The sequence below is a fragment of the Aptenodytes patagonicus genome, chromosome 2 (assembly GCF_965638725.1).
Source record: "Aptenodytes patagonicus chromosome 2, bAptPat1.pri.cur, whole genome shotgun sequence".
NCBI classification, from domain to species: Eukaryota; Metazoa; Chordata; class Aves; order Sphenisciformes; family Spheniscidae; genus Aptenodytes; species Aptenodytes patagonicus.
The window spans coordinates 37,368,895-37,657,252 of NC_134950.1; the positions used below are offsets into that span (position 1 = coordinate 37,368,895).

A 288,358-nucleotide genomic window follows, 5' to 3' on the forward strand; every position below is an offset into this window, starting at 1 on the left:
TCAGCTTTAATGCCATGTTGTCCTATATAGTGAGTGAATTATGGTTATTAGTAATAGAAAAATCCTTTAAAAAATCCTGAAGGCCTGACTTATTTTTATATCAAAAAAGCTTCTGTAATTTCTTGGCGGTCTTGTAGCTTCAGAGAAAATTCAGAGTACCAGCAGAGTAAGTGTAGTGTGGGAGGGGTTCAGCTGAAACATAAATTAACTGTATTTCATTTCCCCTTAATAAAGAATTTCAGTTTTTCCACAGCTAACTGTATAATCAATTTGCTCCCCTGCTGGCTTGCTAACTTGCTGTTGGCTTTGCTTCAATAATATCAAGCCTGTAATGAGGGAAATGGGAGGCTCTAATCACACAGAGGAGAAATAAGCAGCTGCGATTGAACGTGTAGTTTAGCTGTGCAGAATTTTGCTGTGGCTTTTATCACTGAAAAGCTCAAATACGTTTCCCCTCATGCCCGCCTTGCTTTGGAGACTAAAAAGCAGCATACTCCTCCAGACTCATTAATCATATTTCACTGATTGGGTGACACTAAATACTTAAATCCTATTCAGTTTTCGGCAGCCTTGAGCTTGCTCCTTCTTCTCCGTAAAGTTTTATCTTTAAGCTGTACTTGCGCAGCCAGGGTGCATCACAGCTCTGCTTTTCTGTATTAGCAATGTGACATAATTTTGTTTCATTCTGCTGTAAAATTGTTAGTCAAAGTATACTTTAATTGTAACATTAGTGTACCACAAGTCTGGGAGAGATTATAAAGAAAAAAAAAAAAGGTATAATAATGGCTGAGTTTGTTTTTCCTGCCTTCACCATGCCTAGAAATTATACCCTGTGTTATGGGTTTGTTCGGTTACTCACTTGTAATTCCACATTTTTTTCCAACACTTTGGATATACAAGACACAATTTAAACATACAAGATAAACAAAGATTATCTTTAGTCACAGTATCGCCAGACAAAAGGCTCTTCTGAGCTAGCAGTCCCCACCCCTACATTTCTATTTCTGCTCTTCATTCTAAATGCTCTACTTCTAGTTGCAGATAATCTGCCTGGCAGAACTCTGCAAAAAGAAAAGTCTTTGTGTCAAATTAAATGTACTTTTTTTTGTTTGGTTTTTTTTGTTTGACTTCAGCATTTGTGGGGGAATGACTTTTGCTTCATATTTGGATTTTTTAAAATTTTTTTTTCCTGCTGGTGCGGGGGGGGAATAACTAGGGGGAGGAGGTGAGGTTAAAGTTCAGTTTTAGTTTTCTGCGTCATTTGGTCTCATTTTGACTTGTGGCCATGTGATCAGGCAGCATTCAGTGCAAGGAGAGGCAGAGTGGGGGAGGCTGAGCCAGTGTCAGAAAAGCTTAGAAGAAAAGTAAAGATCATTAAAAATGGATTTTATTTACTTTTCTTCCTTTTTTCTCTGATTATGAATATACAATTATAGTTCGTAAACAATTTCTTGTTGCTTCCCATGGTATTTTGGAGTCTCCTATGTTCCCAGTCCTGATGAAAAAAGGTTTTTTTCCTTGCACACCAGCAACAAAAGTCAATATTGCTGCAAAGATATCTGCTTATTTTCTATGTCATCAGAGAGTCCTTGTTGTCATTCCAGAATATGTGCCCTGTTTGTGATGAAAATTTAAAAAACAAAGTGATGTAAATGTAATTAGGAAAACAATCTCTTTTTTTATTTATAAACAGGATGAAGCTTACCATTGATTCTATTGCCGTAGTACATATAACAGTGCACAAAATGGTCCTTTTTTTGAGAGGAAAGCGATCAGAACCTACAAAACTCATCTGACACCTTTTTTTTGTGGCTTTGAACGGCTATCCTACTGTGTGTGCATGCATGCGGGTATGTGAACGCACGGGTGCGTGCTCAGATATCAGGAAGTCGACCAAAGGTGGGATGGCTCGTTGCCTTCTCGCTCTTTCAGACTCAGAGGACCGTGCCGTTGCCCGCGGTGCCAGAGCTGGTTATTCTACTGCTGTATTTGGGCTGTACCCATTAGACACAGTCCAAAAACACAGCACAGAACAAATCCTGCAGGCTACAACCTGGCAGGGTGGAGTCCTGGAAGTGCTACTCAGCGCTGAGCAGAAGCTGGAGGTGCCATGCAGGAGGCAGCCTGGTTGCAATGCAGGGATGAGCCAAGTTAATGTGCTTATTTCAAATATCATGGGTAACTGCCAGAGGAAGAGGCTTTAAGGAGTGGGGGATCCTGAATATGTGATGGTGAACCTTCTCTGATACTGTTTTGTGAGCTGGCTGGATTGAGCAGACCCAGTCCCACCTTCACTTTGTTTTCTAGCTGGATCCCAAGATTTATGGAGCATACAAGGCTTTCTGTCTTGGCTCAAAAGACAGAGTTGCATTGCCTTTTAATTCCTGTGATTCACCATTTTCAAATCTGAGTGCATAAAATTAAGGATGAGAACCATGTTGGTTTGGTTTCAGCACTTCAGAAAGGAAAAAAAAAATCAGTTATTGATGAAGTTTTATACTTCTCTCTCTGCATAAAGCAGAGTGGTTCACATTACAAAATGACTACTCCAAAGTTTCAGAGAGTAAGAGCAGCAGCGAGGAGAAAGTGCACACAGGCCCTACTGGGACTATAGTAGTTGTTACATTCACTAGAAACTAGGCCAGAAATTGTCAGCGATCAAGGCAGTTGTCAGTAGAAGCCGTTACCTTAAGTGCTGGTTGAGAGAGAAGAGCCGGAAAGCCTTGAAATAGAGACAGGGACAACGCGATTTAAAGGAAGCTTTGGTGGGATGAGGAAGTACCAAAGCCTAATGGTAGCAGTGCTCTCTGCTAAACAGTGAAGTTTGTGGCTTTCCACTTCAGATGATTTAACGTGATTTGAGCGTCAGCTTTCAGACTGACACATTTTTAAAACGTTGGTCAGAATTCTTGTGAAAAATGCAGATAATGAGCCCCCGGTCCTTGTGATGAATACCGTTCATGAAATAATTTGAAAATTATTGAGAGCACATACTTCTGAAAGGAAGCTGCCTGTCTTCTCCTTTCAGACCTTGACTCTTTTGTTGTGACTGATGGAGATACCATTTGGCAGGAGGCCTTTGCAAAAGGAAGCCCTTCTCCCTGGGACTAGCCAAGAGAACCACAACTCATTTCTAATTTGCCACCATTCTTCTGCAAGAGACTTTGAATGGTTTCTGGACGGAATGAATTGACTCAATCAAGAAATATACCCATTGCTAAACCTTCCTTCATTTTTCTCCGTCACGTTTTATTTAATGTTTCCAAACTTTTGCCATCATAATATTTGTGAAAGGGAAAATTCAAAACCTCTTAATAGTTTAATGTTTTCCTTGCAACCTTTAAGACCTTTTCTCTCTTTCTACCCTTCATTTCAGTTCATTCCAATCTATGCCAGTGTGCTGCTCTCTTCTGGGAGTGAAAACTGAACCAGATTTAGCTAGCGAAAGTGGCTTTCTCTGCTCTATTAGAAGAGAAACGCCACAGTAGCAGCCTGAATTTTACATACTTTTTGTGCTACTACATCAGGTTGTGAAACCTCCTCCAAATTGCTGTCTAGTGTCACCTGCAGGGCTGCTCTGGCACGCCTGCTTTCACCAGCCCTTAGCCTTCCCTTCACAGGCTTTGCCTGTGCTCTCCCTGTAATAATTTTCAAAGCTTGCTGTTGTATTTTCTTACACTGTTTTCATCCTCTCTGGTTTTTGTATTATCTCCAGTCTCACTAATACCGTCAGAACCTCTTATTTTACCATTACGTGATGATTAGCATGTTATTTACAACATGCTCTGCCATTTTATTAATGAAGATGCTAAACGAGATGAAACCAATTTATAAACCTCCTTAAGCTCATAGAGAGCTAAACAAACTCAAATACTCACTGCTCACCTTTCTGGTTTTTAAAGATGGCTTTAAATGGCTTTCAAGCCATATGAGCCAGCTTGAAGTCACTGTTTATGCAAGATTAACAAGACACATCACTGACCCTCACGCAAACCTGTGAAACAGGCCCTGCCATTTCATTAGGACAACCTGGCTGGGGACTACAGGTGTTAGTTCCATTTTTAAAGCATTTTAAATGAGATTGTATCATCAATTTTCTTTAAGCAGTTGATTTTTTTTTTTCAGGTGTATCAGGCTCCTTGCTCCACCATATTCGGAACAAGCATTTTCTCTTCTGATCTGCTGCCTTGCAAGAAAAATCAAAGGACCCGAGCATTTCCTTCGTGAGGTTATTTGTGACGAGTATCGAAAAGGTACGTTGAGGGGTAAATGTTCTCCAGAATACTCTTCAGTAATTCCTGACTTTTAATTTAGAAAATAGGCACCCATGTGGCTACAGGTCCACACTGCTGGCTGTAAAATCACTTGATGCAAGGATAAGGGAAAAGGAAGATTTTAAGCAGACCCAAATATATGGCCTTATATATTTTTTGTCTGACCTTAACTTTCTCCAGTACGTATTTAAATAGCTTTGAACAATTGTATCTTACTTTTTCTGGACAACAGTCTTGAAATGCATTAGTATTTTTTGTTGTATCATCGTGCTTGGACTATTTTCTTATTGTGCATATCCTATACACTCAAGTATGTTAAAATCTTCTCAAAGACTTACCTACAGTTTTCTGGCTGAAAAACAAAGAGTGTTGTAATAGTAGTAATAAAAACATAACATGTACCACTTTATAGTTTTATAGTATTCTACAGAAATTAAAGCACCACTGTACCCTGTGCTATTAGTATTAATTGCACCACCTTATTGTGATAATGTGGTAAGAGAGAACTTCCTCAGCGTCGCACAGCGGTGTGGTTAGGTTGTCAGACTGAGAGGTATTGGGCATTCCTGCCTTTTAGCTTGGTACTTTTCCAAAACATTTAATACGTCTGATAATGGTTTGCTTGTTAGTGATTATTCTGCCAGCTGATGCACTGGGGAGGTTGTTTCTCCTTCTCGTAAATAAGTTGGACTTCTTTTCTTCATAACTTTATCAGATAGGATGCTGCATCTTATTTTTTCTTTTGAGGAGGTGTGACTTATGTGTTAATACTCATTTTTGGACATTCCACTACGTTCTGTTTGCCAAAAGTTTGCTCTGGAGTCAGTCAGAATATTTATCAAACTTTGTGAGGTTATCTATTTCCTGAAGGTACTTTCAGGCCACAGTTTTAACAAATTGCTAGTTATTTTGTGTGCCCCAGTTTTTGTGGAAACATCAGAGGGGACCTGATTTTCAGAAAGCATTGAGGACAGGAGAACAGACCACATTAAAGTTTCGAGTACCCTGAAATTACCAACTGTTAAATCTTGGCCATTACTGCATTCATTTCCCCAGATTGTACTCTGTACTTTGCATGTCATCTGGCATAAAAATGAGCATTTTGTCTCGCTATATATGTGCTGTAGAAAGCATCTAATTTAATTTTCAACTGATGTATAATTCCTGTGCTTTACTGGATTTATAATAACAATTTCAACTGTGTTAAAAATATGTAAATACCAATTTTAAATCCCCCCTCAATTGATTTTATCTTGCCTATTTCTCATATAATCAAGTGTTTTTCACTTTGTTTTCATAATTTGCTTGGTATTCCTGTGGAGAAACTGGAGTTATGATGGTCCCCCTATGTTTCCCCTTACGTGCATTTGTTCATATCAACATTTTTTTTCCTTAGGAAATCAAAGTACTTTCACTGACCTCTTGAAGATACCTTGTTCTCCTCCTATAAACTCTGCTTTCTGCACAGTGACTATTTGTTTGGGTTTTTTTTTTTCTTCCTTTTGAAATTTGTTTAATGCAGGTATAATTCTTTCTTTGACTTTCATCCTTGGAGAGGTGGCTTCTTGTTTACTTTCTAATGAAATTAAACATTCATGTCACAAAACTTGCGCTCAGTAAAAAACAAAGATCTGGTTTGTGTCTCAAGTTATATTGTAGTATTTCAGTGAAGGGCTTGGAGAACTGTTCTTCATTTCTTAATGGCAATGTAAGCAAAGCCATATTACACAGGGGTTTTTTTTACTGTCCATTATTTTGTTCATTTTGAAAGATGATATCTCAGTTTTCCATGTGAAATTTCTATGTTCCTTCTCCAGCTAACCTAAGAAAAATATGTTGTTTACTTTAAAAGATTTCAAAGTCTGGGCAAGCTAAGATAGGGAGACACAAATCTGTTTGCATGACAATATTATACTATAGGGCTGTATATTCTTTTCTTCATCAGAAATGGGATTATGGGACAAGTATAGAGGATTTCTTATCCATATAATTTGATGGCAGGAAATATTAAAATAAACTATAAACTCAATTTGCAGCTTGTCTTAGGGAGGAAATTGGGATATGACTGGGTAAAATACAGATTGCAGACTAGCAGCTAAAAAACATGGATTTGCAGAAATAGAATGATTACACAACGTTCACCGTCATTTTCTTTCAGTAACATTGAATATAATTACCTTACCATTTAGCTTAGTAAATGTTAGGTTCCCGAGCAAAGCTACATAAACACAAATTTTGGTATCCCTTAAAAAAAACTGAAGAGACTTCAACTAACTATAATCCTGGTGAAGCTTCTACGCCTTAATTCATGCAATCAGATTAACTAAGGAATTGAAGTCTGGAGAAAACAGTTATTACTTTGTGGAAAATTCACTTCTACAAACAGAATTAGTATTTTGTTAATTTTTTAGAACAATGAGGGCCTAATTTTTAAAGGTGCTGAATCTCTTCTAATTAGTTTGTGAGTGACTTAATTGCTTACAGAAGCTATTCTATTGAGATACAAGGAAATTACAAAATGGGCTTTGCTGCTGCGAGCCCCATCCCTGTGCCTCAGGCCCGTCGGCAGCAGACCCATTTTTCTTATGCTCATTTTAGGCCTGTTCTCTTTCTGTATGAAAAGTCAAAGCGGGGACCTGTTGGTACTGACTCCTGAGGCTGCTCTTCCCAGGCATGCTGCCTGGTACCTGAAGCCATGTGGCTTCTGATGAGATGCACTGCCTATGGGAAGCACGGGGGGATTGTCCTTTTGTTACCATCATGACAGGCTTTTCTGTTATTTTTATGTTATGTTATTTTATTTTATTTTGCCCTCATCTGCTTGATGCCCAAGTTTCAAGAAAAGAAGTTCCACAGAAAAGCAAGATCTGTTGGGTTTTTTTAAAAAGCAGAAACAAACAAACCTCAGAATTTTTATTATTTTTGTATTGTTTCTTCACCCAGCTATTGCTTTGAATTGCCAGTAGTGTAATGATTTCTTTTCTGGTGCCTGTGAGGAACTGTTGAGGTTGAGCGCTGGCTTTGGAGGGCTGGGGGACCACACTGCACTTGCCAGCGCTCAGCAGGGCAGGAACCCCCAGCCCTAGCCACCTCTGGCACCAGTTCCTTTCCCCCCAACGCCTCCCCTCTGGCCACACTTGCTCAAGGTGGGAGAGAAAGCAACTATGGGTAAGGATGAGGGGGAAGGCCAACGAGGCAGATATCCTGCTGGGAGTCTGTTATAGACCACCCAACCAGGATGAAGAGGCGGATGAAGCATTCTACAAGCGGCTGGCAGAAGTCTCACAATCGCTAGCCCTTGTTCTCATGGGGGACTTCAACTTCCCAGACATCTGCTGGAAATACAACACGGCAGAGAGGAAACAGTCTAGGAGGTTCCTGGAGTGTGGAAGACAACTTCCTGACACAGCTGGTAAGTGAGCCTACCAGGGGAGGTGCCTCGCTCAACTTGCTGTTTACAAACAGAGAAGGACTGGTGGGAGATGTGGTGGTCGGAGGCCGTCTTGGGCTTAGCGACCATGAAATGATAGAATTCTCTATTCTTGGTGAAGTAAGGAGGGGGGGCAGCAAAACCACAACCATGGACTTCCGGAGGGCGGACTTTGGCCTGTTCAGGACATTGGCTGAGAGAGTCCCTTGGGAGACAGTCCTGAAGGGCAAAGGGGTCCAGGAAGGCTGGATGATCTTCAAGAAGGAAGTCTTAAAGGCGCAGGAGCAGGCTGTCCCTGTACGCCATAAAAAGAATGGGCGGGGAAGACGACCGGCCTGGCTGAACGGGGAGCTCTTGCTGGGACTCAGGAAAAAAAGGAGAGTTTACCGCTTGTGGAAGAAGGGGCAGGCGACTCAAGAAGAGTACAGGGATCTCGTTAGGTCGTGCAGAGAGGAAATGAGAAAGGCAAAAGCCCAGCTAGAACGCAATCTGGCCGCTGTCGTTAGAGACAACAAAAAAAGTTTTTACAAATATATTAATGACAAGAAGAGAGCCAAGGAGAATCTCCATCCTTTATTGGATGCAAGGGGGAACATTGTCACTGAGGATGAGGAAAAGGCTGAGGTACTCAATGCCTTCTTTGCCTCAGTCTTTAATGGTCAGAGCAGTTATCCTCAGGGTATTCAGCCCCCTGAGCTGGAAGACAGGGACGGCGAGCAGGATAAACCCCACCATAATCCAAGAGGAAGCAGTTAACGACCTGCTACGCCCCCTGGACGCTCACAAGTCTATGGGGCCGGATGGGATCCACCCAAGAGTGCTGAGGGAGCTGGCGGAGGAGCTCGCCAAGCCACTCTCCATCATTTATCAGCAGTCCTGGTTAACAGGGGAGGTCCCGGACGACTGGAGGCTTGCCAATGTGACGCCCATCCACAAGAAGGGCCAGAAGGAGGATCCGGGGAACTACAGGCCTCTCAGCCTGACCTCGGTGCCGGGGAAGATTATGGAGCGGTTCATCTTGAGGGCGCTTGCAAGGCACATGCGGGACAACCAGGGGATCAGGCCCAGCCAGCACGGGTTCATGAGAGGCAGGTCCTGCTTGACCAACCTGATCTCCTTCTATGACCAGGTGACCCGCCTAGTGGATGAGGGAATGGCTCATCTCTGTGGATGAGATGGCTGTGGATGTCGTCTACCTGGACTTCAGTAAAGCCTTTGACACTGTCTCCCACAGCATTCTCCTAGAAAAGCTGGCGGCTCACGGCTTAGACAGGTGTACTCTGCGCTGGGTAAAAAACTGGCTGGACGGCCGGGCCCAGAGAGTTGTGGTGAATGGAGTTAAATCCAGTTGGCGGCCGGTCACGAGCGGTGTTCCCCAGGGCTCAGTTTTGGGGCCGGTCTTGTTCAATATCTTTATCAATGATCTGGATGAGGGGATCGAGTGCACCCTCAGTAAGTTTGCAGACGACACCAAGTTGGGCGGAAGTGTTGATCTGCTCGAGGGTAGGAAGGCTCTGCAGAGGGACCTGGACAGGCTGGATCGATGGGCCCAGGCCAACTGTATGAGGTTCAACAAGGCCAAGTGTGAGGTCCTGCACTTCGACCACAACAACCCCATGCAGCGCTACAGGCTTGGGGAAGAGTGGCTGGAAAGCTGCCTGTCGGAAAAGGACCTGGGGGTGCTGGTCGACAGCCGGCTGAACATGAGCCGGCAGTGTGCCCAGGCGGCCAAGAAGGCCAATGGCATCCTGGCCTGTATCAGCAATAGTGTGGCCAGCAGGAGTAGGGAAGTGATCGTGCCCCTGTACTCGGCACTGGTGAGGCCGCACCTCGAATACTGCGTTCAGTTTTGGGCCCCTCACTACAAGAAGGACGTCGAGGTGCTGGAGCGTGTCCAGAGAAGGGCAACGAAGCTGGTGAAGGGTCTGGAGAACAAGCCTTATGAGGAGCGGCTGAGGGAACTGGCGTTGTTTAGCCTGGACAAAAGGAGGCTCAGGGGAGACCTTATCACTCTCTACAACTCCCTGAAAGGAGGTTGTAGCGAGGTGGTGTCGGTCTCTTCTCCCAAGTAACAAGCGATAGGACGAGAGGAAATGGCCTCAAGTTGCACCAGGGGAGGTTTAGATTGGACATGAGGAAAAATTTCTTTACTGAAAGAGTGGTTAAACATTGGGACAGGCTGCCCAGGGAGGTGGTTGAGTCCCCATCTCTGGAAGTATTTAAAAGATGTGTAGATGAGGCGCTTAGGGACATGGTTTAGTGGGCATGGTGGTGTTGGGTTGACGGTTGGACTCGGTGATCTTAGAGGTCTTTTCCAACCTTAATGATTCTATGATTCTATGATTCTCTGTGGAAAAGGGAGCCTGGGGATTTTTTACCACTCTCGGTGAAAGAGGAAGTAAAGACCAAGGGAAGATAAGATAGAGGCAAGGATTGTTTTAAAGGAGTGCAGCTGGGGCAAAAGGAGCACACCACTAGGAACTGTACAGGTGCAAATCCAAGAGGTGTAAATTTGTGCATCTGTCCTGGCTTGTACCAAAATGGGCCCCTTCACCTGAGTGGTAAATAATATCTCATTATTCTGGCTGAGAAGTTCAAAGTAGTTGATTTGTTTTCTAAAAGTCAAATGCTTGCATTGCTTTTTTTCACCATTAAAACAATGCTGGGATAGCTAGTTTATGCCAACTTTGAAAGTTTGGCTTCCACAGTGGTTTTGTTCAGAAGTTTTACAAGTACATTCTTCAATGCCTAAAGATTTGCCTGACTTACGATGCCTGAGCACCTCCTGCGTCTGGAATCCCCAAACGCGCAGGGGTTTGGATGTGAGGGTAGGGCTTAATTTCTGATGTATAAAACACACTATGCAATCGGCTGTGAAATAGTACAGATGTACCGTGCTTTTTGATAGAGTTAAAAACATAGGATGTTTAGGGAATTTTAAGCCTTCAGTTTGGAGCTGATACACTGCAAGCTGTTTGGCTTCCATTGCCCTGCTCGTAGGAGCGTTTTCTCCAGAGTATTATTTTTACTTAAAACAGGCAATAAGTAGCAGTATCGGTAGGAAGAGCTTGCAATGCAGAGAGAGGACTGCTACTGGCTGGAAAAAAACATAGGGTATAGCCGGAGAGAGGTTTTCTGTGGTCTGGTTTTAATGCTGTACAACTTATTTTGCTTGATGTAAGTGATGCCAGTGCTGCAGCTCCATCCCAATGCATGGGGCAAGGTAAGGGTAACACAAGGCATTCATATGAGAAAGAGCTGACGCAGGGTTTTGATGCTGATTTCTACCTACCTGCGTGTGAACCAGTTACACAAGAACTACAAAACGCTTTTTTTTTTATTATTATTATTTTTTTTAGTAAGTGGTAGTTGCAGAGACTATGATTTGAGGTAGGGTGAGGTTCCTTGCTGCTTGTATTTAGAATAATACTTGCATTTACAAAACACAGTATTGGGTTGAATTGTCGCATTGTTTCTCTTGGCAGCTTTTTTTCAGTAAAATCATGCTGTATTTCAATGTAGACTCTATCCTTATTGCAATCTGTACAGTATTTTCTTATGTTTTTCCTATGTGGATTATAGGTAGGTAGGTCTTAAAGGAACATAGGAAGTTTGAGATCCCATTGCTGCAGGTATAAGTGAAGAGACATCTCCATACCTTGACTATTCAGGAACTTTTTTTTTTTTTTTTTTTGCAATAAACCTTTTCACTTGCTCTGGAGTAGTAATTCAGGCACGATTTGGTTATGGATTATGGGATATCTAATATGTATGTACATTTCCTTCTTTAAGAAACAACTTGATTTTCATTTGCATTTAATTTCCAGAATTTCTTACTCTGGTCACCAAACTGGCATTTTGCATGTAAAGAGGAGAAATTATCTCTTGAAAGTATTCTTGTTTATTAGAATTTTATCTGCTCAGAAATATGCGTAGTTTTATCTTTTCCTCTTTTAGTTTCTATTACTTTGTCTCTTTGCTTTGACTTCAGCATGTTTAATTACAATGAGTATGAATAATTACAGCCGGTGATTTTATAGATGGCTTTTGTGCCTATAATGTATATATAGGCACATTTCGAGATATATAATGCATTATATTACAAATGATAAATATAGGTTTTAAACCCAACATATTCTGAATGGTGGTGTTCAGATGAAATTCTAAATGTTTAAATACTCTGCTGCTACAAAACAAACAGCATTAATTAGGAATTACTCTTGCATTATTTCTTCATTCCATTGTTTGGGGTTTGCCAGCTCACTTGATTTTCTTGTTAGAGTTATGTGAATTAGGAAGGCTTACTCAATGTAGGCAAGCCTACTACTCCTTGCTCGTGCTCTCCCTAGTATCCATGGTTATCATTTACTTTTTCTACTTTTTGACAGAAGAGTGAGAAAGTACTTGGGAAATAAGCTCACACAGTAAGTAAATTGCAATTTATTACTACATAGTTGCATAGGCCATCTGATGGTTAAATAGAAATACAATACATGACTTCTGTAACCAACATATCTTCTTACTCCACCAAAATTTGCAAGTATTCACAAACAATGTGTCAGTGAAGAAGATGCTAAGAAATAGGCACTGAGGAATTTAACACACTTTAAAGTAATGAATCAAACAGTATTCCTGAAAAATAGTGAGCAGCTCCTCCAGAGAAAATGGATATAATCCATTTAATAGGAATATATAATATTTTACTTGGTTCTTATGGGTAGATTATAAACTAAAATGCATTTTGTCATAAAATTGCAAGTAAGAAAAACAGTCAGTATGGAAAACCAAACCATGTGTTATACAACAAAACAAAATGTGTTATAATTATGAATATTGACACATTCAGAATTATACACAAGTTATACACAATTGTACATCGCTTTCCTTGAATAGTACCCATTCTACATGTCATAATCCAGAGTTCCTTCTTTATCATTGTTATTGAAAGAAAATGAAAGATTTTATCGAAGCAATAAGGGATGAGATTTTAGTAATTTCTAAAAAAGCTTCTTCTGTTTGCAAACATGCTTTGCCTCAAAATTATAAGTATTTTATGAATACTGAAGTGTTGGATTGATTCATTTCTTTCATTTATTTCATTTTAACAGAAAAAAAGGAATACATGGATCTACAATAATGAGTATGAAAAAATTATCTTAAAAAAATACATAGGTAGCAAATAAATTCAACTAAAGGCATGTTTGGAAGGCATAATGTATTATGCATGATTCTGTCTTGCAAGAACTAGCTGAAACCAGGCCCACCAGCTTCACACAAACAAAGACATTTCAATTTCTGACTCCAAATAGCTTAAATAGCCTCCTGATTAGCAAGGTACTTAGGCATGCAAGTAGTCTCAGTGAGTATCCCCAGCAAAGCTAAATATATTTGCCGAATCACTTACCTAAGGGTGTCTCCTGAATTTTTTGAATTGTTGCATTGTTTACCCTGCTCTAGTTTCTACCAAGAGTGACTCAACAACAGCTAAGCAGCTGCTCGAGTAGGACAGCTCTCTATCATACCAGACCCTGTACTTGGCCAATTTTTCATTGTTCCTTTTAACTCCAGTCTCTAGGTGCGGGATGGGGGTTGTAGGCTGGGTTTTGTTTGGGGTTTTTTGGTTGCGGGTTTGTTTTTTTTTCAAACCACCCATTCCTTGTCTGGTATTTAGCTTGTAATGTTTGGCCAGGGAAAATCTTTTTGCAATAAACTTGTACAGTCCTTAGCAAAATGGGATCCTGTTCAACAACTAATCACTGCAACAGCAGGAGTGTAGTTCCCTGTTTGAACCTGTAGTTATATGACCTGTTTCAAAAAATATATAGGTATGAATAGAAAACCTGAGCAAATGTGACCATCTCAGTTTCATAGACATAAATAGTATCTTTCTGCATCCTTGGAGGTTTTTTTCTACAAATCAGACTGTTTGGCTTAAGACTATAATGAGATGTTAAGACTTTTCAGTAGTTAAAAGAGTGGTTCTCTGATATTCCTGATCCTAATTTGTAGAAATACTACCAGTACAGAAAATAACGTATGTGCCATTGTCTTTGAAAAAATTCAGGCAGATCTATACACAAGCAGTAGCAGTATTCTTTGTTTATTACGCTTGGATTTAGAGTTTTGATTTTGGCAAAACGTACGAACATTAGTGCTCTAAACACCTCTACTAGATTTCTTTCTTTAAGTGAGCAATTCCATGTTGTTGGAGGGGTGGGGGAGGAAGAAAATGCTTATTGGGATGTGGAAAAGGACATACAGCCTGCGGGGCAAATGAAGTAATGCTTTCAGCATCAGTAAGGCTTCAAACTAAGCAGTGTGCTCAGTATCCAAAATGCACCCTTTTCTCTGCACCAACTGGAGAAAGTCCATAGCAGCTTGAATGAGCAGGGACAGGCATAACGTGCCCTAAAAGGAGAGCTGGAAGGAATTGGGATTGCTCAGGGTAGAAAAAGACCGAGGAGAAACACTGCAGTAGCTCTGCATAAGGGTAAGAACTGGCAAAGAGAGAGGGGAAAAAAAAAATCTCCCTATCTATGGTAGATTTGAGGAGAAGAGGAAGGCCTTAAAGGGAGCGAAAGAAACCGTGTTTAAGCATTAGAAAAACTAATGGTGAGGAGAGCAGAGCAATGCAGTAGCCTGGGAGGCTGAGATGTCTTCATCACAGGTCATTAAGAACAGGTTAGACCAATGCATTAGGAGTGAGATAGGTGTTGATCATCCTGCCTTAAAGGAGGGGGGTGGACACAGATGGCCTCTTGACCTCTTTCAGCCTCGTGATCTTGTTGTTTCTTTTTTTCTGGATTCAGGGTATATATTTAACCAACCCAGCTGTACTTAAACTACGAGGGAATGTGATAGTTTTCTATATAGAAATTAAATTCCTCCTCATACTTTGGCACTCTCTGATGTAAAAAATGGACACCTTTGTCTCAGCTCAGTCTGTCCTTCATAGGACTATTTTTCCCTTTGGTAAGCATAAGGCTGAGACTGTGGATAGAGGAATATACAAAGGACAATTGGTTTTGGAAGCCCGCATCCCAGCAAGCACAGTATCTGTAACCATCTCATCAAATATACTTGAATTGCCTAACCCAGGATCTTTCTTAATTATAAGAGTCAAAATGGGGAGGGGAAAGCTTAGGCTGCAGCTTGTCTTCTGAGAGGGACAGCATAGAAAGGACTGCAAAGGGGGGGGGGGAGGGATAGCTTTATGCCACTTGTCTTCCAAACATCAGGGCTACAGTGGCTCTTGCAAAACACTTGTTGATTCAAACAGTGCAAGCAGAACTGTTGACAGAGCCCACTACCTTAGCTGTCAGGTTGGAGTCACCAGACAATGGTAAGGTTGAGTTGGTTAAGTTATGTGTAAGTACACACATGGTTACAGATTGTGCGTTTCCAAACCATTCAGTGCATTTGCATCATCTTTCAAGCACATATTCAAGCATGTATTATCTTACTGCAAATACAAGCCCTAAGTTAGTTTATCCATTTCTGTCTTAGTTCCTTTTCTCTTTTTATTTTTTTTGTTTTTATGGAACAGCTTTACTGTTTAATATTTGGTTTTGCAATCATTATGATAATTATTACAAATGTATTTGAGAACTTAAAAGTGGAATGGCTGGAGTGGGATGGTATAAGAAAAAAATATCAAAATGTAATACAATTGTAGCCTCTTCCACCTTCAGCCTTTGCTAACCTTACTATTTCCCGATGAGTCATATTTAAAGGATATAGATAACAGGCACATGTAGTAAAAACAAAAGCAAAATTCTGTCTGCAAAAACCAGAGATGTGAGAATGTGCTATGGTAGTATCACAACTTCAGAAACCTGAACTATCTTTTACTGATATAGAGCTGTCTACTTGAGTATGAGAGGGGGCTGGAGCTAAGACTCATTTTGGTGAGATGGTAATTCTGATGCCCAGTGATTATTTAAAAGTCAACTCCATTACCTTTCCTTCCTGATAAAAGAAAGGAGAAGGAAAACCACAGAATTGCTTGCTATATTGTAAGCAATGTGTCATCTTGATCCTACTACACATGGAGGAATCTTGTGGTAATAGTATCTACTACTGAAGCCGAAAAGTGGGGGAAGCCAGTTCAAGGAGACCGCCAGAGCCTGCAAATCCAAGGGGCTGCTTGGGGAAGGAAGGGACAGATCTCCAAACTGATCAGGGAAATCATCAACTCTTCTGGTTGCTCTGCACTCTCTGGCTCAGTCTTTAAGAATGACTGTTCCCCATCCCTGATGCCTTCGTCTGGTGAGTCAGATGAAGCTGATGCTAAGGTGCTTTCGGAGGGCATGCCATTAGGGTGAAATGGAGGTTGTCTCAGGGAATGGAAAACCTCTGTCTTACTACATAGTCCAAAAAGCTCAGGACAATAATTTTTTCTAATATTTGTTAGATTAAAATAATTCCATACAAAAATTTGGTTATTCAGAAGTTTAGGGTTGGAAGTTGAACCAAAAACATGAAAATGTAATTGTTTTAATAAGAAAAGTAAATTAAATAAAAATAATAATTTAAAAAAGCCAGCAAGCAGCTGAATGTCTGAATTTACAGAACTTGAACTTAAAACTCTTAACTCTATCCTGAAGTGAAGCCAGTCTCCTTGTATTTTCTTCTTCATACTTTCTGGACTTTATTTACCTCAGTTAAAGGTTTGTAAGATCAAGCTTCTGTGGTATCTGTAAATCAAAAAGCTATCTATGGCCTCAAGTTTGGAAAGCCATTTAACTGGTTCTGTGACTAAATCACTGTCATCCTTCCATCTTGATTTCATCTCTTTCATAATGGCATTAAGAACTTCAACACAGAGAGGCAGATCTTAAGTCTGCTGCATGAAATGTGCTACTTGTACAGACATGCTAAGTTTTTGCCGGTTAAAAACATGCTTCACCACCACTCTGATTTTTTTTTTTATATTTTCTGTGCTCTAATTACACGAGCTAGTAAATTTACATGTGTACATAACTCTAGATTTACATAGTAAGTGGCCAATAGAGAACATAGATTGATCATCCTCAAGGTGTAATCAGCTTAATAGTGAATTTAGAAAGTACATTCAACATAAAAGATATAGGGCCACTTAGGCTGAGGGTTGCACAATCATTATGATTTAGGAGGAAGGCATACTAATGTATGTGGTCAGTGATGAGAAGCAATTGTTAAATATCAATTAGTAAAGCTGCCTTAGAATAATTTTTCAGAGGACATCCCAAAGAGAGCAGCACAAAGGGTGTGTCTAGGGGGCTTGTTAAAGTGTACATCTCCACTTGCTAATGGTGGGATGGCTTTTAATTCTGCCCTTCCTCAGCAATGCTTTTTATTATCAAATCCTTGTGAAGGTACAAAAGTTTATGTATTCAAGCGCAGGAAATCAGGGGAAGAAGACAGTGTTGCACAATTCTCAACAAAAGTTAACATATTCAACAGCGTAACTACAAGGGGAAGAGGACATCGCTCTTTAAACAGCAAAACCATAATGAAACACTTCTAGCTCTATTTCTTATATGTAGCTTAGTTATACCCCTTAATGTGTATGCTTGAGGGATGTTTACATTTTTGGTTAAAGTCGGAATATAGGGATGAGCTGGGCTTTTTTCATCCTCAGTAGGAGGAATGGCAATGTCTTTTTGAATAGACTCATGAATATACACAGTATGTCATAGCGTAACTATTGTTGAGCACATGCTGCAGGATGAGAATATGGGAGAGCCTGAGAATAAAAGACTAGCAAAAATAAAGGTAAAAGGGAAAATTAGGGAAGGAAAAAAAAAAAGATGGTTAAAGAGAAGAATGATGGGAGAAGTTGGGAGAGCAGTGTGAAATAAAGCAAAGTAGCAGAAAGAATTTTGTTTTCCACAAAAAGTATCACAGAGCCACAGAACTCCTGAGGTGGGAAGGGACCTCTGGAGGTCATCTGGTCCAAACCCCCTGCTCAAGCAGGGTCAAATCCAGCAGGCTGCCCAGGAGGGCCCAGCAGGCACTACCCCTTTTCTCATGGTTGGAATTTGGTGCCACCTGCTCAGCAGTCCCATCACAGCATGTGGGAAGAACTATAGGGGCAGATTTTGTTTCTCTGATCCAGCACTTCATGTGGTCACAACTGCTATACATAGCTGAAGGAAAGTGGCAGAAGCAAAGTGGGCTGGGTGAATGGAGGTGCAGGTCCAGCAAGGTAAAAATGCAAGGGTTTTGGTATGATATTACAATACAAGAAAAATATATACACTTCCGGTACTAGTATAGCAGTTGTGCTTTAGCTCTACAGGTGTATTTCCCTCAGTTGAACATTATTTTGTCTTAGCATGAACTGCTACCAAAGTAGCACGAGTAAAACAAGTCATTTATTCTAGTATATTTGCACAAATATTGATTAAAATTCTAATTCTTGCCCTACACATTCATAACTTTCTTCAAAACATTTTATAAATTGATCTTGCTTGATTTCTTGTATTAAAAAGTATGGAGCTTTTCAAGGTTATCTGATTTAAAAAAAAATATGCAGCAAATTGTTCACTTAATAAGACATCAACATATGACAAGATGTTTCATTAGCCACTTTTTAATTTACAATTTCATTATTCAAGGTGAAAAAATATTTTTTTATGTCTGAAGTTTTTCTAGGACAAAAAAAAATCTTTTTAGTTTTAGCACATAAGCACTGTACGCCTAGGATATATTCTTCACTGCAAGCTCTTAATGAGTCTGGTATATCACTGTATCAAATGAAAATAAAGCCAAAGTGCCATTGAAGGATCTGAGCCAGATCTAGATGCTTTAAAAGAATATAGTGCTATGTAAGTCAATGTGTTATTTTGAGAGGGCAGAACTTGGTAAAGGGCTAATGGAAGGAGGATAATCAGCGATAGTTTGGAGATGCAATGCAAGGTCACGGGGCACAGTAATTGTAGAAACAATAGGGTATATGTATCATGACAGGTTTGTGTGTGTGTTGTGTAAAGGTGGTGGTGACTGGGGGAAGCCCTTGGTGGCTGGAAAAAGACAAATGTGTCCACCTTCAAGGAGGGAGATCCAGGGAACTACAGTCCAACCAGCCTGATCTCAGTCTGTGGGAGAACTAAGAAGTAAATCCTTCTGGATACCATGTCCAGGCATTTGAAAGACAAGAAGGTGACTGGGGACAGGCGGTAAGGGTTTACAAAGGGCAAATTCTGCCTGACAAACCTGACTGCTTTTTATAACAAGATAACTGAGTCTGTGGAGAAGCGGAGAGCAGTGGATGTCATTTACCTCGACTTTAGCAAAGCTTTTGACACAATCACCCGTAGACCTCCTTTAACCATATCGGGGAGGTATGAAATAGGTAAGTGGAAGATAAGTTGAGTGGCAAATTGGCTGGACCGTTGGGCTCAAGGGCTGTGATCAGCAGCAGCAGGCCCAGCTGGTGGCCAGTATGCTTCAAGGGTGGATATTGAGGCTGATACTGTGCAACATCTTTGTCAGAGACCTCAGTGATGAGATGAAGTGCAGATGACAGCAAATTGGGAAGGAGTGGTCAGTGCACTGAAGGGACCTCAGCAGGCTAGAGAAATGGGCTGGCAGGAATCTCATGAAGTTCAACAAATGCTGGTGCAGCATCCTGCATCTGGGACAGAATAGCAATCCACTTTACGAGCTGGGGGCCAAGTGGATAGAAAACAGCTTTGCAAAAAAGGATTTGGGGGTCCTGGTGAGCAGCAAGTAATCAGCAGTGTGCCAAGGCCAAGGGCATCCTGGGCCGTAATAGCAAGGGAATAGCCAGCAGGTTGAGAAAAGCAGTTATTCCCATCTATGGAGTACTTGTGAGACTGCATCTGGACTACTGTGTGCAGTTTTGAGCTACCCAGTACATGAAAAACATGGACATAAAAAAGCAAAACCAGAGGAGGGCTGCCATGATGGTGCGGCGGCTGGAGTACATGACGTACGAGAAGAGGCTGAGAAGGTCAGGCTGTTCAGTCTTAAAAAGAGAAGGCCGATGGGAATGTTATCATTCTTTTCAGCTAGGGTAGGTACAGAGAAGATGGAGCCTTCTTGGAGGTCCACAGTGGCCTTTTCACTGTGAGAGGCAACAGGCACAAGCTAGAACAGACCTATTAGATATCGGGGGACGGGAGAGAATCACAAATGCGGTCAAACACTGGAACGGGTTGCCCAGAGAGGCTGTGGAATCTCCAGCCTTGGAGACAGTAAGAGCTTAGCTGAATATGACCGTGGGAAATCTGGCGTAACTTCAAAATTGGCCTTACTTGGAGCTGAGGGTTCAACCAGAAGACCTTGACAGGTCCCCCCCACCCTGAAGAGGATGAAGATGATATAGTAGGTTTAAATGGTTTTAACTTTCATTTTGTTTTCTTTGTGGGTTTGAGTTAGGTATATTCTGTGTCAACAAAAATCTTACTGGTTTCATTAAGACCATATTTAAATCCACTTGGGAAGGTTAATGAGTAAGTGGGGACTCAATTCCCCATAAAGGTGGGCAGAGTGATTCTACAGGGTAAATGCAGCTGCTCATGAAAAAGGCTTTGTGCACCAACAGCTGCATTACATATAGCCCTGGTGTCAGCAGGTGCACATAAACCCTTCTTCACTACGTGTTAAAGCTGCAGATAGAGCTTTATGAGACAGCAGCCATACCTGAGTGGCCCACCAAGTTCATAAGCATTCAGCAATTTGTTCATAACCTTTCACCTTATGGAAGAATAACTTTAACTTACTTGAAAATCAGTTAGAAACACACCTGCAAATGCTAGTTTTACTCACAGTACCCCATGTACCAATTTTTTAAGAAATATGTTACGTAGAAAAAGTAAGTAAGAAAAAAGAACATTGACAATATATGGTTATACTGATCAGGAAAACATGGTTGCGTTCAGATTCTGATTCTTTTTTCTTTAGAAAAAGAAATGTTGTGAGAGGAAATTTAATCAAACTTCACTGAAAATTCAAAATAATTAAAAACTTCTCTCTGTGTTAAATTTCACACCAGGAAGGGTTTGCAGATCACAGTGGAGGAGGATGAATATGAGAGGATGACAGAAAGTTTGTATTACTCTTGTTCAGAACAGATGAAGCTTCTGTTGAAAAACTAAGCCCAGCTCTAGTCAGCACAGTGCAGCAATGGTGACACTGGAGAAGGTTCAGAGAACAGCTGTAATGCTGAATAAAGTCCAGCACTGAAATGTGTTTATCAAATCTGTTTTCCATCTGGAAGATGGTGCTTTCCCTTTAAAGAATAGCAGTTAGGAATAACATAATTACTGGTCTTTGCACACAGTGATATTTGTAACCAGGGTTTTGGGTTTTGGCCTTAGATGACAAAATGTATTTGCTCATGAGTTAGAAGCCTGCAACAAATTTCAGTGGATCTGAGCATATGTGCGTAGTTAAACCCCTCTCTCACCCAGTTTGACAAGGACACTCAGCCGCATCAGACTCAGGGGGGGTTTGTCAATGTTGAGACCATAAACTTTGTGTTACATTGGCTATCTTTAATGTTTGTACTGCAGCAAGTTAAAAGGCCTTCCTTGCTCTTCCTGGTGGATTTAGGTACTAGTTTAATAAAGACTTTTGGTTATGTTAAAGGAAGTGTGAAGTTGGAAAAAATCAAGCTTTCATAAATAAGAAATGCTGGAATTAAAATTACCTGTGCAATTATAAATTGGTCTGCTCATGGTCATAAAATTAAAGACATACCCCCCCCCCCCCAGTGGACCACTGTTTCACTTAGCATAGGAGAACGAATGAATCACGACTGTGAGGTAAATGACATTATTGCCTGTATGACTGTTAGCTTATTTGCTACAGAGATTTGCACAGATATAACAAATGAGGCCAGAGGAAAAGCTCTGTCTCTCCATAACTCTTTGCCCCAAGTTTTTTTTCACATACAAGCTACTTTCATTTGCCATGTTATTTCAAGGGAATATTCTGATTTCTCTGCACTCCAGACAGAATTAACCTTCAATCTCTTTGCTGCCTGCTTGTGAACAGGCAGGGTGGAAGAGCTTCCTGAAGACAGTAGTTTCTCTGCCGAGTACAACTGATGGGGAGGGACATTGAGAAAGGTTGTCCTCTCCAGCTGCTGCAGCCCAACACTGGAGCACGCTCACTTGTCTTCTGGAGATGATGCCCAAAGTAGTCCCCCTAAAACAGTGGCATTTAATGTAGGTAGGATCTCTGGTTAATTTAGCAGCAAAGCTCTAATTGAGCATATACAAACTACAATCCTTCCACCCCCATTTCCTAATGGGACTAAATTCAAATAGATTTCTGATGGCCATCCCTCCCATACCTGAGTTCTTTCTCCTGAAGAGGAAAATATTGCAAGTTTTCAGTGGCTTGGTTGCAAAGACTTTTTTTAACATGGGGGAGGAGAGTGGGAAAGACAGTTTTCCTTTAATTTGTTTGGAGAAACAATTGAACTATTTTTGCCCAATGAAAGAAAAAAAAGCTTAAAAAAAAATTGAGTCAGACACAAGTATGGGAAATTGGGCACAGCCCAGTAGGGCAAAATGTAACCATCTGAAAAATAAGAGTTATGATCAAAAAAGTATTGGACAAGGCTAACTGCAAGCAGAGCTAGGCATACCACCAGTAACAATGTATAATCTGTGGATAGCTGCAGAAAAACTTGGGGCTGCACACCCATGTGAGAGAATGTCAAAAATAACAATAGTTACAGTGTGTAGAGTATAGCTCGCCATTATCGACACGTGAAAATGTAAAGCCTTTCTTTTAAGATAGAATTTCTGCGTCGTGGATTGCTTCTTGAACTAAAGGGCAATGTTTAACAATCATCCTCCAGCCCTTAACAATTTTTAACTCACGTATTCGCTCCTCCAATCTAGGAGGAACCTGCATCTTCATCCCTTCATTCCTGTGAGCGCGATACAGTTGATGCAGTGTATTTCTGACACAATTTTCAGCGTGTTTTCCTTTTTCTTTTTTTTTTTTCGGGCGCAAAGAAAGGAAATAAGGCTGTTCCCCCCGTCCCCCTGTTTTGTGAATACGGGCCACTGAACGCCTTGTCAGGGCTGATCGCTCCGGTCCGCTTGAGAGCGAGGTTCCTCCGAGGGCGGACCGCAAAGGGCCACATTTAAAGTCTCGCCCTCCGAGGGCGAAGGACTTTTTTCCTCCCTTCCCCTTTCTCCCCCGTTCGGGCACCGAGGGGGAGGCTCCCGGGAGCGCTGCGCAGGGCTGCGAGCGAGCGGGGCGGCTGCCATTGTCCCTGCGGGCGGGGAGCGGGGCAGCCCCGCGCTCCGGCGGGCGGCATCAGCGAGGGGCGGCGGCGCCCCGGGCCGCGCCGCGGTGCCGCCCGCCCGCCTCGGCCCGGCCTCCCCCAGCGCGGGGCCCGGCCGCTGCCGCCGTGCCCGGGGGCAGGGGGGAGTGACTTGTGCCTCCCCCCGCCTCCTCCCCGTCCAGCCCTCCTCTGGGTAGAAGGGGAGGAGGAGGAGGGTGAGTGGTGGGAGGGTCTCCATTGAAATAAACAAGCAGGCAGTTATTAAAACGGGAACATGGCGGCCGCAGCCCCAGCTTCAGCCTCATCTTACAAAGCGAAGGTCAGCGCCGGCGGCAGCCGCGGCGGCAGCGGCGGGAGACGGCACTGACCCCGGTAACGGCTCCCGCACGCCCCCTCGGCCCCGGCGCGGCGGGGGGGTGTGCCCGAGCCCCCCGCGCCTCCCCGGCCGCCTTGTGTAATGCCGGAGGGACGCCCGGGGCCGCGCCGGTGCGCGGAGGGGCGGCGTTGGCGGGCGGCACCGCGGCCGAGGCGAGGCGGCTTCCCCCGCGCCGGCGGCGGTGGGGAGCGGGGCGGGGACCGCGGCCCCCTCCGTGGGGAACTCGAGGGGAGCCGGGGGCAGGGGACCGCGGGGCCGCCCCTCTCCGAGGCATCGTGCTCGCACCCTCGGGGCCCGGCGGGGGGGGGGGGGGGGGCGCGGGTTTACTTCCCCGGGACGTCCCCTGGAGCTGGGGGGGGGGGGGATACGGCACCCCACCCTGCCGGGCCGAGGGGGCTTGTTTCCTGCCCCCAGGCCAGGCGGTGGTCGGGTGCCGCCTCTCCGCGCCCCTGGCTGGGGACGGCAGGGGGAGAAAGTGCGAGGAGCCGGGGAGGAGAGGGGTGCTGCGGCTGATCCGGGAGGCGGGGGGCTGCCCTGCCCCTGCTGGGGGAGGATGGGGCAGCTGGGGTGCGGAGGGCAATTTTCAAGGGATCGTTTAGAATGTTCCCCCCCTACCCCCAAGCACGCACCGACATGGAAACTTGGAGGGAGGGTCTCTCCCCGGTGACAAAAGGGGTGATTTGGGGAGCAGGGCGGTGTTCACCCCCTCCCCTTCCCCGGCTGACAACGACTCGGTGCGCGGGGGTGCGGGCCGCCCCGTTTTCCCTCCGCGGGGCCGAGCCGGCCGCCCCCTTCCCCGCGCCGGGCAGGGGCCGCGGCGCCCAGTGCCCTTTCCCCTTCCCCCTGCGCCGGGGCGCTCCGCCGCCGCTCCGCGCCCGCAGGAGGCGGGCGGGGAAGGAGGGGGCAAAGCGGGCAACTTCTCTAACTTTCTGCGCGGGGGTTGCGCCTGCGTGTGCGCGCCGCGCAGCGCCGGGCCGGGCCGAGCCGAGCCGCGGGGGCGGGGCGCCGCAGCCGCGCAGCCAGGCCGCGGTGGCACAGCTGCGTGCGAGCGCAGCCCGGGGCGCCCGGCCGCCGCCTCCCCGCGGCCCGGGGAGGGGTGGGGGCCCGGCCGCCGCAGTGCCGTGTGTCTGCGTGTGTGTGTGCGCGGGGCGGGGAGCGGCGGCAGCAGGAGGAGGAGGAGGAGGAGGGGATGGCAGCCGGCTGGGCGCGGGGCCGGGGTCCCTGGGCGGGTGCCGCTGGCGGGGCGGGCGGCGCCGCTCGCTCCTGCTTCCCTGCCGCGGGCGGCGGCCGCGGGGCTGCGCGCAAGGCGGCGGCGGCGGCGGCCGCAGGCGGGCAGCCGCGCGGCCGCCTCCGCCGGGAGCGGGCCCCCACGCGCGTGGGGAGCGGGGGAGGGGTGGGGAGACGTCCGCCGCCTCCGCGGAGGGCGGGTGCTCATCCCCTCCCCGCCTCCGCGGGGGGCGGTGTGTGCGCCGCCGCCTCCGCGGGGACCGCGCTGCCGCCGCGCTCGTCGGAGGCTCCCGGGCGAGGTGTAACTGGAGCCTCGTCCCTCTCCCTCGCTGCCCCGGCTCCTTCGCCTCCGCTTGGGCCTGAGCGTTCCCCCCCCCCCCCCAGCCCGGGAATCGCACGCTTCTCCTTCCCGAGAGGGGCATTCGGGCCGTGTAGTTTGTCTGCAGGAAACCTGCCCGAGAGCCTGGCAAAAAAAGATTGGGCGGGTGGAAAGGCAAGGAGGTTGCTGGTAGTCACCGGGAAATAACGATATCTGAATCTTAGTTTGTGTTAGCCTGTATACTTCTGTCTGAAGTGTGCGTATGTGGGAGCCCACTGTCTAAATACACTTGTAATTTAGCCAGGAAAGAGTCTCCTTGTAAAAGGAGAACAGCCTGCTGCTTCAGTAATAATCAATTGTTTTTGTATTTCTCTTTTTTTTTTTCTTTCAGAGTAGTAGGAAGCAGATGAATAGGCTTTAGAATTGAACCGATAATATTTTTATGGTATTTAAGTATAGTTTGAGCTAAGCATATAGTGTCTGGCTATGACAGTTACAGCAGAGCTCTATTGCCGCTGTAAATAAGTAAGCAGTTTAAGACTGTCAGTCTTTTTACTTAAAGCATTTTTTTGTTCTTAGTTTGCTGCCATTGTGGCTGAAGGCAGTCATTTGTTTTTTATCCCTTTGGGTTTTTATGTACTGAACTATAAAATCAACTCTAGCCAGTTAATTTCCTGCCTCTTTACAACCCGATAGCGGCGTTGGGCCACCTGGTGGGCTCCTCTCATGGGGGAATCCTCTGCGAGTGCCTAAAGGGAGGGAGCTGCTGGTCCGCTGCGTTGGATGCTCTCAGAGAAATGACGTTGCGCACCGTTGTTAGTGTCATACCGAAACTATTATTCCCCAAAGCAGGGCTCTTGTTTGCTTACATGCAGCTTAAGACCACTGTGAGTGGAAAACGGTTGTTTTATCGCAATTGGTGTAGGTACTGCACCTCCTACGTAGTTTTCAGGACATTTGCTTGTTTATGTCAGCGGTGGTGTCACAAATAGGATATAGCAGGCTTGTGCATATTTGCACGTACAGACGGGCGCGTGTGGATGCTCATGCATTTGCGTCCCTTATTTTGGCATTTGTGATACAGCTAGTTGGGGACTGGAAGAGAGAAGTCAGCTCCGCTGTGTCACATGAGATAAAGAAAGATGTAAATTGCCCCCGAATGGTTAATCCCTAAGTTTATGAGAAGTGCTGCGATAAGCTACGTGTTCGTAGCCAGTCTTGGTCATCTACGGTCTTGAACAAAATACTTTGTCATGGACTCATCCTTCAGAAATACTGCGAGCAACTTTAGAAAGAAAGGTTGATCTATTTAACGTCATGCGAATATCTGAAGAATCACATAATTTTTAATATGTTTGTATCTCGTTTTGGTGAGCATTATGCAATAAATGCCTGACAAAGGTGGTGTAATCATCTCATTTCTTTCAGCCACCATACTCTTATTTCTCATAAAAACTGAAGATTTCTCAACTTTGTATTTTCTCAAGCTTGTCGTCTTTACTAGGGAGAGGATCCACGTATGACAGGCTTCATCAGTATCTCTGCAATGCCTGAAGACACTTCTTTACTAAATGTGTAAATCTCCTTGTGTTCCTTGTTGTGCGTCCTGGTGGTGTCAGTGCTAAATTTGAAACTCGAGACATTTGAGGAAGGAATACTTTATTGCTATCAAGAATGATACTTTTGGAATAAGACAGTTCAATTGAAGTTTTTAAACTGAACTATGTTATTTGAGAGAGAAAATAGTCAAAGATAATTCCTGGTGGAAAAATGAGAAAATACTAGGGATTTACTCACATATAGTGTAGTGTATTGCATTAAACTGAAGCTCTGAAGTCAAAAATCAGTTATTTAAGAATAATGTTTATGTTTTTATAGTCATTTAGGATGTAGCTTGCTCACTATAAGGCTGAAAGGCTCTGTCAGAAGAGGCATGTAAGCGGTCTGTAGTGTTGACGTTCCCAACTTTTCCCTCCATCCTCAGAAAAACCCAGTAAGAGCTAGTCCATCTGCAGGGAGCCCGGGTTTTGCAGCAGGGAGAACAAAGTCGGTGAGCGAGCCAGCTGCTGCTACGGTGCCCACTGTCTTCTGCTCCTTGCCTTTGTTGCTGATGTCAGTTATCTCATTGGCAAAATCTGGGCTTCTGCGCTCAGCCGGAGTTTCTCTAGCACCTTACACCAGAATTGCAGAAACTGCGGAGGCTTATGAGGTCTAAGCCTTGAGGATGCCGTCAGTTCATTTAAAAGAAAAAGCCGAACTAAAGACTGGTACCAAATTCAAGTATAAACGTAACTCTCTTTGTCTGCCGAGTGCTAATAGATTGTGCACTGGAGAAAGGGAACACTGAACTAAAACTGTTCTTGCCACGTTCGTTTTTTTGTATGTTTGCTATGGTTGGCCTCTCTAAACAATGCAGTTTGTATGCAAGTAGGTATAAGATATTTAACAAATTCCACACATTTCTTCAGTATTCTTATAGACATTAAAATGCTCAGTATTTGTTTATTTCTGTGTTTGGCTTTGGAGGTCAAGGGTTAGATGTGTGGTTACAGTATATACCAGTTCTGTGTGACACAACATTTTAAGCGAAGAACAGAGTAACATTGCTATTTACTTCACAGAAGGTATATTGCAGCATCCATTCATCCACCCGTTTTCTACTATTAGTTAATTTAGTTACAGATGGCTACTCTGGCAGGATCCCTTCTTTTTATTTTTAAATGAGATGAAGTTCACTGCACTACTTTATTTTTGTTAGTTGTTAAAACATTCTCATACTCCTGGCAGCAGATAATGACAAATCCTTCAATGTAATGCTGGGAGCGAGGGAGGCGGGGAGGGAGAAGGGGGGGGGGGAACCTTCCTGAGCATATGGAGACATCCAGAAAAAGATGTGCATCGTCAGCTGTGATTCCATTGTGTGCTTGCAGACGGGATCTGAGCTCTTCTTCTCTTGGGAATTTAAACCTTACAGAAGTATTCTTTGGCTTTTACCCATCAGGATAATTGAGCTTAGATAAAATATTATCAAAATATTATCTATAATAAATATGTGAAATATATGTTAAGATTTCAGGGAATAAATACAGTTGCCAGGACTCCTGCTCTGTGTTGGAATAACATTTTGAACAGGCATACATATTGGTGAAATGGCAACTTTGAGTAGTAAGAATAATCTGTAATATTACATCAGTGGTTACATATTACTAAGGCATCTTAACAGTTCTAGGGTTAGTAGTTTGTCAGCAGTATTTACGTTATGCAAACACTCCCTATTTTTAATGATTCAGTAGCTTAGCCTTTTCAAAACATACCAAGTAGAAATGTGACATGAAAAATGACAGCTTGTATAGTTTAATCAATTTAGGATACAGAATTAAAAAAAAAAAAAACCCACAATTTTTTAAACAGGGTTTTAAAACAAAACTATTTTGTCTATCTTGTGAGTATTCAGAAATAGTATTTACGTGATGAAAAAACTGAGTGGAAGAAATTAATTTTCTTTTATTCAGTCCCGCATTTACCTATTACAGTGTTTCCTCTCCTGAGCATTTGGAATACTTCTGCTGATTTTATACAATTATTTTGAGTTGATGAATAGTTTGAAAAATAGATCTTGAACATGGTGGATTTACTGCATTGCGTTTTGTTACTGTTTATGATTTTTCAATCTTGTTCTATGGAAATTGCACGTTATTCAAGTTAAAGACTAATGGAAATTTTACTTAAGAGTTTTATGGAAATAAAATAGGCACAATTCCTATGGAAAGCTTATGGTCACTGGGGTGCTTGGCATTTTGAAGTTTGAAATGAGTTCATTAATTTAAATGTCTGAAGCTATACAACAACATATCAACAATACACACATTTTTTTTTTTCTTCTGCAGCTGCATCATTATACCATTCCAAGTCTTGCATTTCCTTAAATGGCTTCCATAACAATCTCCCATTAATACAGTTACTGGCAGATATTATTCTTGCTTTGCTCTCATTTTAGCAGTTATAACTGATAGTAAATCTCACTCTTTCTGTGAACGTGCTCCCATTACCTAGATATTCAGAAGCCTCTCTGTAAAGTGCATTTGCTTTTTGCAGCTAAGATGCAATGCTCCCTGTAAAACCTAATTACAGTTTTCTGTTTTTAAACTTCAAGAAGTTACTTGCTGTTTGGAAAGGATAACTTGTATTTTTCTAAAATAGTCCATGTTATATGGAAACCATTAATGTATTAATGAAAGGGCGGAGAGTATAGGTGACAAATTAATTAAAATATCTACTGAATGTGTTGATTTATCCATATATCTTAGGTAGTATGGATCACATGAGCTTCGGGGGGGGCGGGGGAGGGGCGGAGATCCTGGGACAATGTGAGAACATATATCTGATGTAGTGATGACTGAGAGTTGCTATTCTGATGCTTTTTTAGTGAGCTATGTAAGACATATTGTTGCTCTTTGGTAGGATTTATAGTGGGCATATCACAACTGGCTGCTTTATTGGCTGCCTCAGTGGAAAAGTCTGGGATTGAAGAATGGGCATGGAAAGTGAAATAACATTTTACTTGTTAGGTCAGAATTATTATGGAATTTTACTCTTACTCTGCCCATGCTGTAATTCATCTGTGTGTGAACGGATTTAGTTTTTCATTGCTGTCAGTATTGATCTCTAATGAGCCTTGCCCATGGATTTTGAAGAAAATCACTCCAATTAAAAACAATGCAGTATGTCACCTATTTGTACCTCACAGATTATGTAGGAGGTACTAAATCACATTTAAAAAGAAAACTTTATGAGGATGGAGGAAAGTCTGCCTATGAATGAATTTGATAGTATATACTGGCACTTTTATTACAGGTATTTTTATGAACTTACAAGTTCATCATATGCCTGTGTGATGGAATCAAATTTAAAAACAAAAAACCCAACCCAAAGCCCAAGGTCATATGTTTTAATACTTGTCGAAGTGAGAGTTCAGATATCACCTGGTCTACAGTAGAGACTACTTTTCTTCATACTTCTTCTACCATGCTTTGAGTTCACAAGGTAGCTCTTCAGTCCTTGTTCTTTACTGTTTCAAAATTAATGTCAGGACTTGCTGACCGACCACTTATGTTATTCCCAGAAATAAATGTGATTATTGTCAACTAATTTCACTTGCTATGCTTACACAGATTTGTACCTTGGTCTCCAGAGATACGAGCAATGTCCTCCACCTTTTCTATCAGTTTCCTAAAATAGATTCTTTGTGGAGGAAGATTATGAGTGTATACAGATAAATACAATATTTATTTTAGCAGATTTCAAATATATCCTCAAGGAGAAAAGCTCTTCTTGAAGTCTAAATATTTGTATTTTTTCCAAAATAAAAATTTGCAACCAGAAATATACTGTTTTGTTTCAATGTGGCCAGAATACTTGTTGCCTTTATCTTAAAAGAAAAAGTCAACCTCTCGATGCTTTATTGGCTATAAAATGTAGCTCTAATAACATAGTTTAAAGCTTGTTTTTAGTTGCTTGCCGATTTGTGTTGGCATTTGCAGTGCAAACATACTTCTACTTGTTTTGCTGTTTTTTTCAAGAATCATGGCTTACTTTGATACAAAGATACTGAATTTTTAATGAGGCCTCAAACTATTTTCTTGCTACAGTTCTGTGTGAAATTAATGTTAACTGCACAATGGTGACATCATTTGTGGCACCTTTTCTTCTTAGTATAAGGATGAGGGAACCTGAAGGCTGTATGTAGATGAAAAAAATACATTCACTAAGCTTGCACACTGTAGATGATGGTGTCTTCTAAGTATGTCTGAAAGTGGTAGTCGTTCACTCCCTTTTAGCTAAACTGCAGTTTGTACAGTTGATATTGTGTGTTTTGTTCACAACTCATAGTTTTTATGGGGCGAGGAGGTAACACATCTTATGTACCTGGAATACAGATGTCCCTTTGCGCTGGAAATGACTGTGCGTGAATGGAATATAAAGATGTAAAGTGGTCTGAAGTCAGAGGACGGCATGTTATTCTGGGCTGTATCAGTTGCGTTTAACTATTATATTGACCTTTAAAAAGTTTTCTTTTACCCTTTGGGGGATGGAGGATTGAATGGTGATGTTGGAAAATGGCGAGTGTGGAGAATGATGGCTGTGGTGTATTCTGTTTTTATATCGTAGCTAATGCTGATAATTGTGTACTGTTTGAGGCAGAGACCTGTTCTTCATGTAGGCCTTTGTGTGAGGCCTACCTACAGGCCTTTGAGCACCACCAATAACTGTGAAAGCTGGCTTTATGCAAGAGTGGTTTCTCATGAGTTTTGAGGGGCATCTCAGGAACCTCCTGATTCTTGTGGAAATTTGCATGGGAATAAGTACTAGCATTGCCTTTTGCTGTAGTGTTGGTTTTCCTTTATTTCAAGCTTCAGAAAGGGTTTGAGAAGGGAAGGCAAGGACTAACAGGTAATTTCATTGTCCATCACATCATGTTCATCACTTTTCTTCACTGAGTCTAGTTTAGTTAGAGGAATATACCAGAATATGCTGGTTTTGGCTGGGGTGGAGTTAATTTTCTTCACAGTAGCTAGTAGTGGGCTGTTTTGGATTTGTGCTAGAAACAGTGTTGATAACACAGGGATGTTTTAGTTACTGCTGAGCAGTGCTGACACAGAGTCAAGGCCTTTTCTGCTTCTCACCCCACCCCACCAGGGATATTCCATACCATGTGACATCATGCTCAGTATATAAAGCTGGGGGAAGAAGAAGGAAGGGCGGGACGTTTGGAGTGATGGCGTTTGTCTTCCCAAGTAACCGTTACGTGTGATGGAGCCCTGCTTTCCTGGAGATGGCTGAACACCTGCCTGCCGATGGGAAGGAGTGAAGGAATTCCTTGTTTTGCTTTGCTTGTGTATGCAGCTTTTGCTTTACCTATTAAACACTCTTTATCTCCACCCTTGAGTTTTCTCACTTCTAGTCTTCCAATTCTCTCCCCCTTCCCACTGTGGGGGGAGTGAGCGAGCAGCTGTGTGGTGCTTAGTTGCCGGCTGGGGTTAAACCGTGACACCAGATTATACATCTGTTGGGTACGTAAGATTGTCACTAGTTGCTGTATAATTCAAGGCTTTTACTTTGGAAGAAAGATCTCATTAGTAGTATTTCAAAGGTAGTGCTTCTACTGTGAAGCTATCATGTATTGTCTTGGTTTTCAGACAGTATTATTATTAAACATTTTATGAATAGAACAAATGAAAATCAGCAAAACTTGTAATTTCCGTTGTCGCTATGTGGAGCCCCGTGGGCTGCAGCGTAATGGTCAGGAGCCATGTTACTTGTGTGCAGACTTTTTGAGGTGCAGTACTGGAGGCCACATAGATCAGGAGGTGAAACCCAAAAATAAATCAGCAGTAGGAAAATACCAGTGAGCAGCCATGCTAGTTGTCAAGAAACAAAATGGCAGTAGAGTAGTCATTCTCATTTCACTGGTGTGCAGCAGCTGAAAGACAGGAGGTGAGTGGGAAGCACTTCTGTCTACACAGGCACTCTCATCATTATTGCTTCTCTGTGGAAAAGCTCTCCCCACCGTGGGCTGGGGCTGCAGCCTGCATCTGCGGGTGAGACGGCGGCTTCCTTTTGGTGTGTCTCTCTGAACTGCAGGTGTCTAACACACACTGAAAATCTTGCTAGATCACCAAAAGGTCTAGTAGTGTTTTACTTAAAATTTTATTCTAAGACAAGATGATGTTTTCTCTCAATGAGGACCCACTCAAAGCTCCATGTTTGTGATCTGTAGAGCTTGTGTGCTTTTTGGTCATTCCTGAGGAAATAATGTATTCATATCTTCTGTGTATATATTTTATATAAGAATACTTCTTTGTTAGTGGCGCCCCTGAATAGCCTGTTACTGTAGTGGTATCCTGCCTGTGACTGAAAGGACTTAAGCAGAGTTTGTTTGAAGAAGGTTTCTGTGAGATGGCAGAAATGACAGAAAGAATGTTGTTGTTTCTAAATTCCATTTCTCTTGAGGCATAATTAGTGTGCTTTTTTTTTTTTCCTGTTGATGACTCTTGCAGTGTATCTTTCATTCTCTTTATGTTCTGCCTTTTTGTTTGTCAGAATATGAAGGTAAGAAAACTCTTCTTTGGTATCTTGCTTGGATACATTTGACATAAAGTACTGTTTGACCTACAAACAGAAATGCAGATATAGTATTTATGTGGGTAGTGGCATGCTCCTCTTCCCTGAAGAAATGTGTGTTGCTGTGCAATGTATGTTGTCTGCTTTACTGGACTCTTAAGCTCTATACTAACGAAGAGCTTTCTGTTTATTTGTCCACTGATACTCATCACTCAGATCAGGAGTATTGTAAGTGGAGATTCAGAGAAGAAACATGCTTCTGTATGTACAACTTTTAATAATGGTTGAAAGACATTTTATAAGAACACCAGTTTCTCCTTTTTAGAGATTTGAAACTGATGTGTTATAAAGTCAACCAGCCAAGCAGTCAACCAAAAAAGGAACCAACCACTTTCACAGAGAGTTCCCACAGATTCTTTTGTGAAAATAAAGGCTGCGTACTGTGTAAGTTAATGTAAACATCTTAGTTGCTATCACTGTGAATTTGCAGTAGGCAGCAGGTAGAGAGGAAGTTGTGTGCCTGGAGTGATTGTGCAACTGGAAGGGCGTTCTAGTTATGTCTGGAAAAGCAGATAATGCTCTGCAAAGTTTTTCCCTCATTGTGTTATGCTTAAAACTGCAGTGTGTGAAGCATCATATTTTTGTTTTTCTATGCCTGTCTCCAAAAAAAGACTAATATTTTTCTCTCAATTTTGTTCCTAGCATGCTTGAGATGTATCTGAGTAGTGAGGCCCCCCCCACACACAGCCCCTAGAAATCGTTTCCTGCCTCGCTGAGTCTTGGTGAGTTATCTATATCCTATTGCATTTAATTGGACTGTGTTACAGTTTTATCTTCTTCACTGGGGAATTTGATGCAAGATGCCTTAAATTGGTTGTGTGGATACAGCAGAACAAGCCTTGGTTTTAAGTAATGTATGGTATTATACAGTGAGTCGATATACAAACATTTTGGAGACTTTCAAAAATAATGCCCAGACTGGTTATGGAAGCAGGGACCTTGCTTTAGTGCCAGGACCAGGAATGGGACTCTCTGCTGAGAAGGGCTGAAGGGATCAGCATGTGATGTTCTTTCACATTAAGCTTGTTTGATATTTCATACTGTAACTAAGGAATTGACATCTTTCAAATGTGCTGATTATGGTCTGTCTTATGGCAAAGGTTGAGTATGAAATAATACAAGCTTTTCCATCCAACTATCTGCACTAATAAATTACTTAAATTGAGGGTTGAAATCGGTATAATGGCACTGATGTCTTAAAATGCTTGTTGCTCAAGAATTACTGTCTGATGACTCCATCAGGCAGTGCTGTGCCTGTTTAACTCCACTCACAAGAAGGGATAATACCGCTGAGAATCAGAAAAAGGGACCCCTGCGGATTGTTTAAATGCAGACTAATAATAGTTTGGTAGTGCAGTGAAAGAAAGTAGAAAATAAATGCCGTGTTTTTATTTTAGGTATGTTTAATATATCAATATACTCACTTGGTATAAATCTTTTACAAATATGCATTTGAGATGTTATGTGAGAACCTTTTCAGGGTACTCATGAATAAATGTTGTCTTCTAACACGTAGAGTGACTTATTAAGGTCAGAAATATGTATTTTTGAGGCTTGGACACTAAATATAGAAGTGGGAAATGAGCCTGCTGAAAAGGTTTTTAGTTGTTTGGGGGATAACTGTTTATAAAATGCCAACCGTTTATGGGTAAAACTATGTATGCCCACATCAAGTATCATTTCGTCTTTTGTTAATTATGTTAAGCAATTTTTGCAAACTAACAATGTTTTTCTTTAAACTTACTGAATTTTCTAGCATCAGTGAATGAAAACAGATTAAGAAGCTTTCCAGTGCTTCTGTTTTTTCTGCCTTTTCCCTTGGCTGTTCTGATAAAACAATTTTTAGTTCATTTCGTTCAATGAAGTTTACAATACTGGTTAATAGTTTGTTTATGTATTGTATTAACTTGAAAATTCTCAACCACATAGATGTTATTACTTATTTGCAGTTACTTACACTATATTACTTATTATTTATTTACACTATTTATCTGGGCTGCATAATGATCATAATGTGCATGTCTTCTCAATCTGCTTTTGTGATCATTTAAGCAAAAAAAGGAAATAGTAAGAATCTAAAATATTTTTTTTTTCTAGTGGATAGGACTCAGAATGAGTTAGGTATGTGTAATAAAGAAAGAGAAAAATGTCACTGCCAAAATTCTCCAAAGAGAACATGAAATTTTGTTGTCAAGTTGATAGAATGTTTGTTTTCAGTTGTCTCAATTGTAATTTTCCATTAAAAAAGGAATGCATTAGGTAAAGACTGAAAAAGGTAAATATTAAAATAAAAAGCAATTTCATATAATTGCTTTTTTTCCTAATTAATGTATGTGGGCAAAAAAACCCCTCTCTTTTGCTTAGTGTTGCTACATTCTGCACCAAAATTAAAAATTTGATTGTTAGCATATCAGAAAGTAATCTGGTACCTTTACAGATACTGACTAAAACATAGTTGCCGTGTTTGAAAAGTTCAAAGCCTTTAATAAGAGCAAATAAGAGGTAAATATTTGTATATGAAGTTTATGGTGATGACAGTGAGGAAGATACCACTGTAAAAAATGGATGTCATGAAAGAATTCAGAGGGCAAGGATGAAGTAGAGAGGTAGTTCTCCACTCAAAATACCCTTTTGCTCTAAAGTGAGTAGTTATCCATGTGTTCACGTGATAGTTCAGCAAAAGTAAGTTGGATGAGACAAGGAATAGTTTCAAATTTTGGTTCCTTTGAATCCTTGGAAATTCTTCCATTGATTTCTGAATGTCCAGGATTTCAGTCCTATCTTCGACATACTCAGATGTTCATCTATCCATCACAAGATCAGAGAGCTGTTTATTTTAACCAGTACACCCATCTGAAATTATACTAGTCTCTGAAGGATATATCAGTTGGAATTTCATTTAAGAAATCCTGACTGTGGCATTTGACTGGAGTTGCTTGTGGAATAGGTGTTCGGTTTGACTGTGTGTTGTGAGACTGTACCACCACTGTGACTGAAACTGTGTGCGTTCAGCCTGTCTACCGCTCTATTAAGTTTTTTGGAAAGTGAAACTACTGCTTAATACTTACTGGATCTATTTTTATATGATACAACAGATAAGAGTGTGAATCTTGGACTTGTTAAATGGCTTTAGAATATGTGTATATGAACTGATAAGAAATAAAGTAAATGACAGAATTTGTGGCTGCTCCCTTGGAACGTTGTTAGTTGGGGCGGTGGGAAGTAGCTGCTGTGTGCTACCAAAAAGCCATGCAATTAGGACGGTGAGAAATTTAGACTTTAAAAAAACCTAAACAGATAAAAATACTAACTTTAGTTCCTAGTCTAAAAGTTTTCAGTCAGAAAACTCTTCTCTCCCCCCCCCCCCCCCCCCCCTTTTTGCATGAAATGGTTTGCTTTGTAAGGAACATTTCTCAGCAAAAAAACGTAGATCAGTGAAATCTCAGTTTTCTGTCACTCTCAATCTGGAGAGTCTGTTTCAATTGAACTTTGTAGTGATTTAATTGGCGTTTGTGTTGTAGTTAGTGTCAAGTGTGATAGAAAATACTTGTGTGTCTGTTTGTTCTGAGTTATAGTACTCCTTATTGTTGTTTACAGCAGTAGTAGATAAAGAAAATTCTGACAGATGTCTCATTTTTGACTGTGTCTTCCTAATACATGTGTGTGTAAAGGGAATGCTGTCAGAAGATAAAGAGTTCATTATATTGAAACAAGTTTTAAGAGCCTTCAGTATTAGTTTAAGGATGCAAGTGAGGAACCTACGGTAGGTTCCAAGTATCCAATCTGAATAAGAGAGAGCTTATTTCTATCAGCATGCAAAGCTGGGCTGGGATGGTGCCTGCCTAGAGCTCTGGAGTGAGTTCAGAACACCTTAGTTCAGAGCACCTTAATTCCCACAGGAGCTGTGTTTCTGAAATACCTGAAATAAAATAGAGGTATTGATCACAGGTATGGATAGTCTTTACTGAATCAAGTCTTCTCATTTGCAGAGGGATCTGTGAGGGATATTTAATCTATGTTGAATTGGTTTGTGATAATAAAGGGAATGCGTTCCCATTCCTAGACCTTGAAATTGGGGAGTTGTGTTTTGCATGAAATATGATCAGGTTTTTCTGTTTTCAGTCACTCCTGTTCAGTAGTGACATTAGTTAACATGAATTGCCTATAAAGATGCCTGTAAAAGTGGATGCTTGATTATAGTAAATTTAATGCAATCAGCGTTAGAATGATACTCCTAATCTGAGCATGAAGTTCTGTGTGGGTGGTGCAATGAGAACAGAAGTATTGAGAAGTGAGCATCTATTAAGATTTATACAGTTGCACCCTACAGATTTTCTCCCCCTCCCCGCCCCCCCCCCCCCAAATTGGACATGGGAGCTTATGGAAACCTTTGGTTTTTATTTTGTGGAAAAGCTGAAATTTACACAAATGTAGTATATTGCATTTCCCTTAAAATTGATGAAAACTGAGAGTATTGTAGAGAGAAATCTCATCATGCTTGTAACTAGCAGAATGAGGTTTGTTAATAATGAAAGCAGTTTTAAAGTACTTTCATAGTTTTGAGGCCACAGCGTTCAAATTTATTATAAATCTGGAGTAAACCATTCTTAAATATGTAAAACTTATTAATTACTGTGAATGGATTTAAATGGAGTGCTCTGTCAGTGAACTTCTTACTGAATTGATGGAACCAAACTTCATATTTATGCAGGACTGTTGAAAACACTGTCATTCAACTGATTGAAGCTTGCCTTTTGTATGTAGCTATATCCTGGAAGATTATTTTTAACGTTTCAGTGAGATAAATAAAAAAATATTTAGGAAATGAGATTGCTAACTTGATTTTACTCACTTCTTAAATATTGGTTTTGACTTAGTAATGGGCTTTGCTAAGATTTTTTCATTTCTTACCTTGATAGGGACCTTTTTATGTGGGCAAAGGTATAGTATATATGCATTTGCAGAAGAAATAGCTGTCATTATCATCTGTGGAAAATCAATATATATTTTAAATATAGATTGATGACATTGTACCACCAGTATTGGAGCCTGGGAATTCTAGAGGGGTCAAGAACAGGACAACTGAGCACTTGCATCATCAAAGAAGATGAGATGCATTTACTTGGCCAGATTTTCCTCTGGGCCTGCCTTTAGCCCCTGAATTGGGAAGAGTGAAATATTCACCCGGCTCAGCTCTTGACAGTAAATAGTATTAATTAAATACAGGGCTTGAAAATGACACTGGTATTTCAGATTAAGGCCAGTAGATTTTGCCTTGGCTTTCTGGAAATTGAATTCCAGTAGTCTGTTTATTTGACAGCATTATGGTACAATAATTTGAGGTTCACGGATATTTCTGTACATTAAAGTGGGTGAATTTTTATAATGTCACAACGCTGGGATGTTAGGCTCAGAAGACTTATGTGACTAGAATAGTAAGTGAATTTGCAGCTGGTTAATATAAAGTGTGGCACAGTGTGTTTCCCATCTGATTAATTTACCTTTATATTAACTGGACTGGCAAGAAATTACAGGTTTTCTTTTTAAAACAAACTTTGGATGTTGAAAAATTCAGGTGAATGGTCTTAGATAAGTTACAGATGTTAAGAAATTAAGTATTATTAAAATGATTTAGAAATATTGGTGAGTTTTACAGTATCATTGTGAAGGGCTCTAACTATTCAAAATGTTTTACAAAATCCTCCTCTAGCCATCTCACCACAAGCAAAAAGGGGTACTGACACTCCTACGTACGCAATATCTGTCAGTGTGTAAATGCATTGGTAAAACTCTATTCACAGCTGTGGCTATAATAAATGAAGAATATGCTCTGTTCTCCTGTTCCGACATCTCTGTTTCTACGGTCCAGATTCTTTCCTTCTTTCATTATGAGTACTTCTGTTCCTTCAGTAATCCCAGTTCAATAAACTACAGTGTTCTGTATACACCAAACTCTGTAGCTTTCAAAATGATGGTGGTAGGCAATCTAGGAATATTTAAAATTAGAACTGAGAAAAGAATTAGTTTTATAGTAGGTATTGCAAATAAGTTAATCCTTGAGGGGAAACTGTAGTAGTGTCAGAGGGAGTTAAAATGTTTCCATTCATGTTTTTTCAGTGTGTTTTTCTTTTGCTTATATTTGGATATTCTCACTTAAACTTTGAATCATCATCCTTACAAGTAAGCAATGGAACTGAAGATTCCTTTTTGTGTTGGATTCCTTTGTCCTTCAATCTCTAGATACCTGTTCAGCAGGAATAAAAGAGTGAGATGTCTCCTACATTTCTTTGTTCAGGTTGTAAGCTTGAAACTCTACTGTGTGGTGCCACAGTTTAGTAGTATTTTAAAATGGGATAAACACATCTACATTTGTCTAAAAGTAGGTGGCCAACACATATGAAATTTCACTTGGGTTAATTTCTATGGCCTTTCATTTTTCAGTTGTGGTTTTTTTGCTTGGCTTCTCTTCACAAATCCGGGTTAACTATGTTTTTATTGCTCAGTCCTGCTGAACAGACTCATGTAAAACTTTTTCTGTCTGGAATTATAGTATGTAACTTCCAGAATGTATCCTGCAGTGGAATAGGGTTTATGTGTGGCTAATGGTACATGAAACTTGATGCGTGACTACTGATGTTTAAAATATTCTTTGTCCCTGACTGTGATTTTAGTCTTTCCTTCCTCATGAGCTCACTCTTTTGTTATTATCCGAGTTCTAGGCTCTTGATCAACACTGAAATATTTGAAGAATCAATACATATGAGTCTATTGTATAACACTGTTTGCCACATGTAAAACATACTTGACACAAATCCACAGAAGCAAAAAAAACCCAAAACACCCCAAATTAGGCCATTTTATATGAAATATCACATACTATTCTACCGCTATCACACCCCAAGCACACTACCGCTGCTGCCGTACACCACAGGCTATGTGCCACAACCTAAAGGCTTAAATGGATTTGTTCTGTTAATTTTCTGCTTTTGTTCGTTAGTGTCAAATATACTGTGTGTATAGCAGATCTGATTCACAGTAGTATGTATTTATTTTTGAATATTAGCATGCAACCATGCATATGGTGCTCTGGTCCTGTTGTAGGTACTGTGGGTACCTCTTAAAAGAAAAAAAAAAGTATCAGCCTGCTGATGATGAACTTGATTCCAGTAACAGTAGTTATCAAAGCTGCCTCCTACTTAGTCTTCCTCTTATTTGCTTCATCACTCCATTTCTGAGCTATTTCCTTCCGCCCCCAGCTTCCAGGAGAAGTGTTTTGTGTGTTGTGGTCTTCTGATACAATCTGATAAAGCTTTGGGATAGTCCGTTCTCCTCCACCTTTGCCATCAGTCAAAGCCCCCAGGCAGCAATGTAGGAGGAGCGATGTTTTGGGTGAGGACAGCTTGATCCATGGTTGTGGGACTCTCTAATAGGAGTTGGACGTATTTGTGTGTATGTGTGTATTTTGACAGGGAATTACTTACTGAAAATGTATTTTTGGCTAGCTTGAAGCTATTAATGAGTTGGCTTGAATTTCATAAGTAGCTTCATTAAGGAAGGGAGAAAATTCCCTACTAATCAGAAATGCTCTAATGGCTCACTTAGGAAATTCTGAAATTAAAAGTTCTGAATTTCGAGGCTAGATTCGCAGGAGGACTTAACAGTGAATAAGCCACGGGGAAATGGCCCGGCTATGGGGTACAGCTCTGAGGGAGGAGCCGCTGCGGGTGTGCGAGGTGAGGGCTCTTGCTGGGCTACAATTTCAGTGGTACAGCCTGTGCCCCGGGTATCACGACAGGTCAGATAACTTGTCTGCTTGTCTGCTTCCCGGTGTCTGTTCTCGTTCCCCAGGAGCTGCAGTTTACCCTGCTGCTCCCGAGTCCAGGGCGGCCCTGCCTCCCCCCCCATTGCACTGGACTGGGGACGGGCAGGTTGCCAGTGTTCTACAGCTGTGGCAGAGAGCGGCTCCCAACATCACCCGCTTCACCTGGGATGATTGCAGGGGCTGGGGAAACCTTTCCTGTACCCACATGGGCACCAGCACGCAGGGAAATGGGGATACACCTGTTTTCAGGGAGAGGCAGGAAGGCAGATAGCTGCATGCCGCCTCCTGAACATCAGACACGGGTGCAACAAGATGGAGGAGGGAGTCACGATCCTCCTGATTCGGAGCAGAGGTTTGCATTTGGGTCTCCTGCCTCTTAGGAGTTTGCTGCCGTCTCTGGGCTGCTGAATGTTTTTGAGCAGAGCTTGCGGCCTCTGAAACAGCTTTGCTTTTTATTGGTGTGTAAATACTTTGTCAGAGAACTGAATTTCCTACATTGGCAGTGAGCGCCCTATCAGTTGTGTGTTGCCCTACAGTGAAGGACAGTAGTTTCTTCACTTGCCTACTTTTATAGATTTAATTTATTTATCTGCTACTCATAGGGTTGTCTTCTCAGACAAGGTACTGCAAAGGAAACTAAGGTATACATTCACAGATATATTTAGCAATTAAATCCCATTGTGGGTGCTCTTAATGCTTACCCTACTTTGACATGAAGTAAGCTATCTGAAACAAGGGCATTTTTCCTGGTGAATTGAGTATTTGCGCAATTTGAAACAGTTTTAAAATACTTTTTTTTTTCTTCCCCCCGTTCAGTGGCTGAAATGAAAAATCCATTTATAGGCACAGCTCTGTTCCTCGTATCAGAGGTATCGTTGTCCATAATTAAATTGATACATTTGACTAGAAAGATATAATACAAATTAAAGTTTCTCATGGTTGCCACTGCATATGCCATCTTTCTTTCCAAATCCTTTGATAAGGTCAGTATTTTACCATGTAAAACTGATGAATGTAAAACTGATGAATTCTTGAAAACCTGAAAAGATCAAAATGAGACATACTTAGATTTCAGAGCAATGAGAAGTAAAAATGTGAATAGTATATAACGTGTTTGGCAAAGGTAGAAATAAATCCTTAAAAATTTAAAACCGCTAATTAGTGGTATTTTGTGTTATGGTGGGAAGGGCCATATGCCATAACTTTTCTTGCTGTTGACATGATTTGTCAACAATTCTTACTGTTCTGATTTTATGGAAATACTATTGTATAAGCATAGCAGTAACTTTTTCCTAATGAGCTATACTCTGTTTTGTTACGTTTGTGTAAATAATTTTTACTCAAGTTGTATTGCAGAAGCTGAGAAAGGAAGACGGCAAGCCTGCCCTTAGAATTTCCTCGGGGGAGGAGGGACTTTTTTATAAAGACGAGATTCTGAGAAGGGAAATAAGAGGGTTTCTTGCAGAAAGGTTGAGCTAACTAGCAATACAGGAAAGGTGAAAATGTAAAATCCAATACTGGTTCAAACCTTCTTCTGCTAATTGAAAATATTTCTCACTTGCATTAGCTGAATGTAAAGACGACACTGTGTTTTACTGTTTTTTAACTGATTTTGCTTACCACTGGCAGGGAAGGAAGTCAGTAAGAGGGAACTGGTATTTGCTTACACAGACAATGCCTTGAGAAGCAGAATAAATTAATGCAACATGGTTTTCTTTGAGGATGCATACTGGCAACAACATGAGAATTTTTTATTTAATAATAATTGAAAATGTGTGGGTATGTCTGTTTCTGTGTTGTAATTTGTACTGATTATATTATCAGTTTTTAGATCTGTCCTGTTGCTTTGTTCAAGATATTGGGTAATATCAGCCACTCTTATGCCATGCCGGTGATAGGCTCTGTGGCTCTTACTGTGCCAAGCTTCTGCTGTTCTTGTGTTGTGTTGAACAGGCAGTTAAAACGATTTATTCAGGCTGGCTTAGGTTCAGCTACAAAAATTTAACATACTGTTAGCTTGGACAACTTTCTTTTTTTGTTGTTTAATCAACAAATAATTTAGATAAGGTGGCAGGAACCATTTGTAGAATTTGGGGACTTACAATGTTAGCCCCTGCACGTGATGGAAATTTCCCTATGATTATGCCCACGGGAATGATGGTACATGGGTAACGACAGGGATGGAGCAAGTCCTTGTGCTAGAGACCCGGGAGCTTACTCTTCAGTGCCAGGTTTGCCAGACGTGTACTAAACGAGTCACTTGAGGTGTAAGTCCCTCACTTTCTTAGCTGTAAAGTGGGGTCAACCCTCATTATTTCTCCATATGCAGAATTCAGGTTCATTGGTGTTTGTGGTTTGCGTAGGGAGAATAAATAAAAACATATTTATGTATTTCATTTCCTCAAATGTAAACAAAATGCCTGCTAGAGAGAACTCACCTATTAAAATGTTGAAGCAATGGCCTTTTGCTATTTTATTAAACAAGAATCAACCTAGATTGTTTTGAGTTAGCAGTATTTTTGTCTGCTTATGTTATGAGATAAAACATCGAGTATTGACTTAACTTCACATTTCACAGGGGAAGAATTAAAAATTATCTCTGTGAAGGGTGACTGTGGAGTTACTCTTTGAAATTCTAATTTAACACTTCAGTAATGGGTCGAGCCTTCTCTGAATCCTCTGTGGGATTATTTGATTTGCTGTCTGGTTAACCTCAAGGAAAATGGGATGTCTTTAAATTACTAGAGGTGCTAGCTATCACCTTACAATGGAGCCACACGGGAGAATTTGTTGTTTTAAATTGGGATTGTCACCTGATGACTAAGGGTTATATGGATGGGGTTTATTTTTAAGATCTATTTTGAGGTTGAAAGTTGCAATTTTTTTTCTAATTTTATTTACCATCAACTGTATAATTGGAGATTGATATAATTGAGGGATATGGGGAAAATGTTGTCTTTACCTGCGGGGGTATGGGGTTAGGGTTTTAGTATTTGTTTTGTCTTCAGTGTTATTTATGCATGGAGAAGTTTTTCTTTTGTGTTTCTTTTATTTGCATAAATGTTTTGTGCCCCAACAAGAAGAATCTGTATTTTTTTATGATAAAATGGATTATTAAATGACATTCATGCGACTGTGGAACTGAAGGGAGAAGTTCTGCTTTTTATAAGTAGACAAAGGAGCAGCTTGAATATTTTGCAAGTTTATGCATGTAACGTTTATCCTGCCAAAACCTTTAAAATTAATTTGCAAAGTATTGAAATACAAGTACTCAAATGTTTTATGCTGTGTCATACATAAAGGGAGTATTTGGTGGTTAATTAGTAACTTGAATTTGGGGGGGTGAAGGCAGGATTTCAGTTACAATGAATTCACTCCAACATTTTACTTTTCACCCTATTTTATGTTGGATATTCTGTGCATATTGCTGTTACAATTTTTTTCAGCTGCAGTTCGCCTTTAAAAGCCATATAACATACCTAGTCATATTTTAGCAGGTCACATATTTCTTTATCTTACAAATTAAATTGAATTTTTAAACATCTATAGTTTGTGATGTCATAGGTTATAAATTAATACAATGAAAAGCTTAGCATAATACATCATTTTAATGGTACTTAGTGTCTCTTCAGGAGTATTGAATGGAGACAAGCTGTGCAGTGTGCATTGCATATACTGAGAAATTTCACAAGACTTTTTGACATCAGTTTTGAAATGAGTCGTGGGCTCAGCTCCAGCGCTGCTCTGAGCGTAGCCTGTCCTGCAGAACTTTCCATTGCCAGTCTGTCACATACCACGTGCCTGTATTTCACCTAAGATTTCTGATTTGAATAACTGTGGCTATACATCGTTTGAGTTGCATACTTAACAGAATTTACTTACTGTTGCTTCTGAGAATTTTGTTTTGTTTTTTTTTTTTTAAGAACACAAGTATATTTGTTCTTGTACAGTTCCACATATGTCAATTTGTAATCAATTTTTAATTTGTATATCAACATGTTGCAGCATGTTTTTGAAGTTGGTAATAGCTACGGAAATGTAAGTCTTGACCAGGTCTGAGGACTTCCGATTTTGGGAGGAAATACTGGGTAAAACAACATAGTCATCAGTTTTGTACACATGTAGGGGAGGGAAATTTTTTAGGATATGAAAGTTTTTGTGTGCTTTCTAGGAGCTGACAGAGATGTAAATAACAGTGCAATAAGGATAATAAAGATAGAAAATACGCAGATTTATTTTACAGGATTTCCATCAGAGGTTTGTTTACAAAGGCAAAAAAGCTCCTCTTCTGTCTACTGCATTAAAGTGCATATAACAAAGTGCTAGTTGTAGCAGAAGCAAGCAGGGCTGGGCTCGCAAGCCTCTATCTGAAGAATTGCTAGCATGCACGAGTTGGGCTGCTTTGCCACTTCAAGCTGGATAGCTTTCTGGTGATAGGAGAGGTCCTACAGCTACCCATTTGTTGGTTACTAAAAATAGTGGTGCTGGAGTAAGGAGAGTACAGCAGCACAGCACCAAAAAACCTCCCTAACCCTCCAAACCCTAAGATTTTAACAAGTAAATGCTTAAACAAAACACACCGTCTCCCCATGATAGACAGAGTTGCAGGCCAACTCATCCCCTGAGTCTGGCCCAACTGGCCAGCTTCTGCAGCATGACCTGAAGGTCATTCATTTGAGCTATTTGGAAAGAGGATGGATTCAAGATGCAGAGGTAAAAAAGCTTTTGTAGGGAATGCTTGATTTGCTTCTCTTCTTTTTCCTAGAGGGGAAATATAAACTGAAGTGTCTTCTGACTCCAGCTGTAGTAGGGGAGTATGGGAGTTCACACAGACAACTTCCAGACAGAAACCTCAAATACAAAATATTATTGTGAAATAATTAGAAGTCTTTAGATCGGGGCTGCTATCAAGTGTGAAGAAGAGTGATTTTATTATTGGTAGATGAAGTGCATCTTGATTTGTCTTTTCCTTAACCCTGAGATGACCCTTCAAAAGGTGAAAGGTGGTTCAAACTCTTATTAGCTGAGATCTAGAGATTTCCTGAATATAAACTTAGGTGTTTTGCCAAGTTGTACGGCCACAAATCATCAGGCTTTCTCTAGACTTTCAACTTGGCCCAAAGCTGGGGTTCGAATAAGAAAAAAAGAATAGCACTTAGTAACATAATTTACACAGACTGTTTCATGTGACAACATTTTGCTTTTATTAGCTACTGTTTTCTCTCTTTTTTTTAATAGTAGATTGGTGGTTTAGGCTGTATTTCAGATATGTCTTCTCTTCTGTATTTATGTACAAAATACCACTGAGAATAAAGGAAGAGATACAGATTTTTTTTCAAGCTTGCTTATAGCATGCATAGAGAAGCGATAAATGTGTTCATAGTCCTAATGGAAAACTTTTTCAGTATTGCAGGGGATTTTTTCTGAGTCGTGGTTTTTGAGGGATCATTTGCCGTGAAAGAACTAGTCACTCGGCAAATCTTCTGCTAGTAGTTTGGGTTGTATTTTGGTAGGTAATTCATAAGACATCTTCTCTTTGTGATCACATCATTTTCCCCCAGTGGCAACAACAACTGCTTTCATGGGAAACCAGTAGTAAGAACATGGATTGATGTATTTTTAGTTTTCTTTAATGCTGTTAAACATCTGGAAGTAAGCAGAGCCATCATCATGTGAGCAGCCAGCTTTCTACCGAATCTCAGGAAATACTCTTGACTGCTTTTTGCAAATGGCTGCTACAGTTATCTGGTGTCTATTTTTTGTTCAAGATACTCAATTTAGTGGCCTGTACACATTGTTAGCGTCAGTTTGACATCTGGCCAATATTCCTTCCCACTTACTACTAAGTAGTTATTATTGTGCTTGTTACTCTGTGTGAAATTTGTATTAAGCTTCATGATGGTCTTGTGAGGTAGGGGTTGTACAGGAAAGTCGGTGGCAGAAATTAAGGTAAGAACCTAAACGGTGTGTCTTCTAGATATTAATGAGAAAATCAATAGGGTGATGGCTAGTTGCAAATAAGATGGTCTAATTTGTAAGCATTGGTAATAGCTCGGTCAACTGAGTTTCATTTGTAGAAGTACACTGTATCGCAGAGTGAGAAGTTGGTAACCAAGTAATATCTGTGTAAATAAGCTCTATCCTAGTGAACTTTTTGCCTTCAGACCTGTGCTATGTTTGTATTAGCCGGGGCTTTAAGTACAGAATAAATGAACAAGAAAAATAACTCTCTGGCAACAACTAAGACGAACACTTCATAAGGTGTTTAAGAAAAACAATCTTGATTTCCCTCTCTCCCCCTGCTTCCCTCTGCCTTCACAGTCTCTGCTTTCTGCTCATGTCCGGCTAAGATAATACAGTAAATGTCTGAGCTCTCGCAAGTAAGGCTGTCACATTGATGTTTAACTGACTTTGAAGCAGTGCAGCTGTAAAGGGGAAATGAATTCTGTTCTCTGTCAAAGCTTGTAAAAGAGTGTTTGTTTTAGCGGCTACTGAAGATGGAAGTGTTTATTCCATGACTGCATTGGTTGTCAAAGCTGGACATATTTTCCTGTATTAATAATATTTGGAATTTTTCATTAGTTATCATTTCCTGTTGGTTCTTGAAAGGAGTATTGAGATGCTGATCGCTGTCCCAATCTTTTTAGCTCTTCTTTCTGCATTTGAATGGAAATTTTGGAATTCCTTTGGGGGGGTGGGGGTGTGTGTGTGTGCGCGTGCATGTGTAATTATGTATTATATAAAACTTTAAAAGCAGTTGCAAATGTCTGCTACTTTTTGATCCAAAAAGGCAATAGGTTTTTGTACAAGAGACAGAGGGGCAGCTCTTCCAGTTTGTCAGGTGATGGAAGACTGTACCTAATATGCATGAAATGCAACTGATTAATCGTCTTCCTCCCCACCCCCCCCACCCCCGACTTCTGTCACAGACTTTTGCTCCTGATATATAGAATTATCTCTTGATGTGAAAAGACTGACCAGGATCTGGATACTTACTGTTACTGAAACGTATGTTATTCTGTGTAATTTATTTCAAAAGTAGCTTATCACATGCACTTACCAAATCTTAGCCATTCAACACAAACAAAATCCTCCTGAAGTGTTTCCGATGCATTGTTGCTATAGTGAGGGGAAAAAAAGGTGAAGTAATGGGGTTGGAGTATTTTTGGTTTGTTTGGCTGTTTAAGATAGATCATCTAGAGCTGAAACTTAATTAAGTATAAGGGTTTGAAATTGGAAACAAAAACCATGCTAAGTAAGCCTGTCACGATCTTGGCATCATTAGAAGAGAGAGCAAGTAGTGAGGGAAGCTGGATTTGTGCTGGTGTTGCTTACAATGATTACAATGGTATGTAACTTACTAATTACCTTTGCTGTAAAATGGTTGGTAAAAAGCCAAAATACTGCTTCCCTAGTTCCCTAGGATCCTTGTTTTGAGAGGATTACACTTCCTGGTGTTTTTACAAGAATTACATGGATGCCAAAATGTTTCCGAAGCTTCTCTTTGATGATCGGTACAATGTAACAGGGAAGGCTGACCAAAAATTACTGTGGAAGTGAGTAGGAGAGAGATAAAAAGGTGTGAGAATAAATGAATGCGGTAACTACGTATTTATTCATCTTCCCTACCCTCCTCATCTCTAGTCTAGTTTCTAAAGGAAATGAAACTCATGTGATCATGACTGAGACAAAACATGTTTATGTGCATTTGTGGGTTAGTGTGTGTCGTTTCCTTCCTCTGCTGCAAAGACACTGCACTTCTACAGGTTGCGAGAAAATACGTGGTCAGGTAGATGACTGCCATCCTGTTAGTGAAAGAAGGACCTTACCTGTTGACAACGCTAATTCGGCATCAGAAAATCATTATGGGAGAGCAAAATTATGGATGGCTGAGGGCACAAAGTCGGTCAAGTGCAGAGGTGTTGGCGTGTTTGTGAAACTAAATTTCCGTGCGCCTTACTCTCTGCTTGTCAGCTGGAGATTGAAACATCTTTTGATGCAGAGGAATTGTGAGGTTTAAGACTTTTATATTAAAAATCAGAAGATGTGTTATATCAAGACACTGTCTCATGTGCTTCAAAATCTATTGATAGAAGGCACATACAATATTAATATAATCTTCTGAGATACATGTAGGTAATTAAAATTTAGAACTCCCTTTCTTTAAAGAAAAGTGAAAATCTTTACATACACTGAGAAATTCAGGTTGAATATGCAGATTACAGATCCTTTCATTGTACTAAAGTAAAGTTATTGCTGATAGTTGTAGTCTTATTTTTTCGTCTGTGGGCTAGCCATAATGCCCTGTCTTAACATCCTTTTTTTTTTTTTTTTAACAAGCCTCCATTGATTTTTTTCAAGGTAGAGGCATGAGGAAAATATACAGTGTTTTCTGGCAGTGGGGCAGCACAGGCCTTCATTTGTCCTTCCCCACGTCTAACATAATGATTTTGGCTGTCAGTGCTGCAAGTTGTTTGTTTCAGCCTCAGATAATCAATCTGATTAAGTATCTTGGCAGTGTTTGATATTATACAGAAAGCATTTGAAATGGCAGTGATATTTCACTGAGCTACTGCTCATGTGGAAAGCTTCATTTTAATAGTCTTGGTGATAACAAAAACTTGCTGAAAAGAGTGAGGTAGATATATATATGTGTATATATCTTTTAGCGCGAGTGAGTGTAGACATAAACCACTGAGAACTTTTTCTTATGTGCTTAGTTCCTATTGGATGAGTGAAAGTGAGATTTATGTAGTTAGTCTATTTTAAGCGTTACTCAATAAAAAGGTGAAGAAAAAGTTCTCTGAATGGTAACATGGTATAGACAAGTGTCATGAACTCAAGCTGTTACTGGCCAGCTTTGTGTTCATCAGAGATATCTGTGAGGTAGAAGATGCCCTGGGTCAGGTCTGATGCCGCTGGTGAGGCCAGCTGTACTTCAGGAAGACTGGAAAATGCAATGTCTTCTTACTTGCCCCGAACAGAGGTTCTTCAGCATGATTGCAAGCTAGCTTTAACCTAGGCTTCATTAATTCCTAAATGCAGTGGTTGGATGGCTTTGCTTTGGTTTATCTTGCAAAATGACACCTAATAAAATTTTTGTACTGGGGTTTCTCCAGAAAAGCCCATCACTTGCCAGCTCCCACTGGGACTCACCAAGTCCAGTGCCAGCTGCAGTGTCTCTGCTAGCTAGGAGTCTTAGTTTCATCCCTTTGTCTCACCTGTCTTCCTTCCCTTTCTCACTGCAGAGTCAGTGTAAGAAAGGCTAAAACTTTTCTACTTCATAACATCAAGGCAGAAATTAACTTTACAAAGAAAAAAAAACCCAATCAAACTGTAAATAAACTTACTTTCTAGTGAAAACTCTCTTCATTCACCTTCTGCAGCATTAAAACTGAAATGGCACAGTGTGCCTGGCATGTGAATAAATGCAAGCCTGATTTAGCTTCCTGACTACAGCAGAAAAAAATTCAGGCATGCTTTTTAAGGAATGGTTATTTAAAAATAATGTGTTTTTGTTGCAGCATGATTATATATTTAACAGGAAACTAGGTTGCAGTCTTTATGACTAACTCTTATTACTACTGCCCCCTTGGTTTCCAGGAGATTATGACTATAATGCTATGTAAAATCTTCAGGTATGTAGCATCATCTCAGACAATTTTCTTTTTTGTCCTGTGGTATTATTGCTCAATCATTATTTTGTAAAGAAATATATTAAATTCAAAACCTGTATTAATATAATGTTTTCATTTTCCTTCTACTCCTTGTTGTTGGTCTGTGTGGACCATAGGAGGACCATAATGGGACCACATCCTGAGGTTTTTTTGGTTTTTAGTGCTTCATATGCACAAGTACAAAGTGTATCTGGAACTTGTGTTTTACATGGAGGAAAACCACTGGCTTTTTAAATCAGTAAAGCATACCAATTCACTTTTTGAGATGAAATCAAATAGGGAATTATTGGAAAGATTTTTTTTTTTTTTTCCCCTCTCCCTCTTACATATATTTTTAAAAGGCTTTTTTTATTGACAAAGGTAAGTATATAATGAATAGCATTTCTCAACCTTATGTTATTTGATGTGTAGGAACAGTATTTACCTACAATAACTCTATAAAGGATTGCATGTGTAATTTGCTCAGAACTCCAGGTAGCTTTTCCAAAAAGGTTTGTGTGGGAAAGAAATAATTTGGGACCTGTCCTGCACAGACTTCCATTTGAGAGTCAGAAGCATTAAGCATTAGTATTTTTCGAAAGACCACCAGCCCTGTTTGATTACTTTGGTAGCAATGCAGGTATTTTCTTATAGCTGCATGTATTTTATGATTGTTCTTTAAAATACCAGGAATGTTGCTGTCAGCATGCCTTTTAGCATTGTATATTACTGTGACTTGACAGCTGACAAAACAAGCATGTGAAGGCTGACATTTGTGCCAGATGTCTTTCATTATATATTTTTATAGGCTTAATTTTTCATGTATGCACTTTATATTGGCAGCTTTAATATTTTTTTGCAGATGAAGCTTAATTGTCTGTCTTTTATGCACATTTATATTTTAGTAGATTAAAATTTTACCACAAAATGTACTTGTAATTTAAATTGCTGTGCAGAGAGTAAAAGCTTACTGAAAAGATGACCTAAAAAGGTTTGACCATTCTTTAGGCTTTGGAAAAAGGAGTTGAAAGCATCTTATTCTGATAGAGAAGCTTTTGACCACCTGAGGAGCTTAACGCTGTATTTTTCCTTTCATCGCCTTATGGTGGCCCTTGAGAAACTCTTGTGATGCTGCTTTAAGGAGCAGAGTCCTGTTGTCTGTAATCAAGTGTATAATTTAAATTTTTGCACGGACTTAGCTAGATTCTGATGATACACATTATTTTATGGCAGTCTCTGAATCCTTGACAAACAAGTGAAGTACTACTGAAGCTTGAGTTGTCTCTTGGGTTTGGCCCTTCTGCCACTTGGTTTCCTAATGCATCTGGGAAGCGTCTCCCAAGGAGGAACTAAACATAACAAAGTCCTTTGATGGTCCCATAGCTCCTGCTATACATTCATAGCAGCTGTCAGCCCCTTTTCACGAGAGTATCTTAGGAAATGGGAGGGAAGGGTAAGAAACATGGTTTAAGGCTTTAACAAGTGTCAGAAGTTAAGCAGGGTAGGGCTAAGCGAGATTTTTATTTTCCTTTTCTCTAAAATGGTGAGCTATCTGATAAATGCTTGTGGTATATGAGGATAAGATTATGGTTTCAGAGATTTTTCACAGTGTGGATGAAAGAGAGATTCTGAAATAACGAATAGCCAGTGCTCTGGCATTTTCCTGTGGTGACAGGGACTCGAGTTGTAAAATTGCCAACTTGTCTGATTCAAGTTAGGGTTTTAAACATCTGTAGTAAGCACCAGGACTGTTCAGTGGGTTGTTGTCTTGGGGTGGTATGCTCATCCTCACTCAAAGGTTCATCCTGCATCTTATTATAACAGGACTCTCTTAAAACTGGAATGTTCTTGCAAAGGAGCTGGTTTTGGTAAGTTAGTGTTTTTTGATGAACGCTGTCTTTTAGAAAATCTGAGTGCTGCTAATTTGAAATTCAGCAGTCTGCAGTTGCAGCAGTGCCCCATTCTCCCTGCTCCCTTGCGGTGGGAAGATGGATGGAAAGGAAAAGAAACAGGGTGCCATCGCTTTTCCCCTAACAGGTTTATGATCTTCCAAATGAGATTTGATTCTGGAGAAAACAAAACAGTGGGAAAAAGACCTGTGGTTACAGCAATGAGATGGTGAGGGAATCCAGTAAAGTCTGCTGAACATGATGGAACAAAATTTCATGGGTATTTTTAAAACAATAAATATAATTGTTGACTCATTCATGTATTTCCTTTTACATAATGTCACACACACATAGTTGTTTTGCTCCTCTGTACTTTACAAGACTCTCTGTGTTTGTGTGTAATATCGTTGCTGTAATCCTGTCCTTCCCTCTCTCAACTTCTCCCTTAAGAGCTTTCAGATAATGGTTTGAAATGTTAACACTTCTCTTTTTCAAAAATATTTTTCCTCAGCTTTCAAATGAGCACCAGTTTGAATTGTCCTTCTGATACTTTTCATTCTTCCACATTTAAGAAAACGAATGGAGCGCTCTGTTTTCGCTTCAGTAACAGAAATCATAAAAATGAATAGGACCTAATTTGTGCTGGCATTACAAAACCAGTAACGTTATGTGCATACATTTGAACAGCATTCAGAATTTTAGTTTTATGAAAAATCTTGTCTCATCTCCCTTTACCAAATGCAGAATTTATGTGCTTTTTAATATAACATAGTCATGGAGATAAGAGAAGCATGTGGATGTGGAAGGGCAATAAAATGAGAAATGTGAACTGCAAAAGGCTTAAAAAACTTAAGATACTTGTTTATTCTACTCAAGTGACAAATGTTTTTGGCAAAGAAACTGTTATGGCATGTTAGTTCAGTTGTAAATATATTAATTTGTATATTTGACTACAAATACTATGGTGGATAGTTTTATAACCATCCTTTAAGAACATATTTTATTTTAAAACATTACAATCTCAAAAAAGTACATAAATTTCTGTTGCACTGTTTATGTCAGTAATAGCCAGGAAATTCTAAATTAAGACATACTCTTATTTTTCACGTGTGAGTATATTCTAAGGTTTCTGGTCCCAAATCTCCTAAATCAAGAGCTAAAATGGTGACTTCAATAGTCACGAATTTCTGTGTGTGTTTTACTATGGACAACATGTATGGCATTGTTTCAACATAATTATGTGAATTAAGTGTTTATATACTTTCTGTATATCTCGGGATTTGGTCAATGGAAGAAGTTAAAAGTCCAGCCTCTTGTGATTCAAATAACCAAGTAAATAAATAAATTGTCATAAACTCTGGCAGAAGCGGAAAGATTGGGCTATTGCACCCAGCACTGTTCTACAAATTAAATGAGTGTTTAGCCATCTCCCAAGTGTAATACACAAATGGATGTTACTAAAATATGCACTGTTATTATCAGGCGAAAGAGTTATGAGAAAAAACCTTTAGAGTAACAATTTTACTTTTCACATAAGTGCGTTTTATTCCTTTCTACATGTTGTTTTCCTGTCCTTTTTCTATCTGCTGGTGTTACATCACTTGCACACTTGGTTTTTAAAATGCTCTTGTGAAAGTATCACTCTGTTACTTCCAGCTGAGTAAGTACTCAGTTGCACCTCATAAGCTTTCCAAGTCATGTCTCCTAACCCTGTTAGGAAAACAACTGAGTTTTTAAAGTCCCATTCTTGTTCTCATGCACCACGTTAGCGATGCTTGGAGCTGATTGCGGGCCTATTGATGAATGACAGTGCAGTAATTTCAATCATTCCATTCAATGGTTGTGTAGATGTTGATTGGTTTTCAGATACTAATCCTGTTCCTTAATATAGCAGTTGACCACATGTGCGAGCTCGTCCCGTTAAGGAACAGCCTTCGGGGAAAATGAGTCCTGAAACATTTGGGCCTGGAGTTTATACATTTCCTAGGAACTGGCAAGTAAAGAAGAAATGGGTGGACAATTTCAAAGGCAATGACAAAGTACCACTGACCTATGCCAATGGAAAGCAAGTAAAACATCAGCCTTTTGTAAGGCAGAGTATGACTTACTTCCTTGATTGCGTTTTATGAAATTTGTCTTGCACTTAAACTTTTAAACAAAGTTCTTGGGCCATTCAAGTGCTGTCAGTAGCGAAGAAATGTTGGAAGGATATGCAAGACGGTTTGTAGTCTAGCGCCAGTTCTACTATTCAACCTTAATGTCAACAACTTTTGTCACCAGGAATGTAATATAATCAATAGCAGAGTAAAATCTCGGCCCAGCTGTCCGGGGATGATTCCTCTGCTGTTGTAAATTAGTGGCAATTCTTGTGAAAGAAGCTTTCCACATGAGGAGTGCTTTGGAGACTATCAGTGCAGGCTTCAGCTGCCCTTCATTTGCCTGCCTTAACTGTATGTTATGTCCATCTTTGCTCCTAAAAGTTGTGCGTAAATAATTACCTGTCATCCTACAAATAGCCCGACAGAGGTGTGATTGCAAAGCCAGCTTTGAATAGGCTGTACACAAAGGACAAGTAGTTTTTCTGTGCATTTGGTTGAATTTGAAATTACTTTTTGCTGGAATTTTTCATTGTGCTGTCATTCTTTGGCTCTGTAATTTCAGAAGACTACCATACATAAAGTTCAAATCCTTATAGTAAAGTATTAGTACTCTTAAGTCCATTTATTTTCTATCATTTTAACGTTTTCTGCTGCATTATGGATGTTTGGTTTACTTACCTTGCTCTAGCCAAACATTTTTGTCTGATACTGCCAATTTCGTGACCTGTGGGGAAGGTGTGTTTAATTTAAGATCCAAGGACACTTGTGAAGGGCTTGTGTGTGTATGTGTGTTCAAAGACAGAATTAAGAATAAATCCTCTGGGTTTTTTCTTTTTGACCTTTTTAAACTACAAAAATGTGTTTCAGTGGGTTTTTCCTCAATACCGTGATGTGTGGAAGCTTTGTACAGTTTTTGTTCTACCTTGTTCTTAACCTGCTTTTCATTGCTTTTTTCTTTTAGTTTGGCTCCTATGAAATATGAGAGTCAGATTTCTAACATACAGCATGTTGGAACAGGTTTTACTGCATCTCCTTTCTTTCCATTTGTGTGTTTGGGTACATGCAGGTTTGAGAATTATCTACCTTCCCTTGCTGATTAGAACATTTAATTTCTTTGGAGGGTTAAAAGGAAGACCTACTTCTGTAAATCAATACAAATTTACCTGGCTTAAGCTGTAGTTGTTACGTGTTTTTGTACTTCTGATAGATATGACCTGCTTATTTTAGTTAACTCTTGGGCAGAAGTCAAACAATACTGAGAGGGAAAGACCTCAGCCAAACCAGGTGTATGTTCCAACTGATGGGGTGGCTAACATTTTCTGCTTACTGTCAGAAGTGCTTCAGAACTATATTACCTTGTTTTCACATTAAAGCTAGGTTCAAGGCTACAGCCTTGAATACTTGCCCACCCCCCCCCTTTTTTTTTTTAATTTCCTTTCCTTCCCTCTCCCCCCCTTTTTTTTCTTAAATTACTATTATTTTTGTATGTTCATGTAGAAAACCTGAATGAATGAGGCTTCTAGAGTTGAGAGGTCAGGGTACTCCTCAACTTTGCAGCAGAACTATATATTTTAACAGTTTTATGTGAATTAGATATGAAGAGTATTTTCTTTACTTATAAATTGTGGGTGTGATAATGTTTGTTTCTGGTGGCATTTTGAGCAGGTCTACTGACATAAGGATATGCTTGAGGTTTTTTTTAAAGCATTAGTGGAAACTTTTGTGACACTAAAATATTGTAGTATGGCTAGAAAACAAAAAATAAAACTTGTCAGCCAATCAAGATTTTTTTTCAATCCTGTTGAAATTAATGAGGAAATCAGAAGAAATAATGAATTCCAAGGGCACCTCTAGTATTTATGCAAGACCTTTTTAGGCCTGATTTAGTAAAGTAATCTCTGATTTTTTGTGTTCTGAATGACTACAAGGAGAAATGTTCTTAATTTGTTCGTATAGTTCTTCTCTCATGATGTTTGTACATGGTGTTTCCTAAAGCCTCTCATTTGCTGTTTTAAGATAAGCCAGAGGAAAAAAAATCTCATAATGGTCTGTAACTCCTTAAATTTTGCTGTATGGAGTTAGCTGTTTAGAGGACTCAAGTATGTGTTTTATATTGTTGTTTCACAAAGCAAAACAAAATCATGCCATCTTTTTAATAAGAGTGGTAAGTTCGACAGTTGGAGCAGTTGCTCCAATTGTCCAGGTTTCTAATGCCCCTATCGTGCTATCTGGTTTTGTGTGAGCTTTTTATTTATTTTGGCTTACTCATTTATGAATTTTTTTTTCTTTGAAGAATTTCCCATTTGAGATGTGTTCTTTTTGCTGAGCTAATAGAAACACTAGAGAAATGCTTTCTTTTTTGAAAGAGATACAGTGTCACATTTTAATTCTTTTTTATTTTTTCACTGCCAAGGTTCCTAAAAATGGAGGCAGTAATGGTTTGTTACTTGAGAAACTTTCGTGCACTACTGGGACATATATATGTCTTCAGAGAACTTTACAACACTTCTGTAACTGTAACTGTGCATCACTAAGTACCATCAGTTTTTCATTTAGGAAACCAGGAAGATGCATGTTTGTTTCTGCACCAGCATTAAACTGAAGAGTTGCTGGATACCGGTTCCATGCTTAGTTCCCTAGGTCGTGCTGCTTGTGCAAAGGTATTGATCTTTAGGGTGTTGAGCAATCTTTGCGAGTTGCTAGTGTACGTTGCAGAATTTGTCAGACATGGGATATGTTGCCCTGGAAGAGGGCTCATTTATCAGGAGGCTGCGTGTTCTCCTATTTGGGGCTTTTCCAAATGTTATGAAGCACAATTTAAGTTTTGCAGGAATGCCTAGCCAGTAATCTCAGTCGTCTAAGTTTTAACATATGTCGTATTAGCTTTTTAACACATAAGACGAACCTGAATGTTTCCAGCTGTTACTTGAAATCCTAGTTCACAAGGGCACTTGTTTCAAGAACTGAAATTTGTTGCGTTTGTGTGACAAGGAATAGAAATAAATACACTACTGTATGTACTTGTTTACTAATAGCATAAATTGATGAAAGTGCAATGTTTATGTAGAACAATACTACTTGAAAGAACATTGGGGGAAACAAAATCTTTTATGATTTTTTACAAAAAATTATGAATACTAAAACCGAGGGTTTGCTGACATGCCTTTTCATCATATCACAGAGTAGGGAAACCCTGTTCTGTTTTTTTTATTACATTCTGCACAAATCCTGTGATTTCTTGACTTCCCGGATTATCTTTGAAACCTTTTTGGCTGCACGGAAAGGACGCACGGACTTGGCACTTGCTGTGGTCACAGGAAACCCAGAAGAAGATGCTTTGCACGGTAAAGTGGAACCTGCTGTATGTTCTGTTATTAAGAAAACTTAAAAGCATAGATGTCTAACTCTCCAGTTGTAGCTGGTGTTTGTATGGTGTATGTGTTACCTAGGGAAGTTGTGCTGGTGCTGAGAGAGTACACAAAGCAGAATTCCAAAGGACTTGTGACTTTGTACCCTGCAAGTGTTTAGCAACCTGTAGAGATTATAACAGCAAACACTTTAACCAACTTTGAAAAAGTTGCTATTACAGGAAGAAAATAATCATTTAACCTTAAATAAACACTTTCTGAAACTTGTTAGGAAAAAAAAATACAGTTTTGTTCTTATTTTGTGCTTTTGTTTCTCGGTAGACTGTGCACATGTGCAAACGTTTTTGCCTCCTTTTTAGTATAATACTTCATTATGTTGGCCATACAGGGCAGTTGGTAGCAGCATTTTATATGTAGTGTAACTACATAAATGTCAATCAAACTATAAACAGCAAAAAAGGTTAGCTTAAAATACAACTGAGTTAGGAAGAAAAATCAGATTTTGACAGTACAATGTAAATCTGACTATTCTGTACAAAATACAGTCTGGAACGTACATACCTGCTTACTGCCAATCTTACGTGTGTGTCTTGGCAAAGTGCATTGGCTTTTTATCAGGTAGACAAAGTAAAAAGTAAACTTAGTAGGTATCAGGAAGACTAGAAACTCAATTCTGGAGCAATATATTATTGCCAGGATGTAGTTATTATGAGGCCATAGTAAGATTAATAGCAATAATAATAGTGAAATTGTTAGCAATTTGAAATCCCTTAAGCCCAGCTGGAGGTGGGTGAGACTATACAAATAGTATCCTTTTCTCCCCTTATGGCTCTGAGAGTATCTTTGCAACAAGCTTGCCTTGTGTGTGACTCAGTTGGCTTTAGCTGTTGATAGGTTTTGAATGTGAAATACTAGTGGACCATGTTGTATTTTGGGTATTTTCATTTTACTGCTTCTGAAGATGGACCCTTTAACATGGGTTTACTTGTCAGCCATGCATAAAATTGTGGTCTGCTACACACTTTAGAGTATATATAGATCCATGCCACATTCAAATGAGCATTGTGTCTACCTGAAAGGCTGGCATGCCAGGTTAGCTCAAAAATACACATTATGATACAGATTTAGGTGTTTCCTCAATTTCTGCAGTGGGCAGAAATTGCCCCTGTGCTTGGGCTTGGCTCAAGCTAAGGGATAACTTCCTGCTTGGTTCCTGCCCTTGCGTCTCATGTTTGACTTTCAGTAAATACAAGCCAGTCCACTTCTGACAAATCTCTTACTTTACATTCTCACTTTGGTGTAGAGTTTAAATGTGACTTAAGGAGCAAAATGACGTTTCTGATTTGTTTGCCAAGGATAGTAAATTCTGCTGTGGAATTCCAGTGAGTTGTTGAAACTATAAATTTAAGTATTTAATAGAATGGTGTTTCTTAACCAGTTATTACAAACAAAACATTTTCTGAGTGATATTCAAAAAACATTTTTTAATTGGCTTGGAAAGCTAATTAATGAGAGGGCCTTCAGGTCTTGAAAAGCCCTGAGAGTTTATATTTGCTTTTCAGATGTGAAAAAGGGTTATATAATTGATTACTATGAGCAGCCTCAGCCTTTCAGACTATAAATAAGGAACATAGCTCCAAAGACACCAATTTGCCAAAATAGCTTGGGTATGTTTGAAAACACTGTTAAATAATTACTAGTTTTGACTTGGGTACTGTTTCTATAGAACCTTTAATGGGTATTGAATAGGTATGAAAGGAAAGGTTAACTGTTTGGCTTCCTAAACATACTTTTTTCTTTTTTTTAACTTAAACTGAGCCAGGGTTTTCCAGAATTTTTTAGCAATGGAACAGCTCTCCTTCTTCAATATATTCAAGACCACCGTGCACTTCTAATAGAGACTCACAGGGAAAATACTCTAAATAGGACCATGTGCCAACCATGGCCTTTTGGACCACCATTTGGAAACTGCTGCTTTTTAATATTTATTTGTAAGCCTATAGTATAACTTTTGGCCACAGCATGAACATATGTTTTATTAGTGTTAGTACTGTAAAAATCATAACACTGACTGTCATGATTTTCTTCTTAGATAAATCTTCCACTGTTACTGCATTTTTCCAGCTTTTTCATATTTGATCTGCTGTATTGGAAAATGTAAGTTTTTACACTTGAGTAACTGTACATGTGGAATCATTTAAAAATAACAATAAATACATTTCCACATATGGACTTTTCAAGGGCCCTGATTTTCAGAACAGAGATTAAATACATGCTCTTTTTTTAAGAAAACATTTACATAACATTTAACTGAGTAACATATGCTTTGTTAAATAGGGGTATCTCCTGAGCTGGAAATTAAACTTGCTAAAATCTTATTCTTTGATTCAGTCTTTATGAAATGTGAGCAAGCCCAGCTTTTGTAACTGATTATTATGGACATATCAACTTGGATATTATCAAAGTAAAATTGCAGAATTGCAAACAGTAACTGAAAAAAGTTAATATGATTAAATTTGTTCTCATGTTCAGGCTGAAAAGGGCTTGAATGAAATCTGAGTTGCTTTTATACTAAAAGCTTTCAGGTTTTGGTTGATGGTTTCTTACACATATTTCATTGAGAAGACTATAAATACCTGAAAATAGCAGCAATGAATTAAAGAGGGTTTTTTCAGTCTAACTATAGTGCTGTTTCTGTGACATTAGCAGACCTTTTGAATCTAGTGGCTTTTGGCTTTGATTTTTAAAGGCGATTTCTTGTTATGTAATTTTTTTCATTGTGTTCATGTTGAGTTGAGACCTGGCATACAAGGTGCGTGCCCAGATTGCCCACGGTACCCGTGTGTCCAGAATACCAGATGTGTGCTGCTGCCCAGTGCTGGTGCATGTGCTTTGCCTTCCAATGAAGATATAGCAGATGAAGCAGCATCAGCTGTCTCTGTCACAGATAGCTGCGCTCTCTTCTTTACCTGAAGGTAATTAGGAGTTACTTTTGCTAGGGAGGTTCTAGTTAAGCTCTTTGGTTTTTACCACGATGTAAGGCATAAATCATTGGGTTTTACTTTTGTTTCTTGGTGCCAAGGTCTGTTTGATGGCAATCAGTAGGTGCTTAGCCTGAGAATGTCGATACGTACAATTTGCCCTGCAGACTCCCCTTTTCTAGCCCACCGCTGTCTTGTGAGCTGCCCAGGTCATATGTCTTGCTGTGCCAATCAAGTGCTAGACTGCCAAGGTGCTTGAGGTTGTGTGTGTGCTGGAGGGTGCTCTCTGACTGCACTTGATTTTTGTATCTCATTATCAGCAGGTCCGGTCTTGTTGGTGGCCTTGGGGCAGCCCTAAAGAAACAGGGTAGTTAAAGCAAAGTATTTGGTCTTTGAAATGCCTCTTGCTGTATGACAGTCGTTCGGAGGGCCTGTTTTCTAGCATTCCACCCCTCCTCTTTTCTAAACTCTCAGTGGAGACTTTGTGGGAAGTCTGTGAGGCTTTCTGAGAAGTCTATGATACCCGTCTAAAGCAATTCTTAATGGAAAAGCTTGTGAAGGTCTGGTGTGATTCTGAGATGCTGTCTCAGTAGCAGACTGCTGGTTTGAAGTTGGCTCTGTCACATGTTCTGGCTGCAAGAGCCAGCTCCAGGAGACAGGAGATCTGTTGATTGAAAGAAACTTCATACCATGAAGAAATGCTCTGACCCACTTCATCCGTCTGGGCTGGTGGTTACTCCTTCTCGCTGAAGCAGGAGAGATCAAAGATTCCCAGGTGTGGCCCAGCATTATTTGCTTTCACAGAGCTGAGTAAACAGGGGGATAAGAGATTTCATGAGGGTTTCTCTAAGCAGGGACACCTCCTGTGTCAAAACTACGTCAGTTCTGTGAGGTTGTTAAGGCTGGAGGATTACATACCTTGAAGTCAGTACTGCATCCTTCATCTTCGAGTGACTCGAAGTATGACTGTTTCTGTGATGTTAATGTTGACATACTGGTACTTCTTGGTAAAGATGATGTTTTCTTCTACCAAGACTGCTTGGTGTCTGATGCAGGCCTGAAATCTTACATGGAGAATAAAGGTACCTTGGTGAATCTCAAGTCTCTGTAATAATAAAAAAGCACTGCTTTTTCCTCTTAGTGGATTTCTTCCTTCACTTAGGCATACCTTGAAGAAATCTCCTTGTTAAAGATTCTTTACTTTGAGAAGTCTTCCCGCTTTCCTCTCTTACTGCATACAAAGCGCTGATGGAACACAGGACTGAATTTGTTTGCCTTGCAAAATGATTAGCCTTTCTCCTTGGCTTCTTGGTCAGTTCCATCCAAAGCAAAATCAGTCATCTTTGAAAGGTCTAGGAAGATTCCAGCATCTTGTTTGCTGAGTCTATGTCTCTGATTGCTGTAGCTAGGACTTCCTCAAGCTTTCTGGAAATTCTTGTTGAGATATCATGGATATCATGTGGGAAGATCTCAGTTTTCTTTGATATTCCAGAAGAGCTACTGAGCTACTCGAGTCTTGTTCAGCTATTCTCATTAATGTGCATACTATGAACTGTAGCAGGTCTCTGTCTCTCTTCTAGAATTGCATAGAAGGGCAGATAGCAGTTATCAGTTGTTCTTTAAAAGGTGTAAACACTTCTTTGAACAATTTAATCAAATCGTACAGAGCCACTGAGCTCTAGCCTGTAGGTGGATTATGTGAATATAAATAGAGTTGGGAAGAAGTTTTGCTTGGAGAGTCTGGTGACTGTGCTCAGGAAAGCCTGTTTCTTTCAAGTGGCTTTGAGGCACGTATAATCCCAAAGTTGGATGAATCTTTTGTGTTCTAAAGTGCAGCAGGGCAGGAATGCGCAAATATAGCGTTTGGATGGGCTCATCATAAATGAAAAACTACATAGACTTGGGTCGTTGCCTTGAGAGGTTGCCCAGAGAGGTTGTGGAGTTTCCATCCTTGGATATATTCAGGACCCATTTGGACATGGTTCTGTGCAGCCTGCTGTAGCTGAGCCTGCTTTGGGTAGGGGGTTGGACTAGATGATCTCCAGAGGTCCCTTCCAACCTCAACCATTATGTGATAGTGTCATGGTGATTCCAGTGTAAATTTCCCCAGTTTGGGGATGAGGGTAGGATGACAGGGGTAACTCCATGCAATTCAAAGCAACAAGAAGAAAATTTGGGGCAGTATCTCTCTTTGAGATGATATCTCTGGTTGGGTAACATCTGCAGCTCTGAGCCTTCTTGAGGTAGCATCTGTTGAAACCTGTAGCTGCGGATGAGGGCTGTGGTGAATTCCCACCGTATACCCCTCTTATTTCACTCAGTGTGATCAGCTGTTCTTTTGGGTCTGAAAACAGACCTCTTCTGTCTGGAGAAGTAGTTGTCTGTCCTATGGCCGGAAAGGATAGGATAGAGGTTGATCAGATCATGGATGACGTGGAGAGATTAAAAGGGGAACAATTGTCAGCTGATCCCCCCCCAGTCCAAGAACTAGGGGCAGTAAATAAAATTAGCAATGGTTCTTAATTCAAAGTGTGGTGAAGCTATGTAAGTCCTTCCTTTTGAGGTGGAGGGATGTAGTTTGCATTCTGCTCTGGTGGTACCATCACTTGTGAACTCTCTTGTAGTGTAAACCTTTGTTCTGCGCTTCTCTATTCTGAAGTGGGAGGGGAAAAAACAAAGCAAAAGGCAATTCAGAGTTCAGGGTTCCCTAGACCAAAGCTGCTTTTTCTCATTAATACTGAAAAAATATTTGGCATCTTGAGGAAGAATAACGTATTATCAGAAGAAATCTTCCTGTGGCAATGAATTGAGAGTATGTGAATGAGAGTATGGTCTTCATCTGGAAGTTGCTACAATGGGAGGGTCTTGGTCTACTTGTATTTGGTTGCTGTACTCATTTGCCTTTTTCAGACACTTGTATATTGTTGGGTTTTGTGGTGGTTTTTTTTTTTTTTTACAGTAAAGAAGATAAAGTTAGTGAAAGAATGGTATTACATAAGTAAAAACCTCAATCATAATGCATTTGCATGACATGGTAGAATATCCAAAGCAGCAGTGATGACTGTCAAGCTACCATTTCCCATGTTTCAAAGTCTTGAGTGTGTAACCTAAATTACATTCTCTAATAATTTGTGCAGGAACATTCCTGTGTTTAATTAGTGGGAAACAAAAAGGTTGTAATTTTGAACTGCAGCACTGATGACTGAACTACAAAATTGTCTGCCATCAGTCTTCAGTAGGATGGATAGTTCGATTTAGGTTTTAAGTTATTTGGATGGGCAAGAAAAATTCTGGTCGTGACTGGTCATGCAGTCTTTTCCCTTGTCCAAGACTTAAGAAAATACTTCTCTTTGTTATCCCCTTGTGGAATATCGGCCACTGTAGCTGCGTGCTGAATCTGTTTTTTTAGGATCACTGTGTCGTGGTTGGAGGTAAGGGATCTTCTGACCTGCGTGGTGACTTTTGGAAGGTAAATTGAGAGGACACAGGAGGAAAAGAGTTTTCTGCTGACCAGTTAAAGTGATTCTGGCAATTCCGTTGCTGCTTTGGTGGTGAAGTGAGCCCAGCTTTATAACCGCTGGTTATGACTGTGGTATGCTGCTAAAAATTTTGCAGGAATGCAAGAGAGGAGAAAAATTTGGACTTTAACAGCTTATACATCATCCAAAAGCGAATGGAATTTCATGGGACAAAATGAAAACAGTTATATAGCCCATGGGGATTTCCTCTGCTGAATATCAAAGGTAGACTGTAAACCATTGAGGTGTAGGCACTTCTGCTTGAAAAGGTTTCAAGATCCTTTATGATGAAAGGAGTTAAGCAGTTGAAGTATAAGTACAATCACATTAGAAAGTACATAGCAGTGTTATTTGAAATGTCCGATTGGCCTCAATAGGTCTTTTTTTTTTTACTTCTTTTTTTCATTGTTGCTGTTTGACATTGAAACAGTGTTGAAAAGATACTGCAGTTTGATGTTTTTGGGTATGCCTGGCATTTTCACCTCCGTGGCCTGGCTCTCACACTGGGCCAAATTCAACTTTGGCAAACATGTCCTGAAATTACTAGAAATTTTATTCTTTTAAAAGCAAGTCTTAATATTCCCGGAGTCTGCATATCACGGTTTCTGAAGTTTTTAGGCATAATGCATTTGTTAGTAGGTAGATGTATTCATTCTAGTGCGTATGTATTATGTACTTAACTGTTGGACAAAGAAGTATTATGATGTGTACTAGAAGATTATAGTATTTTCCAAATCTACAGAAATTACAACCAGATTCTTACTACCCTGCGAACAGCAGTCTTGAGAATAATAGGAAACCCCTGCAGGGTGCCATTAACTTTCCTAGTAAACCTTGCAAGACAGAGGCTGTCACCTTGTTTGTGTGGCTCGCAGAACAGTGAGGCTTTAATTCTAAATAGGGTCTTTGAGAACAAACGAAATACTTGCTTAAAAAAAAAAAAAAGAGGGAGTTTGAGGATGTCTGAGTCGCCAGCTCCTGATTTTCATTAAACTTCTCAAATATCTGGGATGCTCTTCTCCCTTTTTCAGCCTTGATGGACACTGGCCAATTGGGTCAAAATTTGTTAGGGATAACTGGCAGGCATGTTGCAATTTTGAATGTGTTGCTTCCCTAGGTATCCATACTGAAAACCAAAAAGTTTGTTGTAAAAGGAAAATACAGTTGATAACTTTGTAATGAAAATTAATGTTTGGTGTATGTAGATTTAATCAGGATATGACTGGAACTGTCCTAATCTCATCTAGCAAACACCTTCAGTGACTAATTGTAGCTTGACTTCTGGAGCTGCTGTTCAGGGATCTAAGAATCAAACAGTTAATGAAAAGCAAAATGATGAGAAGAGTGCTGTTGAAGACTGAGGAGTTCTCCAGTTCTCATTTAAAAGTATACTTTTTAAAAAATCAGGATTTCTGAAAATGATAGTTCAGATAAATTATCCTTCAGGTAATTTTTTTTCTTTTATATTTCTCTGAAGTTAAATAAGCAGAGATATAAATGTTTGTAATCAATCTTAACTACTTAAACAAAAGCTTTTCAGAAAGTAATATTCCTAAAGACTGTGGATTGCACGGATGTAGCCATTCATATCAACGCCACTGGTAAACACAGAACAGAAGGAATTGCAGGTAAAGAAAATGGAGTTCTTTGCCAGCAATACCACCTTCATTGCTTTTTTTTAGGTGAACTGCACACAAGGCTCCGCAGTCACGCAGTGGAATAGCAAGTGGTTTTATTCCACCACCCTGGCCAATATAATCAATATTTATTTGAACAAATTACAGATAACTGCAACAGGATTATCTCTAATATTTAACCTGTGATCTCTAGAAGCTCAGTGCACATGTGTTGTCAAGAAATCAATGGCAGTACCACAGCCAGCTCGGGTATGTAACGAGAACTGTTAGTTGTCTGAGCAGAGTTGGAAGTGGAGGTTTGTTCCAGGCAAGTTGACTGCGGAGTTGCTGGAAGACATTTCTTTAATTCCCCAGCTTAATGTTGCATCCAGTCACGTGAAGCAGGAATGATATTCTTCAGCAGCTGCATGTTGTTGTCCCGTCCCCCATCCCCCCCATGATTTTTTTTAAAATACTGTAGTTTTTGTGTGTTTTACATGAGAAGCTTAAAGGACTTTATTTGTTTATATCGATGTGTTCCTCACCTGTGTACATTGTTCTAGGTATATACCTTATGGAAAAGTGAATATAAGGACAAGCTAAAGTAAAAATATAAGCAGTAGTATTGTTTTAGTAGAACATATTAAGATGGCAAAGGATGTAACAATAAGAGGCATAGTCAGAGGGTCTGTATATAGAGGTCTTGGCTCCCATTGCAGCTAGACTGGCTGTAGCATAGCAAAATTGCATACAAGAATGTAAGGAATTACAAGTCATAAGATTACCAGGAGTTATGAAACTCAACTGAGTCTAAGTATAGAAGAACATTTTAATGCTTTATTAAAATCAACAGTTAAACACAACTTGCAGAAAAAAATAAGACCTAGAAAAGTCATAACCCCAACCCAATAGCACAATTTTTTGAGCAGCAGCATATTAGTAAAATAAATTTTGAATCCGTGTTCTTAATAAGAATCCAGTGGTAGAGTTGTGTAGCAAGGAAAACCTCCTTTCAGACTTTAGTTTAGCAGCTAAATATTATAAAATTATGCATTACTTGATATATGAATCAAATGAAAACAAAAGGAAGTAGAGAATTAGAATAAGCAGACTAAACTGAAGTCAAGAATTGGAATAAGCAGACTAAACTGAACATTTAATACTTGTATTAACTTGAGTTCAGCACAGGTTCTGTACGTGTAAGACTGTGTGCTTACTAGTTGAGCTGTCTTGTTTGAAGCTAGTGGTTAATAGCTTAAAAGTTGATTAACTTGTCATACCAGTCTCACCATACTTTTGTTTTTCTCAAACTAGATGAAAGGTTCCTTTAAGTATGGTTACGGTAGTACTGCATTCCTGATGATGCTGGTAGCTAATGACACTCTTTGTTGTAGAAATCAGGAAATGTGGGTTGAGCCTCTGGGATCTGTGTGGCTGGAGTATGAAAATATTATGTCCTAAATGGCAAGGTCTTGCTGGAACAACTTGGTATGTAACATAGCTAATAATACATCTGTAGTTTTTGCTTTTCAGATTAATTTACTCACTTGCTGTAGTGCTACTTCACTTCCACCCTTGCCAAAATACTACTTCTAAAATGAAAAAATATCTTTATAATAGGACTTCTCCATATTTCTTAGGGTGTTTGGTGTGGGCATCTGGCTTCTGTCACTAGTACTGTCTGATGGCATTTTTATTCAAAATCTATTGGACACACAGGTTCTGGTTGGTTAAATGGGCTGATATTTAACATTAATTAATTTCATTGTATTAATTAAAACAATCCTTGTGGTATGCAGCCTTATATTTCCATGTGAATTTTTAATTTAAATACAAAGAAATTATTCATAAATGTTTACATAATAGAATGTTTGCCATAAAGTGCAGTTAATGTATGCCAAGCTCAAATGTTCTTGCTGTGAGACTTTCTTGCCCGTTTGGCTTGTTTTTCTAAGTTTTCAATGAAGTGTGGGTGGGGCAGAACTGGCATTGGAGACTAGAGAAAGATTTCTGGATTTGCGATTAATTTAACTGAAATATTAGGATCCTTCTGTTTCTTAGACATTTCGTTTTGACTATGTTTAATGAAAAGCAAGGTGATTTTACTGAAGTGATGTTGACATGTCTTCCTGAATTAAATACCTGGGTAGTATGTGGGATGTTTATGAAAGATTTATCCTAGATTACTCATTCTCTGTCCAAAGGAAAAAGTTGTCTGTGGAAATACAACCTCCGCCGAAGTACATGTTGGGGCTGCTGCTTGGGTTGAGAGCGTAACTTAGTCTCCTTTTCAACATGTGGTCTCTCTACGAAGCATTGCATCCCTTGGAAACTTTATTACATACTGACCTGTTGTATCTAGCTGTATTAAGGACCAGCTCCTCAACCATGATCACAGAGGATAACGTGGATAGTTCAGTTCTGCAGAAACAAATTTCATCTGATTGAGGACACAGAAGCTGTTCGCATGAGAGATGTTGCAGTTTTACTCCTGCTTCCCCATGTTAACTCTTAAGTAGTTGTTGTGCACTTCCATGTTGTAAGCCATGTCCTTTGGTGCCAAAAATGTAAAACGGAAAGATCAAAACCTATAGGTTTTCAGGCATGCCTGAACAGATTATCGTTGCTATGGTGTGTGTACAGTCAATTCCGTGGGATGCCTCTTGTGCATTTCTCCTTTCTTCACAAGAAAATGTCATCTAGTTTTAGCAGGATTAACTTACTGAGAAAGCCTGGTGATTTTAGTTTTCCTGAAGACTGAAATATAAAGAGAATGTGCTAAGGAATAGCGATGAGCAATGGCATCCCCTTACAACGTGCCTATCCTCTCTGGCGTTCCTGGAGTTAAGGAATCATCCTGCAAAGAACTGAGAACAGACCAGAAATGTGTACTTGTTGTCTGCTTTTGGGATACATGGCAAAATTTCATCATTTTCTGACAGTAGTGAGGTTTGAGGAATTATATAGTGGTTCTAAAATAACCTTTCAAATAAACTTTTAATATGAAATGGAATCTGGAATTTCTTTAGTATCTCTTTCCCCCTGCCCCATGATCCTGCAGAATGATGCAAAAATCCTAGGATTTATAGCGCTCCCAGTTACATTCATCTGTGGAGGAAGTGAAACTCCCAGTATCCTAACTAAAACTTTTTCTTCTATAAAATACATAACATCATTCAGTAGTTAAGTAGACTTATTATTTGGTCAGAAGGCTACAAATGTTGAAAGGGTGAATTCATCACAGATAAGAACTGGAAAAGTGGGTGAGTTAGAAAATGACAGTTGGCTTTTTGGAAGTAGATTTGAAAATTAATATTCCTGATTGTTCTACAAAATGGCAAGATGCCTATCCTCCTAGTCTTGTCTGTATTTGTTTATTCAGGTTTTAAGTCTTCTGGTTATCTTTGATACGATCTTTAGGAGGTGCTCACTAATGTAATTGTGATTCAGTAGAGTAATGCTTTCTTCATTTTACTGCCTTAAAAACAATTTTTTGCCTTCTATTGAATACCGTGTTGGTTTCCCATCTGCTTTAAACAGTTGACTCGTAAAGGTTGCAAGCACCGTTTGGCCATAAAGATATGGCCAAATTAAAAATACAGCAGAATGCTTCTTTTGTTTTTAGCTGACTAAAGCATTTTTTAGCTACAACCACAATTTCTGTATGTTGAAGAGAAGGAGGGTATAAGGGTAGGCTATTTTGGCTGTAGGCAGGGATGGCAAATGGTTACTGTTTCAGGATCTTGTTTTGAGTTTGGTTTTTTGGGGTTGGGGGGTGGTGTTTTGGTTTGTTTTTTACTTTGTAGACCAATATATTAAAAAAGAAACCAAACCAAAATACCAACACCCCCTTCCCCCAACCCCAAAACTCTGCTAGGCTTCAGATTATACCTTGGAGTTACAAATAGGTGCCTCCTGCTAATAGAATGAGATATGCATATCTAGCATATCTGTAAGTTGTCTAGAATGATATTAAATCTGTGAAGAAATAACGAGGTGGTGAATACAGTGCCTTTTAAAGGTTTTGTTTTCCACTTTTTATCTTACTTTATTTTTTGCTTCATGAATAAGAATTGTGAAGTTATAGCCAACATTGGAAAATCTGGTGATTTTCAAATATTATCAAATCAAATCTAGGCATTCATGAGGTTGGAGCCAAAGTTTCATGACTTGCCAAGGCAAGAAAGATTCAGTAGTAAGAAAAACGGAGTACATTGTCTTCAGGAAAGCATTCAAGTCTCTGATAAGACTGGAATTCTGCTGTTGGTTACATCATCCGTGAGGAGCTACATGCATACGATGAGTATCTTGCCTTAACTCTCCTAAGAGAAGGCCAGTCTGTAGAAATAATCTTTTTTTGGCTAGAATACGGCTATGTCTTTTCTGTCTAATGTGTGCAATGCTGAAGCAAATTTGAAGGAAAATTATTATATACTGATTGTTCTAAAATGTAGTTTAGAACTATCAGGACAGAATTTTACCATAGTCCATTGAAAATTCTCCTTCTATAAAATCTGTAGTGTATTTGGACTACCTGTTGGATGAGGAGAAAAAATAGAAAACTATTAAAGTATGCATTTGTTAAGCTCTGTGTAGTGTGGTTTTTGCATTTAGTCCTGAGTTCAAACTCTGAAAGGTGGTAGTGCTGGTTGAAAGAGACTGAAATTGGGGTATTGCCTTTTTTTTAAATAATCTACATTATTTTTGAAAAGTTAAGGGGAAATAATAATTGTTCAATAATTTAATTAGGAATTTAGCATGACATTTTAAATATATAATCAGTGCTTTGGATTGGTTAAAACTTGGAAAACTTTTGCCCTTGTAAGGGAGATGGATGGAAGATGAGCATAAAATAGGAGACTTGGCACATGCTTAACATCTTCAGAGGGGTATGAATGTAAGGACTGTTTCTAGCAAGATAGCTCTAGGAAAATCACAGCATTTTAATCTGCTCAAAGTTTCGGGCAGCAAGATTTCCCAGTTGTGTGATAACCTCAAATAAAACTGCTCAATTTCAAAAGGCTGGAGAACTCCTGGTGCAGAAAGTGATCTGGAATTGTTCTACCTAGCTTTTTTAAAAAACAGAAATATGAAGTTAATACATCCCTCTTGTAATAATCTGGATGCTCTTATAACTTGCTGTTCCTGGGATATTTGCACCTGAAACAGTAGTAAAAAGAAAATACAGGTTATGCCTGCATGGCACCTACTCTTCCCCGCTCCAGAACTACTCACTCACGTTGCTAAAATGTCCAAGGAGTAATGAACTGCCCTTTTTTCTCAGTTAGAGTTAGTTTTAAAGTCTTGCTTAGTCTGAAGTAAGGGAACTCGCATTGGTACTGTGTGAGCAAGTTACTGTTTGTCAGTTACACCTCAGTTTTCTGTGCATACTCTTACCCTGTTATATGTATTCTCCTTTGCCAGTATTTGTGGTAACTGTACAGCATAGATTATCCCTCAGTAAAAAGCTAGACTATCTTACAGTGAATGCAAGGTGCTGTGGGTGTAATACTGTACACCAGGACTGCGTTTGTGCTGGCCGCAGGGACCTTATATCCACTACAGAATTGTCATCGTGAGCTCGGAACCAAACCCAGTTACAGATAATATCTTGCTGAAGGTTTCATCTAGAGATATTAGAGCTAGACCTTTATCGTTTAAATAACGCTGGAAGATGGTAGCCTATATCCACTTAAAGGAAAAGTGTATGTTGACTTTAACTGGCATATATTCACTTAGCCCAATGTAAGTATCACCACTTTTCTTTCTTACAAGAGACCTTTAATCTGTTTATATTATTGCACCTTATACGCGTTGATGCTTACAAGCTTAGTGGGATATTTGCAAGGCAGTTATGCTAATAAGCATGCTAATAAATCTATCCACTCAATATATATTAGGGTTAGGCCTTGTCTAGTCTAGGCTTTAAAGGTGTGATCCTGATTGATTTACCTAGCTCGATCTAATTAACACCTCTGGTTAATGGAATTAAAGCCTAGGGGGAAGCTTAAGCATTAACTTGTGAGGTTTAGCACTTTTTGAAGAACAATTGCTTTGTCTTTGCTAGAGTTTTAGTAAGGACTTAATTAGGTCAAAACAGGTAAGAGGTCCAACATCACTCTTAACTTCCAGGCAAGGTAGCGCCTTAACTGTGCGCTTCCAGAATTTCAGGCTTTCTGTGATTCAGTGCAGTTTCTCTATTCTCATCAGCTTTTGAGAGTTGTGGGTAGCACAACACAAATGTGATGAAAGGTGCTATGCTTTGCCTATATACCAAGATAGGTATATCTTGGTCTTAGATACCCTTGTCTTAGATACCTTTGTCTTAGAAAGGATTTAGTGACCACTTAAAACTCAGAAGTTCAGTGTTTAAGCTTGTCTTGCATTAAAAGCAATGATTATGATTAGGCTGTCTGCCTGTCTTAGGGTTTCATCATTTGTTAGTTTTGAATTATTAGCCCTTTTCAATAAATATTGGCAAATATCTCAAAGGGAGGAGGAATAAATGTCTCAAAGACATTTATGACAACAGAAAGTTGAGTAAGGGAGAGAGACTTTATTAGTACCTGAACTGAGGAAGAAAAGGCGTTAGACCCAAAGGAGTTGGCATAGTTAGGGTGATTTCATAAATGTCTCGGGCATGGGAAGAGCTTTACAAAGTCAATCAACCACACTGCACAAACCTGTAGGAAAGTAAGCTTTGTTAGTCACACTGCTTGTTGAATAACTATGTTTAGCAAGCACATACTATTTTACAAATGGCTTTACCTTAAGCAATCTGCATTAAACAAGGTGGATATTGGAAGTCAGCAATTTGTTGTGTGCGTGTTGAATTAACTGATAAATTAATTTTACTTTAGATTTCAAAGGTGCATTCAAGAAACATTACATTGTCATTAGTAAAGTCAAAGCTTAGTCTGAGATGATGGACTAAAGTTGATTCAGAACAGGCTTGCAAATTCATTTATTTGTTAATGTTATTTTGTAGACTCTTTAACAGCCATTCTGTAGGATGATTGAAACATCTCTTATTTGGGTGTAATCCTCCATATAAATGGTCTTATTTTTTTGCTAATAAGACTTTTCAAGTAACTTGTGTGAAGCTGTCAGATCAGAGAGGTTTTCTTTCCATATACAATAGTGGAAAAAATATTTAGGTGCAATTGTAGGGGAAAGATGCTTCAGCTTTCTGGGAAGCATCAGTCTGTCATCACAGTTTGAGATGGTATATGAAGCTAGGCTAATCTAAATCTTTCATATCCCTGTTGTTTTGCAGAGTGACTTGATGTCTTGATTTTCTCTCTTTGGGAACACGTGTAAGACTTTTGAGTCTTGACACCAATTAGATCATTGATTATATCTTACCACTCTTCGCTGCATATGAAAATCAACATGTATATGTACATAAGGGTTGCATAATGGCATCAGTAGGCTGGTCACTTTTCCAATGTGTATAGAAGTGCTTAGCAAAGGGCATTTTTTAATGAGGAGTTTGTTTTCTTTTTCCCATAAGACTACTGCTTCATATTTGTAATGTTATCTCTTTGTTTAGATAATCATGAAGAAGTGGAATTTTCTTTGCCTGCAAATGTGTTGTCTTTTCTGTTAATTCAAAAACTAATTTATTGTGTGATGGGATGAAGCCTCTTTGGCAAATCTCAGAACTATCTGATATCTGTTTCTAACATTGTCACTGCCTTGGAAAGGTTTTAATTTAAAGCATTTCTTATGTCAGTCAGAAATGCGAAAGTGATAAACTGATGTTTATTGCTTTTAGTTACAATTTTGTTAAAATTTTAATAAAATTAAAAGTGTATAAAATGTCTTAGACTGCTATAATAAAACATCTTTTTTAAATTAGTTTTTTTCTGCTTTGAGAGCACAGCTTCATTTTTACTTGTTACTCTTCTCTGCTCAATTAATGAAAGGGATCAGTATGGCTCCTGTTTTTTATATCTCTGTGGACTGAGATTATTTCATTGTCCTGCTTTGCTGTTTTATTCACTTTATTAATAAGGAAAATAAAGTTGGTTTTTTTGGGGGTGGGGGGTTTTGGGTTTTTTTTTGGTTTTTTTTTTTAAGTTAGGTGGGTCAGAGACAGATTATGATACTAATTTAATAATGCCCTTTTTATGCATGGCAGATCTTTATGCACATGAGGAGTAATGATGGAAACAGGCTGGGGTGGGTAAGATACACTGCAGTCAGTGAGCAGAGATGATGCAGGGTGCCAGCCATTCCAAGCCAAAGTGCTTTTGTTCCTGATGCCATCAGCAAACCAAACCAGCCACATTTTTATGGAATGATGACCACATTCCACAGGGAATGTTGACAAAATTTAAGGATTTAATGTATCTTCGAAAACAAAGTAAAATTATTTTAAAGAGCTTTAGCGATGCTGGCCTTAAATTTGAGCAAAGTGATAGAGTTCTTGTGCCCTGTGTGCTGGTATGCAGATGGCAGTTCTGTAGCAGCGCTAATTTGAGTACAGCTGTGATTAACTTGTGCTGCAAAAAACTGAAGTGGTCCCCAGTTTTGCCACTTTCTGCTTCTCATTTGAAGAAGATTTTTTTTCTTTGTGTTGTGGTTGGAATCTTCCTGTTTCCATTTGGTTCACTTTCCATTCCAATAAAATGAAGATGGTGGTGAATGAAGTGAATTTTCTTCCCCAAAAGGCAGCTAGGTGGAAGTGAGCCAAGGATCAAGTTAAGGCATCTCTTGGGAAATGATTGTGGACTTTGAGTGCTGTTTCCAGTATATGGACATCTGATCCAGGTTATAAATATATAGCAAAGAAGAAAAAAAAGTATGTATACAAACACTGATTAGGTTTTTTCCTGTGTTAGAAAAGTGAACAATTTATATAACACAAAAAAATCCAAAGATCAAAAAGCACTTGATGAAATTGTTTCCGGAGGGGTTTCTTTTTTTCCCTTTTTTTTCTTTTTTCTTCTTTTTTCTTTCTTCTTTTTTTTCTTCCTCCTTCCTCCTTCCTCCTTCCTCCTTCCTCCTTCCTCCTTCCTCCTTCCTCCTTCCTCCTTCCTCCTTCCTCCTTCCTCCTTCCTCCTTCCTCCTTCCTCCTTCCTCCTTCCTCCTTCCTCCTTCCTCCTTCCTCCTTCCTCCTTCCTCCTTCCTCCTTCCTCCTTTTTTTTCCTTTTTTTTTTTCTTTTTTAGATTATTGACTGATACTCTTTTAGGTGGGGAAGCTATGGTAGTTAGAAAAAACATGACCATTAGAGATTTTGTCTCATTCTTTTCAGTTCCTTCGTGAAAGGAGACTTTTAAGGTTCACCTCTTGGTGTAAGGAAGTTGGAAGGTAGTGTGCTAAGGAACTGTGCTAAGCAGTACTGCAAATGCAGTGAATATTTTTGTGTGAAAAATGTGGGCGAAAATATAATAATGTTTGACTCAAAAATCTACTCTGAAGAACATTTGCTTCCATAAGAAAATCTTTGAAAAACAAATAAAACAACAAAAACCCCGAAACACCACCACCAACAAAAAACCACCCCATCTCACATGCAGATTTATGATTGGAAAACTGAAACAGACCTAAGCGTATTGAGGACATCTGACTTTGTCAGAAATGGTGTCATTAATTATCCGTGATTTTTCAGACAACCCTGAGGGAAATGATTTTAAATGTTTATGACAGAGCGTAAGGTGAAGATCTGCTAAAGTCACGCTACAGATGAGAACGTTTGACCCTCCAAGAGATAAGGAAGAGGAGAAGAGAGGAGGATGTCGTGGGAGATTTCAAGCTGAGGAGTACATACTAAGTCTCCCTCTGGTAGTGCCATAACTTTGGGCATTCTAAATATAGAGATGGCAACTTCCTTACGGAAGACTTTTGCACCCTACTCTGGAAAAAAGGCATTACATCCCATTGTGTGAAATAAAGAAAGATTGAACACACAACTTAAAAAAAAAAAAAAAAAAAAAAAAAAAAAAGTGCTGCAAGTTTCAAGGCATGATCAAGTCTGAAACAGTTAGGAGGGAAAAAAGTACATGTCTAAAGCTAGGTGCACATAAATTTGTGTACATTTGTGTATTTTACACTGCAGAAAAGTGTGAAATACACACATGACTTGAAAAAGAATTGCTTTAAAAAAACCACAACAACAAACCAATACTCTGCAGATGAAAAATGATGGTTTAAAAACCTTCAATATTACGAAGATAATTAAGGCAGTTTGGGAATGGTGTGTAACAAATCAAAGGGGGAGGGGGGGGAAAAGATTAATCTGAATCAGAAGTTTGTGTTTGTAGAAAGTAAAAGGAAAGCAACCCAAGGAGAAACCTGTAACTTAGCAATTAACAATACAGAAAATGAAGAATGTATTTCTCTTGTATTGTGGTTTAAAAAAAAAAAAAAAAAATACTATGTTTTGATATCACGAGCTGATGATGAAACATTTGCCTTTCCTCTTCTGGCTCAGCAGGCTGTGAAACAGCAGAGTAGTTAGGCGTACTGGGTTAGTTTGCCAACTTCTGTCCATAACTTTATGGGATTATCTGCAGAGCTATCTGTACTGATAATGTTGATTTTTCTTTCTTATTCCACCCCCCTTCCTCCCCCCACCCCCCCGAACTTGTCACGTGGAAAATTTAGATATACTTGGAAGAAGTTTAATGTTGTCTTGGGTGGGATGAGCTGCTTATTCTAGACTTAACAGCCTGACTCCAACCTTAGATAAAATCTCGAAAAGGCTGACCAAGGACTTGATTAACCAGGAATTAAAACAGAGCAATATAATTAATGCTAGCCAATATAGTTTATTTGACAAGATCATCTCTGATTTTATCTGGAGGAACAATTAGTAGTTTTCATGTAATATGCTAAGATACAATATGTTCCAGAAACAGAGCTCAGATAAACTTTAGGTGACTAAGTGCAGAGGTTGCTGTCAAGCTCCTTCCTCTCCCCAGCAGTAGCTATGCAAGGACAGTAGACTGTACAATGTTTCCTTATGCATTTTTAAAAATATTTTTTGTTTTGTTCTTTTAATCCAGAGCCATTGAAAAACAAAACAGAAACAGACCTGGGAACAGAGTAGGAATCAGGACTTTATTCTCCCTAAAAGAGCTCCCTTACTCTAGTCTTTTTAGGGGGGGAAAAAAAAAAAAAAAAAAAATCACATTTGCTCTCACATTTTGCCCATGTTTCTTCCAGTCATTCTGTACAGTGAAATACATATACAGAGAGACCAAATTATGAGGATTTAGATACTGCAGGGATTCAAGGTATAATTAGAACCATGACTGCCATTCATTCTGGATAAATTTTTAGATGGCCCTGTGGATCATACAGTTGGAGTTGGTGTTGCAGAGAATTTTAAGAAATTAGAACAAGGCAAACTCAGTGATACATACCTGCTACATTAACACTGGCTAATTAATACGTTCTAAATGGGGAATCATTGAGCAACTAGTTTAGCAGAAAACAGGGCATATGACCAAATAAGTCACTCTTTGATATTTGTGATACGAAATAGAATGTTGTATATGAAAAAAAGCCTGCAAATCATACAGAAGTGTTTGAAATGATGAGCAGTGAAGAGAACGAGCAACTACTACAGAGCCATATGGATCACTTGATAAGTGGTAGCAAGCTAACAAAATGTGCATTTGAATACAGTCAAATATGGAATCCTACATCCAGAAACAAAATAACAAAGGTGGCTGTTGGAAGTGTGATGGTGAATAATCGGCTGAATCCAGGAGTTCCCAAATAATCCTGCTGAAAAGGACTAATACAAATGTGGTTGTGTAAACAGAAAGCATAGAACAGAGGAAAGATGTATTGCAGCAGTCAGGATGTTGTATAATTTCTGTATTAAGCTACGGTAATTATTTAGTTTGCTGGCACCCACACGTTGGATTCATAAATTGGAACTGCTCCAAGTCAGATCTTTTGATTAAAGAATCAGAAGAGCTGAAAGAGCAGAGAACCTGGGTGTGCTTCCCTTCGAAAAGACAAGGCTGAACTTGGAAGAGATGACCTTCGCCTGCCTCTGTGTTCCTACACAATGAACAGTTCTGCAATAGCAGGCCCGTAAGTTAAGCAAACAAATCTGTAAGCAGATCCAGAGGCAGGAAGGCTAGGTAAATTTAATTCAAAACTAAAGGTGCAAGTTTTTATAGGAAGGATAACAACAGTAGAACATTACTTTGCCATATATGGGAGTGGATTTCACAGCAATTTTTAATCAAGATCAGATGTCTTTCTATGGAGAGAAGCACTACTTCAAAGATTCATTCAAAAATTAATTTAGTTTTATTGCCTGTAGTAAGATTGTCAGATCACAACAGATCTGGTTTACTAATCTGTGCTCTGTAATGTGATCAGGTGTTTGCTTACTACATGCGTTAATAGCATGAGTCTCCTTCTAAGGGAACCCAAAAGGGAAGGTGGAAAATGTCATCATGTGAAATCCCCAGTTCCCCAGCATGATAAGCATCTGGCTCTTCATGTGAGACTTGAATTAGTTTATTATTTTTAGTTCACAGACATCTTGAATTGGGGCTGTGTAATTTACACATTACATTTGTATTCAAACTTGTGCTAGTAGTTCATAAATGAACAGTTCAGCAACAAATATGATGCCAAAGAACCGGAGTTGCCTCTTCAGTATATTTTGAATGTATTTCACATTTAGTTGAGAATTTTTTCGTCAAATGCCCATTTTTCCAAAATGGATGCTTTATTCTTTCACAGTTCTTTTACTTAAATTATAAAACATTGTCTTCCCTATCCCCCCTCCCTAAAGTCTGACTGATTAATATTTAAATAAAATTTTGGCTGTAGTCTTTTATATATAAAAAACCATAGAAACCTATTTATATGTAAGATACATAAACATGTAGAAACATATACTAATACATATGTATAAAAATAAAACTCAGTGCATGAAAAATTGTGGCCTGTAAAGCTGACAACCCACATAAAAGGGGCAAAGAGTTGGAGAAGGTAATATTTTAAGCTGAACTGTTAGTATAATATCTATAACTTATGCTGACAGATCTCAGTATGAAATCCGATTTTCAGTTGTTTCCACCTTTACCAAGTTTTTGTGGTAGGTGTCTACCTAAAGCTGAATTAATAAATACTTGTTCTGTATTTTTCAGTGGAAAATTTCTAGCTCTTTTTGTGAATGAGACTGGTTAAAACTGTATTGTGTCCTTTTTTAACAGTTCTGTAGACTGTATGCTTTGGAGTGAAGATTTTTTTGGGGTTTTTTTGAGGGGAAAAAAACATTTTGTAATGAGGTTTTTTTCTGTCCCAATGAAAAAACAAGAAAACTTGGCCAGTGTGTAAGCTTTAAGATACTTTGATGTCAGTAGATGAAACATCAGAAGATGTTGTCCTTAACAAGTATACTTAGCGCTTTGCTCAGCTTCTTTTGCGAAATAAAGGCATTATCTGCATGGACTAGCTCTGCCCTCTTTTCTTTACATTACTTACTCCAGATGGGGATGTGGTGCTTGGCCAGGAGGCTGGCGGGTGGGGCTGGGGCTGGGGCTGGGAAGGGAGGGAGAACCACGTTGGGTCGAGCAGCTGGAGAGGCCTTATGCCCAGCAGACCATGCTGGTACTGCATGCTGTGCTGAAGAGGAGGCAGGGGGCATATAGTTTCAGAAAATAGTCTTATTTAGGAACGAAAACAAAGATTAGAGGCTTACCATCTTTCTGCTCTTCATAATATCTGTGAAATGAACCCATATTAGAAGGTGGCTGTCTTGCTTGCTTTTGCTTGCCCTGCGAGCTTGAGGTGCTGGAGATCTGTTCTGGGACTGAGAGATATTTGCTCGCCCTGTCTTCATCATGCTTGCAGTCATGATGCCAAGTGATGATTTGTTACTGTTGCTGTTGCTTTTTCCAAAACACAATTAATGACATACCAAAAATAGTGAAAGAAAACTAAAGGTGCAAAAGCTATGGCACAGAAGTTAGAAGTGCCAAAATTCAAGTTATTTGTGCAAGCATAGCTCAGTTCCCTGGCTGCGTATGCATCATGCCACAGGCTTTGGCTTTGCCATTGCATACAATTTTACTACCGGACCCCTGTTTTAGTTAGCACATACGATGGACCCATTCTTCATAGGGGTGCTGTTGGATTGATGTCTTACTGGTAGGAGAAAATGAATGGTGAGAATGGAACAGGACAAGGTTCGCGGTCAGAAAGTAGTCTCCTGACCAAGGCAGCTGTAAAGAACTGAATTCTGCCCTGGGCTCTGCCACCCGCTTCCCATGTGATGCTCACATGTCACTCAGCTTTTTAGGAGGTCGGCACTAAATGTGCGTCTTGCTTGCATGTGCTCAGCTTTGGGCTGATTTGCAAAATTGCTGAGCACTCAGTCTTCTGAAGGAGAAGCTGTACTTTGAGTCAGGAGATGATGTGCTTTGCATATTTAAATAAATATATTTCCTAAGTACTTTGGAAAATAAGGGCCTAAGTTTCCATAATAACCACCTACATTTATATACTGCCTGTTGCTCATGCTGGAAGCAGGCATAATGCTGGTCCTAAACGCAAATGATGCTGTAAGTGAAGCAGGTCAACTTACTGATGAACTTCATGGAAAGTTCTCTTATAAACATAATACTCGACACCGAGCACTTCTGAATACTGCAGTGAATGGTGTGTGCAGTCATGCAATGGGCAATGAAAGTAAGACAAAACATTGAATGTAGTGAATATTGTAGTGAAGTACAGTGGGCAGCACAGTTGGAAAAGGGCACGTGTGTGGTTAAATGCATTATAATTCATCCATGTAAGGAGACTGATTTGCTCAGGCAAGGTAAGTTAGGTCCTAACTCAAGAGCTTGATTTTCTATTCCCGTGCTCTATTTGTTTGGGGTTTTTTTTGGTACATTAAGATGGAAACGAAGTGAATGAGATGATAACCCTTATTGTCATGTGAAACCTGTTTTTGATGGTGCTAAGGGATTTTGTGAGGGTTTTTTCATGCTTTTTCCTCTTGTGGTTTTATAACTTAACTCTGTTGAACACTGAAAAGTTTTAATACGGATGGAAAGGAAGCAGTGTCTCTACAAGATACAAAGGTAATAGCAGAAAGAAGTAGCCCTAGGATCACTTACTTCCACTTGCTCTCTGCAGATGGTTTTAACGGCTTTAGCCTCCTGCAGATACTCAGTTGCACTCACGCCAAATTAACTATTATCTTGTAACTGGCTATAAATACCGAGGGATAAAAGAACTCTGAAGAAAGCTCTAATTTATAGTTGGAACTCCAAATCTTCTCTCGTAAATATTAAATGTTTCATTTCATTCCCCTGTCAGTCTCAGTTCATTGCGTTCAGCCTTTTGGCAGCTCTTTGGGGTAAGGGAACCCAAAATGCATTGCCTGAGATGAAGGGTTCTGGGACACAGCTAGGACCTGTAGTGGTAGTGCAAATATGAGTAAGTGCAGAACTTGCTGATACTCAAAAGTGTATGTAATAGAGGGGTTTATTCTGTCTCTGCGGATGATTAGTGCACACATGGTACATGTGGTGTGAATGCTTATGCTCTTTTTTGGGTTGGTTTGTTTGTTTGGTTTTTAATTTTGTTTTTAAAGTTGTATACTTTGAGAGAAATCCTGTAAGCTCAGAAAGAAAATTGCTGCTTTGGAACTGAAATGAACATTTAAGAACAACCACTGTAGGAAAGATTCATGCAGCTTCACAGAGTTTGGTTAAAAGTCAACGTACCTCTTCCTTCCCCCTCTAATAAACAACGAAAAACTTCATTAGCTGTGGTACTTGTGCACAACCAGACGTGAGTTATCAGATCATCTCAAATATATGGTGTGTATGTAACAGCAAGGAAACCAGTCTAGGACAGATAGCGCAGAATATTTTTTGTGCTCTGCCATGTGAAGGGAAGCTCTGCAGTTCCAGAAATCCAGATGTATACATGGTAAATTAAAATGTATTGAATATCCAAACATTAGAATGAGTAAACCTGTAAGTATTAACCAGTATCGCTTGGGGTTAGATCTTTCTGGTGTTCTTCTGTTGATGGGTTTGGGGAAAGGGGGAGTTGGTTTGGGTTTTATTTTTTTAGGGGGTTATTACTCGAAAGAAGGCTTAGTATCTCTGTGTTTTCCACTCTGAGACCATGAAAGGTAATGTGCACACTGGAAGAAGTGCTGTTCTTTCAATGGCTAATACTGTCATATATTGAGATCATATAATGTAATTTTAATATTTAAATTTTGCTGTTCCATTGTCAAATTTTACTGTTTCATTGTCAAAACACTCTTAAAAAGACAGTTTTGTTTAACAAATAAAATAATTTTGCTCAGAAGAACGTCAGCAAATGGATAATTAACCAGCACTATGGCAGAGCTATGCAAATTTTTGCATGCATTATTGATAGTGACAGCCAAAAAAATCCCAAGTAAACAGAAAGGGACAGTTGGTTTGAGATTAATTGATGTACAGATACTTTGCTCTATAAACAAAAATATGGTTCTTATATACTGAAGACATGTTTTCAAGCAGTTGCTTGCTTTGTAATTTTAGGTAGTGTTATGGAATTTGATTCTAAATATATTAACCGGTACTGCTGGAAGAATACAGTTGTTAGATTCCCAGCAGTCAAACAGTATCAGTATTCCCAAAATGTGCCATTAGATGTAAGTGTTTTCTTTCAGGGTCTCAGCCTTTTCTCTTTATAATACTTGACGCTTGCGACCGTGTGTTCTCTGAGCATCCCACTGCATCTTTTGAGATGATTTACATAGACCTAGGGGTGTTTATGTCTATATTTTGAAACAGAAGTAGATAAAGACTTATAAGTGCCTTTTTGGCATTAGCGCAGATGCTTCTTGCAGGGAAAGTAGTATTGAGAAAACTCAGGGTCAAACCTCCTGACCTTATTTGTTGATGTTGCTGCTGTTAACTGAACTCTGTACAGCCACATACTCCTCTTGTGCACGTATTACTGTTGCCTTTCCTACTTGAGCTTTCTCTTCTAGCTCTGAGTGACTTTAGCACATCTCTGAATAAGGACTCAAACCCAAATCGCTGCTTTTCCAAGTGAGAGATTTTGAGCAAGCTTTTTTTTCCCCCTCTTCTGAACTGTTTTAAAGACTGGTTTTAGAAACTCCACGCTGCTGCATCTCGGACAGAATATAACCTTTTTTTGGTCCAGGTTCATTGCCAACTTTAAAATTAAAATGCAAGTGAACGTTTCTAGTCAGTTTAAATATCTTGTGGGTTTTTTAATGTTATATTTAAACATATATGTAATGACTGTTTAGTTTTGCCTCCCCTTTTTTCCTATTCCAAGGAAGCTCGTATGGTCAGGTGTTTAAAAATAACCCTCTGAGAAAAACTCATGGAGTCGTATTTACTCGCGCAAAGCCCAAGCTAAGATTGGCCTAATGTTAGGCCATGGAGGGCGTTGGGTTGCTGCTTCTGCCTCTCCGGGGCCAGGCCTGTGATGCTGCGTTGGTGATGCTCCGTGCTCATGCCCGTCCGTCAGCCAGCCTCTGGCTCATCGCGACAGCCACGTTTTCCTGTGACAAGCACGATCGGTCGACGTTCTTTGTGTGTTTGTAACACCGTAGCTTTCAAATGACTTGTCTTCCCAGCTGGGTAATAGCTCTGCAGCAGCCTTCCCTATAGCCCAATAGCCTCCCCTTGTAGCTTCCCCTGTAGCCTTCCCCGCCAGGTGCCTGTCTACTCCTTCCCTGAAAAAAAATGAACAGAATCTTCTTAAGACTTTTAACACGTATGGGCTATATTTCTGACACATTTGTTATTTAGAATACTTAAGTTAGTGCTTTAATGATGATGATAGTATAATTTGTCTTCTTCAGGGCAGCAGCTACTAAAGTTGCTGTTAATTGCTGTGGAGCTGGGATGAGTGGAAGGCATTGCAGGGAGCCTTGTAGGACAGTATTTGGAGGTACTCGAGCAGGATTCATTCTTGGGTTTAGTTATGTGGTAGGCTTGTATTTGCATACAGATTTCCTTTGTTTTTCCATGAATCTGCTCTGACTAATCCTTTGGCCTGTATTTCATTAAAAGTGTTGACTGCAGAATGATGGTTTTGGTAACAGATGAAACAAAACTTTTCCTTTTTTCCTTTGCATGTGCATGTACAAAATAAAAAGTACAGGATGACCTTTTTTATTTGATAATTGAGAATGTGCCTGACTTTGTTAGGAAAGCCATAGTCTAAGAATACGATTCACTGGTCTTTTTATAAATTAATGCCAGTATGGTGTATCAGTTCTCACTCCCACTTATCCTCTTATTCTCTCCTCTTCCCATCCCCCACTACTCCCTCCCTATTTTTAGAGGCAACAGAAAGCTGTTTTGCTTCAAGCGAGGGACAAAGATTAGGAGAGTTTTAATGTTTTGCAGCAGATTTCTAAAAAGCAGATGAGCCACGTTTGTACATTGTACTCCTAAAGTGGTGCTAAATTGTTTCTATGTTGTATTCATGAATGCTGGGTTTGTTTACTTCTAAAATTTTTACTCCTTACCCTCAAGCTATCGGCAAATTATGGCTGAAGTTTGAATTGTGGCAAATCTGTGTGTGAGGAGTACAGATTCGCTGCTTCTCCATATGAGAAATGGTGCTGTGTAATATTCCCTGCGCTCTTGTGCAAATAAAACTAAGTTCAGAGTCTCTGCGCTCCTGTGATCTGCAGACTGCATAGTGAGGAGTATTAAAGAGGACTGTTTATGTGGTGGTGATAAAAATCACACATACTTTCAGGAGACCTAAAGACCCTGCAGATTTTATTAAACTTTGAAGAAAATCATGTGCATGTTTGCATGTTTATCTGTATTGATAAATATATGTAACTTGCATGGAAGGGTATTGTTAAGACTGCTAATGTTCACGTTTGCGTCAGATGCAAGTTTGCAGCATTGCAAACCTAGTACTGAATGAGGACACTAGACTTTTAGCTTATGTGAAGCATACTGAATGTTTCACAAGAATTACTTGTTTAACGGTAAAATAATTATTTACAGTACTTAATGTGGGAAACATTTGTGAGTTAGTTTGCAGTTCTTTTTATCTTAAAGAATGCAATAGAATCCATTGCTAAAAAAATGGGACAATTCAAGCAAATGCTGTCAGTATAGACAGATACAGAGCAGTCTTAGCATAGCAAGAATATTTCAGTTGAATAAAATGATTAATTAGTTCTTTCAGTTTTAAAGTCTGAGATTAAAAAGTGTTGTGGGTGCTGTTATTCATAAACTGCTGCTATAGAAAATGTAAGAATGTGATGTTGGGTGTGTTTACTGAAAATTGAAGTTTAATATTTTTCCCTGGATGTAATATAGTGTGCACCTGATTCGATGTGAGAATCGAATGCCTTTTTAACAAGGCAGCACATTTTAATCGGTTCATCAAAGCCATCTAGGAATCTATCCTTGTTGTAGTTAAAAGCAAGTCAATCACTTCACCCTGGTAGTTTTCTTCCTTCCTGAAAGCCCCATCCTTCTAAAGAAAAGTTCATTTTTCTGTCTCAGGTTGCCATCAGCACCCTTTCAGCTTAAGGCCTTGCCCTGTCTGTGCCCATGACGAGTTCTGGCTACCCTGCAATCACGAGTGAGGTGATGAAACTAGCACTTTAAGTAGCATAGGTGCACGCGGTGGGGCTTGGAACAGTCAGAGTTATTAAAATTTAAATAGTTATCCAGCTTGCTTATCCACCATTGTAGGAGATCTTGTTTTATATCTTTATGCAAAGCTCATCTACAAAAAAAAAAAAAAAATCTTAGATTTTAATAAGAATTTAATTTGGCACTGCCATTAGGGTCTTTTTTCTTTCTGTGTTGAACTGTCTGTTCAGGTTTTTGCTCCCTTTTATAAAGGGTTGCAGTAACACTTGTTGGAAGACACCAAAGGTTCGACTTTTGTGAATTTGATACTGATAACAGGTTGTAAAGAATTATGGAATCAACACGTGGCTGAATGGATCTGGACTTTTACAAAGCAGGTTTGACACCCGGCCAGTTTTGGTCTCTGTAGACCTAATAAATAAAAGAGATTTTTCTACTGCCCTGTCACAGAAAACAAAAATGCAGCTTACTGAATTGGCTGTTCACTGCCAGTTGAGCAAAAAAATTGTTATTTTCTTGCCCTGTATAATAAAAGCAGTACTAATTAGTAGAAGGCACTAAAACAGTCTCATACGCTTTTTGTCTAGTATTTGAAGCTTTGAAAAAAATTCTCTTTTTTATGTATGATTGCGATAAGAACTTTTGAGAACTTTAAGTGTTGTTAAACTTCAATCAAATTGCATATTTTCAGACAGCTCTTAAGCAGACAGGACCTGTTACAAGAGTCTCTTTCAGAGTTAAACTGTTGGTTTGCAAACTCTTTCTGACATCTCCTCCTATGAAAGCAAAATAGCCCTTTTCTTCTTTTTAAATTCAAAATAAACCTATAATTGGTTTATAGGGCCTTGCACTCAAGTTGATGGCATTTCTGTCCGTCTGGGATGCAGAAGGAAGAAATGGGGAAAGAGGGAGCCCCTTGCATCTGGTTAGCAGGCCCAGCTCCGTAATTGTCTGGAGATCAAAGAACCATTTGATGGTGGCCGTTAACACCTTCCAACATAATATCCCCAGCTCCCTCTCTGCCCATCCTCCTAGCGCAGCTCAGAAAGTTGGCACTCTGAAAGACCTACCTCCTGAACAGAAGGAAGATAGGTGGGAATGAGGATTTGGGGTGCATGGGAGGTGGGGTGAAAGAGGAGGTAGAAGAAATGTGAGGTGGGAAGCCCTGGTGTTACCAAAGGACGATTTACAAAACTGTTTGCAGCCTATTGATAGGAATGGGAGGCTGACCGTCCTGCTGACATGTGCGAGGAGGAAAATAGAGAGTTAGGCATGCCAGCTGGCCAGTTATTAAAAAAGAAAATGCATCTAAAGATGATTGGTTTGCATGCTCAGATGCCCCGCGCGCGTGCAGTGGTACCAGCCACGCCAAGGGTACAGCACAGATGCGGTGCAAGAGCTGGGAGTCTGCAGGGCCATGGCCAGGCATGTGCATCGGCGTTTCTACACATCCCCTGCTAGAGTGGCTACTCAAAAAACTGGAAAACTCAGTCGTCTCATTTGCAGTCATTAAAACAGCAGTAAAACTGGCCTGCCTGGTTAGAAACCAGTCAGGCAGCAATCATATAAAAGGCCCTTAGCTTCCCAAAAATTGGCTGAAGGGAGTAGTGCTCATGTGACTCAAGGAGCGGGTGAGGTGGGTCAATAGTCTGTGAAATAGAGGAGGATGGAACCGTGGCATGGAGGTGTTCAGGGCACTCCGCAGAGGTGCGATGAGCGTGACCGACAGTCGTAGCAAAGCGTGAAGCTCTCTTTACCTCCTTTAATTTATATGTAGTCAGAATTTCTTTGCACCCTACCTTGAATGAGAGCATTACTTTAACTTGGTGAAAGCTGTGGACTGCAGTTGCACTGAGCTGTAGGTACGGCAGCTTTTGCATTTGCTTCCACTTGCACTTCAGGAACACTTGAAACAATTAAAATATTTTCTCCCTTGTGAGAGATGCAACTTATTCCATTTGTGTTCAGCAGGAACAAAAGCAGTTTCCTCATTTTTGGGGGTGTCTGCAGAAAGATCCTGGAACCAAAAAAGAAAATGAGTCATCAAATTTAGTCATAAAATTGGAGCTGGTTTGATTTTTAGAAGAACTGAGTAGCATTTTTGGGGCAGGTTTTTTTAGCCAGCATTAGAAATCATATATATTATATTTTTATACATATATATAAAATATTATATATAATTTTATAGTTTTATATATATACACATGTGTATATCTATTTAAATACATAGGCATAGTATGTGCTACCTGATTTTTTAGTAAATTGAGTAGCATTATCTCATTTTAAACTTGTATTTAAATGCTGTACATTCTTTCTGACTCAGAAATTCATGGGATTAATATAAAATAATTCTTTGTTTCTGTGTTGTAACTGCCACTGGAGGTAAGAATTAAAACCATTTCACATTTGGGGAGATTATGTGATAGAGAAACTGTTTCTTCATCTGGGTTCTATAGTGAGTTGCTGGTGAGTTGGCTTAAAGGAAAAAAAAAAAGGACGCTTGGCAAGAAATCCAAAAATAATAGAAACCAGGCAGCTCAATTTGAACCAAAATACTGAAGTTACTGTTGTTGTTTTTTCCTCTTTGCTGAAAGACTTATAAAAACTTCCATAACTGCTGCACTGTCCAGTTTGAAGTGTATTAAGTATGTGGTGTTCATGGTGTCCAGCCACACTGGCTGAAGATGAGAGAAGTACCACTGAGACCGTAGATTAAGAATGGGGCTTGCTTTGGCCATCGACTGTACTGGGGGCTTTCTTCAGTTCTCGCACAAGGACCCAGGCCAGGCAAGCTTTATCACTAGGTGCTTCCCTAAGTTTTTGACAGTGTTCCTCCCTGTTACTAAATTTTCTCACTGGCTACTGCTATAACCCTGTGAAATTTAGGCATTTATAATTATGGTGTATGATACAGTTCTGCCAGACTAGCTATAGACCATTTACCATGGCTATTGACCATGAATTACAGTTTGGAAGCTGCTGTTGGGGGTATTCAGAGATTCATCACCCTCAGTAGGAGAGTCAGGAGATGGTGATAGTCATCGGGCTGCAGAGGCACGCGGTTCAGAGGGGTTGTCTCGCTTAGACAAATGCTCTCACCTGACAGCAAACATGCCTGATTTCTGGTCTTCAGGCTAGTGAGTGTTAATCTTTCTATGCAAAGTGGCGAAGCATGAACAGGTGAGTGAGAAGGTTTGGTATGACAGGATAAGTTGAGCTAATCTGATAGGGGCAACAAACTGGTGACATCTGGAAATGAAAGTCCTTTTCCTCTTCCCCGTCGTCTTCTCCACAGTCTTGGCCAGGTTGTCATGTTGTCCCCTGTCTTGCTGGCTATAAAATTTCTCTCAGCCCTTGATGAACTGATTCAGTTCGCTAATCTACCAAAAAAAAGTGAATAGTTTTATGCCAGATTAGTGAGCTGAACAAATAGGGGGCACAATAACTTTTTAATAGTAGTTAGCTGTTAGGTTGGCTCAGCACCTGGTGTAACAGCACACTTTGATCATTTCTGTCCAGAATAATGCGGTGGTGTTTAGGGTATTTCCATGAGAGGAAGGATTTGTGGGTTCAAATAAGAGATCTCAAAAAGGAGATTATTAAGTTTTACAAATGTAGCCCAGGGGGTAGAGGAGAAATCAGCATATTAGATCAGAGCTGCCAAGCTTTGAGGCACCAAAACCCCATTTGCTCACAGAGTATCTGTTAGAATAGATTTTCTGCTACTTCTCATCATGGGTTTCAGGCTCAAAACCTACAATTTCTATTGCTAAGCGCACTTCTGGACTAGCAAGATGGTGTAAAAAAGGACATTTCCTTCAAAGAATCTCACAAATAAGACACAAATAGTATAATAGAGTTTAATGATCATTGTTTTATTAAGGAACCTGTGCCTGACATGCATTTTTGTATGTTTAGGAGCAATAAAATTTCTCAGTTCTCCTATTTTTTATTCTCTGCACTATGGAGAACTTTCTTGTGTCTTTGGCAAATGTATGAATTTTATCATGTATTTTTGAATTTCTGAAATTACCTAGGTGAAAACTAAAGCATAGTTTAAAAATAGTCATAAAACCCTGTAGCAAAAAGGGGGTTTTGCTCACAAAAATAAATGGTCACAGTGTATTCCTGTTCTAAGCCATGATAATAAGAGGAGGATAACTTTAAAAGGTTTGCTTTGGTACAGTGCTGCCAAATGTGCGCCAGGAGTCATCTTCACTCTATGTCCTAAGAGCCAGTTCAGTGGCCAGAGAATACTACAGGTGTATTTGCATTTATTCTAAGGACTTTCTGTTAGCTTTCTATGCAAGATATCCTTATATCTGTGCTGTTACTCAGTTTTGCTTTTATAACTCTGGTCAACGGCTCAATGTCTAGATGGAGATTGGTGACGAGTGGCGTCCCACAGGGGTCCATATTGGGACCGGTACTGTTTAATATCTTCATCAATGACATCACAGACAGTGGGACCGAGTGCACCCTCAGCAAGTTTGCAGATGACACCAAGCTGAGTGGTGCGGTCGACACGCCAGAGGGACGGGATGCCATCCAGAGGGACCTGGACAAGCTGGAGAAGTGGGCCTGTGTGAACCTCATGAGGTTTAACAAGGCCAAGTGCAAGGTCCTGCACCTGGGTCGGGGCAAGCCCCGGTATCAATACAGGCTCGGGGATGAAGGGATTGAGAGCAGCCCTGCTGAGAAGGACTTGGGGCTTGGGGGTACTGGTGGATGAAAAGCTGGACATGAGCCAGCAATGTGCACTTGCAGCCCAGAAGGCCAACCATATCCTGGGCTGCATGAAAAGAAGCGTGGCCAGCAGGTCGAGGGAGGTGATTCTGCCCCTCTACTCTGCTCTGGTGAGACCCCGCCTGGAGTCCTGCGTCCAGCTCTGGAGTCCTGAGCGTAAGAAAGACATGGACCTGTTGGAGCGGGTCCAGAAGAGGGCCATGAAAACGATCAGGGGGATGGAACACCTCTCCTGTGAAGAAAGGCTGAGAGAGTTGGGGTTGTTCAGCCTGGAGAAGAGAAGGCTCCGGGGAGACCTTATTGCAGCCTATCAGTACTTCAAGGGGGCTTATAAAAAAGATGGTGGCAAACTTTTTAGCAGGGCCTGTTGTGACAGGACAAGGGGGAATGGCTGTAAACTGAAGGGGGGTAGATTGAGACTAGATATAAGGAAGAAATTTTTTACGCTGAGGGTGGTGAAGCACTGGCACAGGTTGCCCAGAGAGGCGGTGGATGCCCCATCCCTGGAAACATTCCAGGTCAGGTTGGACGGGGCTCTGAGCAACCTGATCTAGTTGAAGATGTCCCTGCCCACGGCAGGGGGGTTGGACTAAGTGACCTTTAGAGGTCCCTTCCAACCCAAACTATTCTATGATTCTGATTCTATGAACTCTCTGATTTAATAAAAAAAAAAGTAAAATCACACATAAGTATATAACTTCCAATTTTCACAAGTCTGAGACTCAAGTGCATTATTTTGAAAACTTAACAGACTGTAAGTAGATTTATTTTAGTTGATTCCACATGGATAACATACTACTATATACCCTTTACTATTTGCTCTGTAGCTATTTTTTGACTGTCATTCATAGACTAAGAAAAACAAATTCTCTTGTAGAGTACATGAAGTGAGGTGAGCTTAAATATTGGTCTAAAATAAGCACTTATGAAATGACCGACTAAACCTTTAGTCAGTCAGAAACAGTGCTTGAGGTGCTGGAAACTGCTGTAGATCCTAAGAAAGTCAATGGGGGACATGAGTTGATGTCCATAAAGCTATGATACTTCGACTCACTTTGCACCAGGTGTTTCCCTAGATGCTTGGTAAAGAATGGAAGAGGTATTAGACCTTAAAAATATTTGAAGCTAAATTCTCTTGAACTCACAATGGTGCTGGGGATGGGGTTAGCTGTAGAGGGTTGGTGGTGTGGGTGCTTCTTGTGTCAGATTTGGCTTCCAAGACACAGCCTTCTTTTCATATGACAATGAGCCACAAAATTAAGGATGCTGTGCCACAGCAGTAGGAAGTTGTAGGTGCTGTTGTCAGTATTGGTAACTCAGATTTATTTTGTTTTGTTTTATTTTGTTTTATTTATAATATGCCCTAAGTCAATAAAATCAATAGAATACAGGTGTAAGGTTGCTATTCCATTTTAATCTACTTTTCGGTGTGAGGACAAGCGGTAAGCAGCTGTGTGCAATCTATTGTGGAGCAGTAACCTTAATGTGGGAGTCTGTTTATTTGCATAAGAACCATAATGTTTTATACTGAGCTCATTGTATCATGTTATTTGAACAGATTGAAATAAAAGAGTGAACTACACTATACATGTTGATCAATGCATGAAGTAGTTTTTCTGTTGATGCTAGTGTAGCAGTAGTTATATAGGATATTACAATTCTTTGAGATATTATTTGAAATTAAAAAGGGAAGCATGATTTGGGGATTTTTGATGATTGAAAGTTCTAGTATTGTAGGAAATTATGTTCCTTATGATGATTTAAAGAACAGTTTCTCTAAACAAACTTAAGAACAGAATTAAGTTTACCATGTAGAGAAGAATCCCTCATCAAATGATGCCAGTACGTAGCAAATACGCTATTTGCATTGTAGTGTGGCTTTTGTGGTAATTGTATTAGTAACAAAAAGCTGCTGAAGGTTTTCAGGGGATAAATTGTACTTCAAAAATGCTGGAAACTACTGAAAAAAAAAGAAAAAGGGAATCTTACCTTACAATGAATTAATGGTCTTGGATGAATCTTTGCTGTTGGGTAAGATGTTCAATACACTTCAGCCAGCTGGCTTAAGTCCTTGTAAGAATACACTTGTCCTAAGGAAGATTAGTCTTTTTGAATATTAGTTCACTGCACGGAGCCTCACCTTTTTTCTTGACGTATATAACCGGGTGTTTATGTATTCACAAATCTTATATAAATACATGCAGTCCTAGAGCCTTTTCAAGCATTTCCATTATCAGTGTTTTATGATTTGTTTTACATTAAAGCTTTCCTACTTGATGTAGTGTTTTAGCCCATAAATATTGATCTCGATGACAAAATAATTAGGTTGGTTTATGTTAAACAAACATAGCATTTTTGGAGGTCTGCTGGATTTCAGATGAGTTTTTAGGAACACTATATAGTGGTCTGTAGGAATTAAATCTATTACAGTTGCTTGTAGTTGAGAGACAACTACTAGCGCCTGATACTTCTAATCAGTTGGGCAATGCTGTATGAATGGAAATACTTTTCTTTTCATTGAAAAAAGTCCTTGCTGACAGCCAGTATGTTATACTCTGCCAGATGAAATAGTGCATGAAATTCTGCTCTTTTTAAAGGAAGAAGTTCCGTGTAGTTTTCATGATTGTACATTGAAGTACTGAAGTTTCATTCAACCTAATTATATTTTTCATCTTAACTGTAACTAGTGATCAGATAATTATTCTGTCCTTAAAGAAAAATCTAGCTATTATAGATGCTTGGTAGCCAGTTTCATTACTTAAATTGAAATCACAATATAATAAAATTATTTATTAGTAATTTTTGAAAACTGAAGTGTGCTTTTAATGCTTTATTATGTTTTACATACTGATGTTGAAGCTTCTCAGTTTATTTTCATAAAAATAAACATGGATGTTCTAGGAGTGTGCATGTGGGTCACATACTTTTTTTGCCAGAGTTAATAAGTACTTTTTGAAAATTAGGTACATCAGAGGTCTCTAGACTAAATACAATCTCACAGGACTATTTAGTCATTCCTGGGAAATAATTATTTCTTACTGAAAAATAAATGTCATAGTGCATTTAATTCATACTATAATTTGCATCCATCCGTGAGCATGTGACACTGTTTTTCTCTTTTCTTGGTCTGCTCTTCTGGACCATGTTTGTACAGAAGTATTTACAAAAGCCATTAAGAAATTGTTGTCTTGTTTGCTATTAAGAGCTCAGTAAAAAAATCTGTAAATTGGATTTTGCTCTAAAAGAATGTGTTTTGTCTGTTTTGAGAGGTTTTCCTCTTTCTGTATTTTACTTGACAGTGTGCTGCATTTGTTTTCAATGCTGAGATAAATAACTGCTAAATAGACAAAAGGAAAGAAAAAGTTTCCCAGAGTTTCATACAAGAAGTTTATTTCCCCTCCAGGCAGGGGCATATGATCACAAGAATAGTATTGTACGAAGTTACCCTTCCTCTTTGTAACTGATACACGACTGCCCCTAATTTAGTGCAAATGTGAAGTAAAATGGATTTGCTTAATTATCTCTGTTAGCTGTGTGTGACCTTCATCGGGAATGAAGCTAACCCATTTTACTTCAGGTTTTCGTGGCCTAGAAGTATTTTGTGAGAAGCTGTAGCTTTTCAGGCAAGCATTGGTACCTCTAGGATGAAAACGGTGGCATCCAAAGAAACGCTAGCTGGTCTGTGTGCTGTTGTCTGACGATGCTGTTTGAACATTGCTTGTAGGCATGCAACAAAACTGGTGGTGAAGACAAAGGCAGCTTGCATGGCGTTCACTCCGGCACTGTCCGCCCGCAGCCTCTACTCCTCAGTTTGACCACTGGTCTCAAGTGTTAATATTTGTACAGTTCTCATTTCAGCGAGCTGAATAACTTAGGCTATTAAGGGCTGAAAGGGGAGTGCCAGGAACTGCAGTAAAGAAGGCTGCCTGATGCTTCCCAGTATAGGATGCTGGTTGGAGTTTTTTATAACTTTGCAAAACATTAGCCTTTGGGGCTAGGCAGTTGCCTCTAGCTTAATTTTTTTTTCTGCCAAAATTATTTAGCTATGTGTAAGAATGTGTGGAAAAAGTTATTTCTCATTGTAGATTTAAAAAAAAAAAAAAAACACCACCTTTTTTTGGAAATGCTCCGTGTCTCTCCCTTTGAAGCAGAGACTAGGAGTTAGATGCCAGTGTGGGAAGCGCTGGTGATAGGCACTGGGGAAGAAGAGCGGCTTATGAGTCACGGCTTTGCCTTTGTCAGCACTGTGAAAATCTCAGATCTAACCAAACTGTAACCTTTTAAAGAAATCACAGTCCTCACATGCCGTCTTGAGCATGTGAGAGCTGTATGGCCTGGAAGGGGAGGGGGAGGCTGAGCTGGGGGACAAAACCGATGCCTTGTACCCCAGCGCCTGAAAGCCAGAAGCGGACCCGTGGGGCACTGGCACGCACAGGGTCCTGGCGTGGACCTGGACCCAAAATACCGTAGACTGTGAACAGGGGAGAGAGACCCGGGGTGAGAGTGACAGTTAATATGACGGCGTGTTGGGGAACGAAGGAGGGAGGAAAGAGGGGGAGTCAAGGGGAGAGTGTGGCACTGCCAGCCAAGCCTGGAAGTGACTGAGGCAGGAGAGATGAAAAGCCTTGGGGAGTAGGGGTGAGGAAAGACTTGGCAAGGGTGTTGACGGTAGGAACGAAGAAGGACCAGGGCTTTAATCGACATGGGCCAGAGGATATGGCTTGAGGAAAACAGGCAGAGGAGTTTGTTCTGGAAGGTCCTTTTCTATAGAGATCTATGAATATAAATAAACACTCTTTGATTTCAGTAGAAGCTCCATGAGAATATGTTTCTAACCATCACCTATGGCTAGTATCCATACACAGAATTGTTTTGTGTTTGCAACCAGTTCACTCCTTTGCCACAAGAGCTGCACGGTATATCTAAAGATTTTGACCCCACTGCTATTTTTTGTAGGTGTTGGTGTGACCCCATCGTACAAGGTCTGATGTCCCAATTTCTTTTTTCTAGAAGTGGTGAATGCAAACATTTTTGCAGTGTGGCAGTGTCCAAGTCAAGGAATGTCAAAACTGAGCTTGTCTTTGCAAAGCTCTTTTGTTTGGCCCCTCGTGAGGAAGCCTTACAATTTAACAGTATTTAACCGTGCGTTGATGTGCTGCTGTTTTCCACAGGACCCCTGCTTCATTCCGTGCACAGGATGGACTCGCTCCGGGAATGAATCTGGTTGATGCAGTGGAGAAGGCTGTTCTCTGTAGTACCCCTGCCTCACTTCCAGCAGAAGTCGGGACGTGTGTGGTGGGCGAGGCAGGGGATCGCAGGAGGCAGAAGCCGTTCTGGTGCTCTGCACAGCTGCATGCTGCCCTGGCGAACAGGACTCTCTTCCTGGCTGTGCTGCAGACTTCCTAGGTCATGCTAGGTAAGTTGCTCAATCCTGGCTTTTCTCATGTCTTTGCTAACTGTATGTGTCTTGCTTTCTTGCGGATGACTTGAGAACTTTGGATCTGATTTAGAAAAGTGCTGAGCACCGATAACTGCGAGTGAGGCAGTGGGGGTTGAGGTTTGAAAGTGCTATATAAAGCACAATGTAATGCTAAGTGCTGTGAAAAAATTAGGTCTGAGTTATGCCAAACTGGAGACAAAGTTGTCTTCAGAATTGGAGAATCGTTTTGACCTTAAAGCTGTCGCTGCTTTAGTTAGGAAGTTAGGAATAACGCAGTTATTCTAAGTTAGGAGTAACAGTAGGACTAACCATTATGTTGATGAAGCACTCAGCTGCACCACTGAATTCACAAAGAAATTACTTGTTCCGTCTTCCAAAAAAAATTTGAGTAGCATGCAGTAAATAAGGTATCGGACCATACGCCAAATACCAAGAGTAAAACAGATGACTGTTTTGATTAGTGGTAATGCTGTAAGCTGAATGAGGCAGAGGTGCTGTGGAAATGGTATGACATAACTGCGGTGTATACCATGCCGCAGAAGCAAACAAAGGCAAAGTTTAGGTTTCTCTAAAACTTACTTCTGACATTTCCTCCTGTGAGTGCTTGCCTCTGCAGATTTGTTTTAGTGTAGATGTTTGTATCACGTAATATGATTTGGGGTGCAAGAAGCACAGCATTTTTTGATGCTGTCAACTCAGGTAATATATGTCCATAAACCAAAAATGACACGTAAATTCATCATTCATCGTAGGCACATGCCTCTTGTGCCTGGTTATTGTATCAGATACAAAGTAGACAGTGTTTGTAATGCCCGCTATCAGAATGGCTTGAGGTCAGAATTTCATCTGCATTTCTTCAGTCTCAGGATTTGTGTTTTCCCAGTGTGATGTCCATAGCTAGCTACAATGCTATTGTAATCAGTAGATAACAGAGAATTTTTTGGCCAAGGCATGGTTAAGCTAAATATTATTTTAACTTAGCTAACCTGAATGCAAAATATCTAACATTAGATCAGATTTTATGAATTAACCAAGAGCATGTCTTCAGCGCCTAGAAACATAGTGAGTGTGTTTGCCAGATAAGCTGTTACTCTCTATTGCAGGAGAGAGAGAGACAGTAAAAGCTATGAAGCTTTGATAATGGCTAAATATTATATTAAATACACAGCGTAAGAATGCACGTTCCCCTTCCGGCCTGCTCATGGGGGATCTACTACATATGGCTCTGTGAAAGGCTGCAGTAATGCTTTAGGCGCCAAGCAATATTTTTTAAGTGCTGCTTTCTAAGAAAACCTAAGGTATTTTTGTTTGACTACTGCTGTGCAGTGCAAGTCGTTCTATAAATCTTTAAACATAAACAGAAAAGGCGGGGGAAACAATCTTTATTTTATGAGCAGAAGTTAAGTTATAAATGAAATTATTTGCTTTACCTAGAGCATTGAAAATTATGTTGCAATTAAACTGATGCAATAGCACACGTTACGAAAGGAGTGCACAATTCGCAGAGCCCGCTGCAGAAAAACACGGGACTGGAACAGCAGGGGTGTTGTGGGTCTGCGGGGCAGCGCACTGGCAGAGCTACGCGGGGAAGATTATCGGCTAATGTGGAGAGAGGAATGCCAAGAAAAATAAAAACTCTGCCGTTCCTGCGTATCCCATAAAACCGGGGGCGGGGGGGAGGAGGGTGACTTGTTTAATCAATGTGCCTACTTTATTTCGGTGGCACGTCTAATCCGGTATGGAAAATGTTTTCTGTTACGTGAAAGAAAGAAAGAATGGAAATGGAAGCTAATTTTGAGCTAATATATTTTGAAAGCTGCTAATAATAGTGGAGTTTTATTCAGCGTGCTCTACTTCTACAATAGAAAAGTAAAATTCCTTTGGGTTAACTGAAACATCTGTTGAACAAATTGGTTCAGTTTCATGAATCTGTTACTAATTCTGAGAAGTAGATGGTGTTTTATAAAACCAGTAGAGTCAGGGGGTTAGTGCCCGTATTCTTTCATTTTTTTACTATTATTAAAGTAGGTCATTTTGAAGTGTTACATTTGCATGAGTACAGTAATACTGTTGTTAATATTTCTAGTATTTCAAGCTTTACCTTTGCTTTAATGAGTTTTCTTCACTGTTTTTAATCAACTTTACTAATATTCTTTAAAGTCATGGGTTTCCAGCTTTTTATCAAGATCTTAGTAATGAAGTAATTGAGTAATTTTTTTAAAAAACCTCTTTCGGTGCGTTTCTGCTTGTATTTCCTCATTTCTGCAGTTTTTTATACTCTCTTTTACTCTCTTTTACTTATGAAGAATGTTAACAGAATTTTAGTTGCTCCTACTTCTGTTTTCTCATTTGGACTAATTATTCTTTGTAACTTCACGGTTGTGGAAAGAATATTGTAGGTGACAAATCGGTTTATGGCTTCACACGGTGGAAGCTAAGAATGTCGTAAGAGTCAATAAGCTGATGTCATATGAATTAGTAAAAGAAGAAAAAGGGAGAAATTAAAAACAGTTTCTAAGATTCTGTTCCCATGCGTCAGGAATGCTCTAATTTAATCTCATACATGCATCTTAAAGCAGTTTAGGTTTCTCAGGTACATCTCCTGTCAATATCATCACTGAAAGGAAATCACAAGTAAGTGTAATGTTAGCATGCAGATCAAATTAAGTTCAGTGTGCTTTACTGTTACATATATAAAATCAATACAAGTTCTTCTTGTGTACTACATGTAACTAGCTGTAACACTGACAGATTTCAAGGGAGAAGCTGAACTTTGAATTTAGACGATGTATATATTTTTTTTGTAGTGCATATATTATGTGGAAGACAGACTGGTGTTAAGCATGTACATTCAATGTGATTGTAAGTTAGGGCGTTTTCAGCTTTGTGGTCAAGGTGTCTGACTGTTCAGAGTAGCTCAGTGTATAGGTAATGAAGGATGTGAACGGAAGTTGATAATACTTTCTAATGTTTAACAGATAATTTACTTTTTATTATGGCTATTTTTTAAGTTTTAATGTATGTTAATTATGCGGCAATTCAGTTTTCTTCTTTAAAGTAGAAGATAATGCAAGTGTAAATAAGAGGGACAGCAGTATGGGATATCGTTGCTTTTGAGGGATTGCTGGGTTGAGGAGGAATGGAGATGTATAGTTGAGTTTTGTGAAGGTGCATGTGAGTATTGGCAGCGCAAGGAGCTGCCCCACTGTTGATAAGATGTTCCAGACAAACCCTTGTGTCAGTTTTGTCCTTGGTGCAGCTTGCTGAAGTTTCATGACGTGCACAAAATGAAGTGGGGGGGAAGTTTTGTGGCTGAAGTCCTGTGCCAAGTCTTTTTGAAGTTGTATGCAGCAGCTGTGCTGTAGCTAAAGAAAGGCTTTCTTTGCCTCCATCGTAACATCTGCATGATATTTAACAGCAGAATTGTTCCACTAAGATGTATCATTTAGCTAATCCGGGTTGCCTTCATTAAGTCTTTTTCTCTTTTCCTTATTAGAAATGGTTGCATTACTTTTGGGAATAAGTTTGCAAAGATCTGGACTTGAGTGCTTCTGTGTAGAAATAGTAGGCTTCAGTCAAAAAAAAAGTCAAAAGAGGAGTTGAGACCTCGAGTTTAAGTCTGTAGCTCAGTGAGGCTCTTAAGGTAATTGGGCAGCTTTAGACTGCACCCCATGAATTGGATTTTTCTATGTCCTCCCTTGTTTGGAGGATAGAGGTTGAACATGGGGCCAGTTTTTGTGGAGGTGTCACAAATGCGGCATCATTGCAGCTAACCTTGGTCTGACGGCTTCCAGAAGCGTGGCTTGCACCCTCCCTCCTGAGGTATTACCCCGTCTCCCTTGTGCCAGCGCTGCTGCCGCCACGATGTGAGCATGGGATGAGTTGGCTCAGGGAGCCAAACCAGTGGTCAGCTAACCGCGTTTTTGGTTGGGTTACTTGGCTGGCTCTTTAACTCTTTGAACTTGCTAACTGCAGAGTTGGACAGACGTCTGCGCTGAAGATGACATGGAAGAGGGATGGCAGGACCAGCCTCTTCTAGTTGCAAATGAGCCTGTCTGGCGCTTCAAAACCATGCCTTGACTTGAGGCAGGAAGAAGGCAATCGAGGGAAGTGTTTTTAAAGAAGTGCCTGAGTTAGACTGTATACCGTGTTTACTTTGAAAGTTAAGTGAAGAGAAATCAATAAATCAGGTGTAATTGAATTTGAAATTTTAGCTTTAGTGTTTCTTTTAGTTGGAGGTTTTTGCATAAGGACTTTTAAACTGAATCTTTATTGAATCCAGTTTGAGACCAAGAGGTCTGTAATTGTTCACTCTGTTTGCACTGCAAAGCTGGCAAGTTCTCATAGTTGAAGGGTGGGATCTAATGGTCAGAAATAAGAAGTTGTGGTCTTGGAGAGCAAAACAAAGGTAGTAGAAACGCTGACACTTCTCTGTGTTAAGGATTTTGGTGATCTTGACTGTAACTGTCTTGCATTTATAGGGGGTACTTCACTCTCAAGCAGTATGTCATGAACTAAATCTGGAGGAATACGTTGTAAATTAAATGTGGGTGGGGTTTTTTTGTAAGTAAGAATGATCACATTTTATCATCAGGAATTACTGGATATGCATTTGCTTTTCCGTTGAACAATATGATCAGTCTTCCTGCTGTAACCTCTTAGGAAAATGACTGTCAGTGGAAAAGCAGAGTGCTGATTTATGTAATTGTACTCATTGCAGAAGTTTGGTTTGTGAGATTCAATTAACATAAATAAGCAAAGTAAGAGAAAAGGCACAGGAAACATAGTGCTGCTTATTGGGGTTGTTAAATGGTATTTTCAAAATTATCTTCTAGTCAAATAATGATTTTCTTCAATTTATGCCAGGAGGACTATGTTACTCCCCATACTCAGTGTCTATAAAATTGAACATATACTTGCCACAATGAAGAATTAATACCATACTGTGCAAAATAACGAAGCTGCTATTATAAATTACTTGAAATACTGCATATTGAATGGAAAAAGAGAGATCTGCCGGCGTGTGTAATTCAGAGCACAGCCTGCCTGCTCGGGAGGACGCGACGTGCCCGCCTCCCCGTCCGAGAATGACTGTGACCACATCACTGGGGACTGAGCACGCCCCGGGTGACAGCTGGGCGTTTCAGTCTCACACGTGGAAAACATGTGTTTCCTAACGCCTAAGGAGTACGGTTAGGTCCTAGACAACAGTAGTCCAATATATGCATTTTATCTACACGCTTTAAAATAGTTAGTAAAATAAGGTCTTGAGATCAGTCTTCAAAACTGAGCACATGTGATACATTCTGGTTCCAGCAACATTACTGTGAGGTAAGGGCAAGCAGCCGAGGACTTGCTTCAAAAACAGGAAGTGCCCACATTTATATAAAATTGCATACTTTCAGCTGTCATAAATGTGGTTTCAATGCAGTTGCAGGAGTAAAGCCCAAAGTAGTTATAACCAGCTTACTTCCTCTTCCAGTCAAAGTGCAAATAGCCATATAATTAACAATCTGCGGCTCATTTTCTCTAGCTGGGTTAAGTATTCTGTTTCACCTATTCAGTCGCTGTATAAACAGAGGGAACTTGACTTGCTTAAGAACATTTTAAAACACAAATGTTCTTGGTCATAACCAGGTCTGCAGATTCACAAAACAGGATCTTCGATTGCCCCTCAAGCTTGGCAGCAGAAATGAGACCTGTAAGTGTGGCTGGCGTGCTGCCAGGCTCCTTGGAGAAGAGCGAGCCTTGCCAAGTTGGCTTCTTGCCATGGTAAACTGCATGGGGCAGCAAAACCTGCTGCAGAGCTGGTAGACAGTTTTTCTCTTTAGGGACTTCCCTTCTTACATTCCATTACAAATTGGCTTTATTCAAAGTCTTTTATCATTAATTTTTTGAGGACTGATTGCTCAGCTTTTTGGACAGCTTTTTTCTGAGTTAATTCATCCATCCTGCCTTTGACTCTGCTCATGCACTTAGTATGGCAGAAAAGCATGAGTACAAAAGGATAAGAAAGAGTTTCTCTTCTGCTCCTGTACCCTCTCGGGTTGGTTCAAATATGTTTTAGGCTGCTTGGGGCCTTTGAGGAGAGCCTGTCATCACTTCTCTGTCTCTGTTGATATCAGGCACTTGAGCAGCAAATACCTACTGAATATTCCCCACGTACTCTGCTTGCTGGGAAGAGCCGGTGAGGAGCCTTTCCAGGGAAAGGGAGCTCTCCCAAGAGAGTTTCTCCAGGGCAGCTCTGCTTGGTTACTGAAGCTGCAGCACTTGCTGCATACGGAAATCGACAGTAGACGTTTTCTTCTTGTGACAGGTTCTTGGAAAGAGGCTTTTCTTTATGTGAGAGGTAGCACTGCATTTTGCAAAGCCCTGTAAGAAACCTTGAGGCAGAGCTCAACAAACGTTACTCTGTCCTAAACATAATATGAAACATTTCCCTTCCCCTTCCTAGCTTTCCTCTTCAACTATCAGATAAAGAGTCTAGAATACTTGCTCAAGACCTTATGAAGTGTCATACATTCATAGTGACCATCTTTTGACTTTATGCAAGAAAGCTAATAGTCCTTAAAAGGACTATTTAATCCTGTGCTACCCAAGGTTTTCCCTTCTTCAGGAAAAGCTGGCTAACCTGTTTTGTTGTCACTGGAACAACGAGAAGAGCTACATCGATGTCCAGAACCTTGACTCATCTTTCTGAATAAAATTTTAAAAGCAAAAGCAGTCTTAACAGCCTCTGTGTGAAAACCAAGATATATCCGACAGTAATGGGAACAGAAATCAGAACAGAGTTCTGCTTTGAGCTTCCTAATGTTTTTAGCTGTAATTTAGCAGGGGAGTCAAGGGAAGACCAATGAAAATGAGAACTCCTTTGCGTCCTGTGAAAAACCATGGTTGTTAGATATATTGAGGTGTTTCTTTCATTCTAAATAAAATTTGGAAGCTTTCAGGACACAGCAAGGTTTATAACATTTTTAATTGTGTAAAGGATTCCTTCCTATTCTTGTCTTCCAATGTTTTAAGAGAACATAGAGCTGCCACTCTGAAGATGATGTTTGCACAGCTTCTGCTGCTGCTTCTGCTTACTCTGTGTCTGTGTGTGTATGTAATAATTTATTATAACATCAATATAACATTATTGTCAGTCATTCAGAAGAGCCTTATCTTAGGTGCTTGCCAGAGTTACTCATGTGTTTCTTTGCTTAGCATGACATGGCCATATTTTCCTTCATGGCTTAGTTCCTAGCCCAAGCACAGGTGATGAAATGTGCTCACATTGTGCTCTGTTTTATCACTGAGTTAAGGGATTGCATGGAGTTGTGTTGTAAAAGAGGACAGTAGGGCCAGTCAGTTCGATGCAATGAATAGATTGTTCTTACTCGTAGAGGAGTATGGTCCAAACAGTGGTCTGTGGGCCAAGACCAGCCTACAGGAAATTTCCATCTGCTCTGCTTTTTACCAAAGGAGATGGAGAGCAGCTTTGCAGCCACAAATACTGCCCAGCAACTGGACAGTTGGAGGCTTGCCACAGTCCAATTTAGAGGGCTGCCTCCAGGGGAGTGGAAGAAGGTGGAGTGGAAGGGGCTGGGTAGAAGAGCCTCCCTTCTCTCGTGGTCCGGTCTTATTTCCATGATGACATCTTGACAATATTTCTAGGATAGCTACTTGTGGCATGTGCAGGCTGGTCAGGTTGGTGACTACCCTGAGGACTAGGAAGTGAGGTCTGTGAGAACTAGCTGGTGGAAGGATCTGCATCCAACCACCAAAATATAATTGCAAACCCCTTGTAATAAGTGACCACTTTTAATAGGAAACCACATCCTTTAAAACCGTTCATTAAAAATGCCCTTATCAATTACAAGGTACCATGACATATAAAAACCATCTTATTCGCATATGAAGTAATTCAGATTCAAACTGCTAATTGCCATTTGAGAAGTCAAATACTAATTTTTGAGTGGATTTTGATACTATAGTTTTATATTGCCTTTTAGGAGAATTTCGAAATTAATTTGAGACCATAACTATTAAACCTGAAAAGAGCATGGGAAGCTGGAAAGCTCTGTGTATATATATAAAACAAACAAACAAACAAATTAAAAAAATTTGTACGTGTACTCCTCATTGGCATGCAGTGATAGTCTATAAAGTTTTTATTATCCTGAGATAATACACATACACATTACATGAGAGCACTGAATACCTTTTTAAGCTATGCAGGTCATCCAAAACAAATGCCTCTATCAATTATCTCCACACTTGGTTGTGTATTTTGATCATCATAAAGTTAAATACTAAATGAAAATTTAGATTTTTATATGATTTATATTTTTTAACTTTGGATTTTTTCAGATTAACTGTTTTAAGAATTTTCACACTTAGGAAACCATTAAGCTCTTGTAATAATGAAGATGGTTCAGGTAAAAATGAAATAATAGAAAAATTATGTACAAAGAAGGTGCTAGCTTTAAGATCTTGACTTACTATATTTCTCTCTTTCAGCTGATGGTAGAAAAAACTTCAAATTACTTTTGTGTATGTGTATTTATCCAAATAATCTGGATTACTTAATTCAAATACAGTCAAATAGAGAAATACATGCATTGTTGTAAAGAGTCATTGCAATGAGCCTGGCCTCTAGTATGTATGGCAGAATTCTTGTTCTTAAATAAAACTGAATGAAAGCAATTCTCCTGCATCACAGTTCCCTTGTGTCATTGCTCTATGGACCTACATGAAATCCAGGTACTTGGAAATTCCCCTGAGCCTCATCAGACTCCTGTAAGGTTTCTGGGTCTGGCATGACAGATCTGTTTGCTAGGGACAGATTGTTTCTTCTTATCGGGAATGGGGCCGTCATGAGTCAGCTAACCAAATTGCTAAGATCAGTGTTGAACTCTCCAAATTGCCTCAGTAATATAAAGAATAGCATAAGTTCGTGCTCAGTTGCAAACTTCCTAAAATCACTTTTTGCACTGTAGAAAAATGAGGAGAGATGCACAAACTTAGACAAAATAGCAAATGGCTTTATAGCGTTTCCATGCTACTGGATCACCTTGGGGTTTAAGCCAGGTTTCCTGAGTTCTCAGCTTCACTCCTTCAGTCGTGTTGTCTCTTGCAGTTGTTTGAGCTCTGCTCTTGATCAAACTTTTCTGCCAAGGTGAAAAACTTCCCTGTGTTCAGACATGTAGATACCTTTCATTACCTTCAGCATTCCCGTTTGTGTTCTTAAGAGTCAATTCTGTTGCCTTGTTTTCTTTGTTTCTTCTTTTATGCCAGGCTTTTTCCACTGTTCTTTGCCCATTCTGCTGCTGATAAGCTGAGTGGAGTGGGTTTCCTCTAAACATCGTCCGTCTTGCTTTCCCCTAGGTGAAAGACTATTCACTTGTTCCTGGCCTGGGTTATAGGTGACACCAGTCCTCTTAGCAGACGTCTGAATGCTGTGTGTGTATGTGCACACATTTTATTTACTTTTTATATTTATGTATATAATATATAAAATAAACATCTATGTTGTATATAATTTTATATAGTATCTAGTAGCTAATGTCTGGTATATGATTGTTAGTATTAATAATTTTATAGTACCTTATTTTATATTTAGATATAAAATAACATCTGCCAACATGTTTTCCAGTTGGATAAATCTGTTTCATTGCATTAAAATGTTGGTTTCTATTTTACTTTTTTGTTTGTTTGTTTGTTTGTTTGTTTAGGAGAAATACAACGTTACCAGTAGCTTTTTCTGTTTTCTAAAGCTCAGGCATTGACTGAGACTGATCATTTTATGGAAGTAGTATATGATGGAAGTAGTATATGACTTGATGGATAGCGTTCTAAAGAGATGTGCCTCATTAAAGAGTGTGTCACAGCTTGGGTTCAGTTCCTGTGTATTTTTATTCTGGTGGGACTCCTACCTAGCAATATTCTCATTTAGAAGATTTCTGTATGTTTTTACTCTTAAGGTTCCAGTTCTTACCTTTAATAATTAAAAGGTGGTCTCAGGGCTTCTCCCAACTTTTGTTTGTTCTTTCAAATCCAGTTTCCATTTCAGATAGAGTTCTTACATTTTCCTACAGCAAGAAAAATTACAGGGTTCAGTAAAGTTGTGACACTTTAAAATTCTGTTTGTTTCTGCAGGATTTTAAATTAAACTTCTGTCTCTGTTGTTAATAAGGGACACAAAAATCAGAAAAAAATCAGCGTCTTTACGGGCACGTGGAGAATTATTCAAGTATTAGGTAGGCATACAGATCCAAGGTCCACCTTGTCTGAAGTTTGTTAAAGCTTTTAGACATGAACGACAGCTCTTTTTGAAGATGGAACAGCTTTTTTCTAACTGTATTTGCAGAACAGAGCCATGGAAGTATCTCCAAGCACAGACGCTGGTTTAGAAGTGCATATTTTGTTTTTTCTGCTTTTGACAATATATGTCTGTCCAGACATGGTCAGGTCTGAAATGGGTGGGTTGTTGGTAACAACGCATAAATGCAATAAACCTCGCTGGCAGATGCCAGAGTATCAGACTTGCTTTAGGAGCTGCTAAGTAAAATACTATGGTCTTTGTTGTACAAGAGGTGAGATGATGAACTGTTTTGGCCTTAGAATCTATATTTTGATTTATTTATTTTGGGTAATTTTTATTCTGTCTTTTAGTAAATGATTGGGATTTCGTAACTATTTGAATTTATATGTGAACATAATTTATGACCTGCTTAGAAATGGTTTAATGCTGTTATTTGATTCTTCTCTGGTATAATTACTTAACTGATCTTCTCAGTGTCACGGGCTTGCTTTTGTTCTCTGCTACATTTATGAAGGGTTTAGCATCTAAGAGTCAAATGCGAAATGGAGCAATGCAGCTATTCATGTGAGTGCTGACTTGTGTTTATATCCTTGGAGACAGAACACACTTGCATAAATGCTAGATTAAAAAAATTAAAAGATTGCAAATCTATCACAATTCATAGATTACAGTAAGATATGTCTGTGGAAAAGTATCTATTTGTCTGTATCTCCTATTAGAAGATAAATAGGGGCCTGTGTGTCTGTTTGCCTTTGAAAACTGTCTAGCAAAATCTATGAGATGGATTTAAATATTGTGATACTACTTTTAGGTGATCTGTTAGTATAGCCATCTGTTTAGTTTGGTCCATCTAAATTAGATTTCTGTGAAATTATAATAAGGTCAAATATTCTCCTTTATTTTTAGCCTCATTTCCTGTGGAAACAAGGCTCATGAGGTTACGTCGTGCACTTGTGTACATGCACACACATCTCCCCTCGGTAGCTTTTGAACCTATTGGTGATTTCAATCACATTTTTTGGCACAGTGGAGGTCTCAAAATTCAGATCCCACAGGTTTTGTGAAAATAAGTAGCTGAGTATAAATGGAAGCACCTAAAGGTACCCTGACAGAGGGAAAGGTTACGACATGAAATAATCTTATTAGTTGCCTGGGAATCTTAGTGATGGGAAAAGAGAGACTTCAAACAAATGTCCCAACTGTGGGAAAAGCTTCATTCAAAGCTTTCAGCTTTCTAGACACCAAAGTCAACCAACCAGGAGGTGTAAATACGTGGGAGATTAGGCGTAGTTAATTCTGTTGTTCGTGGGACTACTGGTTCCTTAGATATTTTAATAACAACAACAACAACAACAACAACAATAATAACACATAAATGTTTCCATGCAATATATTTTTGCATATTTAATTTTAAATTTTAAGGTAAATATGTAGGGATATTCTTATGACAATCCTGATTTTCAGAGACAATTTTTGTGTTCACTGTGAACATTAATTTAACTGTTTTCAGGGCATCTTCTCTCCCTATTAGGACAAACTGAGCAGTTGCTTCCCCCTGCTTTTAAAACAACAGGTACCGTGAATGCTTTCCAGCCCTGTTTTGCATGTGGTTCTGGATTAGAACTGGCCAGAAATGCTGGAGTGTTTTGTGGGGAGAATTCATGGCACTATGGTTGTGCTCCAAGGGAGTTAACTGGGAAGAACAAGGTCGGTACAGTACGCTTACTGAATATGGAAATAATAATAATTATTAAGCTAACCAACAAGAAGTGTATTCTTAATAAAACGTGTGGGTTTTTTCAGTGTAGTCATATGACTGTATAATACAAAAATTGCTTTGAGAGTGGGTCAAAGATTACACATAGCAGAGACTTGTGTGATTGGTTATGAACAAGCGAAAATAGGGTAAACTTTTGACCCGGCAGCAGCAAATGGAACTGTGTAAAGCACCTACAGATGGCAGGATTTAACATATAGTCGGTCTCTCGCCCTTTCACAGCAATTACGATCATATTACACCAGGCACAGAGGGGAAGGCGCTCTGTAACTGTAATACAGTGCGTCTTTGAAAGTTTTGAATATGCAGTTGCATGTTTCGTTTTTGTAGGACCATCAATTAGCTTAGCAAGAAGAATTCCACTTTTGTTGCTTGTGTTTGACTCAATGAGTTCCTGACCAGCGTGCCAAGTCCATTTGGAACAAAAAAATCATTTGAAAGGTCTGAATAATTTTGATAATTCAGACTGCAGCATATTTATTGCTAAGCTTGAAAGACTCGGTGAAAGTTTTATGCTGTTGTGCTGCTGATGTCGGGTTGAAGGGACAAGGAGAACGTGGCTTCAGAGAGAGGTCTGGGAAACAACGCTCGCAAACCAGCTCCTTACATCCTTGCGTAGATCTTTCTGGTTGAGTTTTAAGTTTGCAAAACTTAAACAGCAAAAAGACCAATTGGTAAACTGTGTTTATTTGACAATATTGTGGCATTTAGACAGTTCAGTGGCCTTTGGTTTTGTTTGTACCTATGAAATACTTCACAAATTAGAAAAAGTGAAAGTGTCTTGTGAATTAGAGATGAATGATTGCCGATTTCCTGTGAACTTGTCGGTTAACAAAATCAGAAGCCCAGTTGCGCTTTTGGCACAGAGTGATAGTTCTGAAATCATCCAAGCATGTTTCATGTAATTCACTGCCTTTCAGGGAACTGACTGAAGCAGGGGGGATGTTTGTGTGTCTGTGCGTGCACGTGTGTGGAGTTCTCCCATGTTTGGTTTTATTTATCACGCTTTGACGTATCGGCATTCAGGGAGAAAAGTCTGAATTATAGAAGGTGTGCTTCCTTCTAGTTGTGATCCAGCCACTATCTCCCTTTCCGTCTCTTCACTTTGCCTTCTGGCCTGTAATCTGATGCGTGTGCCAGATGTGGGGAGGTGGAGCAGAAGCAATACAAGCTTTTAGACCATTTCATGGAGGGGGTTATTTTATTATATCTGTGGTTCACAAAAATTTTCCTTTGGTTTTCCAGAATGACTTCTACGGCGAGTAGAAATTGCAAGCATATGGTAATAAGCTAAATAAGATATTGAAAAATGCTTTTTGGAGAAAGGGAGAATTTTCAAATACTGATAAAATAGAGTGGTTGGTTGGGTTTTTTTCTTCTTAAATCATGCTGAAGCTTGCACTGTACATAGACTGCTGGGTTTAATTCCATTTCTTTTTGGAGACAAATTGTATTCATTTTAGCCATGCCTGTACCTGCAGGAAAGAGCTGCTGATGGAAGCTTTAAGGCACTTAAACGCCTCAGTCACTGCTACCACATGAGTTTGATCTGGTCCCACAAGATTTTGAAACTTTCCTGGTTGTTAAAATACGGTGAAACGAAAACTACTCTTCTCAAATGCCAAACAGCACACGCTGTCATAGACTAATTCCTTCTACAGTTTTCTAACCCCCCTCACACCAAAAAAAAACCCCACCACCAAAGCAAACTTTAAGTCATTTAAAAACACCACCCATGCATTCCCCTCTTTTACTGATGAGCAGCCTTCAGATATGCAGGTTTGAGCCGTGCTCGAAATTTGCCTGGACCTGTTGAAGCCCCAGCTCTTCAGAGGAGGCTCATGAGCCACAGTGCTGCCCTGTTCTCCCTGCCGAGGCTGGGCTGCGGGGGTTACAGCCAGCCTCTGCCAGAGATAGTGGGTTGGCAGAGTTACCGACCTCGTTAAAATGTAATTGAGTAATCTTGATCTAAAGGTAGTAGCGTAATTCTTCAAGGTGAGGTGGTTGTCTCTGTTGTGTTAATGACTTGTATGAATTAGGGCAGTTTGCATGGCAGCTATTCCTCCTGAAAACAGGGGCAATTATTGGCAGCTTTCTGCCTCATAAGTACCAACTTCATAGAGGTATGCTGGATTTGTTGTACTGGGGAGATGCAAAAACCAAAAGCAACTTGGTAGAGAAAAAATGTTCTTAATATATGGAGTAGAAAGGAAAATGAATTAAAGAGATGGGTTTCATACTTGAGAAGGGAAGCAATTTTATCTAGTTACGTTCTTTCACGTTCTTTTTGAAATACAAAAGGGTATTGAAATGTTATTACTGAAATGTTATTATTGAAACATTATTGAAATACTATGGGATTATTCCCATAGTTTCACTGATTAAAATAGAAATCTAATTGAAGGATGTGTACTTTTCACAGCTATTTTGTAAATAATAGACTAACTAGTTTTGTATTGCAGTAACTGAAATATCTCCAATAATTACTTCTACTTAATAAATACGCTATATGCTTCTATAAAATGTAAAACATGTTAACACACCGACCAAATTGAGGGATATATTAAACTTTTAATATACTCTCTATATATATATTATATACTAGCAGTGACACATTCTTTATAGTGCCTGCATTTTCTTCTTTTAAATTCTGATCATTATTTCTTGCCACAGTATAACAAAGATGCTCACATTTCCTAATTGTTGCTGGAAATAAATGGTTAAAATGACTCTTTTAATATCTCTCAAAGCTAAGTACGAAGGTTTCCATTATGAGTTGCACAAAAAGTTCTTATCTACCCTTTGGTAAGTAGGTGAAACGCCTGTGTGCAATACATGTAAGCTTAGTTTCCTTTCAGTGTTATCTAAATATCTAATTCAGTTTTCCTTTGTATGTGTTCTGAAAGAGTAACTGACAAAAGCTGTCATTTCTTAGACTGCATCTCGCATACAGATACAAGTAAAGCATGATGGGCTTTTTCTGCTCTCAGAAGACAACTTTCCAAACCTGGTGCAATCTTTCCTTGTTGTCCCGTATCGAAGCATTGCTTACCTGTGTCCATACTTACCTGGTCTAACTCAGGTTTGAAATTAGTGTGGCAGAAGGGCACCATCACCACTATACCAGTAATATTTAGGTTACTACAAGTGAATTATTGTCACAGGAATATTCTGGATATTGAGATACTTTTAACTTGTCATTAAACTGTTGTATAATCATTACAAATAATACATAGATTGTAGTTATTGTATATAGTATAACACAGTTATTTGCATGCTACTCACCAAGCTAAGTGCTGGCTGTGTAACTGGAGAATAAGAGTAGTAATTTGCCCATATAGATCTTGCTAAAAGAACTGGTTTTCCTGATACATTTATGTTGCTACTGGAATACTAGACAAGGTGCAAATTTAGACCTTTTTTTTTTTTTTACATAAAGCACCGAAATTAAGGTGAAATATTTATTACAAGAAAGTGTTGAATTTACTCTTCATTTGTAAATGAGTTAAGACCTCAGGAAGATCCCCACTCCCGAGGTGTGTGACCTTCTGAGAGATTTTCTCTTCAAACAACTCCCCACCTAAGCTGTGGAGATCACTGGCTTTGCACAATGTACATGACTTAACAAATACCTTGAAAATGAAAAAAAAATAGAGTAATTTGACACGTTCGTTTTCCATAGATGTGGGAATTAGATTGATACCAGCCTTTAGCAGAAGAGAGGGAGACACGAACATGATTTTTGTGCCCCCTGTTGGCTCAGGGGACAGTTTTGACCTCCTGACAGTCAACCCAAGGCACAGGGGAAGCCGTGGTAGGGTGCAAATTAGTGAAAGCTGATTGGCAGCAAGCACCAGCCCTTCCCATGTTTGTAGACGTAACCACTTACAGCTAATAAGCTTATAATAATTTCTGCTTAAGCACAGGTGGTGAAAGTAGTAGCGAAAAAAGGGTAAGGAGCTTAAATATGGAGAAGGTATGGGGCAAACTGTGGTGAAACATGTGCTGTGTGTGGTAATCATAATTGTCAGGCTCCTTTCGCATGGGGGCTTGTGTTCATCCTGGTCCTCGATGCTGATACTCCTGTTTACACGTCAGCTGTAGGGGAATCAGAGACTGAACTCCACCAAGAAGCATTACTTATCTCTCCATTAGATTAAAATATTTTTGCAGTTGGGCATAAATACCAAGATTTTGATGGCTTCTTGTAAATCCTGCGCAGGAATTTTTTTATGACACAGCTGGTGAGTGAGTCAACTAGGGAAGGCGCCCCGCTGGACCTGTTGTTTGCGAACAGAGAAGGACTTGTGAATGATGTGATGGTTGGAGGCTGTCTTGGGCATAGCAATGACGAAACGATAGAGTTTTTGATTCTTGGAGAAGTAAGGAGGGGGGTCAGCAGAACTGCTACCTTGGACTTCTGGAGGGCAGACTTTGGCCTGTTTTAGGAGCCTGGTTGACAGAGTCCCTTGGGAGGCAGTTCTGAAGGGCAAAGGAGTCCAGGAAGGCTGGACATTCTTCAAGAAGAAAATCTTAAAGGCGTAGGAGCAGGCCATCCCCATGTGCCAAAAGACGAGCCAGCAGGGAAGACCGGCCTGGCTGAACAGAGAGCTTTGGCTGGAACTCAGGAAAAAAAGGCGAGTTTATGACCTTTGGAAGAAGGGGCAGGCCACTCAGGAGGACTACAAGGATGTTGTGAGGGAGAAAATTAGAAGGGCCAAAGCCCAACTAGAACTTAATCTGGCTACTGCCGTAGAAGACAATAAAAAAAGTTTCTATAAATACATTAGCAACAGAAGGAGGGCTAAGGAGAATCTCCATCCTTTATTGGTTGCCGGGAGGAACGTAGTGACAAAGGCTGAGGAAAAGGCTGAGGTACTTAATGCCTTCTTTGTCTCAGTCTTTAATAGTAAGACCAGTTGTTCTCTGGGTACCCAGCCCCCAGAGCTGGAAGACAGGGACAGGGAGCAGAATGAAGCCCCTATAATCCAAGGGGAAATGGTTAGCGACCTGCTACACCGCTTACACACACACAAGTCTGTGGGGCCAGATGGGATCCACCCAAGGGTACCGAGGGAGCTGGTGGAAGTGCTCACCAAGCCACTTTCAATCATGTATCAGCAGTCCTGGCTAACTGGGGAGGTCCCGGTTGACTGGAGGTTAGCAAATGTGACGCCCATCTACAAGAAGGGCTGGAAGGAGGATCTGGGGAACTACAGGCCCGTCAGTCTGACTTCAGTGCCAGGGAAGGTTATGGAGCAGATCATCTTGAGTGCCATCATGTGGCACATACAGGACAACCAGGTGATCAGGCCTAGTTAGCATGGGTTTATGAAAGGCAGGTCCTGCTTGGCCAACCCGATCTCCTTCTATGACAAGGTGACCCGCTTAGTGGATGAGGGAAAGGCTGTGGGTGTTGCCTACCTGCACTTTAGTAAAGGCTTTGACACCGTTTCCCACAGCATTCTCCTGGAGAAACTGGCTGCTCATGGCTTGGACGGGTGTACTCTTCACTGGGTAAAAAACTGGCTGGATGGCCAGGCCTGAAGAGTGGTGGTGAATGGAGTTAAATCCAGTTGGCGGCCGGTCACAAGTGGTGCTCCCCAGGGCTCAGTATTGGGGCCAGTTCTGTTTAATATCTTTATCAATGATCTGGACGAGGGGATCGAGTGCACCCTCAGTAAGTTTGCAGACAACACCAGTTTGGGCGGGAGCGTTGATCTGCTTGAGGGTAGGAAGGCTCTGCAGAGGGACCTGGACAGGCTGGATTGATGGGCCAAAGCCAATTGTATGAGGTTCAGCAAGGCCAAGGGCTGGGTCCTGCGCTTGGTCACAACCCCAGGCAATGCTACAGGCTTGGGGAAGAGTGGCTGGAAAGCTGCCTGTCGGAAAAGGAGGTGTTGGTTGACAGCCGGCTGAATATGAGCCGGCAGTGTGCCCAGGTGGCCAAGAAGGCCAATGGCATCCTGGCCTGTATCAGAAATAGTGTGGCCAGCAGGAGTAGGGAAGTGATCGTGCCCCTGTACTCGGCACTGGTGAGGCCGCACCTTGAATACTGTGTTCAGTTTTGGGCCCCTCACTACAAGAAGGACATTGAGGTGCTGGAGCGTGTCCAGAGAAGGGCAACGAAGCTGGTGAAGGGTCTGGAGAGCAAGTCTTATGAGGAGCGGCTGAGGGAACTGGGGTTGTTCAGCCTGGAGAAAAGGAGGCTGAGGGGAGACCTCATCGCTCTCTACAACTACCTGAAAGGAGGTTGTAGCGAGGTGGGTGTTGGTCTCTTCTCCCAAGTAACAAGTGATAGGACGAGAGGAAATGGCCTCAAGTTGCACCAGGGGAGGTTTAGTTTGGATATTAGGAAAAATTTCTTCACCGAAAGGGTTGTCAAGCATTGGACCAGGCTGCCCAGGGAAGTGGTTGAGTCCCCATCCCTGGAGGTATTTAAAAGACGTGTGGACGTGGCACTTAGGGACATGGTTTAGTGGTGGACTTGGCAGTGCTAGGTTAATGGCTGGACTTGATGATCTTAAAGGTCTTTTCCAACTGAAATGATTCTATGATTCTATGATATGCACATTTCGTTTTACTGTTTGAAGGACTCCATTTGCACAGAGGAATAGATTTCATTTGGTCTTCTGAATGATGTTATATTTTGAAAGCTTAAAAAATTCTCCAAACAGATTGCTTTGCTGTGGATGACTTGATTGGAAAATGGCACATGCCTCCCTGTGTGCTTTGCATTTGTTACCTAAATGGAGTAAATTCAGCTTGGAGAGGCTTGGGAAGAAGAAAGGGATTTAAAATGATTCCCCTTTAATTAATCCCAGGAAAATTCTGGCAAATCTGTCCTATCTTAGCGCATGCTGTATGTCTTTTAACTCCATTTCATTCTGATCGCATAGACAAAAATCAGTTTTTTTTCTCCGCAATGATACTTTGGTTTGTCAATAGCCAGGTTTTGGGTTTACCTCATTTTAGCACATGCAGAATAAAGAGTGTGTGTGGTTTGTGATTTTTTTTTTCTTTTTAAAAGCTTGTTTTCTGTAAAGGAAACGTTCCAATGGTGGCGTTAGTTAAATCTAGCTTTGAAGTGCTGACCTTTAAAGAAATAGTGTTTTACTACCAATTGTTATATGCCAGTGGTGATAACAGGGGTGATAATTTTTTTCCCCTGTAAAATATAAATCTTTGGTTTGTTTAAACATGTTATTTGAACAGAGTAAGCTCCCTCTGTGTCAGATTATCGTATGTTCTTTCTTTGGGGTAAAAGAAATTAACACAAGCAAAACAAAGAAACAACCCAAGGCTTATTTCTTTGTTATCTTTCTTGGCTAACACATAAGGACCTTGGGTCCTACTACTGCTGCACTTCAGAGGGCAGCTGAACAGAAAACATGCATGTAATATGCTTCTGAGTCCTCAGCAGGCTGAGACGACATAAGGACTTCATCCTGAAAAGTAAAGAACATTCTGATCTTACTCCAAGAAAGCATTTACACATAATCTTTACAGTTAAGGACATGAATGGAGCCTTGGACTTAACGTTAGGTAAGACAGTTCAGAGAATTGCAAGATAAAGTATTTAATCCAAAGCATTATTGCTGTGGTGTTGCTAACAAATAAACTGTCTTTCCACCGTAGTACATTCTCATAAATATTCTCATATTTATGTATCAGTTTGGGGTTACAATTAAACAGTTTTCTATACAAAGCTTTTTGCTTGTTTATTTTTTATTTAAAGTATTTTTCAGAAGTTAAAGTGAAATATTAACACCAGGCAAAACACCGCTTTTTAGCTCATGAAAATATAAGAGAGTATCTTAGATTTCCTAGAACTTTAAATCTGCCTCAGTGCTGTTTTACATAACCTAAGTCCTAGTAGTGTACCTTCTTCTGGTAATGTTGCTGTAAGTAGAATCAGTCTTTCTAAAACGAATTATTTTTTTCTGGTTGGACTGTTCACAAGGTGTCATAAAATCAGTATCAGAAAATAATCTGCTGAAGTACCTCTCTGTACAATTCATATAATAGTATACTACAACTATTACTGCTTTCTTCAAGTTCAGTCTGGTATCTGATATGGTCTCCAAGAAATTCTCAGCATGGAAGGGGACAGCTTTGTTGATCCCTGTTCAGCAGATCCTGACAGCTCTGCCCATGGAGCCAGTGCCCTTCCCAGGGTGTTTGCACAAGGTGATTTTGGGGCATTTCTGTACTGTCCTGGTAAGCACATTCCTAGAGTTAGTATTTTTTTCTCCTTTTCCCCCATGAATATGTTTAGACTCCTGCATTTGTAAAAGAGCTAACATCCATCGTGCTTTCTTGTGAGTATTGTTGAAGTTCAAGGTGGTATCTGACTGTTTTCATGGTGTCACTGTAAGTTGCAACCTGAGTGAAAAGGCAGCATGCCTGGTATTACCCACTTAAATACAGCTGGCTTACTGAATGACCTTGAATAGGTCATTTTATTTCTCTGTTCATCCCGAGATAGGTAAACTGCAGATGATAAAACATATATCCACCTTTGCTAAAGCTCTTTGAAATCCATGAGTAAAAGGTATTCCATAAGGTCAAAATATGAATTATTTATTGCTACATGACATGCACAGCATGCAGACTGTAGGGTTATAGAAAACCTGTCTGTTCCTTTTTCCCCTGAGAATAGAAGTCATACCTTCAGAGCTCTACTTAGAGAAGAAGTACTCGTTGTAGGAAATCTAATACAATCTTTATGTGTATAAGTATGTGATAATATTGAAACTTTGGTATTTCCAAGGAATTGGTTTCAAGTCTTAATACCCAGCTTCCTCTGGTATTCCACTTCCTCCTCCAAGTGCAAATGCAGTTTTCAAAATAATAAACATTTTAAAAATAAAGAATGAATATGAGAAGATTAGAAAGAATAGTTAGAGGTGGGGGTAAGATTGGGTTTTGAAGTAAAAGAATTAGAATTTCATGGCATCAAAATTGGAGTAGGGTTACTACAGGGTAACAGATCACTTGACTTCCAGGTGATTATTAATACTCGTACCCATTATCCATTTCCTAATATTTGAAATGCCAGCAGTATGCTTTGAAAGAAACTGATTTTTCTTTTAGAATGTTTCCTAGGGTTTGTTGTAGGCCCTACTTGTCATGAAAGTATAGAAGGGGAAAAAAATTGTGTTCTCTGCTTACTATTTATATTATTTATTTTATTAATTTAGGCATGCGTTATTCAAGATAAGCTATATATATACACACATACATATATATAGGTAGATATAGATATAAAACATACAGAAAGCAAGAATAGGCATGTTGCAAGCCAGTTAGGGCTTTACACTTCAATGTGAACATCTTGAATTGTACTTGGAAATCAGTAGGCAACTAGAACAGATTTTGAAGAACAGGTATACAAGTTCCTGCTGAGATATGCTACTTTAATAACTGGGTTTCTCTGTATCAGTTTTGGCCTCTGAAAGAGTTTAAGAAATGATCTTCAGCAGAGCACACTTAAATTATCTAGCATTGAGATCCATGACATTAACATAAACTTAAAGTGCTTGGCCTTTAATCCAAGTCCAAATATTAGGTCAGAATTGTATCCAGCTAAATCCAAAAGAGCCTTTAACTATTTGGGATAGGCCCAGACTTTCTAATACTGACAACAGAGGCAAGAGGGTTCTTGCAAAGATTTTAAAACTGCCCTGGGGATAACAATCTCCTCGATAACTTTGGTTCTCTACTGCACTATTGGATGAAGTGCATTTTTACAGCTGAAGTCACGTCCAGTTGGAAAGACTGGGGAGATGTTACTAGAAAGAAAACTGTGATGGAGAAGGGAAGCAGTGCTATGCCCAAGTAAGAGATTTTTGAGAAGATTGTTCAAAGAAAAATTACTTCTACATGTCTTAATACAGTTGGTTTAGAAGACTGTACTTTTAGGCCATAGTAAATTGTCTGTTTAAAAGGAGCCATCTGCTCGGAAATATTTTCCTTCATGTTGCCTTCCATCTTGGTTCTCTCCCATTATGCTTTAGGCATCGTTTTGCTTGTTCTTTGTATTTGTTTGATACTTTCGTCTAGCCCTCTTCACAGCTGTAGAGTCCGAGGACTTTGCTAGTCTGATTTTTCTTATCTGCCCACTGCTTTGACTCTGACGGTGTCTGAGGTACTGCAGGCTATATACTATATATTATTAAAGGTAATTCATCTATATAAATTTACGTATAACATAGATATTAAGTGAGTGTGATGTATTAAAGATTGCAGGGATCCTGTGTCATGGAAGCTTCCGAAGTACCTGAAACCTAAATGGGTACTTTATCACTTCCTCTTCTTCCTCTTTATCCTTCTCAGTAATCTCCATTGCAAATATCAGTGTTAGTGTCAGTGTTATGTAGGGGTGTACCCGGCTCAATATTCCCTTTGCTGTTTTTTCCCCTTGTATTATGAAATAATTAAACTTATAAAATAATATTGCCACCACAGAAGTTGTTTTAAAACCCTGCTTTGTTAGAGAAGAACAACATTGCAGCCAGGAGCTGTAATCTCATATTGCCTGGTTTTCTAAAATTGAGGCATTTTAATTGACCCTGTTACTTAACTCCCAAGGCATCACTCATTACTTCCACTGGGGGCTCTCCCTTGTTGCTCCTCTCAAAAAGTCTTTTCACATAGACCCCTCCTCCGTGCCAACTAGTATATGCCTATATATAGTATGTACAGCTAGCATATTCAGAATTGTGTTAAATCCAAAGTCTCCAGATAGCAGGTAATTTAAGAAATTGCATGTCTCTTGGCTAATAGGGACATAGATTTGCCATTCTTTACTGGCTTCTTTCCCTGTTTTTTAAAATTTCTTTTACTTTACGTATCTTTGCTTACTGGTCTGTAAGGGCTTACATTTCTGGATGGTCATCACTGTATCTTGCACCTACTCCCATGTAGGAGTAAAAAAATGAAAAAGTTCTTTTTTCAGAGGCCTTTCAAGAAAAAAAAATCCTTCAGCTCCCCCCTAATACTTGAACTTTCTTTCAACAGTAACATCAGCAAACACATTCAGTGTCAAACATGCTTATCAAGACAGTCACTCCAGTTTGAGAGCAAAACTCCTTTAATATTAATTAATGGCCTTAGTTCACTTAAATTGCATTGTATCCACCCCTGTTAGGCTGTTGTCTGGGAGAACAAGTGATTGTCCCTGAACCTTGGCTCTGCTTAGCTAAGTTAGAAGCAATTTCCAAAATCTGAGTGGCTATCAGAGTGTCTGTGTAGATGTTCCAAAACAACAGCATCCCAAACCCACAACTCCCATCATATGCAATAAAGAGAAAATAAACCTTCCAAAGTCCAGTCAAAATTAGCACCGCAGCATCATCTGTAAATCAGTTGATACGAATGCACGTCATAGAACAAAACCTCAAGACGGTCTTGAAATGTTTCTCAGCAGTGAGGCAGGCTGGATTCCCCTTGGATGACGGCAGTGGCCATACACTTGGTGTTGAAGGTGGCCCCACAGGGCATCTTCCTTCTCAGGTGGAGGCATAGTTTGGAAGCACAGAGCACATCAGTTCTTTCACGGTTGCTTTGGTTGTCTGTTGGCTTGTGGTTGAATTTCTGACTTTTGAAAGCCATATATGACTTTATGTCCAGATTATTTCACAGATCATCTCTGTCTTCTTTTGCCATACTGCTGTTAAAACTGCCAGCAAAATGTTCTCAGTGAGGACTTTTTGTCTTGATGTGTTGCATGCCCCGCCTATTTTCTCTGTAGTTTTGGGAAAGAAATTGCACAGGAGAAAGGACAGTTAATTTCAGGAACTTGGCTGATGTCTTCTCAGAAGGATACCCTTTTCACTCAAGGTAAATGGCTTATACAATGTTATTTATTATTATGTTATTAACTTGAAGCTTAGAAAATACGGGTTCTTAAGAACCTGGGACAGGCAATTTGTAAAAATCTAAATAACTTATAAATCTCATATTAAGGGTGATTTGCTAAGGGTTTTAAGAAATAGTCCCATGAACTGTAAAGTCCTGCGGTTTCAAGATGAGAGAGTCATGACAACCATGTGTTTGAAAGATAAAGATGGGAGTCTGTTTGCCAAAAGCAAAGCAATGAAATAGCCGTGTATTCTTCCAAGCTTGACTTTTCTCCCCATTTAACTGACCTTGTATCATCTTGTGCTTCAGTACAACATGCTCAAGCGCAGTCTTTAAGAAAGTGAAATGCGCCGTCCATGTTGCTGATATTTTTGTTAGATTAGAATAAGGTAATGCTTTTGAGATTGCTTTTGTGGAAAATTTAAAATGTGTAAACATGGTAGGGGCCACTGATTTTACATTGAGGGAAGATCTGTCAGCCCTGCTATTTGCAGTTGGAAGCAGTTGTAATGTGCCTGCCATCTATTTTCAAAGATTGCGTCTGACTTCAACTTTTCATATTGATGTACAATGTAACATTGATATGTGTGTGTAGGAGTTCTTAGGATGGGACAGGATTTGCTATATGTTCTAAATATTTCAGATTAAAATGATTGAGCTGTATGCTGTTTCTGAGCCTTTCCCTTCAGTCATACATATGAACCTACTTTGCAGTTCATTTTAGGGAAAACTTAAACTGAAGTTGAAAAAATAGATTTCTGTTTTGGAATTCAGTGTGTTGAACTTTTCTTTTAAGAGTTAGCAATAGACCCAAGTCCTGACATGTTTCCTCTCTCATCATAGACTTAAATATTCAATGCTAACCAGATTGTGTAGCACTTCTGCTCAGAATTAGGTCTCTGTTAGAATGTTACATCTCATTTCTACTGCAAATAATTACCCGCATGCCTAAATTTTGCTGTTACTTTATTTAGATGAAATGAGTATTGTCTTCTATGTTTTAATGCTGCCATTTGTTATTACTGGCACCAGTAGCAAACCTGCACTTTTGTCAGATGAGAAGTGAACAAGTCCGGTTTCTGTTGAACGCATAACTGTCATTGTTTTAAATATTCTTTAATACCCTACATTCAGTGATTGCCATTGTATTAGCACAAGGGGTTTTTTTATCTTATACCATCACCAAGTAAAATTTGAAGTTCTTGAATTTTCACAATACTTCAGTTAAATCTCAATTTTGTCGCATCAACCTCATTATAAAAAGGAGCACAGACCAATTGTCCTAAACTTGATTTTTATTTCATATTGGAGTATTTAATTATTTTATTGTAAATCAAATGAATTCCAGCTGCTGCTAGTTTTCCTTTCACTTTTTTGTTTTACTTGGTAGGCTGCAGTCTCTGGTTCTTGGTTTTCTCATCAAATAGTGTTATCTCTGACAGCCCTTGTAGTTTTCAGGAGTATTTGTGCTTGGGCTCAGTTAAACAGGGGTATTTTCATGATTCTGTCTGATACTGATAGAAATTATCACCAGAACACTTTAAAACTCTTAATAGAAAACCTAACTTTCTTTAGTTTCTCTTCTGTACCTCATATCATCCATTGATATTATGGATGTTCAATAATACCAAAATTTGGGGCATGACCCTGCTTTACTGTGCAGTAAATTCCTAACAGTTAAGGCAAGAGTTCAGTCCTCAGTGTTTACTGTTCATCACTGTTTACTGTTCAGCATTTACACTCACTTAGAGCTGTTCGACGTGTTTGTAAGATTTGGCTAGAGTGAATGATGCAGCATTAAATTAGCTTATTATTTATTCTCAAATTTGTAAACAGTAACTGTCCCTGTGTTCCAGTTTCTCTCATCTGAAGCTAGTTGTAATCGGTAGTGTCTCCCTTCTTCAGTGAGGTCTCTTGGAGGAATGTGAAAGCCCAGAATTTCAGGGTCTGCAAGATACAGTCTCTGTGTGTTTCCTCCTTCCTGCTCACGGGAACTGGTTTTTCAAATGCACAGCAATGTCTGCAAGCCACTAGCAATTAGAAAGCGACTACTGAACATAGACAAGACATGAGACTTTTATGACTTACTGGGTAATGTTAACCTTCTCTTTGGAGAGAGGTCTAGGCGCACAGACCCATGTATTCATCACCAGGTACAGTAATTTGCTGTATCCTGAACTAAAGGTAGAGGTCCCACTTGCATTAAACACAACAGCAACTTTCTGTTTCAAGTAAAACCACAGACAATGTACCAAATATTGCTGAGTTCACACAGTGTTGCTGTTATGGCCAGATGGAGTGTTACACGGTGCTGCCCTGCCTGGTTATCGGAGACCGTGAAATTTCACCAAATGATTTCTTCCTTAATCCTCTACCTTGATTGAGACATATGATGTCATTTAGAAATGTATTTGTTTCTAGCTGAGACTACATGAAAGAAAACCTACCTTATCCTTGGATGAATTAGTATGATTTTGTTCCACTATTAATAATAAACATGTTCTAGTCTGACTTCTGTCTAATTTAAACTTTTGTCTAATTTAAATCTCAGCCATTGAATCTTGCCAGCTGTTGGTCCGCAGGTTTCAGGAACCTTTTATTATCAGAAGTCTTTTCCCATATAAGTACTTCTGTTCTGGGATGAAGTGAAATAAAGAGTTTGAGCTGATTTTAAAAATATATTCACTGAAAGGCACATTCTGTAGAGCTAAAAGCAATTTCTTTAAAAAAAAAAAAATCCTGGACTCTTCATAATTTAGCTACATTCTGTTAAAAACGGATGGTAGCACTAGATGTTATTACATTTATGTAACCTATCATGTAAATACAACATTTATTTCTATGCTGTAGTATTTCCATTCTGGTTCTGGTTTTCTCTGCTTGCTCAACTTCCTGTGCCGAGTTCCTCTTGTGTGCTGTCAGTGTGGATGGAAGCAACCCGCCGTCTTGAACTTGTCTCTCTGTGGGCTGAGGCCCATCTCCACCAGAGAGCACCTCGCTGTGTACAACCTGTAGAGAGGACCAGCAAGCACCCTGAGGCAGAGACTCTGAGTAGACAGTCTGACCCTTTTTTAGTTTGCAAGAGGATAAAGAGCTGAGCCAGGAGCTGACCATTTCCAGATCACTCAGAAAGAATCCCTTTTTCTTCTCTCATATGCCTTCTTAATTAAAGGTAAGGGAGTGAAGCAGTAAGGATTTAAAAAAAAAAAAAAAAAAAGAAATCCCAACGATTACTCAAAAATCTCAGTAAACAGGAGTCATCAAACTTGTATTAAAAAAAAAAAAAAGCCACACAATTGTCAATGGACTTTTTTTTTTGCCCTTCTTCTAACATACCTGCACCAGAGGCAAGGACTCTTAAAGCAATCCCAAAACATCTTTTCAGTCTTTTTAGTCCCAAAACATGATTTTTTAGTCCTTTCTCTCACCCTCTGTACCATATCCAGGAGGATCCAATTCCACCTTCATAATCCCTTCAGTCCTCTCAGTTTGGAGTGCCCAAAGGGGTACCATAATTGCCAGAACTTAATTGCTATATATAGCACGCACCGCAGTATTGAATTATCCAGTTAGATATTGAAGAAACTTGCACACAGAATACTCTGAGTGGGTGGCTGGGTGCACACTTAGGAAGTAATGAGAGCCTTGGTAAGCTGTGTTCAAGAAGCATGGACATTTTCATACTATAAAGAGAAGACAACAGTAATATCTCAGAGACTGAGAGAGGAAGGAGTGTCTTTTCATTGCCCTCGTATGGACAGAAGTCGCAAGGTACTTAGCACTGTAGGTGTATGTACTGCTAATACAGAGACTGACTGTGAGAAATGCCAAGTGCTCCAAATTCCAGTGGAACTACATTTGATACAATTCTTGTGTCCCTCAAGAGGAGATGCAAAGGTCAGAAAAACTAGACTTATTTACAGTATCCTATTTATTTTTCCTCAGCTGGTGAAAGGAAAAAGAAAAATCTATTTAGTTTTCAAGTAGTGGTGGATTAGGAGTTCCTGAACTGGTAAAATGTTAGTATCATTGACATGTAAGTCAACGGGTTTCCAGTTTTGACTTGAAAATGCTAACGTTTTTGTTAGTGTTCAGATAGAGGAATTTAAAAAATTGACCTAATATTTGAAAGCTGTATGCTTGCTTCTACATTTATTGAAATGTAACACATGAAGAATCATTGCACTGTCTTTGTTCCTGATCTGAGCTGTAATAGGCTTATTGTGCTTCTTGGAAGTCAGTCCTAGTAGCTTCTGCTTGTCATCCTCTGTTGCCAGTGGGGGACTTCGCCTTTCCAGTCTTTCTCACAGGCAGTACTTAATGCTGCCTAGTCAGCTTTCCTAAAAGTCAGTGGCCTCTTGCCTTGAATAAAGCCTAGCGAGTCAGCTTTGTAATCTTTCAAACACATTTTGAAGTGTCTTACTATTCTGCAGGGTAAACAAGGGCTGTCACTATAGCTGGCAATTATGGTACCCCTTTGGGCACTCCAAACTGAGAGGACTGAAGGGATTATGAAGGTGGAATTGGATCCTCCTGGATATGGTACAGAGGGTGAGAGAAAGGACTAAAAAATCATGTTTTGGGACTAAAAAGACTGAAAAGATGTTTTGGGATTGCTTTAACAGTCCTTGCCTCCGGTGCAGGTATGTTAGAAGAAGGGCAAACAATGACAGATTGTCATGGTATGTCCTCGTCCCTGCCCAATTCACTCTTTCTTAAGAGAAAATAAAGGAAGAAAATGAAAACACAAACTCAAGAGAACTGTGAAGTGCATGCAATGAAAGCAGATTTCTGTTTATCAATTTCAATTATTTGATCATGTTAAAACATAAATTGTAAATGTTTTAGTGAAGGTACAGCTTCCCTGTGTCTACTGCAAAGCCATTGTGGCTGGGCAAACAAAATGAAGCATTAATGAAATATATTTCTTAGCGAAAACTTAGATGAACCTCTTCTGCTGTGTAAGATGTTTGTCTTATCCTAATATGAAAAAATCTGTAGTGCCAAAATTACTTTTAAAGGTCACCTGCTCATCCCCAAATTATGTGTACGATTCCTGTGACGCTCTATTTAAAAGGAAGCAACAATTCAGTCATTTCCATTGGAAGCATGTATTCGCTGCCTGATAAAACCGAAAAGCCTTTCCTCCTTTGCAGTTGCATGTTTCCTTATTTATATTCAGACCGGTTTTGTCTAACAGGAAGATTTTTTCACTCATTTCTTCTTTCTCTTTTTGTCTAGAATCAGTCTGTGTGCTGCAGTGATATGTTCCCTCTTCTCCATTTGCTTTATCTGTACTCTGTTCTTCACTATGCAATCTTTTTAACAACATCTGTATACTTTCACTCCTTTCAGTCTTCAGTTCATATTTTATTGCTACAACGACCCTTTTCTGTTACCTCCTTTTTATTTACACATAATTCCTTCCCTAATGCTGTGATTATTGTGTTTGTGCTCACCATATTGTGCTTTGAATTTCTCATGATTCCTGTAAATCTCAGCAGCACAGTTCTAGCTATGGTATCTGACTGGTATGCTCCCATTTTTTATGTTTTCCTTAGATTTGTACTTCACTAGTGAAGTATTTTGTGTGTGTATGTGTTCTTGTGAAAGCTCGTTTTCCTTCTGGTGCTTGTCTATTAATATATCTTCTTGAATATCAGAGATGCTCTCCGTAATCTTCACAGTTTTTCCCACATATGTATCATTTTCCAATTTAACCAGTATGCTGGATGCACCTTCCTTCAGCTAAGGAATTAATATGGAAAATGCAAGTGGCAATTTGTTTTAATAAAAGAAAGTTAAAATCACAAAGCAGGTCTTGTTCTATTGGGCTTAAAGTTGTATGTAGCTCCGAATAATGTTCATTTTGCTTACCCTATATAGTCTGGCACTTTGAGATGGAAGGACATAGTTAGAAAGAACTGGCAAAAAAAAAATTCAACTTAGTGTATATGTTTGTATGTTTTTCTGTTGAATATAGTGTATTATATAGTCTCCTTATGGAACCAGATTATTTCCTCCTGGACTTAGGATCTTTCTCACAGATTATCTCTAAAACAGGGAAAAGGGAAGAGTAGAAAAAAGGATTCATGCTGCTACAGGAGGGCCCCCGTTCCTGTTCTGTTTCCAGCTCCTCTGCCGCAGAAAGGTTCTGCCTCAGCTTTGATCATAACCTTGGAGCAGGGATCCCCCAGAGCCCTGGGCAGGGCCACTTTGCTGATTACGGCTGTCCTAGGGAGAGGAGTAAACAGAAAAGGTGACGGAGCAACGTTGGCAAAGATGGTGTGTACGGGATAGCCAATTTCCTCGCAATTTCCACCTTATTTTCCTATAAGTACAACCACAGTCTCTAACACTAACCTTTTTAGTTTCTGGAGAAACATAAGTTTATGATCAATGTTGTCTTTAAGGAGAATGATCTGGTGTAATGGGAAAAGATGGAAGTAGAAGGAGAAAAGGAGATATTTCTGTTTCTTAATCAGATTGGAAAAGACTAGGTACAAAGCTGCAAAAGTTGTTTTGTGGGCTTGAAAATAACTTTAAGATGCTTCATCCACAGCTTTCTTAAAACAGTTTGCAAATCCCAACACTGAAATGTCAGATGAAAGGCTACGCTGGTCCGTGCCCTCCTGCACTGCCCAGTGCTGTCAGAGGTGGACAGAGCCAGGGAGAATAAATTGGATGTCTTTATGCTGTGTGCCAAGGTAACAGGGAAACTGCCAGTGCAGAAGAGGAAAGGTTTGTTCTGCTTTCAGTCTGTGAAATACTTGAGTGAAGGTAGGACAGAGCAGTATGTATATACAAAGTGTATACTTTGCCTTTTATAAGCAGGAAACCTTCTGAACGGTGAGGTGCAAACCCACCCAGGGCTTGGCACTCAGGAGGGATGGGAACTCTGAAGCTGAAGCTTAGGTAGGTTTCCCCACTGGGCAGTGTATTTAAAAAAACGCTTAAGATGTTTGTCAGGGTACTGAGTTAAAGCAAGATAAATGATGTTACTTTAAAAAAAAAAAAGAAAAAGGGAAGCACTCACACTGGAGGCTGTAGTGAGAATCTTTTGTTATTAGTGCTTTTTTATATTTGCGGGAGAGCTGGGCGCTGGGAGGAGTTGAACCATAGGATGTTGCTGAGAGAAGAGTATTTATTGCGACAGAACTAAAATTACAGGCAAAAAATTAAAGTACTCTAGGGGAAAAAGAGTAATTCTAGCATGCCAGATATTCAGTATTAAGCATGCTTAATATTCAGTTTAGTCTCATATGACATGTTTATGACCAGTGTGTGTGCCCTAATGAAGGCACTGCCTAAAAATGTATTCGTTAATTAGTTTTGGTGCAAGAACTAGAGATAGTGCACGTATTCCTCTTCTCCACCGACAGCACAATTTGCTTTTTGGTAGAGAATGTGCAAAATGATTTCAAGTGGGCCAGGTTTGGGTTTCTCCTGGAGTCGTACCCTTAAAATCAGCAGAAGGGAGGGAAGGGAGTTACTCTGTCTATTATCATCAAGCTCTGCTAATGTAGCCCGGGCGCCACGTGACTGCAGAAAAGGCTATTATCTCAATGAAAAGGAAACTGCTTTTTAGAGCAGCAACAGAACAGAAGCAGGAGGAATTTTCGAGTACTCCACCATGCTGGATTGTCAAAGGGGGATCTCCCTGATCAGCAGTTAGGGAAGGATTAGCGTGGCCAGTTTGTCAGCTGTCATTAGAAGCAGATGACAGAGATGATAAGCTGCTGTGTGCGCACGTCCTCACTCAGCATGTGCTTTGGTTTACATCAAGACGTAACACTAGTTTGGGATAATGGAGAGCTGATATTTTCAAGGCTGTGCATTTACTGGTAATTGTCTCCTTTTTTTTTTTACCCCCACCCCCCGTTTTTAATAAAAAGCCAGTGTGATGGATGGGGAATTTATCTACATCTTGATCTGAAGATGCAGAAAAACTAGTGAGATCTGCCTTCAACTGCAAAGGCTGGAAGACGACAAGGTGTGTTTCTGAAGTGCTGTGACTTTGTTGTTAGCGTTCTCTTTTTGCATGTATGTGTGCTCCCGTGTGTGCATCGTAGGTGTCTGGATGTTGTGGGGAGGAGGCAAGGGGGGTGTTGGTTTGGGGGAGTGGGAGGAAGAGCTAATTTCTTTTTGAGCAAGAGAGTTTAAAGATAATACTTCTAAATAACAAATACAAAGAAATAATGTAAATCTGATTCTCCAGTTTCTGTAGTTTCCCCCCTTTGTAATGGCTACAGGTGTACTTGTGGTTGCCTGTGACAGTTTTATGGGTTTATGAGTCTAAATATATCTTAGTCAGGGCACAGGAAATATTTTTGTAAGCAAGTTTTCTGGCATCCAGAAATAATACACAAACCCATATATATTTTCCCACTGTCAAGAGGAGGTGGAGCCTGAGTGTCTTTTTCATTGCTGTAATTACTATTCAGTATTCAGTAATTTCTGTGCACATGAAAAAGTACAGAGTAAGTCAGACTGAGACGTTTTTGCAATAAAGCTTTCTCTTTCTGACCAAGAGTATAAGTAGACAAAACACACTGAAACATTTGTAGTTGTTATATAACTTTCTCTATTCTCCAATCTTAGTAGTTTTCTTTACAAGTATGCGATCCCATAAACAGAATGACATTCAGTTAATCTTCAGACCTTGTATTTATCTCATGGTTATGCATGCTGATGTCATGAAATATCTTGGCAGTATTTACCTTTCTTTTAACCTTGGGAGGGCAACATTTAATATTGCAGATTAATTAAATAATAATATCCCCTGAAAAAGGTTATAGATGGTTACTTGTAGTAAGTGAAGATGGTATGCTGTCTCCCCTGCTCAGGAAGTTCTTGCAGGCTTGTTGGTTTTATTTTCCTGTCGTACACAGGAAGCATTGCTTCTTTACCTCACAGCAGTAATACTAATCCTGGACGGTAAAAAAAAGATAAAATGAAGTGTTTGGATTTGTGTGGGAGTGCTGATTGTCACTTCTCTAGAATTTTGTGTCCAAAGTTAAGGGCAGGATTGCAAAGCTGCATGTTACAAGTCATTACTGCAGTGCACTGGCAGTTTGCTAAAAGTGTGTTTTCCTGGATTCATATTGAAATAGTGGTGGTGACTATCATGCTTAGAATCCGTTTAATAATTAACTAAATACATACAGGAAATGCCGTAGTTTATTTTATTTAGGACTTTGAAAAACTCATGCTACTTTGAGATAGGAGGGGGGAAGGAAAATATTATTGTTTTTCAAGTTAATGCAGTATGTGTTTGAAGAGGCTTTATTTCATACTGTGAGGGCAGAGCCAGAAACATAAACAAGTTAGCGCTATTTATTTGCTTGTTCTCTTTTGTCTCGGTTTGATTATTTTAATTGCAGTATACCTACATTTTGATACGGAGGCCTGGGGCAGGCAGTGCCATAGAGCAGAGGTTTGAGAGCCCGTCACGTTCGCGGCACCAAATGTCGAAGCTGCAAGAACAATGAAACTTCCTATCTGCTTCTTCTGTTTTCTTCCTTTATTTCATTACGGAAGACCTAACAAGATAGTGGGGGCTGAGTAGTGCTTACTGAAGTGCTGGCATCTATGTTTTGTAGAAAAATAGATTTTTGCTGCTTGTACAGTCATTTTGATTTGCCTGATGCCTTTTAGGAAGTATTAAGGGGCGAAATTTGAACAAAATCAACCTTTTGTGTAGACTATGTTTTTCAAATGGCTCTGTGTTTGCACAAAACTCAAATTGGGGTGTTTTCTTTCATAAGCAATTTCTTACAGAAGTATGGTATGTAGCATATATAAAACTTCAAGCATTATCTTTAACCAGAGTAGTTTTGTTTGCCCACACTTCAAAATCCTGTATGCCACTGTAGTCAACAAGGTTACACTAGTAACGTTCAAAAGGTGCTGCACTCTTTTTTTTTTTCTTTTTTTTTCTTTTTTTCTTTTTTTTAGTCATCTCTGTAAGGTAAATTGCTTGTGCAGGGAAGGAGCGAAGGCATGACTGCATTGCAAAATATACTGTGTTGTAAGAAAAAACACCCCTTCTTGGAAAGTCTGAGATAGAGGACTACTTTGAAAATTACATTTCACTCCAGAGTTCTAAGCATAACATTTAATAATAAATGCCATTAGGAACTCAACTGGCTGGTTGGATTTTGCAGCACCAGTTTATTTATTTATTTAGACTAATAGCAGAGGGAAGAAGGAGGAAGGATGTGAAAACAACCTTGATTCTCAGAATCTACTTCATTAATAAATTGAATAAATTTGTTAGCACACTACTATAGAATAGCCCTATAATTGTAATAAGAAATTCGAGTTAAGGCTGAGGACTGGGTCTACAAGCCAGGCTGTCTGAGCTGAGTGAAGGAGAAGAACGTCTGTAAGTTGATAATCATCGTACCTGCAAGGAAATCCTGGTGGAGTCATCTTACTGCCTGCATTCCTCGTTAGCTTTTCTTACTCGCACATGTTCAGCTGTGGCAGGCCTAGAAGGATACCTGAATTGGATTCAAAATTGTTATTTGCAGGTAAAGCTTTAGTCTCTGAAGGTGAGGGGTAAGATTTGAAAGCCTGTGTCTTTCAGAAATGGGCTGCTCTTGATAGCTGGGAGTCTGTGGCTGACCCTGCGGGTAGTTTCCCTGATAGCTGGAGTTGCACAGTGAGGGATTGGGAAGGGCTGGCTGGGATGTGAGGATAGAGAGCATAAGGAAGACAGCAGGAATTTGATGAGGGACCTAAATGAAGAAACTAACCAAAAGTTTATGATAAATGAACTTAATTTGCAGTGTGTGTTGTACCTGAATATCCTCTTTCCTCTTCCCATTTCATTTTCTCCTATGTACACTGTCCCCAAAACAAACTTCATCAGGATACTGTTGCACTCTGATTTTCCATTCCCGATAGCATAGGCTGGTGATTGAGCAACTGTCTAACACAAGATTCTCATTAAGAAACTTCTGTTAGAACTGCATGGTAATAAAATTCTTTTTGTTGCTTCTGCAAAGTTTTTCCAGGTGTTCAGTCCAACTACTTTTAAATGTGTGTTATTTTTTACTTTGGGGCAGTGTATTGCAAGCTTCTTGTCAACTCTTTCTGTGAATGTAGTGGGTGTTTCTTCCCCTCTTTAGTAACTATATTTCATTATACTCCAAAATTAAAGATACTTGGAATATATGATAATTCTTTCTTAGTACTTGTGATTCTTCTTTATCATAAATGGTTTCATTAGTAACACAAAGTAATTTCAGTTTATTTTTACAAAGAGAATAAAATGGCTGATAATGAACATTCAGCTTTAATAGTAGAGTAACCTTGTTTTCCTTGAGCAGCAGGATACAAGCATAGTTGTGTCAGGCCCATGGAGTGATTTATGTCCTACAAAAGAGAGAAATAACAGTTTGACATCTTCCTCTAGTAGACTAGGAGGAAAATCCAAGCTTCAGTGAAGTCAGTGTTAAAATTCTGATTTATTTCAGTTGAGTCATAACATCCCCTTAGAACTCTTCAATTTTTTCCAGAATGCAATTCCTGCTGTTAAGGGAGCTGTGGTAAAGCTTACAGGGTGTTCCTTGTAAGCGTTGTGGAGGCCAAAGGTATATATGGATTTAAGAAGGAATTAGGCACAACTGAAGATAGGTTCAGAGGGAGGAGGAGGGGCAGCAGCCCCACAGCTAAGCTTGAACCACTGATTGTCAGAGACAGAGAGAGGAGATCTCAGGGGGGAGGATCATTCTGCAGCTAGCTGCCTTGTACTTTTTCCTGAGGCATCTGCTATTAGCTTCCATGACAGACTAGTCACTAACTAAATGTCTCTTTCATTTGACTTATACAGCCATTCCTATGTATGTTTTATTTGGTCATCTGTATTCATATATATGTGTGTGTGTATATATACACACACTCTCACACTTGTGGGTACAAAGCTTGTGTCCACAAGGTTTTATTCCTTGGCAGTTGACTAACTAAAGCAACAAGATTTTTATGAGTCATGTTTTCCTTTTAAATGCTTTAAAATGACAATTAAACTTTCATCTTCTTTTGTTATTGCTGGTTGCAGTATTTTACTAAAGCAAATAGAAGGGTATGAATGAAGACCGACATGAAATTTAAAGTCATTAGTAACTGTTGTTCACAGATCAGTTTTTAAACTCATGGATGTATTAAGAACATATTTGATTAGGGTGTACAGGCTACTATGGACATTTAATTTTTATCCAGTTAGTCGTACTTCATAAGTGTTTGCAAGACACTTGTGTGTGGCTCTGACATAATTTATTCTATTAGTTTTGATTTTTGTGGTTAGTAACAATGTGCATAGTTAGTACCCTCAACACCTTTGCCAAGAGTTTAACATACATCTAACACACATCTGTATTCAGTACGAAACTGTAATTCTGCATGTTGGGAGATGATACAAGTATAATCTTTTATGCATATAGCTGTATTCTCTCAAAAAGCATGTATTAATTTAGTTGTTCTTCAAACTTTAATAAGAAAAGAGTAATAAATTTTTTTCTATTCCCAACTCTTACACTGCTGCTCCAGTATAAATGGATAATACTGGCATGGGTACCAGTATCAGCAGGAAGCACCTGCCGAGGGGAACTACCTGCTCATGCAAATATGGGGTAGGACAAGGGGCCAAACCCTGTCTGGTCTCTCTCGTAACATCTGGGACCACATCCTTGTCACCAGGGCACGCTCTGGGACCAGGGCTGAGGCAAGCCACCTTCTAGGCTGAGCAGGACGCTGAGTTTTCCAGGGGAGATGCTCTAAATGCATTTCAGAGGCAGAGAGGATGGGTAAGCCAGGCACAGTACTGAAGAGGATGACTGGGGTGTACAATTTCAAGAAGTGGTGCAGGGTTCTGAACCTTGTGTGGTCACTAGCCACGTCCCTGACTGACAGAGGATGCCAACCTGAAGTTGAATTCACCTCATAGCCAGCTGTTGACATTACTATGGCCGTGGCCATTTGTGGAGCTGAGTACTAGCATTCATATAACTTGAATATAGGTTTGTTTGACTTTGGTCTGTTGTTAACTTAAAACCTTCTGGAACAAAGAAGCTTGAATTCTTGATTCTTAAATTGAAAATTTATTGTTATACACTGTTAAGCTAAATGCATGCTTATGACAGCATCTCAATATTTTAGAAGGAAGTATGGAGTATGTATCTTGTAGGTATGTGTGGAGTAGATTATTCATTCACCATGATAACAATGTCAAAATGTGTAGAAATGCTTTAGATCATGTTTAGGTACACTTCCTGCAAATCAGAGTTTTAATTCAGTGCTTGGCATTCAAAACAATGGCCTGAAGTTTCAACATGCTTCCCAGTAATAGGTGGTTGGGTAGAAGAGAAAAACAAACCCTCTTAGTGCTGCAGCTATGTGAAAATCAGAAACACGAGTTCAATTTTTGATTAGGCACCAGAAAAGACACATAGAGCTGGGCTTTCTGAACTGCAGCAAAAATTTCAGTAAGATCATGTGTTTTCAGTAACAGTATCTACTCCGGGACTGAAGGAACATTATTTTGATGACCAGGTTAGAGCTATGAAAGGTGGCATGCAACATAAGCATCTCTTGCTGAGACTCGAGTGCAAGCTTGGGTTGCACCTCACATAGCACCTGAGCGTGTAGAGATGCTAAGTTGATCCTAGTGACGGGGAGGACCAACACCTCTCTAGCTGCATGAAGTCATTGAAACGGAGGGTGATAAGTGATTCAAATATGATAGGTTTGATATCTCTGTGTATAGGTTCGATAACTCAATGTATTACTTACAGTATACAACTGATGCGGAAACACAATGCTGTGCTCTCTGGCTTGCCCTCTGCTTTTTACTTTTTACCCTTACGGAACCCATTTTCCTGAGCTTTTTATTAATGGAATATGTTTTATCTAAAGTAAACAGACTGGTATTTGACAGGCAGTTAACTGGAGTTAAATCCTAATATAGGCATGCCTACGCCACAGAGATGCGTAAATGCCTTTGTCTATTGTCATCGGTCATATTTTTCTCACTGCTAAGATAGGCATCTTGAAAATCACACTGAACTGTATAAGCTTACTGGTATTGTAAGTAATGTATACATTTGTGTCAGTTATATATATGAGATTAGAAAACATTCCTAGATTTGAGTTTTTCCATGGTGCCTTACACTTGTGAGGGCAGTTGTTTCACTCTTCCCCCTCTCTGGTTTGGCTTTCCCCTTGCTCTTTGATGGTTTTGGCGGGAAAACGTTGGCATGGGAATTTAAGTGGACAAATAACAGTTTTGAAACTGAGATTGGCAGAAGAGGACTCAGTAGGAGTTAAAATATACTTAACTCACTGTTCCAGAAGTACCATCAATTTGAAATTAAAGCTACTTAAATACAAAGTTTCTATAATATTATCCTTTTCTATGTTTTTAGATTTGCTTCATTTCTCAGCTATGCTATTCACAAAGTTTTACTTTAAATCACAGTAGATTTGAAATACTATGCTTCTAAATCAATATCATAAGTAAAGTTGTTAATAATTGTGAACTATAAGAAAAATTCTAGATTAAATATACCTTACGTGGGAATTTGGATTCCTCCTTTTCCAGTGAAAATGCTTGCAGGCTTCATATTTTTTTAAGCCATAGTTTGATACTTATCAAATGCAACCTAGAAGGTTAAATGTTTTTAGAATTACTTTTGTTTTCTTTTTTATTTTTTCTTTTTTTTTTTTTTTAAACTTATCTACCCACCACAAACAAAAGAATGCAAGAGTGACTGGCATATATACAAATAATGTTATGGCATTTTATTTTGGTTTTTTTTAATCTGGTGTTTTAAGGGGAGCTTTAGTTGTATTAAGCTGCATTTCTTTTATCGATGAGTATTAAGAATCAGAAACAATTCTTGATAACAAGAGAGAGGTAGAATCCCAAACCTGAAATTACGATACAGTCTTTAATAATTTTTTGCAGTAGTACCACCTGCCGCCTCTTTGACAATGTTTTGGAGTAAACAGACCTTTTCCTCTTTAAAAGTGGAAATGGAGCAAACCTCTTGTATGTTATATAAAAAATGGTACTTTCTTCCTCTGATATTCTTTCTCTGTTGTCTTATTAAAGCCTAGTCTTGCTATTCCTGGGCATATTAGAGGTGGCTGACGTAGGCTAATCCGTAAGCAGCTGAGTGAGTGGGTCTGTTAAGAGCCTTAGCCTATGGGAATACAGAAGGTAGGAGCCATCTTACAGTGCTGGGGTCAGCCTGGAGGGGTTTTTGCAAAGTCTCAAGCAGAACCGGGGGTTTCTCAAACCTGTGGTTTTGAGTAGCTGAGAAAAACCTCTTTCTCCTTCAAGATTTAGGTGGATTTTAAAGAAAGTCCTATTAAATACCAGTCTGTAACACTGAACATTAACGTTAGCCATTTATTTGATTGTTACAGCATGTGTTAAAGAGCTGCTGCCGCCCATTTGCAGCCTAATGTGTTTATTAGACGGTCTTCCCAGTGGCATCTTGAAGTGTCTTTCAGCTAAAAAATTCATGAGCGTTATTGGCTTTCAGGCTGCAAATGGAATATGCCGCCTTCTTACTGTCTAATACACCACTCTAAAGCCATTACACAGGAGTAAGGGAAAAGATACTGTTGAGGAAGGAGCCTTCAGCTTAAACATTTGTTTATAGTCTGTTACGGCTTTTTGTAGACTGAGCAAAAATGTGAGTAGCAGGTGTTGGAGCCAGTTTTCTGTTCTTTTATACACGGGCTCAAAGGCATTTGCTAGTAAATTATGTTCCTTTTCTTAGTTCTAGTTTGTGTTCAAGAATAAAGTAGAAGTTAGTAAATACTACCATAAATCTTGTTTTAATGTTACCTGTAATAGGCTCTCTTTCAAATGAAATTGTATCTTCTAAGTAACAAGTGTTATTTTCAGATGGAAAAGGCTACGGGTAAAGGTGACTAGAGTTTTTCAGCTTGCTGCTACCAGCTTCCTCATAGAAACTCTGTTTTCTATTTTCGCTTTATACTGCGTGACTATTGTAGGGTGGCAAAGATTTTAGGCAGTTTCATCTATAGTGAAAGTGGTAGTGCTGCTTCAGGAAAAAAGCATACCCTTGCATAAGTTAATTTGTATTTTTAATATGAGGTTACCATCGCCAACCAAGGTATTGGACATCTTGCTTATTTTGGTGGGCTGGCATTGTTTCGTTTGGGGTATATCCGAATTCCAGGTGTTCGGTGATGAAGGATGGGTATAGTAGTTGGTTGCAGAACATGTGGCTTAGGTATACCAGGGATACAGGAGGATAATTTAATATATCTTTAACTTTCTTTTCTGTCAAACTTGGTGGATCTCTTGCTTTAATTTAATTTTACCAGACAATACAGTCCTTTTTTTTTTTCCCTGCTCCTTTTATTTCCCTTGATTTTCACCTCTCTTTTTTTTACTCATTTCCAAACCCTTATCCGCGTCTCTCTGGATTTGTCGAAATACCCCTGCAAGAGAAAGTTTGCATGCAAGGAGGCTGAGCTTTTCCGAGCACAGTGCAGTGCGTGGGGTGGGTGGGCTCAGTTAGCTGATTGGGATTCTGACGGGTGCTACAATGAAAAGTGCTGGGAGTCAAAGCAACCCTTCCTCCTGAACTGCTGCGGCTCACCCATAAAAGGTTGGCCTTAGGCTCCAGTGGCTCCAGTCTCTGATCTAGCATCTTATCCTGCCTCTGACAGCAATTTCCTTTTGAGGCCTGGGAAAGTGGCTAGCAAGTATTGCCTTCTTCAAAAGGGTTGAAGATTGCAGTGTGTATCAATATTAAATATTTTCCAATTCAGAAATGGAGCCAGTGAAAAAGAGTTCGTAAGCAGGAAAAAAATGTGAAGAATCAGAAGCTGCATGTGACTTCTAACTTTCCTCTGGCTTCTACCAGAATTAATGCTACATGGAGTACATCAGTAATTTTGAAACCGAGACTGAAAGCTTGTAGTCATGAGAACTTCACAGGAAAAAAGTATGAATTATAATGGATGTATGTTTGAGTTTATAATTAACCACAGGAATATGAGCTGTTTATATTTTTAAATTGGGCTGTTAGAGAAAATTTTTGCCAGACTTTTCACTGACTTGTAATATTTTTGGTCAGTAAACTATTTTTGCTGTTTGTTACTCAATAAAGCAGTGGCTTTAATAAATCCCTTCTCTATTTATCAGTTGAATCTGCACTAAATGCATGTATTGGTGTGCTGGAAGGGTTGTAGTATAGTACTGCTACCTGATTGTCTGCTATATGGTACTTTACCTTTTGTTTGCTACTTTTCAGATTGAAATAGCAGCTTTGAAGGTGTAATCCTCATTTATTCTTTAACTGCATTTGTTAGGCTTATAATAAATCTGACAGTTTAACAGGCCTTGTTTGGAAGATGGCCTGCCCTGATAAGAGATAAAATGCACATTATCTTCTTCTACATTGACTCTGGATGATTAACTGGATTCACAGATGCTGAGGATCAGTGCTGGAAGGTTTACTCTGCATGCCATGTTCCTTTGTGGCATTTGAGGAGTGGAGAGATGTTACAAATTCACGCAACTGATTTGTGCTAGGATGTTTTCTGTCTCCTCTTTCACGGGGCCTCTGTTTTTCTTTTTTTCTCCCATGTGTTTTATTTTTGGGTTTACATTGTTTTATTTTTTCCTTTGAAAGATGAACGTCTTGTAAAAATATGTTTACTATTGCTTTATAATTAGGTTAAGTCTCCCTCTGTACTCTAACTTAGAGCGGTTGCTGGTGGAGGATGTGAAGGAGGATGTGCTGTCACCACGAGAGCAGAAACTATTGTTTTATCACTGATAACAAGAAAAAATGAGTTGAAGCCTCTTTCAGGCTCTGTCGTTTCAGTCTCCCAACATCTGGTAGAAACTGGTTAGGTCTCAATGACTGTAATTACTAACATATACTGTCCAAGAGTTTATTCATTTAATTTTTCAGTGTTTGTGATTTACATTTAACAATTGGAAAAATTAGACAGTGATTTTGTCTACACGTATTTTGGATGTTTAGGCCTGTGGTAGCGAAATGGAGAGGGCAGGAAAATACACTTATGGTGTTAAATGTAAATACAAAGAAAGTATTTACTTACCTGAGATGTCCTGTTGGTACAGGTCATCTGTTGGAGCCTAAAATTAGTTCTTTAGGTATTTTTAGTGATAATAATTCCGCTTCTCTAATCATCTCCTTCCTTGTATGAAAATGCTACGGTGAGTGTGTTTTATCTTTCCATTGCTCTGTTGCTCCTCATTGATGCCCAGTGGAATTGAAGCTTGAGGGGCATCTGAGTCAGCATTGGAAGTTCAGCTCTTAGTTATTGTTGTAGGTTTTTTTGTAGGACAAATGGAAAAAACCTTAATATATATTGAGAAGAAAAATCTGCTACCACCACTGAAGGCAAAATGCTAATCCCACAGTGGGATATTATGTTTGTATTTTGGAGTGCAGTACAGCTCCCAAACAACTTACACAATAAAAAAGGGAGTGCCTGGTCTTGCATGACAGTTCATTCTGCAAGACATGCATTCAAATTCAGCTTTGTAAGACATTTTCTTTCAAATAAAAATTGGTTTAGTTCAGCATCTGACATATCATAATGGTATTTTTTTCATTAACAAACATATGTCTCTGTCTCTCTCTCCTCAGTGCAGTGATTACTGCTGGGTTTGTTTTTACTAATTCCCAATTTGATTAATCCTTTTCCTACTCTATACCACGCTAAATAAGCCTTACCCACTTTTTCTTGATTTTTGTTTGAGAAGACATATGGTAGAGCTGATATTATATTTCTGTTTCTTCTAAAGCACTAAATGAACTGAACTGTTCAATTTCTTTATCTTTCTTCTTTCTGGAAATTCCTGCAGAGATGTATAAAAAGATCATAGGAGCAGGATGAATGGTGCTTTCTAATCTAAGGTAGTTCCCTATAGGGGAGGTTTATTGGAGTAAAACTTTGAGCCTCTGACTTGTCATTCTACTCACAGTGGTTTCAGTTTTGAATTGTCATATTTCCTGGAAGAATTCAGACTTCAAGTTTGGGAGTTTTATTTTCTGGTCTGAGAAGCTGTCCGTGTGGTTCAAGAGCCTAAGACTATTTAGAACAACTTTTAAAGTTCCTAAATTATCTTATTTAAAAATATTAATTTATTTAATGTTATGAATTTTTGTGTATTATAAAACTATTAGTAATAATGAATAACCAAGGAATTTTGAGATGGATAAATTAATGTGTATGGAGGGAGTCAGGGCAGAACCTAAAAAGCACTATATGCAGTTTAGCTGCTCATGACCCACAGATGTTTGCTTGTATGTCTAAAATTAATCTATCAATTCAATCTAAATTCATGAGGTTTTCCCCTTCTCACTTGAAAGTTTCCTAGATGCCTGCTCTTTGGTACTACATGTGCCCAGAAGTACTTTCTTCTGAAAAATGTGGGTTTAGTTCCTTGCTTATGCCTCATTAAATTTGTAGAGGTACCTAAGACCCTCCAGAGATCTTCATCTAGTAGTATGCATAGAACTTGAAGGTGGAAAAAAATTGAAATAGCCGCTTTCTTTTTAAAAGACATGAAGAAACTGGGAGGGTGCTCACCTCTTTACTCTACTTGACTTGTTAGAGTCATTGCTGAGAAATGGGAGATACAGGTTTGCTACCCTCCTCAGCCTAAGAGATTCAAACCTCAATCCCTTGTGTCTTAAGACAGTGTTTGAACTACTTATCCGTGAGTTTAGTGTTATGGGCTACAGACCTAAAGATTCCTACTGCACTTCAAGAGTTAATTATCCTTGCCCTCTTTGCTTCATAAACATCCAGTTTTGGCAAGCAGATAGCCTGCCACCTAGGAGGCTGTCCTGCGTGATGAAAAATACAGGCTTGAAACCCCTCTGCGGAGAGGGAACTGAATCTCCATTGCCCAGTTTCTGGCTGTTTTAGTTGGTATGTAGTATTATGGAAGAGCAGGGCAGCAGATTATCTGTCCACAGCCTCTAGAAGGTGATTCCTCCCCATTTCTCCTCGGGAGAGGATTTTAGTTTCTGAATTCCAAGAGAATAGCAGAACTTCACCTATCCCAGTCAGCCCCTAAATCCCTAGGGAGATAGGGTTTGGGGGCACATCCTTTTGATTTTAGTGCTGTGTACTAGATACTGCTGAGTGACTTTCATTTTGGCCTGTGAGATTTTTTTAGATTGCCTTAGTATCATCTGTCTAGCTCCCCACTTTCCAAGGCACCTAACTCTGGATTTTGCTTTCTGCTCTGGAGCACAGGCACCGACTACACAGGAGCTGCAGAGCCTATACAGATCTTTGAGGTATAGAATGTGATTTTTAATGAAGACATAGGGGAGAGCAGAAAGCAAACATGGTAGTAGGTGGTAGATTTCCAGAAAAACTTTATGATGAGTAAAAAGAAACGGGTAACTCATTCTAAGAACAAACTGATAATGCTGCTGAGAAAAAGACATAATGGCCTGTAAGTGCAAACAAAACAAAACAAACAAACAAATAATTTGTTTAGAACCATTTACTATGTTTAATGAGGAGAGAAGAAGGTGCTAGTTTCATAATAACGGTAGCGCTTTTGTTCCCTTAAATACAGAAGGATGAAGTTTAGATGTTTATGGCGGGAGGTTATTTTAAATGTGTCCTCCAAAGGCTGATACCGTAGACCTAGTGGAATTCATACAGAATAGCATCAGTGTGAATGCAAGAAGAATTGAGCTATGCATTGGTGGAGCTACTGGTGAAACTTTGGTTCCTGCAAAAATAAACTTCCTGCTGAAGTAAGCCTGACGAATTGGTGGGAAAACTGTCAATAACTGTTCCTATTTGCTGTCTTGGGGAGGAAAGGGGAGTGGAGGGGGGTGTTCCCCCTAAATGCTTACCTCTGACTTTAATTCTTACTACTTTTGGGGGAGAAGATGACTGTTGAATGTTTGAGAGGTTTTTGCAAGTTGTTGTGCTTGCTTTTCTCAAGAAAAATAGTTAACTGATTTACATTTCTCATGTATTACTTGGGAAGCATAAGAAACGAAGGGAATCCCCAGCCTAATTTTTCTTCTGAACTTTAGGTCACCATCTGAGTCTGGCTTGGAGATCAGATGATCTCAGGAATGTACAGCTTTCATCATGCTGATGATTTTTTCTCACCCCGGTCAGTGAAAAATTTAGTCATTGGAACAGAGCCACAAAGAGAGTTCCAGCTCTCCACTGACAGAGTCATGGAGCTACTGTCTCCTCACAACTTTTTAATTATCGTCACAGTTTTCATAATAGTATCTTGCTCCTTCCTTGGAGCTCTACTTGGGATACTTGTGAAATTGCATATTTTCAAGAAAGTGCTTAGCTCCTAACCAATTAGACAAATGTATATTTCTACTTTTGTATTTAAATAAATTAGGATGTGAATGACTGCTGGGGCTAGAAATCAGTGAAGATATGTAGTTGTTAAGGAACAGCCAGTGTCACAGTCCACACTGGAGACTGCAGTAGATGTTTGACGCTGTGCAGTAAGGTTGGCTTTGGTGTGGCACTGTGAATGCCCTGACTGGGGTCACTGGGAGTTCCCCAGCAAGTACAGAATGGTGGAGTTTGTGATCGTACATCTTCCCTTTGAGAGCTCAGCTCTGCTCTGCTGCAGAACCAGGGCCGTCTTGCTCTTCTTGAAGCGGGTTGTTCTCAAAACATTGGCAGTATGTATGTACATGTAGATATACATATGCATGTATAGACGTAATTGATAAAAAGATAATCCAGGTATTTTTCAAATAGGATCTGATACCATGCATGTCAAAGACCAGCTGGGAGCTATATATTTCAGGGATGATATGGTGTTTTTCATGAAACTTGACCAGTATCTCAAAAAAGGAAATGACTCCACTTTCTCCTCAAACTGGTTAAAAAGAAAAAATTTTCAGTGCAAAGAAAGGAATTGTTATTCCTGGTGTTTTGGGGTTTTTGTATTCAGAAAGATGTTAGATAGTGTTCCGTTCTGAATCTGAGACAGCTCTGAGTCTTCGTTTGCTTGCTCAAGTTTCAATAAGTAGCCTTTCTCAGCGTCCCTGCAGAACTGCTTAGATCTCAGTCTCCAGGCTGTTTCTGCTCCTGTCTTCATTCAGCCAGTTCATTGGGAAGACTAAGATTTCCAGCGTGAACATTCTATTACCAACACAAGCTCTGGCTGCTAGATTTTACACAGCGTCAAAAAAAAAAAGTAAATGAGAAGGGAACCACAGTTTTAACCCACAGCAGTTCCTTCATGGAGTTCAGTGCATGGCTGATGGGGCCAGCAGAGGGAAGGGAACTGGTGGGGCAGAAATGAAGGGCTTGAAGGAGGTGGTGGACCCTCTTGTTTTAATACCAGACCAAGATTTCCATTTTATGCCGGTGTGAAGTGATTGTGGAATTACGGGCTCCAGCTCTTATTTTAGCATGGTATGAATCACCTCCTGGAGACACTCACCTCCTTCATGGCCCTCGTGTTTATTTTTCTGCTAATCCCAAACAATACAGGAGCTCTCTGAAATGTCTGGCAGTGTCTCTCTGCCAGCATCCTTACAAAACTGGCAGCAGCTAGTCAGATGGTGAGCTAGGACTGCCCTGTATTGCATGAGCTTTTTGATTATTTACATCATCTCCCTATGCTCTTTTGTCGTGGTTTAACCTCAGTCGGCAACTGAGCACCACACAGCCGCTCGCTCACTCTCCCCCCCCCCCCCGGTGGGATGGGGGAGAGAATTGAAAGAGTAGAAGTGAGAAAACTCGTGGGTTGAGATAAAAACAGTTTAATAATCGAAATAAAATAAAATCTTAATAATAATAGTAGTAATAATAACAATAATAATAATATACAAAGCAAGTGATGCACAGTGCAATTGCTCACGACCCGCCGACCGATGCCCAGCCAGTCCCCGAGCAGCGGCCCCCCCGGCCAGCTTTCCCTCGGTTTATGTACTGAGCATGACATCACATGGTGTGGAATATCCCTTTGGCCAGTTTGGGTCAGCTGTCCTGGCTGTGCCCCCTCCCAGCTTCTTGTGCACCCCCAGCCTTCTCAGTCGGTAGAGCATGGGAAGCTGAAAAGTCCTTGACTAGTGTAAGCACTGCTTAGCAACAACTAAAACATCGGTGTGTTATCAACATTGTTCTCATCCTAAATCCAAAAAACAGCACTGTACCAGCTACTAGGACAAAAATTAACTCTATCCCAGCCGAAGCCAGGACACTTGTAATAGTGTTTTCTGCCTTTAGAATATTCATACTTATCGAGGGGTATGTAATCTGGGGCAGGCGAGTTTCATGTGCTCCTACAGTGCATAGGACAACAGACGGCCAGGAGCGGGGCGGGATTTCCATGGGCTGTTTATTGCACAAGTTATAATAAGCTTGTGTTGTTTTAACACATGATAGCTTGACAAGTTATTTTCCTTATGAGGTAGAGTATATGTACAAAATATTTATCAGTTCCTCAGTGATCTCTAGCGTTCTGTTTCTCTGATATTGTACATGTACTTGTGCAAGCATTATCTTCTGATTTTTAACTAAAGCTGCATGTGCTACCTTTTCATGTAGCTGGGATACACCTTTCATTTCATGTATTTACATTCTGTTGTGTTTTTCTTGTTGTATGGTACTATGGCTTTCTCTTTGTCTTTCCTCATTCAATCTTGCAAAATCGCCGTGAAAATTCAGCAACCCAGGCACGAAACATACTTACCTGTTCTTACATAACTGGTAACAATCAAAGAGATGATAATGCTTTGCTTGCCCACCACAAATTTTCTTCTGGAGTTTCGTATAGTGTTTTGTGTGGTCATAAACACAGTATTTTTATTGGTACCTTTCAAACAAACTCTATTTCAAATTATAGATTTGCCAAGTAAAAACTGAGTTGAGCATGGAACAAGAAACTTCAAAATACGAACAATATACCATTCCACCATAACCCTTTCTTGCACTTTCTTCCTTTTAGTTGCTGATATGTGTTCAAGATGAGTGGGATGGGAGAAAATACCTCTGACCCATCCAGGGCAGAGTCAAGAAAGCGCAAGGATCCCGATCAGCTTGGACCCAGGTTAGACCATTTATGCCTGAAGATGTTGAAAGTGAAAGCCTTAAAAAACCCTGTTACATGTGGACATATTTTTCAGTTAGAAAATGACAAACTTACCATTCTTGCAAAGAGAAGTCAGTACCAAACTACTCTGATTCAGTAATTCTGTGTTGTTGTGGGTTTGGGATGGGGGGTGGGGGGTATTGTCTTTTATTATTGTTTGTTTGTTTGTTTTGAATCCAGTGTAGTGCTAAAATACAGAATTTTGATGACAATATAGGAGCTATGTAAAAATCTTTTTTGGCTAATCGCTGCAAGGAGACAGCAGTCACTCATCTGGCAATCTAAGATTTTTTTACCACCTCTCTTGTACGTCATAATCAGGGACTTGAAAAATATTTTTCAGTTATATAGCATTTGCATTATCAACACAAATAAATTTTAAAGAGTAACCACTCATTCAGCATTTTTTCTTACAACTGTCTGCTGTAATTTCACAAGGAGGCAGGGAGTATGAATTGTTTGGTTTAACTTTTTAAGCTGTTTTATTTTCTCATACACTGTCCCTGTATGATACTTACTAGATTCTCAACGCCATGTGGAGGGATACTTGTAAATGTTCAAATCCTACCCCCCAGTTAATCCTCTGTTTTGAATTTCAAATCCCAAACGGGATATTTTTCCCAAATGGGAAAAAATAAGTAACATCTTTTTTAATACTCCTTTCCTTGTTCCAGAGGAAACCTTTCTGCTTGAGAAATTTGTAAGTTATATTTTTTGTAGTGAGAGAGGGCAGTTCTCTCTGTTTTTGTTAAACTACTGTCAAACCATTTGAAGTAATCTTTGAGCTGGCCAGAAGGCAAGCAAACTGACATTAAATGCGACATTTTTGTAAACTCCTCTTTCAGCCCTAAAAGAAGCACTGAGAAACGCAATCGTGAGCAAGAGAATAAATACATAGAAGAACTTGCAGAGCTGATTTTTGCAAATTTTAATGATATTGACAACTTTAACTTTAAACCTGACAAATGTGCAATCTTGAAAGAAACTGTGAAGCAAATTCGTCAGATAAAAGAACAAGGTAAGAAGACTAATTAATTTATTTTGAATATTTTCTGTGTTGATTATTACTTTATTTTTGGCAAACGCGATAGTCTCTTCAGCTTTACTGTAGCAAATTCCCAGGTTTTTCATTAATCAGTAATGAAAAATGGTATAATGTCATGTGAACAGAGTGTGTTAAGTATCATATTCAGTATTTTAAAAGTAAGCTTCACAGAAAATTCAGAAATTGCTGAGAGAGAGAGAAAATCGGTCAGTCCGATGTGTGCATCTGATGGAATTGAAATCAGTTGTGCTTTTACAAAAGTTAAACTAGCAGATGGCTTTGGGGGAAAAATCAAAAGACTACTTATATACTCTTACATGAATGATGATTCCATGTAAAATGGGAATAATCCAGGAGAGTAGGGTATGAAAGTATTCTGCATCCCCCCTTTTGCTTTCTTTTGTTGATATGAATAGATATTGTGGACTAAATTATCTGTGTCCCTTAAATGATGACATCATATCCTCAACTACAATAGATTTGAAACTATTCTAATCTCTAGATAGGGTCCTGTTATAAATGTAAACCAGAGAACGTGACAGTTTTCTTCCTGTTCTTTGTCTAGAAGACTAGTTTTGTATTTCTTTTCTTTTGATATATTTCCTATTCAAAGAAAAAAAACTTTTAGAAACTTCAAATTTTTGGAAGTGGGTTTTGTGGCACAGGTCTGTCTGGGCAGGTGTGAATAGCACTGCAGGTGTTTGGGGCAGATTCACATTCTTAAAGTAGGTGCATACTGTTTTTCTTCTAATTTAGAAGACTGCAGTCTCTTTATAAATCTGTGTTTAGAGTGATTCCTTTGGTTTTCAAACACTTTAATTAACATCTTTCACTTTTTCAGTATTCTGTGATTTCTGTGGAAAAATAATGCTTCCTTTTCCATACTGTATGTGTGAAGTTATAAAAGTGGAGATTACGTGTTGCATAATTTAGATATGGATTTCTTTCTAAAACAAGTAGGTAGGCAGGGCTGTAGTTTGACATCAGCCTATTCCAAGCTAAATGGAAAGCGGGAAGTGTCAAATTATGTGTCAGCTGCCTCCGAATTGATTAATCTTCGTGAATGTTCCTATTTCTCAGCTTGTTCTCTTCTTATTGCTACTAGGTTGCCATAATTTTTAAAATTTATATTCTAGTGAAGTTGCTGTGCCCCATATTAGAAGTACACCTCTTAACCTGGCACAATGTCCATCATCATTTTGCACCTTGCTGGCTTTCGAGATCTAATTTTTTTTCCTTATTTTGTTTTCTTCTTCCTTTTCTCACGTTCAGTTTCGGATTTTTGTTTTGCTGTCACCAAGAGACGCATTCTCCTTATCCTTACCTGAGCAGGGATAAGGACAAAAAAGTTGTGTTTTCCTGGGAAGTGGGTCCACAGAGAAAAATCTGTTAGTCCACTTAGTAATTCTCTTAGCAGTTCTAGAACATCTCATCTGAAAATCTGGATCTAACTAATGGCAACTTTGGCAAATCCAGAGTTTTGTTGTTCAGGACCAATATCATAAAAACAGTTTTCATATTGTAATAAAGTGTTCACACTCATCAGACCAGGTTACATGTAAATTATTTAAATCATCATGGGGCAGAATTGTACCAGAGCTGAACATGCACTTCATTTTCTAAGCTCATGAAGCTTTATTGCAAAAAACAACTGAAAATACGATTCTAAAGACAGACTAAAATGCTGTGAATGCTTTTTATTTCAACAAATAGAAGTAGTTTGCAACCCTTGAGCAATAAAGATACTAAATTACTATTTATGATGTTGATTTGTTGCACAAGGTTCTTCAGCTGAGAACAATTAAGACTGATAACTGTTTGAGTCTTTACATAAAACTCATAGCTGGTGCAGACTAGACCTTAAGCCTCTCTAAGGGACATTGCAAAACACTGAGACCTTCAAGGTGGTAATTAATAGCATCTCAGGATGTAGAAACAAAGATTAGAATATTTGAAATTATTCCTTTAAGCTAATGAAAAAGTTTGATACCAATTTCTACACAGAAGCTACATCTCTCTGTTGTTATAGCAAATTTAAAAGGCTTTTCCTTTTAAGAAAAAAATTCAAATGACAGCATATTCTGAAATGCAGCATTGTTTTGGAACAGGCATTTCGTTGACAAATCTCACTCACATATAGTAAACATTCAAACTGCACGAACAGTACAGTACACCTATGCTTCTGTTGAGTGCCACAAAAAAACTGACCTAAGCAAGCCAAACAGATTGAAGACCTAATGACGCTATTACTGTTGCTATCTCATGTTTTTTAGGTAGTTTATCACCTCACATTGGAAATCCTGCACTTATATATATTCATCATTTAAATGCATTAACTTTTAGGTTGTTCCAAATCTTTCTGATTGCTTTTCCACAGCCAAGACGCATTAGAAGACCTTTACAAGGGTGAAACACTTGCATTATCTTAACAATATCTATTTCTAAAACAAAGTCATGAAAATAATACTATACTTGCATAAAGTGCCATGAGTCTTAGGTTAAAAATCATATTTTCTTACCGTTAAGATGTTTTGTTGTTTTTGTGTTACACTAAATTCCTGTAGGAGAAAACTAAATGAACGTCCTGAGATTTCTTGAGTGATTCTACAGTAACACAGACAAATTAAGATGGCTCAGTTTTTGCACAGTGGGTCTGCTCTGCATTTCTTCAAAATCAGATTAGATTAAATTAGTGAAAACTTATTTTACAGTTTTATTATTTAGAAGTTTTAGTAAAGAGGTTGGATTTTTGAAATAAATACTAAAAATTCTTCACAAGTTTTCTTCTTCATCTATAAATAGAATTGCACATTAAGGTCTAATTACTTACAAAAGCGTAGTCAGTTATAAATACCTTGTAAAGCCACTGAAAGCAACAAGTTTTATAGCTGCTACTGAGATTTGACAAGGAGACTTTATTCTAGGTTCTAGGAATGAAAATTAGGAATGAAGAAATACAGGTTGATTTTCATTTCCCATGTCAAGCTTGCTGGGCTGGTAGCTGAAAAAACTAATAGATTTTTTGCTGTAGTAATACTATATAATTTAGTATAATGTTATCCTGATCTGTTTTATATGCAAATATATATTTGCAATACTGTATCTGTTATCTTTATATCATTTCTCACAGTATATACTTCAAAGATTCTTTAGTTGTGGTATGTTAGAGATTCGGTTTATTACAATTTGAAAGCAAGTTATAAATATATGCGTGTAACTGAATTCATTAGAAGAATTAAAGATATTTGGAAGATGTAACCATTGCATGTAGTCTTAATCTGGTTTTGAAATGTTTTTCGTACTTGGGAAAATGAAGACAAGTTTCTTTACAAAAGCTTAATTTTCTACTGAGGACTTTTACCGTATCATCTTAAAATAATTGCATAGAGATTTGTGGATGTCCAGAGGAGATGAAAAATTGTGATTTTAACATGAAGATGAAACAGAAGTTGTATTCGTCTTAAGTGGATATTTCTACTGGGGATATGAGACTTGTGTTTCAAGCACTTGGGGAAAAATTCATTCGGTTTTTTATTTATAGCATAAAAGTGATATGAAATGGTGGTTTTATGGTTGTGTTACATGGTCATGAAAGTGTAGGCTCTCCTGTTATTTGCAGTCTATGTTAAGTTACTTTGAAAGAGTAATAGTCATATATGTTGCAGATGTGTTCATAATGTACACAGATGTGTACAAGCACAGTAAGTTCCGATTTGCACATGCTTAATTAAAAAAGCTTGTTTTAGGCAAATGTAAAGACCACTGGGGATAAATGTTCCCTTTATGTGCCAGACAGCCAAGAAGCTATAAAGCCATTTGATTGTACTTAAGAAATATATTTAGTAAAATAGTGTCTGATTGATTTTAGGATCCTGCCTTATTTTTAAGGAACAACTTCAGCACTCAAGACAGATTCATTTCGGTTGTATAAGTACTGCTGAAAATGTTTTCTCATATCTGAAAATGACAAAATTCTGACAGCAAATAAGAGGAGTCTGGATTCTCTTCTGCCTTAGTTTACAATCAGTTGAATGTTTCACATCACTCTCGTTTCATTTCATACCCACAGTAGTCCTTTTCCTTGAATCTTGTCATCTGCGTTTTTCTTTCTCATTGTTTTTGGTTCCTCTGTCCCCCTTTAGCTGATTTTTTTTTTCCTTCTAGGTATTAAGCAGGATAAAAAAATTAAACCTTTGCCCTCAGTTTAAAGCTCTTTATCCATCATGCTAACCTCAGTCTCAGCAGGTAAATAGCTCACATTTTAAAGCAGAGACTATTTGTTACATTTCGCTGCTTGAACATCTCCTGGTTCAGGCTTTGAAACCTCCTTTTCTTCATTATCTAGTTGTGCTTTTACTCTCTTCTCTAGGTATCAGCAATGCAGTAGGTACAGGGAATACTGAAGAACACCTTAAGCTTCTTCAGCAGTTTCTCTAGCTAAGCAGTCTCCTCTGACCCCTTCACTAGGAGTGTTGAAGGATACAAGACGTGTTTTTTTTTTCTCTCAAGTCCCCTGAGTACCTTTTATTAAACTCCAGGTCTGCATCTCTTATTTTTCTCCTTCTACTCTCCATGCCTTTCTGTTTTCTGTTGCCTTTTTTAGGATGGCATCCACCTGTCTTACTCAGATTCACATATGGTGGGATAAAACCTGCTGTGCCAAAGTATCCCCAAATGTGATTTTATGTCTCAGTTCCATTTTCCTGCAGAGTCCAGCTTTTCATGTGCCACCAGTTTCTGAAGAGGTCTTGTGTTCTGTAGGTCAGCTTTTCAGTAGTACAGGGAAGGGATATCAAGGTGGTGATTATCAGTCTAGCTGTTACTGTACACTTTTGAGTTGTCAGATCTTGTTTTCAGAATAGCCTTACAAGACAGACCTTGGACAGAATGAATCACCATGTGAAAGCTAAACAACGTCGGGAGAACAGAAGTCCTTGGTGAAGAGAGACATGCAAGAGTTATGGAACCTGTATGAATTAAAAAAGAAGGCTTGTTGTTAATCATATATATATTCTTTTTCTGGTGTCACATTTGATAGCAAAAACAGTTTTTGCTTCCCCATAGCAGTACTACTTTGCGATCACAGGGTCACTCCAGCAGATAGTCTATTGTTGCCTCCAGCTCCAGTATGCAAGTAAAATTGCTCACTAAAGGAAAACAGCATGGTCTTAAAGCTATAATGAGGTGTTACTTTGGCTGCTGCTGCTTTGAATTTATCAGATCTGAATTTAGATTCATATTTCACAAGGTATTTAAGCAACTGCCTAACTTTAAGCAGATGAGTAATCCTTGTTAAGTCAGTGGAACTACTTAAAGGTTTAAAGTTATGTGCATAAATATCTTACCAAATCAGGATATTAAGACAAGAAAGCGTGTGCAGACTTGGTGTTTGTTTGTTGGTTTTTGTTTTGCAAATATTTCAGTTGGTCAATTTTACTGTAATTATATTTTTTTAATGTTAATCATATTTGAGGTGGCAGAAGATTTAAAATTGATGCCAATTTTTGAATCATTTTTTGAAGTTCTTCATGGCTATTATTATTTATACGTGCTGTACTTTCAGCCTGATAGGATTTTAAGACTGAATTAAGTGTCAGAGGAATTTGTGCTGTGAAGTCGAGCAATTCATGCAGAACATTTACAAAAAATATTACTGAATTTGCTTTGCTGTCTCGTCTACCTACAGCTGAGAGTGATGCACTGAAAATGGCTTTGATCTTCTCTGTACACTGTAAAACTTTTTGGCTAAATATCCAGTTATGTTGACTGCACTACTTGCGTGCATCCAGAGAACTACCGATTCACTGAAGAACTTAAAGTGCTTTTAGGTAATGGAGACCATCAGTTTCTTTTCTGGCTCTGATGAAAAGTAGTCATTAGCCAGCAGACCCATCAAGTGGGAAATTTCCTGGGGTTTGCTTATTTTACTGGAGTTGCGTATCATGCAGACTAGTTGGCTTAGGCCTTATCTACACATAAGTTATGGCACTTGAACTATACTAGTCATTTTCTGTGGAAGCAGTGTTATAATTTAATTAACCTGACTTATGAGAGGAGTAGCTGAAGACGCCTTTATGACATATAGTTGTGTCCACACAGGGTTCAAACTATTGAGAGAGTTGGGATTGTTCAACCTGGAGAGGAGAAGGCTCTGGGGAGATGTTACTGCAGCCTTTCAATATATAAAGGGGGCTTATAAGAAAGACAGAGACTTTTTACCGAGGCCTGTAGTGACAGGACAAGGGGCAATGGTTTTAAACTGAAAGAGGGTAGATTTAGATTGGACATAAGGAAGACATTTTTTTACGATGAGGGTGGTGAGACACTGGAACAGGTTGCCCAGAGAAGCTGTGGATGCCCCATCCCTGGTAGTGTTCAAGGCCAGGTTGGATGGGGCTTTGAGCAACCTGGTCTAGTGGAAGGTGTCCCTGCCCATGGCAGGGAGGTTGGACTAGATGATCTTTAAGGTCCCTTCCAACCCAAACCATTCTGTGATTCTGTGATTCTCTTGCTTCAAGAAAACAGGCGAAAAGAATCATCAAACTGGTAATCAAAATTGTGAAATCAGTGTAAAATCTATGCACTTAATAGGATATAGTGGATTGTTGCCATTTTTTGCCTCCTAATCATGTTTAAAGTCCTATCTGCTGTTTTAGAATAAATATAGCCTTGTTCCCCAAAGTTAATGAGTCTGTTTACTCGTCATCTGATTAGGAGATTTAGGTCAATTTTGTTTTTCTTTTATTTTGACTAAAAGCAATAATAGTGGTCCTAAAGATGTTGATGTGCAGGCTGCAGACTAACCTGTGGGAAATGAGGCAGCTGTTGAAAGCCCTGGTTCCACCATCCCTGCCCTCCTCCTGGCCAGGAGTTTCCCTTCCCTCCCTTACCCTGGCAGTAGCATTTGTGCGGTTGTGTGGTGAGCCTGAGCAGTATTTTTTATTTGACCAGGAGGAAAGGATCTATCTCCTCATGGGTCCTTGGTGGGGCACCCTCCAACACGGGTCCGAGCGTGCCAGCAATGACTGAGCCATGGGCTAACGCCCACAGCTGTCTTGGCACTGTTGGGCCTTGCAGGGTGTCGGGCGATGACTGTCACTTAACAAGACGTGTCTCTTGTCCGTGGGCTTCAACTTTGTCGGTGATGGACAACTTCAGTTCTAGAGATAATTTTCTTGAAGTTTTAGACCAGAAATCTAAGCTTTGACTCCAAGTTGTGGGTCAAAGTTGAAAAGAAACTAAATGTTCACTCCTAACTGTTAAGATAGTGGTCTTTTTCAGGTAGAAATAATAATTATTGACAGGTGTTACAGGAAAGCTTGCTTATTTGTTTTGCATCCTACTTGTATTTTGCTTTTCTTCAATCTTTATTTTGTTTTCTTTCATAACTCCTAAATGACCAAGAGAGAAAATCATTCAAACTAGTGGAGCATAGTTGTTTCGTTTATGTTCTGTAGCTGCAAAGATGGTTGTGATCTAAGAGGTCTGTAATACCAATGTTGGGGAATGCTATAAAGGATTGAGCTGCTTCTCCTATAGTTAACACGCTTTGGGGGGTATGTCTCAAGTGTTCCCTCTTTGTTCTTTGCAGGAATATTTTCATTAAAGTTTTTGTTTTGTTACTTTAATATTTAACGATCATAGAATGGGCTATGTATTTTTTACTTCTGGGAGCACAGTAAAAATGTCTTGTATAAGAAAGATGGAGACATCTCTTCCAGAAATTTAGGAATTTGGAGGCTACCTCCTTGCAGATAGTGTATTGTTCTCAGGCTGCATTTAAACTGTCACTGAGCACTTTAAACTTCAAAACTTTACAGTTTTTCTTTTGCAGTTTATCATGTAATCTCTTATGAACTGTAAACATCATAAATGCATTTAGCATTTTAAATTTGGGGAAAAAATAAAATGCAGAAATATAGACTGACATCCAGACCTCCACAATATGAACTAAGCTCTTAAGTCTAGTGTTTTTCACCAGCTGCTCTGTCTTCAGAGGTGTCTGGTCAATAAGAAACACTGAGTTTAGGTGCTAAAGAACAAATGCTGAGTTTAGGTTCTAAAGAAGAATTGGGGGCTGCTGATTCGAGTCTTAATGTTTGTGTTTATAGTCTTTTATGGCTGGAAGGTATGCAGTGTAAAAGGTGCTGACTGTAGAACACCAGGGCTTGCTGTGTGCTTTAGATTAGTAAATGCAATGTACTAATCTCAGCAGCATGTAAAGCAAGTAAATGAAGAAGGAGACTTCATGTTACCTCGACTGTCTCTGTGGAGCTTAATTTATGGAATAGCAAATTAATTTACTGAGAGTAGTGATGATACTTCAGTCAAAATAAGACCATCTATTATAAGGAACCTAGCTTTTGTTACACAGCTTTTATCTTTTCTTTTTAAAGGCTGCAGCCTGAAAAGTAATAATATAATATTTACTCACAATAGGGTGCAATGCCTTTCATACCATGTTTGAATCCTGAAAACCTGTGGATTCACAGCACATTAAAGAGGTATTGATCAAAGGCTCCTCTGTGTTCAAACTAGAACCAAGATAATTGCATCTGTTCTGAGTCATGCATTTTGTTATTTCTATAAAAGATCCTACATATCGACAACTGCACAGTTAGTTAGAAATTGGGGTCCTTGAATGTGAAATGACTGAGGATATGAAAAACAATTACTACTTCAGCTTTCAGTTTCTTTTATGAAAACCCACAGTGTGTAACTGGGGAAAAAAATGTAGACTGAAGTTTGAAGGATGATGTGGCAAATGATCAGTTACTTGCTCTGTCATGTACACTGTTGAGCTCCTAGTGAATGTCCTCAGACAAGTGGTTAGAGAGCCAAGACATATATGCCTTTCTGTTTCCTTTCATCATTAAAGTGTTTTGGCATATCTCTATGTATTTTACAAGACAATGGGTACTCTTGTGTGTGTACTACACACTTACACACACACACATACTCTCCCTCTTCCCTCTGAAAGCAAACCACTCTTCTTTAGCTCGCAGAAGATCAGAGCAAATGTCAGAAGATGGGGACAGAAAAGTACATAAATTTAAGTTCTGCTACAGTAGAAAACTTTCAAAGTAGATACTCCATAACTGGAGATGCTCCAGATATTGCCATGTTATCTGAAATAGTATCCACGTGCCCCTTTGGAAGAAGCAGCGGTGTGGTACCTCTGTTCACTGAGGCTGTATTCATCTTGAATCAGAAAGGTATGTCCCTGCAAACCTTGCTTTGCTTACCTGACACAAAGCGAAATGGAACTACGCAGTGTGCCTGCCACAGAGGACTCTTTAACAGGCAAAGGCAGGATACAGCCTAACGCCTGGAATCTGTGGCCAAATCCAACTCATACGTAAGGTGCAGATTCTTAGTGGAAAGTTAATCGAAATTTGAAGCACCTTAATGAAGAAATTGGTAGGTTCTATCAGCCCTTCCAAACAGATTTGAATGTCCTTCGAAATATATATTGTAATTCAGTGGAGGTTCTTGGCATGATGCAGGAGTCACTTGGTGAAACATTTTGGGATGCGTTACAGAGATCTGTCTAGACAGTTAGAGTGGTCCCATGTCATCTTAAGATGTGGGAGCATGAAGAGCACTAGCCTTTTACTGGTACTTTTTCTTCTGAGGCAAAATTTCCTAGAAAGACTTGGAACAACCTGCAGTTCCCATGATCCTTCTGACGGAGATGTCTTCCAGAGACAGGTTATTCTATGTCAAATTAGGTCTGGGCCTGTGTTCAACATGGAAGAGGAAGTGTGCCTAAATATAACAATTGATTCACTTGGAAACGGGAAAAAAGAGGAGGAAGAGATGTCAAGGTTGTAAATTCTAAATATAGATCGGAAAACTCAGAGGGACCCTCATTTAGATTTTTCTTGGTTTGTTTGTTTTGGTGTTGGGTGGAAAAATATCGAGGTATTTTGTGCCAGTAACATAAAATTCTTCCTGTCTTCCTTCTTTTCTACAAAACCTTTTACCTCCTTAGCTTGGAGGAAATATTTGAATGAGTTTAGTTTTCTATCTTTAGTTATTTCTTAATATCCCCCTTGACATTTCTGAACACAATACTCCCTGTCACTAGCTGTCAAAAGTGTTACTTTACGTAGAATGGATTTTCTTTGTATTTCAGCCTTTGCTGTTTTCTTTTCTCTCCTTTTTAATAATTGTCCTGCGTTTTGTTTTCCACTTCTTCCCCAGTTACGCTCTCTCTTGCCTTCAGTGCAACTTTAGCCATGGTTTTGGGACCAGCATCACTGTACCTGTGACAGTTTTATTCCATTCACCGTTGTCTCTTTGATACTATTTTTCCTCTTAGTGCTGCAGTAAGAAACCATCAAATCATTTTAGGGAATGTGACAAAACTTACTAATAAATTGTTGAGTGTTACACTGATCGGTATCAAGGTTTTTTGTGATTATCATTAAGCTTGGAAGTTGAGTCACCATCTGTCTAAATGCTGGAGATGCTGATTTTCACTAGACATTATAATACAGCTTGTCAGGCCATTGTACTTAATGTTCAAATTATAATTATGTGTTTGCAGTTGGCAATCTAAAATGTAAAGATGCCCAGTAAGCTTTTTTTTGGTTGCGTTTTTGTATCAGTGATACAGGCAGAGAAGCCAGTCCATAAAACCTTTATTAAATATAACTGAGGGAGGATATTGGCTTTTGTGAGTTACTGTGTAAGAATATCTTCCTTTCCCTGAGCTCTGTGATGGTTGTGGGCGTTGTCATTCTTTCTTTCTGCGAAGCTCAGACAAGGAGCATATATCCTTTATCTCAACAGCTTAAACCCTTTCCAAAGGTGGGGGTTTGGTTTCTGTTGTTGGGGTTTTTTTGGTTTGGTTTTTTCCTGTTTTTTTTTTTTTTTTTTTAAATAAGGATTTTGACCCAGATCTATAAATGGCTTAGAATTTAGATACTTAGCTCAAAACGCCATATCCTTAAATGTTTAGGCTGAGGCAGACCTATAATCCTGTGGAAATAACAACTGTTATTTAAGAGGTCTCACCTGTTGGTGCTCTAATGGGTGAAGTGAGGAGCAGGCACCCATGTTCCTTTTTGCAAGCAAGTAAGTAAATTGCAGACAGGAGGAAAAGGTTCTGGATTATCACTTCTGATCTGATGTATGGGCTTGGCTGCAGACCTGCATTAGCAGCTTTCGTGCCAAGGAGGGACGTGAGCGGAGTCAGACCTTAATCTTCAACATTTCCTGGTTAAAGCCACATTTGCTCAGCGTACTCAATGAGGCGATTGCCAAACAGGGGCACCTCGCTCCCAGCCTGCGCCGTGTCAGGACCTTGGGGCTGGGGAAGAGCAGCGAGGCCACAGAGCTGGCTGCGGCAGCGCCCACTGCCACAGCATGGAGCATCCTTTCCAATGAGCTGCGAGTCGCCCAGTTAAGGGAACTGTGTTTAAGGCAGGTCAAAGTTTCTCCTCAGAGGAGAACTGATAAAGTTCACTGAGAAAATAGAGAAAGCAATACTGTTTGTGTTTAATTATTTTTCTGTTTATGGATTATACTGACTTATTTAAGACTCGGTGCTGATCCCTACTTCATGACTCTGAAATAGAGAACAAGAAACGATAATGCCTAATTAATTAAGTTGTAAGTATGGTTCAGTCTATTGAAGGGAGCCCATTTGTATCTATCAGTTCTATTATCAGGTATTTTAAAATGTGACAGAACAAATTAATGTAATTGAGATTAAAAGTGACTTTGGATGTAAATCTTAGCAACAAGATAAGCAAAACTTTTCTATGGTAATGAAAAAAGATCTTTTAATTTTAGAGAATACCTTAAACGATACATGTTAATAGTCACTACCATCCTTCCAACAGCCATGCTGTATTCGTGACATACTTGAAGTAATGTAGCCACTGTTGAAATATATGAAATGAATCTTAAACACAGTTTTGTAAAGGATTTGAGTTTAAAAATTGCTTTAAGTAACTAACATGCAGAAGTAAACAGGTTCTTTTAGGCAGCTTTTGTTTTTCCTTCTGCTTTCCTTGCAGTAATGGGAACATTTCTGTTTCTAAATTGACTTAAATGTTTTGCTGAGGCCTGTGATGGTGGGTTAGACAACCAAGAAGAGGGGCCCCAGCTCCTATTCCTGAACACTGAGCTATTATAGGAAGAAAACTTTACTTGTCCTTAATGATTTAGAGCTTTTTCGTAAAAGATTTATCTACTATAATCTGGACTATTAGAAGCAGTAGGAGCCCTGTTATCCATGTTAGCATGGACACATTAAATTAAACTTGTTTCTGTTCTTCCTTAGCTGTCTTCAGTTATCTGTGCTCCATTTTGGCCTACACTTTATTACAGAAACTTTTTTCTTTCATGGATCCATCATATTTCTTTTTGGTGTGCCATATTAGGTCTCTTGAAAACGTTTGCAGTTGTCAATGGCAATTTATAAAAGCAAAAAGATCTTTGCCTGTTGTTGCGAATGATCTGGTGTGTCACAAAGATTTATCATCAGCATCCCAAAATAAAGAAGATATTTTGTAATCATGGTGATGTGGCATTCGAAGAAAGGGAGTCATCTGTTTTCTTTTAACAGTTGGTTGAGTACATAAGAGTGAGGCTTCAAGAAACGGAGTCTGGCTAGATTAATATTCCTTTGCAGTGTGTTATTTTGGCCTAAGTTTTGGAAACCTATAAGTTTAATTAGCTTGGCAATTGCATTTGCAGATTCTAGTCTAAAGAGTGTTAACCCTGTATCTTTATTTTCAACATCTTGCCTGTGTTTTTACGCATCAAAGAACCAACTGGAGAGCTGTTAACTTTTGTGAAAGCAATGTATTATTTCTGGGACAGTGATGGAGCCCTGTTTTGAATGAAATTATCAGATCCTGCCATCTTTCTTGTCTTTGAAAACATCAGCTCAGCCAAAATGTTAAAGAACATTGGGCTCCCACCATTTAGACATTCATATTAATGCTGTTTTTAGAGATGAATTATCAAAACAAGATGAGGTTACTCGTTAAGTAAATCTAACACTTTTAAAATTGTAAATGCCAAAACATACAGTAAAATTTTCTGTCCTAATTCAGTACATACCAAAGAAAATAATTACTTTGTTAAACTGAGTGATGCCAAATATTTGTATCTAATATTTCAGTGCAGAGGTCAGTTAGCTTGGCTCTTTCTTTTGAAATTCAGCCATATTAATGTAACAGATTTTAAGTCAACGCTGATGGATGCGTGGCATTTGTTATCGTGTACATTTAAGTAGTTTACGTGAGTGTTTTGAAGTCATCTAAATACCAGCAGAGGCAAAACTGTTTCCTTGGATATGTGTTTGTGTGTACAGCTGCAGATACATATATTTGAATCTGCTTATCTGATTCCAGAATAGAATAATAAGTGATTAAATTGAGCGTATTTTGGGGTAAGGCACTGATAGCCAATATACTTGATCTACCATGTGTACTCCTTTGTTGTCTAAGTATTGTATTTTAGGCACTTATAAAATATTCTAAATTACACCCTACCCAGTTAGAGATTTCAGATTATACCAGCTACTACACATTCCTAGGAAGTGTAAATGCAAAAAAAAAAAAAAAAACCCACAACCAAAAAAACCCAGCATTTAAAAAAGCTTTTTAAACCAGTGACGATTATAAATTCTCAGCACCATCCTGGATTTTGTCCTTTTGACAGAGAAGTCTCCTGGGCAGGCAGCACCTTTGATGATTAATTTATTTATGCTCTTTCTCTAGCCAGTCAGCATACAGTGGAAGGACAGTGTTTGTGGTCTTTTTGGAGACAAGAGAAAGAATATAGCTTAGAAACATAGGAATGTATACACACATGCGCATTTGATTTATCAGTTTGCAAGTTAAGCACACCCTTTCATTTTATATAAAAGCGTATGTTGAACGTACTCAAATATTTTAATAAGCTAAGACCTGTCTAAAAATTCTGCAGGAGTAAAACTACACCCAGTTATATTCCTTTCCACTTTTTTTGAAAACTTAGTGGAAAAGGTCGATGTTGCAGCATGTCCAGGGGATCAACAGGTGAAGGTTGTGATGGAAGCTTAATTCCACATTCAAGAGATCTTCATGAAAAACAACCTTCCACTCACAATGTGGTAGTTTGATGTATCCTCACAGTTTAAAATGAGGCATGGGGTGAGCAATAGTTTCTGGATCTAGGGTTGCTTTTAATCTTAGTTTAGATTTCACTTAAATAGTAGGATGACAGTTGTCCTTCTGTGTCTTTACTGATAAATAAAAATACTAGAAATAACCTCAGCAGGGAAATTCTTTTACTTTCTGTGTTGTTTTTTATTTTTATTGCGTGCTGGGGATGGATCAAGCCATTGAGGATTTGGGGTCCCAGATAGGATGCTTTATTCTTCAGTTAAGCAGCAGCAAGTGGGTTGTTATTCTGGGTTTTACTTCAGTCCCCAGTCCTTAACTTGCCAGAAACTAGTGACCTTCTGAGGTCATCTCAGGTGTGAATAATCTCTGCCACTGCATTAAGTAGGTAAATCTGGGAATAGTAGGTACATATTTCTGCAAATAGTGCTATTTCTGTAAATAACGTCACTTTTAGTTGCCACTGTTAAATCCAAGAGTTAGCAATCTTTAGAGAAGCTATTTAAGTGTATTTATAGAGGGTGAGACAGCCTCGGTGCTCTGAATGGAGTCGTGTGCCGGGAGCGAGGCACTGCAATACCCTAGCTCATGGGGCTTGGAGCTGATCAGCTCCTGGGGCGAGGGGAGGAAGGAGGGGGCACTTCCACCGCTGCCGCCCGTCCTCTTCCTCACTTCCAAGAAGTAGACCACCAAGTTTTGTAATAATGAGAGAAAAAAGGGATCGTAGATGTGATGACAGAAAAGACAGGCAAAATGAGAATGGGGAAGAGAAGAAACGAAGGAAAAGGTAGTAAAATGCGTATTAAAGTATTTAGCAAAAAAATACATACAGAGATACTAGGCTTCTTTCTGTCCAGCAGTTAAATATTATTCTTGGTGAGTTGAATTTCATTGTCTTTGTCCTTGTTCCAGTTTAACTGAGCTGGGGGCAATTATTTCTCAGGCAGTACATCTTACAGAAGTTGTACCGGGTGACAAAAAAGCTGACTTGTACAAAAAAAGAATGATGGAGAAATGTCAAAATTATTAAGAGAAATGAAAGTAGTATTAATTTTATGTATTATTACTTACGTTTGTTGCTATCCATCGTGGTTTTTCAGTGCTTGTTTTACTTTCAGCGTCCATGAAAATTTTATACACTGGCTACTGTTACTGAATTTTCTAAGAGCAGATATCACTCAAAGCTTGAAAAGCTCCATGAAAGTTTACCTATATTTGGTGGTTTTGTGAGAATGCACAGCTTTTCGTAGGGCTAGTGTCTTAGTGATGCTTCTTTACAGTGGGAAGGTGGGGCAGGTATGTGTGGGATGGGAGAGCAGCTGAGCCAATTAGAAGTTGAAAACACTGCGAAGAAGAAATCGCCGTGTTGTAAGTGCTATTACTCCTGAGCGAGTAATTGAACTTACAGCTTTCCAAGGGCTTTTAGCTTAAGCCCTGGGGTCATTTACCATTTAAGTGTGCTTCCACCAGCAGTAGTAAATATGAAGCTAAACCACGTGGGTGTGATGAGCAGAGCGGGGCATGGGGAGGTGTGGGGCGCTGCTGGGCTGGGCTGGGTGGGCGAGCGAGCAGGCAGGTGGGCACGCGGCCCTTTCCAACTGAAGGGGAGCCAAGCCGTGCTAACAAAAGGGCTGTGTGTCGGGGAGGTGGGCAAAGCTGAGCTCTTAGATTGCTCACAGTGAATAAACGTGCTGAGAAAAAGTGCAGCTGTGCTTTTTTAATATGCACTGCAGGAGATTTCAGCAGCCTGATGATATATCGTGCATTAATGTTGAAAAGATAAACACATTTGGAGAGCACAGGAAGGCCTTGTGTTTTTATGTTAGCAGAATGCTTCCTAATGAATAAGAACGTGCTGCTGGCTTCACAGAGCCATATGGCAGATTTTCTAATTTTAGTTTGGTGCAGATGCATAATTCTCCCTTGTTTCACCTCCTAAAACCTTCCTGAGATGTTGCATAGTTTTTCCTGTAAGACTTGATCTATAGTTTCTGGGGGGAAAAATGTATTCAAGAGTCTAATAGCTTCTTTGCTCTGGACAGATGTATGCTATATGATGAAAGAGCAACCTCACTACATAATCACTTCCCTAAAATAGTAGCTAACTTTATTCACAGGGATGGGATAAGCTGGTCTTAAAATTGATTGCTGAAATAGTTGCTGTTTCTTAGGCACCGGTCTTTTGAAAAATTACTTGCTTTCAGGGAGAAAAAAGAACTTGTGTCGAGGCAATAGGAACTGGGTAAGAAACATGCATGTGGGTATCGAGTTCCATGTGAGCCATGGATCATAGTGCTTTGAATTACTAAGCTACAAGGCAGAGCTGCTTTCCCTGTGGTTAACCAAGCATCAAAATAACTTACACGTTCTTCACTGCTTTGCTTCATCATGTGTAGTGATCCAAAACTACTCACGTTACCAAATACAAGCTTTCTTTTTTTGTTGGTTTTTTCTGCTTTTTATTCAAGTTGATACATTTGAAGGTACTTTTTTATATAGCCCTATTCATATTAAAAACCTCCTGTCCATGACCACAGTCAATATAATTATTTAGCAATAGTCATACACAGATGTTATTAAATCTGGTATTTCAAATGTTATTAAATCTAATACTTAAAGCTGTAATTTCAACTAAAATTTAACAGTTTGCTAAGTATACTTTCTATTATATGTTAACATTAGTTTTTAATACTATATCTACCCTTATCTTTGGCCAGTTATATACTTTTACTGTTTCCTTGATTGTTTGTTTAGATTTTATTTTTGCACGGCAATTCAGGAGAGATCAGAAGGACCACACAGGGTAAACTTACTCACAAATATGAATGAAGCAAGACAAAAGTAGTTGGCTAATGCATACAAAAAATGGAGAAGATAAGTTGTTTTCAAGACAGTTGTAGTGTAACATTTAATTGCATGTTTAAACATTATATAGCATTTACAATCACTTTCAAGTGACGTTGCTGTTACTGTTATAAGGATCTTTCTTGATTCATGTGATTTTTCTAATGTGCAGAGTTGAGCTGGCTAGTATCCCTTATAATAAATCCCTCTGCTTATATTTTTTACCTATTATTATATAAATAAGTGTATATGATTTGAGATGGGTGTGGCATTTCAATAGCAATTCCAGAAAATTATGAAGAACAGGAATTACATGGGGCACCTGAGAAAACCCGTTTTAAACAGTATTGGATAATAAATTTGATTCTGCCTGTTACAGGTTTTTTTCTCTTGACCTTTTTCTTCAGCAGTTTGTAGAGCACGGGCGCTGCCCTGTCCGGCGTTTCGCCAGTGTCTCTTTTTTGCTCCTCTTGTTCTATGAAGAACCTTAAGTGTTTCTCCTATGAAAAATAAACTAAATGTGTATTGATGCAAATTTTCTCTTTCAGGTTGTGCTTCATCTTTTTGCAATCCCTACAGAGGCTACCGTTCTGTTCTTTACTTTGAAAATGCATTTGTTTTTTTGCAGAGAGCATCGAGGGGGAACTATTTCTGTAGCCGGTTTCATTAAGGAAGTTGGAATAGAGCTTGAATACAGACAAAGAGAGCTTTTCGGGTGGTTCAGCTGGTCCTGCCTGCCCACCTGTAGGAGGGGAGGGTTTGAAACACAACCAAGAGAAGGCGATGCCGATCAGTAGCACTTCTGAGTCTGCTGCCAGAAATCCAGAGAGAACCGACATAGCTTGAGTTGGGAGGATGGAAAACCAGGAAGGCTTCCTAAGTTAAAACATAGCAGGAGACTTCGAACTATTGCGTTTGGCTTCTCTTTCTTTGACTTAGGAATTTCTGTTAAAACTAATGTGATTTCACAAAGGTTTGCTTTCAGAATCTGGAATGAGCTTCAAATAAAGCTTGAGGCTTTCCCACCAATAAATTTGTCAGAAAATATTTGTGAGGGCTTTTTTTTCCTTCTTTCTTCTGTATATTAACATAGGAAAGTAAATACAGTTTATGGTCACTAGGAAGATGCCCAATTGAAAATACTAATATGTATTTTAGTATATTACTACGTATACAATTGTAAACATATCCACAGTTTAAAGTCTAAATTACACACATCACTAAAATGCTACATAATTGGATGTATATGTTCTTTGTAGTATCTCTCTCAGGAGTACTTCTATTTTATTTAAATTTTTTTCCCTCTCTAGCTAAACTTTTAATTGAGAGGAGCTAATAATTATTTCATGTGCGTGAAGTTTATTCTGCTGTAATTTAGATAAAATGTGCTTGATCCCGGTAGCCATATTCGTAAGGATGGGACCGGTTTCTAATTTAATGCTCCCTCTCCAGCGGAGAATTCCCTGTGTGGAGGTGAAGCCATGAGAAGCCCCTTTCCACCCTGCTCGTTTCATCCACCAGCACAAGGCTGTATTTCTCTTAACGTACTAAACCTCTGCTCTGGAGGTACTAAAGGCCAGTAGCATGCCTGGTAACGCTTTCCCAGCATTTTACATTTGAACAGGGGCATCGCTGTTCTAGGAGGCAGCATCGCTGGAAGGTGTGAAATCAGGGAACCGGCTCCCGCTCTCCGTGTTAGTGGCCGCAGTGGAAAAATCTAGCGGCTGTGGTTAGTCACAGGGTAATACCAGCAATTCCCATGGGGCTGGAAAAAAGGCTTCTGAGAGGCTTTGCAAGGTTCTGCCTCTGCTGCTATTTTCCTAACCCCTAACATTGAAAAATCATTAATCAAGTGTAGAAATAATAAACTCTCTGTGCTTTTGATTTGTTTGTAGGGTCCCCAGTGAACCTAAAAAAGATAGAAGTAAAAAAAAGGAAAAGTAAACTTTACATTTTTGCACGACTACTTAACGCCAGAAGCTGAAACTGTTAAGAAAAACAAAAAACACCAACTCGTGATAAATGCATGAGTGTTGTCGGCACTAGAAATTCATGTATCAGTTGTTTTTTTCCAACCTTCCTGCAACAAATTTTTGTTCTCAATTAGCCCCACATGCTGTATCGCTGAAGAAAAGATTTGCATTTCAAGACGTTCCCCACGCCTGTCTGTCAGGACGACACTGCTGACAGAGTTTGCACTTACTTTTCCTGTATGTGCTGATAGAGTCTTCACGAGGGGCTTTCTAGTTCAGTCAAAAATGGATAATTTACTGCGCAGCTTCAGTAGCTGCAGTTTATAACATCGACTTAAGTTACTGCTGGTCCTACTTAAAGGCTGTCTAAGGCCATGGTTTCCTATGCAATGCTGCTTAAATAGGGACCTGTGGCCTGAATGTGTAGCCTCTTCTAAGCTCTCCAGCCACTTCTTACACAATTAAGTTACAGATCCAATTATGAAGTCCATCATTTGGGAGCACTAGTGATTTATAATGCTTTTCGGAATGCCTAACCAAGCACCATGAGTAGTATAGTGTGTTGTCATCATCACTGGGAGAGGCAGGTAGGCAACGTTTAGGTCTAAACAGCATTTTCACACACAGAGGGGAAAGCAGACACTTTCAGAGACTGGATGTGAGGCTTGAGAGATCCTTGGTCTGACATGGTATCGCAGCTTCTATGTCGATTACCATTACAGCAACATAAACTTTCTCCTTTTTCTTTGTATAAAACCTCGCCTGTGTGCGTAGAAGAGAACAGTTGGTTTTATAGATATGTTATTGGTGGTTTGTATGAACTCCTTGCTTGTAAGAGTGAAAAAAATGTTCAGCAAATGTTTTGTATTATGTGAAAAATAATCTGTAAAAGTAGCCTTTGTAAATTGGTGAAACCAGGCAATACTGTGTAGTGAATGTGCTTGTACGCTGTTGCTGTACCATATCTGCAGCCCCTCCATTTCTAGTGCATAGAGTATAATCCCCTGTTCTCCAATACTCAAGATGGTATCAACGGCTGTAGCAGTGAGGGGATGAAAGCAGGAAGCTGGTATCCGTATCTATTATAATATTCTGCAGTGTGAAACCAGGGATCACTTTATGCTAACAGGAACAGATGGGAAACAAATATCGTCGCCGACTTTATTAAAAGCTCAACCCTATTTTTAGAATCTTTTAGAATTCTTTCACAATTTTTAGAACATGTTTTCAGTATTGTGTCATCATATGGTGCCAACTCTGCTATATTGTAGTATGGGAAGGATTGTTCAATTTTTTTCTGTTACACCTAATCTCTGCTTCTTGTCAAAAGAAGATGAAAGAAAAGGAAAAAAAAAAAAAAGACAATACCACTGCAGTCCTCAGTCCAAACCAGAAATACTCATTTTGTATCCTGGTGAGTTTAAGTGGCAGAGGAAGGTTTAATTGTTTTTTCTAGCTGATTTATTTCTATCAGATTATGCTAATCAAAGTGATTTAAAATTATTCCTTTAGTTGCAAGAGTCCATCTTCAGAACAATTTTGTTTCATCATTATTCACAATGTTGTTATATTGTGTATGAACGCACCCTAAGAAGACAGCTTAGATTTTCGTGACTCTCTTTTCATGAAAGCAAGAAACCATAGAAATCTAGGATGAGGCAGCCCGAGTAACCAAAGCCTTATTGCCAGTGGGTGAGCGCTGATAGGAGAACACCCAGAGGTTCTCAGAAGCAGTTCCTTTACTGTATGTCTAAGTAGCGTATATTCGCACTGACCTTATAACCTCTGCCAAGGAAAGAGTTCAGAGGAACTTTGGCTGCAGTATTGCAGATCTACAGATAGTGGAAAATACTGTACATTTGGATACATTTTCATTTGTATGACTGATGCTTTAATTTTCACTAAGGGGGATTTTCCAAAGGCTCTTTGCTCCATCCGCACGTGGTACTTTCAGTAATTCCTACAATGAATCTTCTTCTGGTTCATTGTTGTAGAAGGCATAAATTCTTGTTATCATAATTTCACTGTGCTTTCATGTTTATTAAAATGATCTATTGCATAATATTAAAAATAAAAAATATTTAATGATTTTTAATATTCTAGATTGCAGTATAGCCCTAGCTTTTACATAATTGCTTGGAAAATAATAAAAGAATGTCTCAAGTATAGAACTGGCAACACAAAATTACTTGTCTCATTAACTTATAATGTAGATTATGTATTTTGTATAGTGTTTTTATTACTTTTATTACTTCTCCCTTAAACACCAATATAATTCTTGGAGTAGAAAAATTAATACAGTCCCTTACTTGATAGGAATTATAAACCCTCTTGATTTGAAAGTTCCAGTGTGTATGAATATCCCTTACATTTGGAGTTCGGTATGATCTGTGATACTGTATATAACATATTGTAATAGGTGTCATTATGCTCCAGAAACCTTAAATCATTATTTTCTTGCCTGTAATTTTCAAATACAGCACTCGAAATTGTATGTAGTTTTAATAACATATTGGTAAATAAGGCAGTATGAAAATTATGTGATAGCAAAAATGTGGGTGGAGGCATGGGAACAGAAATGAGACTGCTGTTTCTCAGTACTGAAACAGTAGATTGTGGACTTGTGTTTTTCCTTCTAAATATAGCGATCATGGAAAAGTTGTGCCGCTGTGAGCTTTGCATGCTCTTTTAGATCAGTCTTTTAATACACCTTGATCCTGGCTTTTGCTCATTGCACCTTCATGAGGAGTCCTTCCTTGTCTTTGCCCAGTGTTATGTTTTGTAGTTTAGTAAAATGTCTAGCAGAGGAACAGCAGGCATTACTTCATTTGTGTCACAAAACTTCAAAACTGAGAAGCAAATACACTAGTTATGCTTTTGTTGAATCATTGTGGGAGACTACTTAATCTCATTTTCAGTGTTGTTGCACTGTAACCGTTTCATAGCTGGTCTTAATACTCTGTGGGCTCTTACTGTATCACTTAAAGAGCACTGCTCTGTCATTTAATACATAGTTTTCTTTATTGCAGAAAAAGCAGCAGCAGCTAATGAAGATGAAGTGCAAAAAGCAGATGTATCATCTACGGGTCAGAGTGTCATCGACAAGGATGCACTTGGACCAATGATGCTTGAGGTGAAGAGCACAAAATTCCTTTATTTAAGCCAGTTCTGCTCCCCCTAGGATGAAGAGCAGTGTAATGAAAAGAAAAAGTGCAGTCAGAGGTCACAGTAAAAGAATGGTCAAGAGAGACAAACCATCCTGGCTATTTAGGATTATGTCATTTAAGAGCAGGCAGCATATTTCTGTTGGATTCAGTAATGAAACTCTCTTTAACTTGGGGTGGGGAGAGGCAGAGAAAGATAATTCAGCTGCTTTGTAACACAGACAACTTGAGGGGCTTCAGTTGGTAGCAAGTCTTGGGTGTCTGCATGTGCATGTTTTATCTGTTGTAAACCACGACAGATTTGGAAGACCTGTTGTACCTAAACATTGACTTACATATACAGTAGTATACATGTGAATAATACTTCCTCTAAAATTGCATGTCATTGCTATACTGTTTTAATGGTTTATCATTTCAGCACCTAGAGCTTGACTGTTCCCTCTAGAATATAAAAATGATCTAGGAGAGCTTTCCAAGCCATGTATTTCAGTTTAAGTTAAGATTTCTGTCTGATTTTAGCTGTTATTTTGATATCCCACGAGGCTGCATGGTTAAAACCTAGCTTCTTAATGTATTAATAGTAATATTGGCTAGGTATGTTGTCTGGGATCCTAATGTCATATGCTACTGTCCTTTGGCACTACTGCTTTATCTGCTTAAGCTCACTTGCAAACTGTTTATTCCTGTTTTGACTGTGGGCTTTATCTGTACAGACGAATAAATGTTACTTTAGATAAAACAAAACACAAACTCTGAATCAAGCTAAAGGAACCAACTTTGGCAGAAGCGTAATTATTCTGTCATTTCTGAATGTTGTAGGACCAAGATGCATGTTATAACAGTTTTAAGTATTTGCATTATTTTTCATTTTGTTAGATGAAAACATAGTTTTCTGTACTACGTGCGAAATAAAGGCTCCAAAATCACAGTACTAAACATAAGGAAGATTAGACAGGTTGTAGTGAAAACATTCTTCTTTGAAAAGCGGGGTAACAAATTAATTGATTTAATTTAATATTTATTATACATGCTCACTGAATTGAATGTTGTTGGTTTTGCTATCAAACATCCATCTCTTACATTGCTATGCTAGAATTTATCTTTAACTTCCTATTAATTTAATTGTAAGGACAGGGAAAATAAGGATAAGATTTTTTTTTTCCTGGCTTATCTTGCATGATTGGCTATTGCAGCAAACACGACATAAAATCACCCGTCTGTTCCGTTATTCCATTTAATTTAGTTTTCCTTCACAGTAAAACCCTTGCATATTAACAATGAAAGACTGTGGAACTAAATTAATAAACCGTGGTCCTTTTGCACCAAGAAACTTAAAAGGACTGAAGGTTGTTATACGTTTACTGTGAAAAGACTACAGATACTTTCTTTGTGTCTTTATCTCCTTAAGGAAATGCAATTGAGTTATTTAATCTTTACAGAACCCCTTCAAAAACCTACCCTTTTCCATTGCCAAATAATAATAAAAATGGCAATGCTGATGAACAGTTTATTAGTTGATTTGGTTTAGAAATGTAATTGTCTGTTTTTATTAAAGAATAAAACTGAAGAATCCTCAAAATAGTGAGTGTTTCCAGCTGAAGAGAGTGAGTAAAATTCATCATGCAGCTGCCTCTGAGGAATATTTTAACATATTTCTTGGTTAAAGCAGAAAGTAGATAGGAAGAGAGGGTGAAAAAATAGTCAAGAGAGCGCTGACAACAGCTCAAAGAACACAAATGTAGTTTCCATTCCAGTATATCATCTAAAATAGTATCTGTTCTCTTGTTTTCTCTTCCAGCATGTTGTCCGTTATTTGTTCCCCCATTGTACCAATAGCTCTGAAGAAAAGTTGTTTATTGTGGTTGCATGCATCTGGGGACAGAATTAAGAAATTATTGCAAAAGTGGAATCTTCTAAAAGATTTCAGTGGCTTGGTGCATTAACTTGCTCAAAAGCCTGCTGCTGCTTACCTACAAGATTATTTTATTACTAGAATAGAAAGAAATGGGACTGGCATATAAGGCCCTGTGTTACTCTAGGCTCAGATGACCACTTCTGTGGTCAATGCAAGAAGCAGCTGTGAGGAAACAGCACAGAGCACTTCCTTGCCAAAGAAACTGCTGTAGTAGGAAAATAGTAGGGAAAAGAGATTATTGTGGGATGCCAGTAACTCTCATAATCTCTTGCTTGCCATCTCTGCCTTTGAAAGTTTTCTCCTTGGGGCTCTGATAAACATCTGCTATGGCTTTGGTTTTGCAATCCCTTTGAATTGATGTAAGCGTGGACCGCTGCCAAGCAGAATGGTTCAGCCAAACCCACACCCTTCTGCCAGCTCTAAACGCCGTGTGGTTTCATGGTGGGCCAGTTCAGGGGACTGATGTGGCTAGCATCTATTTTTTTTTTTTTCCTTGCATTAAGTTTCAGCCAAGTCAGTTCTCTGGTCCAGCTCTTCATATCCTCAGACAGTACAGGGAGCTGTCATGGTGTAGAGAGGACTAAACCAAAGAGGTCATGCTTATATTGGCTTCCAGCAGTGATGAAATGCAGTCTAAGACACTAATCCATAGCAGAGATGCTGATAGAAAATTGTATTGGAGCCTCAATTAATTAAATCTTGTAAATCATTGTTAGTTAAACTAAATACTAGTCAGCAGGAAAATGTCATGAATGTTACCAAGGCACATGGAAGGGAGGGAGCTCTCCAAAGAAAGCGAATTAACAGGAGGAACCAAGAATAATCAGAAACAAAAAGGCAGCAATGATAAAAAACAGGCAGAGATTAGAATTTGTGACAACTAACAGGAGAAAAAAAGACCTAGTTTATCTTAATTTAGAGGCAGTCAGGAAAAGTATATACTTGTACATTTATTTGTGGGTTTTATTATTTTGTAATTTAAAAATATAACAAACAAAGCATTTGGCAGCCATTAGCTCAGCTACTCTGCTTGTGCGTTATGCTTTCACTATCCCTCTCCTTTAGCTGAATCATTAACTAACTTAGTTTGGGAAGGACCTCTGGAGCTTGCATAGTCCTACCTCCCACTGTGAGCAGGTCCAACTAAAGCAGGTGGCTCAGGTCTGAGTCCAGCCGAGGTTTGAATATCTCTGGGGAAGGAGATTTCACAGCCTCTTTGGGCAGCCTCTTCCCGTATCTGGCCACCTTCATGGTGAATTTTTTTTTTCGTGTGTCTCCATGAAGTTTCCTGTGTCGCAAACCTGTGTCTGTTGTATCTCGTCCTTCCCTTGTGAACCTCTGAGTAGAGCCTGGCTCTGTCTTCTCTTTAGCCTTCTGCTAGGTGGCTGAAGACAGAAATAAGATCCCTCCTTAGCCTTCTGTACTGTCTGGATTTGCTAACTGCTCAAGTATTGCTCAGTAGTGTACAATATTTTTAATATGTATCTGTAGCCTGTGTACTTGAGAACTGCCTGGTAAGACCAACACGCAAGTTGTACAGTATACAAGTTTGGTCATATCAAAAATGCCTCATGCCTGTATACACTTGCTATGGCAGCTCCTCCTTGTTAGACTGTTTTGCAGTGAGCTGAGTTCAGGTTTAGTGTGGATCCACTTGCTTTTGATTAACCCATAATGAATCATGGGTTGCCTATTTTTCTGACTTTTTTCTCTCCCTGGAGCTGCAATAACTAACAACTGTTCTAGTGATTTCCCACCAATCCTTAGAAAGGTGAATAAATCAGGCAAAGCTGCAGAAGTCTGTATGGGTTAATTGTTAATTGAATGCTAAAACCAAAAGCTTTGGTACTTTAAGTTTAAATGTATCCCCCTTTATCTGCTCATATGACATAAAGTTAGAGGGATGTATTCTGAAATACTTCTACCATCCACAATCATGCTTGCATCTTAAGGAAAAGAAAGTTTGCATGAGACGTTCTTACTGGTATTCAAATTTTTACTTCATCCTCATCAGGTAGAAGTGATGTAGTATTTGGCTTAGGCTTCAGGTAACATACAGCAGGTATCTTGGAAAGAATGCTTCAGCTAGGTTGTCACCATCATAAGAGATAAGGGGGAAACCAATCAGCAGAAATTACTAATTTAGACACTCCCTTGCAGAAACTTTTAAGTCCTTTGAAATACTATGGAACTGAGTTGAAGAGGTGAAAGTCTGGTTCCTGTTCCCTGGATCATGTGTGGACTGAATTAAACTGGTGTCAAATAAAAAAAATGAAAGCAGTCCTGCGAGTAGGGACTAAAGCTGCACCATCCTCGATGCTCACTGCCTGCTCTCAGTTCCCCTTCCCGGTCTCTGCTTTTAACCCCTCGTGTTCCTGGCTGCATGGGGCCTCATTTCTATGAAGTTGCATTGCTGGAGTCATGGACAAAGCCTTTCTCTTTCTTTCTGCCAGTGTTTTCCTTGCCTTATGTCAGCACACCTTATGATGTTTTCCTGGGATCAGTCTCCCTGTGCTGCATAGAGGAGTGAACAGGCTCTAGATTTAGCAGAACCAGCTTCTGATCCAGGTTTCCAACTTCATAGGCAGGCAGATAGGTAGCAACCTCTTCCATTTTGTTTGTTTGTTTGGGGTGGGGTGGTGGTGGTTTGTTTTCATGCGTGGGTTTCGTTATTTTGCAAGGGGTGCACCTTTGTGTGCTTTTACACTGGTTTGATGTAAGTAAGATTAGATGCTCAATCTGAAATGTGTCCTTTACTATTACAGACAAGAATATAAGGATTGGGATGGATGCAGAAAGATTCAGCTATGTCTTCTGAAGGAAATACTTATTTTCTGGATATCTGTTGTTAGTCTGATTAACAGTATTGTGTTTCTCTCTCTTTCTCTTTCTCTCTGTGCTTTTTTTTTTTCCCCTTTAGGCCCTAGATGGGTTCTTCTTTGTAGTGAACCCAGAAGGTAACGTTGTGTTTGTTTCTGAGAATGTGACACAGTACCTAAGGTACAACCAAGAAGAGCTGATGAACACAAGCATATATAGCATCCTGCATGTAGGAGACCACAATGAATTTGTCAAAATCCTGCTGCCAAAATCTTTAGGTATATACCTTTTCCTCGTATCATACCATTACTTATTTAACTTTGGTTTCATAAATCAGCGTTTCAATAACTTAAGTTAATGTCCTTCCACTACTTACAGTTTCATCATATACACTCTATTTTAATGTATATATAGGCTGTATGAATGATTAATATTATTCTCAAAAGCATCCTCCACTCTTTTCAGATTCTCCTTTGTTAAAATTACTCTTAGTTACTCATGTTAACTGATATTTTTAATGGATCTCCAGAACGAATCATTAAAAGACAGCGTTAGCTATATGAACTCTCTGTTAGTTCCCTGTCTAGGCTGGTTATTCTAAGAATGGCCCAAGAAAGGGGGAATATAAAAGAAAAATCAGAAAACTCCTTATGCTAGAATATTTATTTCAATGGTTTTAGTCTCACCAATGTTTACCCTTATCTTTCAGAAACTGTTTTTGTTAGTTGCAGCCATTTTTTGCATTTATATTAATATTGGGTTTAATGTCATTGGTTTTTGGAGGAGGTGAAAAGAAAGTCAATACTAGGCACCTCATTTACTCACAGCAGTTTAAAAACTATTATGCAATTCACTTTAGCATTTTATGACTTTCTAAACCCCTGAAGAATTGAAAATGTAACACTTTTAATGGCTAAACCCCATAATTACTGCTTTTTTTGCATTTTATGACTGAAGAGGGCAAGTGAAGAGTATTTTAAATAAGACCCTGCTATTTCCTTATGTGGTGTTACGTTAATTTGTGCTGACTGATGTCCAGTACCTATATTTGTGCATCTCGGGATTTTGTTTCCTTTTTTACTTATCTTAAGTACTGTGTTAGGCTTTACTTTTATCCATCACTGCATCCAGGTCATTCTCATCCCTTCAGTCTTTCCCGTTGTAGCTGAGACTATGTGTTTCAATATATTACCCATTGCATTGCTTCCTGTTTTTATAAATACCTATTAGTTTCTTTTCTTTCTGTTTCTAATCTGGACACAGATTTTTATACAATGCTGCTATCTCTTTTGTATTAATCACTTTTAAATTCAACGGAGAGATCCTACATACTGCCTTATTTCTTCCAGGCATATAAATTAACTTGATCTACCCAGTAGGCTTTTCATTGTGCTCTATAACTTTTACACGCACCAATATTTAGACTTTTATTCTGCTTTTCTACTATGTCATTATGAGTCACTTGAAAAAAACATGATAGCTGAAGAAATTAGCAGTGCTCTTAAAACATGAGAATTTTATAAATTACCTTGTTATGTGCTGGTTTGGGCTCTAATATTAAAAATAGATTGTTGTTGTTAAACAAGCTTGTTTCCCGACCAGTTTGCAAAGCACCTTGATTAATTTCCTGTGGATAAGCAGCAGAAATGACTGCTACCAGATTTATCTCACTATATGATCTTTGCTTTGCTCAGTGAACGGGGGATCTTGGTCTGGTGACACTCCTAGGCGTAATAGCCATACCTTTAATTGTCGGATGCTGGTAAAACCTCTTGCTGATTCTGAAGAAGGCCATGATAACCAGGAAGCACATCAGAAATACGAAACTATGCAGTGCTTTGCAGTTTCTCAACCAAATTCCTTCAAGGAGGATGGTGAAGGTAACTACTGCTTTCAATTTGTGTTAGTATTTTCTCTTTCCATGCTGTTGCGGGACAGCAGTTTCGGTGCAGTTGATAAAGTGAGGTAAAGTTGATAAAGTGGCTTCTGAATCCTGAAAAATGGAAAAATTGTAAGTTTTTTTTCTTTTTCATTTAACTGTAGAAGTGTACTTGCACCTTGGATTATGAGTGTATACACTCGCGTGCATCTATTTGTTAAACCATTATAATTGAAATTGAGAGTAACTCTGTTTACGTTAAAGAGATTTCCTAGTTTTATATCACTGCAATTGTAAGAAGAATGTAGCTGACTGGGAGGAAAGTTTCAATTTTTTGAGTTCTTAGAATTTGAAGACAATTGTGGTTCACCATTTCCTTTACCATTTACTACTTCAGCAGGTAAATTTCCTCAGTTTGTATTTTAAGTATTCAGATAAGTAAAAATGGCTTATTATGAAGCTGCTTTCTCAGGGACAGCAAGCACTGGGGGCATGTTTAAGAAATGTGGCTTCCTACCTTAGTGGAAGGTACAAAATGGTGAGTGTTGAAGAAATGTGCATGCAGTATATCCTTTTTGGTTAACGATCTCCTGAGTGGTTGAGCTGCTACAGGTATATACATAAACACATGCCAATAATTATGGGCAGTGGTGGAGTCCATGATAACTTTTCTTCTGAAAAAGAAAACAAACCCACCTCTCCTGTGTTGTTTAATGTTGTAGGAAATAATGAAGATGTAAAGCCACTGAGTTCTATCTATCCTTTTGTTGGTACAAAATACATTCTTTTGGTCCAAAAAGATTTAAAGAACTTTTTAAAAATACTTCTGAATTCTTTGTGGAAACAAAATCTTCCTCTTCTATACAAATTACTGAAGTAACATTTTTCTTTAAGATTTGCAGTCTTGCTTGATTTGTGTTGCAAGAAGAGCTCCAATGAAAGAAAGACCACTTCTTCCTTCATCAGAGAGCTTTACTACTCGCCAGGATCTACAAGGTATTGTGAAATAGGAGGTTTTCATTTCTTCCCCACCCCCAAAGCGGAAATTGCTGTAACAAATGTTTTATCTAATATCAGGCAAAATAACTTCACTGGACACAAGTACCATGCGAGCAGCTATGAAACCTGGCTGGGAGGATTTGGTGAGAAGATGCATTCAGAGGTTCCATTCACAGCACGAGGGAGAAATATCTTTTGCCAAGAGGCATCACCAGGAAGGTTAGGTTTCATATTTTTGGCACTCTCTGTATTTAAACTGTTTGTCATTTGTATCTCTTGGTTGTGTTTGTTAGGTTTACATGGAACAATCAAGGGCTACTGACGGTCCCTTTTTCAAGCTGATTTGCCTGACACACTGATGGCTCGCTCTAGAGAGGTTTTGCACCTTTCTCCCTGTTTGTTTTAGCCTGCTTGTTATAACTGTGCCATATCGGAGGGTACTTGGAATCTTCAAATTGTCGCAGTTATTTTAGAAAGAAAGACCCTTGTGTGTTGCCCACCAAAGCATTCCTACCCATTATTCTTCAGATCCTCAGCTCACACATTGCAGTTCAGTGACCTGTATTCCTTTTCTCTACAAAATGGGCTTTTGCTGTCACTTTTCCTGTGAGAAACACTCAGTGTGAATTACCAAAGTCGCAGCACTCGTGCTATCTGGAAACCTACATTGTTGTACTGTATCTAGCTGATAAGTGTTATAGGATACACCACAAGCACATCTACTCAGTCAAGATTATGGTAGGTAAGATGTAGGAGAGTACTGCATTGTGAAAGGTTCCCCATGAGGTTTCCGTGGTAGTGACTGGGTGGGGATTTTTCTTTTCATAAAACCCTGATACTGCTAATTCTACTAACACAGATCCAAATTACTAGAAACAAATAACCCTTTATAGCCCACAGGAAAGTTCTTTCAAAACCAGTGGGGAATAACTGGAACATTTCCAGTGCAAGAGCATCATTCTTTGGGTTCATGTTTGTAGAACAGGGTTTACAGCTGGCCTGTAACAAATAGTTGCCATGGTCATTAAACAACTGGCACGCTGTCTTGGAACCAAAATTGTAACTGGAATCTCAAATTATTCCACCAAATACACAGAAAAAAAGAAAAAGAAAAGCTTTAGTCATGCGGCATTAGTTAAATATTCTTTAATAGGTTCTGATTTCATGAAACCTTCAGGTTTCATGTTGGGAATGTGGGGGTGATATTTTAGATAACAGCTTTTGCGGTATATACAATAGGAGTGCTAAAAGTTCACAGCCTCATGCTGTGATTTCAGACAGAGCTGAAGAAGGTAGTATGCAATTAAAGTTACAGCAGGGGTTTAGAGAGCAGTTTCAGGTAAGGACCTGTCTGTGCCGAGGGTGATTTAGGAGTTTCTGTTACGGCATCCAGCCACTTGTTACTTCAGTCCTCTTCAAATGATTCCTAACCAAATTAGCAGCTCCTCCATCCAGTGCCGAGGTTTGAGTGGGTCTTCTCTAAGCTATCTGTGAAGTGATAAAAATACACGTGTTTTGGAGTTTGCACGGTATCATTCTGCAGGAGAGGCTTAGGATCATCATATAAACTGTAAAATTAGTCTAAATGAGGGGGCTCTTTACTTCTTGTGGAAGTGAAGAGAGTGAGTGATAAGAGGAGGAGGAAAAACCTCTGGAATTGCTTTGCTGCAAAGGATCCAGCATTAGAGAGGAATAATGGCTGAAATGTTTCCTTCCCCTGCCCTGCAGCATGGAGAAGAAAAACAAGGCATATCTTGGGCAGTAGCATCTTTGCACTTGACTGAAGAACGCCTTGCATTTTTTAAGTCATTATGGTTTGAGAATAGAAGCAAAGAAAGTAACGGTCTCCTACGTGTAATTCAGTGTTACAGCGCGAAAAAAAATTCAGCATTAGCTTGATAAACAATAAAGAACACAAAGCTTTCAAATTAACTCTCAGTATGAAGTGTAAAATATATGGTAAGTTTTTATTGGCCACAGTCAGAAAAATAGCATTTCCTCAAGAGGAATACGGAAACATTCTTGTTTGCTTAAAGAATTAGTTTGGAAAATGATTTAAGTAGAGATTTCACTTGTATCCTGTTGGCATTGAGTACTGGAATTTCCTGATGTGGTATATGCTAAAGTTAAGAGCTTTGGACCTTCTGGTGCCCAAAGGTTAAACTGAAACAATGACATACCTAACAGTGAAATTTTGCTTTGTATTGTTTCACAGTTGTAGGTTTTTGTTTTTCTTTACATTTTTACTCTGAAAAACCCCTTCTGGTTGTTTAAATTGTGCTTCCTGTTTTCTCACTGCCTAAATAATACTTTAAAACCTTGCAGAACAATATATAACAGTGGGGGAGACAGGGAAAGAAAGCAATCATAACTAGTCCTGCAAGGCTGAAAAGCTGCTAGCTCTGTAGAGGAGACTGTTTAATAAAGCCACACTCGGAAAACCGTGTCATTTCATTACAACAGGAAATATTAAAAGACAAGCAATGAAATGAAGATCAGATGATGCTATTAATTAAAATAAAAAAGGAAAAAGAACCAAAACCACAGAAAATGTGTATGTATGAAAAAATAGGAAATTAGAAGTATTTGTAGTGCTGCTTTCCTATTTTTTCCCTAAACAATTATATGAAAATTCTGAAGTTAAGTATTTCCCTCCTGCCATATCTGCAATCCTAATGTAATAGCTTTTGGACTAGGAATTGAAAATGATCAAACTTGTTTCATTGATGGCAAAGAGTGAACAGTAGCATAAATGTTTGGAGATTTGCTTTTCCATAACATGATTTCATTTTTAATTAAAGAAATGTCACAGGGGTCTATAGGAGTTAGAGAACTGAATTTGTTGAAGTTCAGATTTACACTGAACTTAAGGGCTGCAGAATATGTGCATTGAAGTAAACCTCAAACTAGAAATGCAGTCATATCTAACACTGGGGAAGGATAGCACAGCCCTAATTTTGGTTTAGGTAATTGTATTTGTAATTTGTTTGAGCTGTATATTTTTGTATTTGTTCTTTAAAAAGTAATAATTTCTTGTTCCAGTTCTTCTTATTTCTAACTGTTCCCATGTAAGAGATTTATGTACTTTTTAAATTAAAGAAGTAGCGAGAGTAACTGTTACAAGATAATTTAAGTAGGCAATAAGGAGGAAAAGATACAGGCTAATGGAAACATGATCTAGAAACTAAAGGCATTTATATTAATCGTCGTGATGTAGACGATACAGATGAAAAAATGTATGAGGAACAAAAGGAGTTAGACACATATTTGATGAAAAGTGAAATGGACATCGAGGACTTCTTGGTCCACTCCTGAAATATTCTGTATTTCATAGTATCTGTCCTGCTATTGCTGTCACTCCTTACAGGTTTTCTTTTGATCGCCTCACAGTATGTGGGATCCTTTATTTTATATGCAACCCATCTATTTATTTTCAAAATTTTTCTTCTGTTTTTGTTTTGTTTTGTTGGGGTTTTTTTTAGAAATTAATGGAGTGTCTGTGGTATCAGTGCTGATGGATTTAGAACATCAGATGTTGAGCATCTACGCTACCTGTACTATAGATTCTCATTAATTTAATTCTTGTTATTTTGCTTGCTTTCAGTGCTGAGGCAGGGACTAGCATTTAGTCCTGTTTATCGGTTTTCTTTGTCTGATGGCACTATCGTTTCTGCCCAAACGAAGAGCAAGCTCATCCGTTCTCAGACGACTAGTGAACCTCAGCTTGTAATCTCCTTGCATATGCTTCACAGGTAATCCTCACCGGTTTATTACATCCACACTCAGCAGAGAGACAGGGAAAGTGAAAAGTTGCCAAAGCAAATAGATTGTTTAATGCTGATAGACGTTCAGTTGACCTAGAACTGATAGCATGAAAACAAAATGAGTCATGAAGTGCTAAATTTTAAATTTAAAAAAGTACCATTAAGTTAAAAACGGTACTTGGAAATATTCTTGCTTTTTTTTTAGCAGAACACTGGTACTATTGTATTTGTAATAAGATTTTAAAAATCCACCTCTCTTTTTATAGTTAACGTTGTTCACCTTTGCCTTTATACCTAAGGTAACAAGTACAGAGTAACAAGCTTCACTACTCTGTATGCTTCAGTTCTTTCACGTCTCATGCTTTAGCAAAATGTGAAGGTTTATCTGCACTTACCCTGTGCAAGTAGGAAGGGTTTTCATCTCATTGAAAATATATACTAGGAATGTTCCATTAGTATTTGTTTTTGAAAGTCAAGAGTTGATTTGATTTTTCTCAGAACCTAATTTTTTCCTTCCTAATCTACTTGACTCTGTCTCTTTTATAGCTTTTAGCATTTGGGAATATGTCTGATTTTTCTGATTTAAGTTTTAGCTCAGAAGTAAAAAGTATATTGCATCCTCCCATAAACTAATTAAAATCTACTGAGGAAAAGAGAAGTGATCTCCAGGTGCTCTTGCAAAAGCTTTTTCTCTGTGTGTGTGTGTGTCTCTCTTCTGTCTTATAGCCTACATCTCTAAAATACAAGTTTCAGCTCCTATGCGTGTGGTTTTTTTTCTTTCTCCTCTTTTCCTAAACGCCCATGCAGGACTGGATTGCTAACAGGCTGTTCCCATTCTGAAGTCGTATTCAGTAGTTGTCTTGGCTCACATGCTTTTTTGGAGCAGTATCGAAATACTCTGGCAGTGTAGAAACACGACTTTTTCAACTTTCCTTTCACTATGAACTTGGTGGGCAAATAGCCCACTCCAGGCTTGTGGTAGGGATAACTCATAGAAACTCAAAACTCCAGCAAACAGCTGTCCACAGCTGTCTTATAAAACATGCATTTGTTTGGGTCATATGTTTCAGATGAGGTGTCTCTCAGTTCTAGAAGTTAGCGATTGCGGAATTGTAGGGAAAAGATATATATTAAAGGGAGAGAGTCTGAAATTGTAACCTATCTGTATTTCTAATGGCTGTCATTTAAATGAAGTATAACTTTGTTTTTCCTCTCTTCCACTGATTTGTTAATAAGATACTGAAAAACCATACTGTTAACGTGCAGCCATGTTGGGAGTTGCATATCACTTTGGTCAAATTGTCAATTTGTTTTTAATTGTAGGTTTGTTGTGTTATTTTAAAGCGAGGTTTGGGGTTTTGCTTCTTTTTCTGTAATGTAATTGCAAGTTGGCCACTGTCATTTTAGCTAATGGGTTGTTTTTCTTCCCCTTGCCGCATAGAGAGCAGAACGTCTGTGGAATGAATCAGGATTTGACTGGACAAGGAATGGGGAAGATATTGAACCCGATTAGCTCCAGCAGCCCTGCCCATCAGGCCATGTGCAGTGGGAACCCAGGTCAGGATATGACCATCAGTAGCAATATAAATTTTGCCATAAATGGCCCAAAGGAACAAATGGGCATGCCAGCAGGCAGGTTTGGTGGTTCAGGGGGAATGAACCATGTGTCAAGCATACAAGCATCCACTCCTCAGGGTAGTAACTATGCACTAAAAATGAATAGCCCCTCACAAAGCAGCCCCGGCATGAACCCAGGGCAGCCAAACTCTATGCTTTCCCCAAGGCATCGTGTGAGCCCTGGAGTGGCAGGAAGTCCTCGCATCCCACCCAGTCAGTTCTCCCCTGCAGGAAGCTTGCATTCACCCGTGGGAGTCTGCAGCAGCACAGGAAATAGCCATAACTACACCAACAGTTCCCTGAACGCACTTCAGGCCCTCAGCGAGGGCCACGGCGTTTCTCTAGGATCGTCGTTGGCTTCACCTGACCTAAAAATGGGAAATTTACAAAATTCCCCTGTGAATATGAATCCTCCCCAGCTAAGCAAGATGGGAAGCCTGGACTCTAAAGACTGCTTTGGACTGTATGGGGAGCAATCAGAAGGTACAACTGGACAAGCAGAGAGCAGCTGCCATTCAGGAGAACAGAAAGATAACAGCGAGAGCAACATGCCACCGGTTGTCAGTGGCGAGAGACCTGATGGACAGAATAAACTGCACGATGGAAAAAGCCAGACAAAGCTCTTACAATTGCTGACCACCAAATCGGATCAGATGGAGCCTTCGCCTTTGTCCAGTACCATGGGAGATGTTAGCAAGGACTCCACGGGAGGGTTGCCTGGGTCTGGTTCAGCACATGGAACCTCGCTCAAGGAGAAGCATAAAATTTTGCACAGACTATTGCAGGACAGTAGTTCTCCTGTAGATTTGGCTAAGCTCACAGCAGAGGCCACAGGCAAAGAACTGAACCAGGAATCCAGTAGCACAGCTCCTGGTTCGGAGGTGACTGTTAAACAGGAGCCAGCGAGTCCTAAGAAGAATAATAATGCACTACTTCGCTACTTGCTAGATAAAGATGATACTAAAGATATTGGTTTACCAGACATACCCCCAAAACTGGAGCGGTTGGACAGTAAGACAGACCCTTCCGGTAGCACAAAGTTAATAGCTATGAGGACGGAAAAAGAAGAGATAAGCTTTGAGCCTAATGAACAGGTAAGCAAATCTTTGCATTACGTGTGAATGAGATGTTCTAGGCCTGCATTCCTGCCATCTTAATTTTTTCCAGACTTCCTCTAAGAGTAATTTCTTGATACTTCAAGGGGCTGTTACATGTCTTTTGAAATCCAGTCTTCACTCAATTTTCCAGCCGGTGTTACTAAGTTGTGATCATCATTCTGTCTGAAAGAACAGACTCTGCCTGGGAGGAGATGGATAACGCAGGGACTGAATGCTGGGGAACCTTTCCCAGATGGTAGTCAGATGAAGAGAAACTACTTCTAACTGTTGGTTAATGCTAACTTACTGACAGCTTTTCCCACAGGCTGTTGTTGAATTGCTGTGGGCTAGCTGGGCTCTTGACCTAGCCCAGCATATCAACTGCATTTCTCCCATGTCAAGCAGGTTCATCCTCAAGGACAGGAGTTGTTTGAAAGGAGCAATACCAACTTTGCATTACTGGTCTTTGTGCTATACTTGATCAGCGAATTAAAATCAAGGCAAACAGAGTTCCCTTGTTTCTGTGCCAATTAGGGGGTTTTGTTGTTGGGGTTTTTTTACTTAAAAAGTTTTTATATTCAACCCCAAGTTCCCGTGGATGATTAATTGTTCAGTGCAGAGATCATGTCTCCCTGTGCAAGGTTATCTGCATTGAATTTTGCATTCAGAATTTCTTTGCGTTCTGTGTACCATTGCTTGTTGCTCTGTTGCCCAACATACTAATAAACTGTATGTTGTTGGGACCTATGCTAAAAAGTGTTATTTCACTGGCCTTCATGCAGAATTCACTTTCAAAAAGCACCGGGTTAACATCACCCAGAATGCTCCAGTTTTCAGAGCTTTGCAAGAAAAAGGGATGCAGCGAAAGCAATTTGCTAGCTCAATATTATGGTTTATTTTATTTATAAAATGGGTAATTACAATATCAATTTTAGTATAAGGCATTTTCTGGGGAGTTTATAACTAACTGGAGTTAATGATCCTTAGCTTTGTCCTACACTATCAACTCTCCCAGCTGGTCATTGATCCCTAGGCAGTGCCCTGTGCATGAAGCCTTAGTTTGTAAATCATGATCAGATCATACACTGTGCAAATGTTCATGACTCTCATTCATAGCTATATCCTTCACTTTTAAAATATAGTGTATTTTTAATGTGCGGACTGGGTTTGAGCGTGTTTATTTTTGTGAATCAATTGTATTTTTATTATTGTGTGTGTAAATGTGTATAAATACATCATTTTTTGTATTTTCTATACTGTATTTTGAGGCTGAGGAGGGATAGACAACATTTTCTTAGCCTTAAGTCACAGCATTGGATTTTTTTCTTTTGCTTTGCCCTTTCAGCAGTCTCTAACCAGTAGACAGTTCATTCAACAGTGGTTATAACCACAAAACATGGAGGCCAAACATGCCACCACAGTGTGGACGCAGCACTGTTAAAATCTCAGTTATCCAAGTGTCTCCTAAGGTTACTTCACTTCTTGTGTTTCAACAAAATTTGACAGCTATTGCCATTATGTAGAAGCAATTGTGGTTTTTCAATCCTTCCCATGCTTTAGGGGGAAACCGAGCCAAATTGCGCTAATTTCTACATGGATTAATCCTCAAGCCTGGAAGTTAGTTCAGTTCTGAATACAGCTACTATTTTGTAGTGCCTGTTAGAGGGAGGGCTTAGATTCTCTGTGAGAACTTACGCTTGGTTAGGCTAGAAAAACACAGATATCAAAAAATTCACAGCTAAACTGGCAAGAATAAACTATTGTAAAAATATCTAATAGATTTCAATTCCTAGTTCAGATCCTACTCATTGAAGTCCATATTGGATTGAAGGCAGAGATTCTTCAGAGATTCCTCAGTATTTGATAGTGGACAAGAATGTAGAATTTGGTAATCACCAAAAAAGTTATGTCCGTCTAACTATATCAAAATCATGGCCTTCAGATGGTTTACTCCCCAAGAATTAAATTTCTAAAAGAATAAAAATTTCCTTTTTTGTGATCTCTGTGGACTAGAGAAGAAACAGCTAGGCCTGTGAACCCAGTCACAAAGAGCAGGTTTTGTCCCCTCTAGAAGTTAGCTGTCCAGTCCAAGGTAGTCCTACGAGCTCCTTTTATCGTTAATCGAAAAATAGAAACACACTCCAGGATTTTTTTTTATCTTATTCTAATGTGTGTCTAAAATAGGGAAGATAAACTGCTCTCTAGTGATGTTCCCATTGAATAGTTGTAGCCTAGATGGCTAGTTTAAACTAGCTGCCTTACTTTTTCATGACTAAAGATAGGCAAGTTGCATCTCACCCTAAATGTAAACACGTAACTATAAGACTGACTTTAAAGAAAGAGACTTCAGTGTCTGCAAGCATTGCCTCAAGCATTTGAAAATCAAGTCCCCAATATTACGAACTTTGTAAAGTGAATAGTCTATTCAATTTTTATTTTTAGGCTTTGTGTTTCTGAGGTCAGGGGAGGGATTTGAGGGGGTTGGAGTATGGACTATGGATGTATTGCCTGTTCTTAAAATTTGAAGACGGAGATTGTCTCCCACGAGAGAGGGAAGCGGAGGTACAGGCAAGTCCAGGAGTTGGGGCTGTTCAGAAACTCACGAAGCAGTGCAGGAGTCGTGATAAAGTGGTAAGGGCTGAAGTGCTGAGGCTTCCTCAGCGCCGAGTAAGGGGAAGCCAGGCCCACAGCTGTGATGGAAGGCTGCTGGATAATGACAGAAGGGCTTTTGTTGCTCCCATTGGTTGTAAATAGAGTTTTAAAACCTACTTAAAATGCAGTGAAACCTGGAACTGAATAAACAGGAGAAGTCCAATGTGGAGTAGGAGAGGAAGTGGTGGGGAATGTAAAATAATGTAAGCGTTTATCTAGCTGAAGGCCAGGCCTTTAAACAAATAACCACTTTACCCCAATTATAAAATCACTGAAAATATTTAGTATCAAAAACTCTTCAGCTTTGGAAGATGGTCTCCCACAGGAAGTGCTCATTGCCTAAATTTAGATCAAAGCTGGAACTATTTAGTACAAGACTAGAACACAGATTCTTGTGCTAAATTCTTCCATCCTCCTGCATCCTTCCCCCCCCTTCTTCCTCCCGTATGTAAAAATTAGCCGTGTGCTTGTGTTACCTATTTTGCAGTTTATTTAAAACTTCTCCTCCCTGAGGAATGTTGTATTTTTAAGTAATTAGTCACTGGAGTGTGCAGTTTCTCTGGAAACTTCAGCAGAGTGGCAGTGGGATGGCCTCTGCAAGGGGGATCGGGGTGTTGGGAGGCAGCAGAGCCATTACGTTTTCTCCTTTTACTTTTGGTGTGACTTTCTGAGCAGGAAATGCTTTGAAGTGCACCACTGTACTAAAAATAGCAGTCTTCTAGGTAGTGTGTTTAAACATACACTTCTGCAGAGAGCAGCAACTGACAGGAAGCCTTTCTCAAATGGCAGAGAATATTTCCAGTGCCGCTGTACCTTTTTCCCTTCCTTGGTGGGATGATGGTTATCAAGCTCTATTAGGCTGATTGCTATTCCAGTTAAGGCAGCTGTGGGGGAGAGGATGACAGAGAGACCTGCTGGGGAGGCTCAGCGGAGCTTTTCCTACAGCACCAGCAGTAGCAGGACTGTTGCTATCAAGCGCCACGAGTGCTCGTATTGTTCTCGACTATTAAAAAGGGAAGGCAGTGGAAACATGAGTCCTGATTTGCTACAGATTTGTTTTATAGGGCATCCCTCAGCAGTAAGCCTACGTTTCCCTGCCGGTCCACCAGCTACCGTAGAGCTGCCCTGGTGGGACTTCATCCCGCACCCTCCTTTCCCTGTGCTCCGCTGCTCGTGCGGTCTCTCAAAAAAACCCTCATCGTGCTTCTGGCTGCAGCCAGCACACACTGCTGCTGGTCGGGAGCAGCCTGTGTAGTGGTCAGCAGATGGTCAAATCTGACAAGGACTGGCTAACAGCTCGGGAGAAGGAGCGTGAAAGTGTAGGGGGACATCAGAGAAATGTCACACGCTGAACAATGTCAGGTATTGCCTTGATAAAGCAACATTTTGTTTAGCCATATTGTTTTGCACTGCAAAACTCTTCTGTAAAATTGGGTGTGGATTATTATATTCATATTACAGCTGAAGAAACTAAGATGTAGAAATTTAAACCGGTTTATTCTCTGAGAAAGCACTTAGCGTAGTGCAGAGTAAAAGCCTTATCTCAATAAGTGTACTCTCCTCTTTTTTAGGCAGCAGACAATATAGACAGCCTGTTTGTCTGACAGGGACTTCGCAATGCCACAGTCTCCACCAGTGCTGTTCCAGAAATCATCTTAAGCATGTACCTCTTTGTCCTAAAACTCAGAAACTGTTCTGGTGTTCCTCACACACTTTGTCAACTCTGCTGTCCTCTTGCTTTATGTGGAATCCAGTATCTTCCCAATACTAAAATATGTTTTTTATACATGCCCCTCATCTTCCAAAAACCTATTTCTTGATGTCCAGAATGCATTAAATTCAAGAAGGACATTGGTTTCTTCTTGAAATTCTATCAAAACCTTAGAATGGGAATTCCATTTTCTAAATGTCTTTCAGCTAGAGTTCTGTTTCTAGAAGTCAGTAGTAGATTAGCCTGGTAACATACTGGGATTTCTAGCCAATTGTTTGTTTAATGCAGTTACGAGGGAGAAAAAGACTATATTGATTCCACTTCTGATTTACTTTTTCCTTCTTTTTATAACCCTTTAATTTATGGACAGTTTGGAGCAGAGGTTTAGTTTTGTTTACCTTTTATGGTCAAATGCTAATGAGCTAACTTGGGTTTTATATAAGGTAGATATAGTTTCAAGTTGTGTCCCCACCAAAAGACATCCTGTTGTAAGGAAAAAGGCCCAGATGCCTCTGTCATATGTCTTCCTAAAGGCAATGTATACATGTATGAAGTTTGGAGTACAGGGTCTCAGTGCAAGCCATGGGCATTGCCCATGGTGGAAAAGAGATCTCTAGAGAGTTTAGGATCTTACCCAGTCCTTTACAATCCATGGAAGCTAGACTTTGACATAGAAACTGTTGTAGGCTGAACTTCATGTTGAGGTGTAACTGCCTTTCAGTAAGCAATTAACACTTTAATCTACCTTTCTCTACATGATGGTGATAAGTACGTTGAAAGTAGGTACTTTTTCAAATGCAGAAATACTTCTAAGTACAATTTGTCTTATGTTTTCTGGCACTTAGTGTCCCAGTTCTATGGGGATTGTTGTAATTGCATTGCTTAGAGATAGTGAAAATATGTGCACAAGAACTTTCTTGTGATGCTTAGCACTTTATCGGGCATATTTTTTTTTTAATTCATGACAAATAATTGTTTTACAGGGAGGTTAGGGTGTGCCTTCTACTTACATAAAGTTCAATTTAGACCATTAACAAAATAAATATAGAATATGAATAAAAGAAAAATCCCATGAAATTAACCAAATAAATATTTTAATGCTAGTTTCTGCATATATGGTGCCATTTGTGGGTGAATCTGGAAAGACTTAGGCTAACATCATAGCTCAGTGCTAATTCTAAATCTATTTTGGAGGTTTTGCAGCAGTTGAGAACCCTCATCAAAAAATAAAGATAAAATATTTTATATTGATTATGTTAAGCAAAAAAAAAGGAAGGTTATGCATTTGTGTTGTTGTAATACATCTGTTGCATTTGGCCTTTCTTTGCCACTTCCTGAGAGGAATTAAAAGCATCTTTAAAAGCAGTTTTCTGACACATTTGGATCAATATGTTCTTCTCTGGCTGTGTTTTGGGTTTGGTTATTTTTTTTACATCTGACGTTTAAACAAAGAATTGCAGTAGCCAAAATGTTAAAAAAAAATTTAAAAAGACGCAAAGTCCTGCACAAAACCAAACAAAAAAACCCCTGCAACATATAAAACTTCCCTTCACTGTTGTCTCAAATATGTTTAATGAAGGCCATATGTCTTAATTCCCCCAAAGAGTACTGAATCATCCTTCTATAATTTATGATACTCTACATCAGTCTCCTCTACTGGCTCTTGCAGTCGTCTTGTACCAGATTTCCCAGGGCTTAAAATGCGGCTCCTATAAACATTGCTCACAACTGTCTCTCGGAGCGCCTTTTGAATCTGCTTATCACCTGTCCGCACAATGATTTAGGCTTCCTATAATCACATTTGATTCCTCCTGGCTCTGCCTTTTCTGTTGGTGTGCTGTGTCCACCCATCTGCCTGTAAGTGCCTGGAAGGCAGCGAGTCAGCAGGGGGATTTGTCAAGAGCAGGTAGTGTTGGACCAACCTGTTTTCCTTCTGCAAGAGGATAGTGGGCTTTTTGGCATAAGAAAAGCAGCGTATGCCATGTGTCTTGGTTTGAGTAAGGCTCTCTGGCACTCTTACGCATGGCATTCTTGTAAGCAGATTAGAGATGCATGGTCAAGACGAAACTGCTGTGAGTGGGTAGGAAGCTGTTTGGAAATCCTTACACACAAAGCAGTTATTTAAGGATTCACTATCAAAATGGAGGTGCTGCAGGAGCTCGTGCAGCATCTAGAGCTGCTCAGTGTTTTAGTTAACCTAAATGACCCAGTGAGAGAATAGAGCGTATGCTTGGTAAAGCTGCGTGCGACACTTGAATGTCTGCAAATACACTGGAGGACAGAATTTAAATTCAGCTGCAACCAGGAGATATGGAAGAAAAATCTTAGGAGAACATTCAGGATGAACAAATGCTATTTATTACAATTAGTCAAGAATAATATCACAGTTTTTTTTTTTTAAAAAAGGAGGGGACAACTGGATAGATAGGGCTTTTTCAGAGCTGTGTCTGGGGATCACAGTGAGCACAAAAGGAGTGAGAGTCGGTAATGTTATGTAATTAAAAAAATCACAGACTTTTCTGGAATATGCCATCAGAGTGTACTGTGTGTAGAGTAAATTTTCTGCTTTACTCAGCAGTTGTAAGGTTTCATCTTAAGTCTTGTTCTGGACACGGCACTTCAGCGAAAGTGTGGATCAACTGAAGACAGTCCACAGGAGCAACAAGAGTAATGAGAGGTCTAGAAAACAGGTTATATGCTGAAGAAAGTTCAACAAGTTGAGATTGCTTATTAACTTGAGCTTAAAACCCGAAAAGGCACACGTTTTCAAATACAGAAAAGGTTAGAAAAAGAAAGGGGAACACAACTTTTCAAAATACAACAGGAAGGAAGCACCTAAATTTCTGTAAGGGAGACTTTGCATTGACACTGAGGAAAAAAACTAATAGTAAGGATGGCAGAGTGCTAAAACAAATTCCCCGGGGAAGCTGTGGATTTTCTGTTACTGGATGTCTTTAACAAGAGGCTATACGAACTTCTGTAGGGAATGGCATACACTGATTTTGCCTTGAGGCTTTAAATTTCTTCCAGTCCTCTGATTTTGTGATTTCCTACCGTTTTGCCAATAACACCAGCGTCCAGATCACCCACATGCTGCCTTTTAACGGAGTCAACTCCTTCCTCTTTTGCACCATATATTCCGATCTGTAAGACTAGGAGGTGATGTGGAAGGAGTAAAGAGTAATACCGTGTTTATCTGCAGTCAATCATCAAAAAAAGGTATGTAGAGATGTAACCTCGAGGTATCTTAGCTGCCTTTGAATAATACAGCTGGGCTTCCGAGGAGCAGGTTAGCTGTGGCAGCAGGAGTTTAGTACAGACTACTGTGCAGTGCTTCCTAGCTAGGTTGTGAGAGCCTCAGTAGGTAGTTTAAAGCCATCTCAGGTATTTCTACATTATCCTGTGATCTGCGGCATAAGCTTGCTCTCAGTAAGTAACATGTTCACGATGTGGTGGTAGGACAAAAAAAAAAAAAGAACAGGAAGAATTGTGTTTCAGTTGTGTGCATGTTTGTCGTGTTGTTTCTCGGTTCCCCATCCTTCACGGCTGGCTGCTCACTCTCTGCCTCTCTTCCGTCATTGCACGTTTCCTAATGAAGGTGCTGATTTTGAGTAGGTTTTTGTTATAAATAATGTCATGAAAAGTTTCCTGTGCAACTTGGTGGTAACTGAGACTGGACTGCCTGCTGGTAATTATTACGCAAAAGAGTTTTATCCTATTTAAAGGTTTAGGAGTGGAGAATATACTTGTAATAATTTCCAAATTTCAGTCAGAAAAAGATTTTAATTCTGAGGGTTTATAGACAGACCAAAAAAAAAGACTGGTGAAAATCAACGTTTTTAAGAAAAACATGCAGGTCAGTATTTATGGTAATACAGAATGAACTTAATTTTTTTCCCATCTTTATTTCATGGTAAGTTTCTACTGAATTGAATGTAATTAGATTTCTCTTTTTTTTTCTTACTGTAGAGAAGTTATTTTCACTGATTTGGGAAGTTGTGAGCAAAATAAATTCCTAAATCTAGTAACTAGTTGACAGGTTTTAATTTATAGAACTTCATTGAAATGTGTATTTCTTGCCAGTTAACTTATATAGAGTTATTCAGTGTTAAGGTTTTGAATCTAACAAAGAAAATGCATATGGGGAATTGTTTTAGCCATGAAGCAACTTTTCCATCGTATGCTTTTAATCAAGTCATAAAGAGACTAGAAATATGACTGGGCTGAAAGGAATATTGGTTATACCTACATAAACCCCCATGTTCATCACTGTTGGATCTCTTCCCCTGCCAAATTATCCCTGCTGTCTGCACCGGTCACAGAGTGCACAGGGAGAATCTCCGCTTTGCCCGAGGTACAGATCATGTGGCTGTTTGTACGTCCCGATGCCAGGGTTTTGAAGGGGTGCCAGTGTCACACCGGGCTCCCCAAATGCAAGGCAGACGAGCCCTGGGAAGCCTGTACAGTCCCTTTTCGACAGCTTTGTGAGCTTCCCCCACATCGGGCTTCTTGCAGGAAGTGTCCAAAGCCGGTGCAGGCGTAACAGTAACGCGGGCTGCCTGGCTCTGCACGAGCAGGATGCCGACAGCAGGTGAGCAGCGACGTGTACTGTGGTTTGTGTTTTTTTTTTTATTGCAGCCAGGCAGTGAGTTGGATAACTTGGAGGAGATTCTGGATGACCTGCAGAACAGCCAGTTACCGCAGCTTTTCCCAGATAGCCGCCCAGGCGTGCCAGCAGGCTCAGTCGACAAGCAAGCCATCATCAATGACCTCATGCAGCTCACCAGTGACAGCAGCCCTGGCGCGGCTGTGGCCACCCAGAAACCAGCAATGAGGATTTCACAGAGCAGTGAGTCTGCTTTCCATGCGCGTGTAGGCAAGGCTTGCGAACCCCCAAAGCGGCGGTCATGGTGCCCCTGGGTCGGCCGGGGAGGAACCGGGCAGCTCCTTGTCCTGGTCTGGTCTTGCGTGATGACATAGCGCCATCTGCGGTCGTCCCATTTCAAAAGACACGTGGAGGTTCCGTCTAATTCACTCAGCACCCTGGAAGTCCATGCCCTCTGGGGAGTTTTAAGGGGTTCCCTCAAAATAAATGAAATGTCCCCTGCTGTGGTTACAGGTGATGCTGCTGGTGCAGGGGATTTGGCATGGAGAGCGTGTGCATTTTGTTCTGATGCAGATCGCTCCTTTTCAGCAACTCTTTGAGTAGAAGGGACGAGAGAGGCTTTTCTAAGCATGAAGGAGAGTCGTCTTCTAAAACCACAAGATTAATAGAAAGACGTATGATTAAGAGGAATGCCCAAGTTTAATTTGAAATTGTGGCTTTTAATTGAGTCACTTCCAGCTGACAGTGTTCCTTAACTTTATTAATTAACTTACAAATCAGTGTTGAAATGTTGGTCTACCACCATAGAATAATGGAAAGGGAGCAAGACAGGAGTCTTATCAGCTACGAATGTTGAAGAAAACAAAAAGCCACTGCTTAATTTTTTTCTCCTGTTGGCTAGGATGGCAGCATCTATTTACTTCCTTAAATGCAGCACTGGTGTTTTTTTTATAAAACATAGGGCTTAGATAATATTTTTAGCCATTCTGATGATACTAAAATAACACTGTGCCACTTTCAAATGAACTCAAATTATTACTTAGAAATGTTTAAATAAATACTAATATTACTATTAGTAATAAGTATTAATGTTTAATATTAAAACTACTACAGATCCTTAAATTATCATTTGTTATCAGTGTTGCTCAGAGAAAGATGCTTGGATTTAATGTACTCGTTTTTGTAAGTATGGGGGTACTAACAGCAGCAGCACATGAGTCAGAAGGAAATCTCTGTGCATCTGAAATAGTGTATTCTTTCTGAAGCAAGGTCTGCTGGTTCCTTCCACTGTAGCCTCTTGGCTTTCCAGAGTTAACCTGGCTTTGAATCTGCTTTCAAAGCTACTGGTGATATAGTAACAGTATGATTGTAAATGAGAGTGTCTTGGTGGCTAGCAGCAGTTCTGTAAAAGCAGCATCCTGTTTCCCATGTAAATTAAAACCCTAAAACTTTTTCCCCCAGCTCAGTCTTGTGTCTGTGCCTGATTCCCCTAGGGAACTTCTGCCTTGCTTTCAGTAGAAGAGCATACAGAAAACAGGTTCACAGAAAGAGTGAGTGACTGCTCATATGCTCACAGAAAAGCAATGTAGAATGAATGTCAAATCATATACAATTCCAAAAGAAGTTTGGGATTTTTAATTTTTTTTTTTTTCCTGAAGAAATAACCAGCCTTCATTTTACAGGTTTACATTAAAATACTTCAAATATTTTTATCTTTAAAAAAAAAAAAAAAAAAAAGACTTGAAACCTGCTAGATTTGCCAAATTGCTGGAGTTTGTTGTGTGTGGGACAGTCCCACCCTGACCAAGAGCAGAATATGTGATCTGAGCACCATCACATCTCATTAACTATGTTGTTATTTGTGCTGCATTTCCAGCTTTCCTTTTTGTAGGATCGGTGGGTGCTGGCAAAGCTACCCATATAATAACTTACTCATCTATGTGATTTTTCAAACTTCTGGGGCAAACTTCTGAAAATGTCACTGAAGTTTGGTTTTGGTTCAATCCTTAGACTTTATGATGCCCCTAAGCTTGGGAACGTCATTTTTGTCTCATAAGTAAGTTTTGTTTGCTTGTTTGAACAGACAGTCAAGACAAAATTTTGATCTCATGGTTAGGAATTAGGTGTATGTGATGTGATGTATTTCCTATACACACATATAACCAAATCCACCTGGCAGAGAACTATATTAAAAAAAGAAAGAAATACAATGAGTTCCTGCAGTCTGGTTTTATAAAATAAGAAGAAAAGTCAGAGACCTTTGTAATAAGATGTTTCTGTACTTTTTAACAAGCTTAATAAACCTCATCTAAGTTCTCAAATTCAAAAGTATCACTACTTTGATCTAAAATAAGAAAGAAGTTCTTTAACTTCTTTGTAATGTGGTGAATATAAAAATGCAGAAGTCGCTTTAAGGATGCCGTTATATCAGAGGCTCTCCTAGGGGAAGCTATCAGGAAGTATTGCAAATAATAATTTCACAAAAATGGTTAATTTATTTGTATGTATTTTGTTGGTATGATTGGAAATGGAATCATAGGCACAAGGTCAGTGTTCGATTCATGTTTGAGAAGTAGTTGTGCACATAGGGGATGCTTTCAGGCATTGGAACATCGCCCAAACACCAGCTGACCCAGATGCTTGCCGGTCAAGGTCTGAAGCTCGCTTTTCTGAGACAGTCTGCAGTTTTCTTTGCAGAGGCTGATTTTAAGAGCACAAAACACCTCCACAGAAGAAAATAGTTATGTAAAGGTGACAGTAACCATCAGGCACGGTTCTGTTTACCAGAATATTATGGTGTCACAGCTCTAATTCTGGACCACTTATTTGTTGTTGCTGAATCATGGAAGTATTTATTTTTATTAATGACAAAAAATGTAAAAAAAATTTAGGAGGGAGATGTAGAAATGGGACTACAGGGTCCAATATTGGCTCAATCTGTCCTTAATTTTGGTAACTTCTTCAGGGGCACAGCTTATGCTGGAAAACTTTCAAAACTGAGATAATCCCTAACAATCTGCCTCGGGATGACATCTGCATGCAATTACAGTCCTACTAGGTATAAGATGAATTGGCAGTAGTATGCATATCACATAGTGGTGTATTTTACTGTAGTGGCTCTTCTGTAAGTTAAATTGCATCATTTAAAGTTTTAAAAATATAAGCCGTATCTGTTTTAGTGTCAGAATGTTCCATTTTGAAATTTACATAAAAATGTCAAGAAGGGATGTTTCTCAGACAGATATGGAGTGGGTAAATTATGCAGCATTAAATAGCTCAGCCCAAGAGCTTGAAGTGTGTTTGGGTTCTTTTTTTTTTTTTTTTTTTTAACAAGTAAAGTTTCCATTCTTTAACTTTGCTTTTTTCTTTGCTCCTCCTGTCTAGCTTTTAATAACCCACGAGCAGGGCAACTGGGCAGGTTATTACCAAACCAGAATTTACCACTTGACATCACACTGCAGAACCCAACAGGTGCAGGAACTTTCCCACCCATAAGAACGAGTAGCCCCTATTCAGTGATACCTCAGCCGGGACTGATGGGCAGGAATGAAGGGATGATAGGAAGTCAAGGAACTTTAGGCAACAGTAGCACAGGTAAGATGACTTTCCATGTTTTTTAAATACTCTTGAGTAACAGACTATAGCGTGTGTAACAATGTTGGGGTTATTACAAGTACAGGTTATTATAAGTACTTTCCAAAAAGTCTGGAAAAAATCATGTTTCATGGGCTGTTATGTATTAGCATATTTATTTTGAACTTCTGTTTCTGCATATTTTTGGTCCTGCTCTTTAGGCACTGCTTTTCACCTACCTGAAAAGGTCTAGATGAACACATTGTATTAGCAGTTAGCGTCTGTTCACATCAATGTTCCAGATTTAGCTGAGGCTTAGATAGGTAAAGATCCAATCTTTCTGCCTCAAAAAGGCAAACAAATGAACCACTTCTCTGTAGAGGTAGTTCTTTCAAAACAAAATTGTGGGCAATACCGTTGCTCTTATGATGTGTATCTCTACAGACCTTGGTTTTGCCCTCGGTTATCCTTTATTTATTAGCCTTAGTTCTCATTTTAAATTAAAGAAATGCGAATGTTTTCATCATTTTCTGAAACATAAACTTTCTGGGAACCATCAGATGTTGCAGTGCTATTACCTCTTGTCATGGATTATGCCTGATCTGTGGTGCATTGATTTCTTCATGTTGCCCTAATATTGTACAAAGATACCATAGGGGGTTTCACAAGACAAGTCTGGCTGATTGACTTATTTCAACTAGTACGTAGTCTGAGACTGTCCAAGTGTGCAACAACCGGTAAGAACTCTGAGTAAATAAATGGGTATTGTAAGTCCTTTCAACTGGCTATATTCACTGTCAAAATTTTATATTTAGTTTGCATCAGTATTACAAAAGACATGCTGCCAGACACTGAAATATCCTATTTAAGCAGTTTAGAGGTCAACTTGTAGTCTTTCAAGTGTCCTGTTACTTTCATGTTCTGTATACATATTAGAGGATGTTACTCATCTTATGTATACAAGCTAGAGAGCATTATCTGTGTTCCTGCCATTTGCTGTAGCACACCACATATTTCAGCTGATAGAATATGTACGCAAATAGAACAAACCTGAGGATGTAACACTGAAGCAAATTTTGTACAGCAGCTGAAACAATGACCCTCTTCAGATGTTTTTTCTCCTTGGTTATATATCACCAAATAACTGAACTGATGAGTAACAATTATTTGTGTGGCTTTTAGTATTCCTTTAAGGATGTTGCAAAATGCAATTGGAGAGACCAGCAGTCCAATCTGAAATCAGTGTTTTATCTGCTCTCTTGACTGTATAAAATTGAAATGTATAAATACTATGAATGCACGCCTTTGGGTTTTGGGGGTTTTTGTGTTGGGGTTTGGTTGGGTTTTTTTGACTACTGTCAGAGTGTAGTACTCTATATATTCCAAGTGTAAATAAACTGTATCAGTTGTTTACAGTAGATGTAGGAGGACTTCCCCTAAAATAACGGTAATGAACTTCAGCATCTATCGGAAAGTTCCTGTGAGTAATTTCCCTGCACCATATATTGGTTTGAAATTATCTGGGTGAGCCTTGAAGCTAAGAAGGCTCTAGGTTCTGAATGAAAGGACTTGCCAAAAGATGTTTGCAGAATGCGAATTTAAATTTAATCCTTCTAATTTGTAAGCGTGTGTAGCGATAACATGTTGTTACTCAAGTCTTCATTCTCACTTAGCACTTGGAAAGTAAAGCACTGACACACACATCAGCAAACGTGATTCATTTCCTGAGGAAGGAAGTTAGGGCTATCCACACACCCTCGGCACCTGTTGCAGACTACATGTGGGAACACTTACTCTGAACAGCGTTTCGGAAATGATAAAAGGCTCTTCCTCATGTAAAATGTATAATAATCTCCAGTCCCTTGACTAAGCAGTGTAAGGCATTGTTCTGTAGCTTTGCACATCTGGACGGGCAGTTGTGGTACAATGTGGTTTGAGTGAAACTACTGCATTTTCATCGCTAAAAATGTAGCTCATCAGGCAGTTGTAATGCTAAAGCTGAATCATGTGCCGGCACTTAAGTCTGTTTGGCTTTTGTGCAGGAATGATCGGTGGCAATGCCCCTCGGCCTGCCATGACATCTGGAGATTGGGGAAGCCAGGCTCCTGCTGTGAGGGTGACCTGCGCGCCCACAGCTAGTGCCATGAACAGGCCGGTGCAAGCAGGCATGATCCGCAACCCCACGGCCAGCATCCCCTTGAGACCCAGCAACCAGCCTGGCCCAAGGCAGATGCTTCCATCTCAGGTCATGAATATGGGTAAGTCAGGGCGCGTGTGGAGTTGTGCTTTTTGGCATGTGCTGAATTGTCAAAGATGAAGCAGAAAAAAACAAAAAAGAAAAAAAAAAGACTCACTTCAGTTATAGTTTTGATGAGAACCATATTCGACAGTGAAAGTTTCCTGTGGAAGTGGGAAGGAAGGTGTGTAAAACACTAACTTTTAGCGCATATGTTGATGTGAACAATTCCTGCTACTCTGTAGCTCCACAGTGGTGTGGCCAAAGAAAGAGGATATGAAGTTGCTCTTGTTTATTGAAGACTGTGGGGGTTTTTTTAAGAGGAAATGCTGGGAACATTATAATTGGTTTTGGTCACTTTTAAAGCAAGTACATTATTATGTTGACTCTATATGCTGTCTATTTTTTATGCTTATCTTACTAATTTTTTGCATCTGTGGTGTCATGTCTGCTGTTTTGTGGTTTTGAACCACTTTCGAGTTCTCATGTTATTTTCTCAAATTTTAAAAGCAATTTATAACAAAAAAATCATGATGCTTTTAAGTGTAATGCTACTGAAGTCTTAATGTTTTTGTTTGCTTTTACTGTAACATAGATAATTCAATGGAAAGAATTAATATGAAAGTAGATTCTTTTCACAAAAGTTATGTGGTTATTTTTCCTTGATTAGGGCCATCCGAACTGGAGATGAACATAGGAGGACCTCAGTATAGCCAACAGCAGGCACCTCCGAATCAGACTGCACCATGGCCGGACAGCATCTTGCCTATAGATCAGGCAACTTTTGGTAGTCAGAACAGGTGAGTCTTACCGTCGCATCAAAACATGGAGAGATTTTACAGGCCCATATTTTATACGCCTCATTGAAACAAAGCCCTACGTAAAATACTCACCAAATGTATATCAGTTTAATGCTTATAGTATTTTATACTCATGCAATGTATACATGTTCCAGTACTACTTATAAATGCTCTCTTTGCCATTTAATGTGTTGGAAGAATTGGAAGTTCTGTATCACAGTGAATGCTGCCAGTGCGTTGCGTAGTTGCACCATTTTCACCTCTCGAGCATTAATATGGGCATGATTCTGTCTGGTTTTGCTGGTTTTATTGTTAACAATTATATTCAACACTAAATGTGGAAAAATGCCAGAGCCTTTGTAGTTATACAAAGTAGTTAGAACATAGCTGTCTTTTCCTGCAACGGGGCAGCGTTTTAAGTAGTGCAGGACATTGTTAATTTCTGTTTTGTTTGGGGTTTTTTAATTGACCTAAATTCTGTAAAAGGTGAGGAAGGAAAGATGAAGTGAAACGGAGGCTGCCTCTTCCCTGAAGTTAGCTCCTTCTTGGGTGTCCAGAACCACAGTTTGATCGCAAGTTATTAACTCATATGTAATCTATTAACTTTGTTCATTATTAAGACTTTTAAATAATGTCGTAATTATGAAAAGCAATTTACACTTCTGTAAAAAAAGGCATGTCTTCCCAAAAAAATTTGCCGCTTAAATTAGAGAAACTATGTATATATATGGACTGTATAAGTGATACAAAATGGACAGATAAAGGAGAAATGTTGAAATATTTTGAATTGCATGAGTTGGGATATTTTTTCAGTAGTAAATGGGAGGAGTGCTGAAAAGAAAATGAAGAGGAAGCAGTTGGAAAAAACTGTGTTTGAAGAAAGATTAATCTTCTGACTACATTCTCTTAATTTTCACTATGAAAGGATGTCCAAAAATATTATCTGTAAATTTAAGTGTGGCATTTTCTGTGTTACTTTTCTAACTTTTTCATTCTTTTCAAGATGTTTCCTGGTGCTAATTCTCCCCCAGTTAGGGTGTCCATATGCCAACAGCACTATTTGCATAAATTAATTATTCACTTTAAAAATGACACCGTAAAATAAAATACAGGGCCATATTTGGTCAGCAAGCCAGGCAGATAATTATTCCATTTTGTTACCTTTGCATTTCTCATAATTTCCTTGTATCTGAAGATGGTGAAAAAAATTCCCATTGCATTGCATCTGAAAGTAATCATATTTTGATCATTTACACCCAAACAGAGATGATGAATTGTTTGGTGCTGCCATTTCTTATTTTATTAATCCCTGGGATTTGTATTTTTATAATCTGATTGTCATCGTGAGTATTAAATTTGATAAAAGTTAAATCGTGAGTAAAAATAATTCTTTTAGAGAAAAATTAAACATTAGCATTGTGGTATATAAAAGAAATGGGGGAAAAAACAAAGTAATTGTCATTGTTTAACATACAGAATTTGATAAGTGTTTTAAACTTTTTCTTACCATACGTATTCATGCCCATTTACAATTTGAGGGAGGTTTTTCGGCTAGCCCCATCAATTGTTTTTCCAGATCATAGATCCCTTCTTATAAGCCATCTTTAAAGTTTGCAAGCAATTTGATTCAAATGATTTTTTTTTCTCGCTCTTCCCTTTTACTGATTTATAATTCCATCTGAGAGAGTTATAGAAACTTCTCTGTATATGAGATTGATTAATACTTTGCGATGTACATCATATATATCTTCATTTTTATTTTTTACAGTCCAGGATCTAATTAAAAAGCATATGTTTTTGTTTATTTTCCTGCTTGCCATCCTTTGGGTTTTTAGGTGTATAGCCTGACGATGCAGCTCTTTCCTTCTGCTTAGCTTTGACATAGAGATTAGACTTCCATGGCAACCATATATCTCATTATGGAAACTAAATACACAAACATGTTTCTTTGTTTTTCCAAACAGACATGTAAAAAGGGTTCACATATAGTGCTGTTTCCTCCCTCCATGTGTGACAGCTTTTGTTGTCTCTGAGTAATTATCTGGGATGAGATTTCTGCCACGATGTGCATATAGAAGCTGCCCTTGCTTGCAGAATGCTTTGCTTTTTATATTTTCTATTGTAGTCTTGTAGTATTGTGCGTGAAGTAGGGCTCGTGTGTGAACTACAAAACAAAAATGTAATTTGGCTGCAGATAAGGTGTTATTTCAGATTTAGTTTGTTTCTCAGTAAGTTTTGTCCTTTGGGTTTGGAATAAACCTTTATTCTGCCTTTGTAACTGTGAGTGTGCTTTGCATACAAATTCAGGGGTGAGGTAAGCAGGATTTATAGAGCCAGCACACTCTGCCTGACAGTATCCAAATTCTTGCTGACACGCCTCGGAGGCACATAACCAAGTGCATAAACTGGTACCCAAGTGTGCAATTCCATAAGATGGGTTGAGCTGATGCAGTGTTTAGCTGCAGACAAAAAGGGCAATGTCCTTTTCTCCCTGCTCCCTCATGCTTCTGGCCAGCTCTTCCAGATGTTTGGTTTGTGCGAGCTCAGACAGTCCTCGGACCCCTCTGTGACCTCTTTGGCTTGCTTAGTCTGATAGAAAACCAGTTAGGAAGAGTGTCTGTGGAAATGAGTTCTTCTACTTGCGAATAGTATACTTAATCTTAACGTCTAAAATTGAAAGTTACAATTAGTTTAAAAAAAAATTATTTAACCTTCTGTGTTAAGTGACTACATTCTATACTGACTTCTCTGTTCCTCTGTTGACCCTGTAATATGAAATCAGCACTCAGGCTTACCTTTGGTGTGCTTGCTTACTTGTCGGATACACCATGCTTGTAGGGTCTTGACAGGCGTTAATCACACCATTTAGTTATTTCTTTGGGTAGCATAACTTTCATCCAGAATAGTTTTCTAAACAAAATTGGCAGCAATTACAATAATTTCTGTCTCCACTTGTTAGTTCAATTTGAGTACTAATCCTCTGATATTATTTCTTGTTTTTCAGCAGCTGTTTACCAACACTGTGTTCATGTTTTCACAGGCAACCGTTTGGCAGCTCACCGGATGATCTCTTGTGTAATCATCCTTCATCAGAGTCACCAAGTGATGAGGGTGCTCTCCTGGATCAGCTTTACATGGCATTAAGGAATTTTGATGGTTTAGAAGAAATCGACAGGGCTCTAGGAATACCAGAACTAGTTAGCCAGGTATACTGGACATTGCATTGCATGTTTTAGGTATTGCATTTAAAGGATATCTTGTCAAGGTGGAGGTAGAATGTGCGTTGAAGAAGGAGATTATAAAACACTTCTTGCAAGCTAGGATGGGGTGACTTATTTTGGTGGGAGTCCATCTAACAGCTCAGTGTCACCTGAAAAGCTTCCTTCAGCCCCAGGTTTAGTGTTCCTTCCTCTTCCCTGCCACCCTCACCTAGCTCTCCTTCTTCTGACCTGTGCTGAGCCACTTCGCTTTATGCAACTAACCTGACCTAAACCAAAAAAATTAACAGGCTTCTGCTTATCTGGTGGTCAGAGGAACAACTGTACAGGAGAACGGTAAGATCACGGCCAGCAACAGGGTATAGGAAAGAAGAAAAAAAGAATATGAAGACCTAGGAGCAGAGGAGCCAAGATCAAGACCTTTGTGTGATGGGGGCAGCAAGCTTTTGGATGAGCAAACCTGTAATGTGTAATTTCACCTGTAGTTTTTCCCTTAGTTGATTAATGTGTGTTAAGGGACGAGTTTCACCTGAAGCAGCTGATTTCATTCCAAGCACTTAAAACTGTATATTTTTTTAAAATTACAAACATGCTTCCTAAACTTTGCAGCATGAATTTGTTCTATTCTTTTTCATCCGTTTTTTTCCCCACAGTTATTTTTTATTAGCTTCCAGTTGGTTCTTGTCCATTTCAGTCTTATATGGTGCAAAAAAGTGTGGTAAAAAAAAAATAATTGGGCGGGAGAAGTTAGCGCTTGATGTTTCTGGCATCAAAATTGTTTTTCCAGAAACAGCTGTACATGTGTCTATAATGATTTAATATTCTCAGACAAGCCTAGAATACCTATTTAATTTCCCAGCACTCATTGGCATCCTGAGCATAACTTCTGAACTAGCTCTGCATTTTAGATATGAAATAGGACCAATGAAATCCTGCTTTGGACATGAGAAAACTATCTTCAAGCCTATTTGGTACAACACAGAACTCAGTGAGGTGTTAAGCTGGAGATACAATTTATTGGTGAACTTCAATTTTGCACTGTCAAACTTTCATGCAATATGACATAGCTTTTAGAATACCACCACCAAAAAAAAAAGAATAATGTTTTATTTCAAACTAAGTGGTAAATATTAATTTTATTTAATTACTATCCCGGTGGAAACAGTTAAAGGTAATTTTGCAGATAAGAGAACTGTTGCATTTTAAAACATGTTTTTAAAATATCCATCAAACATTCTATAGGAGCTTAAAGTCTTTCTTTCATGAGGGCACTGAAATTTAGATTAACTTGATTTCCAAGGTCAGTGTGGAATAAGCTATAAAATTATTCTGGCTAGAGCAAATATTAGGAGACTATCTAGAATGGAGTTTAGAATTGTGTTAGCTTTTTTATGCTAATGGATAATCAGTTTGTGCAAAAGTGTCCTGAAAGAATTAGGCACTCTGTTCACATTAGCTTCTGTAATAGTTTCAGGCATCTTTATTTGAAGTCATTATTTTCTTTAAAGATCCTGATAAAAATCTACTTTCTTATCCTTATTCATTTGTAACGTCTTTGAATTTATCTCGGATTCAATGGCAAAAATATGCCGGCGTCACTTCATCTACAGATTTTCGTAGAGCATTTGCCATTTCAGGTTTTTATTCATTAGCAGAATGATACAATGGCTATGTTAAGAACGTGACAAAGGTTGTGGGTCTTTGTTTAAAAAAAAAAAGAAAGGAAAAGAGGGGAGGAATTTGTCTCCATGAATCTCTTTTGACACTCAAAAATACAATTCTCTTTATTTTTAATTTATATTTAGGTAAAGAAAATTTATGTAACTTTCCGTTTAAAAACATTCACAGCCTACAAGGTTGGTTTTGCAGGGTGGCTGTATTAGTCTCGTATAAACCTGTGAAAAGCCATGTCCCGCCAACTCTTTCTGTGTTCATGTATTTCTGCAGAGCCAAGCTGTCGATGCAGAGACCTTCCCCAGCCAGGAGTCGAGCATCCTGATGGAGCAGAAGGCTCCGGTGTTCTCCCAGCAGTACGCGGCGCAGGCTCAGATGGCACAGGGCAGCTACGCGCCCTTGCAGGACCCGAGCTTCCACCCCATGGGGCAGCGCCCGGGGTACGCAGCCCTGCGCATGCAGCCCCGGCCCGGCCTCCGTCCCGCCGGCATCGTGCAGAACCAGCCAAACCAGCTGCGGCTCCAGCTGCAGCACAGGCTCCAGGCACAGCAGGTACAACATCCCCTTCCGTGCCCGGTTTCACGCTGGCGCAGGTGCCTCTCCTAGGCGGGGCCTACTGACTGTCAGCTTGCTCCGAATAGACCGGGTCTTAAGTGTGTACCCTGTTTTATTATAGCCTAATTCCACTTTTAAACTAAAAACACTAGCCATAATGAGCTTGCCGAGACAGAACCTTGCGCGTTCTCTTTTCTGATCTTTTTTTGCATCCTTCCGTTATTCTTTCTATAATACTGTGCAAGAATGTGCCTAGTATTTAAGCCTAGGTCTCACTAATTCTTTGAGCAAGGCTACAGTGGTGCTTTTTGTTATATAAGTCTTTTTCTGTTTGTTATATCTTGACTCTTCCAGCAATCTAAATGCTCCTTCTTTTTCCTTGGCCTTGGTCTACTTTTCAGGATCATCTTAAGTTGTTGTTTCTTGTTCATTTTTAAATATGTAGGTTCGTAGTACTATAAATAAGATATTAATGTTTTTCTAGTGGAGGAGGAAAGATCATTTCTGCCTTCAAACGTCAGGATAGGGTCTAATTCAGAGTAAACCTCAACAATCCGGTCCCAAACTCAAAAAGGACAGGAACTGTAAAGGCAGCATGTTTGGTAAACAGCTTAATGCCTGTGTTGTTATTTGCATGGTGCATTATCTCCTTAGGAAAGAGGATTCTGTGAATGATAATAGGACTTGAGCAGGAAAACTAGTCCCTGCTTGAATATGTAAAACTAGGTCCTCAAACCAACTGATCGGGAAGTAGGTGTATATACCTCTGTATGTAAATTTCCGTTTTCTTGTTTTTCTTCTAAAAACTTTTGGGTTTTGGTGTTGGGGTTGTTTTTTCTTTAGAATCGGCAGCCACTGATAAATCAGATCAGCAGTGTCTCCAATATGAATCTGTCTTTGAGACCTGGAGTGCCAACACAGGTGAGAGAAATAGTACTTTAAAAAAAACCAACCCACTTTGTTTTCTTCTTTCTCCCCCCAGTTAAATACAGTAGTAATGCTATGTGGTAAATACATACAATAAATTCTAAAGCTTGAATACAAATAATGCAGTCTGTATGGTAAGAAGTATTTTACTATTTTATTTCTGAGACTCTTTCCCATATTTACATGGGGTGGATGGTTGTTTACTAGAGATACGATATAACTGCATTTTTAACCAAGCTTTTCATTTCCTAAGGATGCATTTTTTCATGAGCTACTCTATTTGCAATTACAAATCACTGCAACATTAAACAGTGGTATTATTTCAGTTACTGACTCTTGCACTGTTGGAAGTCTTTCCCAGAAGAAGTATTAATAGGATTATTTTCTCCCATTTAATATTATTGTTAGTTGGGTGGTGGGGGAAAAGAAGAGCTGGAATCTTCCCGATTGTTCCAGTGGAGATGCCTCCACTGGTTGCCTTAGAAGGGGTTATTGATAGGTGGCGGTGGTTTTCCCTGCAGGGCCCTATCAACGCGCAGATGCTGGCGCAGAGGCAGCGGGAGATCCTGAGCCAGCACCTGCGGCAGCGGCAGATGCAGCAGCAGCAGCAGCAGCAGGTGCAGCAGCGGACGCTGATGATGCGAGGGCAGGGCTTGAGCATGACCCCCAGCATGGTGGCCGCCGGTGGCATACCAGCAACCATGAGCAATCCGCGGATCCCACAGGCAAATGCACAGCAGTTTCCGTTTCCTCCAAACTACGGTACTGGTTCCACCCCCCCAGTGCATTTCGGCAGTCCTTAATCCCCTGTGTTGTCCCCAGTGCTGGGTTCAAGCCCCCCTCCCACAGCCCCTTGCCTGGCTCCCTGGGAACGATGGGAGACCTCAAATGCGACATGGTACCTTCCACTTTCCTAGCTCTAGTACCACGTATTCTCTGAGCACTGCTCTTTTTTTGAGCCATAGCGGAAGTGCGATGTGTGTGTTTGCATATATCTATACATACAAACACATACAAATGTGTATGCACACAGGAACACGTATATGTGTATGTGTTGGCTTGATGGACTCTGAATTTTGACTACGCTCAACAAACCAATATATACAGTAAAAAGTGCAAATGAAGAAAAAGACATGAATTGATGCTGGCAAACAGCATAAGGTGACCAGAAGCTTCATCAGAAGCAAAGCTGTACATAATCCTTTTAAATCGTTTTTATATTGGTGGGGATATTTTGCGTTTTGGTAATGAGAGGTAGTTATTGCTTAAGTATCAGGTAGATTCTTCCCGAGAAAAGATAATTCTTCATGTGTGCATTATAATGTAAAATTAGCAACTAACTATTGAGTTTAAATAATAAAAATTCATTTCAGATTAGGTATTCCCTTCCCTGTCCTTAAACTTGTGTGTAATATGATAGCTAATACCATTTTGTTTGTATGTTTTACAAGGCTGTATACTGCTTTGTTCTGGGGCTGCATGGGGCAGTTACCTCCATACGGTTATTGTTACACAGCTTCTTTACTTTATTTATAAGTATCGTATAAGTTATATTACAAGTATATTAAATAATATGTAATGTGCAAGTTCTGCTGATACAAAAAATTATGTCCATCCAAGACTAAATTTGCTATCTACTCTTATTGATCTGTTATCCTTTACACCAGTAAGAAGTTAAGTCATGCAGACAGTGAATATAAGAATGTATTTCATACCACCGGATTCTTACACCGGCGTTAAGGGTGGCTTGTTTCTGTCAAGTATGCTGTTTGTGATAAACAAGACCACAATTGCTTGGTTTAAAGCAAAATTTCTGCACGCAGTTGACATATAACAGCTTAAATTAGGTTTTCTTTGCATCTAGATTTTTTTTTTTTTATTTTACAAAGTCATTAAATGCTGGCACAAAATGTCATTGCCTGTTTTTGCAGGGACACAGAAATAGAGATACTAAGGTTTTAGGAACTTTAGAAAAAGTTGAAAATTATAGCCTAAATGTTAAAAGGTGGTGCCATGCAGTAAACAGGTCATGCACAACTTTCACCAAAATGGATTTATAGACAGAAGCAAAATGTTTTATTTGTTGTTTTGAATGCAGTTTCTGAGAAGAATGTCACTTACCAGTGTTTTTCTTTTGGTCTGTAGAGAGAGACCGCTTGTGTGATTAGGGCACCCAGGTAGCCCATACTTACGCAAAATGATTTTTTAAGGTTATACGTAAGTATTAGTTGATGATGTCTTGCTTTTAATCTAGATTCCACATTAAGACACAAGGTTATAGGTTCCACATGACATAAGTAGGACTGTGTAAACACATGTCTGCAGGTATGAGCTCTTGGCTTCTTTTAAATTCAAATGTACAGTGGCTAAATTTCTTGTTTTCTTCTTCAGGTATTAGTCAGCAGCCCGATCCAGGCTTCACTGGGGCCACCACTCCTCAGAGTCCACTGATGTCCCCAAGGCTGGCTCATACTCAAAGCCCCATGATTCAGCAGTCTCAGGCTAATCCTGCCTATCAGTCCTCTACGGAGATGAATGGGTGGGCACAAGGGAATATGGGTGGAAACAGGTAAATCCAGAACAAAATCAAAATGAACACATGGAGTAATGGGGTCATTTATGGTGTATACTTATTTATGGGGTGGTTTATATGTAATTGCTTGCTTGTTTGTTTGTTGTTAACTATCCTAAAAGAGATTTCTTTTCAATTTGGCTTGACGAATTGGTTTAAATTCTGTCTTCATACAAGGCAAAGTGAGTGCATAGCTAAAAGACCTGCATTCACACAATGCATTGCTTTGTCTGTGATAACTGATAAAATGCTGTATGTCCTTAAGAAGCACTTCTGCTGCGCAGTGAGCTCCAGCCCCTAACATTTGTGTGGATGTATTTCTTCTGCATACGATTTTCATGTGCTCCCACACTGCTTTCCACACGGCTGGATCAGCTGAGCCGGAGCCTATGCATTCCCTACTGCTCTGGAATTGCGGTGACTGGATATCACCTCCCACTTTAAATGCTGGAGTGCAACCAGGTTCAACCCATTAGTGCTTGCACATACTGGGGGTCAGCATATAACTGTCATTCTCCGAGAGCGTTGTAGCATGCCTCATGCATGCAGTCACCTTTTCAGTTGAGGCCCATGCCCCAGTCAGTATAACTCTAATAATCAGCCTGTCCACATTGAATGGGTTGGGTGTTGAACACTATCAGTAGGCAGCAACGAACTTCCAGATGGCAATGATCTGTGCTTTTCACTGGAAGACAGGAGGAGCTATCAGGTTGGTGTACAGCCTGTATCACTTGACACTGGGGTGCACGCAGTTGACTCTAGCACAGTGCTTTTGTCATCCTGAAGTTCTCAGGCTGCTCTTACTATCCCAGCCCAGCAACAAATTGTTTTCCTGCTGGTTGACAAAGATTTAATAAACCCAGAAAAACAGTATTCCCGTGACGAGGCTGATCCAAGTTCTCCTTAAAGCAACTGCTTTATTTCTCATCCTTGTCCTTGTCCATGCCTCTTCTTCACTGTCTTCCTGAAGCATCTGCAGGAGGCATAGCTACCGCTGTCATGGCTTCTGCTGAAACGGCAGCGGGGCAGCTCGATAAGACTAATGGTTGGCTTGCTAAACTGCAGCTCTACAGCAGAGACATGTCAAATGTGTTTACACAAGCCACTGAGTATTCACAATGATCTGTAGTGTACTGTTTCAGCCATCCAGATAACAACTTAAAAATGGGGTTAGGTGGCCTGAAAAGACATGGAATTGGAAGGAAGAGAATGGTGGGATTTTCCGAGTTTGGTCCTGTGCCCAGAACGCCGTTGCACTCCCAAGTCTCACAGTGCGCAGCAATAGCCTAATGGTGTCCCCAAGTGCAAGGCTGAGCATTAACCCTGAAAGATTTCCTCAACTGTGGGAGCAGTGCTTCGCAGGGAAGTAAAAGTCAGCCATTGATACGGAGGTAGTTACTGTGTGCCATCTGACACGCAGCAGCCCTTCCACAGTATTTCAGTCTAGTGCAGATCCTCCAAACAGACACATTGTCAGTAGTAATTCCTTCACTGACTGTTGGCTTATGCTCAAATAGTAGAAAAGACTGATATGTAAACAGTGAAGTGCGTTTTAGGAAATATAAAAAAGTCTCTCATATGACTTCCAATTAATGGGAAAGAAGGTACTACCCAGAAAGCATTTGACTTTGAATAAAATCTGGGATGCGATCTTCCAGTTACACCTCCTTAAGCTGTTCTGAAATGGCCTTAAAGGAATATAGAGGGTAATTGTCTTAGACTTTATGTTGTTTCTTACAGTGCCACATCTTCAAAACCTGATGCTAAGATTTAGTAAATGAATTTCTGCACAATTGCATGTCTATATTTGTGAGCCCACTTGCCATAATTGTATGTGCAAATCTGGTATTCATATGTGCAAATAGCCTCTCTTGCAAAAAGAAAGTATATTAGACCAGATCCAATATTAACTCAACAGTCCTGTGCTGTGCTCACTGGAGAGAGAAAAAGGGGTTTTCCTTTCCCTCCAAAAATTACTTTCCCAAACATATTTAAAATATATACAAAGCCCATTTAGACAGCTAATTGGCTGTTACTGCACAGGCATAACAGATTTGTACTCTACCATAGTTTCACACGCAAAGGCATGCATTTTTGTGCACAGACATGGGACCTTAAATTTTGAAAATCTATTCCTTAGACGTTAATGTAGCTGAAAACTTGTCTTTCCTTTGAAGTTGGCATAAACGACAATATGTACAAATTCTAGCTTACGATATATTAAAAAGAGAGTAGTTTCTTAGTGGCTTCAGCATTCTAAGTCTGACACATTGCTTTTTCCATTCCTTGCCGTAGCATGTTTTCACAACAGTCCCCACCACATTTTGGGCAGCAAGCAAGCACCAGCATGTACAATAATAACATGAACATCAGTGTATCCATGGCAACCAACACAAGTGGCATGAACAACATGAACCAGATGACAGGGCAGATCAGCATGACCTCAGCGACCTCTGTGCCTACATCAGGGTTGTCCTCCATGGGTCCTGAGCAGGTGAGAATTTAAGGACTTGAGATGACAGCTAGAGGATTTTCTTTGACTTTCAGTAGTTTTTCAGGTCCGCTGTGTTGGGCTGTAACTGCTGTAAGCCATTACGTTTCTTTTACTAGTTTTCTTGAGAAGTGATGATGTTAAAAAGGCTTTGTTTTTAGCTCTGCACTCAGATAACCAAGGTGACTGATGAGTTAGAGAGCACCTTTTGTATCTAAATTTCCCATTGTGACCTAGCACCACTGTAGCTAGTGCATGTAGTTGGTCCTGGACTTTGTGGAAAGTGCGTGCTGACCTAGCTCCTGCTCTCGGTAGGTAAGTTTCCATAGCACAGTTGCAGGTCACCAGTGTCCTTGCTAATTTTCTCAGCAGCGGAGGCTAGGACTGAGTGGCAGGCAGCTGTTTCCTAGAGATAAGAGTGAAAGATGCTGGCGTGGGCAGTGTGGGGAAGATGCTTCTACTGCCACTGTGTTTGTAGTACCAGACAATAGGCAGTCAACTTCAAGAACTATCAATCTGGCACCCGCATGAGCACAGAATCCACACTTTTTGTAATGTGGTGCGTATAAAATAGATTGCTGAATCAATAGGTAAGTAACCTGTTCTTTTCTGCTGAGAGGAGGTTTGCACGCTCATTTTTATTTGAGACTGCTACTTAGGTAATCCGAAATAAGGAAAATAATATTTCTGTTTGTTGGCCTGCAATTAAACTCACACAATACATTAATAAGTATTTGACAAACAAGTCCTCATAATTAACAGGTTCATATGTTTGTTTCAGAGCTGAATTCCTGTTTGTTCAACACACAGACTTGAAATTATGGACTTTTCTTAGAACTATTGGCAGGAAAGTACCTCTTGTGTCTTCAGGCAGCGTCTCCTGCTGTGGTGGACAATACCGTAAACCTTTCTTCTGAGACCATAATCATAGAATCATGGAATCATTTAGGTTGGAAAAGACCCTTAAGATCATCGAGTCCAACTGTAAACCTAACACTGCCAAGTCCACCACTAAACCATGTCCCTAAGCGCCACATCTACACGTCTTTTAAATATCTCCAGGGATGGTGACTCAACCACTTCCCTGGGCAGCCTGTTCCAATGCTTGACAGCCCTTTTGGTGAAGAAATTTTTCCTAATGTCCAATTTTCCAGCCTAAATTTGGTAACAGACTATTTACTTTTCCAATATTGTCCTTTAGCTTAAATAACTTGTTTCTCTTCTTGTATTTTAGAAAGAGCCATTCTATCAACATGATTTTTTGTTGTTGTTTTGAGGTTGTTGGATTGTTTTGTTTTGGGTTTCTTGGGGTTTCTCTTGTAAGTTAAACAAGCTACAGTGTTTCAGTCTCTTCTTGTAGGCTTTAAATTCCCTTTCATTTTCTGCACCTGTTCCAGTTTGAATCAGTATTTCCTAAGCACCAGAGCCATGTGCATAACACTAGTTCTTCCCCATTTCTCTTGGAATACTCTGACAGATATAGCCCCAGATCACATTTGTCTTTTACAGCTGCCACATACTGGTGACCTGAAGTAATTTTGATACTCCCAAATCTGTCACCTTCTCTGATATTTGCAGTTGCTACGCCCAACTATAGCAGACTTTTTTATTATTATTAGTTCCCAAGTGCATACTGTTGCACACATTTTAATGTAGTAAAACAATAGTAAAACCAAAAAAAGAAGAGAGTGGGGATTTGAAGGAGACAGCCCAGTCTGATTTCTCAGCATGCCCATGCTACATAATTTTCCCCAGGAACCTGATTTGAGAAATGTGCATTATAGAAAGAGATCTGGTTTTATTTCAAAGATTTCCATGCAGACTACTGTTTCCACTAGCACAGTTGTTGCACTGCTTTTCCTTCCTGTTAGACTACAAGATCTTGTTTCAAGATAGCATTTATCTAACTTCCAGTAAGCTGAATAGGCTGAGGTTCTGTATCCATCTCAACATTTGTTTTTCATCCCATCAGTCCCTTTTGTGGACCTACTTTAAACTCTGTTGTTGTAACCTCCTTGTAGAGGTACGAACAGAGTAACCGGAGACGGTGATTTAACAGTGACTGCACAAAAGCTGTGCAGAGTCAAGTTCTGCTTGTAATTTCTCTTTCAATCCATGGGTTGCCTTGGCTCTGTTGGTGGCAATGTCACACTGGAGAGCACATCGAAAACCCTTACGATGATCCCCAAATCCTCCTCAGCACGTTCTACATAGATGAAACCTGCGTTCTTTGTTCCCAAAAGTATTACCTTCCTGAAGTGCTGTGGCTCATTCTGTAACAGTAACCTGTTTTCCTCCTGATTTACCACCCCAGCACTGTGTCATCTGCAAACCCTGCAAGCAAATGTTTTTATGTTTCATCTAGGTCAGAGGTGGCCGACTGGCAGCTGAGGGGCCATTTCTGGGCCACAAGACAGTACTTTTTAGTCCTCAGGAATGTTTGCTGTGCTGCTTCACATTTTTTCTTCTGAGACACAGGAATAAATAAAAATGTTTATATTAATACTAAAATTGGTTTATTTTTTTCTGTGTTCAGGGCAGCATTTTACAATTTGGCATCTTTATTTAGCAATTGACCTAGGCTGTGCTAAACTTTTTCTTGTAACTGGTGGTTTTCAAAATGACTATATTTTCTTTAATTCTGCTGATTGTTGCCATTTCATTCATTCTTTTGGCTTTTTTTATACTGTCACCTACACTTTTACTTACTTATTCATTGCCATTTTTTGTTCCATAATACATAATTTTAACTTCACATGCTCATCTCTTTATAACCACAGTGAATAACAGTGGTTACGCTATGAATGTGTTCCAGCTTTTGAAAAAAAACTTAACACTTCATATGTGATTAGATGGTTTTGGAAATATGTATTACTTGTTAGTAAAAAGCTATGCCTGGGCTTATTTACCTGGCGAGAAGCAAGTATATTTCCTTTGGTACCAAACAGGTTGGTTTGGCTCTGTCTGCTGTCCCTCTTTGTGGCACTATACTGTATCATAGAGACATATCCAGAGCTCAGAAATATTAAGTTTGGTGTTTATCTGCTCCTACTGGTATATCTCCAGTTTCTCTTGTTTACTACCTAGGCTCCCAGCATCACCAAGTAGAAAATGAAGATTTTGCCCAAAATGTTGTGGTTTCCCTGGCCTTGCTATTTATGATGCTTAGAGACTCTTTTATGTAGAGGTGTCAGACCTCGTCTAATTATAATCTTCTCCCTTATAATTATGTTAAAGCTCTCTAGGCTGCTCTTACTAGTGTGTCTTCTAGGAGGCTGATATCAGGAGTGCTGAAATGCTAGCTGCCAGGTCCGCAGGTTCCTTCTGTCCAAAACAGCTTCCCCAGGCATCGAGAAAGTCTAAACCTTCCCAGTGTTGCACCATTCACACAACTTACTGTCTCCTTGTTGTCATCGTCTTCTTGTTTGCACAATGGACTGTTGCTGTGTTTTTGCCTGTTACTTATTTTGCATCACGGATCCATGTTATTTACTGAGTTGTCAGGGAAGCAATTTGAAACCTGTGCAAGAGAAGAGACTTTTCAGTATATGAAATGAACCGCTATCTAGATGTCCACTTAGAGTAGGTGTTTATTAATCTGCACAGGTGCAGTACTCCCCGGGCCAAAATTATCATGGCATCTACAAAGAGTTATCTTGAAACAGTATTTTGATTTTGTTCAGCATACTGGATGAAAGGAGCTCTGGAGTGGTAGGAAACTTTTCTTATTAGACACCTTGTATATAATTTTGCTTTATCAGCTGTATTAATGTGCTTAATGTGCTTAATTGCAAAGGAATTGTAAAACATCTTGTGTCTTCTTTTAGTCAGATTTCATATCTGATAACACCACTTGACCTGTCTTCAGAAAATGATAAACCCCCTTCCATTTCTTTGTCCTTCTCCATACTTACCTGATTGAATTGTTATTGCAGTCAGAAAAGTTAATGTGTGAATGTGGGGTGTTTTGTTTCAAGGACTTCCGAAGCAAATGTATTCATATAACAAAATGGTAGATTTTTTTGGTATCTGTTACCGTGCCAGTCAGGATTCTTGCATCATCACCGGCAGAGAGATTCTGTGATAGGAACTTCACTGGTGCCTTTGCTGCTTTTGTGGTGTGCAGCCTGGAACCATCTCCCTTCTCCATACCTGTCCTAACTCTGCCATGATGCAAATCGTGCACTCATCTTTTTGTTCCAAAACTGCTGTTGATTCAGTATACAATTTTTTATTTCTGCTTTTTATTTTTCCTTCCTTCGTCTACTGAACAAACAGAAAAGGCATTTGTGCCTGTGCATTCTGATGAATGTTGATCAATAGCAGAAAACACTTTCCAAACGTGGATTCTGTTGCTTAGTCAAATGCATGTGGATAAAGCTGCGAAGCTGTCTTCTTTCTTTCTTTCCAAACAAAATAATGTGGCTCTCTTCCCTTCTGATTTAAATTTTCAGATTCAGGTTTAAAAATCTGCCCATTTGTATTAAGAAGCAGAAAGCATCCCTAGAAGGCTTGCAGCGCTAAACAATCAGTTTCTTCAGAGTTGAAATTCCTATGGCAAAAATATTTAAGTTTTTAACCTTTCCTGTTGAACTGCAGTCTTGGCTCTGGCAGCATTTGAGACCACCTCTTTAGGTGGTTGCATGTGATTGCATTTAGCTTTGCGACGTTTTGCAAAATCGGTGAATAGCAACAGAAACAACAGTCAGGAGGACCTGAAACAAGAAGACTTTGGTGTGGTAAATTCAAGACAGTCTTCCCTCCTTGCTGCAGCAGGTTGCTGTAGCTGAAGTGAGGTAGTGCAGTGGCAGAATCTCCTCTCCTTGGCAACACGAGTCTCCTGAAGGGCAGGTGACACAGAAAGCATCTTTTTCCTTCCAGCAAAATCTGGAGGGGCATATCTTCACTATTATCACATCCAGCTAGTCTGAGGGAAGTAACAGAGAGAACCGAGTCAACCAAAACTCCCTGGGAAAAGGTTTCTTTTCCTGTAAAACTTCTAAGGAAAGCTGGATTTTTCTAATATTTCAGAACCATGCGGAAGGGCTGTGTTTTGTATTTTATACCAGTTCCTGCATGGTGAGATTAATCCTTTGATTAAGAAAGCAATGCTGTAAATTTGGCAAGCCACTCTTTCCACATAACTAAGCATGATAGACCCTCTGGCTGTGCAGAAACACACAGCTTCAATACTTTCCCGTGGCTGTGTTCAGAAAATTGTTGAGACCATCCGTTTAGGAAAGCATGCAGCTGCAGGTTTTCCCGTTTAATGCTATCTTTCTCCCATTGCTTATGAGCAGAAAAATAAGTGTCATTAAAACTAAGTCAATAGTCGGTATAATTCAGCCTACATGTTATCTCATCAGGCTTTGAAAAAAATTGTGTGGTGGTTTGCAAGCAGAAAAGCTGTGTGTTATTGAGGTTAGGAAAGCAGTTACACGTTTCTGCTTTCGGGACTTTCATAGCAGGCATGTCCTCTTCAAATAATACTGACCTAATTTATGGAGCCTGTTTTGTAAAATATGCAGAAGGGTCATAGTATCCGGAATGAAATCTTTGTTGTTGACTGTGAAGCAGAATAATATGAGTCAAACACATACTGCACAAGAAGGGTGCTGAGCTGTATAGTCACTTCCCTGATTGCAACATCATCTCAAAAGTGGATGTTGGTATATGCAAGTAGCATAGTGGTTTATAATGCTTCTTTTTAATTCCCAGCCCTCTTCCCAACACATTTTTTAATTTATTCTCCTTAATATCTTGTTACCAATAGGTTAATGATCCTGCTATGAGGGGAGGCAATCTTTTTCCAAACCAGCTGCCTGGAATGGATATGATAAAGCAGGACGGAGATGCAACACGGGTGAGAAATGACATACGTAGGCATACAGAGGCAACGGAACTATGAATATACTGTGGTCTAGAATGGATACAGTATCTTTTTACTTACAGAGTTACAAGTACCCAGGGTAATAGTAATGAAGTTTTTGCAATTACTTTTTTTAATTCCGCTTTTGGTGACACCTATATTAAGCTCCTTGTTTAGATCCCGCTAGCATTACTGAAGTGAATAATACAGAATACATTTACATTAACAGAATACATTACATTATTGAATTAACGAACAGTCACATTCAGCAAACTGATGTATAGTTGTATTTGCTTTTTACAGAGCAATTACATGACTATTTGCTGACGATGGGAAAGAGTTGCTGTTGATTTATATTTGCACTGCTGCACGCTTAACCCATTTCATGTTTCATCCTGCCTAAGTGTTTTTCCACTTCTCATTGCATTATACGTAGGGCAAAAATCTCATGAATTATTTAATTTATTACTTTCTGCACAGTGCTTCTCCTGAGAAGGGTGGTAGAACTGAACTAATTTTCACACAAATTTCCAACTGACAGGGCAGTTAGTGTTTGCTTAGGTCAAAACCGATTTGTATTCCAGACAGTAACAGTACTAAAGGGAAGACATTGTGGAGTTCTTGGCGTGTGGCCAAGTAAATGAGGTGGGGTTTTTTGCGCCCCTCCTCAGTGGAAGGGGTTTTTTTTTTTATGGAAAGAGTCTTCATTTGAAATCCGCTCGTTACAACAAACCCGGTATTTCGAGACCTGATGCGGTTTGAAACTGGAGCGCCGCGTCTTTCCCCGCGTCATCCCAGCGTCGCAGCTGTGCAGACCCACCCACAGGCGAGCAGCTGACCCGGCCGGCCCGCCAAGCGGCCTCAGGTGGAAACCTCTGCCTTCCCGGGAGACGTCACTCTGGTGACGCAGGGCCGGCGCCCGCGCGGCGCTGCCGCTGGGGGCGGGCCGGGGGCTGAGCGGCGCGGGGCAAGCGCCATCTAGCGGCTGCCGCCCGCCTCCCGCCGCTGCCGCCGCTCCTCCCGCACCGCCGCTCCTCCCCAGCTCTCCTGGCCGAGGCGACGGGGCGGGAAGGCTTTAAATTGCCCGTTTCCCGAGCTCCTTCTCGTAATCGAAATAGGCGGATCGAACCCGTGGTTCCTGCCGGAGGCGTTTTGTGACCTGCCTGAGGCCCGCCCCGTGCACCGCTCTTTCCTGTCATCTCCTTGTATGCGGTGTTGAAATCAGAGAGACGGAATGAGATGGACAAATTTTCCTCTTATGCCGAATCCAATAGCAAAATTTAAAATTTTCTACTGTTAGAGGAAAGAAATTTGAATAATACGGGAAATTTAAAAAATTTGACTGCAAACGTATCACGATTAATGAAAATGAAGAATGTGAAAGTACTGAGGAAGAAGTAACCGTATGTGTATTTTATCGTATCCCTCTTGTTTGCACGCATATGTGTTTAAAACTTCCTGGAGGCCCCTTCTTTTCACACCTTCGTGGTTTGTATCAAAATACAAGTGCCTGTCCCCGAGAGTGGAGGAGCTGTGCATAGAGGATCTCTTCTGCAACCATTTCGTGGTCACTTTGATGATCAATGAGAAGATGCAGCGTGTTCTGCTTTAGCAGAAGCTGTCACATGCCAAGGCGTTCTCTTCCTACTTAGTGCATTCCCCAGCCAGTTAAATTTCGTGTGCTAAGAGAAGCCAGACTGACAGAGAGCAAAATACCAGGTACCCCTGAGGAAGGAAAGGGAATGAGGCTGTTGAGGGGGAGGCAGACTAAAGAGGAGGAAGGAGGAGGTAGATTTTAAAGAATGGTCGAAGAGAGAAGGAAAAGAGAGTGGATGTGACAGAAAGGGTACGAGGGAGGGTGGAGAGAAGTCAGGGAAGAGGGTGCAGGTGGAAGGAAATGAGTGGCAGGACTTTGGACAGGGAATCTGTGAGGTTTAAAATTAAAATAATGGAGTCGGTGCCATGACGATGAGATGGACAGTGGCCATGCATGAGAGCAGTTTTGTCTCACCTGGAGAAAAGTAACTTCTTAAAACCTCTTGAATTATTTTCTAAGGGTACATCGGACTGCACTCTGATTTTACTTTTATTCTACTAATGTAGCTCTGACTGCGAAGGAAAACGTAGATGGTTTATATGCATTATAAGTACCTTTTACTGAACTTTGAACTCTAATTGGGGTTAAGTAGCTGCTATTTTCATGCTTCTGTGCTATAAACTACTTCTATATAACTTTTTTTTTTTTTAAAGCTCAAGCTGTGTAATTAGAAAGCTGAGGAGAGGATTAATGTGCTCCATCCCTTGGCAGTTGTGGCTTTAACGTATGAAAGCTGAGAAATTCATCTGACAAATGAGAAACTGAGAAGCTCATCTGACAAATTTGAGAGTTTTTTCAATGTTTCATAAAGTTGATCTCAACAACTGTATCATTTAAAGGGATCGCTTCTGTTTAGAGTTGAGTAACCAGGAAATAACATGCTATTGCTGAAATCAGTACAACGACGGATGTCAGATCTCTACATTTACTGTTTTAATTTGTTTGCTTAATACTGTTTCACTTTGTTTTAACATGTTAAGGATAAAACTTCTACAGCTTAAGACTTGCAAGGATGATACTATTGTTTAACAGAGAAGCCGTTTTTAAAGTAACTAGAGGACAGAGAATTTTCTGTCTCTTTCAAGGCGCAAAATACCCTTCATTTGTAGAGTTGAAAATAGTTGCAACTGCAACAGTTTAATATATTATTTTGCCATTATTGGAACAAATTTGTATTAACTAATTTCTCATGGTAAAGGAAAATTTTGAACCTGCTCCTATTTAAAAGTAAATGTCTGAAGAATACTATTTGTAGCTGATGTTTCTGAGGGGCGCCCAGTTTAACTTAATACAGTATAGCAGTGATCTTATAGTCAATGATCTTTGGGGTTTTCAGATTACTTCTCTACTCTGAAGTTGCATACATCAGCCATGGGAGTTATTCTGAGCAATTTTTCCCACATTCACTATCAGCCTGGAAATACTAATTTGACATAATTTCTTTAAAGTCCTGTTTGCTTTGGTTATATCTAAATCAAAAGGGGTGAGGGAATGTTTTTCTAGAGGTACACTTGTGCCTTCTTTGTCTTATTCCCTCCTTTATATATTTTATCACCCTGTGACTCAAATCATTGTTAAATTATTAAAAAAAACCTTTTGCAGTGTATGAATTTTTTTCAAGTCACTGGTATAGTGGAAGCATTTATTTAGCATCTCTGTAGAGATACTGTTTGCTAATGTCTACTCTGAAAATAAGGACATCTTTGGATTTTCACTTCTGTTCCACACTTCGTGATCAAAAAGCGCTAACAGGATCCCCAAACTGCCTCGCAACGTGTCAGGGAGAAGAGCCAAAGTTAAGCTTGTCCATATTAGTCAGGATTTGAGGGATGCAAGTGTGGTGTCTCTGTGCTGTGATGAAGCGAGGAGGAGCGGGAGCAGGACTCACCGTGGTGGCCTCCAGACCATGCTCATGGCTGGTCGCCCCCAGAGAGCTCCAGCTGCACCAGCTGGGCTGGGAATAGCAAGTGTACAAAACACAGGACCTTGCTGTCCTGAATCGCAGGATGGTTCCCGACGCTGACTTTATCTGACGATGGAGATACATTTCTAGGCCTTCTGTGATTGCAGAGGAAGGTGTGGTAAAGTCCAAAGCATGGTGTAGACAGCTTCCAGAAGGCAGCCTAGCGGCATGCACATGGACCGGCGAGAAAGCTGCTTACTGCCAGCGCCATCCCTGAGCAAACGGGGCCTTCCTTGCACACGACAGGAGGCTGCGAGCAAAGAGCCGCTCCGCTGCCAGAGCCACGGGATGCGAGTGAAAAGCAACCCCAGGGGAGGAGAAAAATGGGTTTTGGCTGGATTGGCTCTCTGACCTGACTGACCACAGCGCCCCAGGGGAGCAGGAGTTCGCAAGGGGAGGAAGGCAGAGAGGCACAGATTGCAGTCACTGGAAGGGACGGTCTTAAAACAACTGTGAAAACCACATCCTGAGGTTTTTTTAAATAAGAAAGTACAAGATAATCAACCCAGCTGAAACCAGTTTGTATTCCATTTGTGTAAAGACACTGCAAGGGTAGTAAGTATGATGTAAAGAACATGTCTAGGAATCGGTAGCTGAAGCTTTTTTTACTTCTTTATTCCCTTTTTTATTACGATTCTTGGAGGAGAAAGTGAACCAAGGCAGTTGTTTCCTTTGAGAGTGATACAGCAGTAACACAGGGAGATTTTGCACATAGTCCAAGTATGAGACTTCTCTTAAACCATATTTCTGTGCCTTTAGCTGGAGTCTATGAGAGGCAGATGATCCTGAGTTGTTACAATGTCCATGATAATTGGAATGAATTAAGGACCTAAGAATGCAGTGAAATTAAACCCCAGTGATATCACTGGAATTAAATCGCAGGTCAATTGTATCAGTGTACACAAAGAAAAGTCTAGCTTTATAAAATCAAATTAATTTTCAGGTTTAAAATAATACACCAATGTATGATCGACGGTGGATGCTGCAGTCCAGCATCCAGCTCTCATTCACCTATCCATCTTCACTGTCGCAGAAGGAACAATTCATTTGTTTTTCTCCAATTTCTCTTTTTTTGCAGAAATACTGCTGACCCTGAGGGTGGTTCGGTTGCTCCTTTCTTCAGCTGACTGGGCTCACGGCCCCAAATCCTTACCGGTTTGAAGAGCTGCGTCTGTTTGTCGTGACCCAGCTGAGCTGCCAGCGCCGGTGGCGGCTGCCTGCTGCCGACAGGACTCAGCCCTGCCTTCCCGAGGGGAGCCGGGCGGTCGTTGCCGAAGAGCAGCCTCTTCTTTGACAGTCTGAAGCTAGCGTACAGACAGTTGCTCAGTCTGTTCACTGCATTCACCTTAGTGCAACTTAGATCTCTCCTGCAAAGTAAATGTTGACAGGCAATTTTCATAAACCATGTCAGATTGAATGTATTTAAATGTATGTATTTAAGGAAAAACAACCATGCTCTTGTTCTGTTTCTGTTTAGTTCTAGACCTTGGTTTTTTTGCTTTGTTTTCCCTGGCTTACTCAGTCTGGTGCAAAGGATTCAGTTCCATCTGAAAACTGGTGTTTTAGACTAAGGCCTGCATTTTGGGGCTGAGAGGAGGCGTGGGGGAGGGTGTAGAAGCAACGTCTGGTACATACAGAGTCCTCCAACGAGCGCGTTCCACTGACAACGAGTCAGAGAAGACGAACCGATGTAGAAAACTATACAGACCAATTTTGGGTGGGGTTAAAGTTGTAAAACAGATGAAAATTACCCTGTGAGAGGGCTGTTTATAAGGGGCGTTTCGGTTGGGTTTTGTGGTAATGTTTCTAATGCAAGTCATGAATCCAAAAATACAAGTTGGTTACATTCTTATTTAAATTCCTAGCAATCAGCAAATCCTGATTTTTTTTTACCTGGCTCTCCTGACCTCTGTCATCTTCCTCTTCTTTCTAATAGAATAAAAAAACAGGTTACCCCATTATTTCCCTAGGTGTGTTTCCAGCCATCTGGACAGCCAGTTACTGGATGCCGAACAGCAAAGTTCGATGGTAATGCATGTACTGATTACGGTAGTGGCAGAATTGGTGCATAATATCAAAGAGCTCAAGATACCTGCTTTAAAGCATGCTTATTTCTGGTTCCCATCCCCTTAGCTGGGAAAATAACAATTCCTGTAATACCTATAGCAGATATCACTACAGACTTCACCACTATCGTGTGTTTCTGATTGTTTTAAAGCAGTGTGGACTACGAGGACATTTTGTAAGGTACATAAAATCCAGTTTATATGTAAACAAGCAATAATTTAAGTTGAAAACTTAAGTGTTTTACTTGTATAATTTTTGTGAGATATACATGTTGTGAAGTTGATTCCAAATGAGGTACTTCAGTATTAAATTAGATATCTTCTTAGCCGTGTGTGTCTCCTGGAAAAGTGTTTTGTAAAGGATCACAATGCCTTGATTAGACCTAATTTGTAGGCTTGAGACTTCTCATTTTCTAAACCTTGTGATTCTGCTCATAATGTCATTTAACTAACCTATATTATATGCAGCCACTGTAGGAACCAATTCTTGATTTTTGTATGTTTATATCCTTTCATAACAAATCTTAGAAAAACTAACTGTTACTAAGCAGGCCACTGTTAAGGGGGTGGTTTTTTTTCTTGCCCACTGTGGTTGGAATAATCTTTTACTAAACTGACATCAGTTTCTGAGGACTTGAAATATTAAGAAATTGATGGGTTTGACCTCTGTTTTCTTTCCGCTGATCCCCAATCCACAAACTTTCTAACCTGAACGCAAATTTTTTGATGTCATGTAAAATGCAATGCATTTTATAATATCTCATCAGCCATGCCTTTTGGGAGTGAAAGGTTTATTCTGCTGCCATTTAATTTGTTTTGGTTTTCAGGTGGGAGTTCAAATAAAATAGCAGCTATTCTATATTAAGGCTGAGGAAAATATGATAAAGGTGGTTCGAAATAGGCTGTTTCTGTAGAAGGCTTTTGATGAAAGCCCAGGAAATGTACAGTTGTGTTTGTCCCTAAGGAGGGCAGTGCCACCGTTCTGGAGAAAGAACATTTTTCAGCTGTCACCGTTCTGTTACCAAACTCGAACAGAATATTTATTCAGCTGAGCCATCCTCTTACCTGCCGATGGGAAACCAAAATAACTGTCAGCCCCGAGCTCCACAGCCTCATTACTACAACAACACTTGTGTTAAACTTGCATTATGTATCTGACAAAAAATTATTTATATAAGAAATGTATAAATTTGAAGGAATGAACTTCATGCACCACAAAGTGTAAATGAGTTTAAAATAGTTTTGTTTCTATTCCATTCTTTTTCGGTTCTTAACCGTAACCTCTTCAGATAGATTATTCTTTTTCACAGTGGACAAAATAGTTCAGATTTGTCCCGTTTCACGACAGACCTGCAAACCCTGATCATCTGTAGTGATTATGATACTTCTTCATCCATTGCCATTTTGAAAGAAAGGAGATTGTACCTACCACTTTGGCTCCGTTTGGGTTCATCGTGACTTTAGTCGTCTTCTAACTAATGAAAGAGAAAAGTGAGTGAAGGAATCTTCTGATCATATTGATCACTATAGAAACAAAAAAGCCAAATCAATTCCCTTCATTATCAGTATTTTTCATGCTGTATACAGTAAATTTGTCGGAGAAAGTACTTGGATTTTGTTTAACAGAACAATTAATCAGTGTTCTACTTACATTACTAAATGTGAAAGGCGCATAATGTGAAAAATAAGCATATATACATGGTCGTACGACCTGTTTAAGTGTTCATGTAATGTGGTAAGTTTAAAAAGTGAAGTGAGCTGTTTTGCTACAATGAATTAATTTGTACTCGATCTTTAAAATATTGTCCCGCACCGGTATCCCTTTGGGCCTGTATTAATTAAAAGCAATGTTTTTGCAGTTTATACAATACATTTTTTAATCTTTGTTTAAAAGCGGAATTCATATGGGCTTAACAGATGAAATGGGTGGCACAGCTCCACTTGCAGAACCCAAAGATACACAATCAGTTTTGAAATGCAACTTAAGCCATTAATTGTTGGTGTGAATTTAAAAGTTTTCTAGTATTTGTATGGTAGTATGCTGCCTAAGAGCAAAAGCATTCTCTGCACAAAAGAAAATTTACTGTAGTGGCTTTGATTTTAATTAGAATTTTCTCCCTGGTGTTTCTTTGTAGACTAAAACAAAATCTTTTAAGTTTCTTACTACAGGTAAAAGCTATGTGCAAGAACCTCAAAATGCTAAAATCTAGCATAATGCCTTAGATCTGTTTTTAAGTCTTGTATATTCCTACATAGCTGTCTGATGTATTATATTTGTATAGTGAATTGTGTACAATTTTGGAATAAGTGCATCATCACTTAATCTTTATGTTGTTCAATAGAGATGATGGACGCGTTTCTTCAAACATTTACTGTCATTTAATTTTTTCCCTTTATGTCATTTGTGGGTTTTATTTGTACAGTTCATCATGAAGTTGCATCTGAGATGTGTGTATATGAAAAGATTATACAAGGGTAAAATTAAGCAATATATAAACTATGGTTCTTCAGGAGAAAGCTTACAGTGTTTCAGGTTGTGATTTATTTTCAAAACGGAGTTGACTCTGAACATCACTTTGTTCACCTGCATTGATGTTTGTATTTCTAGTGTGAGCAGTTTATGCAAAGGTAGATATATTCAGAGAAATTTTAAATACATTTATGCAAGTTAATATTGCTTTGCTGATGCTATTTGCTTATTTGATGTTAAATAATGCTATTGTAAATAAAGAATTCTGTTGTTATTGCATCATTTAATAAATTTTAATGCCTTCGGGTTTTACATGGCTTTAGAGATTTCAACGTGTTTCTGTTGTGTCTTCATTTATTCATAGAAGGGTATAAGATGTAGTACTAAAGCACCAGAGGGTAGATGATTCGGCAGGTTTTAAAAAGACAGCAGGCTTTCTATGTTGAAGGCTTTTATATATTCCAACTAGCTGTTACTCAAATCCTTTTATCTTTATAGTGCTATATTAATTGAAAATGCTTATCACATAGCTTGATGTGAAAACAGTTCATTATGAGTACTTTTTTATATCACGGTCAGGACAAAATGGGCGTCTTCCATGACGGTTTCGGCAGAGGCAGACCTCGAATGGTGCAAAGTGGGACTGGGTAGAGTTAGGGGCTGGTTCTCCTTGCTGTGCCAAATGGTTCAGTCAAGACAGTTGGAAATGTTTGGTCAATTTAAAACAAACAAACAAACAAACATAAAAGCAGCTACAAGAATGCTTGTTTATCAGAATGGTCTGCTGCTCCGTCTGGGAAATGAGTGAGGGAGAAAAACTATTTATATTAAAAATTTTAGAAGCTAAAATACTCCAAAGAGTATTTACTTAAGACCTCCAAATACTTTACCCTTTTGCCATTCCTACCAAAACAACAAGGCTTCTCTTGCAGTTCTCTTGGCTTCAGCAAAAGGATGGTGATCCTTGGATACGAGGAAAATAACTGCCACATTAAGGAAAGCAAGGAAGGAGGATGTTTCTTCCCAATGTAAGTTCAGAAACAAGTAGAGAAAACATGTGTGTATAGTAAGAGGAAAAATGTTTCCTGTTGGAACTTTGCCTTTAGGCACGATTATCCCCTTATAATTTATTACTATTAAAAAGAAATGAAAATTCTTGACAACTGTGTTAGCTAAAACTCCTGGCATCAGTCTAAATACGATGAGCTAACAACGACCTCTGATGTAACTGACTTTGCGAAAGAGGAGTGCTGCCTTCTACTTTCTGGATCGGGCTTTGTTGACAGAGACCAGTCACAGGGACAGAACAGGGATGCCCGGAGGCTTTGGATGATTCCCCAGCTTGTTGCTCGCTGCTTATCCTGGTTCTCCACGTGTTGTACCCAGTATGGGAGGAGGGCTGCGTGTCACGCTGTGCTTGGGGTCAGGCTATGACAAGGGAAGAGAGCAGCCGGGGGTATCTGCCCTCTGCCTTGGCCTCTTGGGCTCGGAAGTGTGGAAGTAGAGATGCTAAGTACAGCCTGAGTGGGTCTCGACCGAATTCTCGCCCTGTCTCCCGAAACAATCGTGGTGAAACCTTCATGATAAATTAGTTCTTGTGCTGAAGAAAGCAGAACCCGGAGCAGCCTTGAGTGGTTCTGTGGCCTTGTGCATGTAATGGGTACATATGGCTTGTGTCCTTTTACCTGCCTGTGGCATAGTATTTCTAGGTGCGTGTACACCATGTACCCTCTCTACGGGGGCAGAGTTCACATCAGCAGAGGCTGTCACTGCTGCTCCCTGTCCTCACCTATAGCCGTAGCAATAAACCGCTTCTGCTCTGACCTGATCTATATTGCAGTTTGGGTTATTTCCACGACAGCCTCAGGTGCCGCGACTGGGATTCACATGTCCTGCTTCGCTCGGGAGGACCGTGGGCTGCTCCCTGCCACTGCTTGGAAAGGTACAGGACCTTTTGAAATCCCTGCTGGGGCTTCAGCCGAGGGTCATCTGTAGGCTCCTGCGGCGTGCAGGAGCTGCTGAATCCCAGCTTTTAATGGAGGCCAGTCCAGGGTCCCACTAAGAGTTCCCACTCTTTAGCCAGCTAGAAGAGGAAAGAAAGACCACAAATTGATAAAAGTCCTTAGGAGAGGTAGGTGAGGAAAGGTCCAGGTTGGAATTACAGTGTGAATGAACCTGTGTGAATGGTGGTGCTTGAGAACTGGGCATTGCGGTCTGCACCACTTAGGGACAGACTCCTGAGACATCGATCAGCTCCAAAAGAAATTGCCCCAGCAGTTAAAGGCTCAGGTGTTGTGACCGACCCCATTAACCCTTCCCTGTGTCTGGTTCCAGTCTGAGCCTCCTTTGGTACCACCACTAATCACCCTGATCTCGGCCAGCATGGTAGGCTCGCGCTAGATGTTGTGACCAGGAGGGACCCCTCATGTGTCTTGTTTCCTTCCCTTTAGTCTCTGGTTCTAGATAGTTGCCTTGGGGGTGAAAAACATGTAGTTGATTGTTTTGAGGGGATTAAGTCTTCTCGGGGATGCCTGAATCTCTTCTCCAATCCTTTTGCCATGGATGGGTCTCAGCTTTGTACTCCCTGGCTGAGGATCCAGGCAACATGGGCTCCCTCTGACTTGACTTTGTTTCCCCTGAAAGAGTGAAAATGGGACCCAGACAATCAGAGGAAGCTCCGCTGCTCCCAAAGGCAGCTCTGGCTCATTGTGTGCGTACACTGTCCTCTCCAAAAGCTCAGCCGTGTCAGTGTCCTCTGTGTGTGTGTCCTGTGTCTGTGTGTCTCTGGGATTTGTGCTCAGCTTCGCTACCGGGCGAATCTGCAAACGGGAAAGCAGCAGCCATGTCCCCCAGCCTGGGCAGAGGCCCCAGGTCCCCGGGGCACTGGGCTGGGCTCCAGCAGCTGGGCAGGAGGGTCCTGGGCTGGGGCTGCTGGAGGAGGCGGCTGCTTCTAACATCCCTTAACAGTTTTGTAGCCCGCAGGATCTGGTGAAGTTGTGAGTATTCCCAAGATTCCCCCCCCATAATCCTTATGTGATGGGGGACCAATCCTTTGCTAATGTGCCCATAGTGTTAAGTTTGTAAGCAAACTTCTAGAGCATTATGGCAGCACCCAAACAGGATCAGTGCTAGTAAATCCTTGGGTTAATTGGAACAAGTGGATTGGAAAAGAGATGTTAAAAGAACAGTAAGAGTTGTAAATGGCTGAAGCTGAAGGCCTAGTGATCCAAATTTGTAGTGTGGGGGATGAAAAGAGAGGTTTACCACAGTATGTACAAGACCTCCTCCTGTAAGTAACAGATCACTTCCAACTATGAAATGGATAAACGGTGTTAGCTATAAAGCAGGAGGGAAACTGAGAGAATCAGGCTAAGGCTGAGCTCTCTACAGTTTGAACTTTCAAAGTTGTGAAGAATTGGGTAGAAAGGGAAATGCACAGTTACAAAGGAATAGCCTCAACTTACAGAGGTTTAAACCTGATAAAGCTGAGTAGTAGAACCAAGTAGTACAGAGGAAATTGGTGAATTATGGGGGAACAAATACCATTTAACTCTGCAAATAATGTACCCAGTGGAAATGTGAACCTCCTGTGGCTCCTGTCATTAGACAAATGCATACCATTCTGCTTGTGCACAAGGGGTGGCTGGGCAGGACAATCCAGGGCCAGCCAGTATGATTGTCAGTGGCACAAGAGGTCCATGGATGCTTGGATAACTCCCTGATCCAATGGGATATATGGGTTTTTACTTTCTCCTTCCCTGAGGAGCTGGAACCCTTCTGGGGATCATTAAAAGATTCTGGCTTTAAGAAAAACAACAGTTTGGGCACAGGGGACAGGCCAGGTGACAGTTTCAATGCCATCCAACATGGCGTTCCACCCCCCTCCCCTGAAGTTAGGCACTAGAGGCAGCAGCACTCAGTGGTGAAGGGGGCTCCGTGCAGGGGAAGGGGCTGAGATAACATTCAGACCCTCCTTCCACCGGAGGGCCAGAGGTCAGGCTCATTCACTGGGGCAGCAGGAACTTTGCTGTAAATGTTTCCGTTCATACTGAATACACGCTAAATGAACTACTCAATCACCACTGACTGAAATATTTAAGGATAAAGAACGTGGGGAAGGCTGGGGAAACTGAGACACCCCCCCCAGCCCCGTACAGATGCTGGGGAGGTGGAGTGGCTCCGGCTCCTGCAACGCACCCAGGGATTTCTCCCTAGGAGATGTTCCTGAGAAGATAGTGCAGGAGAGGTGGGGAGACTCTCCTATTGCTTGAAAAATGTCTCTCCCACCCCTGTTTCAGGCTATAGCTCACTTCATCACTTCACACTACAACTACTCAGGAGGCTGGAAGGACCCACAGTGAACCTGGCCAGAGTAATTTACTCAGCTCCCTGCAAACTGCGGGCAACGTGGTGCTGAGAGACAAGAAGAACAACAGATATTCCTGCCCTTGCTCGTGTGCCCACTCAGTGGCCCACCCCAGCAAAGCGGGGAGGATTGCAGCTATACGACAGGATTGGTTTGCTCCAAATTTTAGATTGGCTTGCTCCAACTTTTTCTTGCGCACGTATTTTTCAGTTATTTGTCTATTCTCGATGTATTTGGAGAGCAATGGATTGCTTTAGTGAAGTCACTGAGCTACTGACAGCATCATTAAAATGCTGCTATATCTAAAGATACGGCTAATACTGGAAAAGGAAAGTTGAAGCACTTTAATATGTGATTTCCCTTTTTTTAATAGTCCACATCAGCAGAGGCTGTCGCTCGGCTGCTCCCTGTCCTCTCCTATAGCCGTAGCAATAAACTACTTCTGCTCTGACCTGATCTAAACTACAATTTGGATTATTTCCACGACAGCATCTGGTGCCGTGACTGGGATTCCCACATCCATGCTGCAGCTGGTTGCCAGTGTAAGTGCTGGGGCACAGGGAGCCCACAGGCGGGAAGCTGGGCATCAGGATCTGCTGCGGCACTACAGTCTTTGGAGGATCAGCAGGCTGCTGGTAGGTGTAGCCTGTGTGTTTGGGAACATGTAGGAGGCAGAGCGCTTTAAGTCTGGAGTAAGGAAGATGTAGAGTGGGAGTAAAAGTGATGATGAAGAGCTTGTGTCCAAACTGAGAGGAGGATGGGAGGGCTTGGGATGCAATTTTTTGGATCAAGAAATCTGGATCAATCCAAGGAGATGACATCTGCATTAGGCCACTTAGGTGACTGAATGCTATGCAAGCAGCCTGCAGGGATGTCTCCGGGTGCTTGTCTTTAATATGCATCCCCACAAGACTGTTGAGAAGGAATACCCTCTAAAATCCTTCAGCAGGGGAGGGAGGCTGATAGACTGCTGTGATTACGTTCTAACAAGCCATAAAATCATAACAAAGTCCCAAAGGAAAACCTGAGCGGCACTTCAGTAGCCAAAAAGCCAAAGGCTGCAGGCACATGTGCATTGCTGGTCACGGCTCCCTGCTCTGATGGGGGGGCGAAGGCGGGAGGCTGCCGAGAGCCGCGTGCTCTGGGTGGGTGGCTCTGGCCTGGGGGACATCTGTAAGGTGCCACTGAGCGAGGTGCTAAATAGCAGCAGCCGTGGGAGCCACTGCTGGTGCAGCACGCGAGGGCTGCCGGGCAGTGAGGGAGTCCCCAGAACTCGTTTTAAGGCTTTTCTTCTTGCAGCCATAATTTCAGAGTGAATTTTCCCTTCGCATGATGTCCCCCCTGCTGCTGGCAGCAGGGATGCTCCGCACCAAGGGGCGCCTGGCTGGACCCAGTGTGTGCGAGCCAGAGATTTCCCCTCGAGGTGAATCGGCGTTTCTGTTTGTCCCTCTTTCTCACAGGCAGAAGGAGGCGAGCTATTTCCCTGGCCAGGCTGCAAACGCACGTCGGGACTAGCACCTCAAAACCGGTTTTATTTTTACAGAGCTGCTCCCCGGGGGTGCCATGGTGAGCGAAACCAACCCCCGGCTTGTTTTGGCGGCCGAATTCCCAGCCGTTCCCAAGAAAGGGCGGGAGCATCCCATCCGCTGGGGGGGGGGGGGGGGGGCGCTGGCCGCCCCCCTGTCCGGCAGCGCCCGGGGGCGGCTGCAGGCGCAGCCCCGGAGGGCCGGGGGCCGCAGGGACGGGGCCGGCCGCGGGGCTCCCCTGCTTGCTGGAGGCGGCTCTGCACGGCTGCAATTCTGCTCCCCCCCCCCCCCCCCCCCCCCGCCATCTCTCTGCGAGGTCGGGACTTTTTTAATGCAGTAATTGCCTTTAACCTCTCAGGGGATGAAAGCCTCTAAAGATTATCCGCAATATAGTGGCAGCGGTGTCCCAAGCTTTTTTCTTCTCCTGGGCTCTGTGTCATCAGGCTTCTAGAAAAAGGAATATTTTTATTTCTGGACATGCCTACAGTTTAACTAATGATGAGAATTTAAAAATCTCACCTTTTTTTGTCTGTCTTCATTTCTCCAAAATCTCCGATGTGGGCATGTCTCCTCCACAAGCCCCTTTCCCTTTTCTTGTGCTGTGATACCCGGACACGGGGTAGCCAGAGGATTCCAGATTATCTGGCAACACTTAATTTTTAAGGGTAACTCAAATTTTTCTGTGCAATTGGAGCTCAAAGGCTTATTCCTGTAAATCTGATTAACTCTGGCACTACTTCTATGCTACTGATGCTGCATCAAAAAAACCATGTTAAACTGCCTGCCTGAAACTGTTTCCCAAAGCAATACAGCATCAGTTCTGCCTTACAAATAACAGAGGTTTGGAACAACACAGAGAAAGTAAAAAAAAAGACTGATAACAAAAGAATCAGGCTATTTAAGCTAAGGGGCTGTCTCAAGCAAGTTTCAGAAGGCTGCATTCCTACCTTCTCCCTAAGCTCCGTGTGGGTATTGGCTGTCCCTGGTGTATTCAGTACTTTTGTCTTGCAAACGGAGGTTAGGATGGAGAATGAGGTTGTAGGTAGGAGAATTAGCCCAATACATTTAATGCAAAGTACATAAATGTTCAAACTCGAGTTTGGGGACAAAGCTGCACTGGGCTGACTATGGAAGGAGACTTGGGAGTTGGGAGAGCCTGGATCAGTTCTGGATTTCCCTCGGTAATGCTGTGTGCTTGTGTTTGCTGTCTTATTGTTTATGTCCTGAGTGAAAAAAATAAGGGGAAGTTCCAAATTGAAACTTTTGGTAGGGAGGAATTACAGTGCCTGAGGTCCTATGCTCTGAACACCCTCATTCCCCCAGGCAGCCAGTGATCCTTTCTCGAGCTCTCTATTTCAGAGCACTTCACTCAGGCCAGATAAGAAATAAGGGCTGGAAGGATGGCTTCACCTCTGGTCAAGTGCAGTCAGCAACTGTGTCTGGAGCCATGGTCTCTCTGTTTGAGGCTGCTTCAGGTGATTCCTGATATATTCTTTCTTTGGGATGAAGGCAATGTTTTACAGAAGGTCACATGGAACTATGTTAATTAATTTTTATAGCACACCACAACCACTCAAATGGCATCTAAACCTCCGGGAGTCAGACCTGGCTGTGTTTGTTCTCTGCTCCCACTTGTGTCTGTGTGCAGTTTGGCTTCTGCTATGCTGTGCCCCAGGAAGCCCTATGCTGCCTTGCTCTGAGAGGGACCCGTGGGTGCAAGTCCCCAAGCCCTCTGCAGAGCAGCACAGCCCACCCCGTCCCTTCCCTCCACGCCTGCATGTGCAGCACCACCAGGCTGGACACTGGCAGGGAACGAGCTACCCAAGGGGGGGCTCTGCAGTAACCCATCCTGCTCATGCCCTGCCTGCCATGGGGTTTCGCCCTGGACTAAAGATTTCTCCATCTCCCTGCACAAGCAGGGATGACATCCTGCAACGGGAAGGTGCACACCCTGGGATCTTGCAACTCAGGACCCCTTTTGATAGCAATTGCAGCACATAGCCACCTGGGAGGAAAGGGAGATTAGAAGAAGGAGAAACCCCACAAAAAACGGGGTGAAACCCTGCAGGAGGGAATCACCCAGCACCTCTGCAAGGGCCAAGGGCCAGATGTCTTCCCCCCGTCCCTGCTCCTGCCCATTCTGGGCAGGTCCTGGCATAGGCCTGGTCATGGAGCCTGGGAAACCCCAGCAGGAGCCCAGTGTCCTGCCAGGTACCCAACGGGCAGCACAAAGCTGAAGCAAGATCACCTCAGCAATGCCCGTGAAACCTACAGTGGCTGAGAGTGTGCTGCTGCGTGTTCAGGTCACTGGGGTTTGGGAGGTGTTTTTTGACTTTCCATATCCCAAACCCACACCTGCAACCCCCGAGACACTGCGCGGGGACTGTGGGTCCTGCTGGGGAGCACGGAGGCCCGCTGGCAGGGCGCTCACCTACTGCAGTAGGTGCTCATCCGTGGGGAGCATCGCTCCCGCACCCCGGCCTCCTGCTCTGTGGAGAGGCAGAGCCCACCCGGGCTGCGGCCGGGCCCGTCGGTCGGGGCTTGGAGAGGCGGAGGGCAGAGGCGGCGGCAGGGGAGGTGGGTCCGGGAGGCGGCCCCCCCCCCGCCGCCCCCTCCTACACCGCCGGCCTCCACGTGGAGAGGGGCGGCCCGGCCGCTCCGGGAGTAGCCGCTGCTCCGCCCCGGGGTGGGGGCGCCCGTCGGGGCAGCCCCCCCGCCCGCCCCCGGGGCTAGGCGACCCCCCGGGCTGGCCGCCCCCGCCTGCCCTCCCTCCCCCCCTCCCTCCCCTCCCCGGCCCCATATAGCCGCGGGGGGCCGGCGGCGGTCGGCCCGCTCGCCCCGACGGCGCCGGGCGGCGGAGGGCAGCGTGCAGCGGCTCCCGCGCCTCCATCCCGCCCCCGCCACGCAGCGGGACCCCGCGCCGGCGGCACCCGGGTGTCTGCCCCTCCGCTTCCCGGCACTTCCCTCCTGGCCCGGCCCGGCCCGGCCCGGCATGGCTCTGTCCCTGGCCGGCGAGTCGGTCCCCGGAGACGGTGGAGACGCCCTCGGGATGAGCCCCGCCAGCCTCGCTGCCTACTACCCCTCTTTCCTCCCTCCCGCTCAGTACTTCGAGGCGGCCCCCGACTTCTTCCAGCCCCTGAAATCCCTGGGCGGGCTGGTCCCCGCCTCCCCGCCTCTGCCCCCCTTCAGCTTCAGCAGGGTCCCCGCTTTCCTGAGCCAGCCGCCCCCCCTGCCCGCCGAGCCCTTCCCCGGCCTCCCCTTGCCCCTCTACGCCAAGCCGCCGGCCCCCTTCCCCCCCAGGGAGGGCTCGCCCCGCGGGGCGGGGGCCCCGGGCTCGCCCCCGCCGCCCTACCCGAGCCCCCCGCGCAGGGCTGCCCGCAGCCCGGGGGCCGGCGGGGCGGCGGGGCAGAGCTACAGGTACCACTTCACCGAGGAGGAGCTCAACACCGTGCTGTACGGGGCGCTCCGGAGCAGCCAGCTGGCCGGGAGCCTCCACGCCATCTCGGGGCTCCGGGTGCCCGCCGCCAGCCCGGGTAAGGGGGTCTCCGGCGTGTGCTCAAGGGGCTGCCGGCGGCGGCGGGAGGGGCACCGGGCGGAGGGTCGCTCCTTGCGGCCGGTTGTGCGCTGGGGTTTGGGGACGGTCCCCAAAGGGGTGGAGGCGGTCCCGCGGCAGCCGGGCTCACGGGGCATCGCCGGGGGCACGTCGGGTTTCTCTTCCCCGCGGTTTTCTTGCGTTACGAGCCCACACCGGGGAAGAGCCGGGGGGTGATTCGGGCTACGGCCGGTGTCGGGGGCGGCAGGACCCGCTCTCTCTGCCCCGCTGCACCTGCACGGCCGGCGCCGGGCTGAAGAAGGGGTGCCTCTTCTGCAGATGCTGCGGAGTCCTCGTCCGCCCCGCTGCTCGACAGGGACTCGCTGCAGCTGCCCGAAGGTAGGGGCCCGGCGCTGCCTGCGCCCCCCGCCGCGCCCAGCCGCGGCCGAGCCGCGCTCAGCCCTCAGCCCGCCCTGTCCCCCGCAGGGCTGTCGGTGCTGCGGGTGGCGTACGGGGACGTGTCTCAGCTCGGAGTCTTCTGCACGGACCCCATCCCCAAAGGAGTCCGCTTCGGCCCTTTCCAAGGCAAAGTGGTCAACACCAGCGAGATCAAGACTTACGACGACAACTCGCTGATGTGGGAGGTAGTGGAGGCACGGCCGGGCTCCCCCTGCACCCCCTAAACGGGGCCGGGGCGAGGCTTTCGACCGCCCCTCTCCCGTAGCCTGCAAGAGGGGCTCGGCCCAGTGCGGGTGGTGGGATCGGTGCGAGCGGGACGTGTGCGGGAAGGGTCGGTCAAACCTGATCCGGCTCTCGCCGCTCTCCAGATCTTTGAATACGGGCGCCTGAGCCACTTCATAGACGGGAAGGGCACCTCTGGCAACTGGATGTCCCTGGTGAACTGTGCCAGGTTCCCCGAGGAGCAGAATTTGACGGCTATCCAGTGCCAGGGACAAATCTTCTACGAGAGCTGCAAGGAAATCTTACCGAAGCAGGAGCTGCTGGTGTGGTACGGCGATTGCTACGTGCAGTTCCTGGGCATCCCCATCAGCCTGAAGGGCATGCCGGAGGGGAAGAGACCCCCGCAGCACCCCGAAGGTGAGCCTGCCAGCGACCCCTCGAGGGGCACTGCCCCTTATTCCTACGGACCTGTGTCTGGCCGGGATTAGTTTCGCATTAAGGGAGGTAAAGGAACTCGGGCATCACCTTTTCCCGGCTGTATTTTACTTTGAACGTTTCCCAGTCCCTGTGGCGAGCCGGTGGCGGGGTGACCGGCCCCGCCGCGGGGATGCTGTGGGGTGCCGGTGGCCCCGCAGCCCCGGTCCCACGGGTCTGCCCGCCCTCCCGGGGAGCCGGCCCTCGCCCTCCCCTTCCCTTGCAGCCTCCGGCACCCCAAAGAGCAGCTTCCCCTCGGCACCGGGGAGCCCGGGGATCGCACCGAGGGCTGCTGCCAGCTCGGAGCAAGAGGCCCCCCTTTCTGCCCCGGCAGCTTGCTCCTAGTTCGCGTTTCCTCGGGGAGTTAAAAGTGTTCATCTGGCGATTGTAAAACATCTGGTGGCGCTGGGCTGAGCCTGCCTCGGCTCCGCAGCGCCGTTGTTCGAGGGGGGGGTCCCGTTTTGGGAGGCGAGGGGCTTTTGGGGGGCACTCCTGGTTTGGTCCTGCTTTATCCTACGATTGCACACTCTTGATTTAATGACATTTTTCGTGCAATTAACACGCTCAGTAAATGGGGCAGGCTGCAGTCGTTCCGATCCGATAACGCTGATACTGCTTGCAGAAGAAATGCCAAATGCAGTTACGCCGGGAGCAGTTTTCTGCTTATAATGTGCAGAAAGTATGACGTTCTTAGAAGCAAAACTTACGTGTGGAGAAAACAGATTTGTGCCAATGCAGGGAAAGCTGGAGCGGGCGAGGGATGGGTCGGCCGGGTGCGGCAGTTAAGGGAGAGAAGCAAACTGGCATGGAAATTTGGCATGGACATTTTTGTAGCTGTTGTCTTCAGGTGCCTGGTTCAGATAGCTGGTAAATTGTTCATTTCATTTTAAGGCTTAAGCCAAAGTTGCTTTTATTAAAGGCAGAAAAGGATGTGTAAACGTTTGAAAGATTTCCTGTGTTGTTCCTAAATTCAGTGGTTAAGAACAGTTTGAAAAACAAAAGAAAACCAAATAAACGTGCTCTTGTTCGATAGCATTTTGAAAACGATAGAAAAGGCGTGCAAATTTATTTTTCTGTTTGGGATGGGAGGTAAAATTTACGGACAATATTGGTAAGAAATCCCTGGCAATGTTTCCATGTGGGGAGACGCTTTTATGTGGGACTCTGCATTGGTTTTTCACATACTCGCTCGCTGTTTATAGGGATACAAGGATGAAATCCTGTCTTCGCTGAAGTCAGTAGCTAAACCCAGTAATTTTATCAGGCTGTGGACTGTAGTTTGTTCCCCTCCGTTAAAAAGGCAATAGAAAGGCAAGTGGAGCGGTGCGTATGCTTAAGAGATCCGGCGTGTATTTTGCTGATGATATTGCCAGAATCCCTTTACCGTTATTACCCTCCCGGAGACTTAAAATTCCCAGTTGGGTACCAGCTCTGACAAGGAAGCAGATTTGAAATGAGCCCCATTTGCCGTGGTGTAACGGGGAGGTGGCACTTTCCCTTCTGCTGTACAGAAGCCGGGGAGAGCTTTAAGTGTGAGCGCTGCGGCAAGGTTTTTGCCTACAAATACTACCGGGACAAGCACCTCAAGTACACTCGCTGCGTGGACCAGGGGGACCGCAAATTTCCTTGTCACCTTTGTAACCGATCCTTTGAAAAAAGAGACAGGCTGAGGATCCACGTTCTCCACGTTCACGAAAAGCACAGACCTCACAAGGTGAGCCTGCTCCTGGGTCTTTCCGCAGTTACTGGCTCTTCTGGGGGGACTAATTAAGGAGTCCTTTTTTGGCCGAGGTAAGATGCTGATGTTGTTCCCCCTCCTCCAGTTTTCCCTGGCAGTTCCCTGGCGGGACCGTTCTGCCTGTAAAGGAAGAGTTTGCCTTGTGCAGCAGAGCTTAGTTGAAGAAATTTAATGGATTTGTATTGGGGAAAATAAACCCCACAGTCTCAGTGAGAGTTTGAAAAAAACCCCAATACTTCTCCTGGGCTTTTTGGATGTTTGCATGTGCAGTTTGCTACTTTTCTTACATGGTGTGGGGCTAAATTGTGTATGAAGGTGCTCCACTTGTTCAGGATCAGGAGAGACGATGTCTCATGGCCCTCACTCCTCCCCTTCAGTCTGAGAACCGACAGACATCTGTGTCTGTTGGACACAACTGGAGTTACAAGTTTTACATTCAACATGGAGCAGATTTTCAACTGGTGGAAGCAAATCCTTGCTGAGCTACTTGCCTCATCTCCACTAAACACCTCTCTGTAGCACCGTTCCTGGTTTTCTCCAGGAACATTGAGGGTGGAAAATCGGACTTTTACTAAAGGCTTGGGAAGGGCAAGTTCCAGCGCTTCAAATGGCGCAGTTAAATCAGTCCTGAAAATCCTCCAAACACCTCTTTTATAGATAGTTCTGGAATAATGTGAATTTTTCAGGAAAAGCTTTTATAACTAAATCAGCAATATTACAATGTCAGAATATCACACTGATTTAGTAACAGATGAAAAATATAATTCTGTTAAATATGAAGTATTAAATATCATGTAGTTCTTACCCTTTTCCTTTCCTTTCCTTTTCCTTTCCTTTTCCTTTCCTTTTCCTTTCCTATTCCATTCTATTTTATTCCATTTTTTGGAATGCGTATGAAAGAAACACTTTAGAACAGCAGGAAGACAAACTTCTGAATATACTGCATTTATATGAGAACAGATCAACTCAAAAAGCAAAGATGGAAAATGTGTCAGTAAAAAGAAATTACCTTCTTTCAAGATCAGTCATAGCTTAGCTTATTTTCAACTTATGAAAGATAATTTCTTTCAAATTATTGTAGGGGGGAAATTATTTTGGGGCTCATACAGATTGCACTGAATCAGTGCAAGTCTCTCAAATGACTTCAGCCCCCTCTGAATTGGGTTTTGTCTTGTCGCTGCCGGCCACAGGGCACACGCCACGCTGCGAAGACGGCAGGTCCTTGGCTCGGAGGACGAAGTGCTGCTTGTTTCACTCCTCTAAGGAGAGGCACTTCTGACAGATCAAGCTGTAGGCTAAGTGCTGTGACTGACTCATCGTTTCTGCAAAATGGTTACTATTTTAAAAGGTCCCCTTAAATATTTTTTTTAGGAAGCTTATCTTATTTGTTGAGCAAAAATTCAAAATAGCAACTAGAGCTTCATTTGCATTTTGAAGAAAAAGGGATGATTTTACAGAAATATTCAGGTATTGATTACTGAAAGTCAATATTTTCTGTTAATGTTTTGAAGAAAGACGCTTTTTAATGAAACATTTTTAACATGCGCACAAAAAAACTTTGAAATTTTGCGTTATTTTCCTTTTGTTAAAAAAGTCTGTTCTTAAAACCAGATTGAAATCCTGACTGTATTTCAAATTGTTACTGCTTAAGTTGCTACTGTGTTTGTATATACATAAAAAAATAAATATCTGTATATAGATAAATATATGTATATACATAAATATATACATAAATATATGTAGGAAATACATGCACACATCATCCACGTACCTAATTTTTCTTTTTAGCTATGCTGTTGTGTGCTTCTTTTAAACTTTATCCTTTTTTTTTTCCCAGTGCTCAGTGTGTGGGAAGAGCTTTTCTCAGTCCTCCAGCCTGAACAAACACATGAGGGTTCACTCCGGGGAGCGCCCCTACAAATGTGTCTACTGCAACAAGGTAAGGCAAAGCCCCGTCCCCTCCTTCCGTCTGTCCTCTGCTGCGCTCAGCATTACACCGCACCTGGGAGGGTGGCTCTTGCCATGCTGCCATTTTCTTTGTTCAATTTTTCTGTTTCTTTTCTGTTTTCTTTCAAGAAAATGCCTTCTATTTAAAGTTGATAACCAGATAAGTGAGTATATATTCTGGGCACAGTTGTGAGTTGAAGTGACAGGGCTAGCTGAGACTGAAGAAACAGGGTCTGGTCTCCATCTGATGTGGAATTTGTGTTTCATAGAATCACAGAATCATAGAATAGTTTGGGTTGAAAGGGACCTCTAAAGGTCATCTAGTCCAACCCCCCTGCCGTGGGCAGGGATGTCTTCAACTAGATCAGGTTGCTCAGAGCCCCGTCCAACCTGACCTTGAATGTTTCCAGGGACGGGGCATCCCCCACCTCTGGTTTCATCTCAGCTCAGAGAACTGTTGCGGGGATAAGGTCTAGGAAAGCTTGAGAGCATTTCAAATATCATCCAAGGCATGCGGCTAGATCCAATATTCCCCCTTTTCATCAGATAGGTAGTTTTTGATATTACTGACGCTGCTTCTGGAGTGCGGTGAACAGATTTGGCCCATAAGCTGAACCTGCACAGTATGACTGTGCATGCTTACCTTGAAGTAACGGGGCAATCGATGTGCAACCGGGCATGGAGGTTTCATCTGAAAAAGAACATGAATAGAGCTGTACAGCACTGGTCAAAAATGTGCTCAGCTATTACTACGCTTCACAGCAGGGGTGATTCAGGTGAGCTCTCCCTGTGAGACCAGTGACAGCTCTCCCAGCAGATGGAGGGTGGATGTGCAGGCTGCTGCTGGATGAATATCGGTAGGGCTCCAGGTGCTATGGAGTGTCCATGCAATGCAGAAGCGCCGTCAGCATGTAGTAAGGTCCTCCTGACTTTGGAGAGAGAGAAGTTTTGTTCATGACTGGCTGGACTAACACAGAGCTGAAGTGTCCTGTAGTAAAAAACCTTAGAAGAAGCTCCTTTTGGCTATTATGTTTTTTTTCTCTCCCAGACATCCTGAACACTTGTAGGCAGAGTTTAGGATGAAGTGTCATCCTTTAATCTTCCGATCACAGGAAGAGATGGCAGAGCTTTACAGGTTGCTCTGTGAACAGATCTCTAGGACGCGTGGGACCCTTGACCAGCCCTCAGCCGTTCTGGTAGGACTGTTGCAGATTGGATGGCATTAAACCATTAGTCCTCAGGCTGCAGGATGCAGCTATCCTGGGACACAGCCATCATTTCTGTGGCTGGGAAACCAGGGGCTATTTTAAAGCATCCTCACCTGCTCCTCCTACACAGTCACAACTCCTCTTTGCCTCTTCTACCTCTAATGGTGGCTGTGCTCCGGGGCACAGCTTTCCCTGCCTCTTTGCTCGCTGTGTCACTGACATCGTGAGATTAAAGCAAAAGTGTTGGGCCAAGATCACCATTCTGACCCTCCAACACACTTTGGCCCTGTTGATAAACATCTCCCCTGGATTGAGGCAGAGACAGAGATCTCTATAGGGATCTCAGATCTGTTTGTGCTCTAAGGTTCCTAGTGAAAAGGTATCATCTGAGATGTATTGCTCTTTGCTGTGAAAACTTACTTGTGATGGTTCAGCAACATAACGGTACTAAAGAGGATATTTTTTTTTGTGTGGTCTGCAAATAGCGAAGGGCCTGAAAGTGTCTCTCCTGAGAAAAGAAAAAACAGGGAAAACGGGGGCTACTTTGCAACATTCCTGCTCAAGTCTTGGTGAGAGGGTTTTCTCCCCAAATGCAGGAGGAGTCTTTATGAGGGGGACAAAGTGTGATTGTGCTCATTTTGCTACTCATGAGGGGGGAAAACGGGCTGGAATATCTGACTGAAGGAAGAGCAGAGTATGATGGAAGGGGAAAATGAAACCTGAAAAGATGGATGCTGGACTGACTGCATGGATGAATTCTGGCAGCTGAATCCCGAGCCAGTGTATGTAAGCGTGAAAGGGTTTAACTCTGAAAATAAACCTGCATTATGTCTTCCAAACATAAAGGAGCTGCAAAGCTAATTAGGACAGTATTGACTTCTTATCCTTTGACATGTAGAAGATATTTACTGGTGTCTCTGGTCAGAAATCTTTCTCTGAGCTTCATCTAACTCCATGGACTCAGCCATATCTGTTTGGCTGAGGCGATAGCTGTTGGCTTCTGGTTCCTCGTTGCTGGGAGTTTCTGTTTTTTCTCCAGGTGTCTGAGGATGTGAGCTATTTGAGGACTACAGAGCACAGGGCTTCTGATGGGGTCTGGCTTAGCTAAACCTGGGGATTATATATGTGAAAATAGATCACTTTCAACTCCTCCCCCCTTTCCGATCCCTGCCCTTTCAGGCATTCACGGCATCCAGCATCCTGCGCACTCACATCCGCCAGCACTCGGGGGAGAAGCCCTTCAAGTGCAAGCACTGCGGCAAAGCCTTTGCCTCGCATGCAGCCCACGACAGCCACGTGCGCCGCACGCACAGCAAGGAGAAGGGCTGCACTTGCTCGGTGTGCGGCCAGCACTTCCCGGAGCAGGAGGATTACCACTTCCACATGAAGATTCACGCCGCTCATTAGTCAAGAGCCCCACAGACGTGTCCTGGACCAGCTTCGCGTGTGTATCGGTCTATGTGCATGTGTTTGTGCATGGTTGTGTGCAGGCTGCAGGAGGTGACATTTAACCTCGCAGCGACTCTGTGGGTACGTCCAGTCTCTGGACCCTGGGCATATTTCTGAGTGCAGGGGACAGGAGTTTCTCGCCTGGGTACCCTGATGCCACACTGGGGTGAAGTCCAACATGTGCTACTCCACCTTTCCCTTCCTCTCCTCCCATACCCTAATTTCCACAAAAGGGAAACACAGGCAGGAGGGAACTTTACCTCCCATGAAGCTTTTGTGCACAAATATCACTGTTGAGGAGTGTTTCCGTGCCTCTAATTCACCACGTCTATGGACTGCCTGGTGCTGTCCATACCAAAGCTTGTGTGTGAGACGTTTTTATCGAGTCCATTTCTCAAAGCCCATTTAACCTGTTTGTTTTGTTTGGGTGCATGACCAGGTATGGTGTCTACTTCCCCTTAACGTGTATGTCTTTTAATGACTCTCTATTTGAATGTGAACTGCCTTGGAGACACTGACTGGTGGACCAGCGTAGGAGTATTTAAATTCCATCGTTCAGCTGCCGAGCCACGGTGAGTTCCAGGGCAGTGAGACTGACTCTTCCAGAGGATGCTGGACCCCAGATAGCCCAGGGGGAGAGGGGCAGGGTGTAACGAAATAGCCGCAGGCCTAGCAGAGATATTGGAGGTGGGCTCTGCCTTCTCACAGTTCAGAGGACCAAACATGAAGATGTTCCCAAGCACCAGTGAGCTCTTAGGTGGGTTGCTAACAGCCAAGTGGCCTCGTAGAGGCGTTGCGATGTGGGCTCAGCACAGGTCAGGAGCAGGCACGATCCCACCATTGGGCTTTTCTGTCCTGTAAATATCTCTTTTCTAGAAATTTGCCACTACTGGGAGCCCTGGCCAGGTGGGCCTTCCGTGGTGAGTCCTGACATGAAGGCTGGGCTCCTCCACTTCCTCCTGCTGGCTCTACGTAGGACGGCTGCCGTAGTGTCGCTCCTGAATGCTTTTAAAAATGCACCATATACTAGTTCTCAAGGCACAAAGGTTTTAAAATCGGCTCCGTGATACCTCTGCTTAGGTAGGTAGGGGGAAGAGGGAAACCCTTCTATCCTAAATTTAAGATTTGAGGTGTAGGATAGACAATGCCAGGACTTCTCAGCCCTTAAAGATCTGCTCCCAGATCCCTCCCCAGCCTGTGGGACTGCCTGAGCTTCCATGGGAGGACTGGAGGGTTTCACCCTCCATTTCTCACTAGCCATGCAAGCAAGTCAGGAGCGATTTGTGCAGGTTTTCTGTTGATTTCTTTTTAGCAAAAGGGAAGTATTTGCTCATAAAAATGGTTTGGTTTTTTTTCTATAGAAAGAGCTGCTCATTTAGCTATGGGTGAGAAGATGTACTCTGGGATCCTTTTCTTGAAAGCTGGTTTTGTTTCTTTTGCACTCTGACTTGGAGAAGGACTCAGAATAACACCTCAGACATCCTGTCCTTTCATACCAACAAACTTTGGCCCAGATCAGAATTGTCTCAAGTGCATATTACAGCAGATAAAGGAATTTCAGTGTAAAATCCTAGGTGATTAGACCCTGATTTTTGCAAAGTGTTTTCAAAATCATTAATGAACAGCATTTCCTGGCAATGTGAAATCTCATCTAGATGGAGGCTTAGCAAAAAGCCTGTGCTGAAGGGCCACCGAGTGTAGGGAGTGCTGTAACTGGTGCAGAAGCCACCTATTTATTACTGAGTGGCCAGCGCGATGGGGAGGGGGCTGTGCCTCTGAGAGGGGGTCCCTGTGTCGATGGGGCTGTGTGTTGCATCCAGGAGGGATAATGGAAGCCCTTGCTGGACCTGGTTGATTAACACAGACAATTTGATGTTACTGGGATGATGAGGTTCTCTTAATATCCTAGATCAGCTAGGATTAACAAGGACTTTGCACATCAGTATCAGAGATAAAAGTTTTTATTTTGTGCCAACCTTAACAATCTTTAAATACAGCCTAGAACTAGAAAAAATGTTACCTGCACATTTAATTATATTATGCAGATACTGTATCTATAAATATCTATTGATTTGCACTAATTTTATATGGTTTATTATACCTTAAGTTGCTCTGTCCTCATTGTTTTCATGGTAAAAATATTAAAAATATTTATAGAACCACTTGTAAGTAAAATATTGAGGCCCAGCACTTGCTGAAATAAGCAAGCCGTTAGTATTGTATATACATGTAGGTTTTAGGGTAGAATGAAGATCACATTTTGTTGTTAATTTTTTTGCTTATTTTAATATCAGATTCCTATAATAAAGAAGTCTGAATTTTGTACATATTGAAGGCTGAACTGGTGAGCTCTAAATAGGTAAAATTCACTCCTGAGCAGAAAATTATCACAGTGTTTATGTCTACAAACCATGCTGAAGTACAGGTGGGGGAACTGAATCTTACTTCCAGCTGCCTGCCCGTATGGAGGTGTTTTTCCCCAAGCATACAGAACCCTGGCCAACAGAAACGTGAATTCTGTGGGTGAAGGCTTTGCTGATTCGGTCCCATAAATAACTCAGGATTTGGTGAAATCATCAACTACCTAGTGATGAAATAAATGTTATGACCAGGAATGGCTTCGAAGTGCTATGAAAGGCATGGTTAGCTTCCCATGCAGGTAATCTCCTTGTGTCTTGTGAACGACGGTTAATTTAAGTGGTGCATCTTCTGTAGTGCTTTTAGCTGCGTGCATTTTCTTCTGCCTGAAGAACCCCCAAATATCTTGTACTAAAATATTAGTACCCTTCTACAGTATTTGATGAGTTGTCTGTAAAAGAGTACGTGAAGGGTTTCACTTGTGATTGAAGGTACTGGTTGTCTTGCACATTAAACCTGTATATGTAAATTTTGATGCTAATTATTAAGACTATTACAACGAGATTCATAGAAAGGATGAAAATAAATTATTGGAGGTTGCAGTGTGCACTAATGGACTATAGGTTGTTTTCAGCCCGATGCACTGGAGTATATATATATTTGTGGTACTAGCAAATGGATGAAGGGTGTTTTCCGCGTTATTTATAAGTCATTACAGAGTCAAACTGTCTCTTACTGGGAACTGTAGTCCTTGTCCTGCTGGGTAGCAGCTGACTGCATTAGAAGTCAAAGGCACACAGTGTCTTGATGGATTGGGCCTTAAGTGTCCCAATAACTCATGGAAGCTTGAGGCCATTCAGTTCCGGATTGAGTTCACTCCCACTTGCAAGCAAGATGATGGATCCGGATTGAGCACTAAAAAAGCCATTTAACTACCTACCCTATAGCATTTAACTACCCTATAGCATCGTCCTCTCCCTTCTGAATAGCGAGTCCCAGCTGTGCTGGGGCTGGGGGGCAGTGGGGGTGGCATTTGGCCAGCAGCACACTTCACAGCAGGGTGGGGAGAAATAAAGCAGCAGGGAGCAGGAGGGAGGGCAGGCTGAGCTGCCTTGCCAGCCCGCGGCAGATTTTAACCTCCTGCAAGGAAAATGCAGTGATTGTCAGTGCAAACATATTGCTGGCCTTGCCAGACAGGGTTTAGGAGAGATTAGATTTAGATTAGGGAATGCCCCTGTATGTCGTGTAGTGTACGTGTACGTCGTGTAGTGTATGTGTGCCCTGTTTGCATCCAATGAGCTAATGTTTCCCTCCCCGGGGATCTGCACTTTTACTTGCACCTTTTGTGGCCATGCTGCCAGCAGCCCAGTGAACCAGCAGCTCTGGCCAGCTCAGCAGGGTTTCAGGTATTTATACACACAAATAAGAAGGGAGGAGAGGGAGGGAGCACATGTGCACACTGTTTTTTCATCTGGCGGGTTCCCGGGATGACTGCACGGCGCAGAAAGCCACCTGGATGCAGGAGGCTGCACTACAAGTTCAATTGGAGGGAGAATATTCGTGACCAAGCCAACTGACCAAGCTCAATCCCTTTGCTGGGAAGCCCCAGCTGCTAGGTCCCTCCTGAGCAGACACCATGGTACTCGCTGCTCCTGCTGGCCATTTCTGAGCTGAGGCTGCAGAAAGCAGGACGTCCCCACAGCTCTCCAAGGGACCGGGCTGTGGTTCTGCATGCTGTACTAGAGCCACCTCTCCTGTTCCCTTCTTGCCATCATCAAATACAGGATGGCAGCGACATTTTCCATGACAGTGACTATAGTAATACATTATGTGCAATAGGTACCCACGTTTCTCACTCAGTTTGGCTTGAGCAGTGTCTGTAGCGTGGCTTCCCTGGCTGGGGGCTCATTCTCACTGCATTCCCCAAGGCAAAGGATTACAGAAACTGCACCTGATGTGTGCACCCTGGCTCTTCTTCCTCCTAACTAGGATTAAAAATGCTCCTGCCAAGGGGAGCAGCAAGTCAAGTCGTAGGGATGAATCAGCCCTGTAAGACACTAGCTGACTGAGTCAGGGTTTTTTAAATGTTAAATGGAAAGTGATCTAAATAGAAACCAGAGGATGAGGGCAATCTTGGCTGTTTTACCCCGTGGGGAGAGAGATGAGCTGTGTGAGGCTAACTCCTGAAAAGCTGCCCCTCCTTGGTGAATGACAATGGCGAGAGAGAAACAAAAAGGTGGTCCCAGAGCTCAGACTGGTGAGTGCAGGGAACAAAAGGCCTGGCCACTGACATCTGCTGCCTCTGGCATTTCCCTGCATCTCCCCGCTCTTCAAATGCCTAGTCCCCATTCCCCTGCCGCCCCAGCTCCTGTCCTGCTGCGCTCCCGGGGGACTTGAGGGAGAGGGACGTGGTTAACCACTGAGGGAAGGCAAAAAGCAGCAAGGAGCTTAGTGAATTGAAGATAATGCCACAAACAAATATTGATTAGTGCCAAACTGTCCATTAAACAAGAGAGATCGTTCACCAGGGGAGCCCTGACTGGCTGTCCCCTCCTTCAGAAAGCCATTTCTCAGGGTCCCCAGTCTCCTACGTGCCTCTGCAGCAAGCACTGGGGTTTGTTTCACCCCTATGGACACAGTCACCGTCACCTTCATTTCCCTTTCCCTCCTCACACATGCACGTCCCCTTGCACCTTCTCCCTTCTGGCTCTCCTTAATGCATGTACTGCAGGGCCTTGGGTGCATGAGGGGTGTCAGGAGACTCGGGCTTTGCTCTCTGCTTTCTTTCTTTTTTGACCCCATGTAAAAGGCATCCAGATTTTCAGTGGGACCAGCAACTGTGTTTTTAGGGTGTTTGACTCAAACTTGAATAAGGCTTGATATCTCCACCAGTGAATGCCTTCTCTGAAAAGCAAGTCCCTTTGAGGTGCCTGGGGTTGGGTGTTGGCAGCTGGGGGTATGCGGGAGCACCGGAGGAGAGTATCACAGCACCTCTGCCTGTCCTACAGCAGGACCCGAGCGGCTCTACTCCATCTCCATGCCTGGTCTGTCACTCTGTAGCAGCTCGTGCTGTAGGGACTGTCCTGGAACCCTCAGCTTAGCTTCATTGCAGCAGTGGCAAACCAGGCTTAAATTCACAGGACTAACCTCTGGCTAGCCCAGCAATTTAGTAGTGTAGAGGGCACTGTTGCATGCCTTAGTGTGAGAATGCCACACAGTCCTGCAAACTACAGTATTATCGGTCTGCAAAGTAGCGGTGAGAAAATGCAATTTCTCCCCCCTTTGGCTGCAGGGACTTGGGTAGAGCCAGTAGGAGACACCTTGGTCATTAACAGAAATGCAGTAGCAGAGTAAACGTCCTCTGTTTACAGGAAGGGGAAAGGAATGAATTGGCCATACTGGCCAAAAAATTGAATTCACAGATAATCCCTGAAGAGAAATCAAGCTGTGGAGCCCCTCCTCCCTAGGGAGGAAGGGTCGAGTCCATCCTTTGCCTTAATCCAAGCGAAGCCGGTGGTGTTCCCTCCGGGGCCGCAGGGCTCCATGTGGCTTGGAGGGCGCTGGCCCAGTGCGGTGGCGGTGGGGATGTGGTGGCAGGCCGCTTGCCGGAGAAGTCTCGCTTTCCCACAAATGACCCCACTGCAGTGGCCAGGGCAGCCCCACTGCAGCCGGCGGGTGCTGACGGCCAGCTGAGGGATTACCTGTATTGATTCTCTAATAGCTGTCAAGGTGGAGGGAAAGACTACTCTGCCACAACCACGGAGCTCTTAGCTGAGTGGGAGCATAAACGTCCCATTAAAGGTTTCATTCAATAGCAATCTTTACTAAAGTAAATGGACAACAGCAGCCCCCCCCCCCCCCCCCCCCCCCCAGTCCCTAATGCAAGAGCCATTACGGAGCAGGAAGGCAGCACACACGAACACGTATTTCTGCAGTATCGGTTTCAGCAACAGTCTCAAACGACTCTTAATGAAAAGTGGATTTTTTTTTTTAATTTTTTTTTTTGCAGGGATGTGAAAACCCCAAGGAAACAACCAAAGGGGAATCTGTTCACTTTCTTGAACGTCCCCCTGCAGCCCGATGTGTGGCTGTTTCCCACCGATGTACCCAGCAGCTAGCAGCGAGCGGGACCGCAGGCTGGCAGCATCCTGCTCTTGCTGCTACTGGGGACGGGCAAGGCAGGAACAGCGAGCGCTGGAGATGGCAGCGCTGAAGGACGCTGGTGGGGCTGGGGGCTTTCCCCTCCGTAAGCCATGTGCAATGCTGAAAGAGAGACAGTCCTGCCCTGGAGGGCAGCAATGCTTGGATCTTGCTTTCCTGGTGTGTCTAGAGCTGCCTTCTCTAAGGCTTCCTTCCCCATGCTGGCAGTAAAAGAAGGCTTCACACTATAGCTCTGCAGCCAGGGGAGCTGAGACAGGCCTCTGCTGTGTGTCTTTGCTCCACACAGTGTAACAAGGCCGATCCAGACCTTTGCTAGTCAAAATGAGTTTTTCTCTTGACTTTGATGGACCTACAGTCAAGGGTGGTATGAAACCTTGTATGGATATTACTATGTTTATCACTCTACTTTATCACAGTAGGCTTCGATTTAACCCATGCCCCTTCTTCAAAGCCTTTTTCCCTTAGTTTCAGAACTAGAGGGATCCCATGCACAGTTACTCTAGCACACACAAAACAAAACTGAGCATGAAAAAACATGTCAACAAAAGGGAAAATTCCTGGAAAAGAGACATTTGGCTATTTGCCCAAGCATGCGGGTTCTTTACCTGTCCCCCCAGACCCCTTCCCAAGGATGCGCTCAGCCTAATATTTTGGAGGTTTGAGAAAGGAGGGATGGAGAGGAGCCTTTCAGGTAATTTAATTTTTTGGGTTTCTTTCCGTCAAGGAGAGAGTTCAGGTGCCAGACCTGCAGGCAGGCAGGGAGGCAGCCTCGGAGAAAACCACTCTGAGCTTAACTCCGTGTGGGGAAGGCACCTGGATTTAGGGCTTTTAAGCTCCTTTTGCGTTTCTACCTCTTTATGAAACCATTATCACTGTGTTAACATAGCTTGTTTCTGTATGTTGGGGTTTTTAACTGTATAATATTCACACTAAAAAGGTATGTTGATTTTGGTAAGAGTAACTGGGCAGATCTGTTCAGATGGTCTGCCTAATGCGGTTTAGTTGCTGTCGGTTTTGTAACTATAAGACGTGAGCAGTAGGGCCTGGCGTGACAAAAACAGTCGTCTTTTATGGCTTTGATTGATTTTGTCTCGTGGGAGCTGTTTTGGCTGGGATGTTCTTATGACAAAAAGGTTCTATGGGAGGGCTAAGGGAGAACAGTTGTTCTTCTGAATCAGAGAAAATAATTTAATTTGGGGGAAATTCAGAAGAAAAGGAAAACTAAAGTGACTGGTAGCATTTAGAACCTCCCCCAAAATCCATGGAACTTTTTAGTCTGTGACACTTTTCTTTAATTATATCTGTCTGGTAGATGGATCACTTCTTTTTCTAGCAGCAATAAGGAAATCAAAATTATTATAAAATCTTTTAAATTTTATCTTTACTCTTTCTTCAATCTATGTGTTTGGGACTCATCCTCCTCGCAGGAGAATTTCATTAGGTTAGGACAAATGGCAGTTCTGTATAATGTATAGTGATGGCCAAAGATGATGCATATTGTGTTTATACAGGTTTGTGCTTTTAATCATTGTCATAGGAAAAAACCCACTTATTTCCATAACGCTTATGACACAAAGTATTAAACTTGCATGATAATAATAGAGTTATACTAGGTGGGTTAAAATCAAAATGAAGTATTCCGGATTATGAAATTTCCATTTGCTTCTGTTTTATATAACTGCATGGTTGTACTGATAACCCCCTCCTCTACACTGTGTAGGTATTTTCCAAGCATATTCACCATTCTTAACAGAATTTTACTGACTCTTTGTTTTGTATTTGTGTGTACGTATATGCACATATATGTGCATTTGTGTACATGTAGGTATGCCCATGCATATGTATAATGTCTATTAAAAATGTCCTTTTGAAAAATCAAGCAACACTGAATACTCAAGTAAACTGAATATAGAACTAATAACTGTCCACTCTCAGCTTCATTACTCCTTTGGATGGCATTCATGTTGCAAAACAAAATGAATTTGCTAGAGCTTCTTTTCAAGAAATGCCGTGACTTTCAAACTAGGTACTCAACACCATCAATTTATTTCCCAGTCCCGTCTGAACGGAGGATGAGCAGAAGACTTTACAGCAATGGCAGATGGCAGCCGCTCTTCTTGTCCTACTGCTGATGACAGCCGTGGTTCCCTTGGGCCCCAGTGGGATAGTGGTTCCTGCCCTTTCCAGTCTTTACGTTGCATTGATATTTGGCATCCCTTGCATTTTTTTTTTACATTCCCTAAACCCTTCTGTAATATGAAAGAGCTGACAGTGCCCAGCTGAAGGCTAAGTGCTTTGAAGCAGCTTTGCTGGTAATATATTTTAGCATCTGCTTTTGTGGAAGCTGCTGTACTTCATAGTGTTACTATATTGGTATTGATCTGTGCTGTGTAGGTCCGTATTTGTCAAGCTTTCAAAGACGTATTATCAAAGATTTCTACATGAGAGAGTAATTAAAGGTCAACCTCATAAATAGTTATAACACCCAAGGCCAAAGGGGAGTTTTTACAGTCATTAGAAACTCATCAGAAGTTTAACCTGCCGGAGTTTAATCTGAGGTGCCATAGCTGCAGCATGGTCGAGTCCCGCCATGGCCGGGTGGCCCCGTGAGAGCCCGGGGAACCGTGGTGGGGTCAGCACGGACATTGACGAGACCAGGCCAACATTTCTGCCTCTCCTCAACCCTTCTGCATGTACAGTCCAACATGATGCAGTTGTCCACCTCTCCTTGCTTTCGGGCAGGTCCCTTCCTCAGCCAGCACTTCAGCCGGATTCAGGCATTCTATGTTGCTGTATACATACCAGTCCCTGGGGGGCTGTAAGAAAGAGCTTTTAACCCGCTATTGTAACTATTCTGATGCGAGGCGGCCACCCAGAAACCCCCACACACCTTCCCACCTGCCAGGGGACAGAGTTAAACTTACTTTACTTCAACGTCAGGCTCTTCACTGCTCTCTTTTCGTCATCACTTGCAGGGTATGAAATAAAAGAAAATTAAAGAATTACACAGTTTAGTGGATTAATGTATGGCTGGAGAAAAAGGGCAAAGAATTTACGAATTCAGTCCATCTTTCCCTTGCTAAACATGACATTTAAAGGTGTCAAAGCTTGAGGCAGTCAGCTCAGTTAACTACCTTCAGAGGGGTAAAGAGGTCTTTTAGTATTATTCATCACCTTAAAGACCGTGCTCTTCACACTCAATTTCATGAGTTTGGATTATTTTACTTAAACCTGCATCTAATTTAGAGATTTTTTTTTTTTTTCCTAAACAGCTATAGGTCTATTGTGAGCTTCCACCCATTTCCATTCACTTGGATAGCAATATATCAAGAACTGTTTTTTTCTACTCAGATCTTTAAAGATTCTATCACGATCAAATATTTCCTTTCCCAAAAAGAATAGCTGAGGGGGGAAAAAGTCTGTTTATTACTCCTTTTTGTATTTTATGCAGTTGCTGGTAAAATATTCAATTAACTTTAAATTACAAATGAGAACCTGTCAGATATTGTCTTCTGTGACCAGCCATCTAGAGCAGGGCAAAACATTTCTGAATCAGCTTGAGGAATTCGATTCTCAGCGGGACTTGACTTGCTGAGGTGAGGGATGAACACTCATGGCTTTTCTAACACGTTTTTTGTATCAGTAAAATACACGGGCTTTTCTGACCACTGTTGTCACATCTCTAACGTGCATTTGCAAAGGAAGCTTCTCCTCCAGGTGAAGGATTTTTCTATTGTTTAGGCACGTTGTTCTTTGGAAGCATCATTTTGGGAGGGAGTGACATACTTTCACAAATGACTAAATATGTTTAATAGGAAAATGCTGCCTTTCTGAACTGCAGTTTGAGAGCAGGAAGGCAGATACCACAGACCCAGCCAGGACACACTGGCAGCGGTGCCTTTTGGGCACCCGGTTTTCATACAGGAGCAGGGGGTTGATGCTCGGCTCCCCAGGGGGCCAGCAGATGGTAAGTGTTTGTGCCTGGCAAATTATTGCGTGTGGCAATAAAAAAACAACTCTGGTAGGAGATTTGTCCAGCTGATTGATGGGAAAGCATGGTAAAATCTGATTTATCAATAAATGTCACTTCAGAATTAACAAAGCTGATAGGAAGGTAGCCAGCAGGAACATTAATTTACCTATGAACGAGTTTCCTCCCCTCCTTCTGGGGGCTTATTGCCTGCACTAATAGGGTCTTGGGTCTTTTCCTGATAGATGCCTGAATGCAAGGCAGCAGATTTAAAGATAATAATGACAATGACTCTGATAATGGCCGGCTCCGTAGCCTAAAGCTGGCGATGGGGAGTGTGAAAGCATCTTGGCCCAGGCGGGCACAGCACTTTCCTCCCTTCCTGCTGTGAGATTATCTCCACCCTCAGGAGTTTAACCTGCTATGGGGGTCAACCCTCTTTGACCTGCTCTGTTCTGACACTAGAATTGACATGTAAAGGCATTTTAAAACGTCCCTATTGATTTCACTACAATGGCTCCTTTGCAGCACAATGACCCCAATCCCGGAGTTTCTGGCCGGGCTGGTCTGGTCTTGGCAGCACCTCTGGCTCCCAGCTGTGTAGGGCAGGCTCTGGTGCAGGTTGGTCTCTTCCAAGACTCTTTCTTGCTGGCTTCTGACTGCCACCTTCTCCAAGGCCCTGTCACAGCAGCCAGGACAAGGTGGAAGCCTGCAACAGAGGGAGGTGTTGGAGCCATTTTGGTGACCTTCTCTTACTCAGTGATTTCTCCACTGAAAGAGGGTCTTCTGAAGGCAGTAAAAGTGGGAGCAGGGCTGATGGACAGCCAGAAGTTTGGGAGACCTCGAATAGGAATAGTTTAATGTTCTGATGTAATATCAATTCACACTTTTTGTCCTTAAATCTTTAGAGGCTTTTGTAAAGACAGATGGGGATAGCACTTCTTATTTTTCCAAACAGAAAAAAAAAGAGCCACGGCTCAGCTAAATGGTTTTCCTTGCGCTGCGGAGACTGGTGCCAAGAATAAAGCCCAAGTCCATGTTAATGGACCTCAAAAAAATTACTGTATAGAAGTGAGACACAAACATGTCCTTCCCATGGCCAGCTTTGCCTCCTTCTCCCATCGTGGCATATTCTCCAAGGGAAGGAGCCTCAATTGCCTGGCCTGGAAGGGACCTGCAGCACATGTCAGCGCTATACGCTGCTTGGAACCAGCCTTTGCTTTGTGTGCTCTACAACACATTGCTTCTCCCAGTGTATGGGGGGAAAAAAAGAGCAATAAAGAAACATCAAAGTGCAAGTGAGCTATTCTAAATCTCAGTGTCCTAAGCGGCAGATCAACACATTTGTAACCACTGTTTACTATTTCTTCTTTGGCTCAGTCCAAAGCAAGGGAAGTTTCCCTCTTGAACGTTTTGGTGTGCTAGTCTCTGCCAGGTCCTTGTCTTTGTCCTGCTGCCTATGCCTTCCTAATCCCGTTTGTTCAGTTCCTTTTGGCTTTCCAAGGGCAGAGCTTGCATTTATATACCTGATAATGCCTTTTGCTAGATCACTGTATATGTGCCTCCGTAACCATGCTCAGGATCCCATCTAATAGTCTGCTAAGCTAATAACTCTCCCTCCATTGGAATTGGTCAGTGGAGGGCATCTATCCCCATTGCAACTGGGGCTCTAGTGGCTGTTCAGAATATCCCAGGCACGTTGCTTTCAGTTGCATTTCTCCCCCTTTTTAATGAAGTTATTTGTTATAGGCTTTTATGTATACTTGGAATTTCCTTCTCCTGCATTGCAGAATTTCCTTTTGTGCAGACTTTCTCCTTGGAGATGAAGCCCTTTTGTTATTTTAAGTAGTGAACAAATTGACACAACTTTGTACCTACTTAAACTTTCAAGATTATAATTAGCACATATATGGGAAAAGATCTAAGACATACATGGTCTTTAGAAGAAGGACAGACGTCTGAATTGCTTGATTAAAACCCTACTGTCTGCTATACCAATTATGCTGCTTAGAATTTGCTCCTTATTAGTCAGTTCTTAAAAAGAGGAAAAAAGTAATATTTATGTTGAATTACTTATGGCCTGTTACACCTCTTATTTCCTCAATAATATTCAGTAGCTACTCCCTTCATATGCTACTCACAGTCTACGGCCTGGTGGAAAGGCAGATAGGTGAACAACATCCATTGCAAAACCACTTGCTTGAGTTAGAAGTGTCTTCTGCACCTCAGCCACCAAAAAGAGAATAGCCTGGGGTAGAGAGGCTCAGACTCTTCTCTGAGTGCTAATGTTGCAGTATTTAGCTCCAGCATGCAGCATAATCATTGGTTGTTATTGCTTTATACATATTGCTTTATATATTTCAGATGTAAAAACGTGACAAGTAGAACGAGTAATTTGAGATAGGGTGGGGCCTTTGGATGAATGACAAATTCAACACAAGCCTGAAAACCAAAGATGAATGAAGATATTCCAATTAGTATTTGGCCTGTATTTCAACCTTCTCACTATGATATTTACTGCTGAACACATGCACTTGATGAATACTTCCTACAGGTGTGGGGGGTTCCTATAGAAGAAAAAATAGCATTGGATGCTCACATTGTACCATGATGGACATGCTGTAAGAATCCAAAGAGATTAAACAGAAGAATTAAACAAATAATTCTCATTCTTGTGACTCATCAAAGTTTTAGTCTTGTTTTATGTATAAGATTGGGTTAAAATGATGATGAGGGATGGGGCAATGGGAGACAATAACCTTGTCAGTACTCCTTTCCCACCTGAGAACAGTGGTGTAAGGTACAAAGATAGCATTCCTTGAAAGAGGAAAGCTTCATTATCTCATTGCTTTACTTCTGAATTAAATACTTGTCGAACTAGAACCTAGGCTCTAAGATTACTGTTTTCTTCTTTGCTCCTGATCATTTTGATTCTTAATTCTCTTGTGTGTAAATGTACGTGTGTGTATTTAGAAAGGCATGTTGAGGTAAGGACAGTAAAAATGTCTAAGCTAGAATGGGAATGTTATATATTTTTGGGTTTGCAGTTCACCAGAGCTGCACGAAATACACAACATTTTGTGCTACCTGATTTAAAAGCCTAAACTTGCAATAACAGAATAACAAATCGCATGCCTGAAGTCTGAACTGAAACCTGAAGTGAAATGAACGTCACGCTTTCCTTCATATTTTGCAGTACACAGGATTTAATTAATTAAATAGGTACATTGATAGCTTTTATCAATATTTTAATATATGTGAATTCACAGTGCTAAAGATAACGTCAACACAAAAATTTTCAGCAATTTTATATTTCTAATGAAGTAGGAAATAAAGAAAGTCTAATAGAACTGTGATACCAGTGCCTTTTTAAGCTGTTGTGACACCATTGTAATGAGTCTGTAGTTACAAGACTGGAGAGGGGTGTGTGTATGTGCGTATACACATACAATTTTTATTTTTTTTTTGAAAAATCACTGTTTTGCTAGCCTTGGAGATCAAAGTCTCTTATGTTTTAGCCAGAGGTCAGAGTGCCATTCTGACCTTTGTTAATCTTCATAATTTTAACTGATCATTTCAGTTTCTGAATTTTTTTCTATCAGCAAGTCAAGAAAACTGTCTCTCTCTGTCCAACATTGGTCAGGACAGTGCAGGTTTCTTTTGGAGAAAAACACAATGTTGAGGGCTACATCCTACAACTGGTGCTTCATGACCGGGTTTCCCGATGTCTGTGAAGTTTGCCTTGGGAGTTTCGTGGATCAGCACAGAACTGAGAGACCAGTATCTCCATATCTGAAAAATTTTACTACTCTTCTTGTGAAAAAGTGTAGCGCTCCAGGTAGAGCACTTGAGCTTTTTTGCTTCCTCCGGTCATGGCATGTTTTACCTAAGGAACAGGATGAATTCTTCTGGGCTCCAGAGGATCATCTGGTTTCTTATTGCTACAGGAAATCCCAACAGAAAAAAAAAGGGCAACTTTTTGAAGAATTCCCATGGGAGCCTCCAGGGGGAGTGAACTGGAGCTTTTTGTTGTCTTTTTAAAATTCACTTAATGGTTTTGAGGTTGGGGTTTTTTTGCCTTGGTAGTGGGTTTTCAAGACCACATATGTCCTTGGCTACTCCTCTCCGATAAACTGCTACAAAGCCCCTGCTGTACTTTACCACAATGTCTGTAAGCCAAAAAAAAAAAAAAAAAAGGGACCCAAAGAGCTGGAAAGAACATTTGCTCTTCCTCATATGAAGGCTTCTTACCAGGCATTGATTTCTTGATTTTTTTAATGCCTTTTAACATAAATATACCCCCATTACACTTCAGGTTTCAAAAAGTAAGAACATATATGATTGACATCTGTAAGTACATCTGCATGGAGCATATGTGCCCTTTTCAGTGATTCTATTGAACGTATCTCATCCTAAGAAGTGTGACCTTGAGTTGTTTTTGTTTTAGTAAACTCAGTCTGGTTAGGAATCTTCCATTAATGTCCTAGAATGAAAGCTATAGCTCAGCCCCCTGGGATATTGGGAACAGAGTTATTTCACTGTCCTTTATACACTGCAATCCATTTGTCGAAATACATGCTGAGTGAGATGGATCCTAACCTGAAATATTTCGGTTGTTTTTAGGGTGATACCATGCTCACCAGATCTTTCCTTCTTGTTGCAATTTTTTAAAAATCTCATTCCTTATATGTATTTTAGAATAACATTTCCACATACTTGACGGAAAGAATATAGGGAAAATAAATAAAAGACTTTTTTTTTTCCTTTCTTTTATATATAACCAGCTGTTTTCCTACTTTTCTGGATTTTGTTGTGTTAGGCTTTTTTCCCCCCCTAGGCACACCTGAAGAATGAAAAAGATTTTAACACATGATGGAGCTACCATACTTGATAAACAGGTTCACCCCGTTTAAGCTATGAATGCTTTGGCAGGTAACTAACCACCTGATATGAGAATGTATAATTTGAGGCGGAGCTTTAGTGTTAGAGGTCCAGGCAGGTTTTAACTAGCCTGTTGTTACAGTCCCAAGAATTTCAGCAGCAGCTATTGAAACAGGATGACATGGATTGAAATGGGATATATAGTTTGTGAAAAGAGTGTTGAGAAAACAAATGCGATGTAGAGGTAGGGCACTATTGGTAATTACTTAGATTGTCGTACAGTCCAGAGGTGCCTAGAGGAAGGTCTGGGCTGGCTGAGTCAGCCCCATGTTGTGGTTCCTGCCATCCTGACTCCTCTGGCCTGGAGAGCAATGGGCTCTCCTTGAAGCCTTCTCCAGAGCTGTTCCTTCCCCCATTACACTAGGTAGAAGCCTTCCGCATGACCTAACAACATAGCCACCTTTCTATGATCACTTGATGCTGGCAGGTCTGGTTGCATTGCAGGGAAATGCATACCAGATCAGATAATGCCATTCATGGTGTCAGGCGCTATGCCCAGACTGATTAGGAAGAGCCTCACCGTATAGTCCTTGAGGACATGGCTCCTGTAAGAAGCAATATGGCCCAATGTCAGAAAGTGGTGGCCACCACACTTGCGGCAGTATTGGGACAAAGAGAGCATCCCTTCAAATTGGTGCCTGCGCAGAAGGGAAGGAGACAATGAAACAGCAACTCACCGAGTGAGTCTGGGGAAGGAATGGCAATCTTGTATGCCTGGCCAAACCTGGGCTGTCCACTCCCCTTGTTGTAGCCAGTTGCGCTCAGCTCCACAGCACTCTGCAGCGTATGTAAAGACTTGGCAGCAGGAGCTGATTGCTCTTTCAGTGCTGTCTGCCAGCAGGATTGCTGCCTGTGTCCCGTGATGGTTATCTGGCTTGCATGTTTCTGAGTGGGGTGAGGGGTAATGGGAAAGGGAGAAGAACAGGTAATGAAAAAAAAGGACAGGTAGAAGGTATCAGTTGCTACCTGAATACCTGTGAAAATGAGGCTGGGTTTTTTTAGGCATCTTATCAGAGCAAGGTAAAGGTCAAGGGAGTAATGGAGGGTGGGGAGAAAACAGAAGACAATGTGAGAAGAAGAGGAGGAGGGAAGAGACAAAGTGAAGAGCATGTCTGAGAGAACAGAAGGGAGACAGGGCAGTGGGAATAATCAGGTGAGGTGGATTGGAGACTTGATAGGTGTTGGGCCTTGGCTGCCTGAAGTTCTTGACTGACCCTGAGCACAGCAGAAACGCAGCAAACCAAAAGTGTCTGGAGAGCTGTGCACTTCTCTATAAGCTGTGAGTGCCAAGACTCCTGCAGTCACATTGCTTCTCAACACCCCTTGGTGACGGGGGAAAAAGGACGTTTGTTTAGCCCAGGTGACCCATTCAAGCACGGACACGTTGGCTGCTGCGGCCAGCCTTGTGCCTCAGTGTGTGTCCCGGGGCAGGCGGCCCTTGGTGCACAAGGAGGCCAAGGGCCCGTGCTGCCTTTGTGCAATCAGTCTAGGTGCACTTTCCTTTCTCCTTATGTTTGACTTCATTTTGAAGACCATGCAAATCTGCTTAGTGTGGTTTAATGAATGAAAGGATTATTGCAAGCTGCTTAAATGCTTATCTCAACCAGTGAAGCACGCCTCCCGCTGCCGTGTGCCAGCCCTGGGAGAGCAGCCAGGTTGTGTAGTGCATCCAGGCTGGCACACCCTTGGGTTGTTGTGCTGGCAGTGGCAGACCACAATGGGATTCCCCTACAAAGCTTGTGTGTCAGTGGCAAAACTGGCTTAAAGCCTTCCTGCTTGGGGTCACATGTTCGTGAACCTTAGCAGGGAGGAAAAAGTGTTCACGATCTGGGCTAATGTGGAATTCCGCTTGCACCTTAAATCTGCAATGATATATAATTTCCTCACGCCTCTCTAGCTATGCAGAACCGCCTGCCGGTGAAGCCAGGTTACGTTGCTCACCTCCTTCTTGGAGTTCATAGTCCTCTGCTAGGGTTTATCAGCATTACCGCTCCTTTCCAGCTTGCAGACGGGAAGCTGAGGCACAGCGAGGCTGTATGGCCTCTCACGCGGATGCTTCCTCCTAACTCCTGGTCCTTAGCCACCAAGACTGCGATGTTAAGCTCCTCATAAGTTACTTCCAGGGCAACGTAACTCAAAATACTAACAAATGAGCAGTCGTGTATCTCACATATCCATTGCTGTCCCCAGCTACAGCTTGATTTCTCCTAATATCCTGAGAGGTTAGGAACCAAGGATTTGTGGGATGGCTTTGGAGGGCTGTGTTAGTGCAAGAAAAAAAGCACATTCTGCTTCTTCAGTAAAGACCATCATCAGTAAAGATGAAATCTTCATGGTTTGCTTCACGCCCCTAGCATGATGCTGGACTCAAAACTCACAAGCACACATGCAGAAAGATTTTACATAGGTACGATAGGAGGAGCTCAAAACCAGATCTGCTGGCAGCGTAGATATGCTTTTCATGGGGTTGAAACTTCATCTGCACCTTTGTTTCAAGATAACCCTTACACAATTCCTACCCTGGTTTAACTCTGCCTACTGTATAAATCTCAGCACAGACACATGAAAAACGTGATTTCATATCTTTAGGAAACTGTAGGAGGTAGCTTGAAGCCATTGATACTCAAATACTGGTTGCTAATGTAAACCTTCTAGCAAATGCAGAGACATGAAGGAATTTTTGGAATTTTTCTTAAATTCTGTATTAGGAAATTTACCCTGATAGTGAGATGCCAGGTATTTATATTTAAAACTTCAGAGAAATAGTAATTCTTCAGGAATGAAAATGCTTTTGTAGAGTTTCCTATTGAGTACCAGGAAAAGTGTCCGATTCCTTATCAATCACATGACCAAATGTGATAAAAGCCCACTTCTGCCCATGCTTTGTTTTCCAAACACTCCACTCCACTGCCTGGAAGCAGCCTCTCTAATGGAAGGTTCCCTAAGAAAGAAATGTCACTCCCCATCAGTGATACTGTACACAAAGGCAGGCAAGGCGGGCACTGAAAGGCTCAGGAGACACTCCTGCACTATAGAGCTGAACAATTGATCCTCACCCGCAGCACTATTAAGAGTCCTTGATACCCACTGCCTCCGAGACAATGTATTGTACAGAGAATTGTGGTTTGTTGTCAGTGGCCTGTGGAAAGCATAATGGAGGTACTTGGTACTATAGATTGTTTAGAAAGGCAGACATTAATGAGAAGAAAAAAGCTGCTCATGTGATTGGAAAATGAAAACCCAGTGAAAATAAGAATAACAATGGCATTTAATTAGAAGCCCTTGTGTCCTCCCACTGGCTATCCTACCTGTGCAGCTCCCCTCTTGCAGACATTCTTAGCACAATACAGTGCTTTTAAGGTCTGTTATTCAGATGCTTTTGGTCTGGAAGTTGTGTGTTTCTATTTGGAGAATAAATGGTGGATAGTTAGCAGCAAGCATCAATCTTAGGTATCGACTCTTATCCTAAATTCCAACGATGCAAACCAGAAGTAGTCTGCATTGCTGAAGTGTGCTGTAAGCTGTACCTTTTACTATCTTTGCTATTGCCAGGACTATCTACTACAGGTGGAAGAATGGTAAAGAGGTCTTTTTTTCCCCTCCTAGTAGTTGAAGAAAGCTAGACTAACTCAAATGAACTGAACGAAGACAAGAGCAATGCTTTTCATAAGAACAGGTACAGCTACTTTAATATGCAATCTCTGCTGAATCAGACTTTTGGTGATCTTTGAATGCCATTTTCACTGTCAGTGCTGCTGTGAGAAAATAAATTAAAAAAACCAATTACTGACTGTGAAAGTTAGGGCTAACATACACTCGTAATGAAAATACATCAAATGGTAGCAATGGTCAATCACTGAGTAGGAAAGTGGCAGCCTGAGAAACAGAGTTGCCTGACACATTTTGCAGCTGCTCCGGCCATGCTGAATTCTCTGCTAGCACATTCAGATGATGCTGGGGAAGCAAAAAAACTGATTTCCTATTGCAAAGACTTGGGTAGCATTTAGGCCTCCAGCACCAGTGCAGTGACAGAGTTAGGGGCAGAGGAGCTGAGGGCCACGGGAGAAGTGCCACCACCTCCCAGCTCCATTTTAGCCACCCGTAGTTGAATTTGCATTGACTTAGGTGGGTGCTGTTTTGGCTGTGCTGGCAGTTGCTGAAATAACCCTTCAGCATTGAAATATCTCCATTAAAATAAAGTAAATCACTTTTACTTTAAAATCATTAAAATAAAGTAAAATACACCAGCTGGGTCTCCCTGCCTCCGGACAGGCTGAGGGAGGATGCACAGGAGAGGGCAGGGGTCTGCCATGCCTTCCCAGTGCCATTAGCATTTTGTACCCTACATGCTGGGTACCATTCTCCACCAGCAACAGCTAAATATTTGGAAAAAGGCACCTCAGCACAGAGGTGCCACCAGTATGCCTCTGTCGCTCTAAGTTTTATTGCAGATGCAGTTAAGGTGTGATGGGTGGTGACAAAATGCATCCCTGTGCAAATATACTCTTGACAGGTAGTTTTAATTTTGCAGCTATGAAGAAGTATAGGTAAAAGAACAAACCCTACGTGGCTGTGTGTCTTCAGATAAAATTGCTATCCTTAGTTTGCCCTTGCACAGTTCAGCATCAGTGCATTATTGATTGGAATTAGGAAGTTAATAAGGTTTGGGCTAATTAATCAGATGGGTAGGGACTGGAACTGCACTGCAAGGCTTAATCAAGTCATCAAAGCTCTCAAGCCATGAAGAAGGTAATTAAAGGAAAAGGATGCCTGTTATATAGTAACAGGAATCTAGGAGAGGACAAGAGCAAGATAGAGAAGCTCCATTTTCTTTTGTACACTTCTCTGATATAAATCAGACCAAATGACCCAGGTATGGTGCTCAGCTTCCTATCAGCAAATTGAGTTGGATGAATTTATAAATCACGTCAGAGAGGAATTTGGTCCAGCTAGTCTAATTGCCAAGAAATCTATGTTTGCTCATAGAGGCTGGGTTTTTTTTTGCAATATCAAGGCCTACAGCACAACCTCTTACTGCCTGGGACTGTTATCCCAAGGTTGCTGGATATGGAATGAAGCAACATGGCTTACAAACCTAATTTAAAAAAAAACAACACGTTTGTTAAGGCAAAATTGATTAAAGCATTATTTTGTGGCCTATTGAGTGCTTACTATAGAGGGCTGAATCTCAAACTTTCTTTACTCAATTGCTTTGCTGAAAGTAATCTAAATACCACAAAAAACCTTAGTGGTTTCATTAAGAAGCAGGTTTTATAGCCTTTCTGATTGTATCTTGCAGCTCATTGCTGTCAGATTAACAATAATGCAGGCAAGTTTTTTTTTGCAAAGAGCATACAAGAAATAATCACTAATGGCTTAAAAATAGCATTTAATATGTGTCTTCCTCAGTTTTGGGGCTGGTCTTGTTCAATATCTTTATCAATGATCTGGCTGAGGGGATCGAGTGCACCCTCAGTAAGTTTGCAGATGACACCAAGTTGGGCGGGAGTGTGGATCTGCTCGAGGGTAGGAAGGCTCTGCAGAGGGACCTGGACAGGCTGGATCGATGGGCCGAGGCCAACTGTATGAGGTTCAACAAGGCCAAGTGCCGGGTCCTGCACTTCGGCCACAACAACCCCATGCAGCGCTACAGGCTTGGGGAAGAGTGGCTGGAAAGCTGCCTGTCGGAAAAGGACCTGGGTGTATTGGTCGACAGCCGGCTGAACATGAGCCGGCAGTGTGCCCAGGCGGCCAAGAAGGCCAATGGCATCCTGGCCTGTATCAGAAATAGCGTGGCCAGCAGGAGTAGGGAAGTGATCGTGCCGCTGTACTCGGCACTGGTGAGGCTGCACCTCGACTACTGTGTTCAGTTTTGGGCCCCTCACTACAAGAAGGACGTTGAGGTGCTGGAGCGTGTCCAGAGAAGGGCAACGAGGCTGGTGAAGGGTCTGGAGAGCAAGTCTTATGAGGAGCGGCTGAGGGAACTGGGGTTGTTTAGCCTGCAGAAAAGAAGGCTCAGGGGAGACCTCATTGCTCTCTACAACTACCTGAAAGGAGGTTGTAGCGAGGTGGGTGTTGGTCTCTTCTCCCAAGTAACTAGCGATAGGACGAGAGGAAACGGCCTCAAGTTGCGCCAGGGGAGGTTTAGATTGGATGTAAGGAAAAATTTCTTTACTGAAAGAGTGGTGAAACATTGGAACAGGCTGCCCAGGGAAGTGGTTGAGTCCCCATCTCTGGAAGTATTTAAAAGACGTGTAGATGCGGCACTTAGGGACATGGTTTAGTGGGCATGGTGGTGTTGGGTCGATGGTTGGACTCGGTGATCTTAGAGGTCTTCTCCAACCTCAATGATTCTATGATTCTATGATGGATCTAATGTTTGATGCCAACTAGCCACAGTCAGTTGAAGTAGCAGCTTTAACATCCAGTGTCAATCTATGTTATTTTACCGGAAATTTCAGAAAAAAATATTTTCTTTAGTAATTTATGTTTATTTTTATTCTGTTTTCAAAATGGAAATCCTCACATTTGAGCCTTTTTATTATAAAAAGAAATAATATAAACTTTTGGAGGAAAATTCAGATAAGTATTTAAAGAAACGGGCACTGAAGAAATGAATGTGGTAAAGAAGTAGGTGAAGCATTTGAATTTTCATGAGCTGATGTTCTCATCCTATGTCCTTACCTGAGGGGATTTTGATTTTGCAAGTGCCTAGCAAAAAAAGAACCCAGACAATTTAGTAAAACATTTATAACAAAGAAAAATAAGGCAGAATTAGCTAGCTAGAAGATAAATATAGATTGTGTGCTTCAATAATGCAGTAATGATCTTTAAATATATATTTTGGAATAGTACAGTTTGAGAAATTAAATTCTGTTCATAAATATATAAAAATTATAACTATACCTAGGACCTGACATATGGGATTCAGATGTTAATTTTTTTGTCTATTTTTTTCCATCTTTGGAGAGAGACAAAATCAGGCTGTACCTAGTTCTGCAGTAGGGGATTAAATCCATATGTTTGAATGATACTGATTTATAAATTTAGCCTGCCGTGAGTATTATGTGTATTAAGGAAAAGTGTTCAGGTAATGTTGCCTATGTTTTCAGGTGGAACTGAAAGGGGAAAATGCTAGAGCTGTGGTGCATATGTCACGTTTTGAATTTAAGCTTTGTGTTTTGATGAGCAGTTGACAGTCATGAGCACAGGCTTGTTCATTAAAAAGAAAGCAAGCACTCTGCTCATGCCAAAACCTGCCATATGTGCCATACCTAAGTTTGGTTGAGCCTTGTCCCATCACTCAATGGTGAATGATGACTTCAAGATGCCAGCAAAAATCTTGGTTGACAGTGCACAGTGTTTCATATCTGGACTTGTAACCCAGACTAAATGGTATTTCTTTGGAGGGGCTTTATCAGGATGATATTGAAACATGCCTCTCTAATACTTGTTGCTCATAAGATGAAAATGAGTCTGTTAATGTACAATCACTGAAATTAAGAATAAAATGTTAGTGAAATCAAAAAGGAAAATCCAATGGTCTTTACTGTCTGCAAAGAAGTATTATCTTTAAAGGCTCCTTTTCTGTCCTACACATGTACACTCATATACATTTCAAATCCTATTTGCCTAGGAAAACCACAGTATGAACCAGAGAGTAACAATGGCTTCAAAGAACTAGATACTGAAAAATCAGACTAAAAATGAAGACATCTTTACAGGCATTTGTTTATGTTTGCTAACTCCCACATACCTGTGCTGGCTAACACTTTGGAGAAAGTCTGTAGAAAATACATCAGCTCTGCTGGTCAGTATTTTGGAAAAATTCCATAATAAATACATCAAGTCTACTGGCTAACATTTTGGAGGAAATATAGGAAATATATCAATATCTCTTTCAAGTGAAACGCTACATCTTTCATGAAGCATCCTTGATACCTCCAAAGGTAGGAAAAAAATAAATAAAGAAAAACGTCTATATTTTTATAAGATCTCAAAGTTCAAACACATGCAATGTCCAGAAATAATTCAGGTCTCCTTTACACATAAGCAGAAAGAGGACATAAGACCATTTTTGTCTTTCTTGGGAGGTAATACAAGAATGTAAGTCCTGGTTCAGATCTAAGGTTAAAGAAATTATATCTCTGGGTGGTCTTTTCTCCATGTTTAGTGAAAATATGAAAAGACAAGTTTAGAAAACTACTGCTCCTGATACGCTCTTCCAGTTTCCTGCCACCTGCATTTTAGAGATTTCACGAGCTGAGTTTGCATTCAGCTCTTTTTGCTGACACAGTCCTTGGAGGAACATTTTTACTGTGAGTTTATCAACGTGTTTTTGGAGCAACTTTTACTGCTGTCACCCCCAAAAAACCCCATGGCAATGAGTGAAATTATACCCTGTGGGAAGGGTTCTTCTTTTCACTGCTTTTTAAACCTGCTCCCTAACAATTTCATTTTGAAAGAAACAGAAGAATCTACTTCAGGTCACACATGCTACAGGAAGGTAATCCCAAGGTTTATGTGGCTGGCTTTACTTCACCAGGTTTCACGTCAGGAAGGGACAGAGTGTGCCCGTACCTATGTCCCCATAGCAACAAGGAGCAGTTTCATCAGTTATAAATGAGAGGTTAATTAACAGCACAGGTTTCCACCAGCACTGGAAAATAAAAGGTTGTTACAGCAAGTAGGGCAATTCCTTTGGGCTGTGCCAGGACCCTCCTGGCCTTGTGAAGCGATCGCTTTGGGAGTTCACGCTCAGCATTCACTCAGCAGGTCTCTGACGGGTTTGCTACCATTCACTTTTCCCGCTTGGATGTCCGGTCCCCAAGGACTTGACATCTACTACCAGCTCATTTTTCATGGGTCACTGAACAGCTGTCACCTGGTGTCAGCATGAGTCATATTCTAGACAGCAGTAATCCAGAACTGAAAACCTTAACAAAACAGCGGTCCCTGAACTATCCAGTTATTTCACCTGTTGGTGAGTAACCCTAATGTACACAATCTTCACCCAAATGACCTCTCAGGTGGTGCCAAATCATCCTTGCGTGTGCTCTCATGTCCTCATTGAGGTAAAACTCCAACTGATTTAATGAGAATTTCAATAGTATAAAAACTGAACGGAGACTGAGTGAAGGAGTTTTGAATTTCAGCCTGCTGTTAATATATAAAGGCAGTACTGCCCATACGTTCATTCTTCCTGGTATGTAGGATATATGGCCTAATGCAAAACCGTTGCTCAAAGACCTGGAGAAAATAAAAACAGCATGAGGAAATACTAAGCTTTGAGAACACCAGCGAGGTTTTCGTTAGCCAGGTTTATAATAAAGATGACCAATAAGTGTTTGCCCTTTGAATTGATCTAAAAGGATACAAAGCAAATGTATCAATCATGAACGTAATCACTATTGTTGGAAGTGTGCAGGGTCTATAGGTAGGTGATACACGAACATAAGCGCTGACACCATCGTACATCATTAATGCTGAGTTCATCACGGTAATCACCAATAATTACTGCAGTCTTCTGTCTGAGGCAGGCAGGGCACAGTGGTGTGAGCTAGGAAAACGGGAAACCTGGAACAACAGTGAGAAGCAGAGCTGTTTGACATCATAGAATCATAGAATCATTGAGGTTGGAAAAGACCTCTAAGATCATCGAGTCCAACCGTCAACCCAACACCACCATGTCCACTAAACCATGTCCCTAAGTGCCTCATCTACTCGTCTTTTAAATACTTCCAGGGATGAGGACTCGACCACTTCCCTGGGCAGCCTGTTCCAATGTTTCACCACTCTTTCAGTAAAGAAATTTTTCCTTACATCTAATCTAAATCAAGCAGGCTTTTAATAGACCATGTCAATCGTTCACTGCCAAAGTAGTTTGAGAGTTAGCCTTTCAAAATTATATCCAGTTACTACTACCTCTGTTGCTTTGGAAATAGCCAGTGCTCATAGGATGGGGTTAATGTTTTTTGTCTGTTCGTGCCTAGTTTAGTGACAGTATCTGCTTCTTCCTCCTAGTTTCCTGCACAGAGAGCGCTATCTTTTAAGTGATATGTGAAATATCATACCCAGTTTTAAAAGGGCAGTTGCAAATGCTGTAATTATTTATTGCCTTGGGAAGATTTTTACATTTAAATATGTAAGAAAATAGATCTATTCTCTGCAGTACTAATTTGTATTTTAGAATCACTGGGCTTCTAACAGAATGGAAACTTAAATCTTTCAGTCACTGAGTGTTGGGTAAATGTCCCTCTTGTTTGTGAAATGAGGCCATAATTCATTTAATCACTCAGCTGAGACATGTTGGTTACCTGAGCTGATACCACTTGGTATTTCTGTGGAGGTGCCAGTGGCATAACAGCCTTGTGCCCAGTCCTTGATGAGACTGTTTTCACTCAAAGAGGTGGATTAGCGCCTCCACTATCTCTTTCTTTCGTTGCTTCAGCAACAGAAACAAGGACTGCAGTAACAGTGGTTGCTTGAATGACCGTCAGAAAAGTAGTTGTTGTTGCTATTAGTATTAGCATTAGTGTTAGTATTATACTCCGGGGCTGATATGGAGCTTGCAGTTTCGTGAAGTAAAGTTTTTTTAATTAAAAAAATGTTCATCTCTTAAATTCTTGATAACTGGAGGATATCCTTCTGTTAAAATGCCTGATTACGTGTATGTCTTACTCCTAGCACTACTTTTCCTTAAGAGAACAAGGACATAGTCTTTTATTTATTCTCTTTATTCTAAATGTTTTAGACAAAGACACCTTCATGGCTAGAGACCAACTCTCTTCCTGGCTATCTGATAGGTAAAAGAACATCTATGCTAGACCCAGAGTGCGAGTTTGGAGGATAACTCTATTGACTTAGGGTAAACCAGGGTTGTGGCAGGACCATGGAATTGGCTTTTTTGGAGTCAGCATAATGAAAAACTGTGCTTGGCTGAAGTGCTCTAAAGCATTGAAAGTAAGTTACACTTGAACTGCTGTAGGCGCCAGAAGGCATAAAGTCAGTCCTGACTAATTACGTGATTTACATCTTCATTTCTGAAAGTCTCTCCTGACATTGTCTTGTCATTGTCTTATAATCACATATTAAAGTTCTGTTTCTTACCAGTCACTATTTGTTCTATGTTGATCTCATGTAATAAATTTGGACACTGTCATTATCTTGTGTCTTAAGTCCTGTTAAAGGACTTGTGTCCTTTAACAAGGTAAAATAACAATAAGACATTTAGAGTTGAAGAACTTAAAAACAGTATGAAATGCTGTGATTTGTCAGAGCATTCAATTTTGTAAAAGATGGGATTAAGAGACAGATAAGCTAATATGCTCAGGAGGAGCCAGACGTACCAGAGGGATGTTTTGCCATTCACTACAGTTTGATCAAATAAACAGTAAGAATAGAAGAGAGGAAGGAAAACAAACAAAAAAACCAACCAAACAAAAAAGATCTAATTTAACTCACCATTTTTGTTTTGGAAATGTTATTTTTTTTCAGGTTGGTTCAGCTGCCTTGAGAAGACCTACCAGTCTAGCTGGAACAGAATTTAGTATAGTTCCTATTAGTTAGCAAATTTTAAATTGCCACAGAAAGGGGTTCCCCTCTGGGTTGAGAATGGGGTGCAAATGGTACACAGAGCAAAGCTAGCTATGCCTGGAAGATCCCTTCTTGAAGATTAGGATTGTGCAACAGAAGGACAGACAAATGCTCTGGTATTTTTTCCCGTGGGTATGACTGTAAGGCTGTTGCTGAGGAGTGCAAGGGGGAGAAAAAGTAAGGGAGAAAAATGTTTGCAGATGTGTCTTGTAATTGCTTATAGCATTCGCTGGGTGCACTGGAAGAGCATACAGCGGAGAAGGTAAACAAACCCCACCACCTGACTTTAAGAAAGGTTAAGCTAGGCATCCAACTTTTACTTATGCTTTTCCTCTGTATAACCTTTTTCCTATTTTGTAATCAACTGTAATACCAAGTGAGTTTATCCATTAAGTCTGTAGTAGGACATTTATTATGTGGTGGTTACTTCTAAAGAGAAATCCCTTATCCTTTGCAATTGATGCTTATTAACCTTGGCCTAATTGTGGTCTTGAGCTGTCACTCATTTATTATTTATCTTCAGACCCTTTAACCTGCTTCTCTATCCATTTTAACAAAACAAGGCTACCCTGGAGGATTTGCCTGGTCTAAAATACATGCAGCTTTCCAAGTTGCAGATGGCTTTGAGTGTTGATATCAGCAACAGACTTTTTTGCCTTGGTCTTCACTGGCAAGTGCTCGAGCCTCACCGCCCAAGCCACAGAAGGCAAAGGTAGGGACTGGGAGAATGAAGAGCCGCCCACTGTGGGAGAAGATAAGGTTCAAGACCATCTAAGGCACCTGAAGGTGCACAAGTCCATGGGACCGGAGGAGGTCCATCCATGGGTCTTGAAGGAGCTGGCAGATGAAGTTGCTAAGCCACTATCCATCGCATTTGAGAAGTCGTGGCAGTCCAGTGAAGTTCCCACTGGCTGGAAAAGGGGAAACATAACTGCCATTTTTAAAAAGGGAAAAAAGGAAGACCTGGGGAGCTACAGGCCAGTCAGTCTCACCTCTGTGCCTGGGAAGATCATGGAACACATCCTCCTGGAAGCTATGCTAAGGCACATGGAGGGCAGGGAGGTGATTAGAGAGAGCCAGCATGGCTTCACCAAGGGCAAGTCCTGCCTGACTAACCTAGTAGCCTTCTATGATGGAGTGACTACATCAGTGGACAAGGGAAGGGCTACAGATGTCGTCTATCTGGACCTCTGTAAGGCCTTTGACACGGTCCCCCACAACATCCTTCTCTCTAAACTGGAGAGGTATGGATTTGATGGGTGGACTGTCCGGTGGGCGAGGAATTGGTTAGATCGTTACATCCAGAGGGTAGTGGTCAACGGCTCAATGTCCAGATGGAGATTGGTGACGAGTGGTGTCCCACAGGGGTCCGTATTGGGACCGGTACTGTTTAATATCTTCATCAATGACATCATAGACAGTGGGATCGAGTGCACCCTCGGCAAGTTTGCAGATGACACCAAGCTGAGCGGTGCGGTTGACACGCCAGAGGGACGTGATGCCATCCAGAGGGACCTGGACAAGCTGGAGAAGTGGGCCTGTGTGAACCTCATGAGGTTCAACAAGGCCAAGTGCAAGGTCCTGCACCTGGGTCGGGGCAACCCCTGGTATCAATACAGGCTGGGGGATGAAGGGATTGAGCGCAGCCCTGCCGAGAAGGACTTGGGGGTACTGGTGGATGAAAAGCTGGACATGAGCCAGCAATGTGCGATTGCAGCCCAGAAGGCCAATCATCTCCTGGGCTGCATCAAAAGCAGCGTGGCCAGCAGGTCGAGGGAGGGGATTCTGCCCCTCTACTCTGCTCTTGTGAGACCCCACCTGGAGTACTGTGTCCAGCTCTGGAGCCCTCAGCGTAAGAAATACACGGACCTGTTGGAGCGGGTCCAGAAGAGGGCCATGAAAATGATCAGGGGGATGGAACACCTCTCCTATGAAGAAAGGCTGAGAGAGTTGGGGTTGTTCAGCCTGGAGAAGAGAAGGCTTCGGGGACACCTTATTGCAGCCTATCAGTACTTCAAGGGGGCTTCTAAAAAAGACGGGGACAAACTTTTTAGCAGGGCCTGTTGCGACAGGACAAGGGGGAATGGCTTTAAACTAAAGGGGGGTAGCTTTAGACTAGCTATAAGGAAGAAATTTTTTACGCTGAGGGTGGTGCAACACTGGCACAGGTTGCCCAGAGAGGTGGTGGATGCCCCATCCCTGGAAACATTCAAGGTCAGGTTGGATGGGGCTCTGAGCAACCTGATCTAGTTGAAGATATCTCTGCCCATGGCAGGGGGGTTAGACTAAGTGACCTCTAGAGGTCCCTTCCAACTCAAACTATTCTATGATTTTATGATTCTATAACATCACCTATTTTAAGGAGGGGCTGGCTTGCTGCACTAAGTGGAAGCTTTGCTGAGCCTTTTGAGAATAAGTGAGCCCAAAGTTTGTTACACTGACTGCATTAAACCCCTTTGTCTTGCCTTCTACAGTGTTCCTGTTGCTGATATAAGTCATGGTGCTGGTTTATTGTTTTGACTATTTTTTAAAGCATTTTTTCATTCGTTTAATTTTCAAAAAATCAGGTCAGTTTTCCCATGTGGTGCAGAGAATGTGCCCACAAGCAGCTGCATTAGATCAGCTAAGGGAGCAGCGTACCACTGAGAAGGAATTGGAGTGAATGGAGAAGAGACGGATATCTTATATTGGCACATCACCTACCTTTCAGTGATGTGGAGCCACGAATGTTTGTGCCGATCACTGCTAGGTCACAACTTACCATTGCTATCGGGGATTTACTTTATCAGCTGTATGAATCCAATAAGCTGAGTTTCAAAGGTGGCGCAGAGTATATTCCATTGACATTGCCAACGCTGGTCTACAGCTGTTCGGGGAAATGACAAAATGACATTTGGAAATGAGCTCCAAAAAAGTTTACATTCAAGACACTTCAGGAATTTTGTTATCACGTTGTTCAGTTCTTAGTAGCATGGGAAGATGTACAACTAACCGACATATTTCTTGAAAACCTGTGTTTAGCTCTGTTGCCAGAGTTTTGCATGAGCTGAGATTTTAATTTTGTTGGAACACAGTGCAAAGTGCTGTAATTTCCAGTCCTTCTCATACTTAACTTATTTTGAAGGATTTTGTGCATAATTTAAAAAAAATATATTTTTATATGCGTACATTTCACTGCTTATTTTTAGTATCATGGTGTATTTTGAAACTGAGCATTTCAGTTCTTCATATCTGAAGTGTTGAACTGCTTCAACATAATTTTTACCAGTGTTCTATTAAAGGACTGGGAAATGCTGACTGATACCTGAGTTTGTAATTGAAAAATACCATCTAAACATCTTTTTTTTCCCCCCTCAACCAGTTCTGCTTCTCAAATTTCCTTTGAACATGAGCTAAGTCAAAAATGAAATCCACTTTATGGACAGTTTAAGGGGTAGGAAATAGTGCATTTCTGTTCAGTTTCAGAAAGGTGAGAGGCCCTCGTTGAGCCTATGTGCCCTGGCTGCAGAGCTGGCTGGCTCACCACAGAGTCCAGTCAAAGGGTGAGTCAACATGTAAACAACAGAGATGGTTGGGCCTGACGTGGGCAATGAGGCAAATTCCTGAAAATTCACCCAAATCTGACAGGAATGCACAGTGGAAGCAATTGCTTTTACCTGCTTCCTCTGAATTGGTGGCGTTTTTAGAGTTTGCAGGGTTACCTGCTCTTTACAGTTTAGAAAATATCTCTGACACTGAACCAATGGGATCTTCACGGGGATTTGTCACTTTGCTTTCCAGCCCAGGGCTGTCTGTGATAAGGGCCGGATAAAATCCCCCAAAATCTCTTGTCTGGAAAATTGCTAAGAAATGTTTCGTTTACAGCCTTCTGTTCCTCACTGAGGTGGAAAAAAGTCTTTTTAAAAGAATAAAAGAAATCATAACCCAATTCCCGTCCCCCCAAAAATGAGGCATACAAGGGCAGGAGAGATGTGAAGATGTGACTTGATCACTTAATGCACATGAACTAATGGCTACCTGCTACCAAACACAGCATTTTGTTCCTTCATTCCTGGTTGTGCTCTGCTTCCTTCATGCTGCTACTGATGCTTCTTGGATCCCCCACAAAGAGGCAACTTAGGTAGCAGAAACGCTTCTCTTCCCCCTTTTTGCAGACTTAGTATTCTGCCTGTCTCACCCATGAACATGGAGCCAGACAAATGTCACTGATGGTGCAGGGAAGAGGGAATTTGTGGAAAAGTCTGCCAAGGAGCTACAGGAATAGCAACCAGATGTTTGATAAATTTATCTGTATTACGAAATAACAGAGTTTTTGTCACCCAGCAAGCAATGGTTTATTTATACGAAGTGGAAAGCCTTTGGAGGAGATTGTGGAAAATTCTCTCCCTCCTGCAGTAGCCCAGGGCTAGTGCAAAGCTGGGGCAGAGGAAGAATAGGTCTTCACCATCCCAGCCAAGTGTCCTAATCACTGATCTATTCCTTAGTCTGGGGTGGAGATGTCTCTCCAAATTCCTGTGCTGGAGAGTCCTTACCTGGTGAGAATTTCCTGGAGGGGGGTACATTCTCAGGTAATGTCTCCATCTCACCGAATTAGCATGAGGTTTAAAAAACAAAAAACAAAAAATCCAAAACTTTTGTTAGAAAATTCCTCGATAGTTCCCACTTGAGACCAGTGCTTTTTGTAACAGTATTTGGCAGCTGCTGAAAGGCTGCAGTAATGTCACTGACTACACAGCAGCAACTCCAGAAGCCAGGCAAAAGGAGGGTGATACACTGGTAGGTGCTGTGCAGAAATAACCCCATCTCAAAACACCTTGACTCTCCTATCCTGCACATATAAATAGCACAGTAGCAAAACCATGACTGGAAAGAGAGAACCTTGCACTGATCAATTAAACCTTGACCCATTCCCTTCTCTAGGTGGTTCTTTGGGGACTGACAAATAATAGATCCAATATTTGGATGCAATCAACACTGACATTATGAGAGTTAATAAAACTCATTATCCTCTGTCTGTGTGCTCCCCATGGCAACGGAAAGGATGTTAATTTAACATTTTTTTAATTAACTAACATTCTAAGTAGCCATAAGCCTCTGCCTCCAGCTAATGTTTAAAAAATGAAAACAAAACTTAGAGCGAAGCTGCTTGTGTAGCAAAAAGCCTCAAAATTATGCTACTAGCTAAGCAACCAAAATCATAGAATCATAGAATAGTTTGGGTTGGAAGGGACCTTTACAGGTCATCTAGTCCAATTCCCCTGCAACGAGCAAGGACATCTTCAAAATGATTATGTTTCTTCATTTTTGAGAGCTTGCCTTTGGGAGATTATTTTAATTTCACTTTCTCTGGTCTCTTACATAGTAAAATAATGGAACATTATTTATCCTAACATAGAAACCATACAAAATGTCATTTACGTGTTCTGTTATTGGTGAAATGTATGCATAAGCATAGATTTGAGACCTCTGGCTTATGACCAGTAAGGAGCAAAGTGGAACAGGGAAATGGCTCAGGAGTTACCCGTGTGTGCAGGGAGGTTTGTGTATAACTGCAAAAGAAAACTCCAGTCCTACTGGATCTGAAAGCAGAGGAAAGGCTTTTCAGCATCTGTAGCTAAGTGGAAGGACGAGGGATCTGCATGGGTGGGATGTTTGCAAGCCCTGAAGGGCAGGTCCTTTCACTGAAGATGGGCACAATTGTACTGACCTCTGGACTGTGTTAGACACCTTGTGCAAACATTCATCTAAACTTTAATCACTGAAAGCTAAGTGCCTGCAATGAGTTAATCGTGTATGTCCTTCTCGTAGATAGTCACTGTAGACATCCTCTTGTCCTACCTGGTTTACATACCTTCTTGGGGTGGGAGGAATATCTCTGTGAAGGTGCCTATTCTGTCTCCACTGGCCCTGGAGGGAGTCCAGGTGAGTGGGTCAGACCAGAAGCTCATCTGTTGGGTGGCTGAACAGAGGCAATTGCCACCCTTGTGTAGATGGGATTATTATGACTACTGATAAAACCTAGAGCTCTGATTAAGAAAGCTAAACCAGCAGCTTGCTTTGCTATGTGTCATAACGCGAAGTCTGTGGGCAAAGCTTCATTTTATGTAGATTTTTATCCAGAGGACGGCTCTTGGCATATACCCACCCCACTGTGCTTTCAAACTGGCAGAGGATTATTATTCTCTTTGGTCATTATTTTGAACTTGTGGAAAAACATGAGTTATATTGCATAAATTCTGCTGCCAAAGCAGTGTATCCAGCTGTGGAGTTCAGCATTGCCCCCTGCCCCTAGAGCTCAAAAAGCACTGGCTGGCATGATTGTCATGGCAGAATGGTTGTTCCCTCCCTACCTCTTCTCACAACCACTCCAACACCTCTAGTTACAGATGTATTGCTACAATGGTAATAATATACTAATACAGATCATTGTTTTTGAGAACAGATAAAGTCAGACCAATACAAGACATCTTTACACCAACACAAAAGCATTGTATAAATATAAATATAAACATATAAAATACATACAAAATTTGGTTAGGATTAGAGATTCAAAAGTGACCAGGACAGAATGGTTTAAGAAGTTACTGCCTCCTAAATGAAGGTTTTAACTTTTAATCCACCCAGGTTCTGCACTGCAACAACTTAGGAGCACACAACTACTCTAGCCCTGCATTTCAGCTGTGAGTATGGCAATTTTGACCTGGATTGCCGTAATTTAAACTGTTCCAGGTAGATGGTTTGTGTTTCTGGCCATACCCTGTCTCTACCTGGATAAGCATGAGTTTATAATTTTAAAAAGCTCTTCTCCTGAACATGCTACTACTCAACATTTGGTAATTGTAGTGGGTGTCATGCCTTAGTAAATTCGGGCCCAAAGACACTATCACAGAAATATATCCTGCCAAAGCCCCTAAGGTATGTGTAACTGCCCTGGTGACTCATTACATCAGCTAGTTCCACTTAGAGCAATGAGCTAAATCCTTGGGAAATGAAAAGTCAGCCTTATTTCAGTGACTTCAGTATGTCTGCATAGATTTAAATCAGAGTATTGGATCCACTGTAGTTTAAATATCTCTTCTGTGTGTTATTTATAGGCACAAATCCACAGTTGTTTGAAAACGAGCCTTTGCAAACTTTGGTTTTGCATTAAAAACACACTCTGCAGTCCATTCTGCTATTGGATCATCTGTCACTGTCTCCCTGCCTTCTCCCCCCAACACCCCGCTGGCATTCCTGATCCATTCATTGATAAATACCTCATGGACATCACGGAAGAGAGATTTATCCCTTGGCAAGTACAAACTCTTTATTTACACCATCTGCTGATAGGGCTGCATATCACATGAAGCGTTTTAATATTTCCATGACAGAGGAAGTCTCAGGAACAATATAGCCACAGGACCCATAAAAAATACTTTACTCTTATGTGCATTAAACCAGTTGATATAATGCGTTAGACTGAAACTGGCAATGAAGCTGAAATCCAATTGAGGTCAGTTCTTTTTATATGTTGTTTCTGTTTAAGGGCTTTAAGACACTGCCAATCACCTCTAATTGCTCTAAACAGTCTGCATTAAGTGTGATTACCCTGTTGAATTCCCACTGTTGTTAGGGTCTTTATTTTAGCAAAAAGTCTAAGCACTTATCAGATCTTCCTAACAAAACACTTTAGCTGCAGCCCAATACCTTAACCCTGCTGTGCTATTGTCTAGTTTCAACTACATCCTGCGTCTAACTATGCCATCTTTGATGGATCTATGTAAATATGGACTGAAAAGCCCCAGTGAAACCTTTTGTTAAGTAAATATGGAAATTCAAATAAGGACACAACACGAATGAATGATTTAATCATAAAGCTTGTGTACGGTCCAGCTTTACACAATATACTTATTTACATGCCTTAAAAAAAATCTTTGTTATCAAAACTATATAAATATCAGTGAGACAAATTTTTGGTCACACAGGCTTATGCAAGTCTAGCCTCTAGGAGTTAGAAGATATGGTCGAATAATAGTATAGAAATGCAATTATAAATAACAAGAATGTATTTTAATATAAAGCGGGGGGTTGTGTATACACAGGTCTTGTTTATTTAACATTTTTCTGATGAATCAGAAGATGCAAAATCCTGGTATAGAATTTTGCATCCATAGCTACTAATATACTGCACTTCACCAGGTCTTCATTGATTTCTCCTAGTACACTGTTCTCTGGTAAATGTTTGCGTTACCATTCACAGGTTGGGGAAAATAAGCCAGGCAAGCCTGAGCTTGCTAGCTTGATTAAGATAAGCACAAATAAGACTATAGAAGTTAAGTTCATCTACAGCAGTGGTCTAATTTGGGGATCAAGATTTCCTACCCTGGCTCCCACAGTAACAGAAAAGCTGATTTATGTTAAGTCCCATTCATATGAATGCAACAATCCTGGTAGGAGAAATTAGACATATGGTATATACTCTGCTTTCTCTGCTGGCAAAGCCAGTTTGGGAAGTTGCCTCCTTGTGTGATTTTAGAATTCCTCCTCATGGTGATTTGGTTTGCAGCATTGCCCCACAGAGTTGCATGAGCACAGCATAGTGGGCTCTAATCCGCAGCACGTGAAGTGAATTGTGTGAAGGCAAGAGGGGTGAAAAAATGAGAACCAGGAAGTCCTCAAGACCTTTTTGCCACCAGAGGAAATGGCAGTATAACTGCATTCACAGTTTCAGATAAATTGCACAACTGCTCTCCCCATCCATTCCTTCTCCACTGTCATCTTCTGTCTTCAGGGGCAGAAGTTCCACTATGGAGGAACCTGAAGAGTCTCTAGGACATCACCATGGTTTGTCAAATCTCTTAGCTACAGAAAACTGCGTTAGCTTAGACCACTGGTCTAATGAATGAATGGTGAACTCAGTGTTGTTCTGGGTATTTGGTGGCTCCTGCTGGACACTGTGGCTATCAACATCTGCACCGGCTAATTTAAAGGTATAGGTCTATGCATGCTGCAAATACAATTCTGATTGCAACATAGACTTATCCTTAGAAAGGAAGGTGTATTTGAGCCCATATGTTTTTATTTCACATTCTTAATGGGATGGGTTTTCTTCTTTAATCACTTATCTCAGATTGTGTCTCATCTATTTTATCTGCTGCTCATCTCTAATTTAATTCTACCTACTTACAGTAGGATCTTCCTGCTTCCACCCAGACCAGGAGCTCACTGGGTGTTCACCAGGAAGCCACAAGCTCCTTCCAAGTTCTCAGTAGGTTGATTCTGACTTGTCTTAAAGGTTTTCTCCCACCACAACCTTTAATATCCAGCTGCAAGCCTTTACTTCATTACCAACAAATCATCTATCTATTTAATTTTTGAGAAAGTGCACATGACACATTACTAATGTGCTTGATGAAAAACAGAGAGGAGTTTCATTTCACAATATAAATATTTTCCCAAAAGGCCTTCAGTCCTCTATGCTCATTGCAAAAAAATTTGGATTCCATCAAGATATGCACATAAGAAATTATGAGAAAGAGCCTGTTTTATTTTGGCATTTAAAAGGTACCTTGCAAGTATTCTTATGAATGTCACAAGAAGTAGATATATTGTGTTATTTTGGTCTCAAACTCAGCAGTGAGTGGCTATAATCTATTTTAAAAGCACTATCGGTTAAGATACTCTGTGGCTTCTTATAGTGAGTAGATTAGCACCTTATAAATCAGTTCAAGAACCAGAGTTGGCCTAAAGATGCTGGGAAAACACAACATCTGAGTGTCCCTTGTCCCAGAGACCTTTCAATGCAAATGGGCCAGATAAGTGCACAAGGAGGAAAAGGAAATCATGAGACAGCACAGTGAGCTGCGGGATGGCAGCAAACATTGTTAGCTACAGTGGCTTGGGGGTAGCAAAGCAGAGGGAAAGAAAATGAGGGAGTGAAAGAAAGAGGATTAGAATAGACAGCCAATGAGCAGAAAGAGGTGAAAATATGTACACAGCTGTAAAGATGTCTCTGGATGTTCAGTGACTCCTGCTTTGGCTGCTTTTGCGATTCCTTCTACTGCTCGAATCCTAGTTTTACCCCAAATCATGCAATATAAGTACAGGAAGACGCATCACATTTTCTACTGCTTGTACAATGGATGTAGGAGTCCCTGAATGCTCTTTTTTTACCCTCCTCCTACCATCATAATAATCCTTCTTATGACTTTTTATGTTCCCCCCCTTAGGAAGTATCTACCTGTTTAGCACTTGGCCACAGCCCATGTTCAGAAAACCATGCCTTCTCACGGAGGCAGGACCTTGTGTAGTCTCTGTGATACCTTTGTTACTTCTTCTTCTTCTTCTTATAATACTAGATTATAATTGGTCTACACGACACCAGACCTGCTGGCAACAGATGGGGTACCCCTGGCTGAAAGTGGAAAAAGGATCTTTGCACAGGAGTTAGCAGGGCTCATTGAAAGAGCTTTAAACTAGATTTGAAGGGGGAAAGGGAGAAAACCAGGCTCACTAGAGATAAGCCTGGGGGCAGCACGCCAATGTTTGAGGGACGGTGTGCTAGTGAGGTCCTTCAGTCTGCCGTCTCAGTGGAGGTAGGGGATGGAGATCCATGAGGCAGCAGAGACGCAAGGGTTATTGATGTTTTAGAAACCACAGAAGTGCCTGAGAATGGTCACATAGGAATTAAGGCTTCTTCCCCAAAAAGGTGGCAGGATCAATAGGCCAACTGAATTTACACCAATGCACGCAGCATGGGCAACAAACAGGAGGAGCTGGAAGCCATTGTGCAGCAGGAAAACTATGATATAGTTGCCATCACGGAAACATGGTGGGATGACTCGCACAGCTGGAGTGCTGCAATGGATGGTTATAAGCTCTTCAGAAGGGATAGGCAAGGAAGGAGAGGTGGTGGGGTAGCCCTGTACATTTGGGAGTGTTTTGATTGTCTAGAGCTTAATGATGGTGACGATAGGGTTGAGTGTTTATGGGTAAGAATCAGAGGGAAGGCCAACAAGGCAGATATGGTGAGAGTCTGTTATAGACCACCCAACCAGGATGAAGAGGCAGATGAAATATTCTATAAGCAGCTGGGAGAAGTCTCAAAATCACTAGCCCTTGTTCTCGTGGGGGATTTCTACTTACCAGATGTCTGCTGCAAACACAACACAGCAGAGAGGAAACAGTCTAGGAGGTTCCTGGAGTGTGTAGAAGACAACTTCCTGACACAGGTGGTGAATGAGTCAACTAGGGAAGGTGCCCCGCTGGACCTGCTGTTTGCGAACAGAGAAGGACTTGTGGGTGATGTGGTGGTTGGAGGCTGTCTTGGGCATAGCAATCATGAAATGATAGAGTTTTTGATTCTTGGAGAAGTAAGGAGGGGGGTCAGCAGAACTGCTACCTTGGACTTCTGGAGGGCAGACTTTGGCCTGTTTAGGAGCCTGGTTGACAGAGTCCCTTGGGAGGCAGTCCTGAAGGGCAAAGGAGTCCAGGAAGGCTGGACATTCTTCAAGAAGGAAATCTTAAAGGTGCAGGAGCAGTCCCCATGTGCCGAGAGACGAGCCGGCGGGGAAGAAGACCGGGCTGGCTGAACAGAGAGCTTTGGCTGGAACTCTGGAAAAAAGGAGTGTTTATGACCTTTGGAAGAAGGGCCAGGCCACTCAGGAGGACTACAAGGATGTTGTGAGGGAGAAAATTAGAAGGGCCAAAGCCCAACTAGAACTTAATCTGGCTACTGCCATAAAAGACAATAAAAAAAGTTTCTATAAATACATTAGCAACAAAAGGAGGGCTAAGGAGAATCTTCATCCTTTATTGGTTGCGGGGAGGAACGTAGTGACAAAGGCTGAGGAAAAGGCTGAGGTACTTAATGCCTTCTTTGCCTCAGTCTTTAATAGTAAGACCAGTTGTTCTCTGGGTACCCAGCCCCCAGAGCTGGAAGATGGGGAGCAGAATGAAGCCCCCATAATCCAAGGGGAAATGGTTAGTGACCTGCTACACCGCTTACACACACACAGGTCTATGGGGCCAGATGGGATCCACCCAAGGGTACCGAGGGAGCTGGTGGAAGTGCTCACCAAGCCACTTTCAATCATGTATCAGCAGTCCTGGCTAACTGGGGAGGTCCCGGTTGACTGGAGGTTAGCAAATGTGACGCCCATCTACAAGAAGGGCTGGAAGGAGGATCTGGGGAACTACAGGCCCGTCAGTCTGACTTCAGTGCCAGGGAAGGTTATGGAGCAGATCATCTTGAGTGCCATCACGTGGCACATACAGGACAACCAGGTGATCAGGCCCAGTCAGCATGGGTTCATGAAAGGCAGGTCCTGCTTGACTAACCCAATCTCCTTCTATGACCAGGTGACCCGCTCAGTGGATGAGGGAAAGGCTGTGGATGTTGCCTACCTGCACTTTAGTAAGGCCTTTGACACCGTTTCCCACAGCATTCTCCTGGAGAAACTGGCTGCTCATGGCTTGGATGGGTGTACTCTTCGCTGGGTAAAAAACTGGCTGGATGGCCAGGCCCAGAGAGTTGTGAATGGAGTTCAATCCAGCTGGCAGCTGGTCAGAAGTGGTGCTCCCTAGGGCTCAGTACTGGGGCCAGTTCTGTTTAATACCTTTATCAATGATCTGGACGAGGGGATCGAGTGCACCCTCAGTAAGTTTGCAGACGACACCAAGTTGGGCGGGAGTGTTGATCTGCTTGAGGGTAGGAAGGCTCTGCAGAGGGATCTGGACAGGCTGGATTGATGGGCCAAGGCCAATTGTATGAGGTTCAACAAGGCCAAGGGCCGGGTCCTGCACTTGGGTCACAACAACCCCATGCAGCGCTACAGGCTTGGGGAAGAGTGGCTGGAAAGCTGCCTGTCGGAAAAGGACCTGGGGGTGTTGGTCGACAGCTGGCTGAATATGAGCCGGCAGTGTGCCCAGGTGGCCAAGAAGGCCAATGGCATCCTGGCTTGTGTGGCCAGCAGGAGTAGGGAAGTGATCGTGCCCCTGTACTCGGCACTGGTGAGGCCGCACCTCAAATACTGTGTTCAGTTTTGGGCCCCTCACTACAAGAAAGACATTGAGGTGCTGAAGCGTGTCCAGAGTAAGGGCAATGAAGCTGGTGAAGGGTCTAGAGCACAAGTCCTATGAGGAGCGGCTGAGGGAACTGGCGTTGTTTAGCCTGGAGAAAAGGAGGCTCAGGGGAGACCTTATCGCTCTCTACAACTACCTGAAAGGAGGTTGTAGCGAGGTGGGTGTTGGTCTCTTCTCCTAAGTAACAAGTGATAGGACGAGAGGAAATGGCCTCAAGTTGCACCAGGGGAGGTTTAGATTGGACATGAGGAAAAATTTCTTTACTGAAAGAGTGGTTAAACATTGGAAGAGGCTGCCCAGGGAAGTGGTTGAGTCCCCATCCCTGGAGGTATTTAAAAGACGTGTGGACGTGGTGCTTAGGGATATGGTTTAGTGGTGGACTTGGCAGTGCTAGGTTAATGGTTGGACTCGATGATTTTAAAGGTCTTTTCCAACCTAAACAATCCTATAATTCTATGATTATATTATATTACATTATACATGAAGTCTTTGCTATTTATTGCCCAGTGGTTGTTTAGATGCTCAGAGGATTCTTAGAAAGAAAACTGGACCATTTGATAGCTTTAAAAAGCTAAGACATTGTCATAATCATTGTCAATCTCTCAATGATTACGGTGTTGAAATCACACTTCTAAAAGGACTATCATAGGCACTAACTTACTTTGTGTTGGATGCTGAGTTCCTTCCATCACCTGGGCATTAAATCCTACATGAAATCCGGTGGCTACTGAGAATTCATTCACAAAGAATCTGTCCCATGTTATGGTCAGGCAGTTGTTGGCTACAATAACCTGAACTGTCCTTCTATAACTTGTTACTTAAGTTCTCTTATGGCTGGAGTGAGAATCAAGGGGGAGACAATGCTTTTGGTGGGTTCATGGTTCAAAGATGGACTGCACAGCTTCCAATTTGAGCATGCAGTCATATTTAACTGTTCATATTTAAATATTCAACTAATATTTAAAAAATATAAGACTTTCCTGTCCCTTGGGAGGTAAGTAATATTTTCAGAGTAGAAAGTACTACATAAGGCCCTAATTCATGTGTAGTCTTCTGGGTATTTTGTACCAGTTCAAAGTCTTTTTACTATACTAAAGATTTCCAACTGTGTGGGGTAAATGCTCCTTTGAGATTCTCCTTTTGTGTTGATGCTACTCAAAGACAAATGTGCAGGAGATGATACCTTTTTTTAATTCCTTTCTGGGTCTGCAATAGCTTGAGGGATGATCAGAGATTACTTTAAAAGCTGATTAGTTCTTTTGAGTTCCCTCTTTCTCTCTACAAGATCATAAGTCTATGGAATTTTCTTTTGGCAGTTCAGACACCTCTTGGCATAACTCGCTGACTTACTGTTCTCATTTCACAGAGAATCTAGAACCTACATCAGTACCTGCAGCTCATGAATGAGAAAATAACATTGCATGTCTTATGATGCTTCTTCCCTGTTTTGCCCTGTTGTTTCTTTGTGATAAGGCAGGAGCTGAAATAGAAGTTTCATGCTCTAAGTGATCTGTTTAACAAACACTTAGTGTGAATTCAGAAGTAGTCACTGGAGCAACTGTACCATAAGGAGGAGTAACATGAGTACACAATTATGATATCTTCTACTTGAATTGCAACAATAGGGACTAATTCTAGAAATGAAATGTAGTTACTTGCTATTCACCAAGAGAGCATACAGTCTTTCAAAACACACCCCAAAATTTTCATGACTTAAAATTATATAATGGACTATAATCTGCCATACTCTTAGGCTGTCGTTGTTGAATGTGGCCACTGAAGATTTGAAGTACCTGTTAACTATTAGTTACAGGTATTTATATCAGAATCACCAACTCCCTTTCTTCTTCCCCAGCGCAACCTCATTAAAAAATATCCTCCACACAAGTGGCTACTAAAAAATTAAGAAGTTAAAGACCCACTGCAAATTATGCCAACTCAGGTGCAAAGATTGCCCACAGAAGCAATACTGTGGAATGTAAACAGTCTCATTAACTTTAGAAAGTCTGATTATTAGCCAAAGGTCTAATGCTAGACCTGCAGACCTTTTTGAACCCCTAGGTCTAGTCTTCCTTCTATTTCCCCAAAAGCCAAGAAGTCTTACAGACTCCAAACACAAACATCCACCTAGTTGATCAAGAGGATTTTATCTTCCCATCCATGTCTGTCTGGAAGGGGTGTGTGCAGCTCAACACGTTTCCAAGACCTTACAGGACTGGGTCCCAGTTTGCAACAGCAGAAGAACGCCAAGGAGGGTGCAGGTTCCCTTTTCCTTGGCATGTAGTGCAACATAATGGCTCAGTAGGCTCACTGTAGCTTAGGTTGACCAGTCTGAACACTGCCCAATGTTTAGAATACTACCAATAATTATAAGAAGTTTGACTTACCTGTTTGACTTGTTGCCACCTTGTGTAACATAAGGCAATAAGGCTGCTTGTGCCACCAGACCACTAATGGCGGTGATTCCTTGAGCAGCACTTTCAACTGGATGATTAACAAAGCCCGTTAGCAGAGATTAAACTGGCTTACAAAAGTGATTTTGAGTTGAATTGTATATTATAACCAGATTTTTCTTTAAAAACACATATTTTACTACTTAGCATATGAAAACTTTCTCTGAGTTTCATGGGAGCTAATGGCTAAGCCTTTGGGGGATTTTATTCTGTCTTATTAAAACCAATAGTTCATGCCTCCCTTGCCCTTTCAGAATTTTCAACCATAGTATTAGAGGCCATGCCATTTGTTGTGGTTTAACCTCAGTCGGCGACTGAGCACCACACAGCCGCTCACTCACCCCCCCCCCCCCCCCAGTGGGATGGGGGAGAGAATTGGAAGAGTAGAAGTGAGAAAAACTCGTGGGTTGAGATAAAAAGAGTGTAATAATTGAAATAAAACACCACCAACACCACCAATAATAATAATAATAATAATGATGATGATGATGATGATGATGATGATGATGATGTAATAATAAAAATAATAATATACAAAGCAAGTGATGCACAGTACAATTGCTCACCACCCACCGACCGATGCCCAGCCAGTCCCCGAGCAGTGGCCCCCCGAGCCAGCTTTCCCCAGTTTATGTACTGAGCATGATGTCACATGGTATGGAATGTCTCTTTGGGTCAGCTGTCCTGGCTGTGCCCCCTCCCAGCTTCTTGTGCACCTCCAGCCTTCTCAGTTGGTAGAGCATGGGAAGCTGAAAAGTCCTTGACTAGTGTAAGCACTGCTTAGCAACAACTAAAACGTCGGTGTGTTATCAACATTGTTCTCATCCTAAATCCAAAACACAGCACTGTACCAGCTACTAGGAAGGAAATTAACTCTATCCCTGCCGAAATCAGGACACCATTTTAACCAAAAACCTATTTCTTCTGCTTAAATATCAGCAAAAATGTTTACATTTATCAAGAACAGTGGATATCAAAGGCTGGCTCACTTGTTGGTTGTTAAAACTGTAAAAAAAAATTTCAGCCTTCTGGCTGAAAATACACTGTGTTCGTGTTGTACTCATGCTGAAAATGCTAAATGACCCTTCAGACTTTGCAAAGAAACATTATCTATTCAATTAATGGGCCATAAAATGATTTAGATAAAAGACAAGCCTGAAACGTCTTTAGAAATCCAAGAGAAGAAAGCTATCTAATTTCTCAAACTTCAAGGATATAAAAGGTTTAGGAAATGTAAAACATCACTTGCACAGGATTCTGCATAACACTTTAGGAAACCAGAAACTACAAACTGAAGGGGGAGAAGAAGTACAATATCCTATATGCAGTAAAACACACATTAATGCGTGAATGCACACTGTCATTTTCCAGGGGTGATGCATTTAATACACTTTCCAGCTAGGATGACTGAAGAACAACAAGGTCAAGTGATCTGACCGCAGACATTGGTCAATGGCTCTGTGTGATTGGAATTAGCACTTTCCTGGCTCCCACAAACCACTACACCAGGACCTCTCATATTTTTTTCAATCTGTGAAACAATTTATTAGCTGTCATGGCTATTATGCCACAATAAACCAGCAATTTTACATCTTTATTGATACATATGCAGAAAATGTTAAAAAAAAGGAAAAACAGGGACTTGACTTTCATTGATTTTGGCCAACTTGCTTTGAAGATTTCATCCTATAATTGCTAAAGTTGCAATATTATCTCAGCTTTGCAGAAAACTACTTGAATTTTAATGAATTTTTTTCTTGCATATGTTTTTTTGTCCTGAATATTTTATAGTATAATAGTCCATCTATTATCAGTTAAATAATTTCATTTCAGCTACACCCCTGTATGGAGATTCCGACCATAGCTTCCCTGTCTCAGGTTCAAAGAAATTCTGATTTAATCTTTGGCAGGTCCCTCAACTGGACACTGCACATCCTTAAGGAGCAATCATGATGTATAGAAGAGGGAGTCACAGGAGCTCCCTATTGCCACACATTTCATGGCAATAAACTGCAGCCAAGGCCCTACGCAGTCCAGTGACCTGTGGCCAGGATACTGGGCTTTTTTATGATGTTTGCTTTGGCTGACTCAAAATCATTGAACCATTTGAGGATAACTAATGATTTTCCAGATCTAAATGTATGGATAAGAAAATGTAGGTGTCTCCAACCAGAACAACAGCAATTAGCAGTGGTAAGGAGTCATTTGCACTGTATACAAAATGTTATCTTTGTCTTTCAAAGCCCTGAAAATATTCAGTGTACCACTGCATCACACATGGCTGTGTTAATGTGGCTGGCTAGCTCATTATGCATGTAAAGGCACAAACCAACCTCAAAATAGTAAGAAAGATGGAGTTGAGATATTTTAGGCAAATTTGACTTTCATGATTCCAGTAAATTTAATAGAGGTTTATTGCACTAGGAGATAAAACCCAGTAAAGTAGATTTCAGGTGCTAGATGTCAGGATAAGGAAAGCAAAACGCAAGAAACCAATAAAAATGTGTAAATTGTATTAGTCAAAGGCAAAAAGGACAGTGTCTTTAAGGATAGTGGTTTTATAAATAACACTAAGCTTGCTTTCCAATGGAGGTGTGACCTGGGTCTTCCAATCTTCCACATCTACTACTGTCCCTCTCCAGGTTGTTGCTGCACTGAGTCCCTGCCTGCTGGGCAAGAGCAGTGCTTTTGCCTAGTCGGGAGCTGTGGGGTGCTGCCTTTCTGCTGCGGGAGCATTGGCTGGGGTCTTTTCCCTCTAGCCTCACTGCAGTTCTTGTGCAAACTGCAGCAACGTAAAATCTTTGAGGCCTTTACCTCTCTCAGTTATGAGTACAATTGACCAAGAAGTTCAAACATCACTAAAAGTGAGAGGACTGACAGATGGACAGACACTGCAGTTGTATTATGCCTCCTGCTCCTAAGAAAAAAGAAGTAAAAAATAAATGAGAGCACAACTTACTAGCTCTGCCTAGTGATCATGGGTTTTTTTCTTACCAACAGACTGAACATACATTATATGCCTGTGTAATAACAGCATGGATCCAGGAAACTGTATCTTGGTACAGGAGAAATGATGAAGGGTGTATGTGTTGTGTGGGCTTGTCTACCAGAATGACCAGCAGACTGTTCATCATTCAATAGCTATGACCAGCACTTGACACCACTGTGCTGCTGATGACAGCACCATTTCCAGGTGAGGTCTCCTCTCAGGCACTCTACTCCAGATGTGTTGTCATGACAATGCTGTCGAGTTCCTGTTGAGAGCTTTCATACCCTCCTTACATGTGGGTGGTAAGACCAGGCTTTGTCAAGATTACTTTCAGTTTTCTGGTAGTGCAAACCTTGCCAGGGACATGCCATGATTTTTATTAGTGTGGTTTATAACTAACCCACGCTCCCGAGTCCTTTTTTATGCAGGTGCAAATGCATAAATACAACAACATCATTGTTGCCTATGAAGGTGTTCCTGTGAGTACTGGAAGGACAATGGGACAACTGATGATGGTGTGACCTGACTTCACAGGTCAGTTTAAATTCTGTAGCATTATTCCATGACAAGTACTATGGTATTGTGGTTTAACCCGGCAGGCAGCTAAACATCACACAGCCGTTCACTCACTCCCCCTCTCCCAGTGGGATGGGGGAGAGAATCAGAAAAAAAAAAGTAAAATTCGCAGGTTGAGATAAAGACAGTTTAATAAGATAGAAAAGGAAAGGAAAATAATAATAATAATAATAATAATAATGATAAAAGAATATACAAAACAAGTGATGCACATTGCAATTGCTCACCACCCGCTGACTGATGCCCAGCCAGTTCCTGAACAGCGGTCACCCCTCCCCTGGCCAACTCCCCCCAGTTTATATACTGAGCATGACGTCACATGGTATGGAATATCCCTTTGGCCCGTTTGGGTCAGCTGTCCTGGCTGTGCCCCCTCCCAGCTTCTCGCTGGCAGGGCATGAGAAGCTGAAAAGTCCTTGACTAGTGTAAGCACTGCTTAGCAACAACTAAAACATCGGTGTGTTATCAACATTGTTCTCATCCTAAATCCAAAACACAGCACTGTACCAGCTACAGGAAGAAAATTAACTCTATCCCAGCTGAAACCAGGACAGTATCCACCACTTATTCTATACCACCTATGTCATGCCCAGGTCCCACACTTTCCAATACATCCCAATTAATCACCGCCACTTTTCCTGCCTTTTGATATATACACACAGATATCATTCCCTTTGTCTATGGGCCATCCCCATAAAATGTCCGTCGAGTTAATTTAGTCCATGACTTTGGGCTCCATCTGTCATAACAGTCCTTCAGGGCAGGAGAGATGGTGTGTGGTGTCGCATTGTTGCATGCTGAAGCCAGTTCTGGTCCCATCACCGCTGCCCTTGTATGGTTCTATCATCGCTGCACTTTGCTTAGTTTCATTAAAGTTCATTCTTCATTAATCTAGGTGATTCTTACTGTGATACCGTTGATATGGCATATAGCCACCATAGAAGTGATGAGATACAGTATTATATAGTAATTAACATCATACAATTTAATTCATTGGCTATTCTCACCCAAAATCAAATCCCCTTGAGGTACCCATCGGACTTCCCCATCCTCCCGCATCACCCACCACGTGTACCCAGGTCCTTGAGCAAAAGCAATCCCATGGATGGGTTTGCCTTTGCCCGAGGCAGGAATAACCCAGACTGTCTTCCCCAGCATATTTTTTAAGTGCGCTACAGGGACTTTATCCCCTTCTACAGTATGTAAAAGTTTTGGCTGGGCGGGGCCACCTCGATTGGCAGATCCCCTAGTGTTGACTAAGCAGGTGGCTTTTGCTAAATATGTGTCCCAATGTTTGAACGTCCCACCACCCATTGCTCTCAGTGTAGTCTTTAACAGTCCATTGTATCGTTCAATTTTCCCGGAGGCTGGTGCATGACAGGGGATGTGATGTACCCACTCAGTGCCGTGCTCTTTGGCCCAGGTGTCTATGAGGTTGTTTCGGAAATGAGTCCCGTTGTCTGACTCAATTCTTTCTGGGGTGCCATGTCGCCACAGGATTTGCTTTTCAAGGCCCAGGATAGTGTTCCGGGCAGTGGCATGGGGCACGGGATGTTTCCAGCCATCCAGTGGTTGCTTCCACCATTGTAAGCACATGGCGCTTGCCTTGGTGGGTTTGTGGGAGTGTGAGATAATCTGGCAGGCCTCCCCATGTTTATATTTCAGCCATTGTTCTCCATACCAGAGAGGCTTTAACCGCTCGGCTTGCTTGATTGCAGCGCATGTTTCACATTCATAACTTGTGCAATAGTGCAATAGTGTCCCTGGTCAAGTCCACCCCTCGATCACGAGCCCGTCTAGATGTTGCATCTCTTCCTTGATGGCCTGAGGTGTCATGGGCCCACCGAGCTATAAATAATTCACCCTGATGTTGCCAGTCCAGATCCAGCTGAGACACTTAGAATCATAGAATCATAGAATCATTGAGGTTGGAGAAAACCTCTAAGATCATCAAGTCCAACCATCAACCCAACACCACCATGCCCACTAAACCATGTCCCTAAGTGCCGCATCTACACGTCTTTTAAATACTTCCAGGGATGGGGACTCAACCACTTCCCTGGGCAGCCTGTCCCAATGTTTAACCACTCCTTCAGTAAAGAAATTTTTCCTCATGTCCAATCTAAACCTCCCCTGGCGCAACTTGAGGCCATTTCCTCTCGTCCTATCACTTGTTACTTGGGAGAAGAGACCGACACCCACCTCGCTACAACCTCCTTTCAGGGAGTTGTAGAGCGCAATGAGGTCTCCCCTCAGCCTCCTTTTCTCCAGGCTAAACAGTCCCAGTTCCCTCAGCCGCTCCTCAGAAGACTTGTTCTCCAGACCCCTCACCAGCCTCGTTGCCCTTCTCTGGACACGCTCCAGCACCTCAACGTCCTTCTTGTAGTGAGGGGCCCAAAACTGAACACAGTAGTCGAGGTGCAGCCTCACCAGTGCCGAGTACAGCGGCACGATCACTTCCCTACTCCTGCTGGCCACACTAGTTCTGATACAGGCCAGGATGCCATTGGCCTTCTTGGCCGCCTGGGCACACTGCCGGCTCATGTTCAGCCGGCTGTCGACCAGCACCCCCAGGTCCTTTTCCGACAGGCAGCTTTCCAGCCACTCTTCCCCAAGCCTGTAGTGTTGCCTGGGGTTGTTGTGGCTGAAGTGCAGGACCCGGCACTTGGCCTTGTTGAATCTCATACAGTTGGCCTTGGCCCATCGATCCAGCCTGTCCAGATCCCTCTGCAGAGCCTTCCTACCCTTGAGCAGATCCACACTCCCGCCCAACTTGGTGTCATCTGCAAACTTACTGAGGGTGCACTTGATCCCCTCATCCAGATCATCGATAAAGATATTGAACAAGACCAGCCCCAAAACTGAGCCCTGGGGAACACCGCTCGTGACCGGCCGCCAACTGGATTTAACTCCATTCACCACAACTCTCTGGGCCCGGCCGTCCAGCCAGTTTTTTACCCAGCGAAGAGTACACCTGTCTATACACTTCAATCTTAGCAGCCTGATCTACCTGCTGGTTGTTTTGATGTTCTTCAGTGGCCCGACTCTTGGGTACGTGAGCATCTACATGACAGACTTTTACAACCAGATTTTCTACCTGGGCAGCAATATCTTGCCACAATGCGGCAGCCCAGATAGGTTTGCCTCTGCGCTGCCAGTTACTCTGCTTCCATTGCTGCAACCACCCCCACAGGGCATTTGCCACCATCCATGAGTCAGTACAGA

General features: G+C 40.9%; 2 protein-coding genes across 7 annotated transcripts; both read left to right on the forward strand.

Annotated features, from left to right (window-relative positions):
• The first annotated feature begins 23,190 nt into the window (after positions 1-23,190).
• Positions 23,191-222,439, forward strand: NCOA2 (nuclear receptor coactivator 2). Of its 6 annotated transcripts, XM_076329574.1 has the most exons (25): positions 23,191-23,332; positions 33,329-33,447; positions 33,706-33,785; positions 95,529-95,773; positions 143,741-143,842; positions 144,730-144,902; positions 166,902-167,005; positions 171,872-172,049; positions 173,466-173,651; positions 174,545-174,646; positions 174,728-174,868; positions 178,254-178,401; positions 179,855-181,124; positions 190,129-190,339; positions 193,481-193,690; positions 195,712-195,927; positions 196,576-196,705; positions 199,746-199,911; positions 201,871-202,149; positions 202,996-203,073; positions 203,601-203,841; positions 205,471-205,648; positions 207,947-208,145; positions 213,916-214,005; positions 218,650-222,439. In XM_076329574.1, the coding sequence occupies exons 5-25, from the start codon at positions 143,760-143,762 to the stop codon at positions 218,659-218,661; spliced, it is 4,395 nt and encodes a 1,464-aa protein (XP_076185689.1). In that variant the 5' UTR covers positions 23,191-23,332; positions 33,329-33,447; positions 33,706-33,785; positions 95,529-95,773; positions 143,741-143,759; the 3' UTR covers positions 218,662-222,439. The 6 variants fall into 6 exon arrangements, with proteins under 6 accessions (XP_076185689.1, XP_076185688.1, XP_076185691.1 ...); XM_076329573.1 differs by lacking the exon at positions 33,329-33,447; XM_076329576.1 differs by lacking the exon at positions 33,329-33,447 and having other exon boundaries at positions 23,191-23,279.
• An 8,552-nt stretch (positions 222,440-230,991) lies between these two features.
• PRDM14 (PR/SET domain 14) lies at positions 230,992-238,986 on the forward strand. The gene is made up of 7 exons (XM_076328949.1): positions 230,992-231,532; positions 231,871-231,930; positions 232,018-232,175; positions 232,359-232,629; positions 234,198-234,400; positions 236,262-236,363; positions 238,759-238,986. The coding sequence occupies exons 1-7, from the start codon at positions 230,992-230,994 to the stop codon at positions 238,984-238,986; spliced, it is 1,563 nt and encodes a 520-aa protein (XP_076185064.1).
• Positions 238,987-288,358: the final 49,372 nt, after the last annotated feature.

Excerpts from the sequence above, each read along its gene's own strand:
- PRDM14 (XM_076328949.1), top strand. The coding sequence starts at position 230,992 with ATGGCTCTGTCCCTGGCCGGCGAGTCGGTCCCCGGAGACGGTGGAGAC. Across the intron at positions 231,533-231,870 it reads GGTGCCCGCCGCCAGCCCGG|ATGCTGCGGAGTCCTCGTCC; the intron begins GTAAGGGGGTCT and ends CCTCTTCTGCAG. Across the intron at positions 236,364-238,758 it reads AATGTGTCTACTGCAACAAG|GCATTCACGGCATCCAGCAT; the intron begins GTAAGGCAAAGC and ends CTGCCCTTTCAG.
- NCOA2 (XM_076329574.1), top strand. The coding sequence starts at position 143,760 with ATGAGTGGGATGGGAGAAAATACCTCTGACCCATCCAGGGCAGAGTCA. Across the intron at positions 193,691-195,711 it reads TTTAGGCAACAGTAGCACAG|GAATGATCGGTGGCAATGCC; the intron begins GTAAGATGACTT and ends GCTTTTGTGCAG. Across the intron at positions 208,146-213,915 it reads CCTCCATGGGTCCTGAGCAG|GTTAATGATCCTGCTATGAG; the intron begins GTGAGAATTTAA and ends TGTTACCAATAG.